Below are 239,897 nucleotides of genomic sequence, written 5' to 3' on the forward strand. Positions count from 1 at the left end.
CATGCCAGTTTGAGGCTGAAAGATGATTTTTGTTTTTTTGTTTTTTTTGGGTTTTTTTTAGATCTGAGGTCAACAGATGCTGTCACATTAAAAATTGCACCTCAGGAATGCCTCAACACAATACATCACACCCTGCCAGTGAGATGTGTCTGCCACCAGTGTCAGGGTCACGGAGAAAGCCGACATTCACAAGTCGTTAAATCCACCTAATGAAATTTCACAAGGGCAGCAAAAATGAAGGGGAAGATGAGGATCTTTTCACTCCGGCAGAATTGGTTGTGGCCTTTATTGTTTCGCTTAACACACTGCACTGAGCAGTGAAACGGCCGCGACATGTAAAAGCCTCAAAACAGCTTTTTTTCTCACCCCCTTCTGACTTCACCAAACGCCCTTGACGAATGTGCTCGGCTCACAGGGTGCAACTGTTCTGCTGAATGGCCCTTTCCTGTTGCTCACCCCTAAAGCGCAGGCGGTTGCGAGGTATTGCTCTCCCCTGCCATATTATAGGATTGAATTGCGTTTGACCTTTGTGGAGAACAATGGCTGAAGGCCTTTCATTTTTCTGGCCTTCTCAGCGCCTAGAAGAAGGACCTCTTTACTCTGTGCTTTCAGTACGGTCTGCCAGTAATTCACAAACAGGATGACAGGGTGATCTATGCCCAGTAAATGTGTGTGTGTGAAGGTATTGTTTGCCAATTCTGAATAATATCTACTAAAATTACTGTTTATAGGTCAAACAAAATATAAGTCCTTTAAAAAGAACCGTTTTTATGTGACCTTATTTTGGGGGCCACCCAATTTTGCTACCTAACTGCACTGTCCTAGAATAAAAAGGTCCTCTGACGAGAAGAGTGGTTCATAGCAGTTCAGACACAGCTTTGCTAAAGAGGCCGCAGCAGTGAGCGGTCTTGCCCTGAATACACGATAAAAGGTTTACTGTAAATTCTAAATGGCGTTTTCTGCAACCCATACATCACTCATGACCATTAGGTTCCACCCTCACTGCACAGTGCACCCTTCCAGCCACAGCTTTCCAGATGATACAGTATAGAAGCTGCAGTTCAGGCAGATCTGCCTTTGAATAGCCTGCAGCCAATGGATTTTCTCTGGATAATACAATGTTTTGGACAGAGAGGCAGGGATTAGTCCAGACGGATACATCCACCACCCCCCACATGCCCAATCTAATTAGACTGGAATCAGTTTAAGATGAAAGCAAGCCCTAGCATCACCGCACTAAATACTGGAATTAGTATTCCCCGCATGGGAATTTAATGACGGAGACAGAAAATCCAATCACATTCACTCCCAGTTTAGCCCCTCATGCATTGGGCCTGGACAATGACGAAACGAAAGAACAACAACAATGATTTGTCTGTCAATAGATATTGACCAACTTCACATCTGAGGCCACTTGCGTATTGGCGTTACTATGTTGTCATCGTTTAACGAGGATAAACAGCTCATAATCAGATATTTAGACAGTCTGTTTCTGATGTAAACCTTTGTCACGTTCCGGCTCTTCCAGGGCCTATCATAGCATAAATGAATCAAAACATTTTGCGACAAGCACGTCCATGGTGTTGTGTTTTTAATATGAGTGTATCTGTGGAACTGAATCGATGTGCAAAATGTGTGAATGTGCATTTGAACTCATGCTTTGTTGACCTTATTTGGGGGAAAATGGGGACTTTGCTTGTCCTCACTCATTTGTTCTTACTTAGAAGGCTGTATTTGCACATAAAATACTTAAACAGCAATTGGCAAAGTAAGTTATTAATCAGCTTCTTATATCAAAGCCCTGATTGCTCTGCAGGAATTGAAACTGTCAAAACGTTGCTATCAGGCAGACAGCATCATATCCTTTTTAGTTTCTATTCTCTTACAGGCTTTGAGCCCACGTCCACCGATAAAACACAACACGCTTTGCAGTACACATTTGTGCAAAACATTCTCACACTCTCTTGACTTTATCTTGCCCTTATTCTTATTATTTCTCTACATAAGTATATGCAGTCAGGGGAGCTCTATTTTAAAACCACTAAAATGCAAGCCATATTTCAGCGTCAGGTGGGTGATTAACGGCACGGACCGGAAATAACTCCGGCACCTGGGTTCCATCCACTGCACAACATCTCCTACACCTGCGATTCATCCGCCAAAGCATTACACCTGAGAAATCAGGAAGCCATTGTCCCCTGTGCACAAATACTCAACTTGAAATCTTATTATTTATTGCTGGCTGTATTTGGAGGTATGCACCAAAACTGTACCTGTTGTTTTTCTGCTAACAGGTGTAATGCAACTTTCCGACTCATCCAATAACTTATTCTGCAAAACTCTGCTACTTTTTACCCCTGGGAGGAAATTCAGTTGCATTTTTAGTAAATAAGGACATAAATATTGTTTGTGCAGTTGGCAGCACTGCATCGGTGGGGAAGAGAACACAGCATTAGGCAACAAAAGACACAATTCTTGTAGTGATGAGTCCTCTAAGATGGGAAGTAAACATTAACCGCATTTTCTCTGGATTTACTCAGGTGTCAACAAAGGCCACACATAAACTAAGTCAATTTTTTGACTTACCATTCATCTTTTTTGGCCTTCCTGCTTTTAGTGATTACTGCTGCAATGCATTTATGAGGTACAAAAGGAAAGAAAGAAGACGAGGAAAATGTAGGAGGCAAGAGTACACCTGCCTTATTATTGCCTCGTGGATGAAGAATACAATCACTGCTGGCATTTCTACAAGATACACAGCCAACTAACACGTATTTTAAAGTGAAAGAGAAGGAGGAGGAGGAGGTGTGAGGGAGAAAGGGAGGCAGACCCAAGAGAAAAAGAAAAAGAGACACAGACAGACAGGCCAACAGGCTGACAGAGACTGAGTGTCAGGGACAGAGAGAAAGAGAGAGAGAAAGAAAGAAAGAAAGTAGGTGATACAGACAGCAAAATGAGCAAGTGATAGAAGTGAAGTGAGAGTGAGAGCAGGAGAGAAAGAAAAGGAGGAGCGACCTGAGAGAAATCAAACATGGGCTCTGTGCAACAGAGGTACGTCGGCAAACGAGCATGTTATGGCAGCCCGCTGGGACTTCCCCGGCAGATCGTTTGTGCTGTTTCCCAATCTGTTCTGAGGAGCGGCACAGCCCCACATGGGGATGTGTGAAGGCGTCAAGATGGGATTGCTTAAGACAGATAAAACAAGGTGTTTTTTGATGCCATCTCAAGCGGACAAAAGCCTGATTTCCTGTTTTGCCAGTGACACAAAGGGTGCTGTGTAGTTTGTTGAACAGTTCAAGGCTTTTTGTTGTCAGGGCTGTAAATAACTAAACACATGAGAGATTAGGTTTCAGAGGTTCTGGATCCGTGTGCCAAAAAGTAAAAAAATATGTGTCGCATTTTCCCCTTTTTTTTACCTTTCATAATTCCTTATGAATACACCTGTAACAAACAAACAACGCTACAGTTTTCTCATCAGATCCTTAAATATTTTTCTTCAGTGTGGAAGCAAACTATGAAGTCAATATCCTTGCACACAACCATTTAACTCTGGACAGCCGCTGCTCTCTTTGCATTCACTGGACACCTGAAACAATACCATAGTAACAGAGATCAAAGTGTCAGGCTTCGTAATATTGCTTTACATTTTAAAGGGCGCTGAGCAGCCAGGCTAAGGTTTTTACAAGGCGGGCTGAGTCGTTGGGGAAATAAGGGAGCAACGGAGGAGGGAATGAAGGAATTTTAGGGTGTGATGGGATATGTCTCACTCTTTGTTTGCGCGCACACACACATACACTCGCAAACTGAAATCATACTATGCGCAACGGAAGAACAGGCGGTGAGGAAATAGAAGCTAAATATAAAGTGACACGCCGCATTCCCCAGGTCATTCACAGGCCCTGCAACAAATCACAATGCTCCACAGCTCGTCGTTTATCACACACACACACACACACACACACACACACACACACGCCTGAGTCTCACAGAGAAAAATATAAAGCAGTCAAATAAGCATGCCTTATAATTTATAGAATCAGTCATGATGGAATGAGATGCACTGACATCAAATTGGCTCAGATGCTGGGTGTTCTAACGGTCCTCTTTGCGCATCAACTCAGCATCCTAGCAGGAACATTTGTAACAAAAAGCTTTTTTAATGTTTAAATGAAAATTTTAATGAGGCTCTGTGTTGCTTTTCCTTTCTTTAGTCTTTAAGAGCCCTCTAAATCATTAAAACTTGCTCTTTCTTTGATTTCAAGGTCATTTGAAGAAATAAGGCAGCCTTAAGTGGCCCTCGGACCAAAAGTGGCCTATATGCCAAAGACCGCAAATGAATGTAGCCTAATGCTTTTTAATTTGCATTCATCTTTAAAAACACAGAAGAGCCATCTCTAAGTTATAATAGGCTGAGATGGCAGTTGGAGGCCCTCTAGTCATTAGTAGCAATGCAGCTCCTCTAAAATGAAGGCCTCTCTCATCTTGTTTTAACTTAAGCCCATTACTACAAAGATACATTAGGCTGCTGCCCATTGCCTATTTGTCTGCATACAATATTTTGGTCTGACCATGTCTGAGTTCACATCTACACATGGATTCACCTCCTTTTCCTTCCCAGGAGAGCAAACACATGCAACCCAGCTATTCAGCAAAGACATGCATGAAAACAAAGGATGCTTGAGATGGGGACCTTAGGAGGAGACGACATGCATTGTTTGTTTAATCGCGTGTTATGTGATGACTCTGTAATTATGTTGTCATCTGCCCGCTTCAACACGGCAAAACTGGGCCGCCACAGCATGCCTTGCTCCTCGCACATAATTCCACATTTCAAGCTTTAACGGTCAAAAGCAAGAAAATGTCTTTTTTTCCTTTCAGTCTTTCATCTTTATTCCTTCTCTATACCACAGTATAGAGAGTGAAACAGTGGCTTCTTTTGGAGCAGTCACATAAAGCCTGGTTGACAAGCACTATGTGTCAACTCCTAGCGCATATGAGTAGTAGGGCAACAGATGAACAGTTTTTAGGCACTATATTGAACTGATGAGACAGCAAATAACAGTGTGTCCTATTAAACACAGCAAGATGGGTCTTTCTTTTTTCTCTTATTCCCCCCAACCTTCTCTTTAAATTTTGCTCCTTGTTTCCTTCTCTTCTCTGTTCTCTTTCCTTGCCATCGTTTTCCCTCTTTCTTTATCTTCCTCTATTCTATATGTGTGTGTGCGTGTGTTCCTCCTTTTTCTCTCTCTCTGTGAGGATAGGTGGTGTGTGTCTGTGAAAAACTGAACATCTCCAGTGAAATTGGTTTTCTGTGGAGAAACTGATGGATCACTCTGTGTTCCTGACAGGAGTCGGGGATTGTTTATGCCATACAGACAAATACATGTATACACATGTACATACACACACATGTGCAGGGGTGAGAGGACAAGGGGGCTGTTTATGCTGAAGCAGAATTAATTTTTATGAGCTGTGGATTGCTGTTTGTGGGAAAATACACTTTTAAGCTGCAGGAGATGTAATCTAGATTGTAGCATTCCCAACAATGAATTATGGTTTAGGAGGCAACAGCTGCAGCAGCCTTCCTCTCAGCCTCCATTTCCTCAGCAACACACACAAACACACAGATTAGTGAGAAAATGTTGCTGCTTTTAAAAACAAATGACTTCATATGCCGAGCATATCAGGCACGCGCACACACACACACACACACACACACACACACACACACACACACACACACAGGTTCCAAACTGTAAATTAGTAAATGGCAGTGACATCAGCTGATCTGCATCACAGACACTCACAAGCACAATAAAAAACATGTGCCGTTTGATTTTGGGTGGACCTTTACAGTGAGGGTATATTTATTACTATGTTAATGCGGTAAAAAGTAAGTAAGAGTTAATTCAGGTAAATAGTAAATGAAATTCAGTGGTGGAAGTTTATTTTCTCAAATACTGTAATTAAATACAAATTTGAGATACTTTAGCTGAACAGTTTCAGTTTAAGCAACTTTAAACTTCAACTCCAGTACATCTCAGAGGGAAATTTTGCACTTTTGCTCCACTACATTTGTCTGACAGCTTTAGTTAACAGCTACTTTTCAGATTGCGGTTTTTCATCCCCTTTCCTGTCCAGCGAAAACCATGTATCTCCAGGTGTGTTGATTTTTAGTGGGTGAAGGGTGAAGTGTTCCTTTGTGTGTTGAAAAAAATTCTCCCACCGTTTAAAAACCCTCTTGGATTTTCTGGAAAATGTGTTGTTATGAACATGGTCCCCCCAGGACAGAAACACTGCAAACATATGATGACATTATAGAATTTAATGCACTGCTGTAGATTAAACTACCCAACAGTATTTGTGCTGGGGTTTACAGTTGTCTGGCTAGTTCACCCGCCTTGTGCTTGGTCCTCGTTTGTCTGTTGTCCCCGTGTGTGTGTGTGTTGGTTTGTGTATGTTTGGAACTGGGCGTGGTTTGCTGACTGGACTCTTCTGCACAGCTGATCCACATCCTCTCATCAACGCCACCTCCCTTATGCACTACTTAAGGTCCGGCTCATTCATGCACTCCTTGCTAGATTGTTCACTTCTTTGGCTTGCTACTGTGATGCTATGACTCTAGTCTTGTGTGTGCTCGTCTGCTTTAAACTCTCAGTAATTCCTCTTTCCGTGTGTCTAGTACAGACCTTCTAGCAGCTACAAGTATCCACGCTTAGCTCCCGTTATGTGTTCAGTCAGCCTATGCTGTCTGGTTTCAGTCATCTCCTGTGAACCTGCCTTTGTTACTTCATGCCAACCATCAGCTCCACTATTTTAGATTCCTCTTTGAATGCAGGATCTTTACTTGTAGTGCAGTATGTTCGGTGCTGTACTTCTGCTTTTTAAACTCAGTATTTCCTCCACCACTGATAAAACTTAAGTTTTTCAGTGCTATGTTGTTATGATGCTGTTTCAGAAATTTAAACAAAGGATTTATTTCCATTTCCTGCCAGTGTTACATCATCTTTTACTTAACACTAATAACCTCGATCACAAGAAGTGAGAAATTATTCCATTACCAGCAATCTCTCCTCCTCCTCTACCTCTGCAAACATGCAAATGTAGTACTACATATACTGTGAATGGTGGAAGAGAAGCTAAAATGCACATGCAAAAAAGTATAAATTTCACACCAGATGGCTGCTTGCCTGGATCACACACACATGCATACAACTTATTCATTTAGACTCGTTTACAAGCATTTACAAGACTAGGCTTGCTGGGAAATGCCTCTTCATGGCTTTGCAGTTCCCAAAATATTTTATGTACTGCTCTGGTTGCCCTCCACAGAGACACGATGCCCTTCATCGCAGATACACTCATCAAATGCAAGACATTATTGACTTTTTCTAAATGTCATAGGAACGTCTTTAATAGTTATATACCAAAGATAACACACAGTATAAAACACTTTAGATGCATTTTAATGAAAGCAGTTCTGTAATTTAAATCTTATTTTGTTTTCTGTGAAATAAAATCTTGGGGAGCTGAGTTAAAAATAACCAACAATTTGCAGGTGTGAACACGCACTCAATCTTTAATGAATAGATGAATGAGCTTTATATTTTTAATACTGAAACAACCACTGAGTGATGACCAGAAACATGTAAATGTTAATCAGTATATCCTGTTCACCAACAAAATGTTCCACTGCTGTCCTGCACTGACTCATGGAAAAGACATCCTTCATTTTACCTTCCGTATCATGACTGAATAAGGACTGAATAAAAGACCACAATGAGAAACATTAGTCATGCTAAACATACTGCATAACTTGTGTTAATGTGTGTTGGAAATAAAGATTTTTATTCAGAGACTAAATTCCTTCCCTGTCTTTTTTTTTGTTCTCAGTTTTTATCAGCACTCATGCAATAACTTGAGCAGAGATGGAGCAAATGTATTCCGCCCGTATGTATGAATGAATGAATGAATATGATTATCAAGTCTTGGACCTTCTCAAGGACAAAGTCCTGTGTTCCTTGTGTGTGTCTGTGTGCATATGTTTGAATGTGCATCTCAGTTTAGCGTGTTGATTTTCAACTTTTGCATGTTTTGCTTTTCCTTATCTTTGTGTATTTGTGTGTCTGTGGGCGTCTTCATGTGCAACTAAAGGTTCATGAAGTACATGCGTGTGCACAGGCTGTCCTTCAGGACTCCATGCTCCTTGTTGTGGTGTAGTGACAGTCTGTTTCCTCCCACTGTGTGCAACACACACACACATATGCCCACCTTCCCCTGGTCTTCTCCCTCACCTCCTTAGTGACTGTCACATTCAAATGCGGGCTTTTGCAGGTGACGTACCCAGGAAATGCTGTCCTGTAATTGTGTCGCTCAGTCTTCCTGTGGTGAGGTAGCCGGTGGCTTGCCGCCTGCTTGGCTGCGACACACCAGAATTACCAACTGAGGGGAGAGAGGGGTGAGGGAAGGAGAGGAGGGGTACCATTAAAATGCAAAATCACCACTGCGGTGTAGTGCAGCGCCTCGCTCCCTCACTCTTTCTGCGAGGCAGCCATCTTATGATGGAACGAGTATGTGTTTGATGGTGGGTGAATGTGTGTCCATTTGAGTTTTATATGTGTGTGTGTGTGTGTGTGTATGTGTATGTGCGTATGTGTGTATGTGCATGCATCTATACTGTATGTCTGTGTGTTTGATAGAGTGTAGTGTCTGGCTGTGGCGAGGAACGGTGAGATGGCGTGAGGTTGGCAGGCGGGTTTGTGTGTGTGTGTGTGTGTGTGTGTGTGTGAGGCAGGGGTGATAAATCAGAGCTAGGTAAAGGCTTTTTAATGCAGCAGACCCCTCTCCCGGCCTCCATCTTCTGTCAGGGCTCAGTAAAAGATGAGAGCACCCTGGGGAACAGCACTAGCCCGCAGCGTAGCAGGACTATGCCGCAGGTCACACACACGCACACACACAAACGCACACACACACATACACACATGCAGGGGCCTGACGCATAGCCACTGACTAGGCCTTGTGAATGAGTGAATACATGAATAACTGAATCTATTGAATGCATGAATATATAAATAAAACTTTCCACAGGAGCCACATTTATTGATGAGCACCCCCCCCTCCCCAAACAAATGTGTTTTTCAAATGATTTCCAAATGAATTCCTGAATGATTTATGGCCGGTGATATTGCATTTATATCAGAGAAAATATTTTTGTAGAAAACAGAATGGATATTTGGTTCATTTCTGCCTGTGCTCCTAAGGTCAAACGGAGTCTTTGTCGATGATGTGCCATGAGTCTTGAAGCAGCCCCAAGTTTCAGGGGGCCGGATATGAAAAATATGTGGAATTTGCCAACATCTGACAATACTTAGTCGGCAATATATCTCCTGTCTGATAGAAAAATGTGTTCTGAATTGCAGATACGCTCTGTTTTCTGGCATACCTTTTTAATTTGACTTTGAGGGAAAACGCACCGGGCTCCCATATAGACAAGCAGAGATATAACTGCTGAACGCTGTGCAGGCCTTTTGTCGATGAGGTGGAGAGGACTCAAGCAGCATGGCGCAGAAGACAAGCACAAACACTTGAGAACATAATACTTGACAACGAGCCCAGAATGTCAGTTAGGGGCCCCACAGAGAAAAGTCTGGCATGTTTGTGAAGAGGATGAAAACAGAGACTATGAAAATGCCAGAGAACTGATTCCAAGTTAAAATTTCACAAAATCTGAGGCCTCATTTTATGATTTTTATAAATCTCTCCAGTTATTAAACAAGCTAGCATTTCGTTCTAGAGAAGGATGTTGCACTTTTGCCAAACCACAAAAGTCTTAATCTTGGAGAAATGATACTCATACAAATTTCAAGGATTTAGTTGAAATTATGCAAAAAGAAAATAAAAATAACAAAAACAGACACCAGCATAACGTGAGGCACAGTCTAACAGGCAAAGGGTGTATTTTGTATATTATGCCATGCTATACTTGACCCTGTTCTAACAGGGTCACTTATGGTGTGCATATATATTAATTTGGTGGGTGCTACAGGAATATAAATGAATAATTTAGTTGACATGGTCCCACTTGGAACGATCCTCTAACCCTGGCTTAATGCGCTACATATTAAGCTAAAGTACCGCACATAAATTATTTGGTAGTGAATGAAAATGGGCTGAAATCATAATGAAATCTCAACCAAAATAAGAGAATTAGATTATACGAAAACATGGCAGCTGATAATTTTTGAGAGCTCTACACCAGAGAAAATAAAAGTAAATACAGAAAAGGGTTCAGTATTAGAGTCTTTAGCAGGGAGGACTTAGTCTTTTCGGAGGGAACAAACTCCACAGTGGAGGTTCAGACCTCATGTCGTACAACAGAACAACATCATAATCAAAGCTTTTCCATCAGGTTACAGCTACAGGTTCACTCAAGGGTATATCAGCTCCGACAGCCAGCACATCTCCTCACAGCTGTGATTTTAGATGCAGCAGTTGGGTTTGTGCTGTACTCTGTGTTCAGACGGGAAGGTTAATGTCTGTGTTTGTGTGTGTTTATTATTCTTTCTTGTGCATATGTGTCTCCATGCATCTGTTGGACTGAGCAGGTTAATGCCAGTTGACACATGCGGTTCACTGATCTCCTAGAGGAGTCGAGACTCGCAGCAAAACCTTCACACACAGGTATCCATGGCAACCACAAAAATTATATTTCTTCCTTCCCCGGCAAGCCGGAGATTCCAAGATGCTGAAATGCACAAATACATTGTCATTACCCCGACAGCCTCATACTTAACAGGGTTAGGCTTTTTCTGCCTGCTGTTCTCATTGTTCGGCGTGTTGCCTACACATGTAATTTAGAAATTCCTCTTGTTACCTTTCCCAGACAGAAACTCCATATTATCTTTACATGCAGGGTTCGTGATTCTTTCTATGCCCACATGAGGCTGCGCCTTTGAAAATTCTTTCCATCCATGGTCATTATTGTGTTTCTGTTTTACATTCTCACATATTTTTCTTCTCAACTTGGCTCTTGGAGATTCTAAATATTAGATTTTGTCAATGAATTGAAGTAATGGCAGTGAGATTGGCAGGACATCATCAAATATTCATGTCACTTTACATGTGCTCCTGCTTGTCTTTGCTAGCTTGTGTGGATTGAGGGCCTTGAAGTAACACTGATTGACAGATGGTGGGGAATAAAGCTCTGTTCTACTCCACTATTCTCCTCTGTTGTTGCTGACAACTTCTGGCTGATTGCACAATGATCAGAGGCTTTTTCTTCACAATAACAGTATATCTTCGTGGAAATGAGACTATAGTCTGAGCTCTAACAATATGAAACAAAATATCTACACCATATTGTTGGTACAAAAAAAGAGAGCTCAACAACAAGAGACGGAAACACAAAGACTTTGGGGTTTTTGGCAGTGTGATTTTGCTTAATATCTGCACATTGTGACATTTGTCTGACAATAATTTTTGTAACGTTAGTGCTACTAAAAATGCATCTATAAGAATAATTTAAGATTTTATTTCTCAGCTTGTACACCACGCATCAAATATAAAACGTGAACATGACTATATTGTACCAATAGGTGCATTAGTTCCGGAGCCATGCGCATGCCTCCTTTTTCATCTCTTTGAGGGGAAATGGGAGTAAGCACATTGTGTCCCGCACCACATTCCTGAACAAGCAGAGGTTCAATCACATTTGCAGAAGTTATCAAAACTTTAAAAGAGCTCAGCTGGCGCCTTAAGCCACAGGAAATTCACTGGGACATCTGGAGGGATGTGTGCAGATTATTGCTCATTTAGTCTGTTCTAGACATCAGTGGGAAGAGGACTGAGATGGCTAAACACACGCACAGACTGAAGGATGCACACACACACACACACACACACACAAATAGGCTGCTTGGCTTTGGCAGATCTTACCCCAGGCGCACCATAACACACCTGTGTATAATCCCCCATGATGCCCTCTGGTTGTTTGTCCAATCCCTGTGCTACTCCTGTCCCAACTCATCCAATCAGAGCACAGGTCAGGTAAAGTTTGCTTCCATCGTTTTAGCCCTGTGTTACAGTAGGAGGATGTGAAATATAAAATAAGTTAAAAAAAAAAAAAACACTACTGATATCTGTTTGGTGTTTTACTTGATGCGGTCAAATACCTCACTTGTCTTTTTTTCTTTTTTTTTTCCAAGAGAGTTTTTTAGTCTGTCTGTTAGTGTCCAGAAAAACTGTGCTCCATGGTGAGCCAGGGGAAAAAGTACAGATCAGACAGATTTATAATGTCGACAAAACCTGTTTGTAAAATATTTAAAAACTTTGATTAACCATATCACCGTTTTCTAAAAACTTTAGCTTATAAAAATGGGTAAAAACAAAGATCAGTATGCAGCAACAAGATATATATTTAATATTGTATTTATATGAGTCTTACTTTCATGTCTGTGACTGCATGCAAGGTTGCTTTCAGGGATATCTGATGTGGAGTAGGAGGATACAGCCTACATTTAGACTTTTTTAAGTTATACAGCCGCATAACCTTTATCGACTTGTATCATGGGATGTGAGACTTTTTAGTGTATTTTCTTGATCTTTGTATTTGCTCCTCCAAACTGCACATATTGAGATGAACATATAGTTCCCATACTGAGCCCAAATTATCCTGGGTCTTGAGAACAAAAACAGAAAGGCCAAATTCTCTATATTCCCAAAACAGCGCAGCTCTATCTTTCTAATGGTGAGAAATGCAACCAGACAAAACCTCAACACCACGATAAAAGCTTAGGAAATTACTTCCTTATTTTAGCTGTGATTGATTGTTCCCCTGACCTGTTACACTGAAGAGGTGGTTAAGAAGAGGAGGCAGAGTAAGATAATTGGGCCCGGTGGTATCCAAAGGCCCAGCAGGTGTTGAAAGAACTCTCATAACACACGTACCCACAGCGGCTGAAGCCCTGAACTGGAGCACACCTAGGATTTCACTACCTTGGAGGAATTTTGGTGTTTTATGTTTGGCATGTTTTTTATTGAATAGATGAAATATGAGAGATACTTGTAACTCCTATTGACATATTGGACATGCCACAAGAAACAACACTACACAGGTGTCAGAAATCCTCTGAGGTATCAAAAAATAAATAGTGCATTTTTGTTTCATCTTTTCTTGGCATGAAAATAATGTCATTCGCTCTTTTAAAGTTATGTGAGTTGTTGGAAATATCTCCCCATTACAAGAAGGTTGCAGTTTTTCAACAGTTACCTGTTGAAAAGTAAGCTCACACCATGAGAATCTGAGATGGAATTTTGCTGATGTGGAAAAAAGCACAGGTGTTTTTACCCTTTAATTACATTAGTGAAGCATAGGGCTTTCTGAGTCCTTCTAGCCATTTCAAATGAAGAGGTAAAAGCCAGGCATAAGCTTAAATGATAACATTCTTTCTCACAGAAAAATATGCATGTACGAATCAGAGCTATTGTACTATCCTTATTATTATCTGCAAGCCAAGGGCTCTGTTCCAATTAAAGAATACCACAGATGGACCATTCAACAAGCATGCACACAAACGAACCTACAATAGGTACAGTAAAGTACCCAGTATTACAGAGCCCAGAGAAGAGCTTTTTACTTTAAAAACTACTTAATCAGGAAAATCAACGCCTAACATCAAAGAAATGGAGATGAGGGACAGGCGGATAAAGAGGCTCATCAAAGAAGGAGATCTAGTTAGGGATTCAACGCCCTAATTCCCTTTCTCTTAAAACCTTCGTCAGAGGGGGCACAGGGCCAATTTGCTCCCTAAATGGCTGCGTGTGAATGTGCAGATTGCTTTGCATAGCCGCTGGGAATCTGGGCTTCTTCCTCTTTTTCTTCTCCACGCGCCGCCTGTGAATTAGAAAAGATCCAAAGACAGATAGGCTTAACGGAGCCTTAGCTACCTTCCTTAAGTCCAGAGTCCTGTTCCAACTTCCCACTAATTCAATCCATGGCCTAACTCAATTAATAGACTTTAATGCACAATTTCTTCTTTATCTTTCCTTTTTCCTGAGGACTGGGGACTTCAGTTAGAGTTGTAGAGTAATATCTGCAAAAAGGTTTCGATTGTAAGTCTATCTGAATGTTAAGACAATGACATGTCCCTGCGGCATTACGGCTGATCATATATGCATCCCTAATCTCAAACATCTCCTTAATCTCTCTTTCTGGGACTTGCCGTACATTAATGTAATGTAGTGCATAAAATATTGACAAATGCTTTTCCCTGTCTTGAGCTTTATATGCATTGCTATAGGATTCATTAGTCAAAATGCCCTTGATGTGAGAGAGGACCCCTAAGCACGTCAAAACCAATCATCATCCAGGATTGTAACCCCTACCTTAAAATGTACATTCTCTTGTAATCCACGGGGCTATTTCAATACTTTTATATGAGCTCTACACCATAAAATTCATTCATTTTGGCCTTGGATTACCACCAAGGACATACTCAATCACATACTATACCTGTGGAAGTTCTAGGACAAATAAAGATCACATCGGTTAGTAACATAAATAATTTAAGATCAGCCAGTACACCACCCAGTATTCTTCAGGGCATTCGTGCACCTCATGAAGACAAATATTTCATGCTTTATCCTCTGCACTCAACAGCAACATTAACCTCAAATGTGTGTACGTCTTTCTGAGCCTGCAGATGTGAAACCAGCTCTCCGCAATAGGCTTTCTATCACGCCTGCAGTTCCGATTGATCGTCTTAGCAATCAGCAATTAAGCCCAAGTGATCAGAGCAGAAGAAGGGAGGTAGGGGGAGGGATGGAGAGGTGGGAGGTAGCCCCCCCCCCCCCCAACCCACTCCTGCCAAGGAAAGGCTTCACTCAGCTGGGGTGCGTTTGGCCGGGGGCTGGGCTCACTGGTGGAGGTTAACTCCAGCATAAATAAGCATCTTTGGACTCATTACAGGGATTAGAGAGTAATTCGCCTGCGAGGAAGGAGACGACTGCCAGGGTTTTGGTACAGTTTACTACAGTCTTATAGGGGCGAGGGCCCTAGAGATTACAGAGGGAGAGAGATGGAAAGGCAGCAAAAGAGAGAAAGGCCAAGGGAAAAGAGAGGCTGGCTGTCAAGTCTGTGTGTGTGTGTGTGTGAGAGAGAGTCAATCCAAGCCCCCGGCTGCCCCCTTGATCTTGAGCATGTTGGGGTGCTGTGAAAACGGATAATGGGAGTTAGAACGACTGGGCCTGTCTAGAGAGAAGTGTGCTGATTGTTATAACTTTCCCTCATCTCTCTCTCCTCCACTTAACTAAATAAACACCCAAGAGGTAGCACTCTATCAATTTTAATGATGTTGAAATACAATTTAGGCACAAAATACACAACAAATGCTAATTTGGCCATGATGAGAGGCATCAGAAATTCCTCCCATTATTTATTCAGCTGACTTTCTGCATTTTTCATCAGAACAAATATTCCCATTTCAAAAACACACACAGACACAAGTACACACACGTGCTAACACACAGCCAATTTGGATCATAAATCAACACGTTCACTCATCAAATATATGCTCTGAGTGGTTCTCTGTAGTCTGTCCAGTGCACCAAAGACAAATAGTTCTGTCCAAAGTCCAGACAGAGAAACGAAGGGGCACAGAACTGTCAATATATGCACACATACATTAAACATAGCAGGTCGATGTGTGTTCAGAAAAGACACAGACAGACATCATAAAGACCGAAGTCCTGTCATAAAGTCATCCATGATTACAATGTGAATCTTTCAAAAAAAAGAAAGGGAAGCTCACAGAAGGAGGACTGCTGAAGGCCTTTCTTCATGTTTTCATATGATCCTATCTTTACTAAATATCTTCACATTAAAGTTATTTATTTAATAGATTTTCATCAAAATGCAGCAAACTTTAAGATTAATTTACATAATGATACACAGGAGGTTAGTAACGGCATATGCGTATTCCATTTGTTCAGCTACAAAAATATGAATCACCATTTAAATTTCAACAAATCCCTGTCATTTCAAGACACACTGAGTCATGACACCTTCTTCACATCATCACCTGCCAATCTGCACCTCCAACCTGACCGGCTCAGGCTGTCCTGCCTTTGCACCACACTTGGAACAGGTGAGGTAAGGGTCTGCAATGCTGTGGCTTTTGATGCAGTAGTAGCAGAAAACATGTTGGCAGCCCACTGTATGAGGCATGGTGGGCCACTCTCCGCACAGTCCACACTCTTTGAACACCCCTTGGCCTCCAGTTGCTGCCTCTCCATCACTGCTTGCTCTACCAAAAACTAAGGAAGACGCTGTTGCCTTCAGTCTTCTTGTATTGATCAGTGGTAACAGGAAGATAAGGAACTCTGCAAAACCGTGCCACAGCAGCTCACGGTTCATGTACTGGTAGGTTACGTCCCGAATCACGTTCGGCTTGCTGAAAACTGCCCGAGCTCCCACGATCCTTTCAGCCAGGACAGGATGGCGACCTTTCCTCAGGAACACAAGGAAGTTGATGAGACTTGCGAGCTGGGTGACGCTTGAAACAAGGGTCAGAGATTTGCGGATGCTCTGTTGGAGGAAACCACCGTCTCTCTCAGACACAGGCCCTCCTGCATTCAAACCCATACACAGCAGCAGAGTGTGTGAACGTTCCTGAAGCCAGCGTGAACCTGTGCTGAGCAGCACCAGCCCCAGCTTCTGCCTGCGGGACAGAGGTCTGTAACGAAGTGACGAAGAAAGGGTGTTGTGGTAGCACAGGCTCAGTAAAGACTGGCCTATAGTAGTGCTGCTAGAATACAGTGTGAACCTCCACAGGAGCAGCTGGAGCAGGGCCCTCAGCTCAGGCTCCAGCGGGGTGAGCAGGCCTGGGCGACAGTTCTGGAAGCACTGGGAGAACTGGGTCCATAGAAGCTGCTCAAGGGATGAGTCCAGCTCAAGGGCATCCAGCTGGCTGATGCGCAATACTGGCGTCTGCAGGTCAGCATCAGTTTCTGGACCAGAATCTTCATCTGTTCTTTTTTCACTTTCAAAACCTGTTGGAAAAATATAAACAACAAGGACGTGTTAATCATGTCTATACATCACTGTCTTTCTATAGCCTGGGTGTTATTTTTGTTTAGTTTGGGTCATCATTCCTGGATTCCATGATACTGTATTTACCAACTTAATGTTGACAATAGAAACTTTGTAAAAAAATGGCTTTCTGCTATAGCGTACAAGGACACCAACACCAGTGATCAGACCGGTTTTAAACAAATGAAACAGAAGGGTAAAAATCTGCCCCCAATGATGACCAAAGCTGCAAAAAACAAGATTTGTGTTGTAAAAAAAGTCAAGATGAAGATGAATAAAGCCTATAGAGAGGCACATCTATTAAAGGACAACTAGGTTGTTGGGAGGAATGAGGCCCCGGAGGTGAGGCCCATCCTGTTAGGAAGGTTATTTTTCTTTCTACATAGGAACGGAAATCACTTTTCACATGTAAAACCCATCTTTAATGCAACCTTTGAGCTGTGCAATGCAGAGGAGCAGGGGGTCTTAGACTGCTCTCTCCACTGTATAAACACACACACATGCACACAGAGGAGGTGAAGCCCAGGGGCTCTTGGTGCCTGCTCCCTCTGGAGATAGGGGTGTGTGTACAAATCACATCACTAGGGATTAGGCTAACGGCACAGTCTCTGGTACACCGTAAACATCTGCCAAATGTGGAGCAATTTTCCTCCCCCTTGAGTTGACTCCATATGGGATCTCACCGTTGTGACGTCTGGGCTATTTTGCACTGCATACGTTTCCAAACTGCTCACAGTTCCCCCAGTTTTATCTGCCCTTTTCTCAAATGAAATGCTTAAGAAGTGGGAGACTAACTAACGCAAGGAGAGACAGAGCAAGAGGCCGACAGCGAGAGAGCGAGAGAGAGAGCGAGAGAGAGAGAGACAGAGAGGCCTTTTCTTGACAGTGGCTTTTGTGTTTCGCTGAACAGGATTTGTCACGAGGCTTTAAAAGAGATTTCAGCTGGGTAAATATGGCAGTTTTGACAGAAAGAGAGAGAGATGATGGTCACTTTAGACATTTCTCAAGGAGTTGAAAAAAAACTTCTAATATGCTGTGGCGATGCTCGGGTTTATTGTGGTGCACAGGACCATCCGTGTATTCATGATGTTTCAATAGAGCCAGGATACACCATCCAACGAAGTTAGAATTAGCAAATGAATGAAAAAAGAGTGAATTCATGTCGAAGTAAGCAGGTGTGACAAATTTGCTGAGCTGCATTTGAAATGCTGCCATGTTTAGTGACTAGAACCTCGCCTGTGATGGAAGTAGAGTTTGGATTAAAAGAAAATAGAGGTAGCCTGAATGTGCATGCTAACCAATAAACTGGCTCCATTTGTTTAGCTTAATCTGAAAGTTTTCCTTGATGGGAGAAAATGTGCAGATTATGTCCCTGTGTGTGACTATGTATGTATGTCAAGGGTAGACTTGATCTATGCAGAGCTCCAGTACAGAGCTAAATTAATCTATCAGTCCATAGTTAAACACACACACATACACACACACAGCCAGGTGGTGGAAATCCCCATCACAGCAGCAGCCCTCTCGGGAGAGTAAACCCGGCCGGGTCCAATATTCTTTTCAAAGCCTTTTATCGAGCAGTTTACAAGTTATGAATGAATATGTTTTATTTGGGGAAACACAGTATTGACAGCCACCTATCAATAGTAATGTGACTATTGTCAAGGGTCTGTCAATATTAATGTAATTATGATGTAGAGAGATCAGAGGGATGCCGGAGTCGGGGGCCAAGTAACATCTCCTGCCCACTGCCATATCAATAGCTGGGATTGCTATTGACAGCTTCCCTTCAGACTTGCAGCACTTGCCAAATATATAACAAGCAGACACTTCAGTCAATGCTGGGCTGCCTATAAAAATTAAGCATTTGAATTTACAGGGCTTTTACTGTGGACAGCTGGAAATCCATGTTCCTTATGTAATAGTCAAAAGTCACAGTCAATGCCAGTGTTTACAGAGTACTGGAGCGGTGTGTGCTCTAAAGGACAGACACTACAGCATTTGCACACAAAAAGTATACACAGATACAAGAAGACAGACTCTTTCCCTCTGACATATTCACTCACATGCGCACACACACACTTGATGAGATATATTGACTTGATGATTCTCTCGTGGGTAAGCAAGCCATGCGACCTGAAGGAAAAAAAAATGTGGTAACTTAGAGAGTCAGCGGCTGACAGCGGACAGAGTCAGAAGGCAGGTTACAGGAGTTCACTGAAAAGCCACAGAAAATCACCTGAAAACTCTGAGGTCTTGCTTACTTTAAAAACATCTTTCTGGGAATATTAAAGGTGATTTTGATTCAGGTCAGATGAGATGTTTTTTTCTGCTCTTGTTCCCTTAGCTTGTGCATCTTGTTCAGACAAAGATAGTGCACTGACTCAAGGCTGACTACCATAGCATACAGACAACAACAACAATATCCAATCTAACAGGGAACACACTGCAACATAGCTTCAAGGCAAAAGGGGCCATGACCAGTGTGAGGAAGGAGAGACAAGGCAACAAAAGCGTACAGAGCATGAGACTGAAGCCTTGCAGCTGCACTGGGTCCTCTGAAAACTAGACAATGGGCATTAATGACAGTTTCCCAGCAGAAAGATGGACAGACAAAAAGACAGACGTGTCAGACAATATGTCAGCTGGGTGCTCTGAACTACTGTCTACTGGTACAGTGAAGGAAAAAAGTGGGGGCAAAAATAGCTAAGGAGAAAAAAATGAGGGAAGGGGAAAACAGATAAGCACAAATCTCTCCCTCAGAGCTGACCTTGAGACTGGTGGTCACAATAAAGGAGGAGGGAACATTCCTAAAGCATACATACTGAGGCACGGGCATCCAGGGAATAGCCTACAGACAGAGGAAGGTTGTACTTTTTCTTGACCTTGGCTTTGGTGTCTAGGGAGGGGATAGGGGTGTTTAGGGCAGGGGACTACAGACTGCCGGATGCTGGTAAGGTGGAAAATCTCTGGGGGATTGTGTTTTGCTTTTTCTGAAGCGGACAAGCACTGTGAAACTGCACACAAGGCTATCATTCCTTGCCAGTTGGAAACTGTGTGTCCAAAAGTCTCGATTTAGCTCCTGGCATGGTGTAGTCCTCAAATTCCTAAGCACTTAGCTATGGTTGTTAGCATAATATATTTGCTGAAATAATGCATAAATGTTCACTTGGCTTTCTATGATGCTTGTAGCGAGAAATAGGCTATGCATTGGCAAAGCACACTGGATTACAACTTTACATTTTCTTCGCTCACTCATGTAAATTAATTTGTGTAAAAGCTCTGGTGAATAAAACCTATTTGTCTGAGCACTCCTTACCCCACCCCCCCCCCCCCCCCCCCCCCCCCCCCTCCACACACTCCCTCACTTTATTGCCCTTCTTTCGCCAGGAAGGAGCGTGGGCCTATTAGCCATGGCCTGCTAATGTCCTCACTATGAAAACGGATGAGAATGTCAGATTTAGAACTTTTAAGAGAGTGATGTCATACAGCAGATCACAGGCATTACGGGGACGCTAAGATTACCCAGGCGGTAACCAGACTAATTGTTATGAGTCTGTTTCATGAAAAATGAATGTGTGCAAATGCACAGAGGGGCCTTCAGGCTGTGAGTGTGTGTGTGTGTGTGTGTGTGTGTGCACATCACACACTAATGCTTTATCAAGGCTCTCCTCTTTTTCTAATCACCAAAGACTCCTCCGAGCCAAGGGGTGAGGGCCAAGTTAATGCCTGAACACAAAAAAAAAAATGCACATCAGTTCAAGCAGCCCATCTGACACACAAAAAATGTGCTCTGCTTAATCTGGTTTGCTCAGAAGGTAAATTATTTAAGAGAATTAATTGATTTCATGAGTACGAAGGTTCAGTATGCTAAGGCTGTATGAGTAATAAGTACAGAGGTCTGCAAAAAAAACAACTTAAAAAGTAATGAAACATTTAGAGGGCAGAGAGGCACAATGAATGTGGAGGAAAAAGCGAAACAGCTAATAAAAGGGAGAGAATGGTTGTGTCTTCCAGAGGAGTCAATGAGAGATCACTGGGGCCTCACCTCATGCAAAAAGAATGTGTTATGCCGAGGAATATTTGATCAGCACATTTCTCAGCTTCTCTTTATGCATGAAAAACATGGGCATAATAAATGATGAAACATTTTGTCTGTTTTTTTTTATCCCTTCAACAATTAAAATGTCTGTGGAGCGGAAAAGCCTCAACTGAGAGGAAGCTTTTCTGTGGAATAAAATTTATAAAAATGTGAAGTTTGTTGCTGTGTAAAATGACTGAAACTATAAACTTAATCCATCTAGGGCTGAATTCCTTCCAAGTAAGTGCACAGATAACCCCACTGCACTGCCTTTATCACTTTCCTTCATCTGGAACCTGTACAGAATGACCTTATGACCCCAGAGTGAGATCATAGTCCAATTTAACTTCAGTGACTCCCTTAAAAACACACTCATTACACTAAGTGTGCAGCTCCAGAGGCACGTGCCTATACTTCAATCTCATGTAATCATCCAGCCGCTCCACATTCACCTCATAATGACACTGTCTCTTAATTTTTTAGCCCATGCCCATCAGTCTTTAACGACAACAAACCCCAAATCTGTTCCATTTTGATAATAAGGCAAGAGCATTATGTGATAATCACAGTGGGGATTAGGTTTTGGCAGAGTGTGCAAGAGCAGAGCAGTCAAAGCCACCCAAAAAGAGAGATATAACCAAGAGACAGATAAGAGTAGAGATGATTGGGATGAGAGAAATGAACTGAGTGATGAGTACTCTCTTGAAAATCAATAAGATCAAGTTTGCCTTGAATCTCAAGGTGGGAGGTTTTGATCTCTGGCACTGATTATTTAGGGGGAATAATGGAGTTATGTGTGGAGCAGTATAACGTACTCTTGAAAAAACGCACTTTCACAAGGTTAGGTTAGCATTCAAAGTTGCAGTTGGTAAATATATCAGGAGATGACTCACGATGTTCACAATAGCACAATTCACAATAGCTGATCATTTATACCATTGTACGCACTGGTATATATCAAAAATCGATTTGATTATAAACGCAAACATGCAGAAAAAACAGACAACAAATGTACTTTACAGGCTCAATTAAGAGGAACAAGAAGCTAATAACACCGTTCAAAAGAACCCGTTTTGTCGCATTTGGGCTTGTGTGGAAATATCAGGGTGTGGAAGAGCACACCGCAGACTGGAAGGTTCGCTAAACAACACAACGAAGAGATATTTACCCATTTCCTTTATTTTCAGGGGAAGGGTGAACTGAATGTATCCCGGACCCCTCTGACACGACCATGGATGGATACGACGAAAACACTTTGTATTTCCGGGTAGCAAAAACATAGCCCGCCTCTTTAAGGAAATTCGCCAATGGTCTGCACGAACGTCACGATTATGACTCAGGTGGTCAACCTTAACCAATGAGATAACACAGCGCCAATGTAGCGGCAAACTGTAGGAGGAAGCGTCGATCTGACTGGAAATGATTAATTCAAAGTCCACCGTTGTAGTAACGGCACATAGCGACCAAGTTAATGGTGAAGTCACGGTAATTCACACACAGTAACGCGGATAATGTCTTCCATTCACTGAGAATGTCAAGAATAGACTTTCTAAAGGTTGCTCCGCAGTTGGCTATTGATGTAAACTTAAGGCTGAGCAAATGTTTGAGTGACACGCCGTGATTAAGTGTGGTATTGTTAGCTAGTTAGCTTTTTCAAGCCTGCGGTTTGTTTCAAAATAAGTACAGGCAGTTTATTCGTGAACTGCTGAAAACCTGCACGACCATGAGCCAAAAGACAACAACAGCAGAGTCAGAAGAAATCTTGAAGCTTTGTGGTCAGGAGAGTGATACCTTGAATCTAACCTCTCTCTCGAGAGGAGCTGAACTGAAAGTGGGCGTCCAGGGTACTGGGACTGCCACAAACAATATCAAACAGCTCCTAAACGAGTTCAAAGGACTTTATGAGCAGAGGTTGAGATGCCTGGACTCAGACGCTTCTGTAACTCGAGAGGAACTGCTGCAGGTGAGTCGATTTTCGATCAGGTGTATTCACTGTGTCAGGGTAGCGTGGCCGAGCGGTCTAAGGCGCTGGATTTAGGCTCCAGTCTCTCTGGAGGCGTGGGTTCGAATCCCACCGCTGCCATTATGACGAGTGGGGATACTTTCTTTAGTTCTCATGCAGTGAAACTTCGACAAGGGAAGCGTGGGCCCTTTTGGAAATATGCAGTATCTGGAAACATCCCTCTGGCATACACAAAGAACCAATTAGTTGTGTTTTTAACCTGTTTTAGGATGCTTCCTTTCCAGACATTATCAGGTATTGCCCTCCCGTGACCTACCTAACTTTTAAAGCACTTTTGGCGCTATGTAGCCCCTGTCTTTAATAGTGCTATGTAGAACCACTAGACATGCTTATTTTACCTGAACTATCCCAAAGAACTACTGAAGAACTACCATTTTCTTACTCTAAATAATTTAAAGAATGATAGGCTATTACTCATGATATATGACCAATCAGTTAATTGGTCCATTCCTGCTCTGTGGCCTGGTAACCACCCAAGGTTCTGGACCCTGGATTGTATTCAAAGGTCCAGACAACAACATAAATTAAGTTTTTTAAAAAGCATGATTGAGAACCCCATTCAAACCCCAAGTCTCTGCAAGATTTGTAGTTTTCTGCCGACATCTATTGTCATTAGGTTATCATCCATCCGATACAAATCAAAGAGCATCCTGTCCACTGTGACTCAGACATCAGAAGATGACCTCCGTCCTGTCAGACAAATGACAGGAGGAAGCGCAGGGGTGCTTTCATAAAGCCGCAGCACTTGTAACAGGTGGCAAATTGCATTATGTTTCCATCTGAGCGGCAGAGATCAGGAACACAAATCCACACTCATATTTAAAAAAGAGAGGTTTCTAATCATCAGGATTGTCATGTGACATCATTTAGGTACAGAATGTAGCCTGTGTGAGCTTGGCTGTGCATCAAAGCAAGTGTAACAAGGTTTCAGAGATGGGTTTCGGTCAGCCAGCCCCAGTCGCGGGCCTCCTTAACAAGGTTACGTGTTTAGAACCCAGGAGCTCCCAAGTCCTAAAGGTTGATGAGGGCAGTTAATCATAAAGCTTGTCCATTGAAAACGCAACGTCCATTCATCCCTGAACCTATTGTAAGTTTGTGATGTTTGCTAACATATAAAAACACTTGGACAAAGTCCCAATTAAAGAATTCATGTAAAATACATATAAAGTATTGTTTTTCTGATGCTTTAGGGCAGTGACCACAAATTACTGTTCCTATACTGGAAAACTATTATTATACAGGCATATGCCAAATTGTATTGTTTGCAATATCAATATAATTTGTAATCTCATAAACATAAAATAAACTCAAATAAAACATAAACAAAATTTTTGTGGTGCCACATAACTAAAATTTCCATAGTGCCCGTTCATAGTTTTGTATAATAGAAGCGTTTTCAGATCCACTACTTGAAAGACACTGTCTGCCACTGAATGGTATCTTAAATACTGTCACATCTGCTGTCTTTGTAAAGTTACTCTCCCTGAAGCTGTACATCAGTGTTATATTATGCATCAGGGGACGGTATAAACCGCTTGTTGACTTTTTTTGGCTGTAGGGGACAGACGTTTAAGAGCACAGATGTACAGGTGCTCCTCCAAGGCAAAAAACAAAAAAACAAAATCTGAAATTCAGTGACACTCCCTTTTATCAGAGCTGCAATCGTATACGTGTGTTATCTTGCTACGTGTACAATCCCTTTAAGGAATGAGTGCACAAGCAGGTTTTTTAAACTGAGATAAAAGACTGACCTAAAAGACTGCACTAAGGAACTGTGGGGGTCTGATATATTAAGTCAGTTGTGGAGGATTTTTTTGTGTCTCCTTTTTTTGTGCATGATAAAAGGTGAACTTAGAAATGCATTTCTTCCAGACACAAAGCAGCAAGAGGGATTACCATGTTTCTTGGCCAGCCCTAACCCCTGACCAACTGTATACTCTTGCCTATTCATAAAGTATTCCTTTCTAATAACACAGTTCAGAGGTCATCTCCTGTGAATCCGAGGTAGGCTGCTGTATCTGACCTCCTTGTCTGGCAGGACAGTTTGAAAGGTCTCAGAAAGTAAAACAGTGTTTTAAATTTCAAAACTATTTTAATACCCCTTGTGAATGTGATGCTTCATGATGAAAATAAAAATGATACAATGATTTAGAGAGAAACTTTAGTGCTACTGACAACAAACTTATGATTTTAATGGATGTGTTATTAAACCAAACATTTTTAGACGAGAGAGTTGAAATTTACCACAAATGAAAACAGATCTGCTGTAAATCTGATGTAAGAGCATCACCACCATTTTCCCATTCCCATGTGTCTCCCTGTTAAATCTTAATTGCAGTGGGGCTGAAGACACGAAGGGTTAAATAAAACTAAATAAAACATACATCTTCAGATTCTGTTATGCTATTTGTCTGGAGAGCTCTCATGTTTTCTTTGTGAGATCGTCATTCGAGGCTTATTGTTCATGTTTTTTTGTTCATTCAGCTGTGTGATGATATCATTTTGATTTTTGATGATTCTTTATTATGCATCTGTCACATCCTCCTTCCACCTGCAGCTCTACTTCCTCGTAGGTGATTGCCTTCTTTGTGTCCTTCCCGCGACTGAGGACTGGCTGGCCTAGCCGAGCCAGTCTCATTGCTCAGATCAGCTTAATTTTTATCCAGTCTACTCTATTGCACTTTGTTAGTCCAGTAGGCTGTACACTATGGCAGAAAAACATTACAACACAGGACTACAACTCAAAGACAGTGTGACTCAATCCCAAAATTTATTAAAGCTAAATAAGTTAAATAGTGAGAGCACAGCATCTAATAGTGATTAAAACACAACTACTGTAATTATTAATTATGCAAGTCAAAACAAATCACATCAGTAATGTAAGGTTAAATGTATGATATTTGAACATTAAACAGCTCACTAAAATGTGGTCCTGAAAACATGTCAGGCAAGAAATGGGCTATGTAGTAACAGAATCTTGATTTATATTTGCTTTTGTGAACAATGTGTGCTCATATGCACATTTTTGTCCCCAGAGAAAGACATACACGTTTGTTTTGATCTGAGATGCTGGTTCTCTAGTGCGCTATCTCGTAGCAGTTAATGTAGTATATTTCATCACCAAATATACTACAAACAGAACACACCAGATTAGAATATTCTGCCACGTGACACGTATCACTTCTGTAATCTCTCGGTTTCAAAATGCTAATTTGCCAGAAGAGAATACTACATTTATAGGTTAGCGAAGACAGCATACTGCAACTAAGTCCTAGGCCCTGCATTCGTATTATGACAGATTCTCAGTCGTGGCTTCATGTTGATTGACAGCTTTAGGCCACAGTGTAGGAGGGCGTGTGGTGTTCTTATAGCATACTGAAAATCTGCAGAGAGGAAATTGGAGAGGATGGAATGGTTTAGTGCTTGACTTTAATGCCATAGACTAACATTTTTTTCCCTTCCCATGCTATAATTCTGTGTGTTTCAAACACTAACTATTGTTTATCACTGATCCTTCTCATACTTAAACCATGTGTTTTATTATACTGACACGCTGTGATCACAATAATATACATCACAATCCACATGAGTGGATATTGTGGAGAAAACAAATGACAACGTGCCAGTGAAAATTTAGCAGATAGTTCTGAATATTGTGTCCATATGTTCATTAAAAATGTAATTATGTTTCCCCCAGAGCCTCCAAAGCTGATACAAAATAGCTATAAGCGATTCTTAAACAAAACTGCTGAATTTAGTATTTTTGAAACACAAATTATATGTTTGCTTCCCTCTTATTTTAAATGGGAATTTTAGTTTGTCATTGTCTCAATAGACTGAAACAGTTTGTATTATAGAGAAATACTGCTTGTTTCTACTGTCAGCTTGTTAAAACACAGCAAATGAAGCACTGTTTGATCCTGCTGTACTGTTATTCTTGCAGAGAAAAGTGAATTTCCTGCGGTCTTATGTGAATGACCTTGCAGACCAGAACCAGGTGCTGCTTCAGACCATTGAGGATCTGCAGAAGGAAGCTGACGACAAGATTTCCAATTGGGTAATGAAGCTACAGTCCTCTGATTGTGTTTAGGAATTAAGATTTTAAAAATGTTTCTGGAGTCTTTTGGCTTAGTGAAGTAGCTGAAACATTTTGTTTACTTGGATGTTTCTGTTCTTTACACATATTTAGAGTAATCATTATAGCATGTATGAGAGTATGCAGAACCATATGCAGAAAGTAGTCTCAGTGATTTCAAAGAGCTTTAGAATATTTTTGAGACATGTTAAACAGTATACACATAATGGCAGAAATGTGTAAGTGTAGCATAAAATGTCAATTCCTGAACATCATCGACACAAATATCAAACATATATTCAGAAGAGAGAAAACGAGATATATATATAGAGAGAGGATAACAGTTCATGCCTCTCTTCTCTATTCTGCTGCACTGTTGTCTCCAAGATCCTTTGCTTGTGTAAACTACTCAAGGCCAAGGCCTCTTCGACTGTACAGAATCCAATTAGTGGAGATCACAGTGAATAATGTTCACAGTTAAGTCCATGAAAATTCCTCATTGTTTAGACAGAATAATATCACTATATACAATAATGACAATATAGAAAATTAATTAGGATGAGCATGGAGCCGGTTTAAACGTAATGGCGTAAATTCTTTGTTGAGACCGGGTGTTAAATATAAAGTGAACTCTTGAGGATAAGCTGCATGTAAACTGTAAAAAGAGTCAAGCAGAGAAATGCCCTCTGTTATCACCTTTTAAGTTTGCGGCCCCAACAGTTTTCTGGAGGAAAACACCAAGTGTTGTTCATTCTTAACAGACTGGAGGTGAAGAGCTGTGAGCATGTGTTTTTCTTTTTGTTTTTTTTTTTCTTTTTCAAGATTGCATCAACCCAGGACTAAAAGATATTGTTGCGATGACCTTAAGCATTGTTGCATTTCAGTTGTGGACAGACCTCCATTAATATTTGCTCTTCTGAGTGGGTTTTGTACACAGAAAAGTGATTATGGTCAATAATACATCAAAGCACTCATCTGCTATTACGGAGAGGGTCAGAGGGTGAGCATTGTGTGCTCTCTATACCGGGCACAGAGGTCAGTACAATACAATGCTTTGCATTTCTCCACATTCAACGCTGTCCATTTTAAGTTTCACCAATTTTAAATTTAATTTTCTTCAGTGGAATTCCCTTAGCAGCAAAAAATACCAACATGTACAGCCAGTCAAGAAAAGTTGGTTGTTTAGAAATCACCTGTTTGGAAGATTCCACAGGTAAAAGGGGTCACTGGTAACAGGTGATGGTATCATGAGTGGGTTTGAAAGGTACATCCTCGAAAAGGCTCAGTTGTTCCCAATCAAGGATGGGCTGAGGTTCACCACTTTGTCACTTTATTTGCTACAGGGGCTCAGGGACACTTTATAGACCATTGCGTTCTATTTTTATTTATGTTTTACTCAGCATCCCAGTTTTTCTGGAATTGGACTTGTATGCATTTTCTCTTCCATAGGGCTCAGATGCCTTTACTGAGGGCTGCACAGTACATTTATTTCTTGCCAACTATAGCACAATACATGCCCACTGAATAGTGAAAATGGCCTGCTCACCTTAGTGTTCAGATGTGTTAATATCAGTAATGGAACTTCAGGCACTTTACCAATTGTCTCTTATTGATTAAAAAAATATGTAACACATGAACATGAAGGAGACTTTATGAATATTTATGATTGCTGTCATTCTGTCAATTAACTCTAACCCTTACTCCCATTAAAAATGACATAAGTGACCAAATGATGCTTAATTCAGTCTTATGCGCTGGCCCTCAAATAAAGTGTTACTCAGAATTACAACTAAAAGGGAATAGATGAAGAAAACAGTTGTGAAGCTGATTAAATGAGTCTGTTGGTCGTCAAGAGTACTTCAGTTCACCCAGCGGCATGCTTTTGTTATTGCTTATGACAACAGAGGCTTTGTTTGGCAGCCAAAGAGACGCAGTGTGAGGGAACATAACAGTTTGTTATCGTGCTATTGACCCGTCTTCTGAGCTTTTGAATCTCCATTTTCACTCGTCTTAAACGATGCTCTCACTGTCTGTTACTTTGTATGTTTTCAGGGTCTAGATTGGTAAACAAATACAAACAAATGGGCTGCCTCACTCAACAGTCTATTAGGATAGTCAGGGGACAACAGTGTGTTTCTTCTCTGATGTCCATAATGTGAAATCCAATCAAATGAAGAGCATTTAGAGCTACTTATGGACCGTTCCACCATGTAAACGATGCAATGAGCTCTGTAATAGGAGCTTGGCTAACGTCTGATTGAATCGTAGTGTATGGTCTTGTTGATGCACAAAAGGGTTGAACTGTAATGGACAGTAAACAGAGTTTGTTTTGTGGTTATAATATCATAAAATCCAAGGCTTGTATTCTCTGTTCTAGACTTCTGCAATTAGCCTATCATTTATCATTTATCATCCACAGGCAGACGGATACAGCGTCCTCTTGCTCCTCACGTATTTTGAGCATAATACTGTTTAACCGTTAGGTTCAATAACCTCTAGCAACAGGCTGTAAAGGCTAAATATTTTGTCCTTTCTGATAGTGTAGTATTCATTGACACAGGCTGTTGTGGATTTTGAAAGATGTAGATTTGTAGTTTGTTTTCCCAGCCTCACTGTTTTACTTAAGAATTTTTATTAGTGTCAGGATGTCGACTTGCAGTCCTTGTGATGCTCTTGCCAGTATCAGTTTCTACAGTTAACTAGCTTTACAGCTAATGGTGAAAAAATGAACGGAAAACGCTGAACCTTCTTTGTGTCATGTGGTTACAATAAAAAGCATTATTCTGAGTGCCGAGGAGTTTTTGGGCAACTTTCTCAGAGTCATTTCCTTCAACCTTTTGGGTTATACTCTCATTGGACAGTCATTTTGGCAGCTTAGGGATTAATAGTCATATAATGCAATGAAACTGGAACTTTACTGATCTCTGTAGAAATGTTCTTTTCCACTTGTGCTGTTCCAGGCAGGTCAAAGGCAGAAGGGCAGCTACAGAACAACTTCTGGAGCTGGCAGAGGTTCAGTATCTTGCTTGAAGACACATTTATTGGCCAGATGGTTGCCAGTTTTGGGTTTCAATGACAGTTGGGGGATGAATAAAGTGTTATGAAGTAACATTTTAAATTAAATTAATTATTGTAAAAAAATATAGGTATCATACAAAAAAATGTAATTAAATTACAGGATTTGCAATGTCCCTCGTCTGCTTATCAAATCAAGACGCAGTGCTCTGAAAATTAAATAAAATCTAAATAGCTAAGCTTAGAGTTAATGTGTACATTCATGTCAATGTATTTTTGCCATACTAACAGCAAACTGCAGATGGTGAGAAGATAATTCAAACTCTTTTGTCCAGAGCTACAGTTTGTCTACTGTCTGGCCAAGACTTCTCAATAACTATTGAAAGAATTTTCTGCTCCCGGCTATAAATTCCTGTATTTGTCATAATCTGACCTTTTGTCTGATGAGATCAAAAGATCACGGATTCAGATTTCCTTAGTCCATAATTATATTAAACATTAAGAAGGCAAAGGGGATGGTACACAAAAGAAAGATTTCATGGATTTTATATAATGTTACATTTTTTCCACACTTATCAGTTAATCAGTCACTGTTAATCAGTCGAATAATTTCGTTTCTCTCAGTGACTAAAATTAACAGAGGACAACCCTGGAGCAAAGTGTGTGCGATATGTTGACATGAGTGTTATTCTTTCTGATCTGTCATCTCTTGGTTCTTTGTTCTTTGTTCAAGTGTATCAGTGTGGCTCTTTTGTCCATCAGTTTATACGTCTTAGTGTGTATTTCTAATTTTACATATTTGGTTTTGTGTGAGAGTGTGCATTGTATGTGCTGTCTGTTTATGTGTGTGTGTGTGTTTGTCATCTGCTGAGTACATTTTTTTTTATTCCCAGAGTTTAGCCCCTGGCCTGCAGTGCAGTATGTTGGACTGTAAAGGCCTAATGGGGATCAGTGTAGATCAGAAGGGATCATTTGGGATCACTGGCCATCTTTTTGATCCACACATCCTGCCATCTCATTCACCATTGCCACAAAAATTCTCAAATTATTACCATACCCATTGTAGTCAAAACACCCACGTGTTAGTAAACACATTTTGAGAGTGTGTCTGCACTGGAGATGTGTGGTATTCTCTTCTCTATTCTGCTGCTTAAATTGGAAGTATTCCATTTGCTATGCTTGTTAGGTTTCCTTGTTTATAAAAGAGAGGGTTAACAAAGAAGACCTAATTTCTTTTGTCTTGTTTGTATTGGAGAAGAAACAAATAGGTTATAACAAGTGTTGACTGCAAATTTGTGAACTGAATGCCGGGAATGTCTCCAGCTGTGAGGAGAGTCTCCAATTTTTTTTTTTTTTTTTGTGTGTGTGTGTGATTCACAAAGTGACTATTTATGACATTCCCCATAAACGACAGAACAGCGACTATTAAAATCTGAAGGCTCAGGAACCAAATGAGAAAACTGGTCTCATGACTTAATCCATGCTAATGAGAACATCATTTTTCCTGTCATGTGGAGCACCCTCCATAGCAGCACTCCTAAGACCCATTTTGCTTCCATGATTGAGTTCAACACAACAGTACATAAAAGAAGAAAGTTATGGCGTAGCTGTTGGAAGAAAAAGTCTTCAAAAGAGGAACTTTTATAGAATTAACAAAACAGGCCTCTTTTCAGAATGACCTCAACTTTTCGAGTTCATACAGTTGATGAGCTCCTCAACCACACGTATTGTACAGATGTATTAAGATAACCTTTAATCCGTTTCCATGTCACAAATATGCATACCCATTTTCCTAGTAGTTCAGTGAGGCTAATTTTAAATGCGTTATTGGTATATTTTATTTGCTTTAACTTATAAAGAACAGAATTAGACTGGCTGTTGTTCACGCTTTGGCAGCAGTCGCTCCGAATCTGGCCGACCTTGTGTAGTAGTGACGCCTCTGCTCAAGTCAATGAGAAAAAGTGGAAATTCAATTCAGCTCTGCATTAAAAACAGTCTCTGAACTGTGTGACCTTTATCACCCTCCCCTCTGTCTTTTTTCTCTTTCTCACACACACAAACATACATGTGCTTGTGTAGCAGCTGCTCGGAGGGAAAGTGGAAGTGAGAGAGAGAGCAGGGGAGGTCAGAGGGTTGCGATGGTTGACTATGCTAATGTTGTTGTTAATGACTTTGCTGTGAGTGATAATTGATCGTCTTCATTACCATATTAACTTCACTGCCCCCACCCTCCTAAGACCACCCCCGCACCCCGTTCTCTCTCTCTGTGCAGTAATGGATGCCCCTGTTTGATCCTTCAAATAATGAACTAATTAGCTTAATTAAAATCAATAGAGGTGCCAATACTGGGTTAGACATTTCAGGGATGCCGTCTCTATCTGCAGGGAAAGGAATTTTCAGAATGAGAGGGTGAGAGAGGATGGATGGCAGGAGTTAAGAGGAGTGATATATAAACAACAGGAAGGGTGGAAAAATGCAAAGAGCAAGAGGGAAAAAGAGGGACAGACAGAAGATGAGGAAGCAATTACTGAAGATGGATGAAAATAGGATGAGGTGGGTATATAGAAACAGACAATAAAGGAAGTAATATTTTTGCACATTTCTGCACAAACTGCACTGCTCTCTTATTTAAAGAGTCGCATTGTTTATGCTATTTTATTGGGCTCTATAAGATAAGATAAGATGAACTTTATTGATCCCGCAGTGGGGAAATTCAGTTGTCGTGGCAGCTCACAAGAACAGAAAAAGAGTGTATGAAATGTGCAAAAACAGTTACAAAAAGTATAGAAGTAATAATGCATGTGCAGTTTCCTTTAGACAGAATCCTGTGAACTTCACACGCTCTCTGGACATTGTTTTGCACACTCCTGTGCATACTGCACAACTCTCTTATTTAACTCCACTAGCTCCACTCATTTAAAAGTCATATTGTACATTCTGTTTTTATTATTGTTATTATTATTATTATTATTTTTGTTGCTTTCATTTCTATTATTTTTATTTTCACACATCTCAAGCTCTGACACATCACAGCAAATACCCTTGCGTTCCAAAACTGCTTGGCAATAAACACGACTCTGATTCTAAATAGGATGATGGGAATTCTAACTTTAAAGATTGTAAAAATCTAAGAGGTAAAATGTAAAAATGAGTGTACAAGGGCGAAGACAAAAAACATGAGAGAAAAAGACAGAAAAGATCAGAGGAAAGGGGGGAGCCAAAGAGAGGGACACTAAACGAGAGAGAGGGAGAGGGCGAAAGAGGTTCCTAATGCTGATTTATGAGTGCTTGACGGTCGTTAGCTGGAATAAATGGCTTGTAGGAGTGGTTGCAGCATTACTCCCTGTACAGGATACTAAGTGCATTGTAAGGTCAGCCATAAGGCCAAACTTACATATGTAGTGCTCTGCCCTTGTAAACCTTTGTTAATATATCAACCACAGGATGGAACTGTAACAAGTCCATCTGATACATCGGGATGACTGTGGCTCCTTAACTTTTACGGTGATTCTTTTATTTATGTTGTGTTTATTTATTTAACACAAAAGTTCAATGGAGAGAACTTTTTATAAAATACATTTTCCGAAAGTCAACTAATCAGCTCCTTGCCTGATTGTTACTGAAAATCACATCCATACCAAACACAGTAGGTGCCTTTAATTTTTGCCCCTCCAACTAAAAAACTATGGATAGTCGCTTATGTAATATAAATATGCTGGTTCCAAGTTCTCAAAGGTGAGGATTTTCTCTGTTTTACCATTGTGAAGTAAATATCAGCTATAGACTGCAGGTTGCCCTGCTGGTTAGTGTTTTCTGACAAGGAATAAACTGAACAATCAATTGCAAAAATAGAACCAGATATGAAAAATTATACAATTATAGCTAATTGCAGCTTTGCTACAGTCCATGCTAATATTTTAGCATTTTTAGCAATATTTTGCAGACTGAACCTGATAGCTGTGGAGCAACATAAAAACACCGTATCACACCATTTGCTGAGTGTAAAAATGCTTCTTCTTCCAATGGACAGAGAGAGGGCAGGTTCATAAAAATGTTTATAGTGCAAATGTTTTGCATAAACTATAAACCTGGCAGACTTCTGCCCTGCTGGGTTTGGTATCTGCTCACGAGGTTATAAGTTTGGTTTATACAGTATGCCTTCCCCCAATCATTCTGCAATGAATTGGTGTGGAAGGACATTTTATATTTTAAAGCTGCTGCCAGTGTAATTTGAAACATGATGACTTTGTCACCACTTTGGTCCTTTTACAATCGAGACTTGCATCACTGTTGTAAATATGACTCCTGCTCTGCAGAATGCACAGATAGGACCAGCGTATATTCAGAAGATGTCAAATGAAAGCTGTCAGAATGTAGAATGAAAAAATGGAATTAACTTGGGTATATACTATAGGTTCAGTGAGTGCATTTGATCCCGTACAGTATGGCACATACAAAAGCTCTACGTGTAAGGTAGCAGATGTGTGTGTTTTTCCTGTAGGATGTCAACACCTTATGCTTGCATCACAGTCACACTAGACAAAAATAAAGCTCACATTTTTCGTACACTCTCACTCTATACGTGTAAGCCCTGACATAGTAGAACAAGACTCTAGTGTGTTCCTTCCAGTCACCATCACCGTGAGCTGCATTATCCATTTTTTCCCTCCATTCTTTGCTTTCTGTTGTGATCTGGTGACTCATGCACACACGCTCTTGGTTTTGTTTTTTTTTTCTCCTCTGTTGCTTTCAGTTGACCTAGCTCCAGACAAAAGGAATGGAGCGGGATGAAATGATTGCGTAAAGGGATGGCTATTTTCAGATATAAAAGAAACAAGAAAAGCAAAAGTGAGATGGGGAAGAAAGAAAGGACAGGGAAGAGAGGAGGCGTGAGCGAGGGGCAAGTGGATGAAGACCAGAGAATGTGAGGAGGTTGGAGGCTGGAAACTAAACAACAGAACAGAAAGGAAAGGAAGGAGAAAGAGGGACAGTGATAGCAGAGAGGAGAAAATGATTCTGTGAATGACTGTTGCTGTATGTTTTTTCTTTTGTTTCTTTCTTTCTTACAGTAAAAGTACTGCTACCACTTCTACTTATAAATCACAAGTCTCACTATGACTACAAGTACCTCTTCTGCCATTGCTGCTGTTACAGTACATCTGCCACTACGACTGTCTTTCCTCTTGTGTCAGCGAACAGACCCACTGTGACAGCTTTTGTTCGACTGTTTTCCACCTCCTTGCCTTCTGTACTGGAGACTGAGATGTGATCACTTTGGAAGCATCAGTACTGCTTGTTATGGACTGAATACCTTCTCTAAGAATGCACTGCATATGCTTGTTCTGTTTGTCTTGAAACTGAGCGAGAAAACTAAGTGATGCAACATCCATGTAATGCGCCCTCTGTTTCCCTCCCTTCTTTCTCTGTCTCAATCATGCTACTCTGCTGACTTTAACCATTACTTTAATAGTGTATTTCTTCACCACTCTTTAATGGTGTAGATGCATTACACATAGACACACACACAGACACATAATACACGTTAGCCCCTTCCTCTAACAAATGAGTTTACCATGGTCATAACCTTCACAGGGCTCATTATCATAGATTGCGGGCCTTTTCATAACCACTGGTGACGGATTATTAACGGGATGGACATACACACACACACGCACACACACACACACACACACACACACACACACACACGCACACACACACTATGATCTGTAATGAGACCTTATTCCGGACACCCAGCCTCGCTGCCTGTAAATTACACCCGCCACTCTGCCATACATACTTAATCAGCTAATGTTGTTTCATTGCTTATTATTAATTTGCTCCTGTTTCTGATTTATCTGAAGCGCTCTGCATCACACCAATATTTTGTCTCCTTTACAGTTCACAGTCAGAAAGAGAGAGAGAAAGAGAGAGAGAGAGTAGGCTGTGTGCTTATTCATGTACTTAGGGGATTGCATCTGTAATGAATGGGCTGGCTGTTTAGGCATACATAACGCAGCCTACTACTCACCTTAATAATGTAAGCAGGTCGTAACTCCTGCTAACCCAAGGGTATATAAGGCATGCATACTCAGACACACACATATTGACACTCCCAACCACACACAGCCTACCTATATTAGCTACTGACCTCTATGAGTGCTAGGTCTTCTCATTGTTGCATTGCAGCTGCATTGGAATATGAATGTTTAGTGAATGAAGGTACAAAATCGTGTGTCTTCATGTATGTTGTTGATTTTACTAAACATACCATACATTATGGAAAAAAAACATGCTAAAGCCTGTAGCTTTAATACATTTTATTTTCTGTGCTCTAACACGCCACAAAAAAAATTTCTGTCATTGTTCAAGTGTTCAAATCCAAAGCAACTTATTTTCTTTGTGTTCCTAGCAAAGAGTGTACAGTGGAGTCAAGGATGAGGCAGAGGGACTTAACATGTCTGCCATTTGCTGTTTCCTGTATTTTAAAGTGGTGTCCTAAAAAGCAGCTCGGCAGACAAAAGGGTAGCCAGTCTGCCTGCATCATTCATCAAATATTAACTGCACACACAATGAATCAAATCTTATCTTTCCATCTGCATTTGCTTCTGTGTGTATATTTTGGTTATTATTTCACTTCCCTCCATCCTGCATTCACAGAAACACACAATTACACACATAGTCCATGCATAATTAAAACACACACACAAGCTCATACTTTAAGCACACACACACAGCCACACATACGCTCACACACGGGACTATGTGTTGACCTGTGAGTCACTGCTGTCAGCATTGATTTCCTTTTCCCAGAGTGACCCCTGTCACCACAGCGATAGAGTGGCCGATATTTCACCAGTACTGCCGCTTTTCCCACTTCTTCAGAAGCTCCCAGTCTCTCTCACTCACTCTTTCTGTCTCTTTATCCTTTCCTGCACTTTCATGTCTCTCCCTCTCCTTTCAACTTCTTATCCACCTCTCTTTTTCCTTTGTGTCTGTGTTTATTCTATTTTAAATAATCCTTGTCTGTTGTCTTGTGAGGAAACTTGGCCGTTACGGGTTCACGTGTACTTTCCTTTAAGTTCTCTTTTTGTACAGTTACATTATGAATAGACCTCACAATAACAGTGCTGACCCCCCAAATTTCCCACCTGTCTTCAGTCAGAAAAAAGACAGAGATGAAGACTGGCAGTCAGGATAAGTGGTTATTTGAGTTCAAGGAGTTGCCGTTTCTGGCAACGAGCAGAAGACTGTGTGCGTTAGTGTGTGCATTCGTCATCTTCATGACCTTCCTGTGTTACTACAGATTCAGATGAATTATTTTTTTATTCCCCAAAGAGGAAAGCCAAATGATTAAGTCATTAGAATAATCATATTTCAAACTTCATCTTCAGTTCTTTCTTCTGTATTTGATTTTGTCAGCTTTTTGATTAGATTTTGTGTAGTTGGCCCTGTTTGAGCAAAATGAGCAAAGCACAAAGCAGAGACATTGTTTTTCTTTCTTCAATTATTCAGACAGTTGCATTTTTTTTATGGAATTTCTTGTCCCTTTTTCCCCCCGTGACGGTACTCTTCATGTCGCTGTGGTCATCAAGATGCAAATTTCAAGCAATCAGTCAGGGATTCACTTAACACCTCTGCTCCTGTGGACTGTCAAACTTCATCACAGTTTATATTACTTGAGAAAATCACTTTCTACAAAATGATTTTCCTTTATTGAGCTGTGTGTAATTAATAAAAAGAAGTCAAAGTTGCATTAGGGTGAAAATGTAACTCCCTTTGAATATGTCACTGTTAGTTCTGTCTCCGAACAGCATACAGCATTGTTTTTTTTCCCTTTAAAGACCATATTATTATCTAACATAGCTTAAACTACTTGGTAGTACACAATCTTCTCATGTCAATAACAAATTAGTAATCATCTTGCATCTTTCCCAGGTGCCTGAGACTGATGTGAAGACTTTGTTACTTGATGAACCCGCTGGACCTGCAGCTCACATCCCACATAGGTATGTCATCATGTGAAATTCTCAGCTTCTCTCTTTATTGACAAGGGAATTTCTTTTCCTCAGGAGAAGTTTACTCAAATAACTTATAACTGCTTTATAATAACTTCATGAATTGACCACACACACATACTCACACACATACCCAGGTCCCCCAATGTAAAGAGGTACCAGTGTTGGCCTTGGGGACTTTGTCTCTCCTTCAGGAGGTTGATCTCCTTTGGGAGTCCCTGCACCACCACTGTCCTCTTGGTAATATGCAAATCCCTATATGATATTTCCCACCATGCAATGCTGGAAGCCCCCCAAAGACTTGTTCTCTCTCTTTCTTTCATTTTTATTTCACACATTTTGACAAAACTAATGAAAGAAACATTTTCTGAAATCTAAATCTCCATGCTCATACATATGTACTCGTTCCAGATTTTTGCGTATCTAACTTGGCACTTGAACTCACCAGACCAGGGGAAGCTTTGATTTACAAGTGACTTTCAGTAGTCGGTAATCTTTTCAGTAATCTCTGTGATCTCTTGCTGAAGTTACCTGGTGATGCTTTTCAGTATGTTTAGCTTTGGCAGAACAGGAAGTGCCTTAAGTAGCTGTGCAGCAGTGCGTAGTGTGATATACTGGAGAAAGATCAGGCGTACCTTGTTTTTGTCATTGAAAACTTTTGATAACAGCAAAATCAAACTGACTGAATATCAAATCTGATAATCAGCCAGGCTAATAATTGGTCTGTCTCTAGTCCCCACGTTAACTTATGTGTTGATGCTTTGCACTGAAAACATGTAAAGTAATAGATTCCTGTCAAATACTACATCCTAGTTATGTGCATACATTAAATACATCAACTGATTTCCAAACAATAGGGTTAATTTTGCGGCCAGTTCTTGTTTTTTCAGAAGCTGTCAGTAACAACACATCCCAATATGGTCTCAAGTAACCAGTCAGTAGTTTGACAGTGTGCAGTGCAGCCAATTAAAGCAACCAGCCAAGCAGGAACCGCTGGTCTGGCACAATGTGGCACACTTGAGTGTGTGGCTGTACGGGGTTTCTTTGCCATTCCTGCGAAAGGCACTGAAGGGAGTGATGGATCCTCAGTCAGCGCACTTGCTGTCAGAGACGCTGGGATTTGCATCACACCTTGAGCGTTTTAAATGGCTGCACATATAATAATAAAAAAAAATGAAATAAATGAAATGAGTAAATCAGGTCTCATGAAATGAAATGACAGGCAGGTTGAAACAGCGGGTGAGTGTGTGTGTTTCTTGCCACCAGCGTCAACATTAAACACATCAGATTGAAGCCACCCTCCAGGGTAGCATCACTCAGCCAGGTGTGTGTGTGTGTGTGTGTGTGTGTGTGTGACTGTGTGCGTGTTCATGGTGAAACCTAAGTCTTTTATCTACTTTTCCATTTCCTCTGGTTTTTTGTTTATCTACAAATTTATTTATATATTTCTCCTGAAATGGTGTACAGAACAGAAACACTCACACACACACATGCATTGATCCATCGACGTATTGATGTGTGAGTGGGTGTCAGTTTTTTATTTTCCATCTCCCTCCAATTTTTTAATTATTTTCTTTTCGTATAATCTCCTGCAGAGTTTTTTACACTTGAGTTAACTTGAGAGCTGTTTTCCTTTGCCAACAGCAGAAAGTTAGTTAGGTAAAAAAAAAGAAGCTTTGACAGACTATCCTGCTTCTCATTTGGGAAAGGTAGGAACTTAACTTATTTCACACTTCGGCAGTATCCCTGGGTGTAACTGTTCTAATTCAAAACTCCAAACTTTTCTTTGTTAACAAAAGTAATAAGATATTTAAGCTTAGGAGACTAGGGGTTCATTATTGTTACCTTATTATTTTCCTCATGGCTTTGCTTGTTTTTCCATCGTCCAGCTGTTTTCCTGACAGTCTCCCGAGTCTTCCTTTACCAATTTCTTCTTTGCAAGTACAGTAGTAGATGCACATTACCTTCTGTCTCTCCCCCACTTCTTTTTCTCCCTCCCTCCATCTCCCACATGTCTCTCAGGACAGGAGAGGATATGTCTCTTTTTCTCCATATTGACTTTCCCAGGTCAGGCTCCTCTTCTCCTATTAGGCCAAGCTAACTGATCAATACGCTGGCCTGGTGGGCTGCTCTGTGGACATGCAGACAGGCATACACAGCTGGCCGTGTCCCAGCCAAGTGCCACGCTCATTAACACACACACACACACACACATAGCAGGGCATTTGCAGCACACATATCTACACACTGTCATAAATAGAGAGACATAAAACTCTTAATGATATCACTGACTGTGGAGACAATTTCTTACATACACCCTGTAATAAAAAGTTGCAAATCCTAAAGCAGCTACCGGTAATCAAATGACTGAATCAATCAATCACGTGAATCTTTTAATCTTTATCCATTTGGTTTCCTCTCTGTCGAATATGGAGATGCAACAAACTCCTCCTCCTCCTCCTCTCAAACCTTTTCCTCTCTTCTCCTCCCCTGCTGTTTCCCCAGCTGGTGAGTTGTGACATCTGCAGTGCTGCAACATGGATAAGCAGCTGCCAGAGATGGAGGGAGGGAGGGAGGGGAGGGGAGGGGGTAAGGATGGAGAGCCACAATGCAGGAGAGAAGTGAAGAGGGAGGGGCTGCCGAAGGGAGGGTGAGGGGCGCTGACAACCAGCAACAGTTAGGTGTACAGCAGGGGGAGACAGGATTGTGTGTGCATGTGCATAAATGTGCAATTCTGTGTGTGAGAGTGTGTATCTGTGAATTTGCTATGTGTGTGTGTGTGTGTGTGTGTGCATATATGCGTGCACGCATGGCAGCATGCCAGGCGGTGCCATCTGGCTGCTTGACAGGCCTCTTCTCATTAACAGGGAGGTTAATTGCTGTGGCAGCACCCAGGCTGTGTCAAACATCACCCTGGGGACATGGATGGAAGCAACAGACAATCTGTGTGTGTTTGTCTACGCACATGCACAAGTGTGAGTGTGTGTATATGAGTGTTTTAAGCATCAAATGTGGCACTGAAAACCCTAAAACTCTTTCATCAGCCTACAGTATATTACCCCTGGTGTATGAACAGGGCAGCGTCAGGGACCTGTGTCGTGTGTGTGTGTGTGTGTGTGCGTGTGCGTGTGCGGGCGTGTACGCGTGCTTGTTGCATGTATGCCAGGCTACATGCATGTTTATATTTGTCTTATGAATTGTGTCTTGTTGCCGTTGTGCTGATGTAGAACGAATTGGGTTTCAGAGCCAATGTCTAAAGCCCTGAGGGCAAACACATATGCACACGCACACGCACACGCTCACACACATGCACACAATGCTGGGGGAAGGGGTGGCAATTTGCATGTTATTACTGCATATTCATGACTAATTTTGTTAGCCTTGCCTAATAGGCCTGAGTGACAGCTTGAGATATCGAGAGCCTGTTTTAATATCACACACACACACACACACACACACACGCACACACACACACACACTCCTCAGTCATATTCAGTTGCCCTGCTCTCTCTGTCCACACAGTAATCATAACAACACTTAAGGCTCTAAACAGGAATTCCCTGTTCATATGTTGGTTTGACATTGTGCCATTTGTTTAGCACAACTGCTGTATTGTATGTAACAATACAGTAAATCATAAAGCCTCATTTGTTACATGCGTAATCATGAGCTAATATGCACACACCTTGAAAGATGTGAATATATTTGCATTTTGACTTGATGCAGGTCTAAATGTGTTTGTATCTATTTTCTCAAAAGAAGCAAAAAAAAAATCTACCTTTTGAATTAATTCATTTTCACACATTAATGATGCAGAAAATAGAACCTTATGTACCATTAAGTAAGACAAACGATGCTTATTTTCTTTTTCTATTTTTGACTCTCCTTTGACTGAATATTACCTTGGTGTGTATGGTGTGTGTGTTTTTTAAAAGAATACTGGGTCAAGCCAAAACGATGTTCCTTATCTGAGCTCACGAGTGTTTTGTGTAGTCCACATATACATGTACACTGACATGCACACAGCACTCTAAAGCCACCACCCCACTGTGCAGGTGAAAATTGGGATGAAATTGGCTGCATTTGCTTTTCATTCAAAACCCTCTTTCGATTTTCAACTTGTTCCCATTTCAGACCATTCGTCTCCAAAGAATCTCTCCTAAATTCGGGGTGATTTAAGTATTTTTTTCCCCAAACTGACAGGGAAATAAGTTTTGAAAATGCTAATAAATAGACCAAGCTTTTTTCCTTCCATCTTAAAAAATAGAAAAAAGAAAAATTACGTTATGTAGCTGAAGAAGGTTTTGTCCTTTGTAAAAAGTTGAGGATTGAAATTTACGCATATCTTTAGGGAACGATTGTCTTTGTCTACACATTTCTATTCATGCTTAGAAGTACACACTGTGTTGGTACATTCTTTTTTAAACATTTTCTTAGTGAAATGCTCAGCAAAGTGATAATTCATAACAAAGGAACACTGTAGTTAGAGCAGAATAGAAAGTGAATTAGTAGCACAGCAGCATGCACACTTTCCCATTCTCTTAGAGACAGAAACAGACTATAATGTAAAGTCAGTTTTTTTAACACTCTCCTCTGTGGCTTTTACTCCATTTCACTGAAAACTTGTTTTTTTCCTGAAGTGAAAGATTTAACTCTCAGTGCTCTCTATCCACTCACATGTCACTTTTGTCAAATCTTGCCTTTCCTTCGCTGCTTGGTGCGAACGTGTAGACACGCTTGATCAAATGTGAGTTTAACATTTTTAATCTGCGCAAAGTTTCATCAGAATAACTCATCTCATGAGGCTGCTGGTAAATATGAAATTGTGCGTGTGTGTGTTTGTACGTGACTGTGTGTTTGTGAAGAGTACTGCACAGGACCGTGTGATCTGTTTTTTTTTTTTTCCTCCTTCCATCTTGGGTGTGTGACAGCTGTCACTGGTGACTCAGAAAGTGTCTGGGAGTTAAAATATTGTCACCACTGGGAAGCACACACACACACACACAGACGTGGATATCAGATCCAGTTGCTGTCACCTCGCACAAATTTCACCACCCTCAGCATCTCTTTACTGCTTTTGAATTAGATTTGTTTTTATGAATCATATATTAAATTGTATACGCACAGTGTGTTTTGTGTTTCACATAGTGGATTATTTATTTATTTATTTTTACTCTCATATATGACATTTATGTCATTTTTGATGCAGTGTAAAGACTGCAAAATAATTATTCGCAAGGCCATATAATGCGTAATTTGTCCTTATACAATCACTGATTTGGAGCATATGATAAGGCTTTTATGTCTGACAATTTGTAACATATTCAAAACACATATTGGAAATTGTACCACTTATGTCGCATCACATGACAGCGTATGAAACAACAAAAAGCTGTTTGGGTAGGTTTTCCTGTAATTCTCCTTTTCTGCCATAGTGCTGGTGTGTCTGAATTACAAGACCTGAAAAGCCAGTTGCAAACCAAGGACATGGTCATCTCTGATCTGGAGAGGGAGCTCAGAGAGAATTTCCAGCAAAAACAAAAGGTAATCAAATTGACTTGTCCAGATTTATTTACAGATTTATTTTTAGGATAAACTACAGGATCACAGCATGTCATCAGTATGTTCTGTCCACTCTTTAAACCTTTTGTGAACACATCTGCTTCTTGGCTAATTTAACTTTGTGATTCAGTTTAATTTAATGCAGTATATTACCTGCGTTTACATATACTTTACTGACTTCCATAATTTCGAGGTGTTGTCACAGGTCTGCAATGCAAACAAAGAAACTTTTAGCAGAATTTTTTTAACCACACCTCTAAGACTGCCTACACAATTAAATGACTTGTTAAGGGGATTTTTTTGCAGCATGCTTGTTATTGTTTAGAAGCCTGTCTGAGAGGTGGAGAAGTCTTTTTTTTTTTTTTTAACGATATTGACTTGGCAGCTGTGCTAAAAGCGCTCCAGGTGCAGCCAGGTTTAACAGGAAGCCTAGGCGTGTGTGATGAATTACCAACATATCTCAGAGCCCTGGGTAACAAACATGGCGTCGCCGGCCGGGATTAAAAGGGAGAGTTTTTTACGGCCTTCCCACACCTCCTTACAGGGTGTCACTAAATTATACCCACTGCTGTTTTACTGTCTTCTGTGGCTTACGGTTAAGACGTGCATAAATACACACAGACTTGCGGAAATTCGCTCACATGCGCACACACAGACACACACATAGATTTGTGCTTGTGGTAAACCGGGGCTTGTTGGTTGTTTTATGTGTGTGTTGGCTGCTTACTGTTTGTTTATGCTGCTTGTGAGTTGACTCATTTGCACTGCTGCTAATTAGTGGTTTGTGTGATTACAGAGCCTTGGAGAAACAAGTAGAGCAACTGGGGCTTGTTCTGCTAATCACATTCTCAACAAATGTTGATGTATTTTTTTTCTCATTCTGCTTGTGTTTCTATTTAACTGGTACGGCTGCAATGCAGATGCAGGTTCTGCTGGCACAGACTCCCATACACACTCGCAGACTCGATAAAGATGATTGCCACAGAATTTCATCTGTGTTGGTGATAAGCAAGTTTCTCTATGAACTGAAGAAGTTTGCAGAATTTAATGTTTATGAGGCCCAGTTAAGACAGAAGTATATTGTTAACAATGAAAACAGTGGATGCATTCATTCATTTCCTTTGCATTTGTCAGTGTAGAAGGTTTTCATCTGTAATGATATGTGAATTACTGACATGGTAGCAGCATTTCCTTATATAACCCAGGCCATTCTTCTTCATTCTTTTATAGTGGGTTGTGTTTTGCATTTCTCTGTGTCTCCTCTGCGCCATCTTACATCACCATAAATAACTTAACATAAACAGCTGTTTTACTTGAAGATACTTAAATATAAACATTTTAATAAATCATATTCATACCAGTTGACAACCTCCCATGTTTAAAAGGGTTCTGTTTTAAAATCGAATATTAACAATTAATATAGAAATGTAAATGAAATTCTACTCATGTCTTGTTAGATAGCTTGAGATTATTGCTTGACACTTGTGAAGACGTAATCAACAACATTTGTGAAACACACCATAAAGCGAGTTAGTCGCTTAGTCACTGAGAACAACTTTCTTCCTATGAAAGACTCTTTAACATATAATTTCCATCATGACCCAGACAGCAGCACAGGTGCTGGAAAGTAGTGAGAGGCTGGTGCACCTGCAAAGCGAGCTCTCCTGTCTGCAGCAGATCCAGAAAGACAACATGTGGGAGGTCACTGAGAAAGACATCTGCATCACCAAACTGCAAGCTAATATTCAGCTGCTGCAACAGGACGGGGCCAACACACATGCTCAGGTGGGCAGAGACTCAAATGTGTAAAATAACCAGTACAATGAACAATGTAAAATAATACTATATTATATTATTGGATTTTAATTATTGATGCAATAATGTGTTAATCACTTTAATGTTCAAGCTCTTCGTTTAACTGTTTTCTGTGGTTTGTCTTACAGTGTCATCAGTTTCCCCTTATTTTAATGTTACATCATAATTTATTTGTTGAATATATGTTTGTATCATTAAACTAAATGTGCAAAATAACTAGTAACTAAAGTAATGTACTGGAGTATTTCCACCACTGGAAGTACTCAACAGGACAGTATTGCATAAATGTGTTTTCTAACACTGATAAGTCAGGAATCTTATTTTGACACGTATATTTCCATCCGTGCACCAGATGCTGTACACGAAGAAATAGCTGATAATGTAAACATAAATGCACCCACTAGCTGCCAGTCAGTCACTTCAAACATCTTTTTTTAACCTCATTTCTCCGTAGCTGTCTTTTGGGATGCTGCCTTGCAACGGGTCTCTTGATGTTTCAGATTAGTTTTTAGATTAAGTGACTGGTACCTCATTTGTTTTACAGAGCACAGACATGTGACTGTCTGAACATTTCTCCTTTTTTCCTGTCTGACTGTAGCTCTCCAAACTGAGTGTCAGAGCGACGGAGCTTCAGGATGAGCTGAGGAGGAAAGAGGAGGAATGGAGGCAAAGAGAAGACGAACTGCGGCTGAAATATGAGGAGGAGCATCAAAAAGCAGAGCAGAGGAGAAGGCATGAGCAGCGAAAGAGAGAGGAGGAGGAGAAGAAGAGGGAGGAGGAGTTGAAGAGAGGGATAGAGGAGGAGAGAAAGGCCCATGCTGAAGCTGTTAAAAAGTGGGCTGAGAAGGCAGCTATTTTGAATTCTGAGGTATGTATATCAATGTACTGTGTACTATGTAACTAACTAGACTACTCAGTGATGGGTGACGATGTGTAAACCTTGCTGCAGTCGAGAAATGCTTTCCTCTTCGTTGTGTTCCCTCATTTTAATTCTAGTGTTTTAAAAGTACGTTCAAATCAAGGACCTGTGAAACCAAGGGAAGCTAAAGATGCTCATCATGAACTGAAGCTAAAGTTTCACGTCCAATAAGACACCCTCAGCCACAATTAATACATAATTAGTTTGCTTTTCTTAATTGAGCTGTACCGATGCTTACGGAAGTGCAGAAGGCAGAAGCCATGATATTTACATGCATGCGTATACATGCATTTACACAGACTTGTAAAAAAAAAACAAAAAACAAACAACAAAACACTTCACCTTAATTCAGACCTCAGACACTTTCTCCTCTCCTCCAGCACCTGCCCCCCTCTTCCTTCCATCCTGCCATCTTGCCACAACCGCTCCAAATTAATCTGCAAAATATTGATTTGAGGAGCGGGGGTGTGTGGGGGGGGGGCACACGATTGCGGCCGCATATTAATACGAACGGGCCGCTCTTCGTCTCTCCTCTATACTTTAAGATCCTCATATCTTCATAATTGATTAATGTTCCTTTGTGAAGTGGGGATGAATAATACATTAGTGGGCCTGCTGCACCCTCAGGCTGATGAGAAAATGTTTAATTTCAGTAAATGTAGCTCTCCCGCTCTCTTTCTCTCTCTTTCATTTTCCCTCACTGGTTATTTGTGAGTGTGTTTGTGAGTTTTCACTTGTGAGCTGAAGACTTTAGGAGAGTTGTTGATTTGCTTTTTTCGTGTTTACTGTCGTCTTGAAGCGCATGTTAAGCATCACAGACAAAAGGCAGCTTCTGGATTTGCAAACATGAATGAATAAATTGGTGAAATGGGCTCAGTATTGTTCCATTAACTGATATAACTGCAAGAGCTGTGTCATTTTACAAGCTGTTTGCCTTCCAAAAGAAGAAATCACCCCTTTGGATGTTTTTTTTAGTTTTGCACACATTGCACGTGAATGTGCTACAAGCATCAGTTGCTACAGTTTCCATCATCAATCAGTGAAAACATGCAAATGTACCATAAACCCACCTGACAAGTATCCTCTTCAGCTTGGAAAGGTGCCGGAAGGGTGACATATGTCTGCTGCTGTGACTGGCACAGCCTGGCGCCACTCAGCTCATCTGGTTAACAATGCTAATTATGCTAAACAGAAGCCTAATAATGATGATTAGGGATTTAAGAGCTGCAGCATGGCAAGCTTGGCTCGTGTGGTGGCGGTGGCGGGTGGGTGGGGGTTGTCTGGCACCTGATGGTGAGCATCTGTGTGTGTACAACAGATAAATGATGAAGTGAACACACACATACACCCACAGGTCTTACTTCATGCCTACTTAGCTTTGCCTCATTTTCATTTGAACTTCTGCCAGTGATGAAGGGGATCTGTAAGCAGGCACAGCTTCATACATGCACCCAGAGCGCTAATTGAATAAATAATACTTATCTGTTAACAAGCATCCTAATTAGTTATGCTAATCAACCTAGATAACCCAATTAACCTCATGGAGTGAGGAATGGGCGGGGGGCTCCTCTTTGTTCATATGTGGGAGTGGATTTATATGCCTGAGAGCATATCAGAGACACTTAAGAAAACACATTTGCCTAATTAGTTTTCAATGACGTCTACAAGCATTTATGCTTTTTCACATCCTTATTGTTCTGCTTTTGAATGTGAGGTAATAAGCTTTTCACACCAAGGGTATAAGTGGTATTGAATTCATGTAAACAGTGTTTTTCTACATGGATATATGAGCTTATATGGATTTATACTGCCTTCTGCCAGTCTTTCTCTCAGTTAGATCCACATGGACATGTATATTTTTACAACAATTATGGTAGTTTAAACAGAGTGTGTATTTGTTCAGAGAATGTCTGCCTGTTCCATTAGTTTATGTCCTTGGAAATACAATTTGGCCTCAAATTCTCTCCGTTTATTTAAAACCTTCAGTCAGCATTCCCATCCTAATAGTGAGCCGTGTTTCCTCTCGTTTAGCTTCACCACTCATTATCCGGGCCATGTGGAAGAGACGGTGTTTAGAGAGGAGTGGGAGAGAGAGGGAGAGACGGTGAGAGATAGAAAGAGGGAGAAAATGGGTTAAAGCTGGAGAAAACCAGAAAAAACGACAGAGAAAATGAATGTGTGACTGAAAGAGAGAAAGAGAATGTAGATTTTCTTTGAACCTGACCGCAGATTCTTGTGCTCCTAATGAATGCGTGAGGAGACAGAAGGGAGGGAGACACCCAGACAAAACTGTCTTTGTTGTGCCCAAGAAGGAGAGAGAGAGAGAGAGAGAGAGAGAGAGAGGCAGAGCGCAGCAGATTTATGTCTAACAGGAAGTCTCCCAGATTTGTGGTGTCATGACCCCCTACCCCCACCACCCCACCTTCCCCAGCTCAGCTGCATGCTCTAGCTTTTAATTAATAGCCATTTTAAGATTGATACACACACTTGAGTGTATGTTTGTATGAAGTATTCATGTATGCATGTGAGTCTTTGGCATGCGTTTAGGTGAACAGTTTATCATGTGGAGTTTGTAGATGAGAATTAGTTTTGACGTGCTCATCTGCTCTTCTGGTTTGGTTTCTGAGGCTGACAGAGGGAGAGCCTCAATTAAAACACAGAGTCAGAACTGTTTGACATGATGTTAAGAGTTACGTTGTGTGTTGGAACTCAGACAAGAGTCACTAAAGACCTGCAACTCATCTTAAGGCTTACAACCAGCTGTCAGCTAAATGCTATTTGTCAATCTTAAAGGGAGAATTCCTCCGAAAAACAGCAACAAAAAAACCCTGCTTGTTTTGCTCTTACCTGTAGTGCTATTTATCCATCAAGCTTGTTTAGGTTTTAGTTGCTGAGTTTTGGAGGTGGAGACTGTAGTGATGTCCGCCTTCTCACTTTGCTTGTGTTAGCAGAAGTGACAGCAGTTATCTTCAAAACTCTGCAACTCACACCTAAACAATGTAGATGTATAAATAGCACCAAAACAACTGATTTTAAAATGTTTAAAAAAAAAAAAGGCATACAGTATTAAATGCTGCACCCAACATAAGCATTAGGTCAGGGCACCTTTGCTAATATGCTAATGGTTTTCAATGCTGTCCAAAGGCTGCACTTCTTTAATGGGTAGACCGAACACTGTAAGCTACTTGAATTGGGGTGAGCCACTAATATTAGCTTGTGTTCACATTAGCTGAGTCATCTCCTCTGTGTCCTTGGCCTATTAGCTGATTTAAGACTGATTAGATCAGTCTTGCACGAACATGCACTGTCACAACCAAATTTGAATATCAAAATGGAATTGCCTGACCAGTGAAAACTAGATTAATTCAAAATGTTTGCATCAAGGTGTAGGTAAAACAGATGACTGTGCATATTTTTAATGCACCCCGTGGCATTTAAAGCCATTTATGACATTATCTAAAGCTCATGTTATGCAAACACATTTTGTGAGTCAAAGCCACTTATGATGAGAATACTTGATGCTCCTGTTTTCTCCCTTGCCTTGATTTGACTTCTTGAGATCATCAGCATAGGTATTGATTTTGCACTTTATTTGATGGTGTTTTAGTGAGCTTAAATGTGTATACCTTTTCCATAATAACATGCCACAGTAACAAAGAGTAAATGATGTTGAGCTATGTTACTACCTTACTGTAATGTGCTTGCCATATGCTTTTTATCAAAACTGCAGCAAGACATACTGTAGCCTCTGACATATTGGCGGGACTTTGGTAAGAGATTAAAAAATAACATTTTTACATCCATTTACTGTTCACCCATTTACCACAGCTATGTTATTTCAGCCCCCGACCTGTTAAAGTATCTCTTCATCTAGCTTCGTCAAGGTTATGTAAACAGATTGGTCGCTGCTTTGCTCCCAACAAATGCCACAAATAGTTTTTCTCCTCTCTAGTCTTCAGGAACTGCCAAGAAATTGCACGGCTGCTACCAGGTCAAATCTCCTGACAACCTACAAGCATGCTGGGTGATGTGAGTTTGGCCTAGAAACCTCCCACTTCCCCAGCCTTCCTTTAAAAAAATAATTTCTATTGTGTAGTTGATGTGAGAACCCATTGCACTGTTTCTATCTGAATGTGTTGCTCAGTTCTACTGTGAGCTATTTGATCAGCTCAGAGCACAATGTTACACTTTCAAATAGTTGCTGTTGTAAACAAGAGAAACTTGTTTTGCTGTCTGTTAGAGTTTGAAAGTAGAGTGTCAATTTCACTTAGTACTTTTCATGTCAGATGAGAGGTAGTGAAGAGTACTCAGCCAATGCAAAATGTGTACGTTTGTGTGTGCTCATGCACAGGACCGAGTGTTTCTGCCTCTGTGTGTGTGTGTGCATGTGACAGTTTCCTCTCAAGATGTTAATTCCTCTCCTCCCTGTTGTTGTCATGCTTACACCAGCAGTGTCTGCACCAGGGAGACGAAGACATATTGGTGTTAATGAAAAGCCCTCCTAAACTCTCCTCCCCGCATGAATGTTTAAACATGCTTGTCATAACATTCATTCGCTCACACATGACAGCTAGCATCTGCAGCTGCCTTGCTCGCCCTCAATATTTTATCATACCATCTCCCCTAACCCCAGTCTAGCACAATGGCTGTGTGTTAGCAAACTGAATTATAATGACTCAAAACAGGCCGTCTTCAGACTCACTGACAGCACAGGCCATGCATAATGGATTCTGCAACACCACAGGTCTCATAATGGTACAATTAGTCAATCTTAAAAATGCAAGAAAGTTTAAAAGGACAAATGACGGAAATGTGGTTATACAAAGAAGGAAAGGAAAACAGAAAACAGAGAGGAAAAAAGAGAAAGGAGAAAAGCAAAGCAGAAAGCAAGGACAGATTTGTGTAAAGAAAGGAAAACTGGAGCAAGAAAAAAAAGGAAATGAACAATGGAGTAAAGAAAAAAAGAGAGAAATCCTCATGCCCATATACAGTATGCTATTCAGAAGCCCCGTTACACTGCAGGTCAGCAGTTGTGACCTTGGCGGTTTTGACAGAAGTGGTTCACCATGGTAACGGTTGGTCTGCAACCCTCTGAACACCCCCGCACCCCTCATCACTCCCCAGCCCTCCTCACTGCCTCCCTGCCAATCTGATTGGATGCACAATTGAAATGTCATGCTTCAGCAACACACATGCACACGCACCAGATCAACCAGACCGAAACAGTGGAATGAAAGAACGGGCTCGTTGTATAAGTCAAAACGAAAGAAACCAGAGACAAAAGTGACACAGTAAGAGAGGAGAAAGGTTTTAGTTGAGCTTTATATCACTGTGGTATTTCAGAGAACAGGAAAAAGTGGGGTTAACATTGTGTGGTGGGCGAGGAGACCTAGGCACAGAGCATCAAAGCATAGAGGCTTGTCATAGCCACTGAATACAGAATCAAATGAATATTAATGTGGAACCAATTACCTCAGGGAAATGTTGTCTGTAGGTTAGCTTTGCTAACGTATGTGTCTCACCTTTGGCAAAGTGGAAGCAGTGGGGGGAGCCTGGAGGGGTGGACAGCACTGATGTATTTGTTTTCCTCCTAACAAGCTTGTCTGCCCCTGCTAAAATAGAATTGTCCACCACACAGCTCCTCCCCTCCCCTCTCTTTCTTCACTTACATGCAAAATACAATGTTTTATTTATGAATTATGGAGAGGTGGAGAGAATATATGATACAATTCTTCAAAAATGCCTGTGGCTAAGAGGGAGTTAATATTGGCACCGTTTCTGACGATGTTGTTTGTTTGCAAAGATTTGATAAGCAGCAAAAAATTAATTTAGAAATGTTTTGCTACAGTATTGGCAAAAGGTTTTTTTTTCTAGATCAGACTTAGTTAAATAATATAACTTTTGAATACAACAAAAGCCAATAAACAAAAATGGGCTTTTAAAGTCCCTTAGAAGCACATTTTTGTTTCATGTGTCAACAGTTACAAAAGTCCCCCATTTTTCCTTGTATATTGCTGTTTTGAGGCCCTTTAGTGATGTCATGTATAGTATTATGTTGTGTGTGCAGTTCAGCACAGTGCAGCACTGATCTGTACTGGTCTGTAGCTACTGCTGATCTGCATAAGTGACTGTGGCACACTTAAAGCCACTGGCTCCTTAAAGCCCCTTCTAAATCAGTGTTAAAGCCTTGATAATAGACCTCACTGACCAATTGATTGGCCTTCATATGTTTACAGCTCACTTTAATTGCCTCAAAAATACCATTTATCAGCCATGTGTGTCCGTGTATGCATGAATGTGTGTGTGCAAGCACGCCTGTCCATCGACAAAAAGGCCTATTGATTTATCAGCATCAGGATTTGTCCCGTTCGGTGTACATAAAACCCCTGCATATGTGCTGTTCAAAATGGGAAATGGCCCCATCGATTCCCTTAAGTTGGAGCCCAAATGCTAAAGATTTTTGGATAAGCTTTCTCATTATTTAAGCTGAAATCAATAGGGGAGAGCATGGGTCTAATGAATGAACGGGCCACAGATCAGATGGGGTGTGCTCATCCCTGGCCTGTCCTGGTCGATCTGTGTGGGTACGTGTGAGTTTGTGTGTGTGTGTGTGTGTGTATGTGTGTGAGAGAGAGAGAGAGAGAGAGAGTGTGAGAACAAGAGAGACAGAAAGAGCCTGACTATTTGTACATCACAAACCTTTTCCTTTGGCTCTCACAAAAATTCACACCATATGTTTGTCTCTGTCTTTATTTTTTTCTGTTCATTTGCTGTTTCATAACTATAGGGATTATTGTATTATTATTAAAATTATGAATATTTCTGTGCCATTTCCTGTCAGCAGGAAGCAGCTTGAGTGACAGAACCAGGAGGAGGAGAAAATAAGTTTACAACGTTCATGTATGTCACTGTTGTCCTTACATTCACTTAACTGTGACTGTGACTCCCCTCTCACCCTTGCTTGGAAAAAAAAAATTATAAACGCAATGAAAATTCATCTTCTGGTCTCATCTGGCCTCATAAGGCCCAGTTTCCTCATGGGAGTCAGTGTTGTTTGATCTTATCTTCTTGCTTAGACCGCATCCAAGTGGGGAATAAATGACAAAATAAAACATACAGCAGCAACTGCAAGTGATCATGGGACTGACCCAGAAATAAAACTACTCCTGATGCTCAACACCTACAAATAAAATCTAGATAAAATATAAATCTTCTTTGGAATAAAATATGTAGTGCATGTGGCTGTGTGTCAGCCGGTGAAACCAAAAAATTCTGCTGGAGAAAAACACAAATTCACACTCGCACACAGACCCAAATACTCCTCCCAACCGCAACCCCTTTGGCTGGCTTTTTAGTTTTTCCACTTTCCATTCTTTCCACACTTCAGAAGAATGAAAATGATAAAGAGTGGTGTATCTCTAGGAAATTGTCTTTGGCCAGCACTTGGCAGACACTGCCTCTCAGAGTACATTTACCAGACGACTGTTGAGAGTTTCACTCTGTGGTTTGCCCAACTCATGGAATTAACTGCAGTAATTAGCTACATATTGCAGACAGTTGTCGTTTAAGCTGCAGAAACTGACAACCGACTGCTAAAAATGAAGCCTGGAGACATTTAAAGCCGATAATAGATTTTCTTTCAGCTGATCACCTGCTCCTCATAGCTGAATTATCGTTTAATTATAAAATTAAAGATAATTTCACTTTTCTACATTCTAAAAATGGTGTACTGAGCAAAGATGGATAATGTATTATTCCATAGGTCTAATGAGATTTATTGTGTGTTTTTCCCTCCTCTTTGAACACTTGTGCAAGTGCAGTGGTGTTGTCCTCCTGTGAAAGTGTAAAAAAGGTCCACACCAGCAGCAACATGTTTGGCTCTCTAGTCTTCCCAGGTGCAGCAGATTGTTGTCATGCATGTGCTAACAGGTAATATGCTTGTTTAACTTCTTGTTGTTCTTTCTCTTCTTTTTCATTCATTGGCAGATTGCAAAACAGACTTTAAAGGTGCATAATATCGTAATCATTATTTGCAACATACATGTGAGGCAGGCTACGTTTTGTGCCTTGTGGCAAATAATCACAACAATTAGGTATATGTGCATTTCAACAATATCAACAAAAAAGGATGCTCTAGAGTGCAAATATCACTAACAGCCCAATTTTCAAATAGTAAGCTCCTGTTCCTTCCCTTCACTCCCCGCTAAGGTGTCCCGTCTTTTCAGCTCATAAATATTGAAGGCAAAAGATGATGAGATTCACGGACAGGAAAGGAATCAAAATCTATTGTTGCGTGTCCTTTTCCCCGTGTAAAGTTTGGATTAAATGTCACACATTAGCATGTGAACTTTTAAATGAGCTTGTTTGCTCTCTGCGGTGTGGGCCATGTAAATACCCGTCTTGAGTATGGAATGGGGATTGCTTTGTGTAAGGGAGGGAGACGGTGGGGGTTCACAAGAATTGGGGAGTGTGGGACATATTTGAGTGTTGCACCGGCAATTAGGCCACAGCAAGGGACTGGAGTGCCAAACAGCTCTATTGACTGGTTGCGTCTGGCTGATGCTCCACACCTGAAGTGGCAGAATGTGGCAGATGGGAAAGCTCCCTGATGGCTATGGCTTCTGGTGATTTGAGGGAAGGAGATGATTGACAAGCACTCCCAAAATGAGATGACTGACATGCACTGTCAGAATGAATCTGCTGGGGGAAATTCAGGTGTGAGTACAGAGAAATGTGTGTGCAAATGTGGATATGGGTGTACTGTAACTTAACAGTATGTGCTTTAAATGTTTGTACTAATAAGTCAAAGAGAACCTTATGTTTCTGAGCTCACAATGTGCCATGATGATGTGCATGAGTGTGTGTGCATGCCTGGCTATGCAAGATACTTGATAGTAACCAAACACAATTCTGTATTTGCACGTTGTTTTCATTGACTATGAGTCTCTTTGTTTTAAAGTGTAAGGCTGCTTATTTATTGACGTAATTTCCTCTCAGTGAAGGGCTTGTGTCTGTATAACACATTAAAATCATAATGCAATCTTTTGCTAACCCAGGAGCAACGTTATTGTTCTATTATACTCACCGAACAACAGCATCTCAGCCTGTTTATCAATCCAATATCTCATAATGTGCTCTCTGCTGCCTGGTCATTTTGAATATAAAAAGATCTCTTACTGTTATTATACCATATTTCCTATATTTAGTATTAATCTCTTGTTCTGACATGAATCTGACACATCCAATATCATATTTGATTAGTTGGGGTTTTTTTGTTTGTTGTTGGTTGTTTTTTTTTTTTTTTTCATAGTCTCCAGGTGATATTGGATACACGTGCTGGGCTGGTATTATGTTGGCTATTTCATCTGGGTATAAAAATGATTTAGTGTGTACTCAGCGCGCAGTGTCATTGACTAGCTTTAATTTCTCTGCAAGGGTGGGCTTTATTACCCTGCTACTCTCCGAATGTGTGTGTGCGTGTGTGTGTGTGTGTGTGTGTGTGAATGCGTGTGCATGTACGAGAGAGAGAGAGAGGGAGTGAGTGTTTCTTTTCATACACTGTATATTTGTGCGTTCTGATGCTCGGTGGTATAGCAGCATACCACACCTGTGTGCACATGCGCCCTTGTGCATATCTCTGTATATCTCTCCATGCCTGCTGTATTATCCAACATCTTCAGCATGTAATTACCATTCAGTGGAAGAATCAACTAAACCAACAAGTGGAACAGCTCCCACATCACACTCAGGCCGAACCGGTGGTCCCACTGCAAGAAACAGAGGGGCTCCACTTTGCCATGACAAACCTTACTTCTGATCAAATGCTACAGAGCCATAATCATGTTTGTGCCACTGAATTCTTTAACCTTTCCATGACCCTGCTGAATGCCAGCGGCCCAATCATAGAACCTAATTGAATCTGCTCTGCGCCCCCCCCCAACCCCAACACTGATGAAAAAATAAAATTGGAGGTGAAAAATGAATACAGCAGTAAAGAGAGAAAGCAGGAGGTGTTGCTGCTGGTGGTGGTGGTGGAAGAGGGAAGGAGGGGTTGCACTGCAGTTTTATAAATACACAGATGTGCTCACAAACACACACCCAGTCACACCTTTTTCAATCTCTCAGGAGAGTGGGGAGAGGGAAATGACAGAGAGAGGGAGAGATGTAGGGAGAGAGGCTGGGCCCAGGTTTCTCATTACCCCTCGGCCCATTCAGAGGATATTCCTATAAGATAATCTGATTTATTTGCAATTTTCCTTTAAGCGGCTTAGTGTTTACCTCCAAGATTAATATTTTTCTCTGTTATTAATATCAGACTGTAATTAGGAGTGATGTGTCTCGCACTGCACAGCTCCATGGCCGCCAGGCAGCTCGCTGGATGAAACTCTTGTTGCAACTCTGTGATCCTGTTTCACAAGACAAAAAAAAGAGAAAAAAAAGAAAAAGAGAGAGAAAAAAGAAGAGGAAGTTTTAAAACCAAGAAAGAGGCTGCAGGGTAGGGACGTAGAATTACAATTATACCTGCCTGCCTTTGTGTCTACGTGTGTGTGGGTGTGGGTGCAGGACCATGCGGATATGTGAGTGTGTATTTCTTTCCTTTCAGTGCGCGTGTGTGACAGTGTGATGGTGCCCTTTGATTGATAAGGTGTCTGTGCCGGCTGCAGATTGCTCTTGCTGATTGCTTCTGAGAGCTCCAGCTGATTTATAATCAGAGCAGGATGAAGGATTGAGCTGTGGATTGCTTATCTGTTTAGCCCCCTCACAACATAAACTGACAAATTATCATGTTGAACACACACACAAACACACACACACAGAAACAGGAACATACAAGCACATGTGAAAGAAAAAAGAATGCAATAATGTGGACCTTCTTATTAAACACACACACACACACACACACAAAACATAAACGGGTTTATTTTTCAGGTCACATTTTTCTGATTGCCCAAAAGTGTGCAATCAGTCTCATTTATTTAGATGTCAGCATTAGATATATGTAAGTCAAGTTAAGTTTGCAATTAACTTCTTTGATACACATGGAGTTTTGATTTGCTCGGTGCTAAAGAAATATTTGGAAGACTCCGCACCGATGATCGTGGCTGTGGATCTTTTTTTGTGATTTTTAACTGTTTCTCTGTATGTCCATAATCACATCCCTAATATCTGCACTGAGTGGCTAAAATGCCTCAGATGAAAAAACAGATACTTTTATTGTGCCAGATGAAGAGATTATGATTGTGTTTAAAATATTATATTTACATAGTATATCCTGAGTAGCTGTTTGTTACTTTTGATAAAGAGGCTGGCATAATATGTGAGACTAATTCCACTTGGCAAGCCAGAGTACAAGCCAGCAGGTTTAAATGCTGACAGGTTTAGTATGCCCTATGGCACTGTGACAGTTCTGCGAGTGTGTGTGTGTGTGTGTGTGTGTTGCTAACCCTGCATCTTCCTGTCTTTCTCTCCCTTCCCATTCTTACCTGTCTGTCTTATTATCTGCTACTTTCTCTCTTTTCACCGCAGTTGTTTGTAAATGCACAGTGACAGAGTCACGAAAGAAGCACAAAAACACAAAGTACAGCAGCACTTGTTATACACACACTCACACACACACACACACACACACACACTGACGAATGGCAGCAATTAGATGGTGAAACCAACCATGTGAGGACAGAGGAGCGCTGAGGGGCTGCAACCGCTGTATGGAACATGTGTGTGCGCATGATGTACATGTTTGTGTGTATTTGTGAAGGTTTTTTATCCTTCAAATGCGCCATCCATCTGTCTAAATATCAACACCGTCTCGTATGTCGCCGGGCAGTGGCTGTTTTTAGGCGTCATTTGCAATCAAGGACCAAATACGAAAAGAACTGGACTGCGATATTATCACTTTGCAAAAATTAATTGCTCGTGGGACTCAAGCTGGAAAAGAAATGCTTTTGTATTTGGCAGCAGCCACACTTCTGTACAAAAACATTAGGAAATGCTGCAGACAGAAAAGAACAGACATGCTTGTAATTTCTGTTTTCTCTTGCTCTGGTTCCATGTCAGCCCACTGTGTTGTTTAACCTATTGACACTAAGAACTTGAGTTTTCCCAGCCCTTCTTCTCACTCCTCATTGGAGGAATTACCTTTTAACTTCAGTCAGAGCAGCAGTTATGTCTCATCGTGCATGTTCATGTGAGAATTCACCTTTTCAGGAAAATCCTCATAGCATCCTCTCCTCTCTCACATCGCTCACATCTCCTTCTACTCTGACTGCTATGTAATGAACAAATCTCTGTCTTTATCTAGTGCTCTTTCTTTCATAGGATCTCTCTGCCTTTGCTAAACATGTTGATGGCTACTTACTTCATCATAGACATAATGTACAGGTAGGGCGGGCTTGTCTCAAACATTTTCAGGCCATGCAGGAATCCTTTCTTCTTTCACCTGTTAGTGCTTGATGAGATGGCATCATATCGAAACATTTGAATGTCATGAGTCATAATAAACAGTAGTCAGGTAATAAAACAAATTCAAACCAGATTTATATCTGTCAAAGTTTAAGAAATATTGTAAAAACTATGTGCTTAACAAAATATTAAAACACTCTCATAATGTTACTTAGCCATTACCGATGAGAAGAAGGCTACACAGAAGCCAGCTTTCCTGAAACATATCATGTCTCTGTCAGTTTTGTTTTTAATTCCAAGCCTTTGTGGAGGTTGTGATATGTGTGTGTGTGTGTGTGTGTGTGGGGTGAGAGCATATTTGTGTGGACTTCTCTTGTTAATGGCTTTGCCTTCATGCCAACTTGTGCTTGTCTGATTTATTCTCTCGTCGGTGGGATTGTGCAGATTGTATAAGCAGGTGTGTATGTGGGCATGTGTGAAGATTTGTATTTATGACCAGACGAGATGTGTGTTAGACCCAGCTACTGATGAATTACCTCACTGCTGATTGCTTACATCGCAAATCATCCCCATATTATAACCCTTCTCATGCAAATAAGTGGTACCTCGTGTGTGTAGGTGTGTAAAAGTGAGAGATGCCCTGAATACATGTGCCTACAAAATAATGCAAGCTGTTATTTACAGATACAAAATGTACACTGTGAGTTCATATATGTAGCCCATGTATATCCTGTGTGTGGGGGTGTGTGTGGTAACCCTGTATCGCTGGCGAGCTCATTTCTCTCAGAAATCAAAGTTAAATGGGTCATCTATCATGAGAATATGTGACTGGGACTCTTGTCTCTGCCACGTGTGTGTGTGTGCGTGTGCGTGCGTCCAAGCATCCAAGCGTCCGAATATGCACACCAATGCAAGGTGTGTGATGCAAGGGCAGTGTGTGTGTGTGTGTGTGTGTGCGCTTCTACAGCTGTGTGCACATGTCTGTGTGCGTGCATGTGTGTATGTGGCGGCCACTTGTCTTTGCCTGCGCTATGATTAATGGTTTACATTGGGCTGCTCAGCCATGCATGTTTCTTGGTTTATCGTTTTATGCTGTCTCCAATTAAAGCTCCATAACTTGAGTGATGGCTTCACACCAGTGTCCATCAATAGAGGCCATCAGTGACCTTATGCATTCAGGATATGGAAGCCACACACTAACTAATATCCTCTTGTGTCAGAGCCAGTGGGCAATCTGTGTGTGTGAATATGCAGATAACTGTGTGTGTTTGAGTGCGTGTGTGCATGTGAAGTGAAAAACATTGATTTTAACTGATCTATCCAATAACCCTCTCAAGTAAATCTGGTTTTACTCCTTAAAATCTGATCTTAAAACAAATTAAATAAATTGTCAGGGGGACAAATAATACTTTTTAAGACCTAATCATTAACAATCATCAAGTCAATTAATCCTCCTAAACAAGTGGAATCTTCTGATCTTGATGGAAGTTTCTTTCTTTAGTTTTTGGTATTTTGAAAAAAGCAAAACTGAAAGTCTGCATCCTGGGATAATTTATGTAATTTGTTGCAGCATGCAGAATTTTGCATCCTTGTGTCACCTTGTGCATGTGGAGGTCTGTCTGTGCCAGGAAAGCGCCAGGAGATGCATACATCTAGACACGTGAGCTCGTTCACATGTGCGCCATGCAGGCATGCACGCGCCACGCAATATCATTTCACGCAATGTTATTTCTCATATAGCCGTAATGACATTAGGCCGATATGTTGATTATACTGTTGGCGAACAGCAGTCTCCTGATTGGGTTAGCATATTACCCTATATCACATCTCTCCATTCATCCCTGTGTTTTTATTTATTTATTTATTTTTTTTATTGCCCTCATTTTTCCAAATCACTTCCCACTTCCCCAGTTTCCAGGGTGAGGTTCCAGGCTATGCAAGCAGGTGATGTGGAGTAATATGATGACAGGAAGGCACAACAATGCAGGAGAGAAAAAGCCAAAACTTGAGAGCAGCTGTTGTTGTTACATGTCTGGATGCAAGACAAAGCCTAGTTATAGCAGAGCCAAGTGTTAACTTGTGTGCAAATACAAGGGTTAATAAATATTTAATCACGCTGACAAAAGCACAAATGAGCACACACAGATTATGTGTCTGGTGGTTTCAGGCCAGAATGCATTTTGAATGAAGGATGGTGTGCAGGTTGGTAAGGAAAAACAGGGTGTGATTTAGTGGAGACCCAGAGTAAGTATGGGGGCAGGGAGACAGGAGGCAGAGATATTTCAGAGTGGGCTACTCAAATTGAGAGAATGAGATTTCATTTGCAGCTGGGACATTGAGTGATGACACCCATGGTTTGTGTCTGTCCGTGTGTTTGTGTCCACATGCGCGCACTTGTGAAAGGACAAGTGTGTGTTTGCACATAGAATCCAGACACACACACACACACACAGTGCTAAATGCAAACGTCTGTGTATATATATATATATATATATATATATATATATATATATATATATATATATATATAGAAACTGCAGCATGTGTGTCATTTACCTTTAATATCAGTCTCTAAGTGATATAGCTCAGTGGCAAAAATCAGAATCACTAGCAACCACAATGCAGCAGTACAGAGTCACCTGTTTCCTCTTTCTCCCTGGCCAGCGAGTACACACAAACAATCATATGCTCAAACATCATCCATTAACTAGCAGGAAACAAACACCACAGGCAATATTTATGGTACAGTCCAACAGAGACTTTTTGGCATAAGCATGTCCAACTGTCAAGATAGGAAATTTCACTGCAAATTACTAATGGTGTTAGTCGATATTTCTACCACATGTGCAGGTAATGATTTAGCCATGCATACTGTACGGTAGGACACACAGGCAGTAAATGGAAGAAAGATAACAATAACAATAACTCACGTCAGCCATGCCTAATATATAGGCTGCTACACCATGTCATGGCTATATGACACTTAAAGAAAAATGAACTGTGGTTATCTGGAAATTAAAAAAGGGGGCTGATTGAATATTCAGCAGTGGCTGAAGGGCCAGGGGGAAGGGAAAGAAGGTGGACCTATGGATGGGGGTTAGGGGGCGGGAGGCAATGAAGACGGAGGATATTAATCAGTGGCATCATTTCCATGGGAGTTTAGCTAACCACCGACCTCAACACTTTGTCAGCCTATGAGGGAGCTTCTGCTGGAGCTGCTGCCATAACTAACCAAACCCACCAAATCACCACATATGTGATGACCACACAAAAACACACACACAAATCACTCACCTGCTTTACAAGGCCTGTATGTCATCAGAAGTCCCACCCTGCTATGTCTGTGTGAGTTTTTTGGGTAGACTTGAGTCTCATATATGCCTGTATGTACAGTAGGCACAATGTGAGTGCATACTGTCCATCCATATGTATAGGGACAATATTTGTTGGGCCAGCAAAGGCTTCCACAACACCATAGCACCATAGAGACAGTCACACCTGAGTTTGCAGTGTCAGCGCAGGATGTCCTGAAAGCAATCAATGGTTTGAAACCTGGATTCTCCACCAAATTTGAAGGCATGCTATCGGCAATTCAGGACCGTTAACACATTACCCTAACCAAATAGCCTTTTTCCAACAACGAAGACAGCTTGTCTGTGGAGGTTCACAATGTACAAAAGAGAAACTTTGCCTCAGGATTGTCTGGCCAGCCTTGAAAATCCATCAGAGGTGGAGAGAATAAACTAGGAAATGCAATATTTGTATTGTCTGTTGTACAAGTTGTACGTGTGTCTGTGTGTTAGTGAGACAGTCAAATCAAATTAACAAATTTAGTGTGATGCGTTTGTAATTTTCTTTCACCATTTTAATGAGACTTTGTCTGAGGATAATTCCACTCATAACTGATTCTTTGTCAATTTTCATAATGGAGGATCTTTGTGTGAAGACAATACACAAAGAAAGAAGTGAAAAATGCCACAGCTTTGTCTTCAGTTTATGACAGTGAATGAATATAAACCACGACACTGAAAATCTGTGGTGCAAATAAAAAATTGTATTACACATTTTGACTAACATTATTGTTTGATCTCTGGGATTCTGTGAGCTAATTTTACTATACTATCATGGCGCTTCATTCAGTTTTCCACCCACTCATTTTGTACCCTTTCAATTATAGAGATTACCACTGCTGTACTTTTGATTCAAAGGCACATCGGCCCATTGAAGCACAAGCACTAGCAGAAATACACACACAAATGCACAAGTACACACCACTTGATCTGCATATCATTATGCTTTTGATCAAATGCCAAGGTTTCTCTGAGAAAGACATCAGAGTCAAATGGAGCTAACATGTACACAACACCTGTAGGAGTTCTGTTTGTGTGTGTGTGTGTGTGCGCCAGCGAGAGAGGCAGCTGTGAAGTCTGCACCTGTTTAATTGAATTAGCCTTGTTAATGTATTCACGCCGGCTGCCAAAAAAGCATGGATTTAACGAGCTCGTTAGACCAATTAGTTAATTAATTGTCTGTATGGCACCGGCTTCTCAAAGAGCTGTGTCTTCATTATCTGATGGCTGCCGCCTATTGGATCGCTGAATGAGAGCTGATGATGCATTGCTGTCACACTGCACTCATGGCTATGTGTGTGTATGCTTGTATGTCTTCACAAATATCACATATTTCTACATATATGTGTGTGTGTATTTTTTTCGAGTGCGAATGTGCTGAGACACAAGCATGTGCATGAATGCTTGTGTATATGTATCTATCTGTATGTGTGTGTGTGGTATACTTAGAGTATGGCGGCCAATATCAATGTGCATATTGCACTGAAAGGTTATGTGGGGGCCATCACTCCCACAGGTAAAGACAGAGCAGTCCTCCTAGCCACTTTCTAATCTCTCTTTTATTAGAAGTTAATATCTTGCCTGCTCTTTCTCACTTCACACTCCCACCTGCTTAGAAATGGCCCTGCTCCATCTTTTTAATTCAATTATATTAGCCACCCTCTCTCTCTCTCTCTCTCTCTCTCTCTCTCTCTCTCTCTCTCTCTCTCTCTCTCTCTGCCCATAACTTTGCAACTCACACTCAGTCACACTCTCTTTTCTTTCTTTCTCTGCCCATCTCAACCCTCCTTCCTTTGTCCTCAAATGTTCCATTTCTGGTCATAATCCTAGATGGAAGATAGACTTTGGTCAATCGAGGATTTGTGCAAGCCGCTCTCCTTTTCTCCTCCACCTTGGTGGCAAAAATGCATGATGGCTAGGAGGAGAAATAAAAGAAAGAAGACAGGAGGAGGAGGAGGAGGAGGAGGAAGCGAAAGGGTGGGATGAATCCCCAGGGGTGTAACTTTAATTGCCAAAGTAATGAGACTTGATCAGATTGAGGTTTCTCTCTCAACAGGGACTGTACTAATATAAAAGTCCAAGGCTTAAGCTCTAATTTGAAAGAAAATCACCAATCTGATATTCTTTTTTCATGACTTCCAGCCAAGGTCCTACACTCCCCCACTGGAGAATTAAGACTTTATACAGACCTCATGGGAATCTTTAATCATCTCTGATGGTGACAGATTTGGAGATGAGAAAAATCATCATAATGTATTAATTATGTAACAATATTATGGAGTTCTGAAAGTCAGTGCTGCAAAAACCTTGGGCTATAGGAGGGATTCTGACAGACATTGTGATCTGTAACTAGCTGCCTCATGGACAGCCAGGGGTGGGTGGGATTGTTTGCCTGATGACAGACTGAGTCAACTCTGTGGAGTGGACAGATTCAAAGGTCTGGACTGAAGCAAAGGGAATGTGGAAATTTCAGTGTACTACTTGAATAATTGAATGGAATATGGCTCATTCATTCATTCATTTTCTATACCGCTTATCAGGGTTGTGGGGAGCTGGAACCTATTCTAGCTGACTATGGGCGAGAGGCGAGGTTCACCCTGGACTGGTCGCCAGCCAATCGCAGGACCGACACACAAAGACAGACAACCACACACTCACACACTCACACCTAGGGACAATGTAGAGTAGCCAGTTAATTAGTATTAGTAGGACTATTACCGTGACCTTTATCATCTTACAATTATGAAAAGTTAGAGATTAGAGATTGTCACGGTTTGATCTTCAAGATTTGGAGATCATTTGGAGACTGTCACACTGGTGATACCACTTATGTTTCACCCTGAAGAACATGCATGCCACACGCTACCTTCATAAAATTCATAAAATTGCTAAAGGTGGTTTGCCCTGGACAATCCAGGTTGCCATTGAGGCAACATCCACATGATGCTGTGCTGCCCTTAAATTATTGGCTATCTTGCACTCACTCGTATTAGTTAGCCAAATCACGCCAAATCATACCCTCGTATCATATTGTCTTTAACTAAGATGGCCTCAATTATCAGTATTTATAATCCGTATTACATTAATCTTCCTATTCACATGTAGTTGAAATCTATCACATACTTATCAACTTATTTAATTTACTCATCCCAAGTTAACACACTAAATAGGCATCAAGCTGAAATGTCAGAACTTTGTTGTTCTTCAAGTGTAAGACTTGCGTATCCCTAGTGTGTATGAAAGCATGAATTGTAGACATAAGAAAGCAAGTGTAGAAGAACAGCAGCAGAATTTTAGATGTAATTGCTCTAACTTGGTTTAACATTGATGGTAATAATATTTAAAATGCATAGAAAATGTGCTCTTTTGCCTCATAATCATCTTTCATCTGAAATCCCTCTTGTACTATAGATGGGTTTACTCAAAGATGAACTTTTGCCCACTTATGTAACATGTTGAACTTGGCTCAAATTCACACATTATTATCTCCGTTTTGTAAAACTTATTTTATTTCCCAATAGTCACACTAAAATCGGTGGAATATCCTGATAAAAGAGTCATTTTAATTCAGTGTCGCAATATTGGCTGCCCCATTGCTTATAATTGCACCATCCATTAGCTGTGCTGTAGATGAGTTAACTGCACAAAACACCACCTTTAGCTTTCTGTTATAATAGGTTAGATGATATATATACTGGATAGCCTGGAGAGCTCACTGAAGGGTGCAGCGACAGGCGGTGGTTATATCAACATATGTTCTTCCTGTCTCGCAAAATTTAAATCATCAAGTCTGATATGTCAGGGTGTTTACTTGTTTAGTGTGTAAATGTAAATGTCATTACTAGTATGTGCAGTCTGCAGAGCCTCCTCACTAATCTAACACAGGGCTCATTTAGCACAGTGCTAATGAATAGGGGCTTTGATTTGGCGAGGGGGTTCTGATACACAGGCCCACACACACTCACATTCAAACATGTGGTGAGAAGTTCAACCACTTTCTGCTTCCTTAGAAATAATCAGCCTTTTTTCCCCCAATAATCACTCAAGCACCATTCCATGTACAGTCACATGCAGTTATTTTGTTTTAGTTTTTAAGTACTGGTGGAAATATCAGCTCGGTGCAATATGAGACAGAAAACCAAAGCTTTTTTTCCACCATGCAGTCCAGTTTACTTCATTATACATTAGAATACTAAACCCTTGATTTACTTTGAGTTTCCATTACAGGCAGTACTCTTAAATGTATCTGAGTTTTCTGGCTTTTTGAGTACCCTCCCCTTCCACTTATTGCTAACCTTTTCCTCTGCTCTGCTTGCACACACAATGGAGTGAAATCGAATGCTTTGTGCTCTTTCTTGGTGGTATGTGGTACAGCAAGGAGAGTGTGGGAAATCCTGCATCAGACCGCAGGCAACAAGAATTTGGTGCACTTTAAAAATCTTTTCTTCTAACTGAACAGCCCCCACCCCCATCAAGCAGCAAAAAAGTTGACGTGTTATTCACGTCAACTTCGAGTTCATTTGCTTCACTCGACATTACATGTCTTGCAGTGTGATTATTGCACATGGGTTCATTGCGATGTTGATTCTAAAACGATATACCGTGCAGCCCTACGCAGTCACTCGATAGCATAGAAAAACATTGCACTAAATGTGACTCTTTACAATCAACTTGTGTAGTAAAATTAGATGGAAATTTTTAGTCAATTAAAATACTTCAATTTAGTATTTTAGGCACAATTATTTTTCAAGGGCAGGTAAGACCTACAAGCTCTTTTAGTAGAATAGTTGTAAATGGGTACATACAGTACAGTCTGTTCTGTTGTTCGTGTGTGTGCATACGTGTGTGTGTGTGTGTGCGTGTGTGTTAGATGAAAGACAAAGAGGAGCATGTGAGGCACCTGGACCTGGATATGGTTGGTTTGCAAGCCACACAGGACTCCCTGAAGAAAACCTTGGCTATGAAGGAGAAGCACACACAACAGCTGGTCCAAGACAACACACAGCTCAAAGAAAGTCTGGCTTCACTGCAGACTAAAGTAGGTAACATACACACACACACACACACTCTCCCCCTCTCTCTGTCTCTCACTCTTTCTCACTCTCTCTCTCTCTCTCTCTCTCTCTCTCTCTTTCTCACACACACAAAGGAGGGGAGCTCTTCTTAAATAAGGAACAGAATTGGGCAACCTTCTCTAAATCAAATCCAGTCAGGTACATCAGGGAATTCTCCTCATTTTTTACTTCCTTCACAGTTAATCATCCGTCCTTCTTCCCCTCCTCCCGCCGCCTTCCCTCTCTCGCCCTCTCTCCATATTTAATAACTCATCGCCACCATCTTAGCTCCTCAGAGGGTTGGCTCGTTGTACAATAAAAAAAACATGTTCATATGAATATCACTTAAGGAGGAAGCAGGAGTGGGGGAGGGGTTAAATGTTATTTTGCGTCCCTCTTTTTCCAGCCATTATTTTTCTTCAGATCATTCTTTCTTGTCTTCCTTTTTCTCTCTCTCATCTCCCTGGTCCAGTCTTGCCCTTGCCCCAATAAAAACCAATGGGTAATGTATGGGAACATTAAAGAGTCATACGCATGATGAATGGAATGGCCTTTAGGTTTCTCTCATTGTCCTTTTTCTCTCTTTCTTATAATTCTCTCCCTCTCTCCCACTGTACTTCCTTCTCCTTTTTTTCTCCATTCTCCCGCCCCTCCAGGTATATCAGAGTGACGCATGGCAGTGATGTCTTTTAGCCTTAAATTAACCCATTTGCTGTGTCCTTGACCAAACCAAGTCATTTATTACATGTGTTTTAGTATTGTGGGGGGGCAACCAGAATGGAGCGTTTTCAACATAAAAGCATGTTAGTCACTTGACTTAGGGAACTCTTGAAACACTCTCTTAGATGGCTGACTTTATACCCTTACATTAACTTAGTTTCCCTGTTAACTTACTGACATTATTGTTGTATTCTGGAGGTGGCTGCAATTGAAATAATTCTAACAATGTCAGAGTGCTGCGACTCACAGGCATATTTTTAGTGCCATAGGTCTGAGTGTGGTTCAGAATACTCCATTTTGTCCTTTTTGTTTGCTAATCTAAAGGTTGTTTACATAGAAACTATTTTGTCAACACAAGGATGTACACGTACAGTACATAGAACTTGAAGCTGATGAACACAGCTCAACAGGAGCTCCCATGCAACATATTGTGGACACAATATGTTGCATGGGAGATATCTTGAATAGTTTGTAACCCAAACAGTTTGCGGTCAACCATTCCAGGTATGGATATGAAATAGATGTCACTTTTTTGGTCTACATCCCTGTAGAATAGTGGAGTAGCTTAGCTAAACATCTAGAGGTTGCTGAAAAGAGATGTAGTGTTTTCTAAGGACCCATCTCTTCCCTGATGGGGAGCAGCGGGTAGTAAAATGAACGCAGCTATCTGTGAGCTTTGTCCCAAGGTTCAAGAAGAACTAGCCTACAGTTAGCTTTATCTACAACTTTATGTGTAGTCAAGCAGTTTTATTGGTCCTGAGTCAAAGCAGTAACTGTAGGTGTTCCACAGCCTGGCACAAAGACTTTATGATGTTTCTTTTCACTGCTATGGAGACAGAGTAGAGGCAAACATCCCTAAATTATGCTTTCATCTACTTCTTTGCCTACTTGTGTTCAGCCATCCTCCTCAGCTCCCTCTAAAGCCGTCCACCTGCCTGTGGCTGTCCCTCTCTCAGCGTTTGGAGAAGGTTCAACCTCGACATACTCTACTTATTTCTCACCTCTCTTCTTTCTGTCTTTGCTCACCCCTCAGTTACAAACAAACGAGAGCATGTTGAGTGGCATCAGTGAATCCCTGGATCAGACCAAAGCTGGACTGAACATGGAAAGACAGCAGAGGCAGCTGGTCCAGGACCAGTTGTATCATGCCAGCAAGGAAATGGAGCGTCTGCAGCAGGAACTGACACAAGTGCGTTGCACTACTGAAAAGAAGGTGATTGTTTTTTTCTCTTCAACGTCTTCACTCAAATATCAAATTATATATTCTTTCAAAATCCTGCTTGTCTACCATTGCAATATTATTGTAGCACTTAACACCAAGACAAGCACACATGACTTCCCTGTTGTTGGCCACATATTGTTGACATCAATACATTATCAGCGCGTTCACTTGCTCACAAGGCCAGTAAACATTTTGTACTCAAAATGAAGCTGAAAATGCGCAATTTCTACAGGATGGAGATGAAATATAACATTCACTTTAATGTAATGCATTGTCTTTTCCCACAATGGGGCTGATAAGAAGGGTCGCACAGGTGAGAGATTCATTTAAATATTCAATTTTCAAATGTAATATTCACTGTGATGTGCATCGTCTATTTCTACAATGGGACTGATAATAAGGCTTTAGATAATGGGTAATGGGATGTTCTGATATTTAGAACCTTATTAAAAACACACTCCTTTGACGAAGACTGACTTAACAAAAATTTGGACTATTCTGTTAAAATAGATCTTTTTTCCAGCTAGTATGTGCTATATTGCTTTTCAGGCCTGCCCTTTCTGTGTTATACCACAAGTGTATGTAATTGCTTAGTACTTTGCATTTAACTGTCAGTTAACAAGGTTGGAAACATAGTTAAAGCACTAAAACCATTGGTGCATGTCAAAGGCTCAAGTTTTTAAAAAGGGATGCAGCACAGTTCCTTTCACTCGCACGCCTCTTCTCTGACAAGACACATTTCAGACTGTTCTTAGGGTTAAAGTCAGGATGTTGTTGGCTATTGCTGAGGTTATAGTGACGACACTCTCCTAGTTTATAGAATGCACGTTTAAAAGACAACATGGTCTACAGCAATTGCATCATTATTTCATGCTTTTCCTGCCCCAAGAAAGTGGTGACGGTTACGTGTGTGAATGAGTGACCGAAGTTGAATGTGGCAGGCTACGACATGCAAGAAAGCTAACATTAAGGGAAACTTCAGCTATTCCTGGAAAGGGTAAATTCCTGAACTTTTTGCCCACACAGCACAACTAAGCATCCATACATTCACATCTCTCTGCCTTCTTTTCATTGTTGCCTGTGTGTTTCTTAAAACCAGCTAGTTTTTACCATAAAAATTCTCAGTGTTGTAACAGCAGCTTACCTTAATCCATGTTTATAACTAGGTTGAGTTGCGTCCTTGAATTTGAGAGAATTTTGCCTGAAAAGTCCTTCAATTTGATGATCAAAGGGTGGGAACCTTGGACAAGCCATTTTCAGATACTGTACAACAGTGTAGGATTGGTCAAAGGTTTTTTTTGAGGGGGGGGGGGGGGGGGTTGTGCAATTAGCTAGAGTCTATGTGCACATGTGTATATGTGTGTGTGAGGTTGTGTCTTTCATGTCTGGATTGGTTAAGTCAGTGGATGGAGCATTGCGCTGTGTGCAGGGATCTGGTTTCTCCTCCACATCTGGCCCTGCTTTATGCACTGAAACTGTTCTTTCTCTGATCTATTACATGATCCCTCTCTTTCACCCACACCCACACATGGACACACACACTCAGAGCATTCACTCATGCATACTTCAGTCCATCATTGCATGGACAGTGGTAGTAGTAGGAGGTGTGTGTGTGTAAAAGTGAGAGTAAGAGTGAGTGTGCCCTCTCACACTTGAATGTAAGTGAAACTGAGAGAACTTTGTGTTAAGTATTTTCCAGCAGCTCTAGATGTCCTAACATTAGCTCAGCTGAACAAATAGTGTCAGCACTCTTCCCTTCATCTGAAATATACTCCGCTGAATCACTCTCCCACTTTCTCTCTCTCCCCCTCTCACTTAGATGTTGTTGCTCAGAAGAATAGGAAAAATGTTTTGCCTTCTCTGTAGATAGAAAGTAGTTCACTCACTATTTTATTATCCTTCTATTTTCTTCTGCTTATCGGGGGTCAGGTCTTGGTGGCAGCAGGCTAAACAGCGTATTCCTGACATTGCTGTCCCCAGCAAATTTTTCCCAGCTCCTCCTGGGAAATCCCAAGGCGTTCCCAGGCCAAGATGAGATATATAATCCCTCCAGCAAGTTTTGGGTCTGCCACAGGGTCTCCTCCCAGTTGGACATGCCTGGAAAACCTCCAAAGGAAGGTGCTCAGCAGGAATCCTAATCAGATGCCTGGACCACCTCAGCTGGCTCCTATTGACTTGAAGGAGCTCTACTCTGAGCTCCCACCGGATGTCCAAGGTTGTCACTCTATCTGTAAGGCTGAGCTCAGCCACTCAGATTGACACGCAGATTGACTCGTAAATCGAAAGCTTTGCCTTTTGGTTCAACTACCTTATCACCACAATGGTCCAATCAACGCCAGCATTACTGCTAATGCCCCACCAATGCGCCTGCCCATCTCACATTCCATTTTAATATTACCCGTGAACAAGACCCTGAGATACTTAAAGTTCTTTGCTAAAGGCAGAAACTCACCCCCAACCTGGAGGAAGTAATCCGCCATTGTCTGGCAGAAAACCATGGTCTCAGTTTGGAGGTGCTGACTCTCATCCCAGCTGCTTCCCACTCGGCTGCAAACTGCACCAGTGCGAGCTCAGAGTCATAAGAGAACCGCGACAGAGACAAAGTACAAAGCAGAGACACATTCTCTGAAACTGCTGGGAAGTAGGGTGAAGTTGTGAGGAAGCACTGGTCTTACTTGAATCCCAGAGGGTGTAAAAGTCAACCACTAGGCCACTTGATCACTGGCACAGGCTGGCATTTCTTTATTTAAAAGATTTATTCTGTGAGGAGGGAAGCCTGCATTTTACATGAACGATATTATATTCAAATTGCTATCCTACATACGTTCTAAGATGTCGGGTGTATTTTGTTGGTGGGAGTACTATCAAATTTTATTCTATTTCATAAATCAACAAAAAACGTCTATTTTTAATATTTTTTCCTTATCGTTTTCTGCCATTGACAGTTGAAGTAATACTTGAACAAACGCAGATTTTAAGATTCAGAACATGTACAGTCAATTAAGTAGATGTTGCTCATTTTTGGAGAACAAAACAAAAATAAAAAACAATAACAATAACAAAAAAATAAAAAATAAATAATAAATTCACTAAATAAAAGCAGATGTTTGCATATTTTTTTCTCTGGAAAAATATTTTTAAGCCCAAAATTCTCCTTAATGTCTTTTTTGTCCCTTATCCTTTATTTATCCTTGTCATTTTTTAACTTGTTCTCCATCTCTATTAGTAGTCCATCTCACCAACTCACACTCATCATCATCATGCAAAAGGTCAGATGTTGCGTGTGGTTCTAACATGTGGTTAAAGTGTTATACTGCCCCAAACTCCCCCACTGGGGAACTGTTCATGATAAGAAGGGGGTGAAACCGTGAACATGACAAAGGGCTTTCTCAGAGATGCTCTGCTTCATCTTCTCAGAGGCAAAAGTCACATGCACGGTTCTCTGGAGGCTTCTTGTTTTAAATGTTCCGGTAGCAGATGTACACAGAAGGTGTGACACGGCAGACTGAGCTGTGGACATGAGATTTGGGACAGTTATATTACCACACTGCATCTTAGTTTTGCTCAGGGAGATTGAATAGTTTCCTCACAATGAGACAGTATTGTCCTGTGAAGGTTAAGGCTGTTATATCTGATGTGTCTCACGAACCCGACACATTTTTTTGTTTTGTTTTTAAGGAAAAAACGAGATTTAAGATTCTGAATGCCCCAGTGGGAGCTGAACATGACTGCAAATCTGCAAAGACTCTTCAAAGTAAATAAAACTGTGTGCAAAAGAAGAAGTATACTGGAATACTGGAAGTTTTGGATTTTTTTGTTCCATTTGGTTGTGGTAATAGAGCTTCTTGTGTTTCTCATTTTCAATTGCATGTGTTTAGAAGAATGAATAAAAACAACATGATGTCCATTCATTTTTATCCATTGTTAACACTCCATAGTGCGTCTGCTGCTTCCCCACTGGGACTTCAGTTTAAAAAGTATGCACCCACAGTTTTTACATAAAGCCCATTGGGTAAAAGAATTCAGAATTCATGTTATTTAAATGGACAAACAGGGCTGAGCAGAGTGCAGAAGCAAACAGGGATGAAAGGATGGCACAAGAATGGTACAGTGGAAAGTAAGCAGTGTTGTGGAAGGTTGTTCAAGCCTTCAAGGTTGGACTTGGACAAACAGTAGTCCTGCTCACGATGCTTTACAACCGTCAGAATAGCTGACTGATTTTCCTCTTTCCCTGCTCCCTCTCTCTTGATCTTGGTTATTGCTCATTTCTTTTCTTGCCTTGCCACTTCTCCCTTTCATCCCCCTCTCCCCCCACCGCCACCCCCAACTGTTCAAATATTATTTCTCCCCCTCCTGTCATCCTCTCCCCCCTTTTTTTCTCCCTCTCTTTATCTTGTCATTGCCTGTCAGTAGGGATTCTATCTGTGCAGAGTGTTGTGTGCGTGCATATCTGTGAACACATTGAGACTGAGATACACTTAAGAGCTCATTGATTTAAAAATACCTTCGATATTGGAGGTCCCCTCCTGCAGATTCGTTCAGAGGCTTATCACACATACACACATACACACACACACACACACACACACAGGTAGACATGCACGTAGAGATGCACATAAACCAAAGCTCAACTCCAAAGTTTCTCCTTAAACTTTGTGATTGACCTAGTTAGTGTGTCGTTTTGACAAGTTGTCTGTTTTGACACGACATCCTCCGGTGTTTATCAACATCCATTCTGCCTATCACTTTCTCACATTGGGAATTCATGCACACACACTCAAAGATAAATCAAGCTGAGATTTAGAAATTGGCAGGAAGTAAGCGCTGTGTTTGTTATGGGTAAGTGGAATGACTTGCATTTATAAAAACAATAAATGCTCTGGTCATTTCTTCTTCTGTTTTATCTGACGTCCGTGGAATTCAAAACAACCTGTGTTATTGCGGTCCGTGGGGTCTTTGTATGGGTCTGTGAGTGTTTACATGAGTGCTCATTTAGCTGCTGTGCGCATGGCAGTCTGTATGCACTGTTTTTTTCTTCTTCCTTTCTTTCCCCTTGCTGTAGCTCAGGTTTAGTGTGTTTAGCCAGCCCGGTCGCTGACAGCCAGAGGTGATAGGTCAAAGAGCCAAGTTAACTCCATCAATCCCCCTGGACAGTTACAAACGAGCCCTCAGCTCTGGTCAAAACAATCCCTGGATGATGCAGGACCGACTGGAGGGATGGAGGGAGAGAAAGAAAGCGAGCATTTGACTCAGTTTGGCATGAAGGGCTGTTATGTGTGCATATAAATCAAAAGTGGAAACTCTATCTGCACTAACACTAGTAAAGATGTTTTGTGAATTAGTTTAAAAAGTCAATTCTCTTCATTGTTATCACCTTTTTTACATGGTGGAGTAAGGCTGTACAGTGAGGCTGTGGTCTTATTCACAATATTAAAATGACTCACCTATGATTCTTCTTTCAACTCCTGAAAACATAAGGAAAACCTGAGCATCTTTTAAAAAATTAAAACAAAAATATTAAAATATCAAAAATACATTAGAAAGCCATTCAGCTCAGAACTGACAACACAGCATGGCAGAAGGGCCGTCATGACGGACCTCAAACAGAGAAAATCCATGACAAGATGCAGACTTGCTGAACACAAACAGAAGAGAGTAAGAGGAGGAAGAAAAGTTCCCAAGCAAACTTGTGAGAAATCACACCCACATAAAAGCATACACACACACACACACACACACACACATACACATCTGGCATAGGACTGAAGTGGGTAATTAGGGAGGGTCACCAAGGAAACAGACAAACAAAAGCAATTGTCAGACATACTGTATACTCATGAGAAGCATAAACAAACGTTTCTCTGTGTCTGCCGTCATCCACCCACCACCACCACCACTACCACTGTTACCTTAAACATAAGTATGAAAACAAGACTGGAATATTTTATCTCAAGTTTTGTAAACAGTGACCCAAGTTCCCCTGTTTCCTGAGATGCAGTTGGATGATTGAAGGAGATAAGATCCTTATCACAGTGTTACTTTACGGCTTCATCAAAAAGATCATCCATGTTTTCCAATTCAAAAAAAAAAAAAAGCATCGTCCAGCATCTTTAAACCAGGAAAAATGAACAGTCTTCTGTTTTCCAGATTCAGAAGAGGGAGATTAAGATGTGTGCACTGGTGAGAGAGCTCACAGAGTGTAAGAGGCAGCACTCTGAATGTCAGAACGAGGTAAAAACAACAGCTTCATTATTCACTGAAACCATTTTTCACTGCTCCTGATTACATTAATGTTAAAAGACTGTTAATTCTACTATCAAATAAGTGCAGCTACTGTTATATTTATTAAAAAATGGAAATTGAATTAGAATCAATTTGATTATATTTTTATGTATTGTATATTAGATAACTTTGAGTGGATTTTTTGATGCTAGAATTATTAGCATTTTGCATAATTGGGTGTTATTTGAAGTTCATTTAATGTGGGTGTTGTCGAGTACTATCAGATTATAGCACTGATCGAGTGGCTTCGTTTTACTGCATTTTTCCCAGTTGCTCCGAAGAGAGACGGCTTTGGAGAAACTGTGCGAGGAGAGGGATGAGCTGAGAGCTAAGATGGAGGACTGGGGCAGAGAGTTTGTAGACCTCAGCCAGACCAAAGAGAGACTGGAGGCTGATTTGGCTTTGTGCCATGAGAAACTCCACACCTCACACCTTGAGGTCCATCTCAGTGTGTCTTCTGTGTTCGTTTGTGTGTGTGTGCATGCGTGCGTGTGTAGGTCAGCGCTTTGCAGCAAAATCTCACTTTTTTAAACAAAATATTTATTAAAGGAACATAATGGGATAAAGTGCCAACACATGCAATTTATTGCAATTTATTTTTTAATATATCTTCTGTGTTCAGGTTCGAAGCAGAGAAGAGTTAATTCTGCAGTTAAGAGCTGAGATGAAGACAGTCGAACAAAAGCATCAGAGGACACAGGAACAGGTGTTGTGGCTTGTTTGTGTTTCTATGTTGCTTTGCACTTTTCCTGTCACTTATATCTATTCATGCCCTTATCAGGGCTTTCCTGATTATTTATTTGTTATCACTTTTCTGATTATCTATTATGTTTTGATTTAGTTATACAATTTTGGCAAATTTTGCTAAACAAAGTGCAATTTACAAATGATTGTACTTGTTCCTATTAATATTTCAAATTTTGCATCTCCAAGGTCATTTCCATAAGAAGTTTTTGTTCTTCAGATTTGTTCATGTTTTTTGGGGTTTTAAATTGTCCTCTGGCTTAAATACAATTCTAGGTGGTACCACAAGGATCTCACTATTTTTTGATTTTTCCTTTTTTATGCTGAGGCTAGGTTTTGTTAGCACCCTTGTGTCTTTTTCTTTTTCCAACAATGACCTGGTAACACCCACAGAGTTGCAAACATCTCACTCGAGGGAAGTGCCCAAACCAACAACAGTCTTCTAGTGTTGGCTACCAAGCAGCTCCATTAGAGCAGTGGGAGGCATAGCACCTTGCTCAAAGGCTCCTGGAAAGTTGGAGCTAAGGAAAGGGGAATCGTTATTCATTCATGTCTGCTATGCCCACATTTTCCCTGCTGGTCCTGAGACTAAACTGGGAAGCTCTCTGACTCAAGTTTGATTCCCTGCGTTTTAGGCTACTGCCGCCCCCTCTCTGTCTTTTCTGTCTGCCTCTGTGTGCTTTGTAATCCCACATAAACTTATTACATTTTCGTCCCTTTCAGTTTTCCTCTCTGTCTCTTTCTTCTTGCTTAGGTGGCAGCACTGGAGGGTGAGGCAAGACACTTGAAAAACAAGGTCAGAGGACACCAGGAAGAGGCCTGTCAGTTAAGCGCAAAGGTTAGAGACATCGAGCAACTTAAAGAGCAGAAGGAGAGAGAGCAACAGCAGCTACATGATCAGCTCTGTATTAGTCAGCAACAGGTAAGGAAGAATTCTCACCTCCCCTCTTCACAGGCGCTCGTCTCCACATCCCCCTCAGGTGGAATCTCTGGTGAAATCTATAGGTTAGCCGAACTCTGACCTGGAAGCTGTGAAACAGACTCACAAGATTGATGCGAAGCGCTGGAGCTTCCTGCTTCACAGCCGATTGAAGCAGAACAATTCTGAGCTCAGCCGAATACAGAGCAGTCTGAAATATCGAGAGCCAGAGGTCACGAAGCTCAAGGACAGTTTAAGTCAGCAGCAGAAGTCTTTTGCTTGTTCAGTTGTCAATCAGTTGAGCTGTGCTCCTGCAGTGAAAACAATTCATGGTGTTAATCCAGTGGGCAGCATACAAAGGTAGATCAGATGCATTTTTCTGTCTGAGTGCAGGTGATCTAAATCACAGTAGTCAATCTAGTAGTCAGTCTTCTGCCAGGAACGGCAAACTGATGCATTTGCAGCACACAAGCTTTATTTTGCAGTCAACTTACATATATTCCTATCTACATCATCTGAATTACCAGACAAGACAAGATGACCCCTCTGTTTGTCAACCTCTCACATCCAATTGTATCCAAACATGAATACAGAGGGACCAGACCAAGAAATTAAAAAGAAGAAGAAGAAGAAGATGAAGAGAATAAAGTTATTATCAATTGAGGGTCATCTTGGGTAGTCATGTGCCAGCCATGAAACGGCAGGCCAAATGAGGGTCAAAGCAATGTGTTTTCCATCATATTTAATGAGGCTTGTTTGTTTCCCCAAAGCACAAGATCCTGATTATGGTCACAAGAAAGCCATGGTGTTCCCATTAAGCCTCGTTATAAAGCCTTTCATCCAGCGACAGAAAGAAATGCTAAATCCGTCATTAGCGGTTGGACTGTAGGGTAGTAAATACATTAAAGAGACAGAAATACTATGACAGAGAGCAAGTAACATGTACAGCCTTAATTGGTAAAGTTGGCATTACTACCTTACTTTCTTTACTTACCTTACTTTGTATTGTGTTTTTCATGGTGTGACTTTAAGACAGTTACCTCGAGTAACCTTGGGTAAAATACTCTCCACCATGCTTGAGTAACACCGAGTGTACATGGGCTGAGTCAATGGTTTGAAACAGTCCACACACACACACACACACAAGTACACCTACAGAGGCTGTTCAGGTATTAGCAGAGACTGAAAGTTGATGGTGCTCTGCCACCCTCTCCTCTCTTCTGGTTTGTGTCTCTTTCGTCCTTTGCATGAGCAAGTTTTCTACTCAGTCATGCTGCCTCCTACTCCAGTGTTAGTCCAAGATGGGCCCAGCTAATCCCTGGTTAAACCAAGCTGCGGTGAACCACTGAAATCTAACTAGTTGGCTGTCATTAGTTGTAAACCCTCATGTTCTGATTCAGATTACAGCAGGATTAACGTGGATGAACTCAAGCTGAGTGTTAGAGTGGGTTTAACTTTCTCAACCTCTCTGCTTGAAAGGTGAGCTATGGTAGGATTCCTTGTGTAACACCGGGATTAAGCTCGGTTTCACTTCCTGGGTTCCTCTTTCTTTATGAGCGAGGTTACTATAGAGCAGCACAGTATATTGCACCATGATACTAAACTAGCATGTCTGTTTTTCTGTTTTTTAGGCACATTTCAGTTAAGGTGAAACATTGTGTACCATGTTTCATTGTTTGATTTTGTATGGTAATGATAATAAAGCTTTAATAGTTTCAGCTATACTTTAAGATTATTTACGCTTCTTTAAGTGTGAATACATTACAGGTCCAGTGTGTAGTATTTAGTAACATCTAGCAGTGTGGTGACAGATTGCAACCAACTCATCACTCTTCGCCTTGGCTTCAGGTGATTTTACAATAATGAGAACATGATTATGGATATTCTGCTCAATTTCTGCCCCTGAAACCTCCACGCTGAATGTTTAAATTACTTGTAACACATTCAGTCAGGGCGATCATTTATTCTCATCAACATTTGCGCTTTATTTAGGTTAAGACACTGGAAGGGAAGCTGAAGAAGCAGGAGGTCAAGATGGAACTTCTTCAGCAGCAGCTTAAAGGAGCTAAGGAGGAACTGAAAGATGTCAGTTTGCAAGCCCAGGCGCAGAATGAAACTGTAGCCATTTTCAAACAGAAGTACGCAGCAGCAATAGAGAAGGCACGTAGGGTGCAAGGGCAGCTGGAACTTTTGCAAGAGGAACTACAGTACTCACAGCAACAGGTAAATCAGAGTTTACAGTAATACAGCATGTTACCATTATTGCATGTTGGTTTATCAGTGATTTCAGCGTGTAACATGTCCTCTGTCATGGGAAGCCGCACTCTAAAATACTGCCATTGTGTTATTCAGCTAAGAGAGTCCCAATTAGCCACTCATTCGGTGAAGGAAGAGCTAGCTGAGATGGAGCAGCGATACCAGGAAAAGGTCAGCCAATGGGAGAACTCACAGGAAGCTCTTGATCAGTTAACGGACGAGCTCCAGGCCAATCAGAATCTACTGAGGGAGAGTCAGCAGAAAGTGGACCATCTTAAAGGCGTGATTGGTTCCCTCCAGGAGCAGGTGGACACACTCCAACAGCAGGTCGGGACAAACACACTAGAGTAGCATATGCAGACATGACAATAACACAGGCACAAACCTAAACACAGATACATGTACAGGGAGTGTCTGTCATTCCTCTAGGTAGCTCCTGATTTATTTCCATCAATAATTATTATTATTATTTTATATTATTTATAAAACCTGGAAACTGTGTGTTTCTTTGTACAGGCTAATTCCTTCTAATATTTCCATGTAACATTCAATAAGGCCCGTCTGGGAGATGATCAGTGGAAGTATGAAGCATGCTGAGGGTTTCAAGATAAGAAGCAAATACTGTTTCAGTCTTCATAGTGTTTTCTGTTTTTTTTAATGAGGCTTCTTCATGTGACCTGAGTTTGGAACATGTGGATTGCGTTCGTCACCGTTAAGGGTGTCTCTGTGTCTCAGGTGCTTGTCAACCCCCTTATTGTTGTGTGAGTGCATGCATGGGTATATTATTTTGTGTGCATGTGTGTGTACAAGCGTTCGTTTGTGCATGTGTGCACTGGCTTGTGTCACTTAATCTTTTCTCCTTTTTCTTTCTGTTTTATATTTACTACGTCAGGCAACAAATGAATCATCTTTATTACGGAGAAATTTAATTTGGGTGAACTTAACTGCTGCCGCCAAGGTCAGACGGGCAGAATGTCATTTTAATCCAATCAACTTTAATCTGTTGGTTATAAAAGAGTTAGGCTATTGAAGAATGGCAGTATCTCAGGCCCTTTATTACGCTGGCTAATGACTTTGATTGTGAGGCGCCTATCAAGAGGTTAGGAGTTCTTATGCAGCTTCAAGTCCTGCTAATTCTCTACCTAATGCCACTGTTGAGCTCAGCTAACCCGAAAATCACTAAAGTCTTCATTCCCTGTTTACAAGAAAATCTAAATTGAAAATAAAGTAAAATACTAGTCAAACTTTAAAGAATAAATATAAAATAAATGTACAAGTGGAAACTTGCACAGTAGCTTGAGTGTAGTATCTTAATGCTATCTCTTTTCTATTCCATTTATATTCTGACTATGGAATATTTCACTGTAACATAAAGATGAATACAAGAAGACATGTACAATTCCTCCCCTTTCCTACAAAGACGATTACTTTTGAATTTGTTATGTAATTCGTCTATATGAAAGGCAGCAGCTAATAGGCTAAGATTGAGGGTGGTGATACATTTAGAAATACATTTATAAACCACAATGAGCTACATCGTCTTTTAATTAAGAGAGCAATGCTAAGATCTAAAGGTACGAAAACCTATTGAGGTTTCTGGCTACAGATTTGCTTGCTAATATTGTGCTAACTGCGCTGGAGTTTGTCCTTTGTGCTTGGAACATCAAGTGTTTCCGTGCTCCGCGATGGCACAAATCACTTTGCAAATGGTTGTAAGACAGAGTGATTTGACATAGATTTTCTATGTGTGATTCACTGACATCAGCCAAACAAAGGAAAAAAGAAAAATCAAAATAGTGTCAGTTCTTCAGTTTTCTTTCTATTTCACTCTATCTTCACTCACAGAAACTGATGTTGGAGTGTGACGTACAGCTGTATCGAAAGAGTCATTCTCATTCTGATGAGGAATATCTCAGCCTGCTGAGACGCGGACAGCAGCTGCAGAAGGTAAGGCCTTATAGATGGTGCTGGTCTACACATTAAGGTTCCACATTATGGATTACAATTTGTGCGTATTATGATCGCACTAAAGAGAATTTACACTCAGAAATCAAAATTGAGAGATGAATTTTATTTTTTACTTTATAGCTGTATTGAGAAGTTGTATCTGTAAAGAACACAGATACATCGAGTTAAGTTTGAAGTTAATTTCAGATTTTCACTGACATAAAAATGAAACTACATTCCTGCACTGACATGTTTATCTGTGTGTGTGTGTGTGTTTCAGTGCTGTACTGAGCAGGTTGCGCGCCTTGCAGAGTGTGAAAAGGCTATTCTTCAGATGAAGTCAGAGCTGGAGAGACAGTAATAACTGAGTCTATAAAACTCTCATTCTCCTCTGCTGATCCTGGTTTCTGTCCTTGTCTCTCCTGTCATGCCCTTCCCATCCGCCTCCACCCACTACTCCCTCTCATTCTCTTAACAGTAGCCAGGATACTTGCCAAATGGCACCCAAGAGAACTCTATAAGTTACAGTGAAAATGTAATCTGGTCAAATCTATTCAGCTATTTTTTATTTTTATTTTTAATTTAGCTAATCTTTTATCTGGTTTCTTTTTTCGTTTCACTGTATTTGGTGGTACTTTGCATTCTTTGCACAGCTGTATGGATGTGACACTCTTTGCTCTTGTCCTTGTAGAACTGAAGAAAAAGCTGCTCTGAAGCAAAGTCTTGTTGTGTCCCACAATACACACCTGAGCAGTCGCAGCCAGCTGGAACAGGAAGTGCTGTCTCTGAAAAAAGAAGTTACACGTTTAGAGCTTGAGCTGGCGGACACCCAAAAGGTATTAAAGTAATGTGCATCCGCTGACTTGTCCTCTAGTTTAGAGACAGCCATATTATTTTGACCTTTTCTCTACAACTTTAGAATTCAGAATTGTTTCCTCCTAAAATGTTGTCTTTGCATGCAAATCAGACTAAGTATGTGAGCGTCATGAGATTCAGTTCAAGTTCCCAAGGAGGAGTACTCAGCCCACCTCCACCGGCAGCACACACCCACCACTCATGTGATTGTCCCGTGATTGCCTGGCAGAAACAAATTGCCTCTCCATTAATTAAAGCACCAAATGTGCCAAGGCTGGTGAAATTGACTCCAATTAAGAGCTCAATGGGACACTAAATATTCAAATTAGTCAAAGTAGTGACTGTAGCCTGGCAGAGTGCCAACATCACTGGCAGTCATAGACACATCATTTGTGTGTGTGTGTGTGTGTGTGTGTGTGTGTGGTCTTCTATGCGTAGGTTGAAGTGGGAACATTTGATTTTACATATTAATTTGTGTGTCCTCTGTCAAACAGAAGTGATAGACATGTCATGTTTGCCAACATAATACTTATGAATACACACACACATACACACATACATACATTGAAAGTTCTAGTTTATTGGCCTCTTGCTGTGCTGAATATATTACTACTATACTAATAATAGATAACTCTTAATAAATGCTTAAGCTCATCCAGAACATACACTATGTGATATGTAAACATGAATCCATCCATGACTGATGTGGAAGACTTTCTAATAATATGAAGAGGTGTCTACTGTATGCCTTCCATTTCCTGAAACACAACTGATTTGCCTGTGCCTTACAGCCCATACAAGAGTTTGAAGTTCACATCTGAGTACAAGACAAATCTGTTTTTCTTCTGTTTTAGTCAAGGTTTCCCATGGATAAAAGGAAATGTGAAGCGAAAGCAAAGAATATGTCAGTCAATACACATTTTAGGCTCCTTTTGACAACAAGTGTAAAGTGCATTCCTGACACAAGACTAGATCCGAACGAGGCCAGAAACACTGTGTGTGTTTATGAAAGAAATTCACTTACTCACTATTGCTCTCGGCCCCTCACTTATTCTGCAGGTGCATGTGGCCCTTCTCAGACAGTCAGAGGAGGAGCTGAAGGAGGCCAGACGAGAGGCAGCGAGAAGGAGCAGCGAATTGGCTGTGCAGAGAGGAGAGGTTCAGAAGTTTCAGGAAGACTTACAGAAGCAGGAGGAGGAGATGATGAGTGCCATCAGACAGAAACAGAGTCTGAGCAGCCACATCAGGCAGCTGAGCCAAGAGCTGGAGGAGCTGCGCAGCAAGCACCAAGTGACAGGTAGCACTCAGTTTATCGGTAATCCACTCATTTTGTCTGTAAATCTGTCCATTTATCCATCAGCAAATACAGCAACTTTAAGTCAACCACATGCACATATACAGTGTATATTCTAATACTGTTTTGTATTCACCAGCCAAGTATTTTTTAAATAAATCTGCTTTTGACTTAAAGCTACAACTAACACTTATATTAATAATTAATCTTGAAAAGATGTTGATCACTTTTTTTTTCAAAGCTGCTTTGTCCCAAATCCAAACAAGTTTACTTGCATAGAGGACTAAAGAAAGCAGAAAATAATAAAATTTTATTAGCTTAAATCAGAGAATTCGGACATTTTTTCGTAATGATTTCGAAATGATCAATCGATTATCACAGTAGTTGTCAATTAACTGAATAGCTGACAATTAATTGATTAATTGTCACATTGTTGCAGGTGTAATTTGACTAATGGTCAGAGATGCTGTCACACTTGAGCAACTGGTGCAAAGGCAAACTTTTAACATGCGTTTTTCTTTCCTTTTTTTGATGAGGAACTGAGATTTTATCTGCCTTTACTGTTTTGTTCACTTGTTGCCTTGCTTTTCTTGTTTAGTGTTTCGGGGCAGTATTGTCCATCAGAAGCATATAGCATGCTGGAAAAGCTATAGAGTGTGACCTGCCTTTTTTTGCAGAACCAGCCACACTGCTGTTAGCTCAAATTAACCAGCAGTGGTAGAGCAACGTGGTGCTCTAGCACGCAAGGTTAACTCAGACATGCACACACACACTGTAGATAGAGGTTTGATTTAATGGCGCACTGCTTTAGCTGTATGGTAATGATTTGGTTTATGTGTGTGCGTGCATGGCCGACAGTGGCCTTTGTAGTTGTGTGTCAGTGCAAGAATGGTGATGGCTGGGTCTCTCTGGGCACAGAAATGTCTCATTAAGAATTAACGCACACATCTACGGTCACACCAAGCAAACACCTCGCATACACACACGCACAGTCATTTCTGCCAACTCCCACTGCTTTAATTAGCACATACACACTTTCTCTCCAAGGTACAAACACACACACACACACACACACACACACTCACCTATTGTCCGCAGAGAGATGAATCTGAGGTCTCTCTCTGTGGCAGACAGTGGCTGGCTTTCTCAGTGAACACTGCTCATTAACAAGATAGAGACAGAAGGACAACGCTGTGTAGCTTGGCCTTTGTCTGTGATCAAAACGCATTCCCCCAACTCTGCACTCTGCACAAAACCACATATTATTCAGCTTTTACCTTCAGCAAATACAATCCAGCTACGTAGGGCCTATTGTAATGACTCAAGAAGAATAAAGATGCATTATTATAAGAAAGGGGGCATTGTTTACCTGGATATAGCAGTGGCCTGAATAGAGTGGGTGAGGAGTAAGCTTGAGAAATTACTGCCATGAACAAAAGGCCTTTTATTAACATGGAGCTCTGGCCGAGATCCTTTCTGAAAACATTGACTTGAGGGGTGATGATTCTTTTTGTTGCTTGAAACAGAAGAACAGTAAATCTGGATGGACATATAGAGGTATACAGTAAGTGATGAGAAAAACAACAGGAGTAGACGAAAGCCATCAAAGCCACATACCTTTATGTCCTGTTATAATACGTGTCAAGATTTGTCTCTTACTTTGGCTTTCTGTAAGTTTAAAGAATGTAATTTAAATTATGTTCTCTTTCAGAGCATTTAAAGTTCATCTGTGATGTGAGACTGGTAACATGTTCCTTAAATTCCGCAGCTGACTGGGTGTATCTGTAGTTGGGATGTGATAGATATTATATTAAAAGGTCACCGTGGCCAGATCGAGGCAAAGGAAGAAAGAAACAGAGGATAGGAGGATGGGTGGGGAATGAGAGAGGTGTCATGAAGTGTCTGTAGGCAGCTGGATTCAATCAGATTGTGGCAGGAGAGGATGAAGAGACAGGAACGAAAGGGGGTGATTAAAAAGGAGAGAGAAAACTCCTTAAACTTGTCTTATGACTGTGTGTGTGAGGTTTACTGTCACTCTTTGACAGCATGCATTTTCTGTGCAATTCTCAGTTCAGTGGATATTCTGCTTTCTGTGAAAATCCAGAAAGGAAATGACACTACATTTTATAAACTACACGTGACGTTAAGAGAATGTTGTATGTACGTGTGTTGATGTAGACCATGTAGCACTTTTATCTGATTTCGTCTGAAATGAGATCCGATTTGTGGCGTGATATCACAAATTATATGTGGTACATTCTAAATATCTGATTAATTGTTTTGGGGAAAAAATATTTTTATGGCACCTACATGTGTAATAGAGCAGGGATGGGAAATGTTCATATATGGCTGATAGTGTCATCCCACATCTAAAATAAGGTGTGTTGTAAGGTTGGCTGTAATGTGAAATAAATGTGATGTCGTGTGACAACAAATGAAATACCAGCATAAACAAAAACACAATATCCATATTTCCACACTTCCACAAAAACAGAAACATGATGCTACCTCCCCTCTGTGCTGCTGATGTGCATCTGCCTAAAGATGATGAAATCATTATCGTGTGCATGTGTGTGTGCATGTATGTGTATTCATGCATGTGTGTGTGCGCTGCTATCCAATATGGATCCCTGGACGCACACGTGCACAGGCCTCTCTCCTCCAATTCACCTCTATTACTAGCTATAATCCCATTTCACACTCTATCGATCCCCAAAACTGTTGTTCACCGGAACCAGCAGCAAACACTGGCATTTCTCCCCATCATTTCACCACCATTGTTCTTTATTACACAAAGAAGCCCCCCTTTGTCTCAGAGCAAACTCAGCCCTGCTGAAATATGAATTATAAATGTATGGCTAATAAAGGAAAGGGGAGAGGGAGAGAGAGAGAGAGAAAGGGGAGAGAGATGGAGATAGAGAGAAGTGGTTGGTAGAAACATCAGAGAAAATGACTCCTTTACAAGAGTCTATTGATCAGTTTCTATCAAAGGGGGATGTCAGACATGAGATTACCTGGCAGTTTGAGCATTAGGTGCCGTGTGTTATAGCCCCGGGCCCTTGTACCGCTGCCAGAGGATTGTAAATAAAGCGGAGAGGAGAGAGCAAGAGGGGAGTGCGTTGGGGTGTATGTGTGTGTTTTAGATTCTATTTGTGTGTGTGTGTGTGTGTTAATCTTTGTGAGTTTCTCTGTTGTGTGCAGACTTTTTTTTTTCTTGTGTTGTATTTGTGTGCATGACGGTGTGCGGCTGTGCGCCTGCACCTTTTGGCTTATACCCAAAAGCAGTGTTGCAAGCCCATGAAACTTCAGAAAGAGAGAGAAAGAGTCTTGGGAGGCTTTGGGACGTCTCACGGGAGCACCTTAGCCCACTAGGAATCTCCCAACAAAGCCAAAGGAAGCCCCTATGAAGCCTTATGAAGCTTTTATGAGGGCCAGGCAGGCCCCCGCCAACCCCCAACCACTGATTCAGAGTTAGCAGGGTTTTCGTCCCTCTCATGTTAAAGGTTAGCTGCGAGAGTGGGGTAATCTGACCGCAGATCTGTGATTATAGGCCCGATGCTGCAGAATGGGCTTTGAAACTTGTATGAAGGCGCTGAGAGGGAGACATCTAGAGAGGGAGTTAGATTATGGACTAATGTCACACCTTAAATTGTGAAGCCAGTCTAAAAAAAGGTCAAGTAAGTGAGACTGTGAGGGACCCAAGATCTTAGATTGGGGGCTGGTGTCACCCATGAAACCACAAAAAACGGACTGTAAAAGGCCACTGACCTGAAAACATGGACTACTGTCCTACCTTAAGCTTTTAAGAAGAACTGATTGTCGACAAATCCACAATCTTCTACAGATCCTCGTTCAATGGGGAACATTTTGGCAGCATTTGGCCAATCCCTGCTCAGCTTGATTTACCACACATCTTATGCATTTGTGTAAAGTAAACACCTGGTGTGTGCCTGCATGTGTGCTGCTGTTTGCTTTCTTCTTCCCGTTTTTATATTTCTTTAGATTTTAAGTTATAGATAAAGCTGTCTGTCTTTTCATTTAAATTTTCTGTGTGTTTCTGCTGTTTGTGTGTGTGTGTGTGTGTGTGTGTGTGTGTGTGTACCTTTGCTTGTGTATGTTTGGGTGCAAATATGAGTGTTTGTGTAAATGGTCAGTCTTTGCAGCTAATTGCTCTCTCTGTGGCCTCCCCTAGTGGGAGGTGTCACCGAGGTCACCTCAAAACTAATGGCTTGAATGTGAATTTGATCCCCGTCTCAAGTTTTCACATCTCTGCTTTATTGATTATTGAGATTCGTAGTAAACTTTAACCTTGAGGTTCAGTGAAACAGCCAAGGTAGGACGCACATGCGCGTGCGCACACACACAGGCACGCACACACATATTAAAGTGTTTGTGCATCATTAAATATTTAGCAATTCCAGTTGCTGCTTCAATTTTCCCAGGGCTTCAGTTTAAACAGTTTGGATGCTGCAAAACCATAAATTAATCATAGTTTTATTAAATGTAGATTTTCTTTTCACTGTTTCTTCCTTTCTGATATTGGTTTTAGCTTCCCCAAATCCAGTCTGTCCCATTACTTCCAGCACAGCGTGGTGCACTGCCCTTAAAGCATTACAGCAAAGCCCATGCAACATTTCTCTATTTCTATTTCGCGCACTTAAATACACATGCACACGTGCAAAGTCAAGGTCCGGCCTGTAAATATTCAACACACACACACACACAAATCAGGACTGAGGAGCACACACACCTCTACATATTCAGTGCGCACACCTTCTCAATATTCACTAGCCTTGGCCACCAATGGCTGACAGTTTATGTTATATTCAATGAATACTGAATTTAGTGAAAAGGTTTTAAGAGCTATGAGGAAACATTGACTCACAAAACAGCATGAAGACCATAAAAAATGAAAGAAGAAAATGTAGAAGAAAAAGCAAATCTGAAATTATAAATTTAAAAAGGACCTCCAAAAGCTAACCTAACCGAAGAATCTGACTAGTGGTTTATTATGCATCTGCTCAGTGTGCTAAAATACTAAGTGTAGGACAATGGGGTTTTATTGCATGTAGACGGGGGAGACGGCTGAAAAGGGAATGTGACTGAAGAGATGCATTCGGGAGTGTGAGCTCAAGTGGCCTGCTTAAGGTAAAGAGTGCCATCTATTGACGAAGTCGGGGAGCACTTCTTTTGTCTCTCAACAAAAGGGCTGCTGCCCTGTCTTCTTCCTTTTCTGTCTCTGAATGGCATTCAGTGCCTCTTCAGCGGCACAGTTCTGCGTTTGGCTTTGAAGGTGGCTTGCAGTTCGTATTTTCTCACTTGAACTTGAATCAGTAATCACCTCTGCATATGCATGTTTTGTGAATCATTCTGTTGACCTTGGTCTGCTGGAAGTTGTTAAATACGGTGATAATTTTTACTCATGACATGTGTTTCTCTCTTTAAATAAAAAAAAAACAAAAACAACTCCAAAGCCACCTGGAACAATTTTAATAATATCTCAGTTTGAAAATATCTCTTTTTTTTACCGTCTTGCAGCCATTTGACTTACTACTGCCTGCTTTCTAATGTATCTTAAACAACAGCGTCTGAAGTGAACTGTTGCTCTTTATCTGACACTCTTCTCCCGCTGTCTGTCCTCTCTCTCTCCTGCTCAGTGGAGGAGTTGGCAGCCCGTGCAGAGGAGGCGAGGCGGATGGAGGGGCGTCTGAATGAGGGAAAGCTAGCAGAGGGGAAAATAAGGTAAGAAGGGAGAGAGGGGAAAGAAGCTTCCTCTCTTATCCCATTTCCCATCGTCCCCTGTGTACGCTCAGTAATCAAAAACATTTCTCCTTTTTTTACATGCGGCATACAGTAGGCTATTTAACTGAACATGTGTTGAACAGAACAGCCCTGAGCTCTAAATACGTACATTGTTTAAGCGAGTCTACAAAGCAAAATTCCTAACTTCTCTGTCTATCATACATTATATTATTATTCCTGAAGATGGAGAATATCAACAAAAAATGGCTGTGCTGCTCTGCATATTTCTCTTCTGGAGTGAATCGAACAGAAATATCAAAATATGCCGGGATGTGTCGACGGGACACAGTGGGTAAGCAGATGTTGGGTCATGGAGTTCAGAGTTCAGAGGTGAGACCCCTGGTTGAGTCCTGTGTGTCACCAGGGCTGCGGGGATGACATCAGCAAGCCCGTATCACCCAGTGGAGTGTGTGTTTGTGTGTGTCTGTTTATGCACACATAGTTGTGGTTGTGGCTTTGGCTTCGACATGACCTCACTGCAACGGTCTCCGTCTTAGGGAGTTTCTCGGTTAAGTTGAGCCATGGAACATTTTCATCGTCAACCGATAATTTAAAACTCGGCATGAGGACTTTATAGGTTACATCGTGAATTATTGCATTTTATTACATTTAAACCAATTTTAGGTACCAAACAATTGCTGTGTCTGCATATTATATCCATTTGCAGAATCATGCTGTTTACTGTTAACCCAGTATTATCTAATAACTGCAAAGACATGAAAGGTTTTTAAGCAACAACACCATGCTAATGGCTTCCATCTGTGCTGTGGGAAATCCCCTCCTTTCTCCACAGGATGCCTCCTCTCTTTCTTTTCCTTTCTGTCTCTCTCACTCTGTTCATCCTATCATGTGTTCTCTCCATGGACCAACCTATCAGCCATTTTCTTTCCTTTTTGTTTTGGCTGTTCTGCTTCAGCCGAGTTACTCCATTACGATCAGTTTTGAGTTCAGTGCCGAGGCATTTAGACAATTATTCTGTGTGATGAGACATATACAGATAGCCAGCTGTAATTTTCTTGGATGATGTGTTTTAGAATTTGTATATTAAAACTTTTGTTAATCATTTGAAAGTATAATTAATTAAAATTGCTAAGCGTTGCTGGTTATGCCTCGCAACAGCTAAGAGTGACATTTTTGTATCATTTTATGATGAATGCTGTACTATGATTTGTTTCTCAACTCATTTTTTTATTAACACAAAATATGTGATCTTTGTGGTGGCCTGAGGCTTTGAGACACTGGCTGTAAACTGAATGTCATCATCAGTTTCTAAAGTTGTCTGCTGTCCACTGTCTGATAAATGCAGGTATTTTAAGAAGTTTAAAAACACCTGAAATAATTTGTCAGTTAGTCAGTCAACTGACTTAAATGGCAACAATTTTGGTTGATTATGAAAGTCATTTTTAAAAGTAAAAATGTCAAAAGAAATTCCCTGGACTCACCTTCTCATATATGAATATTTGGTTGTTTTCTTCATCTTCTCTTTGGACTGTTGTTTGGATAAAAAATGTAATCTGAACAAATCACTTTGTCTAAACTGCTTTCTGACATATTATTGATGTATGTTATAGATGTGATTTAGCGAGAAAATAGTCTGCAGGATGATTAATGATATAAGCAGGTGAAGGAAAATATTAAGCTGTTCATCATTTGGGGTATTTTTTGGGTGTGTCAGTTTAAGGCAATGAAAACTAATATTCATATTCTGATCATTTTAACTTCAGCTCAGTGTCATGAAACTTTTTCCTGTACGGGGCCCAAATATTTTTACTAGTCATGAACTTGTAATTTTTCATTTTTATATTTGCTTTTGGAGGTGTCAGGTCAGGAGTGGGGGGTGGTTTGTTGAGGCTGGGTGAGCGGCCGAAGCGAGGCTGTGGAGGCAGGTTTGTGGAAATGGTAATCATTTGTCGTATTGATCTCGCTGTAGCCAGGGCAGCTGGCACGCACAAACTCACTCACACACACACACACACACACACACTCACAGACACTAACTGACTCACATAACCACAGACACACAGTTGCGTGGCAGGAATAGACCCCTTCATATTGATCCCCTTCACATTCCCTTAGCTCAGCTGCCACACAAACACACACACTCACACACACTCACACGCACACACATGCCCACAGTTACACTTCCTATGCTTAGCTTAAGAACTCTCACAGATCAGGAAACATAATATTAAAATTGAGCCTTTAAATGTGTTTGTTTTTATGGTAATGAATTTGAAATGTCAAACATCTGAAAAGTTGTACAAATTCCAAACATAACGTGGTGACTAATATATAAACATTCTCAAAGTGTTTTTTATTAATCAGGCTTGAGCTAATTGACCTAGCTTTGCAATAAGTTTAATAATTTTGTTTGCGTGTGCAGGTCAGTGGCTGCGAGGCTGGAGGCGGAGGTGGCAGAGCTCAGGAGGAATCTTCAGCAGGCTGTCGATCACAAACTGAAGGCAGAGCGGGAGAAACAGGATGCACAGGACCAGGTAAATAAATACACACCAGACCTGAGTGACACAGCCTTGGCAAATCATATTTGTGTTTGTTTAAATTGTCTTTGAGCACAGCGCAGTAAGGCTGTTTGTCATCTGAACCACTGAGATACTGTCTGTGCTCACAGAAAGCTATTCCAAGTCTACCACCTAATATCATTTAAATGGAATTATCTGATCCATCCTCCAGTCAGCGTATTGATTTCTGTAGCTGGCCCTCCTTTTTTATACTTAAAAGTGGGTTAATGAAATAGAGACAGGTCTACTGTACTACATAAACATGAATACTAAGACACTTTTATTAAGGTCTCCTCTCCTCTCCTCTCCCTGCACCCCCTCTTACCTTTTTGATGATTAGTGGCATATATCCGGAGCTAGAGCCTGGATTATCTTGTCCAAGACAGGGAGGGGTGTATGCGGGACCTAAACCTGGCAAGGTGATTTGGAACGTTAATTCCTGGGTGTAATATTCCCTGATATTCCCTAATGTTCTGCCTGCGAACAGGGGGGTTGAGGGGGTCTCAGGGGAGAGAGGTTGTCAGAGCTGAGCTGCCGCTGTACAAAGGCAGAATGGATAATTAAGGGTAAAGCCAGGACAGGGAAGTGATGTTCATTTAGATTCGACAAACTTTGCTGCCATGCACAGTGGTGCTGTCTCTCGGATCTTTATTTTGCATTCTGTTAAAATACTTATTCCTTTCTCCCTTTTCTGCTCCTTTATTTCTCTCTCTCTGTTCTCCTGTTCTCTCCATCTGTCTCTTCTCTCACTCTTTCTGTCACATGTGTTTCCCCATCTCCTTCTCTCTCCATCTCTTACTCTTTCACACGCTCTTCCTCACCTTACTCTTTTTTTCACTCTGTGCTTGTGAATAATGCAGTCCACATAGCTTGGCTCTCCTTCTTTCTTGACAATAGTGATTGCCCAGGGCCAGTAAGACGCTGACTAAGGCTCGTTGATTGGTCCGTCAGTAGCCAGGCCAGCACTCGCGAAAGGATTCTCTATCTGTTTCTCAGATCCTTTCATCTCTTTTCTCTATTGCACAATTTATGATCAAACATATTGCAGGACATGCCAGAGTTAGTCACGGGCCTGTCAAGTCAGACTCGTGCATGAACAGGACACGGCAGTGGCCGGTACTGTAAGCATAAAGCATAATAAGCATAAAGGTCTGTTTCTTTTCTGCTGGAAGTATCTGTTTCCATAGGCTTAAATACGGGTAGTTCAAATGTTTAGCTGTAATGAATGTTACAGTATTAATTTGCATATTTTTTGTGATATAATTGCACAACATCACAACAGTGCAACCTCCAGTCAGTTGTCACTAGAGGAAATCAGAAACCCATCAGTGCCAGTCATGGACTTTGACTTGACTTTTGTTTGGCTCACTCCTATTTAAAATGAAAGAAACACATTAGTTTCCAGGTTCTGTAAAGCAGTCAAACAAAGCTGTTGAAATCACTACATCATTGTGTTAATCTGATACGCTTTTGTTTATTTTATGCCTGTGTTTGTAGTTTGGATGTGCGTGTGTTCTCTGGCTGGTCTCCTGCACGTATACACATCCCCTTATATTTCCCCTTTGTATTCTCGATGTCTTCCATCATCTCAACAACAGATGAGCTTTTCAATGAATTTGACTCCAAACAGTGTTTAAACACCAGTGTGATGGCCGTTCTGACTATGACTCCTTCATTAGGTCCCAATCTCTGTTATTGACCAGCAGAAGATGAATTATCCGCTGGTGAAAAAAATCAAAGGGTTTGAAATGGTAAATGGTACACTACAGTGGCCTATAGAGGAAATCTATATTACAAATTGCCTCAGTGCACAGTAGCTGAACCTCAGATGGCTCTGTCTTTCTGTGTGTGTATGTCTGTGTATGCAACGCTTTGTGTGTGTGTGTGTGTGTGTGTGTGTGTGTGTGTGTTTGTCATATAGGTGTTACATGCAGAGTCTTGTTTGTGCTTGTCAGGGTCTGTTTAGTGTTTCTTTTCTGATATGAGGAGAAAGATGTGCATGTTATCTGACACTCAGTTTTGTTGATGCATACACACACACACACACACACATGTTGCCCGATTCCATCCCTCTGCATGAGTCCAGTTCAAATATGTGGAGTCGTGGTAAACATGAGGCATGTTTTCTCTTTCTCTCTCTCTCTCTCTCTCTCTCTCTCTCTCTCTCTCTCTCTCTCTCTCTCTCCCTCTCTCTCTCTCTCTCTCTCTCTCTCAGCCACACACACGCACAGTCATTAGTGTGTTTACCTCAACTTCTTTTAGCATGGAGTGAAAGATTTTAAACACTTTTAATGAGAATTTGCAGAGAAGTTTTCAGAAAGCACAAGTTTTTAAGTATGTTTTCATTCCCATAAACTTTTCTTAGTTGCCCAAAATCTTTACAACTATTGGTGTCATTCTATAGAAGAGCAATTAGCAGTAGATTTAATCCCTTTGTGTCACTTGTGGATCTCCCTAGTGATTAGAGGGACTGGTCAGGTTCCTACCTAAGTATCCTTGAAGTTTTATTCTGCACAGCATTTGGATTTGGAGGTGGTCAAGCTAAACTGAATTTGCTGCATTTCTTCCATTTTCTTCACCACTCCTATAGTGATAGACGGTGATTCAGCTGCCTAACGTTGTCTAATCATTGTGGGGTGACATGCATAGATCTTCATGTGTGATGTCTGCGTTTATTCTGATGTGAAGTGCGGCTGTGTGGGCGAACTTTGCAAACATGCAGCGTGTAGTATCATCATGTTGGTGACGCTAGACAGAGTTGGTCTTATGTTCATTGATCTCACTCATTATACCTGATAGAATCCCTCAGCCTGGCCTAATTATCTCAGAATGACCCACTCACACACACAGACACACACACACAGGTTTGATGATAGGGAAATGAGGACAGAAAAATGAAGCTCATTTGTTTAGCTGATGAATAAAGAGACATGGACCAATTGCCTGACTGTTTAAGCATGGAATGGACCTTCGTATTTGTTCAGTGTGTGTGCGCATGTGTGTCCTTGTGTCCTATCACCCTCGAAGACAGCTCATTAAGCCACAGTCCTGCAATTCATTTGAGGACGGACAGTCGAGCAGACAAACCGACTACTATTTTTCTCATGTTCTCTCTTTTACTTTATGTGTCCTTCTCAGCTGTCACAGTGTCTTTCTTCACCAAAGGAGGCTGTGTGTCTGTGTTTCTGTGCATGGATGTGGGTGAATCATGAAAAGCTGCTGTATGCAAAGGTTCATGGGGCATATAAGGCATAATGAATTTATTTAGAGCAAAAAGCTGCTTAAAGGTTATTTCATTTTTTTGACGAAACATTGAATTACTGAAACCTTTGTTCTCCAAGTTCTCAAAATTTTTATTTACTTTGTTAGTTTTAGCAATATACATGGTAAATTCCTATCAGTTAGGCAAAGTTCACACTCTTCACTTTTACATTCTGTGTGTTCATGACCTTGGCCAAGGTTTATAACTCTTGAAAAAATGCGCAGAATTGAGTCTTTACAAATCATACCTGCCACTAATTTAACAGTGTCTAATTTATAAAAGTAAGTATGCTATTATTGCAATTATTCAAGGCTAACCTTTAATCATCTCACCGTAGCCGCAAGTTTTACTCCATGAAAACCCTCTTCACAGATTCCAAAAGAGCTGTGTAGTATCACCAGGTTCTCAATCCCAGATTCAAAAACTTGATTAATAATATAAAAATGGAAACCTATGAAACTAAAAAACTATTCTTTCATTTTTTTTATATCACCAGTTTTCCACAGCAGAATGCTTTTCATTCCCCGTTTTCTGAGATTTTGATTTAGAAATCATGTTCCACAGCTTTTACACTCCATTTATAAGGACACAGCATTAAATGGTATTTCTGTGAATGTGCAAGACAGTGGCTAATTTTCCAATGTAGTCCTTTGGTGAGATGTTTTAAACCCCCAAAGTGATAAATCTCACAATGGTTTTGTCCATGTAACATTACAAAACAATAAAATGAACTGAGGACTTCTAAAATGAGATTGGCCCCACAGCACACTCTGAGTTTTTTTTCTGTGCAGAAATTGTTTCCTACGAATCACTCATGTAGTAAAGAATAACTAGTTGGAAATAAACACCCCCCACCACTACATATTATTTATTTTCTGGTATTTTATTGAGATGCAGAACAAATAAACTGTTTTGGAATAGCAATGTGGACTCTACGTTATAGTTATTTGCAACAGGACCGGCAGTGTTTTTCAAAACTCTTGCTGCATCAGCTCATCTCCAAACAATACAGCAACAATAAAAACCTAAAATTGTTCTTTTGTGTTGCTGCTGAGCACAGCTGGGCACTGTTGCAGGCCGGTTACCTGGACAACTAAACATCAGCCAGTTTGCCAAATGGGGATCCCTCGCATCCAGGACACACGTGCAGCTTTCTTTGCTGGAGGGTTCCAAAAACAAAAAACATCAAACAACAACAAGCTGTTTGATATTATTTGCATCTTTTGTACTGTAATTCAGTTGCATAAGAGCTAACTAATCCTATCTAAGGCAGAATCTGTGGTTTCACACTTTGAAATAGGTAGTGTTTGTAATTTTTGTATGTCTTTGTTTTAAATTTCTTTTTCTATTGAACACCCCTTTTCAATTCACCTTTCTAAATGTTATCTAAAACAAGCATCCCCACTAGACCTTTCCCTGAGAGAAATGCAGAACAAAATTGGTAATATTATGATTTCATTTAGTCTGACTAAATGCAAAGGAAAGAAGAATCCAAGCAAACGATCTGTACCACGGTACTGTGTTTGGCAGTATATGACATTCAGCCATATTTCTATCTGTATTCAAAACCTGAGTATTTTATATATACCTTCTATATGGGGGGATCCTCATCTGTCTGGAAAGTGTCTGAGAAACATCTACCACAGCTGGTAATGTAGTTGCATTCACTGCAGGCTAGATGCAAGATAGGGGACTTCAATAATGGCAGCCGCTGATAAACAACCCAGCAGCATGCGTAGGAGAGAGCGAGATGAAAGGACTCTGGGAACAGAGTCAGGCCATGCAGCAGCAGATGAAGGTAATTAAAGAAGCCATCATCAGCATCATTAATATGCTAGATCTGCCGTGGCCTACCGAGTAGTCTAATGGAGAACATGTCATCATCGTCACCATTAGGGAGAGTGGGACACACATAAACACACGCACACACTGTCTTAATGTTGGGTCACGCCATGATTATCACCATTAAGCCTAGAGTGAGAAGACCTGCTTAGGAAACCTCATTCTCCTCTGCCATCGTACAGTCACGTGCACACATACAGTACACACACACACACATACACACACATGCTTGTAGATCTTTAATTCAGACCCTGTGAGTGATAAGTATGCATATTTAAGTGATGTCAGGCCTGTTGGGTCTTTTAATTAGACAGAATGAATGAATGTTTTATAAAAACGTGTTTAACAATAAATGTGTTCATTAATTTGATGAGAGGATGTGCTCTGATGAGCTGAGTGGAACAGAGTAATGGCTCGTATTCAGCTCTGGCAGTTTGATGGCGATGGTAGCAACAGCCAGCCTGTTTCTGATTTTTCCCTTTTTTCATGTTCCTGTCTTTACCCAGAAAAAGTTAACTTTGAATTATGTTTATCCTGCGACCTTGGACAGTTTGGTCTGTTTTAGTGAAAATGCACTTTTTGTCCTGTACAGCTAATGTGCAATGTGATACCAGTCCACAGCTCCATGGAGAATAGAAAAGATGGAAAATCCATTAAGTGCTAAAGTCGCCACAGTTTCTTTTCTTTCTGTCTGCAGGTATGCTTTGTGGTTTGTCATGAAAGTTCATTCAGATGTTTTAAGTTCAGAAAAAGATTGTCTGTGTCCGCAAAGGCCATCCTGTATCTTTTGTCAGTGAAAAGTGAGGGTTGGGGACTGGACAGCCCTGCCTTATTTTGATAGAATAAACTATCAAAATGATAAATACTATCGCAGCAGCTGTGAAGATTCCAAATCCTTCACGAGTGCTGCAATAGTCATCTCATATTTTCTAGCTTAAACCTGAAAAGGACTAATGCTATCACCAAACTTGGTTTTAAGTGTGTCCCAAATGAATTTTGTTGCCCCTTTTAGCCCCCATCATCAGCTAAAATATTTGTGCAACAAAACCAATCTAAATGTTAAGCAGGTATGCTACTTCTCTCCCCCCTCTTGCAATCACACCTCTTTTGTCGCTTTTCTCTAAAGGTCTCTCTCTCTCTCTCTCTCTCTCTCTCTCTCACACACACACACACACACACACACACACACACACATACTCCCCCTCCTCTCACACACCCTTTCGCTGCCTCCCTTGACACTGGTGGAAACAGAGTGATGGTGTGTAATTTAGTCCTAATCACAACATCAGACTTGCGCTGAGATTTACATCCCTCCACCAACCGAGCCAGTCAGGCAGTCAGGAGGGAGATGTTAATGTGAGACCACAGGTAATTACTGTCATTACAGCCTGCCACAGATCCTGCCAGTGTGTGTGTGTGTGTGAGTGTGTGCAGGTGCATTGTGAGCGTGGGTGTGTTCTGAGTTTTTGAATGGTACTGGTTGATATTTTCTGTGTGTATAATTAATATTGGAGTATTAATGTGTCGTTTTGACCAATAATGTCACAACAGAACTTCCTCCACACTCAGACGTGTCCATGCATGAGACAGAACAGGAACGAAATCACAAACAACAGGGGATTCACAATATTTACGGCACTGTTGATAAATGTCATTAGAATTGACTCCTTACTCTTCAGAACTGAATGATTTGCTTGATGGAATTTCATTGTTCCCCAGTTTTTCTTCATTGCTTCATTTGCTGAAATGCAGCCCCTTCCTAGTCTAAATGTAAATAAACAGTATAATTCTTCATTATGTTATGAAATTTGAATCATTGATGATCTCTGTCATCTTCCTGTTATCTTCTGTAAACTTCCTTCGACATGTTAGGCAACCTGTTGTGTTGTCTTATCTTATGTTATTGAAGGATCATTTTTTGAACTGAAGTGGAAGTCTATTGTCACATGTCACATGTTATGGTGACATACAGGAGGTTGTCCCATAAGAAAACTCCCTTCAAACCCTTCTGTGCTAGTTTTAACCAAAATCTGACTTTCCTGACAGTTAAGTCCTCGCTGACAGGTCACACTACTTCATATCAGCATGCTGTATTTTGTTAGTAATACTTTAAAGTATACAGCCGATTTCTCCAGCCTTTTGGTGCATCCATTTATACATTCATCAAGATCCAGCACTGGTTCATTTTTAGCAGCATTTTTCGTTTAGTGTCCATCTCTCAAACATTCAGTGCTGCGACAGATTTTAGTATTACATTGCACATTTTGCTGAAAAAGACCACAAGGAAACCTTGGGAGTTAACATGATTTTTTTTTTTAGAATATGTAACAATTCTGACTTCTCAAATGATCCACTTTCTAACTGGCTGCCCGCCAGGGTTGATGCAGTGCTGGATTAAAGACTGGCTTCTCTTAGATAAAGTTGTGAGTAAAGATTTTTGACCTCAACTGTGCAGGATTTCATTTGGCTGTGGTCCATTGACTATAGGGACCTTTATTGACTCTTCAACCAAATACAATGACTAGATCAGCAAATAGACACTATGTTCCCATACTTTGTGAACGTTAGAAACAGTTAATTTCTGCTTTATTTTTAATTTTGATGATTCCTCTCCATTCTTCGCTCTTATTGGCATATCCTCTGTGTTGTATTTCACTGAAGCCTTTTGATGATGAAAAGAAACATAATTGCTTGTCATAATCGGTTTTCTGACTACTCCAGCATTTCCTTTTTGTCACTCAGCTTGGCATCAACAGTGTCTTATCATTTCTGATAAACATCAGCAGGAAAATATTTTGGCATGTGTATTCACACACACACCTGCACGGGATTTAACTCACACAGCAGTTGATATTCTGACATTTTAGGTTAATCGTATGACTTTTTTTAGATACTTAAATCATGGACCACATATTGGAAACTTTTATTCATGTTTGCCCAAGTCTTTGTGGGAAGATGGTTTGGTATATCAAGCTGTTTCCATGGCGATAAGGGTAATGTGTCAGGGTCCCCACAGTTTAGGCCTGGAAAGGTCTTGACTGATAAGCAGAACGAAAAAGTCAGCAGTTTGGCCAGTGCCATCCCATCCCTGTTTTCACCCCTCACCCACCTCTGCTGCTCTCAAATCTTGTTTCCAGTCTTCTTCTGCTCTCCCACATTCTCCATCTTTTCTCCTTTGCACCTACTTAATACCTTGACTTGCTATTTCTACCCGCGTCTTCAAATGCCTTGTTCTTGTTCATCCTCCATTATTCTCCATTTAGTAGGTAAGTAAAGAACAAAACACACGGCTTAAGCTGACCAAAGTGTTTTTAAAAGAAAAAGGAGAGAGAAGTCGAAAAGATTAAAACTAAGCAACAAGGGATGAAATATACATTTATAGACATTGAGTTCAATTTGATGTATTTACAGCCTGCCAAATCATAAAAAAAGATATCTCTTGACGCTTTCCAAAGAGGACAATAAAATATAGACCTTACCCTTTAATACAGTCTTTAATATGCAGAAAAGAAACATTTCACTGGCAAGATGACTTTATATGATAAAGATAATTGCTTCAGTTTTATTACTTTTTAGCTTGAAGAAATGTTTTGCCATCTGGCCTTTAATGTCCCTAAAACTGTCTAAGAGAGGCTGTTGGTCATCCCTGGATTTCGCTGGGAGGTACAGATGTGAATCATCAGCATTGAAGTGTCTGGTGATATTTCCAATTAAGGTTTCCAAGAGAACATGCAAAATAGAACTGGTCCAAAGATGGATCCCTGAGGGGCCCAATAGGTGACAGAGCAAAAGAAGAGGAAAGCTGACCTTTTGCCACTGAGGATGTCCTATGTTTAAGATTTAAACCAGTTTAATACTGTAGCCTGAATACCAACCCACTGTTCAAGATGTGTCATGAAGATATCATGATTCACAGTATTGAAGGCAGCAGTAAGATTGAGCAAAACCAGTATTCAGATGAGTATAGCATATCATTTGTCACCTTTAACGGAACTTTTTTCAATGCAGTGGATGGAGGGCCTTGAATTCTAACTGAAACGGATCTTGCTGGTATTCAAAAATAGTTGCAGTTGTATTGGTACAATTTCTCCTTTATTTCTGAAGCAAATGGCAATTCAGAGATGAGCCGATAGTTATTTAAACATGAAACATCAAGGTTATGATTTTTGAGTAGAGGCTGGAGAACTGCATGTTTAAAACATATAGGTACAGCACCACAGGCTAATCAAGAATTAATAATAACTGGATTCTAGGGCCAATAAAAGTATTCTTTCTGATATGAGAGGGCACAGCATTATGAGTGGAAGTTGTGGGTTTCATGTGCATGACTATGTTCCTCAGGAAACCAATCCAAATTGATTAAAGATAGCCTTGCTCCTGAAGCAGTGGGGCAGGATGTCAGAGAGGACTGAAGTGATTTAATTTTTCAGTGAAAAACCTAAAAAAATCTGTTACTAAAGCACAGATGTTTCAGTATTGTGACAGTTATTGGGTGTGAGGGCAAAATCTACTGTGCTGAACCGAATTTTAGGTCTGTGGGAATGTTTACTGATTATCTCAGTAGCTCTTTAGCCTTGGCATTTTTGGCTGATGTTTGGAAATTAGCCATTTATGTATTTATTTATTTTACCTTGTGTTGCTATTATGCTCTCTTTTTGGCAATTATGTTCACATTGGCCTTGCTTCCCATCTATCAGAGCCTCACTTACCCCCATTTTCACCCTCCTTTAGTTCACCTATTGCTCGTTCCACATTTGCCAGTGTTAGATGTTAATACTTTCCTTCAACGAGAGTCATATTTTTTAGTCACATTTTAAGCCGCAGAACTCTGTTTTAACTAGTCACATAAGATTGTGACTGTGGTGTGAAGGTGCATCTCTTGGTTTTTATTCAGCACTAAACAAGTCAGAGAATGGATGATTTTTGATGATGATAGAACAATAACTAATCAGAAGAGAAATGTGTAAATAGTAAACAACTATGTGCAGTTTTTTTTAATATATTTTTGCCATTTAAATTATTGTTGGCAGGTGTCATTGTGATAAACAGCATTTGACTGTGTGCTGCAGGTGGACACACTCCGGTCGGAGCTGGAAGGGACACAGTCTGACAATGCAAAGCTTCGCCACGAGAGCCAGCTGATCATCACTAATGTCAACCGCTGGATTGCTGAACAAAAGTATGATCGACTATTTTCATCATGTTTGCAGAACGAAAACTCCTAAAGTCAAAATAGTTAGTTTTACTAATATATTTATTGTTATAAGTTCATCCTCAGATTTCAGAAATCTTTTGTCTCCTCTCAGGGCTTCCAACGAGAGCCTCTCTGCCCAAATGAAAGCCCAAAATAAGGTGCTGCTCTTCTTCAATGAAGAAAAAGCGTGAGTATATATTTTGAGTGAGATTTTTAGGAACACTAATTTGTATGTCTGTGTCAATCCTGTGCAGTTTATTTGTTAACCAAAGATGACAAAAGGTGGGGGAAAAACAGCTCAGGCAGCAGCTACACCTGCAAACTAGGTCACCTTTCCTAGCACAAGACTTTGGGATTATTGTGTGTATGTGTGTGTTTCTGTGCCTGTACTGGAGTGATTCAGGTGGACTCTCTGACAGACTCGCACCTGACAGTCATTCTGCTTGTCTACATCATCATGACTCACACACACACACACGTACACACAGACATGGGCGTGACATGTTCCTCTTTCCAGAGATCAAAGTGTTGTAGCCGTCTTCTGTCATCCTGCCCCCCTGCGGTGCCACAGCTCCCCACAGCCCCGCCCAGCAGCACTACAACGTCTCTGTGTCTGCTTTTTCCGCTCTCTCTGTCTCTTTAGTTACACTCAGTGTTTGTGTGTGTGTGTGTATTTTGTTCATGCATTTTTATTATAGCAAGCTGTAGCAATTGTCTTTATACACCTGAAACACACGGTGTAAGTTTAAGCTGTGTCTCATAGAACGTTTAGAGTTCAGCACCTGAATATACAGAAACAATATATTTGTACTTCTACCTCCTGTTAAATAAACCTACCTCATTTGTAGTATATTGGTACAACAAACATCTGTATGACAACTTGCTTTAATAGTTCTTGATACTGAGAGTTGGTGGCATGACAAAATACTGAAATAAATGGCCACAAGGGTAAGTGATAAATGGCTGTGGAAATGTAGAATTTCATTATAACGGATCAAGATGTGTGTGTGTGTGTGTTTGAGATAATGCCTGACCTGCGAGTTAAAGGCCGTTCTGGAAGCAGAGAAACAGAGACACCGTTGCTGTGGTGTGGCAGAATATTCACCCTCCATGTTGAATAGGCTCAGTCGCCTGCAGGTGACGATGGGGCGAGGTTCACCACTTTGTGAAACGCGTGTTTGTATAACAGATTTTATTATGTGTTGTCAGTAAACACAGTTTGCAAGTGATTGCCTCCTGTTTTTATTTAGATGCAACACAGCGTCTCAACACTTGTGGAATCAGAGTGGAATCAGACTGGTATGTTTCTGTGTCTAACTCTGCATCTCCTCGGTTTTCTCAGACACCTTCAGGAGGCTAATGACACATTGAAGTCCGAGGTAAAGAGACTGAAAGAAGTGGCGGATAAGAATGAGAGAGACATGGAACGCTTCAAGGTGAGCGAGTGTAGAGTGGAAAAGGACTAAAAGTACAAATAGGTAGAGAGAAGAGAGTCGATCACAAACGGGTTTGTTTTTTGTTTTATAATTGTTTGCAGACCCAAATCCTCCGAGACCAAGGCATGAGGCAAAACAAGAGAACGTGAGTCATCTGTGTGTCTGTGTGTGTGTGTGTGGGAGCGTGCATGACCATACATATGAGTACATACATTTGTGTATATTCACCAGTTGATCAGAGTTTAGCATTCACATAAAAACCACTGCTCACCATGTTTCGCTCGTTCACACACAATCTAGCCTGAACAAAGCTGATGATGATAATAACAGCTGGAGTGCCAAGTTGTGAATGAAACACCCTGTGGGCTTAGCCACCTGTGTGCGCCCATTTGTGTGTGCTCATGTGTGCACGCGCTACGTCTCTTCTTCAGTGTGAATGCGTTATTCATGCTGAGCCCTGAACAGTGATTACAGTCCAATCAAGGCCTCATCCTCTCCTGCTCGCCACCCCCGCGACTGTCAAACAGCATTCATCAATAGAGAGGAGATATATTTATTATATTCATTAAGGCAATTAAAATGAATGTGGCACAGGTGGGATTGGGTGTGGGATGGAAGTGAGAATGGAGGGTGTGGGAGACGGTGCTTGTGGGGGCACCTGCCTGCAGCAGTACTCTTCATACCCCAGTGTGACCCCCCCTGAGGTCTCCCTCATTAACACCCCACCACCCTCCCCTTTCTACCCACCTCACCCTGTTTTACACACACATGCACGCACTCATGTTGCACCCCTCCCCTAGCAAACCGCCAGGCTCTGTTTCCAAAACGGATCAGATTTGTTTTGACTGGGGTAGGTTTCCAACGCTATTCAAAGCTGTCAGTCATTTTAATGATATCATTAAGGGGCCGCGACAGAAAGATGAATCGCTTTTCTTTGTCTTTCTCTCATAATTGCGATTGAGCGAGCGAGAGAGAGAGAGAGAGAGAGGCAGTTCATATAGATGTATGCATAAGAGTAAGGGTTTTGATTGAGCGAATATAATAACATGGAACGAGATAAAAACAGTGAATGAAAGCCTGTTCCATAGTGTCTCCTCATCCATTCTCTCTTTTCCCTTTCACTCCTTTTCTTTATTATGAGGATTCCTAATTTATTTCATTTCATTATTGTGCCCCCCCCAACCCCCACCACACACACCCCGACCCAAATGCCACATGTATTAAAGTCATGCATCTATAAGGAAACAGATATGTCATGATTTTTGCATGGCAGCCATATACATTCAGTGTATAAATCTCATTACTAGTGGCAAAGGGGATATCTTCAGAATGTCTCCCACCTGCCACTATCACTGACAGCAATCAACACGGTGTGAAGGTTTTGTCATTAGATATGCCTTTATTAAAGAATTTATTATGATTACTTGGCCTGCTGTTCCAAAGCAGCAGCTGAGTGTCACGGCTACACGTTATGGATGGCAGTTTGTATTAGTAAGGCCCACAGAAAGGTGGAAAAAAGACAAACGAAGAAGACAGAAATTTAGATCAAATAAATAGGTCAGAAGAGTTATTTCAGGCAAAAAAACAAGTGTATATTCCACATTTGAGGTCATATCTTATTAAACATATGCACAATTTGCAGTTATTATTTTTAATTTTTCTGTCAACTGAACCTTATTGGACAGATGAGAAAACGCTGCCACCACATGGTCCATTTTCTAGCTTATTTAGGCGGGAATCGCTACGCATCAGTCAGCTGAAGTTCAGACCGGTGCTTCAACAGGCAGGACAACTGAGGCAGGATCTGGAAAGATGAGATGTGGAGCGAATGGTTGTAGTAAGTGATTTTTAATAAGGTGCAGCTGCTAACATTTCAGCACATGCTTTGTGTTCGTCAGATTAAAACTTTGACTATAACCAGTGTGCACCAGATCTCAGCTTTCCAGATCCATTTAGTTGCTGTTCTGAAGCTTTTGGCCAAATCATATGCAATTTTTCTGAACCCCTTTAGGACTTCAAGTTTATTATTGTACCTTAGAAACGATATTAAGACAATGTCCTTTTAAAAAACCAGGTAATGTGTTTCTCAACTACAATTACACTTAAGTCTGAAATTAATTAAATGATTTATCAAAATCTTTCACATTTTACCTCACACTGAAATGCACTAAGTGGTGAACGCAGAGATTGATGCTGTTTGCTGTGACAGTGTGACACAAGCCATGTGGGGGGGAAGCGCTCATAAAGCATCGAGCTTCATCAGTCACACCACTAACAATGTGCTTCCAATTAAGAGCAGTCAGTGATCACAGCAGGGGATTTGTGCAAACACAGAAACTAAAGTGACAGACAAACAGAGAGAGGAGATAAGAAGGCGACTGTGTGAGGAGACGGTCAAGTCTTGCATAAAATTTGAGATGAGAGCAGTAAATAAGAAAGATGAGAGCAAGATTGGAGCGAGAGAGGAATCATGTAGTTTATTGCCGGGTTTAGAGAGCATGGCAGCTTGGCTTTGACACTAATGACTGTAATTATACACACGCTGATTGGGTTAGGCCGCTAATTACACACATCCATGTTTGCGTGTAAACACAGGAACACATGTTTACACAGGCGCTTTGCCAGAACGCTCAGCGCATCGCTGCTTTCACACATTGGTTGCATAAATCTCGCACAGTTGTCTCAGCGGCGGTGATGTTTCATGATCTGCTGAAGACCACAGTAGCATCTCGGAAAGCGCTTAAATCATGTGAAGTATCTGTGGAGATGTGGCGCATTATGGAGTTGGATCCTGCCTCCTGTTTTTCCTCGGCTGCAGCAGCGGAAACTCATAAGTCATCTTTTAAAATGCATTTAGCATTCGAAAGATCAAAGCAAAATCCAGTATTTCTTCTGATTAATGTTCTTTGTATCAACATTATGGTGTGAAATTAAAATATTCGGAAGGGTCACTTGCAATTATGTTCAGTTTATAAATGTCATTTTCAGGAAATGAGGTTTCTTCAAAAAATATGCTTACATTGGCCAAGCTTAATTAGTGAGTTGGTTAATAGGCAGTGATTCAGATTATGTTCTGTCAGGTTTATGTATGGAATTCTTTTCATGTGAATTCTCATGGTTCATTTTCTGTTTTTTTTCTGAAAGAAAAGTATATGCATCTAAAATTTTCTATCTTTTAGCTGTTTGCTGTAACTCAAGGAAAGCCAACAGAGACTGTGTTCGTAGGACAGTGGATAGCTGTTTTTTGGGCAGTGGTGCTTCTGCTGCTATTGTTATGTTGCTGATACTGTGTCTTGGCTGAGGTTCACCATAGGTGGTTACAAATACATGCAGCTGAATGGTTTCACTAATGAGTCTCATAAACTTTTCAGACAAAGATGTCAGTTCTCATATTAGCATCTCCTTCAAGTGTCTCCTCAGACCTTAAATATTTTAAGTTATGGCTAATAGGGCCAAAAGAAGTGTGTGTGTGTGTGTGTCTGTATGTGTGTATGTGTGTGTGTCTATGTCAGATCAGTCACATCAACAGAAACAATAATGTCATTCATTAGTGTTTTCGAGGAGCATGCGCGTCTTCTCAACTGAAGCAAAACGGGACCGTCTTTCCATCCGCTGCTCTGATAGAATATCCCAGCTTGCTTTTACCAGAAAATTAACATTGGGGAGGTACAGTTGCACTTTAATGGGCTAAGAAGTCTTCAATAAAGTATTTAGAAGGTTTTTTCCAAATGCTAACTGGACAGATTCACTGGGGCATGAACGAAAGAGCGTAAAGCGGGGGCAGCAAGCTCTTCAGCCCGTACAGAGCGCCATTATCCACCGTCGTTAATTTAATAGACATTCCTTAAGTCAGCCCTGGGTCTGAAGATAGCAGACCCCAACATTTGTTTGTCATTTCCCAAAACGTTTTTAATAAACAGTTAAAATCTTAAATGGCTTCTTGTACTCTTAATGTTCCCTGGCTGCGCTTGCGTTCGTTTTGTTTTTACATTTTTTTTTTTATGTGCACTTTCATATCTAATTTAATGATTTCTGGAACCCATTAGCTCACCCATCTTTGAGTTTAGTAATAACTTAGAATGAAGATGGTTATAATGAAGTTGTTGTACACCAACTTCTTTATGCCCCAGATTTCAAGGACTTTTGATTGAAGCGCTTTTGTCTTGCAAATGCACTTTGCAAAAATACTGAATCTAAAGTATTACGATGTATATGCTTTTTATGGTACTCGGGAGCCAGTTTCAAGCACCAGCTGGAAAGTAAAGTTTTTATTATTCTGTTTTCATAAACGAGTACAGGTGCTAAGATTCACTGTTAAGACGTCGTAGTTCTCATATGTGTTTGGGCGCATGGTTGTGTTACAGCATGGAAAAACAGGATTGTGTGGCTCTAAATCTCAGCAAAATCGAAGACATGCAGACCAGACTGCGACGCAACCTGGAGGCCATCGGAATGCTAAATCAACAAGTAAGAGCGCACACACACGCACACACACAGTCCTGGCAGACCTTTTACCCAACAGATACAAACACACACCTACACACTGGCCCACCTGCTGTTGAGCTCACACAGAAGAGGAAGCTTTCATGTGTCCAACTTCAAACGCACACGCGCACTTACACACAGGCACACGCAGACATCCATTTCCTCTTCCTACGATAAAAGTGAGAAGTCGGCAGCAGGGTGGGGGTGTGCGTTCAGTTCAGGGAAAGGGCGGGCGGTGGAGGGGGGGGACAAATCGTATCGGGAAAAAACAGTGACGTTCCTTTCCACTGGTAAACGATATCCCTTTCATGAAACTGAGAGAAGGATGTATATCAATACAGCCGTGCTGATCTCTCCATGACAGCGTAGGGAAATGGCCTGCTGTGATAAAACAATGTGGGGGGAAAAACACAGAGGAATATTCTGAGGAAAAGCTGACATTTTTTAGTGCGTTGAACTTCACAAGAGTCAACAAATCACCAAAGGAGAGACGAATCAAAAGTACTGCTCAACCCCCTCAGTTCTCCAAAACTCCAAGGCCTGGGGAACGACTCACCCGACTTTTGTTAGTTTGTGGAACGGCCCGCTGATTGACGGGGTGTAATGAAAGCCGGTACTTGTTGAAGTTTTTAATGCAGTGTTGTTTCAGTGAAAAGCAAAATAGCATCAACCGCATGTATGAGTCGAGGAAGCAACAGACGCAGAGACAGAGAGGGGTGTTGTTTAACAGGTCAGGTGTGTAATGGTACCTCTTAATCTCTAGTGTGAATCATTACACATATCGATCCAACACAGACGCTCTACACACACACACAAACAAACAAGCACACTTGTAAAGGATAGGATATAGACAGTTCATTTACACAAGCTGTTCCCTTCACTGTCCGCTGGACTCAGTCACATGCACAGATATCAGTAAAGAAGCTGAATGGGTTGTCTCAGTTTGCCTGTGTGGAAAGCGTTGGGTTATAAATCAGGTCTGTGTCTCTGCTTTGGATCAGTCTCATTTACTCATAGCCACGAGGCGCGTATTAACACTAGCCGTACAACACACACGCTCGCGTGATTTCCATCCGACTGTCAAGCGAATTTCATGCAAACGTTTGAAATGTCGCACAAAATTAGATGCGAATTAAGTGATTTCCCATCATCTGGGATGAAGATGAACGTCAGCGGAAAAAGCTGAGAGAGATTCTTTCAGGACTTGATTAGCATTAAGCAAGCTGTTATTGTGCTTTTGCGTCAGCTGATGTCCAGGTTGTGTCCATGCTTTCATGCAAAGATGAGAAAGAGATGCCTGACTGCAATGTTCCAGTCCATCACGCAAGCAGCTGCAGTGGGTGATGGACTGACAGGTACTGTGCAGTAATTTCAGATTTCAAAAACTTCTTTTGCACTGTTATTCTCACTGAACACATCATCCTTCAAAAAAGTAACGAAATTTAAAAACTTTTTTGCTGATGAGAAGAAGTTTGCTGTCTCTGTTCTGCTCTTCTAGCTCAGTGATTTTCATAATTCTTATTAAAATACTTGAATAGAAACCCAGCTTTACAGAAGAAAAAGTGCAAACACCCCCACGCGCCGGCAATAAAACACCCCCCTCCGTGTCTTTCTGTCTGTCTTTTTCTTTCTTTCTCCCCCCACTTATACAAATCCTTTTCATCCAAACATATGCACACCAGTTCACCCACCATATGTGAAGGTTGAGGAGACAAGCTGTGATTTTTAATTTCAGCCCCCCCTCGGTTTGCAATTAGGAAAGCATCCAGAGCGTCCAAAGACGGGGAAAATTAAACAGGTCCCCTTGAATATACGGTTAATTATAAATGTCAACCTCAGTGTTTTTCATCTGGAAATTCTATTGCTTTTGGCATAACATAAAATGAACACGTAGGATGTTTGCCTGTTGAAGACAGAAAATTCTCTTTAAGCGTCTTAGGACAGTTTTGACACATTGACATGCCATTGGCTCCTCGAGGGTTAAGCCTAAGACCTTGCTATTCCTAGTCATCAGATGTAATACATTCGCTCAGATTTATTAAGTGTGTGTGTGTGTGTGTGTGTGTGTGTGTGTGTGTGTGTGTTGTCTGGAAGGGTAATGTTAGCAGAACCCTCCGGAAATGTGTCTGTCTCATCTCCGTTTGTGTTTTTCTCTCAACACACACACACACACACACACACACACACACACACGGCCAGACATGTCGATGTGACATCATTCTTTAACCGCAGCTTTCACACAGACACACACACACACTGAAAAAACAGATGTGGATGAGTGCAACTGTCATTACCCGACGTGTCTCTTTGTCTCTCCATCCTTTAATTTCTTATTTTACTCTTCCTTGTAGCTAAAAATACATAATTTCAAATCTTTTATTCTCTTTTATCTGCCTTATTACACTTTTTAGACTGGCACATTTTGCATATAATTACCACGTTGTACAACAAATGTAAATGCTGTTATTTTTTTGCATTTAAAGGCACATTTTAACTCCCACTCCTCCCAGTCTTTATCCAAATGTTCTTGTCAAAAAAAAAAAAAAAAGAATAAAATAAAACGCCGTCAATTTTTGCTAGTCTGTAATTGTGTTTCGGGGGCCCAATCATGTTCTGATGATGTGCGATTTGTTTTGTGTCACGGATGATTTTGTGTCAAATCGACCTCTAATGATCGCTCAAATTGGTTGTTTTTATGTAGAAATTTACACCATCGCATGACTCCCACTTCCAACTATTTCAAACTGTGAACACAACACTCCCCTTGAAACGCCGCCATAGCCCAACCATTTGCATTTCTGTTTCAACAGACATGAAAGTAGCTGTGAAAGATGAATTAAGCACATAATGAGGTGTCAACTACCTCATCAACCTGATAGCTTGTTGACTTTCAATGGTTGATATTTATTGGTAACTTCAGATGATTTTTTTTAATTTGGTTGACTTAACTAAACGAGTTTGATATTAAAACTTGAAACTTAACACAGTACTTCTTTCCTCATGGTCACACATGTAGGCCTCCTTTCAAAAATGTTGTCCTTCTCTTTGTCTCCATCTGTCCATATGTCTCTTTCTTTCTCTCTCCAGTTAAACGCACTCAGTGGGGAGAATAAGCGGTTGCGTAGGCAGCTGGAGGAGGAGAGGTCGATGCGACTGCTCCCTCCTCCTCCTCCTCCTCCTCCTGCCTCCCAGCAGTCCTCCTCCATCCACCTCCCCTTCTCCCTGAGTGCCTGCCCACCTCCTCCCTCCACCTCCCTGCCCACATCCCTCCGCCTCCCTCAGTCCCTGAACCTGGACACAGGGACAGGGGACACTGATGGGATGTTAACCCAAACAAAGCAGAGCAGAGCTGGGTTAGAGAGATCGGGTGAGTCCCCGGCTTTGGATGAAGTGTTCGGGATTAAGCCGACTGCCTCTGAGGATGCTTGGTCTGGGAGGACATGCAGGGATCTGACCAAATGAAGCCCCCTGAAGACTTTGACCTGTCATGACTTTTTGACCTCCAGCTCCTCACCAGGGAGCAAACTCAGTATGAGGTTAATGTCCTGCAGGTCAAAGTCAAGTCCCAGGGTGCTTTTTGCCTGAGGGGGCCCTCCAGAACCGGCGAATGATGGAATTTCATCAGAGTGTGAAAAATCAGCACCAAAGTGTCTCTAGAACTGTGTAATGAAGACATTTCTTTTTAAAATGTGCACCCACAAAATGCTGCAATGCTCAGAGCAGCAGTGACTTATAATATTCGCACTAACTTCTTTAGGTTATTGCCTTGATTTGCAACATAACTGTAGCACTAAGCACCAAAATATTTTTTTGCGTTTGCACTTATTTAAGAATCCCAAAAGCTCTGATGACCTGTGGATTTAATGAACTAAACAGACCAAGTGAATAACTGCAAATTCTTTAGTGTTGATGAATGTGTCTTCCACTGGAGAAGCTTTGGGTAAATGAGGAACGGCACATCATCAGTATCCACAGACATACCTCAGATGTCGAAGGGAATGGCTGTAACACAGTCTCTGCAGCTGTGCGCCATGTGTCCTGCATCTCCTGCGGTGAATGTGGCCGTGTGTCTTTATTTGTGAGTACATTATGTGTCTGCATGCTTCTGTCTCTCTCTAATGCCTGTGGGTGAGTGTGTGCTTGTGTGTGATTAAATGTTTATTATGGTAGATGTTTTATATTTTCGTTTTATACTTTTAAAAAAGTATTTATTGATTTTCCTCTTTTGCTGTTTAAGCCCCACATGTTGTAGAGATAGAAAAATAAAAACAGATACATTTGTGAGCAATCAAACATTTATAACTATTTTTATTTAATCTGTCAGTATGCCAACAGTATCTTATTTCTACCAACTGCGTGTGTGTAACAAGAGACAGACAATGCTACCTGTTAACATGACATAATAAGGTATTCTTACAGTTTCACACGGCTGCCGAGACACTCAAAGATGTTGACAAAGGTAGGATTTTCAAAGCAGCAAAACCTCAGATGTGGTTCTGAAGCAGGGACGAAGGCACATTCATGTCATATTGACCTGCCTTCTTTATGTTCGCATCTGCAGGTGCCTTTGTTTATACATTGATAGTGGCTAAACAAGACTGCTGCTCATACGCACAAGCAAAGATGGGGAAAAGAAGCATACAAATAGCTGAACTTAAACATAAGGAGCATAAGCACCATTATACTGTGATAATGAGAATTCTGGGGAAAGCATGTCTCAGGCCTCATCTTCATCCTCATCTTCACCTCTCACGATGTCTCGCCCCCCACTGCCCCCCACCTGTCTTTCCAATCCCCCTTTTTTTATCTTTCATTGGCTCTGTGCATACATAGCTGTGGTATAGCCGGTCAGGATGTCATACATTTTAACAACTTCGAGCAGAACTGCATGTCCTTGTTAGCTTGGTTTTTTCCTCATTTGCCATGTCACACTCAAAAATACCCTTCTTTTATGTGCAAACACACATGCGTGCACCCACTCACATATCTACATGCGTTTATATTCTTTCACAAACACACACACTTACACAAACGGCACAGTCATTAAAAATGAAACCACAGGCTTTTTGAAAACTCCCAGGACTGAGGGAAAAGTCAGCGGCGCGGCGGTGAAAAGAGTCCCCCTGGAAACAATGAGGAGAATGATCATTTGTTGTTCTTGAAAACCCGGTGAGGTTTCACAGAGGTTAAGCTTCCCTTTGATGTGTTTTTAACTCGTTTCAGCTCCGTGGAGGGATTAGTCAGCCTCTCTCACACACACAAACACAAATGCACACATGAGCACATACAGGCTCTTAATTTCCACACTACGAGCTCTTCTCTCACAAAGGCAGAAAGCACAGAACAGGCTCCTTCCTAACCTAATTTCACCAAATGAGAGTGGGTGGTACTTCACTGCTGTATGTGTGGTCCCTTGGAAATCTGTGGTAAACCAGCAAAATATTGCAAGTCAGTATTCTCTTTTTATTCCAAATTAGCGTCAGGCTGTTTGTGAACAGTGTGGGCCCTCAACCACGACTGAGATGGAGAAAGAGAGACAGAGTAGCTGTTGATCATCACAGCAGTCATTACAGTGTTTACGAGGCATTATTTGATCCCTATTTCAAGATACAAATGATTGGAGTGCTGGTGTGTGTGATGTGTGTTTGTGTGTGTGTACGTGTTTGTTATCAGTTCCAGTCTGGGCTTCCCTGTAGGTCTCTGTGTGGTTGCCCATGCTAATAATCCCACAGAAGGATTGCATTCGCAGCCCATGTCGTAAGCAGCCCTGCAAGAAATGGTTCTTAATGTTTGTTTTAATCAACTTGGAGCACCAGATGGGTGGAGACAGATTGCACCGGGGCAATTCTTTAAGACGATTTGCAGTGATAAAGTGAACCCACCAAGAAAAGCGATTTTCATTTTATGTTTACATCATATCTCGATCATTTGCTGTGCTCACTATTTGCTGTAAGATTCTTGCAGAAACTCACTTTAAACGGAGCAAATAGGTTCCATTTTCAGTCTGATTTTATTTGCTTTACTTGAACAAAACGTGTTAATCGATAAACCTGGTGTTGGTCGCATCAGTAAAATGGTGATAACTGCTTTGGCTCTCAACTTACAGTAACAATAGTAAGTACATTATAAAATTGTCACAAATTTACAACCCATATATCTAACACCTGGAACAGCCCTTTTGTCATGTGAAAATGCTTCAGCTGAGACCAGCCCAGTATCCTGTCACTGTTAAAATGACTTTTAGAGGGAGAGACACTTCTGTCACACCACAAACAGAAAATGACAGAGCAGCAACAGAGAGTGAGAAAGAGATAAAACTGACAGGAGTGTTGGCAACGTGCCTCCTCTTAAAGTTAGGTCACTCAAGAAAAGGAGAGCAGGAACACACAATGTTTCACTTGTAAAAAAGGATGGTTTTTGTTATGTGGTTACTTTTTATAGACTATAGAGCTACACATATAGCAGAATGCTGACGTTCTGTTGGTGCAGGTGAACAGGCTGTAGACTGAGATTCATTTTCACACTGACAAAATGTCCCAGCAAAAGTCCTCAATACACTCACACTCATTTATCTACATTTTGTATTCAATTTTGTCACATATTAAGGAGTGAATCAGCGACAAATCATATCTTACATCTGTTTATTATTATTTGCTTATATGGCCTCCACAGTCAACAATGAACTGTGAACTCTATGTTTAATAATATGCTTCTGACTATTTCGCAGTTTTGGCCCCATTTCAGTCGTTCTTTCACATATTTTGCCTGCTTTGTCTTGCCAGTAGGGTCAAATATTGTGCAGAAAACTGTTTAAAAATGATTACATTTGCATACATGATGTCCATGCAACTATATCCTTTGAACATACAAACGGATAGTAAGAGAAAGTAACATGCAGGCATTAGAAAGAAAATAAATATCCAGATAATTAATTTGCATGTGCAAGATTTGTATTCAACAACTGTAGTAAAGTCATTAGAATAAAGCTTAGCTTAGTATCAAAGTGTATAGTTCATTAAATATGTTTAAACAGCCGTAGTTTACAGTGTTTTATAATGATTTCATTTGCAGCATGTGTGACCCTATTGGGAACCCTTTGCATTGCCAGAATCATGCTTATGTATATTCCATTAAACATTACAAGAACACAAACATACACCCCACAACCAGCTGTAAACTCAAAAATCCCAGAGGAGGACTTGAAGCGGCCATAACCATTTAAATGACTCCCTCGCCCATTACTAAGATAAATAAAAGAAAAGAGAAAAGGTATTTTTGTATTTGTAGAAGAACTCTTTGTTTTAAGCTGTATGTATTAGTCAAGCTTGAGAGTTTCTGTGGAGTAATTGTGGAGTACGTACTTTTCCTAAAGTAGCAATGTCCAGTGTTGTGTTTGGTGCGTTTACAGTGCATCTTTTTGTCATTTTGTTTCAGTGAGCGGAGGCGGGGGAAGGCAGTGGCTCTTTCCTCATGAAAGGAAAGAGGAAGGAACAGCAAAAGTAAACCTGGAAGGGAGTCAGAGGCACAAAGCAGGGACTGCAATACCCAGAAGCACCTGAATTGAAAGCTAAATGGTATGATAAGTTAGTCTGAGGGTGATTATGTGCGATTGTTTTCTGATCGCTGTGGGAAGGACTGCAGGATAAGGCTAAAATCACAATCAGGAGGAGCGAGTTAGATCCCAGATTTTCCTGCTGACATTTTTGACGTTTTGGCCAGTTGATCAGCAAACTTGTTATGTGATGAGTTAAAGCTGAATTAATCGCACATATCCATGTGTCTCTTAGCAAAGGAGAACTAGCAGTACCAACTACCAGAGACTGCTTCTCTCAGTGTGATGTTTAACTTTATAGACCGTAATGTGCCTTTAAAAGAAAAAAATCTTTGATGAGTATCATTGATTGTCACTTTGAGATGTTCCTGTGAGTGGAAATTGAAAGCCGTGTTTCTCTCCGTCTCTGTCTCTCACTCTCTCTCTCTTTCACTCTCTATTTACCCTCACTGCCTGGAGAAATGACTATGGGGAAATCATAAGTTTAGCTCATAAAGGACCATAAATGTATTGCCATGCAATCAGAGTGAAAGGAAAGAAGAAAAAGCTACACCATTTTCTGGAAAACGTAAGTGAGCAATAAGGATGATCAATGATATGTAGACTACAATTGGATACTCTGATAGCAGGAAGCTTTCTAATTAAAAAAAAAAGTTTTGAAAAAACACGAAAAGATCATCGATTTTTATTTAAGAATGTACTCCACTAGCAACCTTTTATAGTAAATGTCAGTTGTTTTGGTCAGGATTAAGGTACTACACTCCATCATAAATATAGTATATTTTAATGCTTTAACGTGGAGTGTAGCAGCACACAGGGGACATATGACAGATTATTGTGTCCACATTGTCATCCCTTAATGAATAAGTTGACCATCAGACCAATTTCTCAAAAAATGTTTGTGTCTTCCCTCAAGGAGGAAAGGAAGAGGTAAAAGGAAATGGAGAAAAAAAAAGGTACAGTTTAAGACAGTAGGAAGCCTAGAGGGGAAAAAGAGATTACGAGACAATTTGAGGGAGATGGAAAAAAAAGCTGAGGACTACAGGGAAAGAGGAAAGGAAGTAGTAAAAGAGTGATGCATGAGGGAAGAAAGTGAAGGAACGTTGCTGGGGATTTGGGGAATAAGTTTGGGAGTGAAAGGGAAAAAAGCAGAGTGAGAGACAGATGCAGAGGGAGATGGACAAAAGCAATGAAGGGAACGAGGTTCAGGGAGAGCGGAGAGGTTAAGATGGGGAAAAGAGGAGAGAAAAGAGGAGGAAGAGAGTAATGGGACAGAGGGAAAGGTGGTGAGATGGAAAGAAAAGTGTAAGGGTGAGAGAAACGTGACGGGAAGAAAAAGACATGGTGGAATGAGGGAGACACTGGAGGTTTAGCCAGGGGAAAGATGGGAAAAGAGCAGAATGAGAGAAAGAAAGAATGAGAGAGTAGTGGGAGATTTAGGGTATGTGTGGAAGAGAGGGTGCCAAAGAAGAGCATATTGTCCTTATCGGCCTGCTCCAGAAAGCCTGCTCCCTAATGGGGCCGGTGTGAAGGGGAAATGAGGACTAGGCCTGATGCTACCTGATTAGCCATCGACTCAAACACACATCAAAGGCGCGGGAGGGGAAGGAGGAAGTTGTGTGTGTGTGTGTGCGCGAGCGCCTGGTTGTGGGCTGAAGGTGAGTCACCATCACCTCATTCAGTGAGACCAGGAATGAAAATCACTCTCACTTTCCCCACACACACACATGCAGACACATGGCCATTTTCTTCAACCTTGAAAGGGAAAGCTGCTCTGAATAAGGAGATCCTCTGAATGGGGTCACGGAGGAGAAGGAGGGGGAGGAGAGAGGGGAAGGAGGGGTAAATAGACAGAAAGGCAACGGGAGGCGTGGATACAGTGGGAAAGGGAGGGAGCAGGGAGGAAGAAGAGAAAGGGAGGGAGACATCAAAAAGAGTCATCATGCTCCACATTAAGGAAATAATGAAATTTGCCTTTTATCTAATGACATCTTGGGACGGCTCTGTTAGTTTTCACATAAATTACAGCAGGCCGGACTGCATCTCTGAGTCGCTGCCTCGGCCCCAAATCATCCACACACACATACCTGCGCGAGGACACAAGGAAAACACAGGTTCAGGGCGATCAGTGGTGCAGCAGCAACCGGTTGGTGTCCCTGTTTGAAATTCAGCACTCTCAGAGACCTATATCCTTTTCTATTCCACACCCTGAATTCATTACCGTCACACACACACTCACACACCTATAATCATATTCATCATACTCGCCTGAGCCTCCCCTACCTCGCTACCTAAATTTCAATCCAAGGGAGCCCCAATATGGCTGCTGATGACCTTCATTAGTGTCCCTCTTTCTTTCTCTTCACCATTCTACTCACTGCATTCGTTTTTCATCTCCCTCACACTGTGTATGTTCACAGACATAGCCACTCTTTGTGTTTTTTTTTGTTCTCTTTCTCTTACTGTCACACTTATTCAAACACTTTGTTTCATGTCTCTCTTTCTCTCACGTATTCTCTCATGCACTGTTTCCTATGCCTTTTCTTTCTGTTTCTCTTTTCTGCCTCTTTTTTTTTATCTGTCACTCTTTTCTCATTACTCCCTCTCTCTGTTTCATTAGCATACAGAGTAAGAAGATGGCGCTGGGGGTAATCTGCGCGAGTCGGCGGTGACAAAATGGAGGGCGTCATCAGAGGTCGCGGTGCTGTCATCAACTGCCAAACCTCTGCTGATGTCTGCCTGTCACACACTCACACTCATGCATGCATCACACACATTTGCAGTGCACAGGGGAGAAAGAAGGAAGCATGTATCCATAATCAGGTGTGACACATCACAGCGTAAATGCTGCAATCTCACCTGACAGCCGTGTACACATGTACACACATGCAATGTTTGTGTTGTGGACCACCGCGACAGAAACAGACATTGACAGGTATCTGAGTACATTCTGCAGCAGCTTTAATAAATACACCTGGTTTGTTTTGTTTTGGCTTTTTTCTAGTTGTCGAATTTATCAGCGCTTTAAAGGATGTCGATGTGGGAGGCGTGGAAAGGGAGACAGACTGTGATTCCCTGTCAGGAAGTCTTTTTAGTATCACTGATAATCAGTTTATTTTAAATCATTCAAAAAAATATTTCTCACAGAAATATCGCTATAGGAATTGTTTGGAAACGGGCAACCTACTGTATATTCAGCCGTCCTACCCAGAAACATAGCTGTGTACAGTAGGTCACATGTGCATGCGGCTTAACAACCCACGCTTATGTTCATCATTAGGTGGCAACCTCGAGTGGACGCAGTAATTTTGACGAGAGCAAAACAGCTCAGGTAACGTAGTATAACGAGCGATAAAGTGGGCAGGAAGTCGACTTTCACCAAGGAGACTTCAGTTAACGTCCCATGTAAAACCAAAAGTCAGTTTTGACTTATTTTGAACTTGTGTGCATACGTTAACTTAACCTAAAGTTGCAGCGTGGAACTTTTATCTTCCCTTTGTGGTTGTGAGAGTTATTACAACAACACTGTGGGCTACAGAGTACAGAGTGCCCTTCTGTGTGCAACTGTACACACTGTCTAGCCCTGCTTCCCTGTGACATCACACATGCTGTGAAAGACGACCAGCTCTGATTGGTTGGAGACCAATGTTTAGTCATGTCTCATGCCAGGACATAAAACCTTATGATGGTCTGATCTGACCATTATAATTGAAATATCATGGAGTCTGAACCTGGCAGAACTAAATTCACCCTCTGACCGTCACAGAAACCTTGATTTTCATTTTCAAATCCTCTCGAGTTGTTTAATTTTTTCCTCCTCACCAAGAGTGAAACTGCAAAGTCGCATGATGGTGTAGCAGAACTGAAAATCGTGGGTGTGTGTTGATCGGTTATTGGCGTCCTTCTCTGTTCTTGAATGGAAATTTTTCACTCATTAATACGTGCGCTGGCTCGACAAGACAACTATGTTTCAACAAAGAAGGTGGAGTGTTGGTGTATGAAGGAGATGGAAGAGAAGGGAGGAAAGGGACACTGCAAAAGAATAAAAATGGCTATGAGGAGTGGTAGCCAAGGAAAAAGAAAGAGGACAAACAGAGAGTGAAGGATGAATTCCCAGGAGGCAGTGTTAAGTTGTATTGGTGTCTGGGCTTGTCACTAATAGTGTCCCTGCCATGGTTATGAGAGCTGGAAATACTTTGGTGCTAATAGACAGATTATGGAAAGAAACGAAGCATGTCCTGAAATCCTCTTAGCAAGACTTCACCTTTTTATTTATTTATTTCCTGCCATATTCCATTCTTTCTTTCTTTCTTTCTCCCCTCCTCTCTCTACCTCGGTGGCCTTTGCATTGTCTCGCTGAACATGTTTCATGTTTTGTCTGACGCTTGGCGGGTGGTGTTGTCTCTCTCTCACTCTCTCTCTCTATCTTTTTCTGTCTCACACGTTTTCAAAAGGCACTTTATTTATTGTCCCGGGGGAACACTACATTATGCATTAACCTGTTCAATTATGCATTCATTTATGCAGCCGTTGCCTTATGTAAATGCACTTTATGATTAAACAAATTGTTTCGCTGTTTGGCCGTGTGTTTCCCACATTGAGTGTTTGCCAGTGACATCATGCAGCAGCAGCAAGAGACTCCATGCCTGTAGTGTGCATGTGTGAGTCCTATTTGTGCCCTATTAAAGTGGTGAAGAGGCCTTGGAGATGGCAATAACACTGGTTTCACAGGCTGAACAGGCAAAGACGAGGCTTCCCTCAGCTTTTATGTGTTGTGCCAAAAGGCCACTAAAGAGGCCAGCTGGAAAAAACAAAACAAAATAAACCAACAAGCCCCTCAGGAAGTCAGCCATTGCAGTTATGTTATCCTATGTACCCGGACACCCCACAATCCACAGCCTTTACGCCAGACTTTTTGCTCGTATTTGGAGGCCTACCTTGGATGTTTTTCTGTGTGATAGCTGTTTGGTTAAATCCCACCTTATTTCAGATGAGTGGTTCCTAAGAAATATACAACATGTAATAATAAGCATGTGAGGTTTAGTACAAATTAACGGAGTTAATAAAAATCATGTTTCTTATCCAATTAAGAAGAAAATGTACAAAATACAATGTTCATGAAATCTCTCTTGCTTCTGTATGCAAGCCACAGCAAAAGTATGTTGATCTTTAAAAACACAAACCTTCACCTCAGCTCTGAGTGACTGAGTTCAGTTTTTATTCATCATCAACAGGAGGATCATTTGTGACTTTTGTTTCTGTAGCAGCGAGCACACATTAACCAGCTTTTTTCAACTCACATTAAAACAACAGCAGTTCTGAGGTGCTCTGCAGTACTTTGCGAGAGTGTCAAAGTTTAACTGTTTTTTGGCTACATTTTTGCTGCAAAGCAAACAGTGAAATCACAGTGGGTACCTCAGCCATCCTATATTTATACATGAGATCAACTAAATGGACGTGAGTCAAAAATGAAGCTGTTTTACCACAGCAATATCACCGTGTCAAAAACATGCATTCTTATAAGCAGAACTCTGAAACAGCCGCTAATTTAAAACAAATACCCTTAATAGGCTGTGTTACAATGCCATCCGAGGCCTTGGAAGTCTCCTGTTGACTAAAGACTAGGGGAGTTGCAGCAGACATCTTAATCACAGCTTTATATAGCCTTTCTCGCATCTGACAAGAGAAATGAGCAGCCATTTAAGACAGATGAACTGTGTCTGGATGGCGGGTAGACTTATCTAAACTGCAGCCACACCTTTGATCTACTCCAGAATCTCCCATTGGTTTCCATCTGATACAGGCTATCTGATTTACCCACAGCACTGAGGAATGAGGAATTTTAGAGGAGAAAAGATGAATGGAATATGCATTAAGGCACCTTGACTGTATAGTCACTGTATTTTTCTACCTTGCCCCCCCCCCCCTCGTATGCAGCCATTCCTCAATCATGCAGTTGTAACAGTGTGACTGTGCCCCACCCCACCACCACCACCCTCCTCTTCTTTCTCTCTGTTCACTTCTATCTCTCACTTCTTCCCTGCCTCCTCCCTCAGTGCTCCACACTCTCGCTCCATCTCTGCCGGGGTGTGAGTGAGTGATGGAGTTTTAGTGGACCCTGTGAACAGTCCTGTGGTTTTTCAGTGCCACACATCAGAGGCAGAGCCATTAGCCCTCTGCATGCTTCAGGAGTTTGGCTTGGCGGCGCACCAGGCCCTAACTACCTCCTCTCTAGCACTCGCTGCCGCCAGCGCAGGCCAAACTACCTGAACCCCATTTACAGTATACATGGAATTATTTTGATGTCCCACTGTTTATATTTATATTCATTAACCTTTATAAGGACGTATGAGTGTTATTATTACATTAATTTTCTGAGCGTAACCTGACACAGAATGACTTAAAGCGAGTTTATATTGGCTGTTTTGAAGGAAAGTGTGTCCCTATCTGCATAATATACAGTAAATCTTCATTATCCAAACCTCAGAAAGACGGTTCAGACTGAATGGCTGGAGGAACAGGCATAATGAAGAGAATATGCTCAGCAATGCAAAGTTATAGTCTGATAATTTTGTACATTAATAATAAAGCTATCTGGGACTTGCATCTGAGGGCCATAAAATTATGTGAGCTTTATGAGAAACTGGTTCCTGGTAGAGATACTGGACCGAAGGAAGCAGGAGAAGTATTAAGAAAGGATAACACCCATGTTTGTGTGTGATTCATGTAGTGTTACATATGTATACGCTGGTGCACAGTATATTATGTGTGAGAGAAAACCTTTCCCAGCCGCCTGCAGCCCCTTGTGCGGTACTTGCAATTTCACGTGGAGTAACTGTAATTAAAGACAGATGAACATTGGTTATCTGGTTTAAAACACTGCAGGGTCAAGATTGCACGAGTGTTGGATAGAATGAAATATAAACATCCATGTATTATTTACTACATATTAAAGCGTATGCTGTATGTGCTCAAAACTGTGGCACTGATGGTTCTGAGGTTTCCTCAGACTGCAGATATTTCAAAAAATGCTGTTATTGTGAGTTTTATAGAGCTTTTTTTTGTTTGTTTGGTTTTTTGTTTTTTTGGCCGTTCGTTCTCACCTTCAGACCTGGGGTCATTAAAAAACACTAGACGTCTTCTCATTTGGGGGGCCACCTGAAACAAGTCCCTGACTTTTTCTTTTTTGTCCTGAGACATATGGTAAAAACAGCTTTATTGTGACTGGCGGTCTGATGGAAGTAGGAGGGCGTCAGGAGTCACTACGGTAGACAGATAGCCTCAGGCTGTGCCACACACTGCCTGCACTGTGTGTGTGCATGTCCATGTGTGCATGACCGTGTGTGATGCTGCAGATGTACAGCATATACACGTATCAATACAAAACACATTTTTTAAGCCTGCATTTTAACTATGCTGCTTTATGAAATAGTAATCACTGAAATGCTACATTGGCATAATTTATTACATTTCTAATGAAGGATGGGGAAACATGCACACTCCACACATCATGTTCCAGCTAATTCCTGGACATTACGAATGGCTAATACACATCTGAAGGAGCTCTCTGGTGGTGTTGCAACAGAATAATTTATCAAAACAAATCTCCATTTTATGCTGTCCTTCAATTGAATGTGACCAGCACTAAAAGATGCAATACTTAGGCATGCAATATGCATGAAATTATGCTAATGCACAAAACTTGCATTCATTTATATCAACATATGGACACATGTGTAATTTTATTACTTAAATCTGTTAAGTGTAGACTAACATTGAATGATTCACAACATATAGATACATTAAAGCAGAGTCAGCAGCCGCCCTTTCCTGATTATGTGTCACTGGCAGGACTAAAAAGGTATTAAAATGAAAGACTAGGGCAAAAGTAACACAGATACATTAGGATGTCATCAATCCAAATTTGCTGAAATGTCCACACGAGTCTGGTAATTTCAGGAGGAAGAGTAGTCATTAAAATATGCTGCAATGCAAAGACATGCTTGAGAACTACGTGCTTTTCCTGTGTCGTGAACTTAAACTTGAACTTTGCAGAGTTTGAATATTTCTGTCTAATTCTTTTGTAGTTTGAATCAATTAACTGTTTCACTCTGCGATTCTTCTTGTGTGGTGTTGTTAATATTTTATGGTCTCAGTCACCTCCAGCGAGATTTTTGGCAATGAACTGCACGGTAATTTAAATATTTATATGCACGCATTTGAATCAGTCATTAAACTGATGCACCACACTTGTTTTATCATAACAGAAATCTATATCTGAATAGCAGCACTGACTGTTTCCTTAGGAAACTTGGATCAAGTCAAAAGCTATAGCTATATGCAATTATATGCTATATACATGCTGCCTAAATGGATACTTAGGGGTATACACACTTTCCGCACACACATATGCATATTCCAAACATTCAGCATGCTGGTGACACCCCAGTAGTCACATGCTTGGCTATATATCTATGATAATGGTTGCTATTCTGATTATCAGAGCTATTTACTTTAAATGGGTCATTATCAGTGGAAGACTCTACCTTGCGATGGTGATGAGGGCTTTGACAGATATATTGCCAAGCGGGAATAGGTGGTGATGATGAGCCGCAGAAGTGTCCTACTATTCTGTGCTTTCATTCTCTCCTTGTGTCTCTCCACCTCATCGTCGCTTCACCTCTTTGTCCTTTGGTTCAATTTACGAATCACAAGTCAGGAGCAGTCAAGTGCTGCCATTCCGCCGCACAACGGCATGTCGCGGAATACTAAGAGAAGACAGTGGGAATGTATTAGTTACACAAAGTCTCTGCTGTGTTTTTATTGAATTATGAAGAATTTATGATAGCAATTTGATCTGGTGCATCACTTTCAGCTAGGCTCTTGTTCTGCATGTTTAAGATATAGTGCAGCACTTGAGTATCTGTCTCTTCAGGGAGTTGGCAGGGAGCAAAGCATGCTGTGTGATGCTCTGCTCATCCTAATCACAGCTTTGACTCTTCAAAGAAAATGTGATGACTCAAATTCATATTTGACATGGTAATAATAAAACTACTTAAAACTATAAAGTCTCTCCCAATTCCCCCATTTTCATAAGCTCATGTTTATCTCCCCATTTTAATTAGTAAGTGGCATTAATTTCTGCTGTTGCTTTTATCACCAATCATTTACAAGCACAAGGATGATCATGTTAATATTACCGAATTATGGAATACATTCCCTAGGTTAATTAGGTTGTTCTTTTTAATTAGAATGTAATTGTGAGAACTGGTGTCGTTTCAAGGGGAAATGCAGGCCATCAAACAGCACAGGCACTGTGGTTTGAATGTGGCAGAGACTGTAGGCAACAGTGCCCTCTAGACGTCAAAAAGGGAACTGCATATTGTCTCTGTCCTGAGACTGGCCCTTTTTTCAGGGTTTGTGGAATGGCTTTTGTGCGATTGCACTCTGTACTTAAGTATTTCTGTGTCCATGCATTTGTAGAATTTTTTGAAGTCTTTTTTGAGTAATACACCAAAATGAAAACAAAAGAATCTTTCATTCAGAAAATACTCCGGCACATAATGAACACTCACAGAACGATGATCATTTCTGGGGCCTTTTTTTGGACATAATTGTGACGTGTGCTAACTTCTCTCTTGTTATAACTAGATTGGCAATCACCTTTGTGTAAAGCATGGATGTATTATAGAGCAGCTTTTCCGCTGACTGAGACATAATTTTAATTTTCAATTCACGAGTCGCTTGATTCTCAAAACTGTCTCAAAATGTTTTTAAACAGAAACTGCATGAACTGTAAAGTCAATTCTCAGTGTACGTGGACTGGCAAGTTTCACACAGAATACTGGACCCTGACTGGCTTCCAAACTACAAATTATGCTTTCAGGTGCCACCTCTTAAATTCAGATTTTCACTGGGCACAGGGAAAATTTGCACTTTCAGCGAGTGAATGTGAAAACAGGCTTATAGAGTCAGACTCTGCACATCCATCATTCTGCACAGCTGCACTGCAAAGCTCAAACATCCAAACGCAGGTTCAAGAACAAAAACATTTCTGACTGGAGGGGGACTTCAATTTAAGGCTGAGTTCAGGCTGAGAACACCAAGATCATGTCATCAGTGTTTTCAGGAAATTTGTTCAGTGGCATTAGGAGGACTTCACATTTTATGAATACACGCACACACACATACATACTGGCTCATTTTAATATGTCCAGAATGTGTACCTTAAAATGTGATCATTTGGTGGCTAAAACACAAAAACAGGGGAGGAGGGAAATTCTCTTCCCCATCACAGCTTTGAAACAACATTTAGACCATAATGCAGAGAGACAAAATTTGCCATAATGGAGGCATGTGGTAGTCCAGGCAGGCAAAGTCACTTTATAGTCCACAACATCTCTCACAATAGGTGGTCCATATCAGCTTTTCATTCAGTCTGCACAAAACAAGGCTGAGTTCTGCATCCTTGCTTCTACGCTGCTGTCTCCTCTCAAAAATGGAAACTTCCTCAGCCCCCGCCTGTGCTGTTTTTTACGTCTATGTGTGCTGTTTTAGCAAAGCGGAGCCTCATCATGACATTGAAATGCATGTTGTTGTAATGAATGAAATATAGTTAAAACATCATAACATATCTTATAGATTGATGGCTAATCTAAAATGTTTTTGTGTGGTTGTGATTGTTTTGGGGAACATCACACTCACAGTCTCAGTATTTCTAAAATCCTGGAGACAGCCCTGAGCTTAGCTATGGTAGTTTTGCGTCTGTCCATATGTGGACTTTGTCCTGTACCTTTGTCTGTCCGTCTGTCTGTGTGTGTCTTTTCTTACAACTTAATCATTCAGTGCAGTCCCTCACCCACCGTCAGACCCACAAACAGCAAACATAGCGGGCCACAGGTAAACAGCATTATCTCCAGGCCAATCCTTCACATGGGGTAAGGCAATTACAAACTCTGCATGTCACCCCGCCATGCCACCTACCTTACACACACTCGCACACACACACACACACACATCTATACAGACACACCCCTCAGGTCTCGAACCAACCCTGCACACTTTCTCACTATTTCATCTCTCTCCTTCCCTCTCCCTCCCTCTCTGCATGTCATTCTCTGTCACTCGCCTTGTGCAAAATTGCACTGAGGCGAGCTGCCACAGTATTGAGGAATAGTGTCATATACTGGCAATTTCCTCCCTAGGTGTCAGGCATACTTTACCTTAATATGTCTGCAGCGACTCTTAATAAAACAGTCTTGTCTATATACATATCTCTACCGCAGCCCGGCCTGTGCCACACTGCACACGGCACTCAATAGCATGCTGTTAAATATTTACCTCCGCTGAATGTCAACGGAGGAGGAGTAGGCGGAGAGGAGGAGAGGAGACAGAGGAGAGAAATGGAAAAATGTGTCCCCGGTTGGTGTTTTAGCTGTCTGGATCTGTTGCAAGGCAGTCTGGGAGAAATTCCATATCAGCTCGCGGAATGTTTTTGGATATCGTGACGCCATATCAATGTAGTCTGCTTGCTTGAGTGGGGGGAAAAAAATATGGCTAGAATTGGAAATTGAAAAATAGTTGGGTATTTGTGACTCAGACAGGAAAAGGGAAGTGTTTGGTTGCACAGAAATTTACCCTGCCTGTCTGCCTTGTGTTCATGATCTCCAAGCCTTGCGCACCGTGTCAGACCTCAGTGTACTGACAAGCCTTTGACTCAGAAATGAACAGTAGGTCCCCTGCAGAGAGTCTGGGCAAAACTTATCAACGCTAACCAAGAAAGACAATTGTGGGTTGGGATCAAGCCATGCATTGCATGATTTCACTGTTAACCATGCTTTTTCTGGCAGATTTTTGTATTTCTGAATCCCTCATATGCTGAGCTGTATTGTGCTGGAGAGTCTGGAAAGGAAAGTTTCAGTGCTGCAGGGACAAAGAACAAAAATAGACATTTGACACTTGACCCTAACTTCCAATGTTCTGGCAGGCATGTTGGATGTCACCTATCTCAGAATGGTTTATGGCTTGTTTTAGCTCGACTCTGGCTTTCTTCAATGCTGTCACATGTAGAGAACTGATAAAACTGCAATATACACTGTTATATTCAGCGAGATAACACAGGAAGTGCTGTGTATGTGTCTTAGCTTTCAGAGGCATGGAAAGCTGAAATAATCCTGCTGTATATACAGTAGTTACCCTGGATAATCGCTAATACTGTGATTTATCAAACTCATTCCACCCTGGGTAGCTGCATGTCACAAACGAAAATCCACTGTCCAACCCTACAAACTTAAACACTCAGCGGTGGTGTTCATTTGAGCGAAAGTTAGAAAAGTATCTCCTGGATGTTAACTATGTGGCAGGTGATCCTGATAATAATCATGAGCTTGAAGGAAGGAGAGCTAACATCTCCTTTAAGTGCAGATTCTCCAGCTCAGGCTTAGAGGCAGAAATATTCTCAGCAAGGGGAAACAGAAAAAAGGGAAGAAAAACGGCGGCTGGGTTTTTAATGACTTTCTGCACATTAGAATAATCTGTCATTTCAATTAGCGGGATTGTCATCTATGAGATGTCTCCTGCTGCACTCACACATATACACACCATGCGTGCACACACACACACACACACACACACACACACACGCATACCACACATACCTATACCTTGAGGTTGTCATCTGTACCCCTCATGGGAGAGAAGCAGGGATGTCAAAGCAACCCCCCACCTCACCACCACCACCACGACACACACACACCACCAACACCACCACCACAACTACACACACACCATCCCTAAAAAACAAAGCGAGGTTTCAAGGGAAATTGCTTGACAGCAGCTTAAAAGCCAGTCAGGAATAACTTATCAGGCGAGGGCTGCCATCGTGCCTCGCGGGGTCATTTCATTACGATTACCTTACCCTCCTTAACTCAAAGAGAGTGAAGAGAGAGAATGAGTAGGAGAGAGAAAGAGAAAGGGAGGAGGTGGCTGGGGGTGCAGGTGGTAGTGGTGGTGGTGGTGGTGGTGATGGCAGGGAGGGGGTAAACTCTTCAAGAAAGATGGATAGAAAGGAAGCCAAAGTTTCAGAAAGTGCTTAACTTTAACTTTTCTTCTTTCTTACTCTCTGGTTTTTAAACTTGTCTCAGTAATGAGCTTACATCTTTTTTTCTTTTTTTTGCTGCCACCACATACAGTATATCATCTGCTGTCTCCCCTCTTCTGCAGCTTTTATGGGATGTTTCAAGTGACAAAAAGAAAACACATGAACACTTCATTTGTTTCTTTGTTTGTCTTCGGGTGCTTAAGGTCAACATTTAAATACAGTGGAACATATTTGACCCAAGACCTTATTGGCCTGAGAGGCTTTTGTTGTCGTCATACTGCGCATGCACCAACAGAGAGAATTCAACCAGAGAGAACTTGCCCTCATGTCCAGTGCAGCAACTTCATTAAACGTTGGGTTTTTTTGTTTTTTGTTTTTTTTTTTTTGGTTATTGAGGATTCCTTGACCCACTTTCAAGCTGTTATTACTTCTGTCTAATTATGTTTTCTGGGGTAGGAAAGCATGTATTTCTGTTTTTTTTTTCTTTTATACCTCAAGGCAATTAAGTGGCTTCCAGAAAATAAGGCAGTATGGCATGTAGGGATGATGTTATGATTGCTAATTATGCTCTGATGCAGCCCTGAGAAATGTTCTGCGCTCTGGCTTTTGTCCGGCCGCCTTTGCCAGGCCCAGATAATATTTATGAAATGTAGACATTCTTGGGGCTGAGGCAGAGTCTTTATAATGGGAGACAGATGGGGTCTGCTTTGGATTAAGAACATCAACTACACTATCTGTGGGAACACCTTCTCTCCACGTGTGTGTGCACTTAAAGGCCTGCATGCGTTTGCATCTGTGCGGGGGGGTGCGCACCCAAGCGTGTGCTCATGTGCGCGTGTGTGTAAACGCAATTGTCTTTGACAGCCGCAGTTTAGTTATTTTTTAATGCATTTCTGAGTTATGATAACCATCTCTCAGTCTGCCCCTTCCAATGCCTTATACATCTGACAGTGGAAATGGGAATAATTGTACAAAAGCACTTCTCAATAACAACAAAAAAATCCCTTACAATTACATAGCTGGAGTTTGTTTGGGCCAAAGCTTTGTTATTGCCAACAACCAAAGATATGTTTCCGAGTAAATGTTTCTCCGGTCCCGATTCATCAGAACCTCCAGTACCTCATTGAGATGAAGAGATATGCAGTACGAGGGGAACTTTCGGATAATAACCCTCTGACAAACAACACTGTACCCTGCGCTGTACTGTTTATGCTGCAACCCTAATGACATCAGGCTAACACGCTAATGACTGTGTGATAATTCCAAAAGCATAATTTTCAGAGACGTTCAGCAAGCAAAATGTTGTTCTATCTGTCTATTGTTTTCTGATTTAATTAAGTCAATGCGATTCCCAGAAAAGGGTGAGGACAAGTCAAGGTATCGTGTTATGTTCACTGCCATGAAGAGAAGTGTATTATGCTCATTAGAGTCCAGAGTACCCATAAAATCATGAAGGCTCAGGATTCATATAGATGGTTTCTCGTGGCACTGATGATAATGACACCGAGATATCAGACATGACTGCCTATCGCTCTTCCTCCTTTATCTCTCTGCATTCTCTGTCTCTTTCTTTACTTTTTCCTGCATGTTTCCCCTCTCTCTCTCTCTCTCTCTCTTTACCTCTTCCTCCAATCCTCCAACTGTCTTTCTTCTTCTCTGTTCCCTCTCTCTCTTCCTGTTTCCTCTTTCTATCTCTCCTCCACAAACACCTCCCCTCCCTCCGGAGCAGAGCATGACAGGATAAGAAACATGTTTCAATAAGACAGTCCAGGAAAGGAAGGATTGATAGTGAGACAAAGGACGGCTTTACTGCAGTATATGAATACGTGTGTGTGTGTGTGTGTGTGTGTGTGTGTGTACACCTAGATGTGTGTCTAAGCATCCGTACATGCATGTGCTCCTGTCTGAGCTGTACACTCGGGTATTTCAGCTGGAAGAGACAGAAAATGGAGTAAAACTTGGATGATTGCATTACCATTGAACGAGGCTCAGATTCAACCAGCAAAACACTGCTTCTATGAAATACGTTGGCTGAAATTCATAAAGACACTAACACTCCAGACCTGAGCAAAGGAAATCAATATTTTTGAAAATATTTTCTCTTGCTTGAACTACTTTAGGAGTGCTGGACATCACTTTTCTTACACTCTAAGATCCTAAAAACTCAAAACCTCCTCAGTAAATTCAAATAAAACCAAAAACCTTTTTTAGCAGATCTGATTTCGCAGATGTGTCTTCTCTGCTTCAGAGTAAGTGCTGTAATAGCCATACGCATGTCACAGGCAAATCTCCCGCTGACAGTTTCAAAGACAAGAGAAACAAGGTTGGATCAAGTCTATTTTGCCCAATATTAATACTTATCCTCCACCAAATTGAGCAGATGGAAATTAAGTGAATCTATTGAGGCCATATTAGTCCCATTTGGGTGAGTGTCATTGAAAAGATAGTGAACAGAGCTAAGTGGAATGACACTTTCAGCTCAATGAATTAGGCACAGTTAAGGATTAGCCCACAATGGAGGTCAATTGATTAACAGTGTTTAATACAGTGTTGAATGTTGAAGTGTGCACAAAGTGAGTGCAGAGGGGAAGAGAAGGAGGGGGAGGTTCACGTAAAACATGGAACCGATTTTCTTTGTTTTTGTTTATTCTTATCTGTCGTAGGTCAGGTTCGCGCTGCACTAACTAGTGTGTTTTCTCCCCTGTTGAGATTCTGTTTCTGGAATCTCAACGACTTGGATCTTCCCTCTTTCATCCTCCTTTCCCTCTCTCCTCGCAGCCTTTTATTTCTCTCTCCGTCCACCGTATCTTTCCTGTCATATCCCATCTTTTGCAGTTTGCCAGGTTTCATCCGCCAACAATGGGGGTGAAAATTACATTTCAGCTGGAACGTTTCATGTTGCAAAGCACCAGCTGGTGTAATCTTTTTTTGCAAAGGTGAAAACATCAGGCTGCATTTGCTGCACTTCATGTATGTAAATCAGAACAGCGAAGCACACCTTCTGAGGGCCAGCTAGACGGTGTGTTTAGACTGCTTAGAGAGACTGATACAATGTAAGCTCTCTGTGTGCGTGTGTGTGTGTGAGCTCGTGGTTTTGCCTGTACACGAGTGTGTGTGTGTGTGTGTGTGTATGGGCCTGTGTTTATACCCTTTAGTGACAGCCTCAACATAATCTGGGCTTGCTCTACAGGCATGGTGGGATGATACTTCAAAGTAAGTACCTGCTAACAGACATTAGTCCATGTAAACAGGGCGTACTCGAGCTAAGCTGGGTGTGTGTGTGTGTGTGTGTGTGCGCACACGCACATATCTTGTTTGTGTGTGCATATGTATGGAATATTAATACAATTATGCCCTTGTGAGGTGTAGTTTTATGTCTCTATGTGCATTTGTAGTATTATGTCATGCTGTGCTGGACAATTCGGCATACACACAAGTGCATGTTTAAGCACATGTGTGTGTGGTGTGGTGTGTCTGCATGTCATATTGTCTCTGCAGTGGCAGGTGAGAGAGTCAAATGTAATGAGGCTGCATCCCTTATGGTTTAAACATGAGCACAGAAAGATGAAGACAGAGAGAGGGAATCAGTTTAGTGTCTTGAGGCAGAGAAATAAAGAGGGACTGAGCCTTCAGCTGCGTAACAGTTTGCCACATTTTACTGCAAGGAAAACCCTGTGATGAAAAAAAAGATGCCTTTTTGCATCTTTGCATGGAGTCATTTTACAGACTTTTATATAGCCTGTGCTGGAGTGCATAAGACATGAAAAAGATCACAAAAACAACATTTCAAGCTGTCTGTTGTAAGCGTACTGTTAGGATCTTTAAGCTTTAGTCAAGGTTTGACACCATTCTGAGGCCACACATGAGTGTAATATCGCAAGTGGCACATATGTCACTGTATCCTGAAATCTATCCCCAAAGTATATTTTAGATATTATTAAATTTCTTTGTCAGATACAGTTTGGAGGAAATTTAATTTCTGCCCGGATTATGATCACTGGCAGCATTTTCTGCAGTGCAGGAGATGTTTGAGGATATTGTTATACTGCACAAAAGTCAAACGGAAGAGGTTGGTGCACATGGCTCTGTGTCCAAAGCACAGGATATTAATACAAGAGACAATAGTTTGCATGTTGTGACCGACTGCAGTGTTGAGTTAAGGCGACTGAATCACTTGGTGAGGGTTAGAGATGTGATGTCTTGTTTTGTGTCATTCTACAAACCTGCACTGACTTTTTCAGTAACCAAAACCCACGATCTTACCTAAACTCTGACCTTTCAGATGCCTGAATGTCCCCTGATAAAAGCCCCCTGTCCCTCCTCAGGTCATTCATTCTTTTGATCCCCATTGGGGGTACTTCTTATTGAATAAATTTAATGCATTTCATAATAATGGTATAATTTAAACTATAGTTACTACACATGAAACTCGTCAGTCATTATTCCGTCATTGCCATAATCCAGGGGTAATTATGTTTCTTTCTTTTATGCGTTTTCATTGTAAATAAAAACAACTTTTAGGAGACGAGTCTTCATATGATGAGTGATGAAATAAAGTCAGCGGTCAAGCAGAGTGTCCATCTCTTTGAAAAATTATCACGAATCAAGTGAAAAAGGAAACCCAATCCTGAAACAAGAGAAGTAATCAAGTGAAACTGGATCAGAGACAAATCAAATAATCTCATCCTTCTGTCATTTATTTTCACTTTTTGCAAGAGAAAATTAGATTTAAAGGCTCAGTATGATTCACTCACCCAGGGTTTCTGTTAAGGCAGAAAACCTCCAAGTCCAACACCTTTGCCCCATACTTCCCAGTGCTGCTGACAGCATATATACCAAGCACACTTATCAAACACCATTATCACACCTTTGGATGTATTGATGGTCACCCAACCTGCCTAAACCAGCCTGTTCATCACAGTATAACCACATTTCTTCTTGAAATAGAAATGAGGGAGCAGATGAGAAGAGGGTGTAAAAGAATAAAAAGCAACCTTGCAGACATCATTCTCACACCGAGACCTTTTTTTTTCATAATTTGCCTTTGTGTGTGTCTTCCACCCAACGTACGTTTGCACTCTCTTCTTTTGAATGCCTCCTCTGTTCCTCCTTTCTGTCTTTAATGTCGTCTCTGCTCCATGTCCGGGCTCGTCCCTTATCGCTCCATGTTCAACACAGGCTAAGGGACTCCTCTTCCTTTTCCCATCCTCCCTCTCTCTCTTCTGCCTCTTCATCCCTGCCAAGACAATAGGCAGGCGGGATAACCCCTTACTCTAGAATTAATTATCTGCCCCTTTAATTCTGGGCCACGCTGATTAGCTCTGTATGTAAAATGGACTCTATATTAACATAATATTTGGCTATCTCCTCTAAACTGAGGTCCCTTGACCTTTTCAGCCTCCTAAGTCTCTCTCTCTCTCTCTCTCTCCCTCCCTGTCATCTTTTACTCTCAGGAGGTACCTGACAGTCCCAGCCTATGAATGTGATTTGAAGGGGCAAATTAGATTTTGCTTCTCTCTCTCTCTCTCTCTCTCTTTCCCTCACGTTTCCCATCCCTCCCTCCTCTGTATGTGTATGAAACTAACGACAGTTCATTTGGAGGCCTGGGTATAATTATGTGTGCTTTTTTCCCCTCTATCATTGACTGCTCTGATGGCAAGGCTGATATGCTGTGTTAATATAAACGTTTAGCCGGGTTATTATAAGCCCTGAGAGTCATAAAGGACAGCCAACCTGCGCGCTGATTGTCTCCCATACAGGACGTCCACCTTCACTGTCTGCTGCTATTCTTTCCCCTTATCGCTGTCCCCCGTCTCTCTGTTCCTCTGGTTATCACTATCTTCTTGCCTTTTCTATCTTTGTCTATGCCTGATGTAATGTTCCCCCTGCACAATTAGAGGGACCGGAGAGTGCTTTCAAATCAACTTTCTTGAATGGTCACGAATGGTTGGCACACTTAAGCTGGCTGCTGTAGGTCTTGTCATTTGGGGAAGCGAGCACTGGTGTGTTGCCCGAGATCCAGAGAGCTTGGCACACCATCACCAACATGGCAGATCCATCACGTGGATGAACAATGCAGCTGCAGTTGCTCCAGCCTTAAATACTCTCGGTTTCCCACAGCCTCAGATGTCACCTTAAACAGCTTGTTTTGTTGAACTGCAGTACTGAAGTGAAGTTTTTACATTTGAGTCAGGGGAAAAAGAAAAAAGTGATCACTCATATGCACAAAGCTATTAAGATTACTGTATCACGTCACAAAGTTTGCTGCTGTGTTTGATTTTAGTGTATTTCCTGCTCCTACATGTTAGCTTTTGGAGCCTGACCTTGAAAACAGCAGTAAACAAAACTGCTGACTGTTCTTTACTTTAGAGTAGAATTTAACAGTTTGTAAGTGCAGTGCATCCCACTCGCTGTTGGTGCAATGACCCAGTTTAACCACAGGAATTGAGTAACTTTTAACCTAATGTATTTTAAGATATTTTCTTTGTAAACATCATTTTATGCCTCTGGCAATCCTCTTGCACATAATAATCACCATGCCACAAGAGAAGCTATTTCTCAGTCTACTAAGATGCTTTCCCTCACGTTTGGGACCTAACAGTCCCAAAATGTTGGGCAATAGTTGTTCATAGCAGTTTGAAGTGATTAGTCCTACTTACATCAAACTGTGTGTGTTCACACACAAACACACTTCAGGCTTCACTCGCTTGTTCGCACAGAATTAGCAAAGCTCCTCAGTATCAGCTATGGAAACAGCCTTTAATTGCCCAGTTTTGTGTGGGAGATCAGCTTATTTGTGAGTGTGTGTGTGTATGGCTGCACTCTCTTCCTTCTTCTCCTCAGGCCATTAGATATGGTGTGTGTTGTTTCAGCTCTGGGCAGGTAAACAGTCAGAAGGACATTAGCTTTCAATCAGCCTCCACTATATCACCTAGAAGTTTAATTAATTTCAATCCATAGGGCTTGCAGTGTATGGAGAGTCTGCATTTCTGTGTGTGTGTGTGTGTGTGTGTGTGTGTGTGCGTCTGTGTTTGTCTGTTTCCATTTAGGCTACCTCATAACCCTTTCACGGTCAGGGTGTCTAAAACTGCTGGAAAGGTCAGCACACTCTTTAGCCTGCCTCACATTTTAATTGACTATCTCCCACGCACTGCACCCACACACACACACACACACACACACTCACATACTCCCCCATCATTACAGCTGGTATGGATCCCAGTATGAATTGATGATCTCCTATCTAAAGCCTAATCACTCCGCAGGACCTTAGGGAGGCTCAGTGATCCGTTTCTCTCTGCTGCTCCACAGGAAACTCACACTCACACGCTGAGCCTGTTGATGAGTGGAAAATGAGCATTCTACCTGCTTTAATATTGTAGTTCATCACAAAGGCCTGTGAAGAATTGAAACGGACATTAAATGGCACTGGGAGACAGACATCAAGATTGGTGAGATTGGTGGAATTGGAAGGATTAATAGTCCCGTGCAGAGACAAATTTAGATTAAAAATTCCTCAACAATTTTCCTGTTATTGGCAAGTAATCACATGTAATGACTGATTTTTGTGAAAGAAGGTGACAGGGAGACAGAGTGAGTTGACTTTGATTACTGGCATCCTTGTTAAGATAACAGGATTTTTTAAGCCATTAGAGGAGAGCTTTACTTTAAAAAAAATATGTATTAAATAAAGTTTTGCACAATAGATCAAGAATACACATTTTGCACATCTGCACAGTGCAGGGAGCTCCTCCTGTGATGAAGGCCCCAGTTAACTTGCTTTGTCTTCAGAGGTTAATGCTGCTGTTTATAACCATCCCTCAAATACGGACCATCATCATTATGCTTTACCGGCTGGCAGACGCCACTGGAGGAGCGGCTTGTGATCAGAGGGTCACTGGTTCGATTCCACCACCAGACAGGCATTAGCTGATGTGCCCTTGAGCAAGGCACTTAACCCTCAGTTTGCTCTCCGGGAGCTTGATGCAGCCCACTGCTCCTGTGTGTCTCACTGCATGTAATTTGCTGGGTGTTGCATGTGTGTTCAACTAAGGATGGATCAAATGCAGAAGACGAATTCAGTGTGTGTATGTAAAAATATATATACTGTCAATGAAGTGATTCTTAATCTTCTTAATTTTAATTAAGCGAGAGAAGAAAAAAAAGGACTACAGACACAACAGTGATGGCAGAGAGTCAACATGTGTTAGTGTCTGTGCGGGCATTTTGAAGGCTCTGTGGTTGGATAAATGACCTTTTATTAAAGAAATTAATCTTTAACTAGTAAAGTAATCATTTTATTATGTAATCATTATACTGCTAAGGATCAGTACAGCGAAAGAAAGAACTATCAGGGAAAAAATCCTTTAAACCATGCAGCAGCAGTAACAGCAACAATATATAGATCTTTCAGTTATGATGGCACTTAGTTGTTAAGAGACAGAAGCAGACAGAATTATGGAAATGCAGACAGACACTGGGTGGCAGCTATTCAAACATCTACATAATGCCCATTGATGCACCATTTCCTGAAGGAGCAAGACAGGACCTCTGCGCACACACACACACACACACACACACACACACACACACACACACACACAAACAAAATGGCAATAACACAGGCCTGCTTTTGTCTCAGCCTTTTGGAAGTGGAGAAAAGAGGAGTGTGAAAATGAGTGAGCGAGAGAAAAGAAGCCCAGGATGAGGTGTGTTATTCAGCCTCGCCACGGGTGGTTAGGACAACGAGGAGACCAGGAGAGTCTGCCCATTGTCCACACATGCCACACACAAACACACACACACACACACACACACACATGCCGGACAGAATGCAGTAAAACCCAATATGTCGCAACATTTGCCAAAGAAAAGTGAAAATGAGTGTAAATTGAGGTTATTTTCTCCGCCTTTCCCTCACTACCTCACACTTGTTATCCAGTCGCCCTCAGCTGTGATGGGGGTTCATTCTACATCCCTTTCTATGTCTGAGGTTCAGCACAGCCACCATATGCAGGTGCCACCAGACATGTAAGTAAGGAACAGCTAGCTGGAATTATTTTTTGCACAACTTCCTTTTGTCACACAGGTTCCTCCAGAAAAAACAGCTAATCGAAAGATTTTGAGTATCCATATTTGCTTTAGTACTAATTTGAATTTAGGAATGCACGCTGACTATGGCTGTTCAACTGTGTCAGACTGACAACAGTGATAAAGACCACAAGAGCGAACCGTTTATAGATTATCTCTCTTTCTGCTACATTTGTGAGCATGAAGATTAAAATTAAGAATCACTTTATTGACAGTATATATATTTTTACATACACACACTGAATTAATCTTCTGCATTTGACCCATCCTTAGTTGAACACACACATGCAACACCCGGCAAATTACATGCAGTGAAACACACAGGAGCAGTGGGCAGCATTAAGCGCCCGGGGAGCATATTGGGGGGTTAAGTGCCTTGCTCAAGGGCACATCAGCCAACTAATGGGGGGGGGGGGGGATTTTTCGCATTAATCACTCCACCACACCCAAATTTTTCCTGCCCGTCCGGTGGGGGAATCGAACTGATGACCCTCCGATCACAAGCTGCTTTCCAACCTCTAGGCCATGGCTGCCCCCGTGGAATAACTTGAGGAATAACCTGAGAAATAATATTAATGTAGTTAGTAAATCTGTTTTTTTTTTCTCCAAAATTTAATTTGTAACTTGTAATTTTTGACACAAACCTACTGGAACATCCGTGACTCAACTGCTCAGGGATAACAAAGTTTCATGCAAAGTGTTTGTGACAGCTTTTTATTCCACCGTTAAGACAGTCAGATAAAAGACGTCTCTGCAACAACCTGTGCGAGAGAAAATAGTGAGTTTTAATTTTTCAATTTGGCTGTTCACACATCAGAACGACTGTGCAAATTTATGAATCTGACAAATGATTCACCACCAACCAATTAGTGACCTGCTTTGATTTGGAATTGGCTCCGTTTTTCAGTTTGCTTCCACTGCTTTCAGCTGCTGGCAATGTTGATAATGATTTTTTTTGGGGGGGGGATTTGGCATTTATCATCGACTCCAAATGATTAATATCCACAGGAACTTTAACATTTCCTTTACAGCATTTGTAGTTGTTGGTGGTGGTGTTATACTGAAATGCATGATACTGTATAACTGTAATGTAACTGTGGTGGACAAAATATAGGCTATCTGCTATAAGCAGAATTTATGGCAGAGCTGTTACATAAGATGTTAAAAGTGCACCTAATGAAATGACTGTTGAGTGTGTATAGAATATTTAAAGCATATTAATTTCTAATGGGCAGTAACTTCTGATATTTTAAAACCTACGAGATAAAAGTTTGCCATCATAAAACCATAAGTCTTATCAAATGTAAAGAGCACAAGGACATGAACCTTCTAAGAAAAATAATCTTGCTGCCACAGTCAAAATTTCACACTTGGAACAGAACTGACTCACACATCTCACTCTGCTCCCCGTGGGAACCAAACATTTCGACCAAAACCTTGCACCTGTCAGTCCTGGGAACAGCAACATCTCATTACAACATTGATCAGTTCTCGAACCTTCAGTGTACGCCTCCCTCTCTCTCTCCCTCTCTCTCTCTCTCTCTCTTTCTCTCTCTCTCCCTCTCTCTCCCTCTCTCTCTCTCTCTCTCTCTCTCTCTCTCTCTCTCTCTCTCTCTCTCTCGTACATCATTCTGTGGTAGCACCACAAAAAAATAAATAAATAAATAAACTATGAATGATGAAGACGGAGATGAGGATGAGAGTATTGAACCGGAAGAAGTGATAGAACAGGACTGAAAACTAAACTAAATCATATGTGAATATGCAAAGTTTAGTTTTGCTTAACCCGCGTATTTCACATCTCAAGCCATTACAGATCGCATTTCTTCATTTATGAAAAATGTGAACCCTGAGAGGAATTTAGCTTCCAGAAAAGACATCATTACTGAAAGAGAAGAAAAGCTGGTGGTTGTTGCTGGTGTTATGAGACTAATACAAATCAACAAGTTCTACGTAATGCGAGAACATTTGCTGTGCAGGCTGTCTGTTATTTTTGCCCTGATTTGACTTTACCAGCAGAAATAAAATCATTTTGCGCCTCATTGCCACTTGAAATCCTGTTTTGCACCTCCAAATAACATTTTTTACACATTTTTTTTTTTTTTTTGGTGTAGAGGTCAAAAAGAATCCTGAAGTAGCTGATGTTGTTTATGATCCATGAATATCACATACAGTACATCTAGGCCTGAGTGTACTTAATAATGCATTAGATGTACTGATTTTTGTGTCATTGATAGCCATCTTTCAAGAGAGTCTTTAAAACATGCTTTTTGCTGTGCCCTGTCAAAATTCAGTCGAAACCAAGTGTGCAAAATATTGAGAATGTGTGCTTTTTCCCAGAGACGGACTGATCAAGGGATTGCACATGAAAGCTTCGATCCTTTATTGATTTCACCTTTTTAAACTGCGTCTCTCCTGAGGATGAGATTCAGATTATGAGAAAGACACGGGTTAAAAAAGGCTTTGCAAACTGACACGTGGATTGTGAAAAACCAGATGGAACTCATTATTAAAATGCCATTGCTAATATTTTGTACACTCAGTGTTTATTAGTGAAGCTGGGGGTCCTAATTTGAACTGTCTCCACGCATACATCGCATTACAAGACACAAGCTCTCTTTTCCTTTTGGTGTACGATGCTTTGTGAGTACAAAGTGGGGACATGTAACACATGTGGTTGCTTTGAAAAAAAAAGTTGATAAGGGCTGATGATATAGAGAACTACTGTAGGAACTGTCATCATTTGTTCTTTGTGTAGCACCTTCCAGTCTCACAAATCAAAACTCCAAACCAGATGCTCTCCATTTGTCTCCAAGCATTTTGATCATTCTGCTTTATCAGTTTCAAAGACAATCTTGCAAAAATAAAAAAAAAAAAAATGTCACAGGAGCTAGTCAATTGTGACACTTGGGAAGGAAAGGATAGAGCTTCGATGAAGGCGTTCATTGTTGTTAAGCTCCAAACATGTCTGTTTGTGTTTTCATTCTGTACTTTGCTGATGGCTTATTCCAGCTGGTCCACTGCTTTCAGTAGGTGAATGCAATTTGTAAATGTTGACTCCTGTCAGGTAAGTTTTTGTGTACTTTCACTAACTAAAGCAAAGAAGTATCTTTGAGTTGCAGCTATGCAAACTGGCACCGAAAACGAAACGAAAATCATTGAATTTTACGTAAATACGTAGAAATGTTGCCTTTTTTGACTCCGTACATGATAATTTCAGTGTTACTTTACAGTGCACACGTACATGCATAGTAACTGCTTACTTTTGCCCCATTTTCAAATGATTTAATTAGCTATTTTTATCTATCAGTGGATTCAAACAAACAGACACAAAATAACTCCTGAAGAATAGTCAAATTGGTGAGCTGTGATGTTATAGGAACAACAGAATTGACAACCCAAGTCTTCATCATGTCACATCACTTAAACTGATGCACAGCCACTGGCTGGGCAAATGTTCCATAATGTGCTCAACAGTAATGTGTTCATTACAGGTGTATTTATGAGCGGTGGCAATCAGGAGAGGAAATAACATTCAGAGACGGACCAAGAGGGTAAAGATGGCAATGTCAGGCTTTTCTTTATTTTGCCTGGAATCAAGAGGTGTGAGTGTGTGTGAGTGTGTGTGCATTTGTTCCTATATACTCCACCACACATGTGCAGTATGTTGATGAGTGCGGTGCAATGATAGATTCACAAGCTGCTCCCGTCAGACCGCGGCGCCTCTGACCTTTGACCGTTAAATCTCCAGTCAGGTTTAATGATCCAGTCCTCTCACACCCTGGAATATGTTACCATGGAAACTTTACCCCCCCCCCCCCCCATAATGCAGGAGAGTTCTCCATCCATGTCTAATTCAGTCTCAAGCCAAGTCGGTGACCTCTGAAGAAATGTTTGCAGTCTGATCAGTATATCCACAGATGTGCTGTTTGTCTTCCTGAAGCTTGTGTGAGGATTTCTTCATGTTAAATACTAAAGTTAATATAATCTCTGCAAAGGTGCCCATGAGAGGGACTGGAAACATTTGCATTCCATTATTAAGAAAAAACTAATACGATGCACAAAATAAAAGTTCATTAAATGGATAATAAACACTTATTTTACTGTAAAAAGTTGTTGTTTTATCTAATTGCGTATTTGATATTAAATGATTGTAAGCTACAGTCAGTGATTTTGGACCATTTGCACTTCTTAATGTAAAAAGCAAACGTGTTTGCGTATTTTAATTTTAGGTTTTTATGTGTTTTATTTGTTGTTAAAAATGTACTTTATGACCAATAGTCATGTTTTACACATAGTTGTTTCCAATATTGATTAAATATTTAAGAACATAACCAGTTTTATCATAACTATGAATACTAATGTCTAGTTGCACACGTCTGTATGACTTAATCTGCATATTGCAGATTCATGTTACATTCTACATTAAAATAGAACCAATAAAAGCTATGACAAGCTAAATGTTAGCCAGATAAAGTATGGATTCTCCATGTCCAGCTATTTGGAAGGAGGAAGGAATGGCCCCTTTTAATCAAGTAATATTTGTGTCTGTGAGCGGGGGACCAGCCACATTATCATGTCAAGTTACAAATTAAAATGCCTGGCTGCTAACAGACTGGGGATATAAATGGGCCATCATGGCCATCTAAGTGTTCTAATGACATTTTTCGCCTGCCAGACAATTAATTCTATCAATCTGCATAACCTTTCCCAGAGCTCAGAAAACAATGGCATTTTTATGGGTCAAAATGAATGGAGTCCAACTGAAAAGTATGCTTAGGCAATCATTACATTATTTAACAAATGTATTTAATTGGATTTTGATGCCTGGGTGTCTGTTTCTGGAGCGCCGGGGCCAGTGCGCTGACTCCAGCTCTGGCTAATTCAATAGGCTAAATGGAATCACTGGAAACACTCTGCAATCATCACTGCATTAGGACGCTCATTCCCATCATGTAAACATCGCTTTGAGCTCCTGCCATTTATCCTCTGGTCTCGCCGTCTCTGTTTCCCCTGTATTTCCACCACTTCTCAAGACATTCTTTCATCCTCCGTTTAATGAAAGTTGAGGTTGAGTTCCGTTTTGGACTCAAGTGAATTCACAAAAAGCAATTTACCAAAAAGCTAGCACTTCTAGACGCATGAACTGCTTAGCTCCTCACTTTTCATAAATTAGGGGTGGAAGGCTTCCATCAGACCGGGTCTCAAAGGGATTGGGAAGGTGCTAAGCACGTCTGCCTTTAACGGAGGTGAAAAACAGACTAATTCATTAAGCATTGATCACCCCAAATGACAGCAAAGTGCTTCGACATTTAGCGGGCAAATAACTGACAAATTGGCACACAATTTTTGTACATTTCCAACTCTTTAATGGGTAAAGTATGGAGCAAAAAGGCAATAAAAATGTTAGCAGACAACCGGATGAACCCACACCCAGCCCATTATGCTCACCACTCCTTGTGGCTAAACGCCCTTAATGTGTTAAACTGTGGGCAAGGGCCGCCCTAATGATGCGTTTTGGTGAGTGTTTCTTACTTTTTGATCAAAATTACATGTTTTATTTGATTCTTTTAAATGCAGTTTGTAATAGGAGCCCCATTATGCAGTGGACGAATGGGCCCATTATGAACGGTTAGTCTGAAAGTACCTGGGTATGTATTTGAGTAAATGTGCTTAATCTTGGACAGCCTAATATCATTTCTATCAACACTCCACCCTCTTCCGGCCTGTGAGATGAATACTGATATGACCTCATTATTGTATTATGATTGGTTGGGTTGCATGGCCTGCAGACGCACTCATAGACACACACACACACATACTTCTTTCTGCAGACTTGGTCAGAAAAATGCAAGAATATCTGCAGACACATAAATGGCCACAGACTGTGTACCTACTGATTCTAACAGATTCAGCCTTCGGCACAGCTTCTGCTCAAGGACAATTAAAAGGGGTTAGACCATGTCAGTCAATACAGGAATGCTGGCCGATAGAGCCAAACGTGTGTGTGTGTGTGTCGAGCAGTGCTAGATGAGCAGCGAGCTGACCTGAGCCCCAGACAGACTTTATTAATCAAGGCAGGAAACGTGTACAACCTCTCAAGCTTGGCCTAAAGACGTTGCTCGCTGTCTTCCTGTGATGTCTGTTTCTCCGTCTCAGTGCTCTTTGTCTGCTTGTGTTGTTGGCCTTAGTTTCCTCTTTTCTCTCTTCTTGCTGCAGATGCCTACCTTGCTGGCTCTGTCCCTCACATGCCCTGTTGAGAAATTTTGTCTCTGAGATGACCAGATAGCAGCGCAGGGATTTCAAAACGGAACCTCTTCAAGCAGGGACTCTGAAAGGTGGTAATGACTTACAGCATTATACCTGTGGAGACACAAGACCTCCTATGTCTCCATAATTCATATGATTCATCCTCTCATTACTTGACCACAGATGGGTTGATGTCTGGTACTGCTGCCTTTAAAACCTTGTTGCTGCTGAGCTAAGTTGTGCTCATTTGCGGTATGTTGTGGTTGCTTGTGATTAAGTGTTTGTGGCTTCCTGTGGCTATTTTACTATCAGGAGCTTATCAGGCTTTCTTTGTGGTATTTTACAGTTGGTTGTGGTTGTTTGTGTGCTGCTGTCTGCGTGTGGTAAAGGCCATGTTTTCCATAAACTCTTGCTTCCTGTACTTTAACAGCTCTCCGATCCTGGCATTGCTTTGTGTCTGCTTGTATTTATTTACTTAAACGGATGCAGTCAGTACCAGTATTGATCATGTTAAAAAGACATTCTTGGTTGATTTTCTACAAAATAGAACTTCAGAGTTAAGGCTACCAGATCTTTCACACCTACCTCATTTCTACACTCTGATTGCAGGGAATTTCTTGAAATTAAGTTAAGATTTATTAATATTGAAGTACTGCAAGTTACTTTTAACCCCACCGCTTAGGTCTTCAACAACTCTAACCCCTTTTATCACAAAAAACTCAATTTTAATCCCAAATAAAGAGAAAATATCTTTGAAAAGTTAGTTTGTTTGAAACTAAGAAATCTAATACCAGTTATTTCGACATTTAGCGGGCAAATAACTGACAAATTGGCACACAATTTTTGTACATTTCCAACTCTTTAATGGGTAAAGTATGGAGCAAAAAGGCAATAAAAATGTTAGCAGACAACCGGATGAACCCACACCCAGCCCATTATGCTCACCACTCCTTGTGGCTAAACGCCCTTAATGTGTTAAACTGTGGGCAAGGGCCGCCCTAATGATGCGTTTTGGTGAGTGTTTCTTACTTTTTGATCAAAATTACATGTTTTATTATTAATAGAACTTCAGAGTTAAGGCTACCAGATCTTTCACACCTACCTCATTTCTACACTCTGATTGCAGGGAATGTCTTGAAATTAAGTTAAGATTTATTAATATTGAAGTACTGCAAGTTAGGTCTTCAACAACTCTAACCCCTTTTATCACAAAAAACTCAATTTTAATCCCAAATAAAGAGAAAATATCTTTGAAAAGTTAGTTTGTTTGAAACTAAGAAATCTAATACCAGTTATCAGTGACTATGACTCTGACCGAATATTGCGGACATGATTTGAGGAGTACAACGTCAAAAGAATATGCAGAATCATATGGAGCTGTGAAGAGCATTTCACTTGGGGTCTCAAAATTCTTATACCAAATGATGCAAATAAGAATGATTAATGTGATTGCATGGGTGATTGCGGAGTTGATTGATGGTTGGCCTCTTTGAATAAAAAGTTTGTGACAAATAGTGTACTTTTCGTCACAAGGAAAGGAGCAGAAGTACAGCAGAGTTGGGAGGAAAAAGCCCAGACAAGTTGGTGCAATATTGACTGTGCCATCTGTGATGTGTGTGACTTCAAAGCTACAATTACTTTGAGCGGTTTTAAGACTGATACCTGCTCATGTTAAGAGGCAGCCTCTCACCTCCGGAGAGCTGCCTGCCAGAAGAGAAATAATTCATTTTTAAGAAACTGAGGCAAGGGCAAATTCTGCCGCGCAGCTCTCTTCACATCCATCTTCAAAGAGAACCAAGTTCCTATATGAAACAATGGAATATTTGGCTTCTTATTCACATCATGGGGCTTTTTGCCAGTGCAGGGTTCTTTAATTCCTCTATTGTTAGTGACAGGCCTTACTGGGAAGGCCTAAGAGGCTTTTTGGACCCCACTGGACACTCTTAAACATAGACCAATCAGAATGCACAATAACAAGTTGAACATTCATTCCAGAACTGCAGGGATTTTGGTATCGGGATGATCTCCATCTTTACAGAGACAATAAAAAGTCCCAAAGACATCCAGAGTGGTTCACGAGAGGCCATTTTGTTCGCTGCAGCTGTTTCCTCATGTCTCTTAAATGACAGCTTTGCTGCAGCCATTAACATGCATGTCACTGAAACAAGTATTATAGTTTAATTCCTACCATGAAAAGCTTCCAGAGGCATAAAAACTGAGCCACAGTATGGAGGAGGGTGCAAAGACAGACAAGCTTGTGTGTTGCGTTGACTTAATGGCAAATGGATGTCATTGGAATTTCGAGCGAGGCAGCAAGATCTTATCGCTCAGATAAATGAATTAATATTTTACACTTCGGCTGAATTTTTTTCTGCTACAAGAAGGGTAGAGTTGAGGGGGGAGTCAAGTAAATTAAGAAAAGAGAATGGAAAAGAATAGGAGAGAAATAAGAGCTTGGGATGTGAACTCTTCTAATGTTATTCAGAGGCAGTGAGTCATGTAAGAGAAAAGGATCTTTTCTTGTACCAGTCAAGGACATTATCTGCTCCTGCTAGCAGTTATTAGCATTAGCATTTATATATTCAATGCAATTTTGAGGTCTGGTGATACTCTGAGGGGTCAGGAGAGAAAAATGAAATGAGGGAGGAAGGATAAAAAAGGTCTTTTCTCTGTGTGCAATTGGCGCTAACCAGGACAGAATAAGCAATGAGGTAAGACACAAGGACATTTCATGCTGGAATTCAATCTGTGATCAGAGCTCAAATTCTCTCCATCAACAGGAGGAGGCCACACCTCGGAACAAAGCAGGAATAATATGGACAATTTAAGTATGATCAGGAGCCAAATGTTTTGCGTAGCTTTTGCTGATTCTCACACAGTCATGTCTAGGTGTTGATTTAAACAATGCGGTATACACTCACAAAAAAAAATCACATTGTAGATTTAGCGAGTTAAACCCATCCACACTTTGGAGATTTTAGATAACATTTGTGGGTCAGACTGTATTTGAAGCAAATGGTTTGAATAATTTAAAATTGGGTGTTCAGTTGTGGTTTCCATGAAAGAAAAGTGGGGGAGGTGATTCACTTGATGGACACACACACACAAAACACACAAAATGGCTGAAACATAGTCAGCTAATGGTTCATCCTCCCAACCCAGGAGGGTCAAAGATCATGAGCTCAAGCACTCAGACAGTTTGACGCAGTTAAATGCACCATCTGTTCAAATTAAAAACAATAAAAGGCAATCAAAATGGCGTATACCTCACTGGGAGATTTAGGAAATTTGGGCTGTAATGACGCAGATAATTTTAAAATTCTACTCTTGACAGAAAGCCTTCAGTAGGTCTGCCTCATTGCTCTTTAACAGAACAGACAGCTGGATTTAGAAGTCATTATTAGTTTGGGAAAAAGAGAGATCAGCCATGGAGAGCTACATTTGGCAAATAAATGACAATATTCAGAAAATACCAAAATAATCTTTCTTTTTATCCCTCTAAATAACGAAATCATTCATAAATACCCTATCATTTGCATTTTTCTTTACGCCAGACATTATTTTATTTAATTAACCTATGGGAAAATGTTGTGCACTCGAGCAGACCATTTCAAATGTCTGAGCACCATTATAAACTGTACTTTGTTTGACTTGAGAGCCAATAGGTATTCCCACTTCAGTGATAGCTCTGTACTTCATGGACCTACATCATTCTGAAGGCAGATGGGATGTAATGTCCATCATTTCTACCCGCAATGTGCATTAAGGAAGCTCTGAAAACAAAATGGGCTTTTTCTGTAGAGACAACAGAGCTAAAAAAAAAAAAAAAAAAAGGCTTTGTGGCTAAAACTGCTTCAGTTCTTCATTTAATATAGAGCAGAGCCAGAGAGGAGAATAAGAAGCTGCAATCCATGAATCTTTTATCGACATTCATATTTCAATATAGCTTTATATAGTATGTGAAAGATCATCTTTACATAAATTCATCCCTTAGTGTGTCCACAAAAGTCATCTAATCTCAGATATAATGAGTCTCTTTATTCTCATCATCTTTGTGTTTGTTCCACGGGTAATTTGGGGGGCCCTAAGTGTCACAATTTGCCCCCCTCTTCCTCCTCATCACACACACACACACACACACACACACACACAACCCACCTTGTCCTAGACAGTCATTGTGCAGTTGTATTAAGTGGTAGGGGGCAGAGGAGGAGGGGATGGGGCACAGTGAGGGGAGCACATTCTCTTCTGAGGCTGACTTTGAGATTGTTATTATCATTTTCAAAGCATCAAAGCTTTCTCTCTCGCTTTTTCTCACTCTCTCTCCATCCAAGCTTAAAGAGATGAAAGTTTGCCTTTGTTCCATCCCCTGCTACATTACCTCTATGCATTAGGCCTCCTCTTTATCCGTGAAATTACCTTTTAGCTTTCTCATTCAGCGCAGGCAGTCTGCATGCGACGAGATGGCTCGCACTTTTTCACCACATCATATCCCCCCCTGCACACCTCTCTCTCTGCCTCTCTCTTCTAAAAAGATTGTTGCATTTGCAGTTTGATTTTGTCTACACTTCTCTCTCTCTCTCTCTCTCTCTCTCCACTTCATATAAGGTCCATCTGTCCCTTCATTATATGGTTAGTGTTGTTCTTTGATCGTTCTATCTCCAAAGCAAACACAGGGGTCTGTGTTGTTCCCCCCATCATGCAGATGGCTCGGAGATGATGGCTGAGATGCTTCTTGTTCTCGCTGCTGTTCAGAGAGCCACTTTTCCAGCCTCTTAAAGCGCTCTTTGAAGCTGACAGGAAGCACTCTAAGAGAGAAAAGTTGCTTGATCGTCATGCAAAAACACTTTCCTCCCCCCGTTTTTTTTGGGTATGAATGTTTTTTCCCCTCTTTGATTGGCTTGATCTCTCTCCCTGCCTTTCTGTGTCTTTCGTATCTACCTATCCATCCATTCGCTCTTGCCATTTCTTTAAGCGACACTGTCTAAACTGGAATCTTGGGACCATGCAGGTGAAATGACTTTATATAGCGATTATATTTTACAAGCCACAGTAAAAATTTTTCCTAACATCATTACAAGCGATGAATGGCAAGTAGTGTAAGGGTCAACGCCTCTGCTACCGCTGCCAAGTCAATAGATTTAATAAATGTTCCCCTGTCCATAAAATGCTCATATAGGAGCAGCCAGTGTGGTTGCTTTGCAAAGCAATACACGTGAGTAAAAGTCCTTTCCGCAATCATAAACCCATCTCAGGAGAAGCACTTACTGCGCATTGTTTGGCCGCAAGACTTAATATACAAATAAGAAAAATGTATATGTGTAAGGGTGAAGAGATACACACAGACAGAGATACACACATATTCCACACAGCTGGAATGACTCTTCGCAGACTAATGTAATTAATAGCTTTTTATCCATGTAGAATTTGAAATGAAGATGTAAATTGTTCGTTTAACATAGCCATAGGACATGGAGGCTTCTGCTGTCAAAGTCAATTACAGACTCAGCATAGTCCCAGACTTTATGAAAACCTAATCAAGATGTGGTCTGTGTGTGTGTGTGTGTGTGTGTGTGTGTGTGTGTGTGTGTGTGTGTGTGTGTGTAGCTTCTGTCTTAGGGTAAGCAGAAGGTTTTGTGCAGATTCTGGGCAGTTACGCCAATGTAAAATTATCTACAAGCCACATCTTATCAACACAGATAGAAGCTAGTTTCTGTGGTGGTGGAGAAGGTTTATGATCTTAGAAAATGTTCTGATTGTAACTCCCACTGGTGCTGTTTTCTAGTTAACTTGCTCTATCTGTCTAATGTAAAATTTAACCGAAGTAGTAGCATTTTACTATTACAATCCAGGGGTGTTGTTGTATAACATTACTGACAATAAACCTGTTATTTTTTCTTATGTTATGTCTGGTTTAATAAAAAATGAAAAGATGATATATATATATATATATATATATATATATATATATGTTCTAAATTCATGATATTCACTACAGTGTGAGGTCTGTTTTATTGAACCAGACATAGACAAGCTCTGACAGTAGATACATAATTTGCTGTCCAACTGATGGATCATGAAAAAGTTGGAAATGCACACGTTAATGTAAATAGTGATATATTTGTATGTACACTTTTCATAGCACTGTGTTTGACTTGTTATAACCAGAGCGGAAACAATCAGTCAATGAACTGATTAGTTGATAGACAGGAAATTAATTGGCAGCAAGTCATTCACTGGTTACAGCTTCTCAAATATTACTTTTTTGTTATTTTTACATTGTGCCAGGAGATTAAACTGGTTTTCTTTGGGTTTTGGACTATTTGTAATGCTAAGCAGTCATTGTAAATATGGGACTGCTTTTTTAACTGCTTAAAGAGACTGCTTATTGAGGAAATATCTAGTAACTAAACAATTCTTAGTCCTCTCTGCGTATTGTGGACTGTCTTTTTGCATTAGGGACTGTGTCTGTTTGTAGATTCTGTGGTAGAAGCCAGCACTGTATTACCATTATCCAAAACACAGACACCATTCAGTTTTTCAGCTGCTGACCATCAATCGGATTGTATTTTTTACCCCACGTGTCCATTTACCATCACGCCTCTGTTTATCACTCAAGAAGTCGAAATCAGTAGTGAAAAATCTTGTCAAACTTTCCATTGCGACTTGTCATGCCAGTGGACAACTGACACAAATTCTCTTGACAGAACTGAAATACCCAAATGAGCTCAGTGGAGTAAGCCATGCAGGCGGAGGTTTGCTTGTGTGGAAAGTCATTTATAAACGCCAAGGGTAGCCATTCATGCTCAATGATTTAGGACTTTCAAAACACATTTCTAGCTCATTTGAATAATAATGGTCATAAAAAACATTGCCTGAGGCACAGCAAGCATACATCAAGCAACAACAAATGCCTTCTGAAGTTGTCAAAAGGCCCACAAACACGAAAACAATTAGGACACAGAACTTAATTTGCGAAGGGTATGTTTCTGTTATGCCACGCTCATTTTAATGAGTTTGAAGGCAGTAGTGTCCTGTAGTTTGTGTTGCTGATTGATTGACTGTTACCTCCATACAGTGCAGGCTTAGGCAGACCTTTATTAAGCCTCAATATGTGTATAGGGCCGTACGCACTTATGTGTGTTTACACATGCACGCACAAAAAACACATTTCGCTTCCCTAGTTCCTTATGCCTGACTTAATCGCACCAGGTAGTTGATGATAAGACATTCAAACACCCACATGCACACACTCAGACAAAGATGGATCAAACAAACCTATCCACTTCAAACAGATGACCTCATGATTGCCTTACATCAAAACTAGCATGCAATTAAGGCTGAGTAGTGTTCATCAGCCTATCCTCGCTTTGTCCAGAGGCTTTTCATTGTCCAGCACACTTAGCAGCAAACATCAGTGAAGAGAATCAAAAGATGAATACAATTACACACCGCCAGTCTGTGGAAAAAAAGTCAAGCTCCACATTAAAAGAAATTTTGATTTTACCATACATTGTTGCCATACTGTTGGTTTGAGCCCAAAGACATGAAACATGAGAAACATCAGAATATCAAAATATGTTAAGCATACAATATGATATAATAAAACTTGATAATATATGTGTTTGAAAGTTAAGCATTTGAAATGCATCATCTGGACTGTTACACAGTACATGTGATAATAGGAGGTTATACTGGAGTTATTACTAACTTTGCTTATTTTAACTGCATCAAAACATCCCTCAATTCGTTCTCCATATCTGCCATGTGTCACAAACACTGACATACACAGTAAAGTGATGGACGATGCATCTTCGCTTCCTCCCACTGCACAAATGTGAAGCCAAAATATCCTGCATATGCTCATGATTTCATTTGCAACAGTATCTGTTCTTATCAGTTTAATATCTGATACGTCCTCTATAAGGGGACAGCATATTAAATGGATTTTTAGCACTGGGAGCCGAAAAAGGGGCTTGCTCCGTTCGCTCCACGCATTGACCCGGGGTTGCAGCGCTGCCGGTTTTGGGGCAGTCGTGGATCAGCGGTTAGGGTGTCGGACCCGTAACCGGTGGATCGCTGGTTCGATTCCCCGTCCCGGTGTCCATGGCTGAGGTACCCTTGAGCAAGGTACCTAACCCCCACTGCTCCCCGGGCGCTGCACGCGGTCGCCCACTGCCCCGGGTTTGCTGTGTGTGTGTGCACGTCACTTGGGTGGGTTAAATGCAGAGAACAAATTTCGTTGGAGTGAGTTCCCTCCAATGACAAAATATGTCACTTTAATCTTTAATCTTTTTTTAACAGAGTGCAGCCAGCCACAAGGGGGCGATCAAGATGTTTTGGTTTCACGCAGGCATTGCAGACTCAAGCAGTTCTTTGAAGGATGACCAGAACGGTTCAGTTAACAATGATTGCAAAGGCCTTCGCCACTTGGAAGGATGACTTTACCAAATCTCAGATTTTATTATTTGGCTGCCGATATTAAGATTTGTAAATATCAATAGAAGGCTTTCGGTCCTCTCCTGACCTGACTGGTTATGGAAGCAAACAAGTCAGACACTATTGTCATTGTCCATCAGGCCAACCCTAATTAACATTTCGGAATTGCAGTTTATGAAGAGCATCTCTAAGCATGTTAAATATGTTGAACATTTTCAAGGATAATGTTAAATTCATTAATACACATGCCAGATGTGAACATTTCTATTTGCGCTACATGGAATTACAAAGATGTAAGATAATGAGAAAAGAGCGAGTAACAAGTAAACATCTTACAGTTATGACACCAATCTACTTTCCACAAGAGAACATGGCATCGTGTTTGCCAGGTGGAGGCTGCTTCCATAAGGTTTGAGCTTGAATCAAGTGTTTCTTTTCCTGTTCCATAGCTTGTCATACACAGTGGCCTCGGTGATTGGTTTTTTAATGTCTGTGTAACAATGAGAAGCACACATTGTCAGCCTCCACTGGAGACCACGTGCAGGCATCCAGACAGCACATGCATCCACACATGAAACAACATGCAGAGACACACGTACCGTCTTTACGCACAGAGGACAATACCCACCGCAACCTAGATGGAAGTGACACAAACAAACACGCACAGCTCGCTGACTAAAAAAGCTCCCAGCAAACAATGCAAAGTGAAAAGATATTAATATTTAAATAGATCATTTGCAAGATTGGTATAATTAGTGGCTCATATTCATGTATTCACTTCAGGGATATCACATTGAGACATGTCTGCTTATTCAAATAAGATGCAACATGTCACAGGGTGCATATATGCAAATGCACATATGCCGCTAATTACACATTGCCTGTCACAAAGAGAGAGAGGCTTTCAGCAAAAATGTTCAAAGTTTTCTATGAACTGTTCAACCAGGCTGCTCAGGCTGCTCAGGTCTAATTAAAACATGCATGTCCCTAAGGCCTTATCAAAGCACTGTAGAAATATGTACATCTCAAATAGAGGAGAATTAGCTAAATAAAGGACCTCCCTGGTGCTTTTGTCCTGCTCAGATTCCAGGCTCTGCACTAACAAACTTTATTTCTGATTGGTACTGATAGTCCACCGCAGGGATTTGAGAATATTTTGACCTGAGGCGGGGGACTTTTATTTTGACATCTCCTCCCCCGGCACAATCCCAGATGTAATACTGTGGTTGACACCAGCCGTACTGAAGGCTGTTATGATGGAGGTTGTTATTTTAATGAGGTGGAAATGAGAGGTAAACCTTCTAGGAAGTATTTTCTAATTAACCAAATGATTTGGCCTACAGGGTTGGCTACTGACAAATTCTACACTGTGTACCGCACAAGACCGATAACAGTGTTTATTTATGGCATCAGAGGAATCAAAAAAACAGACTTTTTACACACAAAAACTTTTGACTGACTTACTAAGAATGTATTGTCTTCATGGTTGGATGTGGTGTAAAAACTACAGGGATTATTTTTTTGATCAATGAAAGAAAAAAAATCACCAAATTAAATCAAATTATTTGAGTAAAATGAAAAGAAGACATAATGTGTCAAACATGATCTTTGAAAAGGGCATCTGTGTCTCACTCTTGCTTTCAGATACAGATGAGCATGTGTATGTATGCATTCACGTTAACATTACATTTGTATTTGCACACACAAACACAAAGGCTGGAGCCGTTCTAGAGAGCTCAGAGTGCAGAGCTGTCCCGCAGCCTGTCTGTGTGAGGAAAATGTATGCAGCTCAAATCAAAGTGATGTTGCACACAGTAATCTTTCTCTATTAAGGATGTCACTTTTTGCAATCTTTCCGAAATTGCGGCCTAATATCCTTTACCACTCCAGTGCTGGTTTGGTGAGCTTCTGCAAGTGCACATACACACATACACTCACGGCCTCATCACACACATCCACGGTGTGTAGGTATCCGCTGAAGGAGTCAGTCATGTGTGTCTTTCAGATACGAGTTGAGAAAGCCCTTGATTAGGACAGTAAGTCATGTGTGTAAAATTCACACTTTTTACCGCCACTGTCTCTATGTAGCGAGGCTGTGTGTGTGCCTGGTGTGTATGTGTGCGGCGCACACATCTATAGAGATCATAATTAACTGACGTAAAGGTAAATAGTAATATAAAATTAATTACTCGCTAACAGTGATTTCCTTTGTACCTTTTAAAGTGAGCTCAGTTCTAATTTCGGGGTAAAATAATTATATCCGGAGCTGTTTTGGAAACGAAACGCCTTTCCTCTGCTATGAAAGGCAAATTATTTACACTTGGTTTGTTTCTGATGATAAAATTCAAAATGGAGACCCGCCAGTCTTGTGAAGTGCAGATAAAAGGGGCTATTGTCTAATTCTGCTGATCTTCCTCAGGTATATTTTGATCTTTTTTCTGTTTCATGATTAAACCTCATTTACTCAGCAATGCCCTGATTCACACTGATAGCTGCACGAATTCCACTTAGCATGTTAATGCTGAGTAGTTGCTACCTCCGCTGAAGAACTTTGCAAGTCCGGCACAAGACAGTCCCATGCATTTTTCTAAAGACGTAATTTCTACACATTATTTTGCAATGGTGTTTGTACACTGACTCATTCTTCAGCTTGTTTTTTGATGTCTAATTCTGTTGGCAAGATCCTACAGTTCCCCAAATGCCTCTTGAAAATCTCCAGTGAAATGTTCTTGAAGTTATTACATCCAGCTGTTGAGTTATGGGCTGTTGCTGTTGAGTGGCTGGACAAAGCGATGAAGATGGAAAGCGCAAGGAAGCTTTTCCAGTTGAAACAAAGTGGGGGTCACCATTTACTCAAGACACAACATGCCTCATGACTGCATTATCATATTATGACTATTGATGTGACTGTCACTGGAGAAATTGCCATCTCTGCCTCATCTGTGATGGATTTCTCCCTGATTGTTGGGCACAAAAATCTTCCTGCTTCATTCTCATAGGTTCAAACAAACATAAGATTTGAAGATGACTTTTGTACATAGTGAAATATTTTCACCTATCCGACGAGATTATACTTGCAGAAACATCTTTGTATCTGCAGGAATATTATTTCAGTTGGGTTACCACACTGGCTTAGAAATAGGATGGATTGTTGTGAAACTTTGTACAGATTGCTTGCTGGTGATTCTGTGACTCGTCCGCTAGTGAAGTGATTCCCGACTAGTCCACATATTTGGTCAGCTACAATAATTGATTTGGATGTCATTACAATTAAATTGGTGGCAAGTAGTACGCTAGAAATGAAAACATCACCAACCAAACACTGAATATTAACAATATAGTGACATTCACTATTATGTCCACTTCTTTATAATTAAAATGAACGTCCAGTTTGAAATTATTCCAAAAGAACACATTTGGAACATGAATGATGGTGTTCATGAAAGGATACTTCAGTTCATCAGTCTGCTGTGGGGGTTTGTCTGTCCGAAAAGGTCAGGAACCACAGCTCTAGTGCAGCCATGAGGTTTGGTTTTTAGTGGCAAGTCTTGATAACTGTTAGATAGATGGCCATTTGATCGGTTAAAACTTTCCTTTACATTTCAGGTTTATGTTGTGATAATTAGTGCTTATGCTTATGGTTTGGTTAGGTTTAGGCACAAAAATCACTTGGCTGGGCTTAGAAAAAGATTATGTTTTGTCTTAAAATACCTTGTTTTGCTGTCACAAAAGCGGATGGAAGCAGCCTTGACGTGTTGTTCAAAAATATCCGCTTTAGGCACCACATACACAGCTACAAAATGTCCCAACAGTTGTAGAATGAGCCGGTGTGTTGCAGCCTTTGTGATGATGAAATATATCCATGGTTTGCAGAAACGTACAGTGTCAATATTTTATTCTTGCTCTGGGCTCAGACATTTCTTTCAGCCTCAGCTTTACTTTGTGTTTAGTACCAATTAGCAAATGCTATCATACTAGCACACCAAAATTAGAGGGTGAACATGGTAAAGGTTATGCCTGCTTCACATCAACATGTTAGCATTGTCATTAGCATGTGTGCAACTAAGCACATCCCCCTAGAGCTGCATGCTTGGCTGTAGACTCTTAGCCTTGTTCTTTCGCTCAAAAGAAATGTGATAAACTGAAGGTCGTGGTTTGGACCCCTGCATTAGCCGGTGTTTCCAATCCTGCCAAACTAAAGCAGCTGGCACCTGCTCCTCAAAGCTCTTAAACAGGGGGTCCCTCTGAGCGTGGAGGCCAACATTGGAACCAAACACTAAGTTATCTAATTTAATCGAAAAATACACTTTTAACCAGAAATGTGTGCCTAAGAAGCAAGATCAGTTTCCTTGTTTGGGTATAATAAAAACATGCAGACTAAATTTATTTCAGTGTCACACGATTAAAAACAACTATAATGAAGGCATTTCCCAAGAGAAGCATCAGCCATATTTAACTTTGATGCCATGCTGCTTGGTGAATGAACAAGGCACCAGACCTGCACTCTTACTACTGTTTGTTATAACCTCTTATGGTGCAAAACATAGCCCACCCACATGATACAATTTGCAATACATTTGTGTTATTGACCAGGGTCCATCATCATGTAATTCAAGGTACCAAGCACTGACTTTTACTGCGCTTCACTACAGGGTTCCAAATACCCTTTGAATTGGAGGTGCTTTCATTCATGCTACAAACCTGTGAAAACATTAGAGAGGAAAAAAAGGTACGCATTTCCTAAATGCAGATGCAGTTATCAGAAATCATAGCTCTGGTATTTAGCCCTCTGCCTTCTCTCTTCTTGCCCTCCTTTTCTCTCTCTCCCCTTCTTTCTCAATTGTGTCCCTCGCCTCTGGCAAATGGGAGTCATTTGTTTGTGTGAACTTCCCATAACCCGCTGCGCGCGAGACACTTATCATTCAGAGTGGGGCTGCTTCGTCCTGAGCTGTAATACCTCTTCTCTTCTTCTTCTTCCTCTTTTTCTTCTCCTCCAGTTTTTCCTTTCACTCCAGTAGCTGGTCTGTTCTAGCTGACTCTCACCACGGTTCATCATAAACGAGTCTCCATCTTTCTCTATTCTTTCACTCCTTGCTCACCCGCTTCCCTCTCGACAGCATGTCCCTTCAGTCTCTCTCTCTCTCTCTCTCTCTCTCTCACTCTCTCTCTCTCTCTCCAATCTCATTCCCCATGTAATCTCGGCGTACAGAGGACCGTTTTCATTACCGCACTACTCATCTTATCATCCACTCTGTCATCTCTTCTGTCTCCTGTCTTTTTTATATTCCTTTATTTTAACAAGTCTGAGTCTCAGAAGCCATTAGTGGTCCACCCCTTTTCATTTCCCTAATGTGACCCAAACACATACACACATGAACACAAACACACACCCTCTACCCTAGCCTTAACCCCTAGTTTCATTGCTCTAACCAGGTTTCCATCAACATGAAGTAGAGCGCACCCCAGCCCACTGCAATTGTGTAAATCATTGTGTACGTTTGGATGCACGATTATTTATTTTTTTAATCTCTGTGTGTGTATTATCTCTGCAGGCAAAATGAGCAGTAGCAAGACAAAACAAAAGAGATAACCTAAACAGGGAGTGAGACAAATATAAAGGTGGAGACAGAAAAAGGGGGTGAGACAGAAAGCGAGAGGAAGAGAGTGATTTGAAGGAGGGAAAGCTGTCACTGAAGGCCGAGGTGAGTCCTAACCCTCTTGCTTGCTTGCTTTAATCCCTCATTTATGTGAATTCAGCTTTTGAAATGAAGCTGTCAGTGTATTTTCCTTCCCTTCTCCCATGCTGTGGTATAATCAGAAACCACACATGCAACACACGCACACACACACACATTCACACATTCTCTGTTGCAGGATGGAGACACAGAAAATCACTCCGGAGAGGTTTTAAATTCATTCCAGAGGTGGAGGTAGACATACGTACGGCTTCACCTTGTCTCCTAGAGGAGGAATCATCGGATATGTTGGAGACAAGGAGAATTATGGGTAAATGCACTGGTGAGGAATGATAGTCTGCAATCTCCGGCTCTAATCTGGGATCGCTGACACATGCCATTCATTTCAGACTGCACCAATACTCACCTGCACAGTGTGACTTTGCAATCTTTTATGCCTTTTCTTGAGATGAAAATCTATGGAAGAAAATGTTGAAACATCTTCAACAAATGTTTTAAACTGAGGATGCAATCAGCCATATTGAACATTTACCAAACATGAAACATATGTTAGTATGTTACTTACTTTTGTTGATAGGCTCGGAAATAAAATGATTGATACATACGCTGTAGCGACTAAAAAGCTGCCAGTAAGTTAGTGAAGGATGCTCGTGATTTCTTTTAAAAGATTTTTTAAAACACATTACTTTTTATTTTCTATTTTTGATTACTTTGACATAGAATGACAGAAGAGGAAGTGCAGAGTACCTTGATAACAGCCATGAAAGGGTTTGTTTATATGGGAAACCACAGACTTGTACTGCCATCTAGTGGTTACAAGAGAAAGAGAAGGCTGGAAGGATGGTTGGATGATTAATAAATGGATGAATCACTTATTTGACTGGACAGATGGCCAAAGGGAAGCTTACTGCAAATTTGAGCTATTTTTTATTCTTTATGCAAGTTGTTGTTTCAGCAATGATAAAATAAATAAAAGGGAATAAACGGCTACCCTGATAAATTAGTAATATTAGTGCTTACTTCAGAAAGTGAATACATTTTACAATATGTGTTCTCTCATTTGAGTGAGTGAGTTTGTAAGTAAATTATTGTTTAAGTGTCTCTTAACAAATACGAACCTCTTGAGACGCTGACATTTCTTTTGTATTCATATGTCACATTTCTTTTCTTCTTTTATTTTTCACCAGTTTCCAAATTCAGTGAAGTGTGTGAGATAAGATCACCACCTGGCCCCAGCAGAAAATGGGACCATCTTGAAGATGACGTCCTTCATTAACAGAAATGTGAGTAAAAATTAAAAGACAACATTTCATATGCTTGTCCATCCTTTGCTGTCCTATCTCTTCATCCTTTTGTTTTTCCCCCTCGTCGTCCTCCTCAGGTGGAGCGAGTGGGCACTGGTGTGTCAGTCAGTGTGGGCAGAGGCGTGGGGAGGAGAGTGGTGCGTCTCAGATGAGATATGTGACTGGCATGCTAACACACAGTTTTATCTGAGGAAAACGAAAGAGTAAGGGCCCCCACATCTCCACACTGTGGGCCTTTGATTAAAGCTGCCTGGCTACACACACACATACGCACGCACACACTTCCAAAAACACACACACACACAGAAGTGTACACACGTGCATGTGCGCAGATTAGAAATAAACCGCAGATGGGAACAGACACACACATATAGTATGTATGCATACACACATCCTCCCATTGTGGGTGGTGTTGTTTTGACCTAAGCCAGGTAGCTTGTCCATTACGGAGTTGATAGGAGGATTTGGCCGTGTTGATTCTAGACAGCATCATCTCCATCTGCCATAAATAACCTGAGTGTTTTTTTCTGACTCACACAACAACATACAGAAAATAAGAGCTCTCAGCTTTATCTCCCGGTCTCATCCACTGCACACAAATGTTCACACATACACATAAACCCCAAGAAAATGATCGTGTGTGTGTGGACGGACATAAACAAAATAGCAGGTTTAAAAGTACGGCTGGCCTCAGTACAGCTCAGTTTCAGCTTAAATTATCATTTTACTAGTTTGGCTTTAGGGTTTCTTACAAAGTTTGTTTTCTCAGATGGTCAATGGGGGGGAAACTAGTTTTAGATGAGCAGCATCATCTGGCAGTGCAGTCTCAATAGCTTGCCAATAAAGCCTTGGATGCAAACTGTATACCCTGACCGATGAAACTGTGGGGAAGCATGATGACTTCCATAAAGGAAGTAATGGACAAATTCTTGCATGAGAGAAAAACAATACTGAAATACTTTCTGTCAATTTGTCATCATCCCCCTGTCTATATTATTTTCCTTTTAAAATCAAATGAAAAATAAAAGTCTATTTCCATTCTTCTAGCAGTGAAATGATTCGACATGGCCACAGATAAATGTTTGGTTAGAGAGAAATTTCTCTTTTTGCATCTCGCAATTTTTTCTTTTAAATATGAGTGAATGAATGAATTCATACTCATTTCTCATGATGTACTGATACATCTACAACACAGACAATAAGTATCCCATTTACATTTGGTACCTTGCTGTATTTCCTCTCTTGACAGAAGGAGGATGCTATTGCACCATAACATACTGTGACTGTTTGTCACCCACTGTGTGTTAATCCACATGCAATCAGTTCACCCCAAATAAATACTAAAAAAAAAAGGGGGAAAAAATCAAAATTGCACTTTAATCAATGCACTGTAAAAATTAAGAAGCATACACATTATCAACACCAACCAAAATAAAAAACACACAGTCGATTCTACAAACTGAAAAAAGCAACACCGTTTAAAACTGGTGATCCAAATATTTGCTATAATGCATTTGACTATATACAGTAAGATTTTAAAATATTACAATTTATCCACATTCCTTTTAGCATTTTACATGAGGTCTGTTTATAAAACTGTTGTCATTGTTATTATTGTTATTATTATTATTATTAACAGTGGAACTCCTGTTAAGGAGCTTGTGGTTAAGATGAACATAACAATTACATTGCGTTGCAGCTGCTGAATACATCTATATTAAAAACATCTACATGTCAATAGGTAAGTTATACGTATTAATGTCTGGTATTAAATACAAACCACTGAATCTCTCTCTTGTTTTCTTTTTACAAATCCAAGTGTTGAAACATTGATTTCCTCTGTAGACTCCATGATGTGTACAGTCTAAATCCTGAAAAACATCAGCAACATTTCTGAAGTTCTTTAAAACACAATAGCTCATCTTAGACCAGTTAATAGGTTGTATCGTATATACAAAACAGATCATTTTTTTGATGTCCAGCAACAATTTGTTTTTTTTTTCTCCATTTTTCTTGCCTGTGAAACTTATAATTAGATGATATTTTGTACATCTGAACATTATCATCACTCACATTCATCAACCTCATCGTTTTACTTGAACATCCATGTCAAATCAAGCAAGACATTAGTCAATACAATTTACAATTCAAACAATGCACAGGTTTAGTATTGATTTGCCATGATGATGATCATTTTCTGTTTATGAGCTTGTACCTTGCTGACATGAAAGTGTTGGGAACTGAGATCCTGTGTGAAAACCAGTAAATTAGTTTTAGGTGACCACAAATATGTGCAGTATGTTGTTTTTGTTTTCTTTTGTTTTTTTTTTCATTTCACTATTCAGTTCACTATTAGTTCAGAGTGACTTATCGACATCTGAAAGTGCTGCAAATAGCAACTTTAAAGATGTTTGCTCTATTGAAACCCCACCAGAAGTCACAGTGGGAAACAAGCAAAGTAAAGTCTGCCCACAGACGCTGAATAGGCATCACTTTCATAATTTTTACACCATGACCGAGATGATGAAGAGACGAAAGGAAACTGATCCCATGTCAGCTTCTTTGACAGAGTGCAGGGAGAAGTAAGAGATCTGTCTATGTGGAAGACGAGGGGCTGGCTGGAGGACACTGATGCTGGGGAAAGTGTTTGTACTTCTCAGGGGTCGGACCCTGAGGCGGCGATGGGATGGGAGTGTCTGGAGAGGCTGCAGAAAGAGAGCAGGCGACAGAGAGGTATTTTATCTTTTTGCAAATTAAAATGTTTTGTGTGGAAAAAAGGTGAGGCTATATATAGAGTCTGGAAATTGTACCCACAGTGGCCCACAGGAAATGTTACATCTACAGCTGCTGCTTTATGGATGCGGTTCTCATCAATCTTGTGTGGCCATTAGGTGGTGTAATATCACCAAATGCATTTTTTATTTTTGAAAGAAAGCAGACAATATGGCCACTACTCATCAATTCTCATAAATGTTGTTTTTTATGGATTCCTTTCATATTCAGGAGGCCTATTTATTAGTTTCAACTAATGGAAAGACATCTGGCACACAGTTTTGTGACATTTCATAAAGTGTGCATCTACTTAGTGTTGATATTTCTTGTGTGTTTGTGTGGCTGTGTGTATTTATGTGTGGCTGTGTGCCTGTCTGAGTGAGTGCAGGTTGTGTGTTTGTGTGCGTGTCTCACAGTGGTTGAGTACGTGGCTCTCACCTATCAGTGGAGTGTGAGCGACAGGCACAGTGCTGATGACCAGAGTGTGTCCAGTCAAAGGGTCCTGGGCCAGCTGGGTGTGTGCTGGGTGGTGCGGGTGTGTGGGCTCTGACGTAAGACCTGAACACATAACAACAGACGCCAGAGTTGTAACCAACGGACAGGAAGTAAGTGACAGCAGATGGTTTCCAACAGCTTATCCAGAAATCGGGTGAAATTTAAGGGATCACACACTTAATGAAATGCCCGTAAATGCATATTTCTTTGTACGCATGGTGGCATTTATCTAATCAGCGCTCACTTGACCAAAAACAACAACAGGTAGCGTACTTAACATGCTGATCTGGAACTTTTCATTACATGAATGGGTTGAATTTTAACAAATTTATGCTGTTTTTTTATACAGCCTGTGCCTTTTAATGTGCATTATATTCATGTTTTATATGATGATTGAGTCTAGATTCCTTTGATTCACAATCTAACATGTCACAAACACAAATAACTCAACAACATCATGTAATTCATTTTCTTGATTGGGTTGGTTAGCTTGTGTTTTTGTTTATTTATTTTTGAACTACTCTATGTATGTGGACATCAGTATGTTTTATCATTTGCACATTCATATTCCAAAACAAAATATCATCTCAACAATATTTGGATAGCAGTGTTTTTTGTTAGGTTGGTTCCACGTTCCTACAGGATGCTGACTCACGCAGCTCTTTCTGTACACGCTCCTATCAGTCAGGGTGTCACATTCTGGAGTTGTTTTTAAGAATGTATGGTGAAAAATAGAAGACATTTTTAGAGATGACTTATTACTTTTTTTCCCGCATCTCATCTTGTGCTTGAGTTGTCTGTCATGGCCCTGCTTAGAATATGTTTGATGCATTCTACCTTTAACTACAGACTTCCTTATTTATACATATTTAGAAATGTTTGCGCCTAGCGGTGTCTCACGGAGCCTGATGTCTATTTTAGCTTGGCCTAATATATATGTGAAGTTGGACAATCTTTCTGCAAAATTCAGAACTTTTTACCCATTCTTTATATTCAAGAAAACTTTTTACATTGCTTTAAACTTGTACAGGTGTTCCACTGGGACATTTGTGGGTCTTGCTGAAGGTCACCGTATTTTTCTTTCTGCAGGTTTAAAAGCACAGACACGGGCCCAGTCTCACCTCCCAGCAGCATCTCATGCAGCAGGTTGTCTATCTTGGCCAGGCCACAGAGCTTAATGAACTGGAGTTGTTCAATCATCTGCCAGGTGATGCTCTGCAAGGTGGGTAGCAGGAGTAACAGCTCCCCAAAACGACCCCTAGAGTCATACTGACGGTCGTTAATGTAGTCCTCCAGACTCATCTGGACCTGCACACACAACAGGCCGAATCCCCACGAGTCAGTAAAATAAAGCGACCTTTTCCTTGCTATTTACAAATGTGTAAGTAAAATGTAATGTACATACATAATAAGGTTGTTTGATAATCAGCTCTTAGGGTCTGTTATATATAAAGAATATACTGAACTGCTGCTCTGCAGTAAGCTGCAAGAGTCAAACGCTCGACCCACCTGCAGACGCATGGCCTTTATCTTCAATGGGTTCCGTAAAGACTTCGCATCTGCAGAATGGGGGGGAAAGTGTGAAGGTGGGGTGTGGATTAAAGGGCGGGATTGAAGGACGGGAGGGTGAGGAGAAAAAGCAGAAAGATCAGGCATGGGATTGAGGATATGAATGAACTGATTATGATCACACTGGAGCATGAAGGCTAAGTGAGGGGACTTGATGAAGGGGAAAGAAAAGGGGGAACAGGTAACACAAGATGGGGACTGGGACTGTGGTCACACTAGACCGACGAGACAATGAAAAAAAGCAATGTACAGACTGGAAATGGGGAAATGTTACCCCATCTGGACAGAAACCACAACAGGTATGGGACAAGGTGTCATTAAAAATATTTTGTGTGAGTTTTATTTTTTATTTTTTTTGTATTTTCTAACAAGTTTCATTTTCACTAATGTAGCAAACAAACAGAAATTTATACACAAGTAAGGTCAGGCTGGAGCAACAGGGTAAGCACTCATCACCTGGAAGAGGGGCGAGCTGCCCTTTTTATTACCTGGGTCAAAGAAGACAATTGCCTTGAGTGCTGCATACTCGTTCTCGTCTATTTGAATATCCTGGAAAGGCTGGACCAGCTCGTCCAGAACTCGGTTGGCTACCCGACAGATCTCTGGTTCAGGACTGTTTCTGTGGATCACACAGCCATTACCTACACACACACACAGAGGGCCAGTCAGTGGCTGTGAAGGAGACTGAAAGGTGAAAGGTATTTGGGTGTTTGTGAGGGGTGAAGGGAATAGTTCGTACTTTCAAGTTTTGTCAAGCCTGTGTGTGTGTGTGTGTGTTTGAGAGATCTGCCTACAGTGTGATGTTGGTACATGCCCCAGTAATGAGTAATGTCGTTTACAAGAGACACTTTTGAAATGACAAAGACACAAAAACCTTCAGTTAATCATTCTCAGCTAACACAACATTTGATCACTCCCACACTTCAGCACTAAACTGCCTGATTGCACCACATATAAATAAAATGTCATTCTATTGGTCAGAGGTTTTTTTTTTTGTTTGTTTTATTTTTTTACCTAAAAGCAGGAAGTCCTTGAATGGCATTGACCTTTTGGCGACCCCAAGCAAGAGGTGTTCACCTGCATGGGCCCTGAGCAAGCTAACCTGGAAACAAACACAGTTAAACAAAGACCACAAACAATGCAACAACACGTCCCCCTTTTGCCTTCACATACATCTCACAGGGGCCATACTGTCCTTGAAGAGGCGTGTGTTACATTGAGCAGTTACTGTCTTCTCATTTAAAGTGACATCCCTTCTGTAATCATCGTTCCAAATGTTCACCACTGAGTGGCTGATTAAAGGGGATCTTTCCCCGATCAGAAGTGAGAGAGCTTTGACAGAATAAGCTCTTTGTCAGAGCAGCAAGCACACTCACATCCACACAGTCTAAACACAACCAACAAAGACAGCACTTTAAAATCAGTCTGAAAAGTTTAACTTTGCAAAATTTAACTTCTGAAAGCAAACATGAGAAAATGATGATATGCAAACAATAGCATATTCACAGATAACCCATCGTGCATCACATCCCCATTACCTGGTCATCCAGTGGCAGTTCTCCAAAGGCAGGGATATATTTGGCCCATTCCACCAACACCAATAACTGTTGTCTCATGGAATCACAAACATCTCCAACCGTGGCTGACTTCTGCTCTGATATGTCTACTATTCCAACTGGAGGAGTGATCTGGAAAGCGAAAGGGAGAGATGAGGGTTACCTGAGTCGTAGTTTGTTGAGTTCCTTTCCTGCGTTTGCAGTTTAGTCTTGCATGTGATAAGCTTACTGATGAGGCTCACATGCAAACACATATTTGTAAGGAAATAAGGGATGAGAAAAAGGGAATTCACAGAGAACAATGTCACCTGTTGGGAGAGCGATTCTGCTTGTGCCAAAATAGTGATAGGTGGCACGTCTTGGGAGTCAGAGACATTTCTGCGGGAACTGATACGATCTCTCTCATTCTGCACAGCTAAAATATAACAGACAGCAAAAGCTGGGATTCAGAAAGAGCAATAAAAAGTAACGAGAAGAGTCAGCACCTCATGCAGTTTACCTATTCAAAAACTGAACTTAATTTCACACAGGAAGATGTAATCTACTAGTACTCGAGTCACTATCCTGTTTTTCAAGACTTTTTTAGGATTTTGCTCAAGTTGCTAGTCATGAGTTAAAGGAAAAAAAGAAACCCGGAATGCAAACAATGACAGCAGACAAGAGGGCAGTTAATATTTAGGGAAATAGTCATACAGGCTGGCATCAGCACGAGGAGTCAAACGTTAACCAGTTACAATCCAGAACAATATGTTTGAATAACACATGATTAGGTGTCGTAAAACTCTGTGCCAAGGTTATACCCCCCATAAACACACACACACACACACACAGTTTCAACCATCTTGAAGCAGGTTTCAGATTCACTAACGACAGCCTTTCCTTCAGGGGTGCCACTAGTTTTAAGTGTACGACTTGTCTCAGTTGGAAAAAGATGGAAAATAAACTACTGACACTGTTGACTACTTGTAAACTTTAAAAGAAATAATTTATGGTCAAGTTGTACAAGTTGTTGGAGGGGGAGGGGCACAGGAAGGTTCCCCTACCTTCTTTCTTCATGCCAGCCCTGAAACATTTGTTGAGCCTGCAGAAACGACACTGGTTCCTCTTATCTTTATCCACGATGCACTGTCTGCTGAACCTGCACACGATGAACATACAGTGATATAATTAACTGTACAGAACTGATACAGTGAACTGCCACATAACATGACTGAAAAATCAGTGATCCATAGTTCAGTTTGCTTAGTGTGTTAGCTGTAACTTCAGTATGTTTTTGCTGTCTGTACCTGCAGGTGTAGACGTGGCTCTTGCGTATGGAGCGTCTGAAGAAGCCTTTGCAGCCGTCACAGCTGGAGGCTCCATAGTGCTTCCCTGTGGCTTTGTCTCCACAGATGGCACAGTTACTGTTGACCCCATCTGGACCGGGCAGGTTCGGCTCTGTTGGCATGCTGTCTGAAACACGCAAAAACATTCACAAAGGTAAGTACACATGCACATACACAGTGGTACAATTTTGGTGCGCAAGTTAATGCATCAGTATGGTAAATACATTCGTATGGGCACAAATACATAGACAGAATCAATGACGTGCACATCTGGAAACAGTTTAGCATGGACTTTTGATGGGACCACAGTGCTAGCTGTCCACTGCACTACTTCATCTATGTAGTAAATGTGTTTTGTGTATAATGGAACTGCAGACAACTGCAGACAAAGTCATTTACACGCCGTTTGATTTGTACATTACAGCACATGCATCTGCAGAACATAAATCAGAAAAAGAATAAATGTCGGTTCTATCGGCAGGCATTAAATCATGAGTGTTGATGTCTTTATGTTTACTGTCATCTCCTCATTGTTATCATCATTATCATAATCATCATGATCATCATCAGATGCAGCAGCAGCATCGTTAACATAATCAAAACCACAATCACCATCAATGTCAGCATATTCATCGCTCAGTCAAAGCCTACCAACTCGAACATGATCATGGCACACATGCATTCTCATATCCCCCAACACACACACACAAAAACACATACACGCGTCTCGACGAGCTTTGCCAAGACGAGATGAGTCAATGTTCAACTAATTTTCCGTTCACATGCTGAGGTGACATCAGGGTATCACTCAGATGTGTGCTTGCTCTTCAATAAAATGGCTTTATAACGCATACCTGCAATTCCTGCCTAAACACTTTTATTAACATTATGATTTCATGCTTTTACGACCTCAACCAGCCCTTTCCTTCACAACCACGGTGCGTGGCTCCACGTACAGGCACGAGCAGCAGGCAAGAAGAATTAATTATGCCCTCATCAGTGCTAACATGCAGCTGGATAGATGCACTACAGGCCCCTATTAGACACAGAACAGTTTTTGTGTGGAAACTATATGCCTTTAGCTGGTCTCACTTCACTTTGTCAGTGTATTTCTAGCCTTAAGAACTATCACATGCCTCATCCAGTTGTGAGATAAGGAGCCCCCCTGAACAGATTCATCATGTTAATCAAACAACTTTGGATTTAGCAGTTACAGTCCAAGTCCCCTCTCATTTCTTTGTCTGTACTAAGCCATTTTACAGGTAAACAGTTTACTGGGGGAAATGTGTGAGTGAGTTCATATCAAAGCACACAAAGATGGTGTGTGTGTTTGTGTGTGCATCTATTTTACCCGACCACTGTCATAGCAGCACACATAGCAGAAGCTGTTGCTTGATGGCTGCGAGTAGGTGCAATTAGTGTCAAATTCTGCACAGTCTCTCTATTTCATTACTTATATTACTAAATATATTAAAAAGTGGAAAATAAAACATGTGTAATGTAGGATACGTCACTGATGGTTGTGGTAGTTCTTGTAGTGCTATGAAAATAATAACTTTTTATGAACCGTTGACATCTCACAGTATTTTACTAAATTCCTCTCAGAACGTTAGCCATATCGTATACATTTTGTTAATACATCTGAAAACAGTCCACATATTCTGAGCCATTTTGTAGCTTTGCCTAAAGTTAGGCATGAATTCCAATCAGCTGTTGTCAGGACACTTTTTATTTTAATGCCACAACAATAATGACTTCAGCCAGGACATGCATGCACAGGTTGTGGAGTCAATCACCCCAGTGTTGACTCCATGGCTGCAGCTTTGTTACACACACACACACACACACACACACACACTCACCTCCTCCTCCATAGAGCACCTCTGCATTCTCAAAGCCCAGTGTGCTGTATGAGGGATCCAGGCCTTCGCAATAGTTGGCTACTTCCATATCTAACAGAGATTTACTCTGAGGAGCAGGAAGGTACTTCATTCCTGTTTGGACTCGGTCTTTCTCACAGTTTCTTCTCTTCTCCTACAAAGTCTTTTTTTCCTAACTGCTGGTCTCTACTTCATCTAATTCTTACAGACATGACAAGGGAAATCCCGGGCATAAAAGATCTATAATCCCACCTGATTGGGCCAGCAAAAGGGAGAGGGGAGGAGCTTTGGCCAAGACTTCTCACCTTATTGCAAATTACTTATCTGTCCTTCTACCTCACACTTATCACAAGGATGGATAGATAGTGGTGAAGGAGATATTTCCCTTCTCTCCCTCTGCCCGCTCTTTATGTGCATGTTGGTGATCTTCTGTGCACATGTATCTGTATGCACAACAAGGGGGTTTGTTCCTACAGGCACATGTGCATACATGTCTGTGAGTGTGTGTGTGTGTGTGTGTGTGTGTCTTTGCGTGAGTGTGAGTATGTGCGCATGTGTGTGTCCTTCCCAGTCTTCTTAATCTAATCAATAGTGGAGTAAGCACCACCACCTCAGCAGATATAATCTATAAAGACACAAAGTGAAGTGGAAAACACTGATAACGTCCAACCCTCTGCTGATACTTTACTCTTTAAGTGGCCGTGTACATTAAACATCTGAAAATGATATTAACCTCAATCATTACATTCTGTCTTTTGTATTTGTACTTGTATTTTTGGTTACTTAAGTGCATCATTCTTACACAGCATGATGTGGGTTTAATTTTAGAATCTGAGTGTATTGCAGTTTGACTGTTTGTGACTTCATGTCACTAAAGATCAACATTTGCACTTCCACTGAATGTGAATGAGATTTTTCTGACAGGTTGGCACACTCATACTGTCTTTGTGCTTTTCCTTTAAGAATGATGAGCCAATCTGCTGTGCAAAAGTAGGGAAAATAAAACTCAAACTGCCTGAGGAGCAACATGTAACATTAACACAAATTTATAATTCTCACACATAACACGCTTAGCTTATTGTAAAAACAGATCAAATTTTCTGAGCAAGGCATGTTGAAGAAAAGCATGTGAAAAAAGCAGGGACCACAAAAGTGGAAATCAAAAATGCAAGTGAAAGAGTCTATGAGTTGCCTGCTCTATCAAGGCAGGAATGCTGTAAACACACTCTAATTTACTACCATAAACCAGTTAAAATGTCCCAACCCACCCATTTCACATCAGGAATTTCATTGCAGTAAATCTTATTGTGTGGCTTAAAGGTAATCAGTTTGGGGCATTGTGCTAGAAAAGGCTGTAAATGATAAGAGGCAGTGTTATGGGAGATTCACCCTACATCAGTAATGAGAGGACCAATCAGAAAAACACCCACAGTATACGAGCAGGCATGGGGGTAAAACACTGTCACTGTAGGCACAGTAAATCAGAGTGTACATTATCGCAGATTACTTAATGGGCATGAAACCAAAGAGCAATTAGCATCCAGTCACGAGGTAATAACATAAATTAGTTAATGGGGAAAGCTGTAATAAAGCAGGACTGAATGACAGGAGATGAGAGAGATGAGAGAGAGAGAGAGAGAGAGAGAGAGGGATTACATTTTAACCAGGCAGCGAGGTCAGGCCTCCTGACTCATCAGGTTTGTGGAAAGTGAAGAAGGATTCACTCCTTGCCCACACAGAGCACTGAAGCATGAGTATACAGAACTGCATTAAACGAGGATTACAAAGTATAAATCTGGGCTTGAATGTATGAAGACAGAAGTGGCAGAGTGTGTCTATAAATACTGCATGTGAGTGGTTTTCTAAGATGGGTTTATGCAATGAAAGCAGAATCATTGTGTTTTGCGGCTTGTAGAAGAGGTGTAGTATCAGAAAAAATCCAGTATTCACTGAAGAATGGAAGTCATTTTAACTCCATAACTATTTGTTAAAAACAACCAAACTGCTTAAAAGCTTGAAAGTGTTCTTTTTAGCCTCAGCCAGCACTGTTAGCGCAAGGACAACACGCGTAGGAATTCAAGTGTTTGTTAGTCAAATGATGCTTTGATCTGTTTTCATTATACATTTTGAATAGTTGACAAATCTACCTGATTGATTTATCTGCTTCGAGACAATTCAATTACTGAAGCTAATTAGCTGTTTGTTTTAACTGTTTCAACATCCACGCGTTAGGGATTCTCAGCTCCTTCTACTTCATCAAGTCTACTGGAATGAACATAATGTAGAATCTTACTGATTTTTAAATTTGATACTTGAATATAGTTTCAAAAAATGATAAAAACACATAAATTCCAAATTGAAACTAGTACTTAAAATAATGACAGCCATTATGGCTTCCTCTGCTGAACACCAAGCAGGATGTAATTCAGAAACCTTGTGTTCACCCAGCAACCAAAAGCTCTTCAAAGCCATAAAATGCAGCGCCAAGAGGCTATCTCTGTGCCATAATACTGTCGCTTCTATTTAGCTTAGGGGTTTTAATAGTTGTAGATGAGGATCAGCCAGCCAACTGACTCTAGTAAACCACAACTTCCTGATACTCAGACAGTAGTAAAAAAAGAAAGAAAGAAAGAAAAATACTCTGGTCAGTAGAATACTCACCCTTAAAACTGGAGGAGCTGTTTTATTTTGACAAAATAAATGTTGTTAACTGCTGCTGTGATATTGGATTCTTCTATCACACACAGTTGCTCAGTTACATGCAGACCTGGCAAATTTTCCCCAAAATCATGGTCCCTCAGGATGTTGAATGAGCCTCACAATCCTAATTTCACCGCCTAATAAAAATGAAAGGTCTTGAGGCTAGTTTGGTTGATGACATTGACCCTTTAAAATGGAAACATTTCATGCGATAAATGAGTTCTCTAGCTCAATTAAAGCCTGTTATTTTTCGTGCTGTAAACAGTACGCATGGTGTGAACCCAGTCACCTGCACTATTTAAAGCAGTCCGATAAAACAACACACACTGCAGCCTCGAAAATCAGTCAACCACTCATCTGTCAGAACTTCACTTCTGCCACCTTTACAAGCAGGAGCTGTTTTTAAGTCCAGTTAGGCTGAATTATATTGTGCAAGAGATTCTGTCACTGGGTCTGCCTCATGGTCTACATTATTTTACCGTAATTTATTTATTTATTTATTTTTGTACTTTCTGTGGTAATGGTATAGTGGTAACACAACTTTATTATAGTCTTCCTGTTTAGCATGTGTTGCTCTGAAGCACTGTTCCCGTCACAGATTACATCCTTGTACAGATAGTACAGTTTATCACATGATCTTTACTGCACAGCATACGTGACAAAGTGAGTGTATCTTATCTGTGTTCGCAAAATAGTCTCTGCGGACAAAGAGGCAAGAAGATGTCAATAAATATAGAGGGGAAAAAATGGAACCGAAGTTCTGGCACAAAAGTCTTCAAAAGTAGACTAGCTCTGGGTTACGGAACACATAACAGCTGGAGCAACCGGAGCCTGTGAACGGGGATTGCTGCCATATTACCACCTAAATGCAAAACCCATGTGATTTAGCAGAACATGTTACCAAACTTCCTAGAAAAACTGCTATCTTCACTTCCTCCACAAAAGCAACCATATACCTTATAATTCTCACGGCCAATGTGGATATTTTACATTTCAGTGACAATATACCTCACGCGTTTGACTTACCTGTGTTTCTGTTTCGGTTTGGGATGTGCATTTATCCAGGTGTACCGCTGTACTCCGGTAGTTATTTGCCCCTCAGTGCAACATTAGTCTAAAGAGACTCTGAGAAAGGGAAAATGGTAAAGGCGTTCGACAACATTAAAAGGGAAGGTTGGAGAGCTGAGCTGCCTATAATTCATGGAGCGACACATTGGATGGCGCCACCATAGCCCTGTCATTAGATCGATTTACTAAACAAACTCAGAGTAGGGTGGGGATGTTAAACAGTAACCCAGTGCCATAAAACCAAAAGGAAAAGGATCACCAGGTGTGTGTATTTGTGTGCATGTGTGTGTGAGAGCCAGGGCCTCTAACACCACCTCCCAGGGCAGAAGGTAACATCCAAGAGGGTTGAGGTAATGTTTCACAAAATAATGGTGAAAAAGTAACGATTTTAGACATTTATTTCTCAGGTGTGGAGGTGAACACTACAGCTATGTACACAGGGGTTAAAGGTGCAATATGTATGTTTAAAACATTAAAAATTTAACTAAGATTATCAACATAATTTAAAGAAATAACAGTTTTGATGTTAAGTCAGGAACGTCTGTGTATTGTGGCACAGAGATACCCACTAAAGTTAGTATGCTAATCAGCTATCCCCAGCCCGTCCTGTCTTGTAATACCACCTTTTACCTCAGGAGGCATTATTCTGACGATATAGCTCATAGCTCTGCTCATCCCACATCAAAGCTCTTCTGTCCCTGCCAGTAGCCACCATATCGTTGTCGTTCCTGGAGTCAGAAGCTGAGAAGCTGCAGAGTGTCGTTCCATTGCCCAGTGCTAGTGGCATAAACAACACCAATGCTATGAGGTCCCATGAATTTGACAGATGACCAGTCCCTACATATTGCACCTTTAAGTGACAGTAAATATAGAATATTGATTTTTCATTTACACTCACATTTCTTTCACATTAAATCACATTTTGGATGAGAAATGAGGGATCCTAAAGATCAACTGCTTAATTTAACATTACAACTTTCAAGCTTGGCGTCTGTGTAGTATAAACAAAGACCAGCAGATGGCAAAAGTTCATTCATTTTGAGTCAGAAGAGAAGTCAGTTTCTACTCGTGTAAAATTCTTCCAGTATTTCAATCAGTAGAAACAGAGTTTGACACCCTACACTAAGTAGCCTTAATCCAGCCCGCTGGTTAAGACACATAGTGCATGAAGTTCACTTCTGGCTTCAGATGTTTCTTGTATGCCATATTTCTCTCTCCGTCCATGTTATGTTTCTCTCTCTGAACGTTCAAGTATCAAATCAATCATCAAAGCAAATAATAATAATAACATTTTCAGAACAATCAATAAAAAAAAAGAAATTACACAACAGTGGGTCTATTTGGTTTTGTTCTTATAGGGTCAAACCCCAAACACCACTATCACCACCATTCAGTTAAAAAAAAGTTAGTGGAGGGTGAACTTTCAATTTCTCTTGCACCACCATCCAACAACAGAAAAAGACAGATGATTTTCTGTGGTGAGTGAAAAGATTTGGCATGGCTGTTTAAGCAAACAGTTAGATTTACACAGCTGATTCAACACTACTATTCGACAGAAAGGACATTTGGACATAGCTTTTGTGTGGATAGATAACTGATTGTGACCTTCTTTTTACATGCATCAAACAAAGATGAAATAACAACACTATTCAGTCTTTCGAATTTCTTTTCCCTTTTTGCCACGTGTGACCTCTTAATATTTTTACAATTTTTTTTTTAAAAAATTAAAAAAAAAAATTCTTAATTCAGTGCAACCTGTTTCAGTGTTCTTATGTGTTTTGCGTAGTTTTTTTGTCCATGGCCATGCATATAATAAGCAATCTTCTTCTTAAAAAAGTGTAAAGTAAAATTCTCAAGTCTCAAATATCCTTTCCTGGGAAGCAGGCATAGCAAGTTCTTCTCCCCAAGAAGGTGAGCATGTCTAAACAGTTAAAAGTGGTCAGACTCAGAAACACCTCATTGACATTTTGCAGACTGATGTTTTCTAAATATTTCATCCGGAACAGGTGGTAGGGAACAAAGCAGACCATCATGATGAGTGCGAAGAATAGACTCTTCAGTTGAGCCCAAAAATCTTGCTGTGAGGTGCATCTTTGTCTATGCTTTCTGTATAAAACCCTCAGGGCATTGGCCTGGAGGGCCGTCAGCACTGTGGCCACCACTATGATCACCATGCTTATGATGTAGTTGAACACCTTGGCAGCGGACTCTATGTTTTCACCAAACTGGAAACAGGTGCCACTGTTTGTGTAGTTTTCACTCTTTGTAGTATTTTTTGTAGCATTTTTGCCATAGGAATAATGGATAATGCAAGGGACCGTGACAAGCACCACTATCCACACCCCAGCACTGACAATGAGTGCATGAATCCTCTGGAAGGAGGCCACCTGCTCACCTTTGCAGTAGAACATCATCAGGCGTGTGATGAGGATGATCACATAGAAGACAAAAGACATGTACATGTGGATATGGATCATGCCGCTGGCCACTTTACACCACTCGGCGCCGAAGATCCAATTACCTTTGGCATAATAATGAATCCTGAAGGGCACGGTAAGAAGGAAGACAAAGTGGGAGAAGATGAGGTTGAGTACAGCGATGGAGGTGGTGGATGTAGTGCTGGACTTCATGATGTATATCATCAGGCTCAGGCTGATGGTACCGCAGAGAAGGACCACAGAGTAGATGGCCATGAGGACCATGTGGTACTCAGTATTTGTATTCACATCATCCGGCGGTTTTGACGTTGTGAACAAGGATCCTGGGGTCATCATGGAGCTTACAGTCGTAGTCTGTGGGCTTTGGGTTTCCATGGAAGTCTTTAATTCCTTTCTCTCTTTAATAAAAAAAAGAAAGAGAGGAAAGGGAAGACATCAAATGCAAGACAGAGAGTGAGAAAAGGGAAATAAATGAGCAATTAGTTAAAGATCAGATATTGATGGAGTAATAGATCAGGAAAGGGTTATGTGTAAATTTTTATCACTGCTAAACTGATAAAAATGCTGGCATGTAAGTAAAACTCATTTGAAATTGTTAAAAACAACAGCAACAAAAATAAAGACAGAGAATGAGTAAATATCAGTAACAACTGGCTGATTAAACTTATTTTTGACTCACTAACATTTTACTAATACAGCAGTCTCATATTTGTTCATACAATTCAGATCATGAGAGTATAAATATAGGCTGTGCACGTCTTCAACTTTTGGTTACACGTTACCAGCTTAACAGGAAACAGAACTAAAAAGAAAACTAAAATGATTATTAATTTAATATTAAAGATGCCTTCACAGTTTAAGTTCAAATATTACAGAAAGTACAACACTGCAATGAACACTGAGTCAAAACCAGAAAATTTACCAGGAGACTTCTGTACCTTTTGGGTTAAGAAGAGCTGGCTGCTGCGTCCTCTCGTGCGTGGAAACAGAGCATTCAACAATGTGGACGTCCTCTACACTACATCACTTTATTCTCCAGGAAGCAATTCTTCAAATGTGGCACTGCATAGATGAGTATGGAAAAAGCTCTGAAAAAAAGAACGCTTCCCAGTGTTTCTGCCTTGATGCATGCGCGCATATGCTGTATATAAATGTGTGTGTGTGTCTGTTCAAGTGCAAACTTTGTGGAAGTTACTGTTATGAAAATTAACTGTCTGTTAGTGTCAGAAACCACTTCAAAGTTTTGCCTACTGTGTGAGTGTTGTGTTACAGTGTGTGTGTGTGTGTGTTCGTGAATGTGAGCATGTGCTCTGTAAGTAACAGGAGGTGATTTCAGGCCAACCACAGAGTTGGCTGCTTCCTCCTTCTGATCGCCCGTGTATACACGCCTGTTGTTTTGTATCTGCAATATTCACATTAATACAAACCATTAACATGTGATGTACGTACTTTCTGAAAACACTGCAACAAGAGCGAGACAGAAAAGAAGACAGCCAATAGCTTGCACTGAATGTTACGTTACCCAGAGTATTGGCTAATTAAAAATAGAAGAAGTAAGAGAGGATGTGGTAATGCTAGCTGTGATGTTGACAGATAAACATCTCAGCAAGTTTTGTGTCAGGCAGTTTTACTGCAATTCCTGCAACCAAGTGAAGGGATGATGTTGCATTTATTTGATTTTGAACTGGAGTACAAAATGTATGCACATATTATTTATTATGTTCATGTTCTGCTCTCTGCTTTTCTCATCACAGGGAGGTAGAGGAAGAACCCCTGTAATCACCCTGATCGTAAAGCAAGGAGACATCATTTTCTTAAGGTACGGATAATACTGTGAAAATGCATGTATGAGTGCAGCAAACTTTTAGCCTACTTTTTCATCCATAGAAATTTCCTCCATGTTGATCTGGTAAAACAATATCACACATCACAAGAAGTTATTTATTTTTATCTCCCTTTGTTCAGAGAACATTTAACCACAGCTTTTCCTCATAGCCCAGGCTACAGTCACATACAAACACAGACCACAACAACTACACTTACATCTGATTCTGTTAATTACCACAAGACAAAAGCCCCTGTTTCAACGTCACTCCTTCAGTTCTACTTGTACATTCATAGTCACGACAAATTAAATTAAAATAGCACCCCTTTTTCTTACAAACAAGGATACATTTTAGGCCGCTTGACAGGAAACACTGTTACATACCTAAAGACATATCAAGTTACCATTCTTTGGTGGATCATAAATCAGCACCTTTGGCAAAGGCATGATTCACGGTCAAATATTCAAGGAGCCTTAGTCAATTCATCAATGATTAATTCAAACACAATGCCACTGAAACAAAGACGTGGTGTACAAAAGAATACAGTGCAAACAGTACTTTGCAAAAGTCTCGGGCCCCTCAATTAGTATCACTGTGGAAAATCTTGATTATTTTAACAACTGCCGAGAAAAAGAACTTAAAATTTTCTACTGAGAATATAAACCACATAATCCTCTGTGGTAATCTGCTGTCATTTGCATAGTTATTCAAGTAGTTCTGAGAATAAATTTGGTGGTTTACAGCAGTCCAAAACCATTGAGGCAAGTGGTGTGAGTTGTACTATTCAGTAACCTGGGTCCTTAAACTGGTTTAATAAGGCAAATGACAAGTATCTAAAAAAGTAAAATAAATAGTATTTGTTTGAAACGGAATGTGTCCATACACACACAAACGCATGTTTAGGGGAAGTGCATCTTGAGTCTCCTCCATAGGATGAGTCTCTGTGAAGTGAAGATGTGCGTGACCACACTGAGCAGCATCAGGAAGATGGTCATTGACATCACTATCACATAATGGCTAATGCTGCAAGAGACAAAGACACAAGTTTTATGTTTACGTGCTTGTGCATCACAGGTAAGGAAAGGAGTCACAAGGAATGAGGAGGGCCAGTGTGTGTGCATGAGTCAAGTTAGCAATTAGTAATTAATTAAGACTTAAAAACCACGTTTCCCACTTAGCTTACCTTGTGCCAATGTCCAACCAGCTCCCATAGTCCTGAACCAGGAAGAAAAAGTGCTGAGGAGAGGAAGAGCAGGTTAAAAATTCATAGAGTTACATAGAGGTTCACTCTGCTTGACAGGAAAATGTTGGAGGCAAAGGACATCACAAGGCATCTTTAAACCTACATTAAACCAGAACCTTTGTAATTGACAGGAAAAGCCTTACCAGAGCCATCAAGTCGGAGATGACCAGGACAATGAGGAACAAGCTGGAAAAGAAAGAGAAGAAGCAAAAGAACTGAGGTGAGAAAGTGACAACTTTCAAACAACACGACAACAACAACACATGCTGCATATACAGCATAAATAACAGACTGGCATCCTCTTCACGCACAACCACATGTAAAAATACATGTCCGTATCACGGCTTCCACGTGCAGGTCGTACTGTACATCAGCCCTCAAAGCGGGAGAGAAGATCATAAAGCAGATGAACTGATGCAGCTAAAAGCTGCAGCAAGGACTTACCTTCTTGAAGAGAGCTGTGTTACAACCTGGATGGTCTCGAATGTACACATTACGATTATGAATGGAATGATAACCTGGAAGAACAAAGGAAATGACATTTAAGATCAAGACCTGCGGGTTGGAAGATCACACCTGCAGAGTTAAAATAAGACAACACAAGAGAAGCGTGTTAAACCACATGAAAGTATATTTCCCAGGCAGAAGTCTCAAAGGCTTATGACTAGTCACAATCTGCATAACTGGAATATACAGAACATACACCACAAAAAGAAAGCGATTAAAATACGGTACCTTCCACATCATTAGCCCTCCCATGATGAAGGGGTTGAAAACCGTGAGGAAACAATAAACAGACGCTGGGTCAAAACTAGACAGAAGAAATGGAAGACAGTGACTGCAGACGATTGAAAGATTGACAGAATGTTTAATCATTCAGAGCTCAGCGACGTATTAGTGTACGTAGTACGTGGTGTCTAAAATACAAAGGCATGCACCACATAAGACACTAGCTGGTTTCAGTTTAAGTCTAAAACATTTCACAGATCCCTTCTTTCAGTGCCATATTCAAATGACAACTTGGAAATAATTAATGATGGGAATTCTGTCTCTCTTTGGCTCAGCTCAGTATCAAGAGCCGACTCTTCGGCTCCCTTTGGTGGCTTTTAAAAGGCAGCCCAAATTAGCATTGTGTAATTCAAATTATGTCAGAATCATGTATGTTACGTTAGGTTTGGAATAGAAGCTGTAAATGATGTAAATGCATCAAGCATTATTAAACACTATTGTACAGAGCATTTTATTTATATTGAAGTACACTCACTGCCTACTTCATTAGGTAAACCTGTGCAATGTTATGCAATCCAGTACAACAATCAGCTATGAACTGTGGATTTAAGAGGCTTATTTTTCTGTTTTTGTTGACACTGTTGGAAAGGTAATAATTCTATGTTATGCATAATATTGAGGTTGTAGCGGGCCAAAACGCGCTTGGGCGCAAGTTGATGTGAATGAGACTCACACCAGACAGACATTATCTCAACGTAGTCTTAACCACAGCCACACACACTCCCACCAGCAACCCCCCAAACCCTGATCCTGACCTACATCACCAACACAACTTCCTGTCATTTACACACAAACGCACAAAGGCACGCACACACACACAAAGACGCACATACCTGTTAATGGAAGCTATGTTCCCTGTGCCAAAGAAAGCTGTTATAATAAAAAATACCTGAAGAAAATGTAGTCAAGAAAAGACTCAAGGCAATGTTAAAATAATGATACACTGTTGGGGGGTTCTTTTCTGTGCTTTAGCAACAAACACTCACAAGGATACGAAAAAATAAGATCTTCTGATGTCATCCAGCTTCAGCTGTCGGATCTTTGTGATGTCGATGTTTGCAGAGAAATCAATAGTGGAGAGCTGAAATTTTGAAATTAAAATTGAAATTGAATGGAGGGCAAAGAATTTCCCCTCGGGGATAAATAAAGGAATTCTGATTCTGATTCTGAAAGAAAACACACACAAAGCATGTCCACACACATGTGCATACGTCCATTCACACACACAGACACACCCAAACACACAATAATGATCACTGAGTGCTGAGACCTTATGTACATTATGTAGAATCAGAATCAGAATCAATCAGAATCAGAATTCCTTTATTTATCCCCGAGAGGAAATTCTTTTTCGTACAGACACTGCACTTGCAGTTTTCCTGACCAAGAAGTGAAAGATATAAAAATAGGATAAACAAGATAAGTATAAATCTAAAAAAATACAGGTATTTACATGTGTACATACATACATTGTATATATAAAAGTATGTGTGTCCATCACAGTGCAGAGTTTAACAGTTTGACAGCGACAGACATGAATTATTTCCTGTGTCGCTCTGTGGTGCATTGTGGGAGTCACAGTCTGTTGCTGAATGAGATCCTGTAGCTGATCAGCACATTGTGGAGAGGGTGAGAGGGAGAGTCCAGTACAGTCCTTATTTTGGACAACATCCTCCTCTCAGACACCACTGTCAGAGAGTCCAGTTCCTCTCCCACAACATGGCTGACCTTCTTAATGATTCTATTGAGTCTGTTAGTGTCCCTCACCCTCAGGCAGCTGCCTCAGCAGGCAACAGCATATGTGATGGCACTGGACACCACCGACTCAGAGCTTTATGTAAATCTACTTCACAGAATACTGTATGTTCTCATGAGAAGGGATTATTTTGTTTGTTTGGTTGCAAAAGTGGTACTAAAGTGGCATTAAGTTGTATATAAACAATGACACCAGAGCACTTCAGACCAGATATCAAGAAGCTTCGGGATTTAAAGTGATAGAAAATCTATACATATAAGTGAAAATTTGGCTGTATAAGAGTGTTATTCGCTTGTAGCCTATACTACAATAAATAGACACACTGACATTTGCATCTCATTTGCTATGTAGCGTGAGCTGCTCTACCAAATCTAAATTTGGAAATAACTCTTCATGGTTCTTTACCTCTTGTCTGCCAGAGACACCCTGATAGAGCATAGCTTCCTGTTCAATGTTGATCCACACAAACATCAACCAAGACAACACAGGGGGGAACAAGGCCTCTGCTCTGTTTTGGGAGAAAACACACCCATTAGAAATCTGATCATTTTGTAGCTTTGCTATGGTGATGAATCTTTACATGACACATAATAACATAAAGTGTTAGTGTGCCTGAATGATGTGTGTGTGTGTGTGTGTGTACCCAGTGCTGAGCAGGAGGTATGTGGCCGTCAGAGAGAGGAATATGCTGAGAAGTCGGTGGAAGAGACGTGTAGAGCTCAGCAATGGGACCACCATTGAGGATGCTGAGAAGCGAGACAGGAGAAGTGAGCTGGTTCTTAGAACTACAGGGTGTGACATTTTAACTGCAACTTCCTACTTTTATAAAGCAACCTAATGAGATAGGATACACGCAGCAGTAAAATGATTTGATGTATATCTTAAACATTTGATACACATTTAAACATAAATGATGCATAAATATGATGATGAAATGATGCTTGTGCTCGCTCACACCCACCCACCTAATGTGGTCCAGCTGATGATCTGATTAAGGAGCGGCAGGCCCTGTTTCTGCTGCAGGCTGGAGTGTGTGATGGACGGCACGCACGCACACACTGCCACATGGAGCATCTGTTGAGTTTGACAGGTTCCAATTTATTTTTAGAAACTGCAGTGACCCCCTCCCACACACACACACACACACACGGACACACACACGGACACACACGGACACACACAATGACATCACCTGCGTGACAAACTGCTGTCTGTCACTACGCTGAAGTGGTGCTCTCTGTCGTGATGACCACAGATAACAGGCTGAAGTGAGGAGAGTGAGTAGACCAGCGCCGGCACTGAGCAAACAAACGACATGTGTTGCCTGATTATTACAGACATTGTTAAAGCACACAGCCTTGTTTTGCACACATACGCTGTTAATTAGAAGAGATTTTGGATGAGGTTCCCTGTCTCTGACTCCTAATTTAATCAAATTTGTTTGGAGAAGACAGTCGATCACTTGTGAAGTTTTTCGGCCTGTTGGTTGAAAAGGAGAACTACGCTGATTTCACAATAACATATTCAGGTTCCTTAATACGGAGAGCCTTACTTGTAAAAGTGGCTGCATCGTCTTTCATGGCTTCAGATAAAGCTCAAGTCAAGTCTGAGAAAACAGACCTGCAGGAGTGGGTTTTTGATAAGATACCTGGCATCTTATTAACACAAGCTTAAGAGATCCTCAAATTTTGCAAAGTGAATTATGTAAATACACTTTAAAAGCTTTCACACTCTTGCAATGAGTGTGTCCATACCTGTGTTTTCAAGATGGGGCTGTGTAGTTTCCATTTATAATGATGATTTGGACGTTTCATTGTTTTACAAAATTTAGAATGATTCAAATCAAACTGTAATTTAAAACTAACAAACCGCTTCAGTGTAATTTTATTAAATTAGACTTTAGTCTTTTTGAGCATGCAATTTCATCATTCAGTGATGATGTCAAAAGTTTTCCTAAGTATAGAGAAATAAAGTATTTCTTTGTAACTGACTGACCTGAATCTAGATTATGTGTTTTCCCATAGTGGGCCGCTGTGGTAAACTTTCTGATAAATGTAAGCAAATAGAGGAAGCACTCACACCAGATGTATGTTGGGCTCTCTACCCACAACAGGCATCAGGGGGAATGCAGCCAGACACAGACAGCCCAGAAACCAGCTCGATGAACGGAACTACAAAGGGACAGAGACATGAGCCCACACAGTTAGACACAGTGTGTGAGCCGACAATTTAACAAACAAGGAATGTAGCTGTCAGTAGATTTATGATAAAGAAGTGCGAAAACCAAGCACAGTGTTAAAAAAATCTTGCAAATCTTTGCATCATTTATTTTTGTGTGTGTCATTAAACCTGCGGATTTTCTTTATGTAATTGTAGTGATCCACTAAAGAAAAGATGAAAGATTTTAGAATTTGTTACACATTTTGTTATCAGGATAGAAAACTCAGCGCAGCATAGAATATGTGATATGCTACATGCAAAGCATTGACTTCATTCATCAGATCTTGTTCATCAGAATACTGGCTAAATTAATAAATCATATATCTAAACAAAGATAGAAAAGATTTCTTTTATGTCTATTTGGTCATTCTTATTGCATAATGTATTGATTGAGGTTATGACTCGATTTGCTACTAAAAATACATCAAGTTAAGTCCTCTGTGGGCAGGAAATTTTCCTATTGCGTTTACCTTCACCTTGTATTCCAAACTTCCTGGAAACTCAATATTTTCCATAACCTTTTCAGGGGTGGAAATAAAAATATTTTTAAAAATATGTCTTTCCTGGTGTACTGTGACTACAGGAGCCCCGATCTGTGGTGTGGTTACCTTGGCTTTTCCAAAAAGTCCGGAAAGAAAGGGCCAGAGAGAGAGGACAGCCAGGCCCACAGTCAGCATGGCGCGATGGAAGAAACTCACCACCTGGGGGCAGCAAAGGAAAAACGGTCAGCCCTGGTGCGTACACTTTGAACAATCTGTATTTGGTACTGTCTGTTGAGATCAGCTAAATTAAGCTGTATCAGCAGGCTGAAGAAGAAATTTGTCTTTAAATGTACATTAGGGAACATTAAAGACACCCACCAGTAGCTCGATCCCGAATGCCACAAGCACAAAATAGCCAAAACATTTCCACAGTGGCAGAGAGGGAGCTGAACGAATCAAATCTGTTAGAGTCCCAGACCTAAAATTAATCATTAGAGAGCTTATTTTCCAGGGGATAAAGAAGAAAAAAACAAGAAAGAAAACTGCAAAGCTAGTTTTTTTTTAATCAATTTACAAAGGTGAAACATGAACACCACTTCAGAGGATCTAATTAACAGCTCACTGCAGCTGTTGCAGACATAAATGAACAAGTATGTGTGAGGTAAATTACATCCAATTAAAAACTGTGACATTAATTGATTGTTGATATCTCCAGTAATGTGTTTTGATATTTGCTGACATCCTGTGCCTGTGTGTGGTGTTTGCTCCATCACTCTCTGAGAACAGCACACAGGAATTATATACGTTTGGTTCATGACACTGTAATTTATGTGCGCAAATGTGTTTCATGTTTTCAGCCATTCTGTATTTTCTAAAAGAGTGTTACTCACTCTTTAAGGACAGAGTACCACACAGGGACAGGCAGCAGGCAGTAAATATAGTAGGTCACGGGGCTCCTTTGGATAAGCAGGAAGACAGTGATTACCAGTGTCACACACACACACAGCCTCGCCAGAGTGTGACTGGGAACCTGCACACACACAAAGGAGAAATACTAAACATGTAGCTTAACAAGACATTCAAGTTTTGTAAACTCGTTTTAGTGGAAACAATCTAGAGGCAAATAAACCTGCACACACACAAGGAGAAATACTAAACATGTAGCTTAACAAGACATTCAAGTTTTGTAAACTCGTTTTAGTGGAAACAATCTAGAGGCAAACCAGGATTGCAGTGAATGCCCTGACCTGTTTGAGGAGACTTGGGTGTCTGTTGAGGCTGGCATGAGTCTTCAGTATGACTAGGACAACATAGGAGGTCCAGCCTACAAATCCCAGCACCACACTGCAGCCCAGGAAGAACCTGTCGTAGGTGTGGTAGTAGATCAGGCCCTCCAGAGCATCGGATATCAGAGACTGGCACAGAGAGATCTGACAAGAGACAGAGGAGGGGGGTGAAAATCAGTACTTTAGCAAAACTAAGTGTATCAAAATGGAAACGACACTTGGATGGGAAGTAATAATTCAAACTCAAACAAGGCGGACAGTTTTTCTGTTGAGGAGTGGCTTCATTTCTACTGCAACATCTCTTGCACAACACTGGTGTCTACATAGCTCACTGTGTATGAACAGCAGCTCAGTGTAGTAGAATAAATCTAAAATCTGACTTTAATTCATTTGTATGACTTTGAGTTAATTTGCCTACAAGAGACTCTCTTCCAAATACTCACAGCATCCTCATACTTCTCCAGCTGAATCAGTATTCTGGCCCTGTGGATGAATTCTGCTTGTTTTGACTCAGTCAGTCGTCTGGGAAAACATTGAGACAAAGCCATAAAGACTGAGTGCGTGAAATAGCATTTAAATGCGACCTTAACTAAATCAAGCACACTTCACTTGCCTTCATACTGACTCAACCATGATATTCTAAACAAGGAGTTTGCCTGCTTAATTTTAGCATTGGCCAGCAACAGAATAGATAAGAATCAGCAGCTGCCACCTTGTTAATATTCTGACAGAAAATATCTCCAGAGCTCACACAGGCATGACATGAATTTGGAACAATATGATCCTGTAAAAAAAAAACAAAACCAAGAAAAAGTCAGTTTATTTTAAAAGATTGCAGCTATAAGAAATAATTAACGCTTTGGTACTTACTGATATGGCGTGAAGAAGAAAGACAAAGTTGTCTCCTTTTTCTGGCTCATTTTCATCTGTAAAAACAGAGATGAATCATCATATATTTACATAACTGAATTAGTGTATTAAAGAACTTGCAGGAACAGGCATAAAACAATTCCATGTATATCAAACATATTAGTAAAATTTCATCACATTAAATCATATTGTTAATAATTTGTTACAACTGATAACTGAATAACTGATAACCATCAATTAAGTACAAAGAGTTTGTTTTACTGTTCTTTGTGACGTAGTAATGATCAGTATGTCAGTAATAGTAGAACTGAGTGCTTTCCCACCTTGAACTGCTCTAGTATTTGAATAGCATTGGTGTACATGCTCTCTGCCTTGAACTGGTCACTGCTGTTCAGGTAGAGAAGAGGTAACACACCCTGAAGTGACAGAAATGCAAATAAAGATGAACGTAAAACCCATAAAAACTTTACTGTGATATTTCGAGAAAACACTGTGGAATGAATGTGTGGATACATCATTTCTATTGATTGTCCTTTCAAATTCATTTGACAGTCTTGATGAAGCAGTGAATGCTTACACACAACTTCATAGGAGAAAGAAGACTAGAATATTTCCCTTGTATTTAGTTTATCTCTGGACTTACAACAGAGTTAACAGGGATGGGCACGCCAATGAGAGAAGCCATGAGGGTAGCGATGTCTGCCTGCAGAGAACAATAAAACAAAAACTGTTTTACAAGTTATTATTCTGTTATATTTGCTCTGTACATTTTAAATCCAGTGGTAATAACTGATAACAGCGACATCAGTAAAAAGCGTGATGGGCCTTACTTGATTGACGTCAACTCTGCGTAGGTGCTCCAGTTGCCAATCTGAGAGAAACAGTAAGGACAAAATCACCACAACAGTGTAGACCCAATAAAACATGGACTGTAAAAATTAAATAACGAGAATGTTTTTGAAAATACACTCTAAAAATATTAAGAATCGTAAGAGAACCTGGGCCCTAAACTGAAAATCTTGTTTGAGAGACTTTTAAGCAAGCAGCTGTGAGTTCAGTGCATGAGTTTAGCACCTTGTAGGTACCCATCAGTGTACGGCTGCGGTTCGGTCACTCTGTGGGAAGTCTGAACTCCGGCTCCCCACACCACTAAAGGTGTGAGCGTCTCTGAGGGATGGCCTGCACCGTGTGAACCTGCAGACATACACATACATCAGCACGTGATGTGAATCAGTCCAGTAAATTCATATACTGAAGAGCACACTTCATTTTCTTTTATAGAGAGTAAAAATGCACACAAAGACAATCCAGAGTCTCACCCCAGTTTGTCATGCCATGATCAGAGGTGAACACATAAGCTGTTCTTCCATCATAACCAAAAAACTCTTCTACTACCGACACCAGTTCAGCAACACCAGCGTCAACAAGTCCAATATTGTCCAGGTACTGTCTAGAGCAGACAAATACAAGATAAAAATGACACTACTTCACTTGTTCATTTCATTTTGTGTTACATGAGGGATAATCATATTAAATATAAATGGCAAAACAACTAAGAAAAATAACAGAACACCATGTGTCTTACTGCGACATCGGTCTGTGAGCATGTCCATTTGTGTCAATGCCTAACAGATGCAGGAAGAAGATGTTCTTGTCCTCGAGCAGACTGGCCCTCAGACTTGAGTTAAACTTTGCTGATTTAAAAAATGACTGGAGCAGAGAGAAAAACAGAAAGAAATTCCAATATAGGGCAAAGCAGTTGTGCTACAATTTATCTGAAAGACTCAAAGTGGCTTCACATTTTTGCAGCAGTAACATGACTTTGTAAAAAACTGCTAACCTGCTGCATTAAGTGACAATTAACATGAAAGTGGAAAATATGAGCTTTACAAAAGTATATATATTCCTTTAGTTACAATTAAAACTCCTAGAATTCCTTTTTAAAGCATTTTTATGACTTTATTGAAAGTTTGCATTCGTCACAAGATTTGTTATTGTTATTGCAAACCATACTTTTACTTGAGTGAACACCCAGCTGTCCAGCCTGGAGGCGTCTGTGGAGGCAAAGTCCTCCTCCTCTGCTGGGTATGTGTGGGTATACACATGATCTCCACTGGCACCTGCAAGAAGCACAGCATGAAACAGGCTTCATTACTTTACTCCATTACAGTTTCAGAGCAATGACGAATAAAAGAAATACCATGATAAAAAGTGTTATTAAACTCATCCTACTTAAGTGCAAAAATAAGATAAAAAGCTTATTTTTATCTTTATCTTGAACCTTTTGCTGTTCTACTTGTGATGTTTTTGTGAGTGTGAGTGCATGTGTATGCACTTGTGTACCTTTGGCAAACATGGGCAGAATATCAGGGCTGCCCCAGCACCAGGTGTGTCTGCTCTCATTAAACACAGAGTCGAACTCTACGGGATTCTCCTTCCACCCTGAACACACACACACATGAAAAGGTCAGTGCACTCACAGACAGCAGTTACCCACACAGACAAATGTGCATGTGTGTAAAATCTTTCACATAGCTTTCATTGTATCAACATGCTCACATGTACATCTACCTTTAGCAATAGCACTAACATCCTCGTAGAAGCCGGCGATGAGCGCAACATGACCTGGACGAGACTCGGTGGGCACACGTGTGTGTGACACACCCCAGGTACCCCTCTCCTCTATCACACTCCTGACATTGTGAAACACACACACACACACAAAACACATTTGCATATATACATAGTGCATCATGTACTGGACTAGTCAACAGACACAACACATCACATTGAACCTCACTAGTCTGTGTCAGTTTCCCAACCTTAAGTATGGGGCCCTGGATGAGCCATTGTGCAGAAGTGTGAAGAGACTGTCTGCCCTGAGACCATCGGCCACCACTAACACTAGTCTGGAGGCAGGAGGTGTCAGTGGTGTGGCCTGGGGTGTCATGCCGTGGACCAGAGGAGAGGTGAAGTAGATATCAAAGATAGAGAGGAAGAAGACCACGTGGACTGTCAGTCCAATCAGGAAGAAAGTGATCATCCTCATTTTGGGTGTCAACACAGAGCTGGGTCTGCAGAGCAATAAGGAGGATGGAGACAGAGGAAGTAAGCTTTAACGTGTTTACAGCTTTGAAAGAAAGTTACAGCAAGGAGAGAAAGAGAGGAATGAGGCAAAGAAAAGTAATACAGTCTACACTCAGCGTGAAATAGACGAAGTATTCGGAAAGTTTAGCGTAATATAGACTGGTTAAGTCAAAGTATGTGGCATTTAAAGATTGCTTAAGAGCAGGGCTAATCCTCCTGCCACGATATGCCACTAGCTAACGTGCAGAAATGATGCCTTTTGTTAGTTCATTCGGTACAGTTATAGGGTCCACATTGTGCCAGTAGACTAGCAATCAGTGAAGCTTGTTGACAAGAGAGTGGCTTAAATAAATTACATCTGTAGGCCATGCAAAAAGTCTTACCTGTATGTAAGGTCAGTGGACCGTGCCCATAAAAACAGGGAACGCTGTCTCTTTATGAATGAATGGGAGAGCCAAAGTATCTACTATCATTTCACCGATTCATCTGATTTAGCCTTCAATTTGTCTTCGCAAATAACCAATTATATATCCAAAGAACCAGGCGGATTAGGCTGTGTTGTACGAAACAAGATCAACCTAATCTTTAAGTGTGCCCTTTTACAAAACCAACTGTCCCTCTGTAAGAAGATTAGTACAAGAAATTCAGGTATCGTTAGCATCCACTTCCTTGTTGTGACTTTGACGTCTTACGTTGACGTGAGTAGCTACTTTGCAGCTGAATTATGGGTACTGTAGTTAAATTATTTGTTATTGGTAGCTTTTTTTAAAAAATTCACCTCTACCAAAATGCTTTTAATGCATAAAATACTTTTAGTTTTTTTTCATCGTGCGGTTTCATTGGAAATTGTTATTTTCACAGCTTGTGGTCCTTTGGTACCACATCAGATAGCATAGGCTATCAGCTGTCAAATGTCCACTGCCGAGTTTTCCTTTATATCTCGCCAGTATCCAATCATATTAAACTATCCCATGAAAGAGGCGGGCTTTGGGAAACAACACCGCTCAGAGTGGACCAATCACAACTTCACATTCTTTCCCCCTTGTCAAAGCCACCCACCAAACCTTAGCTAGCTTATTATCTATTCAGGAAGAAGCGGGTTTTATTAGCTTAGCTAGCTTATAGTGCTAAAATCTATATAGTGAAAAAATGGCGTCGGTCAACCCGTTTAATCTTAGTGATTCTGAGGAAGAGGCTGAACGGCACCCTAAAGAAACAGCAGACACGGAGAGAAGCCCGAGTGACGGGGCGCCTGGGCCACCGTCAGGCAATCCTTTCTCTCCACCTGCAGACGCCGAACCACCGACGCTCCTGCTGTCTAGCAACCGGACGAGCCCCAGCGGTGAGGGCATTTCGGTCTCGGTTTTGGCCACCTCCGCAATGGCAGGCAGCACAGAGACTCGGGTATCTGTGGATGTTATTGCTGCTCAGCTGTTAAGGGACCAGTACATTCTCACTGCCCTCGAGTTTCACACCGAACTATTGGAAGCAGGCAGAGAGCTTCCGAGGTTGAGGGATTATTTCTCAAACCCTGGCAACTTCGAGCGACAGAGCGGCACTCCGCCTGCTAAAGACCAGGTACTCGGACCTGGAGGACCACTGAGTAAGTATGCCTCCAGTGCCGGTCACGTAACTAGCTGTCAGCTAGCTCAGTCTTCTGTGGCCACTAGCTAGCTAACGTTAGCTTAAGACATTGGATTTAGAAACCAACCTATCGTGACATCCGCTTGCTGCACCTGCGCTCATGGTACGGGGCCCGCAGCCAACAAGCGGGGTTTGTGTGTCAGCTGTGTTTGCCGACATACAGACAACAGCATCACAGAAATGTGAATAGATTATACCACACAATGTAGCTGGATGAGATGGATGCGTGACCGACCTGCTGTAATGGTCTTTCTAGTGTAATTGAACCCTGTACAATACACGTTCCTCTACAGGCCGTAAGGAGGTCAGAGGTCAGGATTAACAACAAATGAAAAAGAGGGGAGAAGGCTTGTCCAACCTGCTTTTGTATTACCGCGTTTTACTGGCCATGCCAGTGAAACAACTTTGAATTTGAGAGGAATACTACACTAGGTAGGAATTCAGCAGGATAGTATCCTGCTTATGGTTTTGTTGCTTCGCAACAGTTGTTTCTATCAGGCTGGGAAGATAAAATATTGCTTTGATTTACTGGTCAAGGATGCATATCTGTGTCGCCCGCATCCACTGACAGGACCTTTTATGGAATAACCTGCAGCATTACAGGGTGGCTGAAAAGTCTGGGCCCATAAACAAACAAGCAATTCAAATGGTAACCATCAGTGACAGCTCAGGTTGCAAATAAATAAAGCCTGCTATACAGCAGCAAGAGTAGTATTACTATAAATTTCACTTTAGCTGTGGCAATGCTCGGCTTTGAATGGAAAATGAGTAACAAAAGCTTTTCTTGTGGCCATATTTCATTTTAAAGCAGCAGACTGGTTTCATTGAAGGAGGCTCGAGAAGAAAAACTTATGGGACCATGAAGGACTGAGCTTCTGAAAGTCCTGTATAAGGGACTGTCTGTGACTTGAAATTACTTAAAATGTAATGCCCTTGTTTGCACATGTTTGATCTGGATCCTCTTAATGACTCTTAGGTTTTAATGGACGTGACTCAGCTAAATATTGCACATTGTAGTGATCAGATTTGTCTTGTCAAAGTATATTTATCTTAGATCCAAGAGAGGATTGGAAAAGGATTGAAACAAAGTCAGTGACCCAAATGGATGGTTACAAGTCACACCCACCCTATCTTTAAAACAGTCTGACACACACAAGCAGGAAACACTATAGGCTGTGAACTGAGCTGACTTAAATCTGCATCCCTTGTTCAGTGCCCTGATTCAAAGACATTCACTCACAGTCTTTTTTCCCTTACCTGCCACTGAAAAACAGGTATTCTGTATTTCAGTGTTTGTGAAAGTGGATGCTCTGCATTGTGTTCATGAAGTACCATATCACAACAGTGGATGTGATTTGGCATTTGCACTGTAGTTTCAAATGAACAAAATAACCATTTCAGTATCTGTCAGGACTGGCTGTGGTACACTCTGGCAGAGTCAAGGCCAAATGAATTAAAAATGTTGCGTTTCCTGTCACCGTTTTAGTAGGTGTGGATTGGTCATTTTGGCCATTTATTTCAGGTTTTCCTCTTTATCAGTTCCAGGATTCAAATCAGTGTTCTAGTTTATGAGCAGCTCCAGGTATTTACAGTATGTCATGACAGCAGCAGTGTAATTGTAATTTTCACTTATTTGTTGCAGGCAGAACAATCAGACCAGAGGATGATTTTCCATTGTATAAACATTTGGTGCTTTTCTAAAGGAGAAAACCACAGCATATAAATACATGCTGAAAAATGAGATTATGTGATTTTATAACCAGAATTGTTTTTCCATTGTTTAAGTAAAGGACTTCATAGCTCAGGAGACTGTTGTATAGGTTTAAGTGTGTTCTAGCCTGGGTCCGGTTTTAACAGATGGCAGCCAGTCTCTACAACCCTTGCCTGTCTGTATGAAACCACACCCTGTAGAATTAAATGGGTATAGGTAGACTGACTCTCTATATACATATTGGAGAGCTGTGTGTGTCAGTTGCAATGGTCTGGTGGTTGCACTATGCAAACCCCCAAAAGGTTTGGGGCATGGTAAGGCAATAAATGTTTTATGATGAAACAAACATGACAGGACTTTGACAGCTCCTCTGTAGTGAAACTGACTGGAAGACCACAGACAAACAGTGATCTGAACTAGTGATGAGAGTATAAGTTAATACAAATACACAATCTTCAGTTCCTGATCAAAGTCAAATCAAGCAAATTCAAAAGGGGCAAAGCATGAAGCAGTAGTTGATGAGAGAGAAGGCAATGAACTCAACCCCAAGCAATGTCACTTTTCTTTCCAGCATATTCTGACCTCATGTGATCACTGGAATGATCTTTTCCTCATGTTTGAAAGACAAAGGATAAAGTTAAGAAGTTCTTGAGGAAGGTGATTGAATGTCTACTGTCCTATGTTATTAACAGAGCAGCTGGCTGTTTAGACAGCCAGTTCTCAGTACACACACAACTACAACAACACATTCAATATATTGCTTTTTGACAGGGTGGATTTTAAGGACACTATCAACACCCACATTCTTGGCTTGTGTATGTTTAGTCCAAACACTGCTATAAACAGTAATTTAATAGCATTTTACAGATCACCTTTTCGGAAAGAGTCCTGATTCTTCTGGTAATCTGAAAGTATCCTTGTTTACAAAAGCAAAATATATGCAAACAGCTGAGCTGACCAACCAGAAATGTCACTGATTCAACCATTATGACTGCAAACAAGCTGTGACTGTTAGCTGTAAGCTGTTGATTGCAGTGAGTGGTGTAGTGTGTGTGTGTGTGTGTGTGTGTGTGATAATTACCGTGTTACAAGCAGCATCATATCTGCTGTTGCTCTGAGCCCCATGGCACAGCAAGGCAATTCTCACCAGCTTGCTAACTTTTAACAAAGAAGCATGAATGAGCCTCACTCCACTCGTCATTATTTATGTGCTCACATGTGTTGCAGAGGTGTTAGGTTGCTTGCTAATTACTTAAATTGCCACATACGAGGTTAATGGTAATATGCCATATTTAAGGACAAATATCTGAACATTAATTTGTAGTCGTAGCCTGCAAGCACCTACTATCTGCTGCTTCAGATAGTTCAAATAGTAGGTTGCGTTGCTTCTAACCACTGTTTATGTGCTCTTCTGTTACAAATCTGTACGTTTGGCATAATGGGCATTGGCATAATTGAGGTCAACCACACACCACTTCCCTGACTGTATAGTTAAAGGTTATAACACAGTAGAATTGATCTCATTGAGATTTCAGAGCTAGTCATTGTCAGCCTGTTGAAACAGTCTTATCAGATATACCCCTTCCTTGGCAAAACTGCCTATTGGCTGTCCAGGACCTCACAAGCACTGTCTTTTTTCTTACTTAATAATGTCACTCCATCCTTTTCACTCTCTGGAGATGGGAGTTGGTATTGTGTGAGAAGGCGATTAATGATATTGTTGAAGAGTTGGCCAGACTCTGACTGCAGCCTTTCATTAAGCTCTGTGTGTGTCTGCAAATATATGCAGGTGGTCCTGTGCATGTGTATGTAAGCATTGTCTGTGCACGTGCGTGTTAACAGCAGTGGCTCAAATCCCAGCGTGGGTTATTTTCTGCAGTACCTTTTGTGAATTAGCACAGCATACAAAATATTTCCTGTAGAATCTATGTTGTTGTGTTTATAGTCACTTCAATTTGAATTTTGTAAACATAGTTCAGTTACAGATCAGATAAGTGTTGTTTTAAATTAGAACCGTGTTCATTTTATACACAAGCTTATCCAGTGTAACAGTTCACTGAATAGAGTTTCATAATTGTGACATGTCCCTTTGTTTCATCCCATTTATATTTTCTAAGTAGCTGACAGCCTTTCCAAAACATTCCTCCCCATTAAAAATAAGAGCTTGTTGGCTACCCCCTGATCATCCATTCTCTCTTCTCTTTATCAGCTCTTTTTAAATCTGTCTCTTTGTTCTCTAGACTAAACTCCGCCTCCAATTTATCTGCTTTATTTTTTCTGTTTCCCAAAGCTGTAATTATACTTCATCGTTTGCCTCCTCCCTCCTTTTTTCCCTAAAAAGCTCTTGTTGACCTCCCAATTGTTTTTGTAAAATTACCATTTCATTACAAACTACCAAAGATAAAAAGGCTTGATTAATTCAGCATACAAATAAAGGTCTGTAATGTGTTTTCTGGACATAAGATGGTGACACTGCTGTTAATACCAAATACTGTGCATTGATTTGTGTGTGTGTGGCACAACCTGCCCTGAAGGGGTGCAGTGAGGAGGTGAGAGTCTGAAGTGTCAGATCTATCACAGTTCAGACAATTCACGCCACAGGCACAGAGCTTAAAGGTCAGCCAAGAAGAAGTTAGGCACACACACACTAAAGACATCTGTGCATGTATATAATGGAATTAGAGTTTTCTTTGTCTCACACACTGATTCACCAAATAGATTGCAACCACGTAGAACAAGCATCCTTACACATTTTCAGGCAGTCAGGATAGTTGGAAGCTTTCTCCACAGGAACATGGGCTAATCTGTCGTCATGACAGAACAGAGACACACACACACACAGCCCATGCAGAAGAAGCACTCTCAGTGTACAGTCACAAGACTGAGCGTGCATGTGTTCAGAGAAGCTGCGTGGTCATACATTTGAACATGTGACACTTGGTTTACTACTATGGCAAATTGAAAACAAGATTGTAGAATAATCTTTCGTTTTGATCAAATCGCCCAAACTAGCCACAAGCATCTGTTTTCTATGCTTTTCTCTCCACTATGTCTTCTGGAGTGGCCACACACACTGAACAAACGAGTGTATATTTTAAACTTTGCAAACTTTTTCTTTAAAGTCAAAGTTCTCAACCTGCAACATGTGTCTTCACTCAAGCTTAAATACTAAATCCAAATATCCACTAACACTGATTTTATTCTCAGATTCATTACTCACACATTAGTCACTGCTCCTTAGCTTTGAAAAGCAAAGCATGTCTCTGTGTTAAAGCTAGTCTACACCCTACATTTGGCTTGACCTTCTTCCGTATCTGGATATCAGAGAATAAATAGGACAGTCTTGCACTTGTGTTGCAGTTGAGGAAAACTAACACCACTGGCTAAGCTAGAAGGTCAGTCTAGCTCAGTGAAATAAGAGCACAAGTATGCTTATGTATCAGCTTTATCTGTTGTTTGAGTGAACAGTACTTTTGGCGCCCCTACACTTAGGTGAGGTTGTTGTTTGGAGAGTAGAAATGAGCGTCTCCATGAAGGTCTGAGTAAAGTTAACATTTTATGATTGATTTGTTTCTCTCCGTGTGCAATGACTCATATCTTGACTAAATTATAACCACTCCACACAGCCTTCTGAAGGTCTCTGCTTTTAGCTGAATTTCATGACGTTTCCATGAAGTTTCAGGCCCGGTGTCAGCATGCTTCCAGTCTGGTCTTTAAGCTGAAGACTTGTTTGGGGTTTCTGTTGTGTAGTTGACCATGTGCCTACAAAGCGGCATTTCTTGCGGATCAGTGCATTGTCACATTTTGAGCTGCTTGACAGTTGACTCATCTAGCTGTGTGGCAATGTGATTGAAAACTCTCCTCACTGTTGTCTCCGTCTCTGTTCAGATCGAGCAGGCAGCATCAGCACCTTGGACTCTCTGGACTTTGCCCGTTACTCAGATGACGGCAACCGAGAGTCGGACGAGCGGGTGGCAGGTAAGATGAACTGTGCTGTCAGGGCTGAAAACAAGAGACATGGCTTACCTCTGGGAAATAAAATATGGACTTCAATTGGGCAAATAGACAGTGACAGAATGGGAGGGGGGAAACAGAGAGGAGAACACCTGACAGCGGCATCAAAAACTGTTTAATTGTGATGTAATCCAAGCCACCACAAAGTGAAATGTGTGTTTGTTCTGATGTTGTCACTCTGGTGCTGCTTTAGTAAAATAACAAGCATATTTTTGACTAACTAGCCAGGTGCAAATTTCCTAACAGAATATGTATTTCTAAAATCTTCCCCAGTCCCAACATGTTCCAGCACGTATTATGTTTCTTTCTTTAATTTGATAGAGGTGTCCATGCCTCCTCCCATCACCTGTCACATTGTCGACTCAGTCTGTGGTATTTTTGGTTCAGGACCTGTCTCACCAGTGTTTGAAATCACACCCCCTCCCCCCTATGGCTCTGTCGTGACACACCATGAGATAGTTTGAGCCAAATACATTAACACTTCTGTGTCTGACACCTCATCACCAAATGCTGATTCTTAGAGCGGCTGCTCAGTTACGAGGAGCTTATTGGTTTTGAGATGTGTCATGATGAGTATTTTTCACGCTGCTGACTAAGTGTAAATGGACAGATAAATGAACCTTTTATATTAATGTTAAAACAGAAGGGACACTGCTGTCGTGCAGAGACCATTCATGTCATGTTGACTTAATCTGCCACCAGTTCTCTTCTCCAAATTTTATAATCTGACTATACACAAAACATTACTTTCTAGCTCTGCACTCTATGCCACGGTACAGTAGTTTACATTATCCATTACCAGCTTTCTGTAGTCATTCACTCATTTGGTCTATAAGTTTAAGTAAATTAACCCGGAAAAGCTCCAATCCATAACTGCCAGATAGACAGATTTTGTGCTTTATTTTACTTTTCTTTCTTTGACATTCTCTGTTCTGTTTCTCTGTTCTGTATATGACAGCTAAGCGTGGGTATTACATATCTTCCTCTATTGTGAAAGTCTACATGTTGTGTCAGTAAAGTTAATGTGCATATTGCAGAGTAGAAACAGAAGTTCTTAAAGTTCTTAAGTCAAGAAGGTGGATACACCTAAAATAAACACTGAGCTAGCTTGCTCGTGGGTTGGGGCTTTTATTGGTTTATGGAAAGCAATCATGCTGTGCATTATTGTGTTGTAAAGGCACAGTTAACCATGCAGCAGAGATGTTGGTTCCATTCTCCCAGCTACAAATGATTCATCTTTTTAAAATGACTATTCTTCTCACACACTGCCCACTCTGGTAAATTGGCACCTTCCCCCTCTTCTCTTCCCTCTTCACCCACCCCCTGCTCTCATCCCCTTCTCCCCATCCTGTTCCTAATGCCAAGATGCCTGCCGCCAGCTGTCTGACTCTGGGTTTTCTGGCTTTCTCCTGACGTTGATCAAACCCCAGTGAACAATACTGGACAAGTCACTCCATCCAGACTAGCTTTTTGCCTTTTTTTTGTTTTGTTTTATTTTTTCAAATCTTCTCCCCGTTATTCAGTTCTTGGTTTTCCATTTTGTTGCGCTTGCATCCTGTGCACTCTCAGTCTGTTTAAAAGGATAGGGATGCTGGAGTCAGATAGGTGGGTTTGACCAGAAACTAATGTGTTGATAACATTTCTGTTTTGCAGAAATATAGTTTACTTAAGCCATAGAAACTGCAAATTGACTGACCTTACAAGAAATTGAAAAATGTGTCCCGCATTTACTGAAGGTTGATAAAGAGTTTACCTTCCTTTTGTACTTTCCATACTGTGAGGTTAAGGTTATAGATATCTAAAAAATCACCTTTCAAACAAAATGCTCAACACTAGGTGACATCTTGGGAAACCAAAACAGCATCAGAGCAGATGGCAGATTTTCAGTGCACAGCTATGCAACATAGTCTTCCTGCTCCATCGCTTCTTAGTTTTTGCGTGTGTTTTTATATCTAACGTGTCTAAGAATCTTGTGTGTTCTTTTTCTTTATTCAGTGGTACAAATAAACATTTTTATTCAGATGTCTGCTGCTTCTGACTGTTTAAAACCTCAGAAACAGCTTGTTTGTTATTATGAATTGTGTGTTGTTGTTGTTTTGTTTTGTTTTTTTAAATAGCAAAACAAGACTAAAAGAGAATCCTACCGAGGTCTAAGGCCTCAGACCAAATCAGGTTTTGCAGAGATTAGGGCAGGGGTGTGCAGCGGGAGGGAGGACAAAAGAGGGAGTATCATCATTTGATCTGTGAACGCCGCATGGATAACGCCTGGTTTCTGGCTCCCGACTTGCTAGCAACATCTCTTCCAGAGAGGCTCTCTCCATCCACAGCAAGTTTGTAGAGGATTTTTCTGATGTTTGAGACAGCAAGTAATATAATAGAAATTGTATCTGTAACAGTATATGAATATCTGTTTTCACCTTGACACCAAACATGTCATGTTAACCAGCACTTACGATAAAATATGAAGGTTTCCACAATTCTGCCGCAATTTTGCCGCAATACCTGATTTGGTCTGAGTGAGTCCTCAGTGACTTTTTGACTCTTGAGTTTTAAATCTTAGATTGTGTTGTTCATAGTATGATGGCCTAGACTATTAAAAAGTAAAAGCCTGAGCAGTGGCTGTCCTTTGAGTGGCTTGAAACCAGCTGATTTAATTACTTGTTAAGAGTAAGTTAAGTAAGACATTTGCCTGGAAAAAATCCTTTGTCAGACAGCTCGTAGGCTATCAAAGCTACATTGCAGTAGCTTAAATAGATTTGCTCACCTCAGCTACAACCGAAGTAACCTTTGACTCTGATTTTTTAAGTCATTCACCTCAGTGCTATTAATGGGAGCAAAAAAAGGGCAGGATATCCTAACACTGAGATATGTGTCAATACATTACACACCCTTGTCAAACAGGCTGTCATCCAGCCGGCTTTACCATGATCCTCTGCTGCATGCGTTCCTTACTCCCATAATTTGCATGCATCCTTTTTGTTTTATTTTATGACTCTTATGATCTTTTTGTGGTTGTTTTGTTTTTCATGCCCATCTTTGTTTTATTTGTTTGTTCCCTGTCTTTGGTTGGATGCACTTCCTGTGTGTGTGTGTGTGTGTTGTCACTTCCTGTCCAGTGCTGGAGTTTGAGCTACGGAAAGCAAAGGAGACCATTCAGGCTCTGCGTGCCAACTTGACTCAGGCAGCAGGTGTGGCGTACTTTTAACTTCTTCTCCACCTGAACCCTCTTTTGTTACAGCTTTCTGTCTTCTTCTTCTTCTTTTTTTTTTTTTTTTTTGTTAAAGAGAATTACTCTAATTTGATAACTTTCAGCGTCCTTTCAAACTCATCTATCTTCTCAATTTCTCAGAAAGCGAAGTGCCCTCTCAGGAGAGAAAAAACTTCAAGTCAAGTCCTGAAATTCAGGTGGGGAATTGAAACTGCTGAAAATGAAAAGATTTGTAAATTTCTTTCATCCTCTCAAATCAGTCAAATGAATTAGATGTGTTTCTTTAAACCCCTATGACAGAGCGCGGTCCGGCCTTGAATCGTTTCACAGCTCTTCTTTTTCCTCTCTGCCTCAGGAGCCCATACGCCCGCTGGAGAAAAGAGCCTTAAACTTCCTTGTGAATGAATATTTATTGAAAAATGAATACAAACTCTCATCCATCACCTTCTCTGATGAAAATGATGATCAGGTAAAGATTTTTCTGTGCTGTTCCATGTTTTAAAGACAGAATAGCAAATCTCTGGTCTAAGAGCAGTGGCAGGGTCATGTGACCACAAATAAGTTGATCAATTCGGATTGGCTGTCCCGTTCTGAGCTTGCGTCCTGTCCTGCGTTATCTGTGCAGAGGACTCATTGCTGTCACAAATTAGTTTAATTATTTAGCCTTTTGCTTGTTTCCAGGACTTCGAGTTGTGGGATGATGTTGGCCTAAACATCCCGAAGCCCCCTGATCTGTTACAGCTCTACAGGAGCTGTGGCACCCCCCTCCCTTCCCCTCGGGACACTGTTGATGTGTCAGTAGGGGTGGATTTCGCTGATCTTCCAGGGAACTGTATCGCCCAGGATCCCCCAAAGAAGCCTGACCTCTTGCAGCAGGTTTGTGTGTGGGAGTGTATGTACATGTATGACTGCAGATCATTGACTTACAGTTCCTCATTAGCATTAGAAGTAAAAGCCTTTTTTTAACCATTATCCAGCCTTTACATTCACATTGTATCAGTAAAAGGTTGTGGAGCTGAATGAAAAGACAGTTTGGGATGTCAGCAAGTCAGTTTTGACCTGTAGGAGCACCTGCTCTTGAGCTGAGGTAATTAAGTGTCTATATAATCTTTTTGTTTCTCTAGCAACAGACAGAAGTTGTCCAAGAGTTGGAGTACCAGATAAGCCTCCTCAACAATGAGAAGCAGAGCTTAGCTGAGCAGATCAAGAAACTGCAGAGGTGTGTGCCTGAGTGCATGTTTGTGTCCGTATACAAGAGTCCATCAGTACTTAAGACTGGCTGAGATACTGCCCATGTATTGATCATATGACCACTGTTAGTGTGCTGCAGTGCTAAAAGTGCTGCATCTGCTTATAGTAGGTACATGCCATTACAATAACAACATTCACCAGGTGGAAATAAGAACCATCCATTAATAAAAACAAGAAATAAAATTCAATGTTTTAGTCCACATTATTATTGTAACTGTGACCAAAACAGGCCATAAGGCAGAGTTAGTGTGGAAGACAACTGTTGCATGAACTTACTGAGGAAACCCTGTTCTGGTACATAAGGGAAACTTTTCTTTCCATGTGGAATCTTTAATTGCGGCCATAAAGATTCTGACAAATTTGAAAAAAATTTGCTCTAACACATTCAGAAGTTGATGGGTCACTGTTCTACCACTGCTTTGGGATGACTCCCTGCTTCACTATGTTCTCTGACCGCATCCTCTTCTGTCTCATTTTCCAGTGAGATTCAGACACTGAAGAGGACTGTCTCCTCCCCACCTCCAGCCACTCTGGACCTGGGCTCCCAGAACACCCCCAACCCCTCCTGCACCATCAACACTTCTTCCACTGACACTCTCTCTGTGGTATGTGCTCAGTCTGAATATGTGATGTGCAGACTTGTGTTATTTTTTTACTGCTGATAGACAATGTTAAAGATCCTAATGTCTTGCTGAAAAAAGTAAACCCTGTTTGCAACGTTTAAGTGATTCCAGTGAATATGCATATTTTTTGGTGTAGTTTGTCACAAGCATGTTCGACTCATTAACATTAACTATGTATTCTTAACCTCAGCCTCCTACAGATAACGGCCAGTATCTGGACATCCGGGGGGTTTCAGAGGCTGAAACTGACCCAGAGCCCCCCTCTTCACAGAACACATCACATCCCCACCCACAATCCCACAACAAGCTTAAGAGTCGGCCTCCTGTCCAATTTGATCAACCAAACAGGTGGGGGGAAATTCAGACCTACAGAAAACCCCTCAGTGTTTCTTCTCTGCTATCCTACAAACTCTGTATTTACTTCCTGCACAGAAAACTATGAAGAAACAGTATATAGAACTTGTTACTGGTTGCAGCCACACTGCCCATGTTGCTGTAGTTACTAAATGTTGCCACTAGATGGAGGTATTTATCAGTTTGGTTGGTACGTTGGACAGTATAACACGACGGAGGCTGCCCTCTTGTGTGAAAACGTAACTAACTTCATTTCCTCTGGGCACATAGTAGTCTTGTGGGGTGTGAACGTTTGACTTTTGGTCGTGCATAAACCTTTCTCACCGCTATCCCACCCACACTGTAGTATGTTTACTTTAGTGAATCATCCGGACAATGGAATGCTGCATTTCCTATATGCCCTCATACATTTCCCTTATATATGTAGAAATTAATCGGCAAAATACAGTTGGGTTTCATCTGCTATTGAACAGGTACCAGCTCTGCTCTAATGTCCTATAGTCACTAAAATACGCAGCACTGACATGGGAGGGTGGCGGCACTAAGCTCTGTGGCAGGGTGGCCCAGTCCAATCATCTGTCATTCAGCGGTCAGGGTAATCTCCCGTTGTGGAGTACAGATTAAGCGGTCCAGACTTCAGTGACTGTTTTTTGGTCTGTTTGCGGTGTCGCAGGAAGTTATCCCCGGCCTTCCTGCAAGCCCTGCTCTCCTTCTGCAGAATGTGCTCCGACAGCCGCCTGGGAGCAGAGGTCAGCACGCACACACTCTTCCACGTGGACTTAACAAAACTGTACATTCATGATAACGTATACGATAATAATGTCTCCAATTTCCAGGTGTCTCGTATAGCAGACAGTGAGGACAGTGTGATGCTGATGCTGGGCCGCTGTCTCCCTCACATCGTCCCTAATGTCCTGCTTGCTAAACGCGAGGTAACCCCACTTCTGCTGCTGCCTCTGCTCATCTTCCTACCCTTCCTGTATCCCTCCCATTATTATCATCATCATCACCACAAGCTTCTTTTCTTAGTGTCCAATAGATACACACACAGCAGCGAGGCTAAGCAGGGTGAAAATTTAGGGGGAGTTGCAGTCAACACAGTCATCTTCAGTTTACAAATTCCAGTCTTTGTGGATGAATATACGGTGAATGTATTCTTCTTCAAACAGCCAGTAAGCGCCATGGTTAAATGTGCTATGTGCAGCATGATTATTTGTCAGTATGTCTGTCATGCCTTTGCAAATTAACTTCTGGTTTGGTGCCTGATTCCACATTCTCCATGAAGCACATGAAAAAGTGGATGTTAGTCAGAATTTTTCTTTGTGGCTTTGTGGAAGAGGTTTAACATGTTGAAAGTGATTTTTTTTGTTGCTGAGTCACTCATTTCACCTCCTGCTATTGCAAAAAGTATTTAGGTCTGTTTGCTTTGAAAGAATGCCACCCTCTTCTTGATTTGAGCTGCAAGGCATTCCCTAAATTCAGCTAAAATGCTCATAGTTTTACACACTGTGCAGAGGCAGCCCCAGTCATCTTGCTGGTGGTCTGATTGGTGTGATTGATGGTTTGTTGAGTAATCATACCGGTGTCTTAAATCTAATGTACTAAAGCTGCTGTTAGCACCTGTATCCATTTTGTCCTTTGCAGATCAGAATTGACTTTTCTCCCACCAAGCTGGATGAATTACGAGCTCATTTAGAAATTAACAGTGCAAAATATGAATATTTCTTAACCTGCTAATACCCAGCTGACTTGTGTCTATCTATAGATTGGGAATTTCACCTTCTTTTCCTGATGGCGTTTGTTTTTGCCAGTGTTACATCATTTCTTCTCTGATGTTTTTGTCCTCCACTCATGTTTGCTGTCCCTTTTGCCTTCACTGGTTTTTATTTTTATTCTTCTCTCTTTTCGTCTCACTCATTCTCTCACTCTCATGCATGCCTCTCTTCTAGAGAATGGTTGCACATCTTTGCCAGGTGAGTCTTTCACGCACTCATCTGCATGGTTCTCAAATGACCAGTACACCAGAAAGTGTGTTCCAGCTCCTTTTGGCTACAACTGCTGTCACACAGGGTCACATTTGCCAGAATTATTCATTTTTTTTCTAATTAGCAGTAGTTGTATTTTCATAAATGTAAATATAAAAACTGATTTTTAGCAAGAATATGAACTAACATGCAATGATGGCCTAAGGAATGCAGTTTTAGCCTCAGGTGAGTCATGGATTATATGTGTCATATACTCTGTCTGTTTTATTTGCTGCAACTCCAAACACGTAAAGTGCCTTAAAGTGTTTTTTGACATTCTGGGGTGACTTTAATTATTAATCCAATAACATTTTCTTGTAGCTTAATTAAAATTAGTTTGATGCTCTTAGGACCAAATAAAACCAAATATATGAGATCTGCACTGATAACAATAATAATTAGTTGAAAACCAACTTTCTTACTATAAAAGTTTTGTTTTCCTAAGTTGAAAGTTGATTTCTTCTGAGGAGACAAAGGAAGAAGCTTTTTTTTTTTTTTATGGCATTAACACGCAATTGTTCCTTGCCAAATCCAAAGCAGACACCTGGGCAGGTGTTCTGTCTACACATAACTGCTTGCATGCAATTCATGTCTGCGTGTGTCCTTGTGTGTACAAATACCGTGCGCCTGAATTTTGCACACAGATGGTTGAAACTTGATAAGACACAAGATGGAGGGTTTGAGAGGTAAGTCTGGTTGGAGTAGCTCTCAGTCAGGCTGCTTTGCATTTCATTACGGTTATGTTATTTTAATCAGCCCCCACAGAACTTAATCTCTCTGCAAAATCAAGATAAACAAACTAGATGGCAAAAACATTAAAACACAGTAGAACTCTGAGGCCTTGGGGTCCTCCTTAAATGGTGTGGACTTTGTACTGTGTCCGTTAGGTTCACCAACCATGACACTGCTCACACACATGCACACAGCTGTTCACACTTCCATCTTGCAACTTGAAGCTTTTTAACCACCGCAAGCCAGGAGACACACCTTGTTGTTTGAATGTGACACCCACTTAGGAACAAAAAGTGTTTGACTTGAAACGGTGAAATGATGCATTGAAACTCTGCCTGCCACCTGGCTGTGTTATCAGATGCTGTAAATCATTAAACGTTATGTTTTTACTTCAATAAGTGTGCTGCCCTGTAGCTCAGTGTGATGTCCATTATTTCTACAGTTTACAGTTCTGCTTTACTTTTTTCCCCTTTTCTTTTATGGATATACACTGAATTTGTGATCATTTAATACAACAGTATTTTCCTAACGACGTTAAAAGTTCAGTAAAGGTTGTGTCTGAATTTCCAAAGAAACAAAATCACTCTGAAGAAAATACATACAGTATATGTTAACTTCCTTTTTCTGATGGCCAGCTTAACTGTGATCTTTGAAGAACTACTGGCAATACAAAGAAAGTGTTATCAGGACTGTTTCAAGACAAAAGGTTAGAATTACATTATAGAGAGATTGTACATTAGTATATCCTTAAATGGTAGATTTCAGACATAACAAAAGAAAAAACAAACAAGAAAAAAGCAGAGATCTGGAGGAAAAAATACACAGAACATTGTAAGGCATGGTGTTACTGTATTACATGGACATTTCAGCTGTGCTATAAAATAGATGTTGTGTTAATGTTAACAGCACTGCTTTTTTTAATTTTGTTTTTGAATGTGATAACAGATAGCTGTTAAAAAAATTAATTTGATAATAAAATATCAGTGAGTTGTTAAGGTGGAATGTGAATGTTTGGCACCAGGCTCAAAATGTGTAAGATTTGGATGCAGATTCTTGCCCACAGTGGTCCTTGGACTGTAATTTGCAGCAGCTCTGCCTTTTTGAAGTAAAGCGTCAGGCCCCCTGGCCCCTGTGTCCTGGCGTCGTGTTGTCCACTCTACCTGCCCACAATGTTTATCCAGGACCAGTCTGATGTTTAACCTCCTGAAGGAGTCCTCACATCAGAAACTCATACAGAAATAGAAGAAGGTCGGCGTGGGCTCTGGCTTCTCAGATGTGTGCTGTTTATGAATTCTTTTATTTGTTTTATCAGGCCAGTGGTGTTAAGTCTCCAGAAATGTCTCTTGTGCAGATGTGTGGTATTTTCAGAGGCCAGGGCAGAGAATTATTGAGTTTGACTGTTAAATTGGGCTGAATTCAGTTAATTTGAAGGTTTTTGCTGCTTTTTCATGCTTGAACTGATTTCACCCATATTGAACTCGTCATGTAACCACTTAAAATGACCCTCCGATTCTTAAACGCTGTATTTTGACTTTTTTAAAAGATAGCCAACATGGCACTGAGTTCAGAGGGCTTGTCCAGCATTGGGCGAGTGACTCATCACAGCCTGTCTTTACCCAGTGTCTCTGTCAGGTCCATCTCTCCATCCAGCATTGGGGTTTTGCTCGTTCTTCCAGCGCTTGACAGGAAAAAAAATATCTTCCTGGCGGGAAAAAAAAAAGTTATTTGAGAAAAAAATAAAATATTTTTAACTCTGTGTGCACTCTCTAATTTGGGTGTGTGTGGCTGGAATTGTCTGACCAAAATTTTGGTCGTGGAGGCCCTGTGTGGAGGGCAGCTGAGCTCTCTCCCCTCTGGCTGGAAGCTTCATAAACTCTGTGTGAACTCTGAGACAGAACTGCATTGTAATAAGGGAACTAGTGAAACAGGTATACTGTATGTGTCCCTGTCTATATGCAGCTGTGTCAGGTGTGTGCATGCACTATTCAGGTTCCTATAGAATGTGGTTATAATTGTATGTCTGTGAGTCCAAAGCCATACTTGACTGACTCCTGTTGGTTTCAAAGGTAACCCCCTGGTGTTTCTCTCTCCGTGACTTTCCCGTTTTCTCTCCTCTTCATAATAAGCACCTTCTCCCCGTTTCCTATCCCCTTTCCGCCATAGACTTCCACGTCTGCTTGACTGCTACAGATCGTCCTCTCCCTGTATGTTTCATCCTCACTCTGCTTTTTCAAAGCAATCTAAACTGATGCCACGTCTCTGTCTGTTTCTGTCTCCTCGTTTCTCCAGGAATTGATCCCACTCATCTTGTGTACCGCCTGCCTTCACCCAGAGCCTAAAGAGAGAGACCAGCTCCTCCACATCCTCTTTAACCTAATCAAGAGACCAGATGATGAGCAGAGGTGTGTCTGTTGTGTGTAGATAGAATAATATGCATGTAGATATACCATTTTTTGGCGCTAAGATAAGGAGACAGACTGAAAGTTCATCCAGCAGTGTGTTTACGGACGTGTTTCTTGTGTGTGTTTTCCAAGACAAATGATATTGACAGGGTGTGTTGCGTTTGCGAGGCACGTGGGTCCCACGCGTGTTGAGGCTGAACTTCTCCCTCAGTGCTGGGAGCAGGTACGGTGCTTCGATACAAAGACACTAATATTGTGGTGTGGGTTTTTTTTGTCTATTTCCACTTTCCCTGTTTATGTATGTAGATTTCACAATATGAAAATGAATACTTCTGTTCTCTAAGAAGCACTCAAAGCTCTAATGCAAAAATATTCCCATGTACAACATGTTAGAAAAAGACCTCAGTTGTGTCTTGTGTTGAGTATATCATTGAATGTTATTGTAATTGCATGTTCTGATTCAGAAGTATCATTATTATTACCTCCATGGTGTCCCTGACTTAAATGTGATATCAGTTTGGTTTTCATTGCCACCTGTGTCACCTCATGCAACACAATTACGGCAACAACAGCTGCCAGCAGTTTTGGAGGCTGAGAATCTGACCAGAAAGACTAATGTGGGCTTCCACAGGGTCAGCCTGTTGATGATACACGAGTTGTTTCCTTTCTGCGGTGGCTGCCCTCCAGTCTACTTCTCTCCTCCTTTCAACTTCTGTTGCTGTATTTCTTTCAGCACATTTTTCTTCTAAATGTTGTTCTCTTCTTCTGCAGATTAACCACAAATATCCAGAGAGGAGACTACTAGTGGCAGAGTCCTGTGGAGCCTTAGCACCATACCTGCCTGTAATAACATATTGTGCATACAGAATTAAAATGGATTCCCTGAGAATATACATGAATAAAATAGATATTTTGTGTATCTTGCTTTGTGTGTCTGCAGAAGGAGATCCGTAGCTCCTTGGTGTTGTCCATGTTACAGCAGATGCTTGCTGAGGATAAGGCTGACATGGTCAGAGAGGCTGTGGTCAAGAGTCTGGGTATCATCATGGGTTACATAGATGACCCTGACAAGTACTCCCAGGTATGTTTGTAAGTGGAAAGGGAGTCAGAATTTAAAAGCTCTACTTTCTGCTTCTCATATTTGCTGGTGAAATAGTGTTGCAGCTGTAATGTAATGTAATGTAAAATAGCCTCAGGGGTTAACATGTTTGTTTCTGTCAATGTTTCATGCCCTTATTTTATTGATCTTTTGTTTGTTTCTTGCAGGGATTTGAACTGATGCTGCTGTCGCTTGGGGACCCATCAGAGCGAGTCATCAGCGCAGTCCACCAGGTCTTCATTCCTGCCTTTGCTGCCTGGACCACAGAGTTGGGTACCCTACACACTGCACTCATCCCTTCTCTGTTGGCGCGTATCGAGAAACTACTTATGGTAAGTGCGTGTGTGTGTGTTCGAGACATGTACATGCAGGTGAAAAGAACGTTAATGTAGATACATATTGTAAGGAAAACTTCCTTCCTTCCTTTTTCTGTAGCAAGGAGAACATGGTCTGGATGAACACAAGCTACACGTGTTCCTGTCGGCCCTGCAGTCTCTCATCCCTCCTCTGTTTGCTGTGGTGCTGCTGAACGCACCCTTCACCAGCAGAGCCAAGCTCCAGGGAGACATACCTGCAATAGAGGGTAGGACAGCCACACACACAGAAGTGGAAGTAATAATTCTGAAAGCAAAACTTTTCCTGAGTGTTTGTTCTGTTCCTGTACCTCTGGTCCCGCAGTGACCCGGTTCCCCAGGCCAGCTTCCCCCCTTCAGGACGTGGCAACCATCATCGGCAGCAGAGAGATGCTGAGCGCCCTGCTGCAACTTTATGACCACCAGCTAGAGCATGAAGGAACCACCAGCTGGGACAGCCTGCTCTGGGTGGTCAATCAATTGTGCGTAATGTGCACATACATGTATACAGACATCTCAGTCCGTGGTGTCCCAACATACTCTGATTTCCATCTGTGTGTTCTCTACAGCCTTCCTCAGCTCATAGAGATTGTAGGTCGTATCAACGTGACTTCATCGACCTGCGTACATGAGTTCTCTCGCTTCTTCTGGAGGTTCTGTCGCACCTTCGGCAAGATTTTTACCAGCACTAAGGTACAACCATGTGACTCATCAAAGTAATGAGGGAAAAGCAAAGAGAACTGAGTTACTACAACATTTTAATTTTAACAGATTTTGGAGTAATCCCTCTAGTCTCAGTTCAGAGTATCTCAGTGCTCTCTCTGCACTGAAAAATCCAAAAAGAATCTGCAAATTTAGTTTTTTTCTTCAATTCCTGCTAGTACACTTCAATGATAAGTACACAAATGAGGGACTGACACACAGCTGTGGTAAATATATTCCAAAGTCAGCTGATGGACTGTGTATTTATCACGAGTTCATTGTAATTCCACGAGCAGTGATTGTAACCACTGTTCCCTTTTCTGACCTTGTAAAGACATTCATCAAAAATCCATTTGCTCTTGAGTACTGTACTTAAATAGCACTTAAGCTTAAATGACAATGATAGTCAGAAATGTAGTAATCATATTGTTTGCCTCATGACTTTTTCAGGTTAAACCACAGTTCCAAGAGATTCTCCGACTATCTGAAGAGAACGTTGGTGAGAGGACGTTAAATTTACGCACTCAGATATCCATTTGTTTTGAGATTTTCTCAGCCCTCACAAGAGAAGGTGGAGTTCAGACGCAGACACTGTTGATGTAAACAAGCTATTTCTGAGTCAGCTAAGGGTGTTCCCCTCTTTTTTTTATTGTTTAAATTCCGGACATGTTTCTCTAGTTATAAGACGTGCTGGGTCTTCCAAGTCTGCCAAGTGATTTAGCTTTGGTATTGTGGCCATTTAGGAAATGTGTTTGTATTGAGACCCAATCTGTGTTTAGGTCATTGTGACCTTAAATTGCAGCTGTCCGTGCCAGTAGTCATGTTACAAAATAATAAACCATATGTCACCTCATCATGTCCTGTCACATTTAATTGTGTGTTGCTTGGTTTTTAATTTCCCTGATTAATTTGGTGAAAACAGATGATGGTAATGCTGCAGTTGGATTCAAGATGTTTATTTTTGTTTTCTGATTCCATTCCTCTCACAGATGCTTCAGCAGGGAACGATATTCTCACCAAAGCCACAGTCCCCATTTATGCCACTGGAGTGCTGACTTGTTATAACCAGGTAAAGAACAAGCAGACCCCACCAAATACTGGCTTTAAGAGAGCACTTGAAGCTGATTTATCTCAGAAGTCATACCCTGTGGTGCCTTTTAATGTCTTGCACAATCCACAGTATGTCAATAAGTCAGTGATTTCCTCTGTACTGTTAATTAACATGTTGAGTATTTTTTCTCCTATTCCCTTGTCTGTGTTGCAGTATGAAGAGTAAGAACCACATTGCGCTTTGGGTTACTGTTTTTTCGTCATAAGGGAAAATCCTCCTAAACACATCAAGCTGCCACATGTTTTTGTTTTCATTTTATGTTAGCAAAAAAAGATGCAGTACTTGCAAAACAGCGTATCAGTAAAACGGGTTCAGAGCAGCCATTTTCAGCTCGCTCTTATAAGTGACAAAAGAATGAGAATTTGTACACGCTTGTTTGTGTTAAAATGTGTATATTGAAAGTATTTATTACTGTCTAAAAAATTGTGATTTCTGTACAGGAAGAAGATCGCAAGTTGTTGGTGGGTTTCCTGGAGGATGTTATGACAACCCTGTCTTTGTCCCATGCACCTCTCGACAGCCTGAAGGCCTCCTTTGTAGAGTTGGGGTGAGACACACACACACACACACACACACACACACACACACACATACACACACACTTACTTACTCTTTTATGGGTTCCAACACAAAATATCCCCACTTTGCATTCGCACACACTTTCTTCTGCACAGTGCAGTTGGTTTGCAGTGCTGTTGTTACACGTGTCAAAAACTGATCTCACAGTTTGAAAGTCAGTTGTTGGTTCACAGTTGCCATAACATTGCCCAATATTTGTGTTATGCTCTGATTTCAGTGCCAACCCAGTGTACCATGAACTGTTGCTGACTGTTCTGTGGTACGGGGTAGTTCATACCTCAGCACTGGTCCGGTGTACGGCAGCACGGATGTTTGAGGTACAAAACACACACACGAACACACACAGACAGTGTATTGAACCAATCAAGGATGTTTAAAGTTTTGATCAGACATCAATTCACAAATACAATCTAAAAATGTGTCACTGTATATACAGTTTTTCCTTTTTCCACTTTTTTCAAGACATAAGAATATATGACTGTTACTGTACTACAAACTATACATTCCTAGAATATAACATTGGCTGCACAATTATGGATAAAATGGTAATCTAGATTGATTATTTGTATTTACCTAATTATCCTGTTAAAGCATTTTAATTTTATAAAGACAATACTTTATTAATTAAATTATGCATAAAAAATAGTTTATAAGTACTTTATTACTGAGCAAAGCTCGTCATGTGCAGTTATACACAGTTGTGCAGTCCTACATTAATAGATACTTGTGACATGTTGCTGTACATGTGCTAGCTCTGCTTGCTATTGCTGCTGTTTAACATGCATTTTAGCTACTCCGTCTTATGAGTGTGAGTAAAGACTACTGTAGCTTGCCTGGTTCCAACTGTGTGGCAAGAACCTCCTAGAGTTAACATCAGATCCTTCACTGTGCACTGGTCTCAGGACTGACTGCATAAATATCTTCTGTCTGTCAGAGAAAGGCTTAATTCAGCAGTCTGAAAGTATAGTTTAAGGCCTTTTCAGGTTTCTTTTCGGTGTTGTCAGACAGTATAATTTGATCGGAAATGTTTTCTCTGGAATATTTTCAGATCTTGCGGAAATGTAATAGTACCATTATTTTTAAAGGGAGATGACTATGTTCCTTTTTTCGTTCTTGTGATTTTATTCCAGTGATTGTATCTGTTTTTAAGCCAAGTTCCCAAGGCAAAACTCCTGGCCTAAGAGAAAAAGCTCATAACAAATCTCCCCGTCCTTTGAGATGTGTGCACACTTAAAGGTCGGATGTTAGGAATTGGGCTCTAGGTATTGCAGTAGAACCCAACCTATGTTGATCTGAACGTGGGGGAGGAGGAGTGGTAGGTGGTATTCATGTTCTTCCACCCCCTGCCCATGTTTTGTGAAGTACTTGCCCTTTCCCAACACACCCAACTGTCACCATTCCATAGTGATTAGCTGTACACCATTGTTAAGACTGTGGGTTGATATGTGTGGTCCTCTAACACAGGTCCCAGGTCAGATCCTTTTACTGTCAACTGGTTTATCGACTTAAATGAATAAAATAACAATCTGACCTGGAGTCTGTGGAAAGAGCCCACAGCTTTATTCTCACCATACTGTAAAGGTATTTGTGCAGTTTAGCTATGTTGCCTTTGCCATTTCTTCTGCATACTTGCGCGTGCACTTGTGTGTGTTTTTTTGCATGTGTGTGATTGTGTGTGTGTGTGTGTGAGAGATTGTGTGCGCGCGTGTGTATGTGTACGCACACTTGCTTGATACATGCAGTGCCGTTCCATGCCTTGCAGCTATGGTTCTTGTCATTGTATATCACTTTCTTCCTGTCTTTTTTGTGTTTGTTTTTCTTTTTCCCTCCCCTTTTCTGTTTTGCTTCTGTTTTTCTTTTCTCTCTATCTATTGGCGGTGTTGCTCGCTCTTGTCCCAATGCCCTGCCCACCTCTGTGACATCACGGCTGGCTCTGCCCAATCCGATCAGCTGCTGGTGAAGGGGGTGAATGAGACGCTGGTAGCTCAGAGAGTGGTGCCGGCTCTCATCACACTGTCCTCCGACCCTGAAATGTAAGTGGAACAACAACAACAACAACAACAACAATAAACCGTGCCGCGTCTCTCTCCCCCCTTCTCTCTGCCGCCTGAGAACTATCACACTGAAACAAGTCTGTACCTGCCAGGAGATAATTCAGCACAAAACTCAGGAGTATCTTTGGTATCACCATTGATAAATAGTTTATTTCATTTGATATCAATTTAAATATACAACTTCAGACTCTCTTCCTTTTATTTCTCCTGGCATAGTTTTCAGTGATTGTGTGGAGTCTCTCCTGTTTGGGTTTAGGCTGGGCCGTTGGGTAGTTCATCAGCATAACCACTGTTAACACTAACACTCTGCATGTTCACGTCATCAGTCTGCAACACTAACCCACGCCATCGGTCTGCAGCGCTAACCAATCCAGATTTGTGCGTGCTCATTGCCCTCATGCGGCAATAGCACAATCCCAGCATGCTCATCTGTAATCCGTCCCCCTCCTCCGCCCTACTCTTCCTCCCCACCCCACTCAGTTTAAACAGGGACCCTCCTCCTGCCCGACCCGTCAGCTAGTGGTCGGTTGTCTTCACCCTGTCTGGGTTTTATCCTGTCGGTCTGTTTTTGGTCTCTCTCTCCCTCTCTCTCTCTCTCTCTCTCTCTCTCTCTCTCTTTCTCTTTCTCTCTCTCCCATCTATCTTCTATTTTTGCCTCTTTTCCTTCACCTCTCTCCTCTCTCTTTCCTTCTCACCTGCTGTCTCTCTGTCTCCTCCCACCTGGCCTCTCCCTCTCTCTCATCCTGCTGTGTGGTGGGTTTGCAGTTGGTTCTCCGAGGCATGAGTGAAGCATTAGTAGATCGCCGGGCGGCTCCGGCCCTTATAACTCTGTGCAGTGGGCCTGAATTGTGAGTCAATCGACATGTGAAAACCTCTCTGTAAACACTGTCATTTTGTGGGCTGCATCCTTACAGTGAAAATTTTCTGAGCTTGGATTTGTGCCTAATTTAACCGTCCACTAATCTGGAGGAACAGTGATTTTAAGTTGGATGGTTACTTACTCCTAGAGCCTTCAGATCCATCTTCTGGTGCACAATTGTCTTTTAATTGTGGTGTAAAGAGGAAAACATCCTCTTTGCCATGTTTCGACAATTCTTCAAAGATCAGATCTCCTGTAAGGAAAGTAATTTTTTTGAGGGGCTACCAGTGTGCCTCCAGTTGTTGGAGGCACAGTCCAGTTGCTCCACTGTTGGAATGCAGCCCTGTTCATTTCATCTCTGTCTGTATTGAAATGCCATGTTAATGGGTACTCACCTGTCCCCAATTTGAAAATTCAACATATATTTATTTCAAAATTGTTGGTGGAATTTTCCTCAAAATTTCTGTAAAATAAACAAGCTTTTGATCTAACTTCTTGCTGTGTCCACAAACAGCAGTTGGTAGAGACATCATGAAAACCATCATGAGGTTTTTACTTCACCGGTTCTAAGATGGCCCAGGTGTATCTTTTGGTCTTTCCTGCTCTTACTGACAGTGGAATGATTATGTAACATCGTCCTAACAGCACCCCTTTAATCATGCTTGTCTCAGTTCATTACAACCATTGATTGTCTCATATTTCTATTATGCATTGTAATATTTTTGTATTTTTTATGATGGATTATGGGTATCTTGTGGATTGATAACTTTTAGACAGAGAAGGTGTTAGCTCAAAGAAGGTGAGTCCGTTAGGTAGTTAGAAAATGACACTTGATGATAGAGCTAACAGATATTGAAATATTATTTGCAAAATTGAAATCATGTCATGTCATAGTGGAATATGATACTCAGAAACATATGATTTCTATACCTTTGTTAACTGGCCACATTATAAGAAGTCTAAATATATTATTGGTAATCATGTGATTGTTGTTACAAATGCTCAGTCAGACGTAAACTAGACCACCAAGGCATCAGCAGTCAGTCAGCTTAAGCTGACATTCAGCATTGAGCAACCAGCTCAGGCATCACTGTGGTTACTAGCATGTCATTATTATATGATTACTTCATTTGGACAAACCCAAGAACACTTGTTAACCAGTACAATGTTACATCTTTGTGGTTTTAGTATGACTGCTTACTTGAGTTTCTTCAGTTAGTTGTGTTGTTGTCAAAGCAGCTCCAGGAAACCTGATTGGTGGCTCCCTGCTACCAACACCGCCTGAAGCCATGATTAATGAGGTTAAAACCCAGCGATCTGGTGATTCTGACGTTTTCAAATAAATCCATTAGCTATTTGCAGATAATATTTGACTCATTCTGATGTTACCTAAAGATGCACTAATGAAAAACATGTAGAACACTTGAAAGAGTGATACAGTGACTGTGAGTGGTAAAACCCTTGTCTTGCTCTCCTGCTGCCTTTAGCTCAGTGAGGATATCCACAATCCCTGCCTTTGGTACCATCATGGAGACTGTCACACAAAAAGAGGTAGGAAACTAACTGCCAAAATGCACACGTGCACAATTTTACAAATCATCATGAAACGTATGTGAATGTACTTTGTGTGTGTAGCTTCTGGAGCGTGTAAAAATGCAGCTGGCATCGTTCCTGGAAGACCCTCAGTACCAAGATCAGCACTCTTTGCACATGGAGATCATCAGGACGTTTGGAAGAGTCGGACCCAATGCAGAGCCACGCTTTAGAGATGAGTGTATGTAAAGGACACAAATACATAAATCATACATTTGAACAACTAAAAATTTAATAGGCAGCCATGACTAAAATATTGCTCGTCCTCTGATGTGCGCCAACTTTTTTGTTTTTATTTACATTTTTTTTTTCCAACCTTTAGTTGTGTTGCCGCACCTTCACAAGCTGGCGCTGGCTAACAACAGCCAGGCAGCGGAGAGCAAGAGGATTGACATCGCCACCCAGCTGTTTGAGGCTTACAGCGCCCTCTCCTGCTGCTGTATCCTTCTATACATCACACTTAATGCTTTTGTTTATAATCCTAATACAAGTTACATGATTTTAAGTGTAGCCGTTGCCGCAAGGTTGTGAAACTAAATTGAGCAACATGTCCGTGCTTTCCAAGAGGTCAGCTCACTCTTTAAACTGCTGCTCTGTATGTATTTCCAACGAATTTACTAGAGATCTGTGTCAAAGTTGGCTGTCGATACAGTGAGTCAGTGGGAAGGCCGTTAGAATATCCGGGCAATTGCTGGCTGCGCTGGGTAGATGTGCCTCCTGATTGTGCCTGAGTGTGGGGTTCAGTGTGTGTGTGTTGGCAGGGTTCGCCTGTCATTTGGCAGGAGGAGAAAGGGAAAATAAGCTGCCTCCATTTTGGGGCTAGAGGTAATTACAGGGTTGGTTAAGCAAAGGAAAGGATGAGAGAGGGAGAACGAGCGTGAGAGAAGGGAAGGACTGAACATCAGCTTCAATGGTCAGTAACGGTTCCCAGGATAAGGCTCACGTTTACATTACCTCTCCTGTCTGTCAACCCTCTCGTCTGTCATTCTTTAGCTTTGTGCTAATTTCTCCTTTCTCAGGTTGTTTTTTTTCCCCCTCTCTTTACTTGGTCTCTCCTCTGTCAGCCCCGCCCTTCCCAGGTCCAAAACACACATACACACCCACACACCCACACACCCACACACGGGTGACAGCTGGTCTGAGGTTCATTCCTGTGGATCTTTGTCAGGCTGTGATTTCACAGTGCAGTAGTGTCCAGGAGGTATAGCCCTAACCTCAGAGGCTTTACCTCCCACTGCACTTCTTTCTCTTGTAATCAGTGCGACAAGCTCTGAAATTGTACATTCCCGTCTCCAAAAATACAAATTCATTCCCTCTGTGTCCCGTAAAGCTCTGCGAGCTGTGACAGGTGGCAGAGCCCATGCAGTCCTGGACAAAGTACTGCTGTGCTGAAAGTTTAGGTTTGCGTCAGCCTACGTTGGTGCCATATAGCAACACAGTTTTTTGAGGAATGTTTGCACAGTGAAAGGAAAATATTTAAAAAGTGATGTTTTTAGTCACTAACATGTTTTTCTTTTACATTTTGAATAATCCTGTCCGCCCCACCCATCTGGTAATGCCTGGAAGCACAATCCAAATAATATTTGTAACTGCTTGGCTCTGAAGACACCAGCTTTTTGGGTTCTAAGTCTGTACATGTGGTGAAAAACAAGACAGTCTGGATAGGTGAGGCAATTTATTGCTGCTCTGAGATGGATACAAAAGGGTGAATCCCACTGTGTGAATAGTAATAAAGTCTTTCATGGTGTTGCTTTTGCTGCTGTGAGCCAACTGGCATTTTTAATTTTTTCACTCCAGTCCTTAACTTCCTGTGCAGTCATATCTGAGGAAGTGATGGTCAATCACTTCCTGCCAGGCCTCAGGTGTCTCCGTGCTGACATGGAGCAACTCTCCCCTGAACATGAGGTCAGGAGACACACAAGGGAGTGTTGGGGGGTTCATTCACCAAATCAGACACCGACCCCGCCTTTCTCGTGCACTGACGGACCAGACTGTCTCTTTCTGTCTGTTACTCCCAGAGGATCTCGTGCAGTATTGGCAAAGATAGACCGTCTGACTCTTCACGTCTTTCTCAGACACACTCATACACACACCTCTATCATATTTACTTGTGTCTCAGAATCTCACACAACCCATTTCACGTGTGCGTTTTCCCGAAGTGACTAACGATCAGCTGACACTGTCTGTAAAGCCTGGATTCCTGATTTTTATTTTGTCATGTTGGAACAAAATTAGACCCACACCACCTCACAGCATTGAATTCCTTGAAATCATGAGATTCATTCATTTATGATAAAGACCTTTTTGTAAAGCCAGCACTTGGACTGACTCTTGTCTCTCATATTCTCCACAGGTTATTCTGAGTTCTATGATAAAGGAGTGTGAAATCAAGGTGGAAAACCGAGGAATAGCAGATGCACAAGGGTGAGAGCAAACACGACCATTCAAGACATCACTTCTTCTGAAATCATTTGCATCCCATTAGAGGCTGTGACAGCAACGAGCAGTGGCTTCAAAGTGGTCGTTAAGGAGAATTTGGAGGGAGGAGAAGTAGTCCTACTGTGAGGAGAGAGGGGTCACTTAACAGTGCTGGGACTGGGCCCATGCTGTGGGTTTATTCCTATGGTCAGAGGAGAACATGTAAGAGTGTTGGAACCACACTCATTATGTGGGTATCTTCACAGAAAGAAAGAGCAGAAAAATGAGAGGAGTTGTTTTGGTAACGCTCACATGGCTGGACAGCGGCCATACTGTGGGTGTCTTTTAGAAAATGTTTCTCCCATCTTGTCAACGTCTGTTTGGACCTCATTAAACAGAGCAGTGAGTTTATATGGATGTAAGACGTGTGTGTATGTGCACATATGATCCATTCTGGGTGTGTTAACCTCTGAGGTTAAAAGTCTCTGTGTTTGTGCCGAGAGATTTTTTGTTCTTCTTTCATTTAAATCTGTCGAGTCTTTCTTTGACCCCTCTTACAATAATTGATGATTTGGACCTTGATTTTTACAGCATGTATCCATTAAGGAGTTTTGACCCTAAAGAATGTAGGTTTTCTTTTTTTGCCCCTATTTGATTCATTATTTACTTCCTGATATGAAATGGAACAGACTGGAAACTGGCTGCCACAGCTTAGTGAGCAGCCTGTCAGAACCACTTTTAGTGCAGCATAATACATTTCATATGCTGATATCCATTTCTTCAGAAAGGGAATCCTGCCACAATGAAATTTCCCACACTTGATGTATACCCAAATTAAAACGAGGGGGTGTGCGTAAAACTGACGTGACACCTATCCTGAGTATGAGGAGGGCTTTGTGAACATTTATTACTGTTCTCGTTCTGTGTGATTCTGTCCATCTGGTCACTTTAGAGACAAAGTTGACATTGTTTGAGATGTCTTTGTTACGACAGCTTGACTTCACCCGAAACAACATAATTCATCATTTTCCTTGTTACAATAACATAAACATGTCATAGCAAGTCTAATGATCAGATTTAAAGAAGTGATGTGGCATAATGTGTTAACATTACGTTAAACAGCCATGTGTGATTGGTTTCGACTTTGGTTGTGTCATGAATATTCTCCTTGACTTCAACCACAGTGGTACAATATGGACTTGTTGTTAAAAGTGTTATTACACTGTCAACTGCTTTTATAACGGTGTCGTGCATAATTTTCTTGACCTCAACTGAAATGGTACAACTTGAACTTGTAATTAAGATGTCTTTAAATGTTACAAGGCCAGGTCAGTCAGATGCTGTGTTTGGTCCCGGTGTCGGGTCCAGACGTGTCCACTGGGAGCTTTCAGGCTGTGGACTGCTTGTCACTGACTCACCTGGTCCTCTCCTCCCCCTCAGTCACTGCTGCACAGAGGCAAGCCTCCACAGGACTGAGAGGGAGACCAGATGGCTCACTCAAAAACCCAGTGTCTTTAATTCATAATGTTACGACAGCAGTAATAAACAGGCATGAAGACTGTGTTCAAGGCAGGTGTGATTTCAGTCACATGCACACCCCGTCTTGTAGGAAAGTTAAGGCTTTTATACTACAAGACATGAGGAAGCAGTGACCAGAGTCTGAGCGCCTGGTATCTGTTGACTTTAGTTTGGTGTTGAGATATGATGTTTGTCTTGCTGTTGAGCAATGCAGCAGCTTGGCAGAGTGTTTTAACTGCCCCACAATCTGAATCCCTCCTCACTCAAAAGAGGAACTTATGGAGCCGTTACACTGTAAAAATCAGGAGGGGCTGTATTGCCAAAGAGTACTTCCTCTCTAGTACAGCTCACCAACAGATAGTGGCGGATTGTCTACGATTTTTGTCTGTACTGAGTCCATTTATGTTAATAAATGAGAGCCTAACTTTGTTGCTTCATCGTGGTTAAATCCAAACTTTATGCCCTGTGTTTTTTTTGTTTTTTTTTTTTCTGTAGCTCCATGTCCATAGCCTCCAGTCTGGTAGGCGAGGATGCCAAGACCAAGTTTCTGAGCAAGATGGGTCAGCTGACCACCTCCGGCGCCATGCTGGCAAACGTCTTCCAGAGAAAGAAGTGATCGCAACGCTGACTAATCGACCGCGGCAACTAACTGACGAGTCCCCCCCCCCCCCACCCGCTGTCTTTGGGAGCATTTTGTTTTACTGGAAAAAGCTTTGGTTCAGGTTAAAGTAGAAGAAAACCAAGTATATTGTTGATTAGGTTTCAAGAAATGAAGGTTTGTTGAACATTCAGAGCAGCAGGACTCGCTTCACTTTCAAGGTGAACAGCAACATTTTTTGCAATGAAAGCTGAGGTTTTTCCCTCTGCTCATTTTTCTTCTCAGTAACCATGACGAGAGCGTTGTCGAGGACTAGAGATTTTGCTTTTTATACATCAGTGTTGTCAACGTTGTCATTTCAGAAAGAGGGAAGGGAGAGCAAGAAGGAACTGATCAGTATTGAGATTCATCCAGAAATGATAACAAGGGACACTTGTCTCCTGGATGTTTCTGAACTCGAAAGTATCACTGAATTTCATTTCATTTCAGTGCATTAATTTTCATATCAGAAGAGCTTCACAAGTCTCTAACGAAAACTCTGAGCACGGCCTGCTGCATTTTATTTAGAATTTTAAACACCATTTTGGGAGGAAAGAGTTGTGAGGCGGATGCATTCACTTGCATTTGCTCTTGAATTATTGTCCCGAAAGACAACACAATGTCTGTCAGTCTGAGTCCGTCAGGGATACCTTGTGCAGCGTATCCGTACGGCTCAGAAAATATCGCCTACTTGAAGCTATGGAAAAGAATTGTCTTGCCTTTATTTCTTCAAGTCTGTGTCTGGTTTTTGTTTTGATAGCTTCTATTTTATAACTTATTTATGTCTTAATGAAGAAAAAAACCTTATTCAAACTTCCAAAGAAATTTGCACTTCACTTTACTATTTTTTTCTTTATTATATATATATATATATATATGTGTGTGTGTGTGTTTGTTTTAATTCAGAGTCTTATACATAATGAACGTTATCACTACCGTTGATGGATTACTTTTTTGTTAATTTGTTCGGCGATGTACAGTTGAAGAGAACACTGGTCATAATTATTCCCTCTCTGTCCGTTGCATCCTGTCTCTGTGTTGCAGTGTCTCTGATAATTGTACTTTTGTTTTTTTTAAAGTGGGTATTTGGTCCTATTTTTGGTTGTTGTTCTTCTTCAATATGCTCTAAGAGGAACAGTAAATACCTGTATCATACACTGAACTGAAGAGGATGGTACTGATTATGTATATTTGAAATTGGTGTCATGGTGTAATAAAAGATGGAGATCAGTTGTGTACTTCTGGAGGCTTCACTGAATGCCTGCGTGCTTTCAGAGGTTTTGATTATGGCTCAAGGTGTCGACAGGTGTTGGAGGCTGTAAAACATTTCACAGACAAACACACACTCCTGCCGTCCCTGCCCCTCGCGTCCAACCCTTTGATGTGGTCTGTTGTCTGCTCAGTCCAGCAAACCAAAGTCCATCGTAAGGGGACATTCCCAACAACTTACCCCAAATAAATACAGAAGTAAAAGCTCGGATCTGCCGTCGAGATTACACTATCTCTCAGTCCGCGCTCTCTGTTCTTTAACAGAGCAGTTAAAGCACAATCTGTCGTAGGAAGCAGACATGTGACGGGCAGAAAATGCGGTTGAAACTTCACTCTTGTCAGACAGATTTTGCACAGTTCTGATTGACCTGTAAGTGGAATCCAGTGCATTTATTGGTGCTGAGTGTAGAAATGTGTCAGGCCGACTCTCGGACCTGCACTCATTTGGTGGTTGAACATTATGTGAGTGAACGCCCCTTAATAAAGAATAGTATTTGCATATTCAGGCTAATATTCAACCATCATCACTGATATCTCACCAGGTGGACAAATAATCGATACAAGGAAGGAGTGGAAAGAGGAGGCATGGCTCTATATCTTGTGTGTGGATGTGTATTACTCCTGTTCTTCACACAGTCACTTTGTGGGGAATAAGCATAAGTGTCTATAATGAAAATGATTTGAATTTTAGGCTGAAGACTTGGTTTAAGTTTAAAGTCAGGTTCAGAATAAGTTTCCAGAAAGTGAATGTACGTCAGTCATGTCCTCTGAAGTAATGAAAGCGCGAGTGTGTTGTGCCTCCTGTGTGGGCAGGCCTGTGAATCTCTGTGTCTGTCCACATGTGCGTGCAGAGACGGATGCCTGATATTAGATTTGCATTGATAGCGAACAGTTTTTGTTCATGGCTGTCACTTCAGCATCACCATGCAGATAAGTTTAACTCTGTTTCTGGTGGCGTTTGTTGGTGAAAATTCTGCTGGCATTTCTGTTTCAGTAGAAGAGGCGTCCGCAGGCAGCTCTTAACTCACATTGTGACTCGGGTGACTCACAGATCATATCTGTTTCCAAAGCAAGCGGGAGCGACGCAGCTCCAACCCTAAAACCTCCGGAACATGGTGGCTAAGCCTTAATGTTGTTATTCCACTCTGTGTTGCGCGTATGTGACTGCCATGTGCATGTTTTTCAGCCCTGCATATTTTCGTTGCATTCAATGGAGACTGTGCTGAAGCTTTGAAGCTTCCTCCAAATTTGTGGTTCCAAAACTGTGGCTGCTTTCCTTCTGTGTTACTTAATGGAAACCATTCAGCAGCTTATGGCGTTTTTGTGCCTACGAGCTGTCTGGAATGACCCTGCTTCATGAACTCTGACTTGTTTTAAGCGATTCTTAGCAACTGACATGCTTAAAGAGCTGCACAGTCTGCTCTCTCATCCAGGCCACTTGAAGTGTGATGCTTGTAAAGCAGCATGGTGTCCGTATGAAGCGCACCTTTGTTTTTATACATCAAAACAAGCTACATGGTAACTTCTGTGTTTGAAGTGGGACCTAACAGGAACGGCTCCGTGCTTCCAGTTGGGTTTTGTTCTTGACCTCGGTGTGACTGTTTGGGGTGTGTTGAGAGTCAAGCTGAGGTTTCTGATTGCTAAAAGAGTCAAATCTGGCTCTTAATTGCTACTGTGCGAGCTGCAGAGGCCCCACCACAAAACAGCTTTTCTCAGCATGTTTTTACAGGAAGAGAGGGGAGAAAGAGGACAAGCCCATTAACTCCACTGGCTCAGCTTAAAACTCTTATTATTCTTCCTGTCTCTCCCCCCACTAAACGCTTCATGAGTTAAAGAGGCCTTTAGTGATTTACTCTCCTCGATTGAGTGTCAGTTGCTGTTAATTTTAAGTCATAACTTGTGGACTCTAGCAAAATAACTATAAAAATCTCTAATGTCATTACATGCAACAGGGAGTATTGTTTACTAACATATTTTTCTCTCCGGTTTCATGACTCTTACTGTCATCAAGGAATGAAATTTCATTTTCTCGAATCTCCTCTCTCATGTTTATCAGTCCTGTATCATCCATTCAGGGCCCACATATGCAATTTAAAATTTGCATAACTGTCACCTTGATGAGAGCATTTTATCCACTCTCTCGAACCTTCCCTCTCATGACTTGCCAAGTTTTGCTGGGCTGAGTCTGCTATGCAAATTCAGGGGGGAAAAGCACCCAGTTCTTTTTCTGCCTACCTGTCCTGGGAGGTGAAAATTGCTATTTCCTGGAGTCGCTCCACTTTTCAAAAAAAGAGACCTTTGTCAAGTGTAGAGATGGTCATGTCTGACGCACGCTCCAGGAACTGGGGTATCAGCCCACTCACCTCCACGATGAATGACAAGTGCATACAGAGATGTATGAAAGTGACCACATGCTTTGCCTCCTGTCAGTGTGAGTGTGAGGTCATATCTGAATCGATCTCTGCCATGAGGTCATGACTCGACTTGCTCGCCCGATCACACTGAAAGTGCCAAACTCAGAATAAAGATAAACGTCGGTGATTTCAAAAGCACGCCGTGACTTGTAATTCCAGTATATGGCTTAAAGGTTCGTGTTACCATCTCACATCAAATCACTGATTGACACGCATGCTTTGTGTGAATCATACGCGCTCATTCGTGGAGAGAGGGAGAGATCAATGTGTGGAGCCAGGAAGAAAGAGAGGGAGAAAGAGGGGATGGACGTTTTTCCTCACATATGACAACGTGGAGGAGTCCCCTCCCTCCTTCTGTCAGTCAGTCAGTTTTTACAAGCTGTTGCATGCAGCTTCCTCCACAACGCGTGGGTGAGAGCAGAAGGAAGATGAGGGGAGAAGAGAGGTGGGAACTGCAGCTGCCTAACCGGGAATGAAGGCGCAAGAATGCCCTGTGAGACGATCCGGAGGACATTTACGCACACAAGAAGAAGCGATTTAGAGTCGGATCTTGGTCTTCACAGTCGTTGTCGTCTTGGCTGAGAAAGAGAAGTTTGCCGCAGAAACAGCCTTCATTAACCAGCAGAGATGAGACGGGACTCGACCGCTAGTTGGATTGTCCGAGGCTGCATAACATGTGTCCTCGTCACCTTTTACGCACAGGTAAAAACACGCTCAGACTTTAATTCTCCCTCTGAAAACGAAAGTTAAAGTGCATCTGAAAGCAAAAAAGTTCAACTTTTTTTTGTTCTGTCTCATATGCACTACTGTTTAGGGGCCGTGAAGTTTTCTTCACTTGAGTAGCAATTCAAAACACTGACAGTCATGGTGGTTTGTTTTTCTTGAGTAGATGGACAAGAAAGATATGTAACAGTAAACCAGAATATGTGTCATCACTTGAGATGATGTGTATGAAAGGGTCAGAGACGGAACGGGGGGAGAGGGGGCTGCATTTTTACCCCCGGACACTGACTGGAAACAGTTGTGTTTGGGTCGAGTCCACCTCCCCTTTCCTGACCGCAAACACGCCGCTGGCTGCTGGATGCTCTTCTCCCCTCACCAAGCATTCCCTCCCGGTCCAGAGAGGACCGGCGCGGGCCAGATGGCTGATCAGGAACCACATTAGCTCCTCCGCCAGAGGGGAGGCTTCCAGAGCGAGGAGCAGGGGGGTCCCAGAGATCCACAGGGGTAGACACTAGACCTAAAAATATCATGTTATGTTTCACTGTCGAGGTCTCCACGCGGCTATTTAGGCAACTAAATACATCATACAGCATCACTTTGTTGTGATCATTTTTAATAATTTCACACTTTAAGTGCTGTAGGCCTCACTGATAAAATCAATGGCATGATAAAAAGTACTTCATGTCTCAGTTGGTCATATGCCACAGTTTAATTGAAGGGGAAAAAAGTGAATGGCTCGTGACATGTTGTTCATGTTGTTGTTTCATCCAGGGAGCTAACTCCGTCCAGGTGGAGTAGTTTATAAGCTGTGGTTGTGGTGGTGGGACTGCTGGGCACCAACATCTATCACTGCCTGTTTGCCTGTGTTACCGTAAGCCAGCGTCGTTATGGCTTTGACTGGAACACTCAGTTTCTTTCTTCCCTGTGTTTTTTTTCTCTTTCTTTCCTTCCTCTTTCTCCAAAATGTTTTGCAAGAGATAATTCTGAGGAGAGACTCTGCATCATCTCAGTAGAACCAAAACAAAAGATGATATTTTTTGTTTTTAGTCAAATGCAAGTCACATTTGTTGGAGTGTGGGTAACAAGAGTGAGCAAATGCACATGTAATGCCTCTGAAACGAGTCACTGTGCGGAGAGGGAGAAATATTTTTCATCTACGTTTTAAGGTGACACTGCAAACCTTTGGCTCTGGTTTGTTCTCACCATGGTCTTGCCATTACTGACTCACAATATCCCAAAAGAATTCCCCTTCATTTTCTTGGTTTTCAACCACTTCGTCCAATCCCCTCCAAACGCATTTCAAACTGTCTGTGTGACATTGAGCAACAGGAGATTACTTCAAGATGTCGAGAGCATAAAAGTCAACATATTAAGAATAAGATGAGCTTTGGTGGATTAATTTACTTGCCTTGCCCACATGGCTCCTGTGCTTTTTATTGGTCAGCTTCTCCAGCCTTGCATACATTCATCCATCTGAGGATTTTTCTGTCTCCTTCTTTCATCTGTCTTTCAGCCACCAGTCTCTCACAGCCTCTTTCACTTTAACCATTTTCATTCCATCCATCCACCCTGCCAGCCACCATCACATCAGTGATTGTTGTTATGTCTACTTGGTTTGAGCAACAACAGTACTTGGCTTCAGGCCTGCAGATCCAAACTTTATTTTAACTATGCAGACAACAGAGATATTCAATCGATAGAACAAGCATGGGACCTTGGATAACAATGGAGCTTTTGTGGGAGGAAGGAATTTAGGATGTGTCTAAGACACCTGGATTAAGATACGTCTGGTTCAATTAAAAGCAATTAGCACAGATTTTAGGTGTCATGGGGCGACCAACTGCAGTATCTGTTCTTCCCTGGTTATTGACTTTAGTTCTGTCAAAGTTTTGTTCACAGTTTTTTTTCCCGTCTGTGCTCTTGTTTTGTTTCAAGCTGCTCTGACTGCTGCAGTTCTAATGTCTGTCAGTTCACGTGCACCAGAAGATTTGCCACAGGAAGAACTTACAGTGCCTGACATTTGATACCCAGGTTTTATTGAATCAGCAGCAAGAAAATCACAGTTTCTAAGTTAAAACAAATTGAAATTGGCCAACGAATTTAAACTTCTCATTATTATGCAAGTAACTGAGTAAGTTTTGAAAGAATTTCTGAGGAATATGAGATTTCAAAACGTATTTGTGCAGGTGGCACTTCAAAGGATTTCTTTATAGGGCTTATAAAGAATTAATCCCAGGTGCAAACACAGTACAAAGATTCAATTGTCATGCATTATGTTTTTACAACACCTTATCAGGGATCACTGAAAGCCGTGGAGTGTTAAAAGTCACGCTGTGCTTCTCTTGGCTCTGTGCCGAAGGCTGCTGTGGCCGTTATGCAAATTCTCCAGTTTTCTGACGGCAAATGGAATGCGCTCTGCGTCACACTCCTGTCTGATCGGATCACACAACCGATGGAGGATCTTTGAAAGATAAACAAAATCTCTTGTAAAAGGTGATTAAAACGTGGCAGTTGCTGATTGTCACGAGAGCAACTGGACACTAATTCCCCTTTTGTCTCTTTTCTCCACTTTCCCTCGCATCTTTCTGTTTCTGTGAGACTGGCTCTGCATTCACATGCCCCTTGGATGGTCCCACTTCCCGACTTGGGAAGTCATTGTTCCAACTTTGGTGTGTTTTTGAGCTTGTAAGTCATAAGTCAGATCCGTGTAGACTGCTTTCGGTGTGAGCTGCAGCGTCTTGGAGATACCGGCTGCAGAGACGTCTGCCTTCATTTGAATATAATGGAACAAGATGACACTTCACATGTGCTCAAAGCACTAATAAAAATACATTTGAAAAACTCAACAGCAACATCTCTTTCCGGAAAACGTGACCCAGTTACTTAAGATAATCCACAGACCTTGTTTCATGTAGGAACTACTTTCTTTCTGTATCACGGTGCAGAAGGATGTGTGCATGTACTCATGGATGAGATGCTAGCTGGCTAAGCTACCGAGCATCACAGCTAAGCCAAGAAGGACATCGTTAATGTTTACATCCCACCCTGTCATGACATGATGCGTGTTTCCCTCAGTGCAGTGATACAGAAAGAAAATATTTCTTACACGAAACTGCCGAAAGTTGTTGCTGCGCTTGTACAATCCCTTAATGCACAAATATATCCCTTTACATTATCAATAACCAATAATATTTCTTATCAATGGCTCACTCTGGTTATTTTTTTTGATGAAAAATAACCAGACGACAACAATTTTTAGTCAAACGTTTGCTTTCATCTGAGTATGGCTTCAAGGTTGTCGCAGAGTTTCAGGTTGCTGTTCTGACATGAGTCGACTTTCCTCAGTTGGGAACTCATTCTTCCAGATTATTCCGACACCACATGAATGCACGATCACACACACACACAAGCATAAGTGTATATTTGAATCCATACAGCAGATAAAGTTAGTTTTGAGGTTGGATGTTCTATCTTGACCGTTAGGATAACCTGTAATCATATAGGGTGGATCAGCTCTTTTCTTCTTCCTTATGTATTTAGGGAGTGAAAACATAAGGCCTCGCATAACTGAGGGCCAGTGTTTAGATGTGGCGGTAACAAAAATACAATTCCCAGCATTCTTTTGGCTTCCTGCACACTTTGGCCCATTTGCTGAGACTGACCACTGCTGGCCTTACACCTCTGTCTCCACGTCTTATCTCTAACTATCTGCACAAAGACGTGATCTTCTTAGCATGGGAACCTTTCCTACTTCTGTCACTTCTGTCTGCTGCAGCACATGGTCCTCGTTAGCACTGCGGTCAGAGCTTTTGGAGCTGTGCATCATTACCCCTCTGGTTAGATTATAAAACAAAGTCCGGTTGATGTGTGAGAGGCTGTGTGGAGGTAATTAAACGTTTGGCAGGGTTCATGTTGCACTGTTGTAGCCTGAGGACCAACAGACAAACGATGAGACTGAGTTTAACTTAGAGGTGTGAGAAAAAAATAACGAGTTAGAGAGGAGGACAGGGTGCGAAAGAAAATACCAGTTAAATCCTGTTGTTTTTTATTTAAACGGATAAGCCAAGAAGAAAAACAAGAATTCAGTGGTTGTTAGAATCAGTATAAACTATGGGAAACGAAACATTTCTGTTGTGAGTTCCAGTCAGACGGATGCATGAGGGGAAAGAAAAGGCAGCCATTGTTGATGAACACGATGACCAGACAGACAAATGAACGTCTCACGAATTTCTCCTGTGGGCAGAGCAGGAGGGTGGATTTGTTGCATCCGGCATTTCTTTACAGTACAAATGACAGTGTGGAAGACTGGATTAATGGATATTTTCAAGGTTAAAGACAGTAGCTGATCCGAGGTCAGAGTGCAGACAGGCCTATAGGTTTTATTTTTCTACATTTATATATAGACACTGCGGCTTTGGCATAGATTCTGTCATAACAGCCAGATTCTCTAATTCAGCAATGTGGCGAGGACTTCACCCGCCCCTAATTTAGGTTGGCTAGAGGGTTTGTACAAGTGTGTGTGTGTGTGCGTCCGTGTGGGTGAGGCCTGCATGGTATACCTTTGTGGCCTTTTCACTAGAGTTCCCATTTATTGTTTAACACCCACAGATGTTTCAGTGCTCATCTTCGGGCTCCTTGCAACAGGAGTTCTGGTAATCCATGCTAAAGCTAAAGCTTACACCAGTGAATGGCTGCAGCACACTTAGCATTATAGCAAGTTAGGACAGAAGACTTTTAGGTATGAACTCATCATTTAGCTTAACTGCTGCCTCAAGATCTCACCTTTTTATTCTCACCGTTTACTCAGTGGGTGTTGCTTAAAAAGAAACTTTGCTGATTTCCAACACATCAGGCTTACAATGGGTTCACATGCTGTAGATTTATACAACACAATAGACACCAATAAAGAGAGAGAAAGAGTCATAATGACGGGAAAATTCTTCCTGATGCATTTTTTTGTATAGTAAATATACAAAAAAATTACACCACATGCTGCTGCACACTGTCACCACTGAAGGACAAGCGTCAGTCAAACTAAAAATCTTTAAAAGTGGAGATAATATCCACATGTGCTTCCCCTTAAAGCCTGGTATTCATCACTAACAAGCTAACTCCAGACTGAGAGGGAGCAGATGTCACATGACAGGACGTGAGCCATACACTGTAGAGCTCAGGCAGGATCTGTGTGTGCCCTAATGTCGATCATTGATCACTCTGCTTTTCTGCCTTTTGAGCAAAAGAAATTCCAAGAACCTCTTCTCTCTGTTTTCACTGGTCACATAGCACCAGTTTTAAAAATATGTGCATCTCTCTCTTGCATATTTCCTTTTGACAGGGGAGAATATCTGCAGCCATGTGTTTCTTAACTCTGAGCTAACTGGAGTTGACTGCGTCGAGTCCTACTTGGTTGTCGTTTATTAACTGGGTACCAGCGGGTTTAGTTTGCTGGTGTGGAGGGTGTACAGTGCAGTGATCAGGTGCTTCTGACAGTGTGGAAAAAATGCCTGGACATGTCTTGGAAAGGTTTTAACCATCCTCTTCCTCTCATTACTCACTGCTACCTCAAAATATCAAGTGTGGATTTGAAGTGAAGAAGAATTGTCAAAGAAAAGCATGACATTCATTATAAAGCCCTGACGGTAAACGGATGTTTTTGATTAAAGAGGTCATGATATAATTTGGTTCACATGTTTACTGTAATTCTGTTGCATAAAATGATGCATTATATATCATATCATATATCATATCATATTATATTATATTATTTTTATGTCTTGATATTTTTTAGAATGCAGTCTCCAAATCGCTCCAGTGTGATGAAACACATTACTTAAGAAACTCTAGATGCTGCAAGAAGTGTGAACCAGGTAATAACACCTCGCCACACACACACACAAACATACACACACGCACATACAAAGGACAAAGTAAAACACCAGAAAGTAGTGTGAGCGCCGTGCATGTTTGGTTTACTCAATGGGGGCAGCATGAAATAAAAATAGATTTTCATTCACAAAGAGCCTCAATCAAAAGAGGAAGGGCCTTTAAAAGCAGAACATTGTGGCTTAAAATGGCTCAGAAGTACGCACACACAGAGTTTACTGTGACATTTGATCCACTAGAAGTACCCACTTCTTTAAAAGAGGAAAAGAGCTCTAATTTTGTCAATTTCCTCCATCTTTTCTCTTCTTTTGTTAGGTTTTCAGTGGTTACTGTGATTATGTACGAGCTGTTAAATCCATCTGCCTTTCTTCCCCCCCCTGTGCCCCCCTCTCTCCCTCTTTTTCCCTTTTTTCCATCAGGCTTCCGTGTGTTTTCTGACTGCACTGATTCGCACCAGACTATATGTGTCAAATGTAATCGTGGTGAATACCAGCCAGGCTGGACTGAAGAGATGCTCTGTCTCCAGCAGAAGATCTGTGACCCGGGTCAGTACCTGCGGCTTGAACGAGGACTTTTTTCCTAAAATAACTTTTTGAGGTTTTGCTACCCTTAACAGAGAACATTACAATTAAATTGTGTGGTCATTATTATCAGATATTTTATCAACCCCTGTTTACTTAAACTGGGGCACAAAAAGAAAGACCCTTTAATATAAGGCTATCAAAAACAACAAAAAGTACTGCAATTCAAAAATTACTGCAAGACTACAACACCACTGATACAGAAAAGTTAAGAATAAGGGTTTTGCATTTATTTATTTGTATGTATTTATTGTAATTGTACTTGATTTTTTTTATGGTAATATGGTTCTTTTTTTTATTCAAAAATGCTCTGATGATGACAAAAAAATTGTTCCTGTGTAAAATTTGAACTCAAAACAAAGTGTTCTCCAGGAAAGTGTCTCATAGGCTGAAAATGTGAAAATGAAATCAGTTTGCATCATCATCAGAATAATCGGAGCCAGTAATAAGCCAGAAGCAAATTCTGCACAAGCAGCAGCACAGACACAAATTCATTCTCTGGAGTGGACGTATTATCATTCCTTTGAAGGATTTGGACCTGCCACTGCACTAAAGTTCTCCTCGCTTTGACTTCCAGTTAAGGGTTTCATGGAGAGGCCTGAAAACCCTGTGGCAGAGGAGCCGTGTCGCTGCCTTCCCGGCCTCCAGTGCTATCCAATCAACTGTGAGTACTGCGAGAGGATACCCACTTGCACTGCTGGATATGGACTGGAGGTGGACCCTGGTGAGACACACCGAGACATCTCAATCAACATCAGACAAAGTCGACAGAGTGACTCTTGGAGACACATTACAATGTTTGCTGTTAATTCCAGAGTCTACTAATGGAAGGAAGATCTGTGCTGCATGTAAGAAAGGCTTCTTCTCCATTGACAACGGTGCTGAACCATGTAAACAATGGACTAAGTAAGTGTATACATGCGTGCGCACACATACACACACACACACAGTTTTAGCCTGGAATCTTTTAATGTCGTAAAGGGAAAATGGGTAGTTTGGGTAACTGTCCTCCTCCTCACCACCAGCCAGCTGTTATGAGTAATACTCACACCACTTCCCCTGGAACCCCAGACCAGACACCAGCTTCCACTGCTGGCCAGGTCTGCAATGACGTCGATGATGACGGAGGGATAACTTGTTTTTTCTCTCCATCTGTCTGACCTCTGTGATGGGTTTGCAGAGGGCTGGTAGTTTAGCTAGTAAAATGTTATGGGGGGGGGGAAGTAAGAAAAAATAAACATGTGTGTCCATGTGTATTCCTCTTCACTTTGTGTTTTCCTCCCCTCTTCTAGCTGTAAGGCCGAAGGCAGGACAGAACTGCAGCCAGGCAGCGCTCAGGCTGATGCAGTGTGTGGACCACATGTCTCTGGTAAGACAGGTTCACTGCAGACCGTCACCATACAAAGCCAGCCAAGCCTAGTGTAACATCTGCTCAAAATAAAGATGTGCTTATCTAGAACAAATATGGGAGATAAACTCTGCTTGCAAGAGGTTTGAATCTCCCAGTAAATTTCTGACATTTAAGACTTTTTGTATCTTTGGCAGGCATTCATGGCTGACAGTAGATGTGCAGCAGGAAAACAAGCTCTGAACTTGTCTTTCTTGCAGGTGCAGCCCCCTCCTGGGTTATTGTTTCGGTGCTGTCGGTCATCACTGTTCTGTGTCTCCTCATCCTGCTCCTCTTCTGCTACAAGGACAAACTGAAATTACTCTCTGGTATAGTTACACTCATCTCAAAATTTACATTAGATTTTCTTAAGATCTGACTTGCTGTTTCAACTGGACCTGGAAGTGTTCACCAGTGTCTTTGTAGAACACACGGAACACCAGAAATCATGTTCTGCCCCTGCATTTTATTCAGTATTAAGGAACAATATGTTGTTTCATTGTCTAGTAAATCTGCGATCCTGTGTCCAGAATCTGAAGAGGACGAGGATACAACAGGTAAGGTGGACTTTCTGTTAAAAGCCAATAGAAATACATAGAAAGTAATCAGAATCAGAAATACTTTATTGATCCCTGGGAGGACTTGGGTCCCTCTCATTTGAATCATTAGAGTGCTCATGGAATATATGATCAAATGAAACAATTAGGAACAAATGCAGCACTTGTGTCTGTTATCACATGGCCCATGGTTTGGGAAAATCACATATTTCTTAATATTCACACTCTAAATTTACAATGCTTTTTTCTTTGTTTCTGTGCTTCCAGGAGACCTTGGCCCCTCTGTACCACAGCGGAGCAGGAGGAGGAGTAGCAGGAGGCCCTAAATTGACACCATGTGAAACCACAAAACTCATCTGCCAAGCACCCCGCAGCCCTGCAGATGAGACCTTTGCCACCCCTGCTCCTGATGTCAAGGTCTCGCTGCCCCTCACAGTGGAAATGAAAGAGGAAGAAGGGACCATGGAGAAAACTGCGATGGAGGATCAGAGTGAAGGGTCTGGAGAACCTGAGGAGGTGTCAGAAGAAGAGGTTGTGAGTGTGTCTCCTCTTTTGACAGGTTCTTGTGTGTGTGTCATGCCCATCCGTGAGCCACTGGAGGTAGGGGAGAATGAGGACTGTAGCCAGGCTGTCAGCCCCGGGACTCCAGGAACCTGCTCATGTAGAGGGCTTGATGGAGATGAAAGTGGGAAAGAGGAGAAAAGCGAGGGTGTAAAGGCAGACAAAGGTGGAGAAAAAGGTGACAGAAATCAAGACAGGATGGTTTTGTGCAAGAGTGAGACAGGTGTTGAATCTCTGGTCACTCTTTCTCCCCCACTCCTCCACACCTCCTCTGTAATCCCTCCATCCACTCCTGAACTCTGCCTGCCATTGTCTCAGGCTCAGGTGAGACCGGAGTTCAAACCTCAGCTGCCTGACAGGTCACTGGAAAAACAGGAGGAAGTATACAGACTGGCGAGCGGAGACTCTGTCTCTACAGAAAATAGTACAGCCTTTGCGATGACCTCGGTCAGCCCATTGATGACGTCCTCATCTGTTGGAGATCTCTACCTGGACCGGCCCCCTGAGGCCTCAAGCCCAGAGCAAGGCCAGGGACTTTCCTGGGGAGACAGCAGGGGAAACAAGCTCTTTTGTGTGGAGTCAGAGCTGGAGTGCACACCTGAGAGCCTCCATAGTCAGCTGGCTGAACCAACTCTTACCTCAGGTTGGTGAAAATGTAAAACTTCAAGAATTTACACCATTGTGTATGGAGGCCCATTTCTGCCAGATGATAAATAGAAATGACAAAAAATAATAATAATAGCTGTAAAATGAAATTCACAGTTTAAGATTAAGAAATAGGAATTGAAAATTATGAGATGCAGAATTATGACTTTTAACCCAAGAGAATGAGTTTGACTTGCTAAGCATATCTCATACAAAACTCTTAGATAATATTATTTCCCTTGCTGTCCAATAATTCTGTCTTACTTTCACAGTTTTAGTGAGTCATACATAAATCTGATTCACGATCTGATAATTTCACCGTGAGCATTTTTATTTTTATCATTTCTTCACTTTTTCTTTCTGTGGTGGAAATGAGCTTCCATACTTCAGAATGTCGAGCTATTTCTGGCTCTCTTGGGACAGTACAAAGATGCTATGGAGCTAGGTATTTCCTGGATAGTTTTGCTATGACCACTCAACATTGTCAGTGAAAACTGAATGCACAGTGGTGGCTTGCTATGAGGATTATGGCTCATTACAATGAGTGCAGGACCACAGTTGTGTTTGTTCTTTGTTTGTGTAGGCAGGCTCCGCTGTATTGCCACAGGATCATAGCCATACATGATTTGATACACTACATAGCAGTGTTCTCTTTCCGCAGAATAGGTGGGACCAGCCACCAAGAATAACAGAGTGAAATTAATGTTGGTTTTAATGGAAAGTTTTACTGTCACATGATTGAACTTGTGTTGTTCTCACAGAGACCTTTACACGCTGCCAAAGAGACAACTCTACGGGAAACACATTTACTGTGCCTCAAACATCAAGTGGTTATGGTTAGTTATAAAAGCAGTATTATCAGAACAGCATGATCGGGACAGCGGTTAGGTCCAAATGGGGTATTATTAGGTGAACACAGCTTAAAGCAGAGGGCTGGTTTCAGCATAAGAATCAGACGTTTGTGTGATTGTTCCCAAGAAATCTGTTTTATTAAAGCCAGTAGTGATAGTTGGAGCCCAAATCTCAGGGAGACCACACAGGGAGCAGGAATAAGATATGTGAATTTTTGATGAGTTAGTGGACCACCAGAACCACACGCTAACATACCGATGAGTGTGTGTGTGTGTGTGTGTGTGTGTGTGTCAGTGTGAACTATGCCATCTACAAAGCTCCTGTTTTCCCAGAGTTCCATAGGGTTGCGCAAAGTGACCACAGCTTTAACTGAAGCAAGATGTGCACAGTTTGAGTAATACTTTTATAACCCTACCCACCTAACAAAAACACACACACACACACACACACACACACAAACATGTTAAGATGTTTTTTTCTACTCTCACTGATGACTGTGTACTTTAATTACACACTTACTGGCCTGACATGAACACCATTTCCCATCATGCAGTAATCACAGGTGGACTTCCCGCTACTCCTATTTATAGGTCAAGAAAGGTTTCAGGTCAGAGGTTTCACCTGTCCACCAGAATGTTTTTCTAATCTCAGGTCTGAGGTCAGTTCTCAGGTTCGCACAGAAGCAGTTTGCTATACAGCATCAATGTTATCTGTTGCTCACTGGAGCAGTTTGTTCAAGGGCACCTGAAAAGCAGTAATGTCCCTGATATATTTTACTGGTCGAAAATCTAAAGACTGGCAGCTGTCCAGGCAAAATAAACAAGATCCTGGGGAGGACTGTGTACAGTTGTGGTTTTCTTTAAGCTTGACCAGAAAACAGATTCTGTTATACTGCAACTTTAGTCTTTGGTTTAAAACCTCTGCCAGTAGATTGTGTCGCTGCAATTGTTGGGCAGCAACAAAAATCATCTTGGTATTAAGGAAGGATAAACAGAGGAACCCAAGCAGATTCCATAGAGCTTTGTTTTCAGAGTTGTGGTGAAATGACATACTTTCAAGCTAGACCTCTCAGACTGGTGTTCCGGGAAAGGCTCTCAGAAGGGGAACACGGAGACACACTTTCTGTGAGTGTGTTATTGTGTTTGTCTTTGCAAATTTATCAGGCTGTGTGTGCTTTTCAGTGTTTGTTTGTGGAGTAGTAAAAGTGTCTGTAAGAGCTGCCGTGCTTACATTTCCTGTGAATTTGTGTGCACACACTGCATGTGTGAATAGATGAGGCGTGAGCTGTGAGTCACGGAGGGTCGGATGTTTCTGTCTGCTGGGACTTCAGACAAGAAGCTGGATAAAATCGGAACCATGAGCTTAATGTGGTGAACGATAACTTATGAAACAAAACCACGCAGTTTATTTCCTAATTCACCTGGAGGTCTGAAATTCATATGCAAACAGTACATGCGCATCAGTAGATCTGATTTAAGTTTGTACAGATGATATTTGATGCAGGTATCACTTCGCAGATTCACAATAATGTTGAGATGAACCATGAAAAGTTCTCATCTAGAGAAACATGCCACTGGACAGAATAAAGGTTAGAAAGAGTTGAACAACAGTCTTTTTTGCCATGTCTATAAATCCCGAAACCATCGACAAATGACTTGTTTTCTCAAGTCTTGACATTCTCACGCTACAAAGTGCTGGAAACAAATAAGGTCGAGAGCATATGATATGGCGGTGAATGCAGCTGTGGCCTTTCTGTGGTCATCCTGCATGGTCATTACACCCACCGTCCATTTGTCAGCTGAGGTTAGCCAAGATACTGTCCCCTCTTCACTTACATCATGAATAGGGGAAGCTCTGTCTGCCTGTGCGTAAAGGCAGAATCTTACACAACCATAGAAATATAAATCTATGTATGCTATATATTTCAGCACAAGTCCCAATAAGGGCTCACTGCACTTGTCATTTTCTATATCAGTGTATGGAATGTTGATTCATAAGTCATGAAACCGAAGCTTTTGTCACAGCAGTCCACTTGTCTTTTCTACTTCTCACAATCTCTTATTTATGTCCCTCCCACATTTTCCCCTTCAGGTCAGGTGTCCGGGAACCACAACACCACCTTCATCTCCAGTGGTCAGGTGATGAACTTCAGCGGAGATGTCATCGTTGTCTACGTCAGCCAGACGTCTCTGGGCAGTGACGGGGCGGGGCAGGACGATGCCTTCGGGAGCCCTGTCCAGGAAGAGGCCAACGAGATGGCCCCATTATTCCAGAGCTGCCTGAGGTCACAAGGGGACTCCATTTCCCACAGCACCTTGCAAGACGAGACGCTGCCAGTCCAGGAAATGATGGAGGAGTCGCCACAGCAAAAGTGAAAAGTGATCAATGACAGCTTGTCATTTAAATGTTGCAAACGTGGCCTCTGACAATTCTTTAGTCCCCAATTAAATTACAAATGATGGGGAAAAAAACATGATTTGTCTGTCATAGCTACTTTCTGTACAAGAAGGGAAGACATTTAATTAAAATGATGGAATGTAATCTTTTCCATTTGACACATAGTCACTGAATCTCATCTCAAGCATCTCTAAGTGCCTTTACTCATTTTCCAGTGGAAAGCTGCAGGCCTTTGCAAATGGAAACTCCCTCCATTCCAGACAGTGATGGGGAATTTTGTTGAGAAATGGATGTGGAGCTAAAGTTCAGGCTGGAAGAACATCACATTTTTGTTGTTATATGGAAATTGCACCTGGGATGCAAAAGAGTTACTACACTTTTGTTTCCCATCTTCCATTGATGAATAGTCCAGGTTAAAATCTGCGCAGCCCTTGTTTTTAACTGTTCTAAATTTGACATTTGGATCATTTCAAGAGTTTCCTTAAATAATAAGAGTGTCCACCATGTGGAACTAATTGTGTTTTCTCTGACAAAATCATGCCGTGAAAGTAAATGTTTTTATGCTAGAAAATTCAGTCGATTTGCTACATTAAAATCTGGCAGGGTGGGATCAAAGTTGTAAAATAAATAAATTATTTTTTTAAAATGTAATTTTCCTTTCCATTTCACTTTGTTTTGATGCTTGTTTATCCTGTATGTGGACTGTTTTTATTCTCATCTTATTGCACTGCAAGTGCAGTTTGTGTCTTAAGAAAAAATGCTGTGCATTTGATAAGCTATTTTATTACTGGTTTGTTTTGTTATGTTTTAATGTTCAAGCCTTAATGAAGAAAAGTAAAATGTCAGCCTGTTTATATTTTGTTTTAATGATTTTTACAAAGCGGATTGTTTATGTATTACATCAGAAGATGCATATCTGATCAATGTTTGTATATATTACAGGAGCCTGGTGTATTTGTGACAACAAGAATGAATATTATCTTTTGCTTCCTCTCCTTGAATTGAGGTTTGGTTGTGTTAAATGGAGCCATTAATGGCAGGCAAAGCACACACTATAGGCAGGGGTGTGTCCAGACTTGACTGAGGGTGCCTCCATTTGCGCCCTGATTCATGCAGGAGTGGCTTGAAATATGAGCACACACACAAACACACATCAGAATAGCATCCATTTATCTTTTCTCATATCTACTTTAATTACCAACATTACTGTGCCTTACAGGTTTCTTCCATAAATTATCCTAAATTTATTTTCTTAAATCTAAAATGACTTTAAAAGTTAATTTGAAAGATTTAACAGCTAAATATTCCTACCAGTCACAACACAATAGTGGGACCAAACAAATACAACGTAAAAGTTACACTTCAAGTGCTCCAAAAAGAAACTGTGTCTTCAAAAAGTAGGCAACAACCAAAGCAAAACAAGTCAAAAACACTTGACAGTTGCTTTGACACGAGGCCCGCCTCTCACTGGGGACATAGCCAATCATAGTTAAAAATAATGGGGTGGCAAATCAGATTCAAGGATTGGCCACCCCCGGCCCTCTTCTGGACATGGCCCTGGCTACAGGCATTCAAGGGGACTGTTCAACCACAACCTCAACATATGTATGCAGCCTTTCAATAATTATGTACATATCAATCAATCAATTGCAATGAATGACTGAAAGAATATTTTGATTGAAATTAAATATGTTTTGCATCCAGTCCTCTCCGTGATGGCTGCTGTCCTGCATTCTTTGGTTTCTCTCCGTCAACTTTTCTATTCTGGGATTGACAAATTACAGTGAACGACTTATTTATCTCTTTAAGATCTATAATTTTTGCAAAGCAATGATAATTACACATGTGGCAAGGCCTCTTTGTCTTTGTCCCCACGCTGACAGACAGTCAGACAGGCAGCCTTTCATCAGGCTCGGGTATGGCAAGCAGCTGTGAGGAGAAACTAATCTAGCAGTCAGACCAGCTAGCGTCACAGAGAGACCACATGAGAAGAGCTGGCAGCACTCATTTAGGCCTGGTTTGGGTCAGCAGGAGTATGTTTATATGTGTGTGTATGTGTGTGTGTAAGTGTGCATCTTGCCTCCGCTTATTTTATGGTTGTTTGTAAAAACAGGAAGTTATGACTAGCTTTCACATGGTTTACATGAGACCTGGCTGGTCGGCCAACACAGAAACTGACTGTAGATTTAAATGATTTGAACTTTTTTTTCCCCCTCAACTTTCCACGTGTGAGAAACAGAATCTTTTGACTGAAGTCATGTGGGAAGTTGTTATAGTCCACCCTCTAGTGGCGACTGCATGTTAGGATTACAAAGTGACAAGAAATCTCAATTAAATATGATAAATCTGACTGTAAAAACTAGTGCAAGACAAGGCAGTTTTAAATTTACTAGGCTATTTATTAGATTAATTATGATATTATTTTCTGGTGTGCTCCTAAATTTCTGCTCCTAAATCTAGATTTTATAAAATTTTAATTTTAATCTAATTTCTGTGCTGTCGTTTCATTTCAGGTCAGTGTGAGAGTCTGTAGGCTTACTGTGGCCACGCTGTATTTCACACACACACACACAGTGAGCAGAGGAGAGACAGCTGAAGATAACGTTACTTGGGTTGACAGCTTAAAGCGCAGAATTTGAGACAGAAAAGACACCAACTAGGCTAAAGGGGGGGTTGGATGAGTGGTGGTGATTTGGGGGGATGATACATGAGGCGTCCTAAAGGTCTGATCGTAGAATTGGCCCTTACATACAGCTGGGGGATCACTGAGGT

General features: G+C 41.1%; 7 protein-coding genes, 1 long non-coding RNA gene and 2 other non-coding genes across 27 annotated transcripts; 6 read left to right on the plus strand and 4 right to left on the minus strand.

The window, feature by feature from the left end:
- Positions 1 to 15,325: 15,325 nt before the first annotated feature.
- Positions 15,326 to 22,443, minus strand: pex2 (peroxisomal biogenesis factor 2). The gene is made up of 2 exons (XM_046371970.1): positions 22,336 to 22,443; positions 15,326 to 17,046 (listed from the first exon to the last, which is right to left on the minus strand). Exons 1-2 carry the CDS (start codon positions 22,337 to 22,339, stop codon positions 16,073 to 16,075), a joined length of 978 nt encoding a protein of 325 aa, XP_046227926.1. The 5' UTR covers positions 22,340 to 22,443; the 3' UTR covers positions 15,326 to 16,072.
- A 101-nt stretch (positions 22,444 to 22,544) lies between these two features.
- On the plus strand, positions 22,545 to 162,897 carry LOC124049492 (trichohyalin-like). Of its 7 annotated transcripts, none has more exons than XR_006841412.1 (30): positions 22,545 to 23,130; positions 27,134 to 27,247; positions 38,219 to 38,289; positions 43,734 to 43,842; positions 45,466 to 45,645; positions 46,274 to 46,543; positions 67,217 to 67,384; positions 69,154 to 69,333; positions 75,490 to 75,573; positions 75,895 to 76,062; positions 76,247 to 76,330; positions 77,123 to 77,290; positions 79,280 to 79,510; positions 79,640 to 79,870; positions 81,389 to 81,490; positions 81,771 to 81,847; positions 82,182 to 82,326; positions 83,405 to 83,642; positions 89,297 to 89,381; positions 91,825 to 91,936; positions 102,134 to 102,243; positions 102,332 to 102,445; positions 103,601 to 103,694; positions 103,796 to 103,839; positions 108,059 to 108,161; positions 158,161 to 158,310; positions 158,483 to 158,614; positions 159,492 to 159,587; positions 162,166 to 162,341; positions 162,769 to 162,897. XR_006841412.1 is itself a non-coding variant. In XM_046371193.1 (27 exons), the coding sequence occupies exons 1-27, from the start codon at positions 22,891 to 22,893 to the stop codon at positions 111,290 to 111,292; spliced, it is 3,657 nt and encodes a 1,218-aa protein (XP_046227149.1). In that variant the 5' UTR covers positions 22,545 to 22,890; the 3' UTR covers positions 111,293 to 111,429. The 7 variants fall into 7 exon arrangements, 5 of the variants coding, with proteins under 5 accessions (XP_046227149.1, XP_046227151.1, XP_046227147.1 ...); XR_006841413.1 differs by having other exon boundaries at positions 162,760 to 162,874; XM_046371193.1 differs by lacking the exons at positions 158,161 to 158,310; positions 158,483 to 158,614; positions 159,492 to 159,587; positions 162,166 to 162,341; positions 162,769 to 162,897 and adding exons at positions 109,426 to 109,534; positions 111,267 to 111,429.
- trnal-uag lies at positions 23,169 to 23,250 on the plus strand. The gene has a single exon. It is a non-coding gene; the product is annotated as a tRNA-Leu (tRNA).
- On the plus strand, positions 152,027 to 152,208 carry LOC124050031. Its single transcript, XR_006841537.1, has one exon. It is a non-coding gene; the product is annotated as a U2 spliceosomal RNA (small nuclear RNA).
- Positions 160,967 to 173,154, minus strand: hnf4g (hepatocyte nuclear factor 4, gamma). 2 transcript variants are annotated; one of them, XM_046371207.1, is made up of 11 exons: positions 172,932 to 173,154; positions 167,287 to 167,452; positions 167,044 to 167,138; positions 166,309 to 166,415; positions 165,983 to 166,132; positions 165,459 to 165,546; positions 164,933 to 165,085; positions 164,385 to 164,434; positions 163,997 to 164,183; positions 162,819 to 162,938; positions 160,967 to 162,313 (listed from the first exon to the last, which is right to left on the minus strand). In XM_046371207.1, exons 1-11 carry the CDS (start codon positions 172,960 to 172,962, stop codon positions 162,204 to 162,206), a joined length of 1,257 nt encoding a protein of 418 aa, XP_046227163.1. In that variant the 5' UTR covers positions 172,963 to 173,154; the 3' UTR covers positions 160,967 to 162,203. The 2 variants fall into 2 exon arrangements, with proteins under 2 accessions (XP_046227163.1, XP_046227164.1); XM_046371208.1 differs by lacking the exon at positions 172,932 to 173,154 and adding an exon at positions 169,188 to 169,380.
- LOC124049498 lies at positions 166,824 to 185,398 on the plus strand. 4 transcript variants are annotated; one of them, XR_006841415.1, is made up of 5 exons: positions 166,824 to 167,479; positions 177,166 to 177,230; positions 178,612 to 178,700; positions 181,673 to 181,817; positions 183,829 to 185,398. It is a non-coding gene; the product is annotated as an uncharacterized LOC124049498 (long non-coding RNA). The 4 variants fall into 4 exon arrangements; XR_006841417.1 differs by having other exon boundaries at positions 181,673 to 181,792; XR_006841414.1 differs by lacking the exon at positions 183,829 to 185,398 and having other exon boundaries at positions 181,673 to 181,947.
- LOC124049497 (probable G-protein coupled receptor 141) lies at positions 174,294 to 176,683 on the minus strand. The gene is made up of 2 exons (XM_046371209.1): positions 176,350 to 176,683; positions 174,294 to 175,809 (listed from the first exon to the last, which is right to left on the minus strand). Exon 2 carries the CDS (start codon positions 175,784 to 175,786, stop codon positions 174,833 to 174,835), a length of 954 nt encoding a protein of 317 aa, XP_046227165.1. The 5' UTR covers positions 175,787 to 175,809; positions 176,350 to 176,683; the 3' UTR covers positions 174,294 to 174,832.
- Positions 177,300 to 190,862, minus strand: pign (phosphatidylinositol glycan anchor biosynthesis, class N). Of its 3 annotated transcripts, none has more exons than XM_046371203.1 (30): positions 190,682 to 190,862; positions 188,706 to 188,957; positions 188,455 to 188,576; positions 188,227 to 188,325; positions 187,897 to 188,003; positions 187,469 to 187,593; positions 187,203 to 187,333; positions 186,958 to 187,077; positions 186,714 to 186,754; positions 186,527 to 186,586; positions 186,207 to 186,299; positions 185,884 to 185,939; positions 185,457 to 185,535; positions 184,975 to 185,157; positions 184,618 to 184,757; positions 184,106 to 184,205; positions 183,854 to 183,946; positions 183,716 to 183,763; positions 183,105 to 183,196; positions 182,218 to 182,323; positions 181,991 to 182,099; positions 181,669 to 181,771; positions 181,431 to 181,533; positions 180,264 to 180,350; positions 180,103 to 180,158; positions 179,216 to 179,291; positions 178,925 to 178,998; positions 178,624 to 178,666; positions 178,421 to 178,473; positions 177,300 to 178,260 (listed from the first exon to the last, which is right to left on the minus strand). In XM_046371203.1, exons 1-30 carry the CDS (start codon positions 190,771 to 190,773, stop codon positions 178,137 to 178,139), a joined length of 2,967 nt encoding a protein of 988 aa, XP_046227159.1. In that variant the 5' UTR covers positions 190,774 to 190,862; the 3' UTR covers positions 177,300 to 178,136. The 3 variants fall into 3 exon arrangements, with proteins under 3 accessions (XP_046227159.1, XP_046227162.1, XP_046227161.1); XM_046371206.1 differs by lacking the exon at positions 190,682 to 190,862 and adding an exon at positions 189,354 to 189,638 and having other exon boundaries at positions 177,302 to 178,260; XM_046371205.1 differs by lacking the exon at positions 183,716 to 183,763 and having other exon boundaries at positions 177,304 to 178,260; positions 190,682 to 190,861.
- On the plus strand, positions 189,991 to 221,086 carry relch (RAB11 binding and LisH domain, coiled-coil and HEAT repeat containing). Of its 6 annotated transcripts, none has more exons than XM_046371196.1 (31): positions 189,991 to 190,573; positions 196,214 to 196,303; positions 199,456 to 199,527; positions 199,689 to 199,744; positions 199,903 to 200,016; positions 200,229 to 200,423; positions 200,672 to 200,766; positions 201,280 to 201,403; positions 201,612 to 201,769; positions 202,449 to 202,524; positions 202,612 to 202,707; positions 203,725 to 203,748; positions 206,821 to 206,933; positions 207,066 to 207,156; positions 207,705 to 207,776; positions 207,874 to 208,014; positions 208,200 to 208,364; positions 208,468 to 208,615; positions 208,711 to 208,867; positions 208,955 to 209,078; positions 209,538 to 209,586; positions 210,077 to 210,156; positions 210,639 to 210,745; positions 210,995 to 211,094; positions 212,728 to 212,810; positions 215,178 to 215,241; positions 215,326 to 215,464; positions 215,606 to 215,722; positions 217,100 to 217,188; positions 217,637 to 217,707; positions 219,715 to 221,086. In XM_046371196.1, exons 1-31 carry the CDS (start codon positions 190,120 to 190,122, stop codon positions 219,833 to 219,835), a joined length of 3,585 nt encoding a protein of 1,194 aa, XP_046227152.1. In that variant the 5' UTR covers positions 189,991 to 190,119; the 3' UTR covers positions 219,836 to 221,086. The 6 variants fall into 6 exon arrangements, with proteins under 6 accessions (XP_046227152.1, XP_046227153.1, XP_046227154.1 ...); XM_046371197.1 differs by lacking the exon at positions 212,728 to 212,810 and adding an exon at positions 213,597 to 213,679; XM_046371198.1 differs by lacking the exon at positions 203,725 to 203,748.
- A 2,439-nt stretch (positions 221,087 to 223,525) lies between these two features.
- On the plus strand, positions 223,526 to 238,828 carry tnfrsf11a (tumor necrosis factor receptor superfamily, member 11a, NFKB activator). The gene is made up of 10 exons (XM_046371413.1): positions 223,526 to 224,241; positions 230,051 to 230,129; positions 230,565 to 230,690; positions 231,304 to 231,450; positions 231,542 to 231,632; positions 232,019 to 232,095; positions 232,335 to 232,442; positions 232,621 to 232,670; positions 232,938 to 233,874; positions 236,820 to 238,828. Exons 1-10 carry the CDS (start codon positions 224,167 to 224,169, stop codon positions 237,101 to 237,103), a joined length of 1,974 nt encoding a protein of 657 aa, XP_046227369.1. The 5' UTR covers positions 223,526 to 224,166; the 3' UTR covers positions 237,104 to 238,828.
- The last annotated feature ends 1,069 nt before the right edge of the window (positions 238,829 to 239,897 follow it).

The sequence above is a fragment of the Scatophagus argus genome, chromosome 18 (assembly GCF_020382885.2).
Source record: "Scatophagus argus isolate fScaArg1 chromosome 18, fScaArg1.pri, whole genome shotgun sequence".
Lineage (NCBI taxonomy): Eukaryota > Metazoa > Chordata > Actinopteri > Scatophagidae > Scatophagus > Scatophagus argus.

Excerpts from the sequence above, each read along its gene's own strand:
- tnfrsf11a (XM_046371413.1), top strand. The coding sequence starts at position 224,167 with ATGAGACGGGACTCGACCGCTAGTTGGATTGTCCGAGGCTGCATAACA. Across the intron at positions 230,130-230,564 it reads CTGCAAGAAGTGTGAACCAG|GCTTCCGTGTGTTTTCTGAC; the intron begins GTAATAACACCT and ends TTTTTCCATCAG. Across the intron at positions 232,671-232,937 it reads AGAGGACGAGGATACAACAG|GAGACCTTGGCCCCTCTGTA; the intron begins GTAAGGTGGACT and ends CTGTGCTTCCAG.
- hnf4g (XM_046371208.1), bottom strand. The coding sequence starts at position 169,317 with ATGAAGTACCTTCCTGCTCCTCAGAGTAAATCTCTGTTAGATATGGAA. Across the intron at positions 164,435-164,932 it reads AATTGTCTTCTTTGACCCAG|ATGCGAAGTCTTTACGGAAC; the intron begins GTAATAAAAAGG and ends CCCATTCTGCAG. Across the intron at positions 162,314-162,818 it reads CGCTCACACTCCACTGATAG|CCTCTCCAGACACTCCCATC; the intron begins GTGAGAGCCACG and ends CTCTTTCTGCAG.
- pign (XM_046371203.1), bottom strand. The coding sequence starts at position 190,773 with ATGTCGGCAAACACAGCTGACACACAAACCCCGCTTGTTGGCTGCGGG. Across the intron at positions 188,326-188,454 it reads TGTTAGTGCTATTGCTAAAG|GGTGGAAGGAGAATCCCGTA; the intron begins GTAGATGTACAT and ends GTGTGTGTTCAG. Across the intron at positions 181,534-181,668 it reads TACCTCCTGCTCAGCACTGG|AGCAGAGGCCTTGTTCCCCC; the intron begins GTACACACACAC and ends CTCCCAAAACAG.
- relch (XM_046371196.1), top strand. The coding sequence starts at position 190,120 with ATGGCGTCGGTCAACCCGTTTAATCTTAGTGATTCTGAGGAAGAGGCT. Across the intron at positions 199,528-199,688 it reads CAACTTGACTCAGGCAGCAG|AAAGCGAAGTGCCCTCTCAG; the intron begins GTGTGGCGTACT and ends TCAATTTCTCAG. Across the intron at positions 200,424-200,671 it reads AGCCTGACCTCTTGCAGCAG|CAACAGACAGAAGTTGTCCA; the intron begins GTTTGTGTGTGG and ends TTGTTTCTCTAG.
- LOC124049492 (XM_046371191.1), top strand. The coding sequence starts at position 22,891 with ATGAGCCAAAAGACAACAACAGCAGAGTCAGAAGAAATCTTGAAGCTT. Across the intron at positions 45,646-46,273 it reads GGGCCAACACACATGCTCAG|CTCTCCAAACTGAGTGTCAG; the intron begins GTGGGCAGAGAC and ends GTCTGACTGTAG. Across the intron at positions 89,382-91,824 it reads CTAGCAGAGGGGAAAATAAG|GTCAGTGGCTGCGAGGCTGG; the intron begins GTAAGAAGGGAG and ends TTGCGTGTGCAG.
- LOC124049497 (XM_046371209.1), bottom strand. The coding sequence starts at position 175,786 with ATGGAAACCCAAAGCCCACAGACTACGACTGTAAGCTCCATGATGACC.